Source organism: Chiloscyllium plagiosum, unplaced genomic scaffold (assembly GCF_037043375.1).
Source record: "Chiloscyllium plagiosum isolate Xiang-an unplaced genomic scaffold, Cpla_swu_hap1 HiC_scaffold_2, whole genome shotgun sequence".
Classification (NCBI taxonomy): Eukaryota; Metazoa; Chordata; class Chondrichthyes; order Orectolobiformes; family Hemiscylliidae; genus Chiloscyllium; species Chiloscyllium plagiosum.
Window position 1 is genome coordinate 16,254,890 of NW_028270140.1, and position 288,358 is coordinate 16,543,247.

Here is a 288,358-nt window from a genome sequence, read left to right on the forward strand (position 1 = left end):
TGTATTCCCAGGAAAGTAGAGAGGTATTTAACCTAAGTAATCACAAGGGACCAGACTTGGGTAGATGTAGTAAATTAAGGCAAGAGAGGAAAATGGTAAAATAGGAAATAATGATCAAAGAACAGCAGGAGGGCACAGACCAGGAATACATCAACATTCAAATCTTAATGTTATAAAGATCACAAAGAGACAAAACTAAAGGCTCTGTATCTGAAGGCATGTAGCATTCATAGCAAAGTAAATAAATTGATAGCACTCAATGAATTTAATGAATATAATCTGATAGCCAGTAGAGAGACAAGTTACATGATGACAAAGCTCGGGTCGTGAATAGTGAGGGACATGTGGGTAGTGCAGTGACTCAGTGATTTGCACTGCTGCCTCACAGCACCAAGGACCTGGGTTTGATTCTAGCCTCGGACGACTGTCTGTGTGGGTTTCCTCTGGGTTCTCTGGTTTCCTCACACAGTCCAAAGATATGCAGGCTTGGTGGATTGGCCATGCTAAATTGCCCGTGGAATCCTGGGATGTGCGAGCTTGGTGCATTGGCCATGGGAAATGCAGGGCTACAGGGATAGGATAGAGGTGGGCCAGGATGGGATATTCTTCAGAGGGTCAGTGTAGACTTAATGGGCTGAATTCCCTGCTTCCACACTGTAGGGATTCTATGACTCTATATGACATTCAATGAGAATAGGAAGCTAGGTAAAAGTAATGGCTAGACATTGTTAATCAAAGACAGCAATGGTGTGATAGTTAGAGATGGCCCTGGATCAGGTGATGGCATGTAGAATGGTTTTGAGTAGAGATAAGGAACAAAAGAGGAAAGAATAGACTTCAGTAAGGCGTTCGACATGGTTCCCCATGGGAGACAGATTAGCAAGCTTAGATCTCATGGAATACAGGGAGAACTAGCCATTTGGATACAGAACTGGCTCAACGGTAGAAGACAGAGGGTGGTGCTGGAGGGTTGTTTTTCAGACTGGAGGCCTGTGACCAGTGGAGTGTCACAAGGATCGGTGCTGGGCCCTCTACTTTTTGTCATTTACATAAATGATTTGGATGCGAGCATAAGAGGTATAGATAGTAAGTTTGCAGATGACACCAAGTGGACAGCGAAGAGGGTTACGTCAGATTACAACAGGATCTTGACCAGATGGGCCAAAGGGCTGAGAAGTAGCAGATGGAGTTTAATTCAGATAAAAGCGAGGAGCTGCATTTTGGGAAAGCAAATCTTAGCAGGACTTATACACTTAATGGTAAGGTCCTAGGGAGTGTTGCTGAACAAACAGACCTTGGAGTGCAGGTTCATAGCTCCTTGCAATTGTAGTCGCAGGTAGATAGGATAGTGGAGAAGGCGTTTGGTATGCTTTTCTTTATTGGTCAGATTATTGAGTACAGGAGTTGGGAGGTCATGTTGCGGCTGTACAGGACATTGGTTAGGCCACTGTTGGAATATTGCGTGCAATACTGGTCTCCTTCCTATCGGAAAGATGTTGTGAAACTTGAAAGGGTTCAGAAAAGATTTACAAGGATGTTGCCAGGGTTGGAGGATTTGAGCTACAGGGAGAGGCTGATCAAGCTGGGGCTGTTTTCCCTGGAGCGTCGGAGGCTGAGGGGTGACCTCATAGAGATTTACAAAATTATGAGGGGCATGGATAGGATAAATAGACAAAGTCTTTTCCCTGGGGTCGGGGAGTGCAGAACTAGACGGCATAGGTTTAGGGTGAGAGGAGAAAGATATAAAAGAGACCTAAGGGGCAACTTTTTCACACAGAGGGTGATACGTGTATGGAATGAGCTGCCAGAGGATGTGGTGGAGGCTGGTACAATTGCAACATTTAAGAGGCATTTGGATGGGTATATGAATAGGAAGGGTTTGGAGGGATATGGGCCGGGTGCTGGCAGGTGGGACTAGATTGGGTTGGGATATCTGGTTGGCATGGAAGGGTCTGTTTCCATGTTGTATATCTCTATGACTCTATGACTCTAAGTCACATGTCTACAAGAGCTCTAACTAACCACAATGCAGGTCAAACTGTTTAAAATAAATGATGGGTGCTTGTGAGAAAGGGAGCTGTAATCCTGAGTAATTTTAATCAATATATAAACTGGAAATATCAGATTGGCAATGGTAGCCTGATGAGAGATCATACAATGCTTTTGTGATAGCTTCTTAAAGCAATATGTTCTGGAACCAACCAGAGAACTAGTTATACCATATTTAATATTGTGTAATACAAATTAATGATCTCAGAATGAAGGAATCCCTAGATAGCAGTGATCACAATATAGACTCAGTTTAAAAGGGGCAAGAGTGAGTATAAGCTGAAAATTTTGAACTTAAATAACTACGTGGGCATAAAACCTGAGCTAGCTAAAGTAAACTGGGATGGTAGGCTTCAAGATCAGTCAATAGAGGCACAGTGGCAGACATTTAAGATATATTTCAGAATATACAGAATAAGTATTCTAAACATTCTAAGTAGTGGACTCACTACCTGTGGGTAATTAAAAAAGTAAAAGAAAGTATTAAACTTAATCAATAAACATATAATTGCACAAGACGAGTGACAGATAAGATGGGACAGAATATAAAGAACAGCAGAGAATGACTAAATGATTGATCAGAGGAAAGATTTAGAATGTGAGGGGAAGCCAGTTAGAGATATAAAAATGAATAGCAGGATGTTCTTCAGGCATTTACAAAGGAGGAGTGTGTTTATCCTTTAGTTAGTGAGAAACATGCCAGTGATAAAGAGATGGAAGGATAGGGGAATTTGATGAAAATATAGTCAATCTGATAGACGTGCAGGCTTGACAAGTTCCCAGATCTTGACTGACTTCATCTTAAGAGTTATCTAACAAGGTAATAGGTGGGGTGGTGTTCATTTTCCAAAATTCAATAAATTCTGGAAATTTTCTATCAAACTGGAAAGTAGCAAATATATCCATTCCAAAATGGTAGGAGCCAGAAAACAGGTAACCATTATTCAATTAGCTTGCCATCTGTCATAGGGAAGATGTTAGAATCAACCATTAGGTGAGTTAGACTAGGCTCTTCGAAAAATGCAAGGTAGTTAGGAAGAGTCAACATGGTTTTGTGAAAGGGAACTTATATTTAACCAATTTATTGGTGTGTTTTTAACATAGAGATAAAAAGGAATCTGTACATGTACTGTACTTGGATTTAAGAAAGGCATTTGATAATGTGTTAGATAAAAAGTTATTGTATAAAGTAGGAGTTTCTGGTGCAGGGGCTACCTTAGCATGGACAGAAGGTTGGCTGGGTGGCAGAAAATGGCAAGAGTCATTAAGTGGACTTTTCTTTTAATTGGCAAGATATGAGGAGTGGCGTCACACAGGAGTCTGTTACTGGGCCCTTAGTATTTTCCATCCATATCAATGACTTTGATGACAGGCATGAAGGCACCATGCCTAAATTTGCAGAAGATACAAGGGTAAGCAGGAAATCATAATGTGAAGGAAGATGTAAACAGATAGAGACAGGATGAGTGGGTGGTCAAAGATCAGGCAGATGGAGAATAATATAAGAAAATGTTAGAAGGTTTCCTTTGGCAAGAAAAAAAATTTAAAAATAGGGAATTGCTTAAATGGAGAATGGCTGCTGAATTTCAAGGTGCAGAGAGATCTGGGTGTTCTTGAGCAGGGGTCACAAAACATTAGAATGCAGGTGCAGCAAGGAATTAGAAAGGCTAATGGAATGCTATCCTTTATTACAAGAGGAATTAAATAGAAAAGTGAAGATATTATGCTTCGACTATAAATGGTATCAGTGAGAACACACTTCCAATACTGTGTGCAGTTTTAGTCTCCTTATTTAAGAAGGATGTAAGTACATTAGGAGCGATTCAGAAGGGGTTTATTAGATTGATATCTAGAATGGCCAGGATATCTTTTGAGGAAAGGTTGGACAGATTGGTTTGTTTCTATTGGAGTTTGGAAGAGTGAGGGGGGATTGTAAGGTATATGATTCTAAATGGTCTTGAAGATGGACATGATATGAATGGTTCCTCTTGGGAGCGATTCCAGAACAAGGTGCACCATTTTAAAATTAGAGTTACACTTTTATGAGAGATGTGGACAAACTTTTTTTCTTCTGATTAACTTTGGAACACTGATTTAGAAGGCACTGTTGGCTTGGACAGTATGTTTTGTCCTGGTTTCTTTTAGAAAGCAAGATTTGGGGTCAGGTGATGAGCAGTCCATGAGAAGAAAAACAACTCGTGAAGCTTTGGGTGTTTTTTTTTTTCTTTTCTTTAAGTTTGAATAATAGAAGCAGCCTGAATGTGTGTAGTCAAGCTCCCCAGAACCGAGATGTTTAGTTTTAGCATTCAGCAGAAGTTGCTATTGGGATTATGAAGAAGTGAAAGCTATTTTTTTCCCTCTCTCAATTACAGCCAAAACCTGGGGGTTCTCTGCCTACCAAGGGAGTTGCATGTGAGACAACCTGAATTTGCTTTCTGCCACAGGTGTATTTATGGGATGCTACTATATTGGAATGGTTACTGTTTAGTAGTAAAACAATCTATTATTCTATTATTATTCTAGTTTTCCAGTAGAATTAAGTTACACCAAGTTCCTCTTTCTTTTATTGTATTTTAACGAGAATGTTTGAATAAATTGTTTTGTTTAATACTGAGTAGTTTGACCAATTGAATTGCATCTGGAACCCAGCACTCACATTTACCTTTAAAATAAGAAAACGTTAGGGTCTAGGCTACCTTCTTAATACATTTTGAGGGGGTCTGGTCTGGTCCAAAACAATGGGCTCAGTGAATATACTTAAGTTGGAGGTAGATGAATTCATGTTAAGCTTGCTATTTTAATTCTCCCCTTTGCCTGGCATGGATTAAGGATTAGGAGAAAGTGTGGGCTGCTGATGCTGGAGATCAGAGTCAAAAAGTGTGGCACTGGAATTGCACAGTAGGTCAAGCAGCTTCCAAGCAGCAGGAGAGTTGACATTTGGAACATAAACTCTTCATCGGGGGGCTGTCAGATAAATAGAAGGGAGGGTGGGGCTGGGGGTAAGGTAGCTTGGAAGGCAATAGTTAGATGTAGGTGGGGGGTGATGGTGATAGTTCGGAGCAGAAGGTGGAGGGGATAGGTGGGAAGGAAGATGGACAGATAGTTCAATTCAAGAGGGTGGTGCCAAGTTGGAGGGCTGCATCTGGGATGAGGTGGGGGAGGGGAGATGAGGAAATCGACATTGTTGCCGTGTGGTTGGAGGGTCCCCCATAAATTAAGGATTGGCTGTCAGGCAGAAAGCAGAGAGAAAGAACAAATAGGTAATTCTCCCATTGTCAGGCAGAGAGCACCAGGATGCAGCAAGGATCAGTTTAAGACCCTAAATGTTTACAATTTGTATCAATGATTTAGAAATGGAGACCAAATGTAATATTTCCATATTTGAGGAATTTGTGGAGTAGGAAGATGCAAAGTAGCTTCAGCCGGATTTGGACAGACTTTGTAAGTTGGCAAGAGCATACCAATGGAATATAATGTTGGAAAATGTGAGTTTATCTTGTCCCCTCATAATGTAGCTGAGGGTTTTCTACATGGGGATCTGTATAATATTAACCATAGAGAGCCAGTTTCTTTTTGAGTCAGATGACTATAAGTTTATTAACCACATTAACTCTTTACAATATCACAGACTGAGTTCTGTGCTTATTGATGTCACTATCCATTACTGACTGAACGCATTACACTGACTCCATTACACACACACATACACACACAGAGTAAATCAAGGGAAAGCAAACACCTATACATCAGACATCACATAATAATCAGCTACATAATTGTTTTGAAAGTACAGGCCTGTCTGATCTGGAAACTATATTATAATAGAAGCAGGCACCTCTCCTTTCTCACCTTGCTTGAAACCATTCTCTGTATCTTCCTTCAAACCTGAGCAATGGCTCATACCTGAATCTATTGTACTCTCTATCTCTCTTCACAGATCCAGTGAGTGTTTCTGTTTAATTTCAAATTTTCATAATCACATTATTTGGTTTTGTCCTCTGTGGGATCAATTAGTCACGCACTGTCACAGACACAATTCCGCATGCTCTCAATAGATTGACTTGCCTATTCAAGTTATTTCAGCTCTCTGGTTAACACAAAATCTTGTGTATGATCTTTTGACAGTTGAGGGAGTGCACTTAGGAAGTTAGCTCGAATGAGGAGTTTCCTGAATCAGGAATAGTCATCATCTGAGGCAGAAGCAATAAAGTGAGGCATGAACTCTAATCCCAGGTCAGTATCTAAATGGTAAAGCAAAGGATATAATCTCAATACAACCAACTGGAACATTGGGACAAAATGCAAGAGAAAACTGCAATGTTAATTTTCCCCTGCAACCTTTGCTTCCAACTTTGAGACAAAGAGTTGTTTTCATTTAAATTGGTCAGTATCCTAATGAAGAGCTGAATAGTAGCAGGATCCTTTTCTTAAATATTGATTCCCACATGGCTGCGAGGAACAGCCTAGGGTCAGGGGATGACCTGATGTGTTGAGCATGCAGGTTTGGATATACATTACTGATGGGGATACACTTGTATCAGAAACAGTTGAGAAGGTGCACTGAGAGATTTGCCTAATGTCAAAGGGTTGAGCAGGTTGGGGCTTGTATTCATTGAAATTTAGAAGAATGAGAGGTGACCTTATTGAAACATGTAAGAATCTGAGGGTCTTGACAGAGGAGATGCTGACAGGACATTTCCCCTCAGGAAAGGTGTTCCCTAAAGCTATTGGGTACGGTTTCAGAAATCTCATTCAAAATGAAAATGAGCAATTTCTTCCTTCAGTAGGTCATTAGTTTATGGAATTCTCTTCCCCAGCAAATAATAGGGGTTGGGTCATTGAATATCTTCAAGGCTGAGGTCGAGATATTTTTGATTGACGAGGGGATCAAGCATTATGGGGCCTTGCAGGAAAGTTGAGTTAAGGTCACAGTGAGATCAGCCACAATCTTAGTGAAATAACAGAGCGGGTTCGAGGGGCCAAATGGCTTCTTACATTCTCTTGTAAGGACAAGGAGACAGGGATGTTATACAGTCATAACATTAGAGTTTTACAGCATGGAGAAAGGCCTATTGAGCCCAACAGATCTGTGCTGGTCATCAAGCATCTATCTAATCCCATTTCCCAGAACTTGCCCTGTAGTCTTGTATACTTTGGTGTTTCAAGTGCTCATCTAAATCCTTCTTAAATACCTTGCGGGTTCCTACCTTGACAACTCCTTTCAGGCTGTGAGTTTCAGATTCCCACAACACTCTGGGTGAGGAAGAATTCCCCAATTCCTGCTCCTTACCTTAAAACTGCACTTCCTGGTTATTAGCCTTCTACGAAGTGGAAAAGATTCCCCCTAACTTCCCTATTTGCATCATTCATAACTTTGTACACCTCAATCCATCCTCAGCCTTCTCTGCTGTAAGGAAAACAATTCCTACAGTCTATCAAGTCTCTTGTCAAAGCTGAATTGCCCCAACCCAAATTAAATCCCAGTGAGACTCTTCTGCAATCTCTTGCATGCAGTCGCATCCTTCTTATACTGTGGTGACTGGAAATATCGACAGCATTCCAAGTGTAACTCAGCTAACATTATATTCGGTTATAGTCCAACAGGTTTAATTGGAAGCACTAGCTTTCGGAGTGTTGCTCCTTCATCACATGGTTGTGGAGCATACTCCACAATATACTTATTCTCCACAACCACCTGATGAAGGAGCGGCACTCCGAAAGCTAGTGCTTCCAATTAAACCTGTTGGACTATAACCTGTTGTTGTGAGATTTTTAACTTTGCACACCCCAGTCCAACATCGGCATCTCCAAATCATAACATTACATTCAGCTCCATATTATTGTCTTTGCTCTTGTATTCAGTGCGTTGACTAATAAAGGCAAGTATACTGTATGACTTTTCAATCATTTTATCATGGTTAGCTGGATTCAAGGATCCACGTCAAAATTAGACAAAACATTTTATTCAGCATTTCCAACTTTCAAAAGGATGATACAACTTATAATTGAAGAACAGACAGTCCTCCAAAGGATGGACCAGAACAGGTAGCTAAGCTTGATTGACAGAAATGACAATTCTTGTAACGTTGAATTCAACATTCAACGTTCACCATTGTGAAAATTCTTGGTGTTCAGCATGGACATCCTGAAGGACAAAACGATTCAGTAAAATTGGACAGTCAACAATCGAGAGCAGCGACCTCTGGAGAACTCAATCCAATGAAAATATGTTAAAGTTAGTCTCCAAACGAGTTGTCACCTTGACCTCAAGCCTCATCAGACTTTCCAATAAATTTACAAAAACATAAAAGAAATATGTTTGTCTTAGCAAATTGCTTCTGAGTGTGGAAGGTAATGAAACAAACCTCAGATCCCTAATGAACTCTGCAATGAAGGATGGGAAAACCAATTCCTAATAGAAATAAGATTCAAGAGTAGTTAATTATCCATGAAACTCTTTGGGAGGTTCTGCAGCTAAGAAGTATTCCGTATAAAAAACAAATCTCAATCTGTCAAAGTTTCAAGAACAAGAAAACTTAATCGTGTTGATTTGCCTGAAGAATGGCACTGTTGGAGAAAACTGTGCAATGGCTTTTAAAATTATAATTATATTACTTACAGTATGGAAACAAGCCCTTTAGCCCAACAAGTCCACACCGACCCTCCGAAGAGCAACCCACCCAGACCCATCTCCCTACATATACCCCTTCACCTAACACTACGGGCAATTTAGCATGGCCAATTCACCTGACCTGCACATTTTTGAACTGTGGGAGGAAACCCATGCAGACACGGGGAGAATGTGCAAACTTAATTGACTATTTCCTGTTCAGCACTCCCTTGAAATGCTGTGCTCACCAGAAGTGACTAATTGGAGATGACCATTGTCACCTTTGGAGCTGTTGAAAACTGTACAGAAGCTGGGATCTACCCTTTGCTGGAGAGAATGCACTCAGTGCAGTTAACATCTCGAAGCAGAAAGTTTTAGGCTCAGAAACTAACATCACGATGACCACAGATTTGTTCAGCCCTCACCATTGCACAGTTGCAGCAGTATGTGATATCTACAACGTTCAGGTACTCAGCTCCTTCCACTCCATCTCTCAGTTCCACATCTGTTACCATTTAGACAAAGGCAAGAAGCATCTGTTTGAGTTACTAGTTTATTTAATCCTACAAAGTACTCCCTGAGTTACATCTTGCTGGATCTCTTTAGGCTGGAGATAGTTACAACATTCTGCAATTCTGAACCAGACAAAAGAGAGCATCTTAATCCTGAGCATCCAATCTCCTTTTAAATAACTAGTATGGTGATCAAAGCACGGTGCAATTGTTAATGAACTCGTAATTCAAATGCCTGGACTGATGAGTGTTACAATCTCATGATGGAACTTTTATTTTGCTTATATAAAATGCTTGTACCAATGAAAGTGATTGTGAAGATATAATATTGTAAAACTCTAACAATTCATAGTAACATATAGAGTAAAAGAGTCATAGAGATGTACAGCACAGAAACAGACCCTTTGGTCCAACTCATCCATGCTGACCTGATATTCTGAATTAATCTAGATTTACTTGCCAACATTTGGCCCATATCCCTCTAAATACTTCCTACTCATATCGCCGTCCGGACACTTTTTAAATGTTGTAATTGTAATTGAGTTGCTCAATGGGGAGAAAAAATGCTGAGGTCTGTTAAGCTGAGCTTCGACACGCTGGTTGCATGATGTTAACTAATCACAACATTAATCTATAACAATTAGTTCTACAGCAGATCCAAGGAAGCCAGCTGTGGGAACCATCAGAACAAAATTCATAGTTGTCTGCTTAAATATGGGATATTTATCATATATTAAATTACTCACTAATAATTGCCACCAAAAGAAATAATCTGCCATACCCAGTGTGATGATGCTATGGCTTTAAGAGGTGTATATTCCTAGTATTCGTGCTCTCTATCTCTCTCTCTCTCTCCCTCTCTCTCTCAGAGTTTTCTCTTGATATTTTCTTCCTGCTGTGTGAGTTGCATGTGAGACTATCTGTTTTATTGAATTTTCCTTTGTCAAGGGTGTATTTATGGGATGTTGCAATGTTGGAACAATTACTGGTGAGCCATTAAATAATCTATTATTCTGTGAAGTTTTCCAATCGAGTTAATGATTCCAATTTCTTCTTTGTTGTATTTTAACTGTAATGTATTAATATATCTGGTCAGCATGGACGAATTGGACCGAAGAGTCTGTTTCTGTGCGATACATCTCTATGACTTGGTGACTGTAAAGTTTGCTTTGCTTCAAGACTGGGAGTTTGACCAATTGAATTATATCTGGAAAGCAGTGCCTGACGCTCACCCTCAAAATAAGAAAAGGTTAGGGTCTAGGCTATCTTCTGGATTTTTTCAGGGAGTTTGGCCTAGTCCATACCCCCAGTGTGGCCTATATTTAACACCACTTTCAAATTAATATGGCTGACTCTTCCCGACAAAATGACCCAGCAAAACACCCAAGTCTGGCTGTGAAAGGATAATTAATAGCTATTTTAAAAGTGGCCCTACAATGGATTGCCATTTTCCTGCTGCAGCAATGGCAAGAATTTAGAGACAGGTGCAAATTCAGGACCCCTCTGACAATGACACTGCTACTTAAGCTCTAGGCCCAAGGTGTAGTGACCCCCAGATTACCAGTTACCTCTCTCCAATGTTGAAAAATGTGGTGCTGGAAAAACACAGCAGGCCAGGCAGCATCCAAGGAGCAGGAGAATCGACATTTCGGGCATAAGCCCTTCTTCAGGAATGAGGCTGGTGTGCCAAGCGGGCTGAGATAAAGAGTAGGGGAGAGGGAATTTGGGGGAGGGACGCTGGGAGTACGATAGGTGGGAGGAGGTGAGGGTGAGGGTGATAGGCCGGAGAGCGGGTGGGGTGGAGAGGTCGGGAAGAAGATTGCTGGTCAAGAGGGTGGTGCTGAATCCGGGGATTGGGACTGAGTTAAGGTGGGGGAGGGGAAATGAGGAAGCTGGAGAGATCTATGTTCATCCCGTGTGGTTGGAGGGTTCCGAGGCGGAAGATGAGGCGCTCTTCCTCCAGGCGTCGTGTGGTCAGCGTCTGGCGATGGAGGAGGTCAAGTACCTGCATGTCCCTGGCGGAGTGGGAGGGGGAGTTAAAGTGTTCAGCCACGGAGCAGTTGGGTTGGTTGGTGCGGGTGTCCCAAAGGTGTTCCCTGAAACATTCGGCAAGTAGGTGGCCTGTCTCCCCAATGTAGAGGAGACCACATCGGGTGCAATGGATACAGTAAATGATGTGTGTGGAGGTGCAGGTGAATTTGTGACGGATATGGAAGGATCCATTGGGGCCTTGTAGGGAGGTGAGGGGGGAGGTGTGGGCGCAAGTTTTGCACTTCTTGCGGTTGCAGGGGAAGGTGCCGGGAGTGGAGGTTGGGTTGGTGGGGGGTGTGGACCTGACGAGGGAGTCGCGGAGGGAGTGGTCTCTCCAGAACACTGATAGGGGAGGGGAGGGAAATATATCCCTGGTGGTGAGGTCTGTTTGGAGGTGGCGGAAATGATACGATGTATCTGGAGGTTGGTGGGGTGGAAGGTGAGGACCAGTGGGGTTCTGTCCTGGTGGCGATTGGAGGGGTGGGGTTCAAGGGCGGGAATGCGGGAAGTGGAGGAGATGCAGTGGAGAGCATCGTCGAAAGCGTCAGAAGGGAAATTGTGGTCTTTGAAGAAGGAGGCCATCTGGGTTGTACGGTATTGGAATTGGTCCTCCTGGGAGCAGATGCGGTGGAGGCGAAGGAATTGGGAATATGGGATGGCATTTTTACAGGGGACAGGGTGGGAGGAGGTGTAATCTAGGTAGCTGTGGAAGTCGGTCAGTTTGTAGTAAATGTCTTTGTTGAGTCGGTCGCCCGATATAGAAATACTGAGGTCTAGGAAGGGGAGGGAGGAGTCTGAGACGGTCCAGGTAAATTTGAGGTCAGGGTGGAAGGTGTTAGTAAAGTGGATGAACTGTTCAACCTCCTCGTGGGAGCACGAGGTAGCGCCAATACAATCATCGATGTAGCGGAGGAAAAGGTGGGGGGTGGTGCCAGTGTAGCTGCGGAAGATGGACTGTTCCACATATCCGACGAAGAGGCAGGCATAGCTGGGGCCCATGCGGGTGCCCATGGCTACTCCTTTGGTTTGGAGGAAGTGGGAGGAATGGAAGGAGAAATTGTTAAGAGTGAGGACCAGTTCAGTCAGTTGAAGGATGGTGTCAGTGTAAGGGTACTGGTTGGGTCGGCGGGAGAGGAAGAAGCGGAGTGCTTGGAGGCCTTCGTGATGGGGAATGGAGGTGTACAGGGACTGGATGTCCATGGTGAAGATAAGGCATTGGGGGCCGGAGAAGTGAAAATCATGGAGGAGGTGGAGGGTGTGGGTGGTGTCCCGACCGTAGGTGGGGAGTTCTTGGACTAAGGGGGACAGGACAGTATCAAGGTATGCAGAGACGAGTTCGGTGGGGCAGGAGCAGGCTGAGACAATGGGTCAGCCGGGGCAGTCAGGTTTGTGGATTTTGGGCAGGAGGTAGAAACGGGCGGTGCTGGGATGTGGGACTATGAGGTTGGAGGCAGTGGTTGGGAGATCCCCTGAGGTTATGGATGGTTTGGGAGGTGATGATTTGGTGGTGGGGTGTGGGGTCATGGTCAAGGGGGCAGTAGGAGGAGGTGTCCGCGAGTTGGCGTCTAGCTCCAGCGGTGTAAAGATCGGTGCGCAAAACTACAACTGCGCCTCCCTTGTCTGCTGGTTTGATAGAGAGGTTGGGGTTGGAGCGGAGGGAATGGAGGGCTACGCATTGCGAGGGTGAGAGATTGGAGTGGGTAAGAGGGGTGGACAGGTTGAGGCGGTCAACGTCGCGGCGGCAGTTTGATATGAAGAGATCGAGGGCGGGTAAGAGGCCAGCACGGGGTGTCCAGGTTGGTGGGGTGTGTTGGAGGCAGGAGAAGGGGTTGTCAGAGGGTGGGCGAGAGTCCTGGTTGAAGACGTAGGCGCGGAGGCGAAGGCAGCGGAAGAAATGCTCGATGACTAGCCGCTTGTCGAACTTATTGATCTGGGAGCGTAGGGGGATGAAGGTGAGGCCTCTGCTGAGGACTGATCGTTCATCCTCAGAGAGGGGAGGTCTGGAGGGATGGTGAAATTATGGCAGGGCTGGGAGGTAGGACCTGGTGTGGGGCTGGAGCTGGGAATGGGGGCGGAGTTAGGCATGGAGACGGAGTTGGTCGTGGGGGTGGAGTTGGTCGTGGGGGCGGAGATCAACACGGGGGCTGAGATCGACGCGGGAGTGGCGTAGCATTTGGTGTGGTCCTTGAGCAGGTGAGTGACGTCACTGGGGGCGGAAGTGGCTGCGGCGGCAGCAGCTCCGGGGCTGGAAATGGCGCGCTGGGCAGAAACGGCGCTGGTCCCGGTAGCCGTAGATCCCGCGGCGGCCGCGTATCTGTTGGCGATGGTCTTCCTGGCGATCGTGGAGGCGGTTGTCTGGTTGGTGATCGTGGAGGCTACATGGTCAGTGGTGGCTGTTGTCCGTTTCTACCTCCTGCCCAAATTCCACAAACCTGACTGCCCCGGCCGACCCATTGTCTCAGCCTGCTCCTGCCCCACCGAACTCATCTCCGCATACCTTGATACTGTCCTGTCCCCTTAGTCCAAGAACTCCCCACCTACATTCGGGACACCACCCACGCCCTCCACCTCCTCCATGATTTTCACTTCTCCGGCCCCCAATGCCTTATCTTCACCATGGACATCCAGTCCCTGTACACCTCCATTCCCCATCACGAAGGCCTCCAAGCCCTCCGCTTCTTCCTCTCCCGCCGACCCAACCAGTACCCTTACACTGACACCGTCCTTCAACTGACTGAACTGGTCCTCACTCTTAACAACTTCTCTTTCCAATCCTCCCATTTCCTCCAAACCAAAGGAGTAGCCATGGGCACCCGCATGGACCCCAGCTATGCCAGTCTCTTCGTCGGATATGTGGAACAGTCCATCTTCCGCAGCTACACTGGCACCACCCCCCACCTTTTCCTCCACTACATCGATGATTGTATTGGCGCAACCTCTTGCTCCCACGATGAGATTGAACAGTTCATCCACTTTACTAACACCTTCCACCCCGACCTCAAATTTACCTGGACCGTCTCAGACTCCTCCCTCCCCTTCCTGGACCTCTCCATTTCTATCTCGGGCGACTGACTCAACACAGACATTTACTACAAACCGACCGACTCCCATAGCTACCTAGATTACACCCCCTCCCCCTGTAAAAGCACTATCCCATATTCCCAATTCCTTCGCTTCCGCTGCATCTGCTCCCAGGAGGACCAATTCCACTACCGAACAGCCCAAATTGCTTCCTTATTCAAAGACCGCAATTTCCTCTCTGACGCTTTCGACGATGCTCTCCACCGCATCTCCTCCACTTCCTGCACCTCTGCCCTTGAACCCCACCCCTCCAATCGCCACCAGGACAGAACCCCACTGATCCTCACCTACCACCCCACCAACCTCCAGATACATCATATCATCCTCCGTCATTTCCGCCACCTCGAAACAGACCCCACCACCAGGGATATATTTTCCTCCCCACCTCTATCAGCGTTCCGGAGAGACCACTCCCTCGTCAGGTCCACACCCCCCACCAACCCAACCTCCACTCCCGGCACCTTCCCCTGCAACCGCAAGAAGTGCAAAACTTGCGCCCACACCTCCCTCCTCACCTCCCTCCAATGCCCCAATGGATCCTTCCATATCCATCACAAATTCACCTGCACCTCCACACACATCATTTACTGTATCCATTGCACCTGATGTGGTCTCCTCTATATTGGGGAGACAGGCTGCCTACTTGGTGAACATTTCAGGGAACACCTTTGGGACACCCGCACCAACCAACCCAACCGTCCCTTGGCTGAACACTTTAACTCCCCCTCCCACTCTGCCAAGGACATGCAGGTCCTTGGCCTCCTCCATCGCCAGACCCTGACCACACGGCGCCTGGAGGAAGAGCGCCTCATCTTCCGCCTAGGAACCCTCCAACCACACGGGATGAACGTAGATTTCTCCAGCTTCCTCATTTCCCCACCCCCACCTTAACTCAGTCCCAACCCCCGGATTCAGCACCGCCCTCTTGACCTGCAATCTTCTTCCCGACCTCTCCGCCCCCACCCCCTCTCTGGCCTATCACCCTCACCTCCTTCCACCTATCGTATTCCCAGTGCCCCTCCCCCAAATTTCACTCCCCCCTACCCTTTATCTCAGCCCGCTTGGCACACCAGCCTCATTCCTGAAGAAGGGCTTATGCCCGAAATGTCGATTCTGCTGCTCTTCAGATGCTGCCTGGCCTGCTGTACTTTTCCAGCACCACATTTTTCAACTCTGGTCTCCAGCATCTGCAGTCCTCACTTTTTCCCTTTTTTTTACCTCTCTCCCATGGGAGAGCAGTTCTGTGGTACCTTCAGGACTGTGGTGACTTTATTGGGCATGGGAGATTGGAATAATGTGTGTAGATATATGCAGTACACAGATAATAATTTCACACTTCATTTTTATAACAATACAATGTCAGTTACTTTATTAGAGTATGTGTAACCCCTCCCTCTGCAATATTCGGCCTAAAATTTGTTCATTCTGCTGATGTCAAGTTATATTCAAGTTTCCATCAAAATGTCAGACGCAGATTTTCAAAAATGAATGATCAAAGCCCTTTGTTCCAATCTAAAGGTGATATCTCCAATAGGATTGTACTTTCTTGAGACTGAGGCAGCTGGGTCTTTTTCCCTGGAACGTAGGAGGTTGAGGGGTGACCTTACAGAGGTTTATAAACTCATGTGGGGCATGGATAAGGTGAATGGCAAATGTCTTTTCCTTAGGTGGGGAATTTCAAGGCTAGGAGGCATTTTTTAAGGTGAGAGGAGAAAGATTTAAATGAGACAGGAAGGACAACTTTTTTTTAAACACAGAGAGATTCGTGTGTGTAATAGCTTGCAGAAGAAGTGGTGATGTGTGTACAATTATGATGTTTAAAAGACAATTGGATAAGTACATGAATAAGAAATGTTTGGATGGATATGGACCAAGCAAATGCAGGTGGGACTAGGTTAGTTTGGGATTATAGTCGGCTTGGACTGAAGGTCTGTTTCTGCGCTGTGTGACTCTATGGGTCTACTGCACTGAAGTGTCAATCTGGGCGACTCTCTGGACTGAGTCATGCTCTGGTGTTGCAGTAAAGTCACAGAACTAGGAATGTAGAATGCCTTGTTAATGATCTGGGAACATGGGTAAAAATCCCACCATGACAGATACTGAAAGCTTAATTTGATAAAAAGCTAACTTAACGGTGATCCATGTAACTGCTGCTGATTGTCAGAAAAAAAACTCATCTGGTTCATTATTGTCTTTTACAGAAGGAAATTTGATATGGTGAACTGGCCCACACGTGACTGCCCTAGGCAGCACTGCCCAAATCCCATCAATGGATAACAAAAATGAGTGACACATCTATTTTAATCTTTAAAAATGAAATCAAGAATGAAGATAAAGTTTTAACCATTCAAACATCAGGCATGTTTGGCAACTTGTAGTTGGTAAATTATTCAAATTGCAATGTGCCTTAAGTTGATTCCATAAAAATATATTCAAACAATCTGAAAATGCAAAGTAGAACTCAATATACATGTGGTATTTTAAAAACAAAATTGCCCTAAAACCTAGAAAACTGGCCTTTGTTTTCTGTGGTGTTTAAAACAATTGCCATAATTCAAAGAGAAATTGTTAGTGAACTGCATGAAGCTTGTGCATAATGTTTTAAAAGTTAGATTCTGTTCAGCAGTGAATCATTTCATGATCAATAGACAATCATAAAAAAATCAAGGAGACATGGATGTTTTGTATTTCTGTCTTAGACTCTTTGTTTTAAAACTATATTTGCTTTGTGGCCTGACAATGGACAATAGAGTGGTAAAAACAATGACTGCAGATGCTGGAAACCAGATTCTGGATCAGTGGTGCTGGAAGAGCACAGCAATTCAGGCAGCATCCGAGGACAGGCAAAATCGACGTTTCGGGCAAAAGCCCTTCATCAGGAATAAAGGCAGAGAGCCTGAAGCATGGAGAGATAAGCTAGAGGAGGGTGGGGGTGGGGAGAGAGTAGCATAGAGTACAATAGGTAGGTGGGGAAGGAGATGAAGGTGATAGGTCAGGGAAGAGAGGGTGGAGTGGATAGGTGGAAAAGGAGCTGGGCAGGTCGGACAAGTCCGGACAGGTCGAGTTACTGGAGGTTAGAAACTAGGATGAGGTGGGGGAAGGGGAAATGAGGAAACTGTTGAAATCCACATTGATGCCCTGGGGTTGAAGTGTTCCGAGGCGGAAGATGAGGCGTTCTTCCTCCAGGCGTCTGGTGGTGAGGGAGCGGCGGTGGAGGAGGCCCAGCACCTCCATATCCTTGGCAGAGTGGGAGGGGGAGTTGAAATGTTGAGCCACTGGGCGATTTGGTTGATTTATGCGGGTGTCTCTGAGATGTTCCCTAAAGCGCTCTGCTAGGAGGCGTCCAGTCTCCCCAATGTAGAGGAGACCGCATCGGGAGCAACGGATACAATAGATGATATTAGTGGATGTGCAGGTAAAACTTTGATGGATGTGGAAGGCTCCTTTAGGGCCTTGGATGGAGGTGAGGGAGGAGGTGTGGGCACAGGTTTTACAGTTCCTGCGGTGGCAGGGGAAAGTGCCAGGATGGGAGGGTGGGTCGTAGGGGGGCGTGGACCTGACCAGGTAGTCACGGAGGGAACGGTCTTTGCGGAAGGCGGAGAGGGGTGGGGAGGGAAATATATCCCTGGTGGTGGGGTCTGTTTGGAGGTGGCGGAAATGTCGGCGGATGATTTGGTTTATGCGAAGGTTGGTAGGGTGGAAGGTGAGCACCAGGGGCATTCTGTCCTTGTTGCGGTTGGAGGGGTTGGGTCTGAGGGCGGAGGTGCGGGATGTGGATGAGATGCGTTGGAGGGCATCTTTAACCACGTGGGAAGGGAAATTGCGGTCTCTAAAGAAGGAGGTCATCTGGTGTGTTCTATGGTGGAACCGCTCCTCCTGGGAGCAGATACGGCGGAGGCGGAGGAATTGGGAATACGGGATGGCATTTTTGCAAGAGGTAGGGTGGGAAGAGGTGTAATCCAGGTAGCTGTGGGAATCGGTGGGTTTGTAGAAAATGTCAGTGTCAAGTCGGTCGTCACTGATGGAGATGGAGAGGTCCAGGAAGGGGAGGGAGGTGTCAGAGATGGTCCAGGTAAATTTAAGGTCAGGGTGGAATGTGTTGGTGAAGTTGATGAATTGCTCAACCTCCTCGCGGGAGCACGAGGTGGCGCCAATGCAGTCATCAATGTAGCGGAGGAAGAGGTGGGGAGTGGTGCCGGTGTAATTACGGAAGATCAACTGCTCTACGTAGCCAACAAAGAGACAGGCATAGCTGGGGCCCATAAAATGCAGGCCACTGTTTACACTTCATTAGTGCAACGTTTATATTTCTGACTCAAAGTTATGTGTAATAAACAAAAAAAATTTGATTGGTACCAGTCGATGACGCAGAGCTGACACTCATTCTTGTATGTCTTGCCATTTGTTTCACACACTGGCTGGGATGGGACTTTACATTCAGGAAACATCTCAATGTATTTCATGCAGTCTGGCTGGAATAGAGAAGGTAACCACTAATGTCTGTTTAAAGCCAAAGTACACATAATCAACATGTAGTGGAAAGTGAAACATAGGAGTCTTACCTTCCTCTCTCCTTAATAGGAGAATACTTCTGCTACTGAATAAATACACAAAATTGTATTAGTTATTTATAAAAGATTGTTCAAACTTTTCACTTGCACTTTTAAAGATATTTAGCATGTTCAAGACACTCTGAAGCAATATTACATAAGCTGGTATTTCCTGCTAAAGATTTTAGAAACAATTTGAACTAATAGAGTACCTGAAACACTTTTTAATCCATGGGTATTTTTGTAGTTGCTGCTCTAATGTGGGAAAGTAACCAATTTACATATGGCAAGGTCCCATGAACAGAAATATAAGAACCACCAGGTAACCAGCGTTTTTAAATGATGAGATCTGATTGTCCAGTGTTGGTCTGGGGAGAACTTCCCTGCTCTTCTCAAAAACAAAACCACAGGATCTTTTATGTTCACAGGGGAGATTGGGACTGGACTTAATATAAGCATATTACCCAGACTTCTGTTACCCATCCAGCATGGAGCTAAAGAGCAACAGGTAAAACCAATGGACCATTCAGTCAAGTTTTCATTTGCGAGTATATACCACACATATATAGGGACACTAACAGCAAATGCGAAATACCATGCCCTCCAGAAAAAAAATTTCTGTGCAAATTCTTCATGTTAGCATAGCTGATCCCAGAATGTAAAAGGCACTCTGATAATATTGACATACTGGTAGTTCAGGGATAATGTGATTTGGCTATAACGTTGCTGAAGAATTAGTGACCGGTTTTTTTGAGAACACTTACCTGTGGGTGCAATAGCGCGATTCCAGCGGGGATTGGATCACACACTTCGTTCTGAGTATGCCCCGAAATCTTCACGCCATTCTGCACATGTGCCAATATCAGTTGCTGACACAGCAGCTCTGTTAGATGTACTGTATAGACAGCAGCTTCCTTACATTTTTTTAAATGTACTGCATTAACTTTACTTTTATTTCATTAATAAATATGGTTTCAACCTTCATTCAGGCTGTGCTACACTTTGTGTTAAACTTTTGGGTGATTTTTGAGTGATCATGAGTCATACTATTTGCCGATCTACACCTGTTTAGGTCCCATTATGTTTACGAAGAGGTTTTCTACTAAGTGAGGTTTTGCTGGATTACAACTATGGCATAATAGGAGGTCTACCTGTACTGCCTTTGAGATGCACTCAGGAAACTGGCACACTGAGGTATGGTCTACACATGAGAAGTTAATGCTTGCACTGGGTCAGATATCCCATGCATTGGCATCCTCTGTCTTAAATATTGATATAGATTTTCAGGTGGATACCCAAATCCTTTTGTATTGTTGAACCAGTTGGACCTTCTATCATTAGTTTACTAGTATGCACAATTCTATACATTATTACCATCCACAAAGTAACAAATCCATCCAAAGGTCAACCAGGCATAGGCTAGGATAAATGCTGGCCTGGCCAGCAGTTCCCACTTCCCATTAATGAATTAAGAAAAGAAAATTACAACATCAAAGATTTCAGCCTGTAACATTGATCAATCAGAGCCAAACAGAGCAAATTCAGCAATTTACCTCATGGAGATGATAATCAGCTGCACCAGCTCAAAACGATCACCATCAGCGAGGGGCCTAAACACGCCCAGCATGCCCTGAGAAAGGTCTGCATTGTTCTAGTCATTCCAATGCAAACTGGGATCCTACAATAATGTAATCTTCAAAGGCAAACAAGTGGTAACTCCATGAGCTCTACATCAAGGTGTGCTAGAGAATACACATCTGGGTCAAATGGGTGCATTAAAAATCCAAGACAATAGCACATGAATTTATATATTGGTCCAGTATTGATCATCTAATCAAATCATGTGTACAATGTCAATTCCATCAATTTCGATATGAGAACTTCTCCTTCCACACAAGATTCTCTCTGAGCTGTGTTGCAAGTTTCCAACTGATACTCTCCACGTCAATGGCTATAATTGCATTCTGGTGACTGACTACTTCACCAAATTCCATTTTGTATAACAAATCAAATATACTATTAAGGCAACTGACACACTGACCATCATATTCTGTATGCTGTTTCTACCTCAACAAATTGTGTTCAACAGTGCTGTACCCTTCCAAGGCATGCACAGAAAGTGGGGATTCTCCTTTTCAGTACTTCAGTTGAATGGTTCCACAGAATACATTATTTTTATTATGAAATCCATGATCATTAAATGTAAAGCAATTTGCTAAAATTTTCAGAAAGCTTTGTTAAAGGTATGTGCTAATCCTCTAGTTTAGTCACTGTCCATGATGACGTTTTCCATCGGGATCTAATTTGTTAACATCCAGAAATTAGCTTTTTTTTTAATTGTCAAGTCCTGAAGAAATAAATAATATATCTGAACTAGATATCATTAGTCACTCATCACACAGGATAACAACTTGGATACTAAAACTATCATGCTGGACAACAACCACCCATCTGTGATAAAATTACATACATTGCTCTGTGATGACATTGGGCACCACAGGTGAAGTGACACCGCCAAGTCATGACAACCGTATAAGGACCAGATCTGATCATGTTGCACCACCCAAAGTTTATCTACATAGAGTCATACAGCACAGAAACAGACCCTTTGGTACAAGTCCATGCCGACCATAATCCCAAACTAAACTAGCCTAACTTGCTTGTGCTTGGCCCACATCCTTCCAATCATTTCTATGTACTTATCCAAATATATTTTAAATCTTGTGACTGCACCCATATCCACCTCTTCCTTTGGAAGTTCATTGTACATATAAACCACTGTGTAAAAAAAGTTGCCCCTCATGCCCTTTTAAATCTTTCTCCTCTCACCGTAAAAATATGCCCCCGGTCTTGAAATCCTCCACCGTAGGTAAAAGACACCTGCTATTCATCTTGTTTAAGCCTCTCATGATTTTATAAACCTCTATAAGGTCACCCCTCAACCACCTCTACTCCTGTGAAAAAAGTCTCAGTCTACCCTCAATTCCCTAAAACCCTCAATTCCCACTATATATAGAGACAACAGTTTATTGATTAGATTACTTACATTGATTAGATTACTTACAGTGTGGAAACAGGCTCTTTGGCCCAACAAGTCCACACCGACCCGCTGAAGCACAACCCACCCATTCCCCTACATTTACCCCTTTACCTAACACTACGGGCAATTTAGCATGGCCAATTCACCTGACCTGCACATCTTTGGACTGTGGGAGGAAACCGGAGCAAACCCACGCAGACACGGGGAGAACGTGCAAACTCCACACAGTCAGTTGCCTGAGTCGGGAATTGAACCCGGGTCTCTGGTGCTGTGAGGCAGCAGTGCTAACCACTGTGCCACCGTGCCGTGCCACTGTGCCATCCTGCATCTGCAGGATATTTATTGGAATAAAAGGGCTCCCATTCTTTAAAAGGGAAAAGAAACTGTGTTGTAATGCAATATAGATTCCAGGCCAGACAAATGTGCACCTTTCAGACAATTACATGGCATGTGATGTTCCAGTATAAGCAGATCTGCCTTCAGTCAGTCTCTCTGTCTCTGTGATGGAGTCAGTGTAAATAGTCAATTATGTGCATAATAGACTATTTACTAATAGTTACTATAGTAACTTTAAGTACAAAACCCACACTTTGTGTAAATTTGTGATTTCATTGTTATTTAAATTGTATTGGCAATAAGTTTCATGACCTCTGTTTCGATAAGAACCCAACTCCTTGTACTATATGTTGTAAAGTTGGGTAGAATGTGTGCGGATTGGGAGGCAGCAAGTTAAAATTGGATGTTTGTAAAATGCTGGGTGGGGGGGGGGGCAGGAATAAAGCATTGCATGGTCCCTTTAAAAGATCATATGCTTTTCCTGTGCATCGAGATTTAAAATGATGTCTGTGAAATCAGCCTGAAAGTTTGCTAGTTTACAGAAAGCACCTGAATTGAAGCATTTATATTGAAAGACAGTTAGCAGGTCAAGCTGCAGTTTTTAACCAAAACAACAGGTTTTTGAGTTTAGCCAGTCAATTTGAACTAGGTACTTAGATACCGAACACATATTAAATTTAAATCTGATGGTTTTGACAACATAGGACCAATCCAATTGGAGAAATATTGATGTCATCAAGAATATAAAAGAAGAGGGCAGTTGAACAAAGCCGCAGAGCTAGCTGTCAGATGTCTTAGAGAAAGCACCATCTGAAATAAAAACAGTACCAAAGGCACAACTAGTTAATATTCCTGACAGAAGATTTGAGGGAGAAGGTTCAGAACATTCCATAATGTGGCTGTAATTCTATCTATTATTTATAGAGTGGGACGTGTACTTATTGGAACAGCGTACCATTAGAATCTTGCTTTTTAGAGAATAGTCAGTAATTAGAAAGGATTTATTCTGCTTGTTAATAATTTAATTTGTTCACTGTTAGAGTTAGATAAATAAATTGTTTCTTGTAGATTTTGAAGCATCAGGGATTTATTTTATTTAATTGCTAGAAGTTGCTGAAAAGCAGGCCATGCCACTTTTCACACTCCTTTTAGATTATAAGGCGTGGTGCTCCTCTTTGGATATTTCAGTTTTAGCCTTCATGGCAGTGGGAGGGGGGTAACTTCCACTTGATAACAGATATTTTTAGATTAGATTACTTACAATGACTCGCCGAAGCGCAACCCACCCAGACCCATTCCCCTACATTTACACCCTTCACCTAAAACTACGGGCAATTTAGCATGGCCAATTCACCTAACCTGCACATTTTTGGACTGTGGGAGGAAACCGGAGCACCCGGAGAAAACCCATGCAGACATGGGGACAATGTGCAAACTCCACACAGAGTCGCCTGAGGCAGGAATTGAACCCAGGTCTCTGGCATTGTGAGGCAGCAGTTCTAACCACTGTGCTACCATGCCGTCCCAAAGACCGTTCCCTCTGCAGCTAACTCGTCAGGTCCACGCCCCCCCAACAACCCACCCTCCCCTCCTGGCACCTTTCCCAACTGCCACATCAAACCAATCAAAGTTAAGATTAGAATCAAGGTCAACAGTCTTCAAGCCTCAATTTTCTATGCCTGAAGAGAATGTATTAGACTAGATTAGATTCCCTACAGTTTGGAACAGGCCCTTCGGCCCAACAGGTCCACACCAACCCTCCCAAGAGCAACCCACCCAGACCCATTCCACTACATTCACCCCTGAATGATGCACCTAACACTACGGGGAGAATGTGCAAACTCCACACAGACAGCTGCCCGAGATATGTCGTGTGGACTAGCATATAAAAGATCACAAACCGCATTACTAGTCACAGTAATGGATCCTGATGATATGACTACTATGCTAAAGACTGGCATTTCATAATTAACTGTGCCTCTAGGTAAGAAATCAGGGCTGGGCTTATACACTTACTGGTAAGGTCCTGGCGAGTGTTGCTGAACAAACAGACCTTGGATTGCAGGTTCACAGTCCCTTGAAAGTGGAGTTGTAAGGAGATAGGATCATGAAGAAGGTGTTTAGTATGCTTGACTTTCTTGGTCAGTGCATCGAGTATGAGTTAGGAGGTAATGCAGCAGCTGCACAGGACATCGGTTAGGCCACTTTTAGAATATTGAGTGCAATTCTGGTCTCCTTGCTAATACGAAGGATGTTGTGAAACTTGAAAGGGTTCAGAAAAGATTTACAAGCGTGATGCCAGGGCAGGTGGGTTTCAGCTATAGGGAGAAGCTGAATAGGTTGGGGCGTCGGAGGCTGAATGGTGACCTTATAGAGGTTTATAAAGTCATGAGGGACATGGATAGGATAAATAGACAAGGTATTTTCCCTGGGGAGAGCATCGGTTTAAGGTGAGAGGAAAGGTTTGAGAGAGATCTAAGGGGCAACGTTTTCGCACAAAGGGTGGCTAGTGTATGGAATGAGCTGCCAGAGGAAGTGGAGAAGGCTGGTACATTTTAAAGGCACCTGTATGGCTATATGAATAGGAAGGGTTTAGAGGGATATGGGCCAAATGCTGGCAAACAGGGCTAGATTAATTTAGTTGGCATGGATGAATTGTACCAAAGAATCTGTTTCTGCGCTGTACATCTCTATGCATCTTAGACACTTGTTTCTGTAGAAAGTAACCCTGATTTATCCTGTCACAAAGAAAAATCAACAGAAATAAAGTCTGCTGCATGGCGGCCCCAATAGCTTAGTCCTAATAATCAGCGTGATGATGGAAAGAATCCTTCACCATATTACCAAGCAGCATTTTGTAACTGATAACCTACTGACTATTGATTTGTTTGTGCTTCTCTGGATCCATTTGACTGAAAGTTGATTCTGGCTTGTCAAACGTGAATGGAAGGATTGAATTCCAAGGGAGAAGTGACATTGTTGCAGGGCAGCATCCAAGACCCACAAACGTTCAGCAATTTCATCCGCTATCTTCAGTATCCAGTTCCATTGAGAATTCATCAAATACAATAAACTGGGAATGATGGCCTGGCCATGGTCAGCCAAGCAAATTAGGTATGGTAGTGGATCCAAGGAAAATGCATGGAAATTAGTGAAATAAAAAAAGTAGAATTGAGAGCAGTTTAAAATTCAGCAAAAGAGGACAAAGGGATTGATTAAGGGGAGTAGACTAGAGGACTAGAGTGAGCTAGCTGGAAACACACAGACCGATTGTAAAAGCTTCCACATGTTTGTTTAGAGAAAAATATTAAAAGGCACATGGATGGGTATATGAACAGGAAGGATTTAGAGGGATATGGGCCAAATGCTGGCAAATGGGACTAGATTAGGTTAGGATATCTGGTCGGCATGGATGTATTGGACTGAAGGGTTTGTTTCCATGCTGTACAGCTCTATGACTCTATCAAAGAGATGGTCGACCAATTAAATACATATTTTGGTTGCCTTCACATGGAAGAACACCAATAATGTCCCAAAAATATTAGAGGAGACAGGACCAAGTGAGAGTAAGGAACTGAGGGAAAAATCAGTTTTGGGATTGAAGGCCGAAAATCCCCAGAGCCCAATAGTCTAAACCCTAGAGTAATTAAGGAAGAGCGAGAAGTATGTTGGTTATCTTGACAATTCTATAGACCCTTGAACAGTTCCTATGGATTGGAGGATAGCTAATGGAACACCACAATTAACAAAAAAAAGGGGCGGGGAAAAAAAAGAGATAATGGGGAATTACAGACCTGTTCGCTTGACATTGGTAGCGGGTAAAATGCTAGAGTCCATTACAGAAAAAATAATATAGAAGAACACTTGGAGAACAATGATAGGATTGGACAGAGTCATTGTGGGTTTATGAAAAGGAAGTCATGCTTGACAATCTATTGGAATTCTTTGTGGGTGTAACTAGTAGTTGATAAAGGGGAGCCAGTAGATATGGTTTACTGGACTTTCAGAAGACTTTCATTAAGTTCCTACATAAGAAATTAACGTGGAATTTTAAATGGTGTGGATTTGGGGCGGTGCATTGACATGGATAGAGAAATAACTGGCATACAAGAAACAGTAGGAATAAATTGGGTCTTGTTCCCCCAAGTGGCTGGTAGTGACTGGTGGAGTATTATAAGGATCCACAGCTATTTAATTGTTTAGATTAGGCAACTAAGTGAATACTGCCAAGCTTGCAGATGAGGTAGATGGGATAGTAAATCTCGAGGTTGTTTCTGTGAGATTTGGACAAAGTTATGGAGTGGGCAAATGCATGGCAGATGAAGTAGAATATGGATAAATATGAAGTTATTCATTTTGCTAGCAAAGGAAAGGCAGGCAGATTATTATCGGAATGGCAATAGATTGGGAAAGGGGGAGATGCAACAAGAGCTGGGTATCTTTGTATACCAGTTGCTGAAAGTGAGCAGGTGGAGAAGCTGGAAATTGGTATCAAAAATAAATTGCTGGAAAAGATCAGCAGGTCTGGCAACATGTTTTGACTCTGTTCCAGATTTATCCTTGACTAATGCACCTACACATCCCTGAACACTGGGCAATTTAGCATGGCCAATTCACCTAACCTGCAAATCTTTGGATTGAGGGAGGAAACCTGTGCAGAGACAGGGAGAATATGTAAAATCCACACAGACAGCGGCTGAGGCTGGAATTGAGCCTGGGTCCCTGGCGCAGTGCTAACCACTGAGCCACCGGGCTGCCAAATGATCCAGTTCATGTGCACATGCAGCAAGCATATGGACAACATTCAGGTTAAGACTGACACGTGAGAATTTTAAGTTGGAAATAACTGTCTTTGATAAGAAATTGTCCAATGACATTCAAAGAATCATCATAGTCAAATCAGTTTCCACCCTGGAAGTCACTGTTGATCATAAACATAACCAAACTAGTCATAACTACTATAGCTACGTGGGTTGGTCGGTGGCTAAGAATTGTGCACTGATCTCCTGACCTCCCAAAGCCTTCCCACCATCTACAGCACACAATTAACGTGAGTGTGTGATTGACCAGGTCTTGTTGCCATTCTATTGAGTTTAGTAATTGTAATGAAGTTTCCCAGCAAGTTCATGTCATGTTATGTCTATGAAAATTATTTCCTCTATTAAATCTGTAAACAAAAGATACAGCATCTTGAACATTTTTTTTTTGCCCCGATGGTGATTATTTCAAAACTTCTGTCTTTGGTGGCTTGTCCAACAAAACATCTTTCAGCAACTAAGCAAGTCCCAAAGAAGAGAAGTTAATCTATCCAAGTTGAAATAGAGAGTAGTTGGAGAAAAAATGTCTTGGGGTCATGAGTTCTGTTGCTTGGGCAACGTCCAGATCCATTCAAGTTAGCACAAGCAAGAGATTCACTATTGTTTAAAAACTAATACAATGAAAACCGGTTGTGGTCATGTAATGCCTTCAATGAAGTAACACTGCCAAATGTGTTTTGTAAGACTGTCATCAAATGAAATGTGACACTGAGGCATGTAAGGAAATATAGTATTGAACTGAAAACTTGCTGGAAGAGCCACCAATTGGTGGCTTGTGAAATGTGCAGGTTGCCAGAATCAGAGGAGCGCAAAGGGTGGTAAAAGTCAAGGAAATTAAAGACAGAAAAGGGCAAGGTCGTTAGCTTTCATTCTAATCAACTCCAGGTCAGAAAGTATAAATGGTCAAAATTAACTGTCTTTGGTTCATGAATAGTGAAAGCAACTGCTATTTTAGCAAAACTACAAATTGGTAAGATCTAAAATGGGATGAAGAAATGGAAATCAATAGCCAGCACTAGTTCGAGGAACTTATCCAAAATGCAAAGTAAGAACAAGGAGAGAACAGTTAAAACCTCATTCTCCTGCAGCAGACGCATGGTCAGTAATGTGTAGTCACCTTCTTGTATTGACATTTGTCTCTCAATGTTATACTGCGTAGGATAGAGTTAGTTTATATAAAGGGAAAGTTGCTTAGTGATTAAGCAACGTAAAACACACAGAAGGTAAATATAGACTGATGAGTACATTTGAGAGGCAACATTCAAATCGGACTAAACTGGAACAAATACTACAGGTCCAGGCACAGCAAGATTTTACAAGGATATAATCACCCAGAATTGCTATCCTTTTACTGATGCACACAGAGAACACTTTATCTCATTCCACTCGACCCTGAAGCTGAAAGTAACACAATGACAACTAGTCTGTTCTTGTGTAAAAGTTTGAAGAAGCTCTCCCACCTCTCCACTCTGTGTACTCAGGGAAAACAACAGTTACAGAATTGGTACTAGAATGATCTTATGTTATTGTAAAATGTTAACTGTACATTTATAAATGAAGTTGCTTTTATTGAGTTTGAGTGTAAAGAACAAGCTGATCAGATTAATTAGTCACGCCAAAATAATACAGCTATTGATTTTTCTTCCTATTGCACGACTTGATTTTTTTAGTTTTTAAAGAGAGAAATATGATTCAGTTTTCAAGAAGTGATCACTTAACTTTTAGACAGAGATTAACCCCACAGCTCTCACTAGTCTTAATATGAGGTTATCACCTGCGTAATGAAGGGATGTCACTAAGGACAAACTATTGTATATTGGTCTTGAGTTTCAAGGATTTATAATCACTGATCATAGATCTACAGACAAAAGACAGTCCTGAAAGAATATCTGGCTAAATGCTATCCTTTCTGTAGAAGAGAGAATTAGGACAGAATTAAAACCATACTCATAATTAAAGATTTCATAGTGGAATAGCAACATGCACAAAATTAATTGTATAAGTTAACAAAATAGAGGAAATGCATTGATCTTGTTAGCCCAACTGAAAAGAACCTTGCTGAGAGAAACTAACCTACTAACTGCAGTTATCAGAAAAGTAAAAGTCCATTTACATTCTCACGTGAAGCTGTATTTTAACTGATAGTGCCATCAAATAAACAGCTGGACACATCTGGGGAAACATATTAAAGGTGACAGACTGCAATCAGTATCTGAACGTGTGTTTGGTTTGAAACACTGAATTCAGAAGTTGGATGCATTTTAGTTTTTAAATATCAGGTACGCCACCAAACATCTTTTCCTCCCCACCCTTGGAATTCAACAAGGGCCGCTCCCAACAGTCCCCAGGGAACTTTACCATCCAATCAGAAAGGTTACAATACCTGCCCTTTTACCCCCCCTTGCCTCAAGCCTCAAATATACCCCGCAGGTAAAGCAGCATTTCACTTACTGCTACACACTATGCAATCTCTTCTACAATGGCAAAACTAAATGTAGACTGGGTGACTGCTTTGCAGAATTCTTCCATTCTAAGAGTGACCATGCCTTTCCAATTCTTACTCTCATGTTAACATTTTTGTCTTAGGCCTACTCCAGAGAAGCTCAATCCAAGCTGGAGGAAAGGTGCCTCATTTTCCGCATCAGCACATTATAGCTTTCATGACTTAACATTGATTGCAACAGCTTCACAGCATCACCATTATCCTTCATTTTGTTTACACCCAGTTCCTCCCCTACACTGCCCCCTAGTGTCTTACTTACATCGGTTTTCTGTCAGCAAAGCCATCCAATTTTTAACCAAGTACACCAAGCATCTATAATTCTCAACTGTCTTTTATTCTGGATACCCTCACCATTTTCTCCACTTGCTTCTCTTCCTCTCCTTTTGTCAAAAGCCTAAAACAGTCTTTGTCCAGGCCCTTTCAGCTCTGAAATATATTAATAGACAAACAAAATAGAGTGTGGTGAAAATCTGAATTAAAAACAATTGCTTAAGAAACTCAAGCCTGGCAACACCTGTGGAGAGTGAAAGAGAGTTAATGTCTTGAGTCCTATATGACTCTTCAAAACATTAACTTTATTTCTCTCTCTCCACAGATACTGCCAGACCTATTGAGTTGCTCCAGCACTTTTTAAAATGTTTCAAATGTCATAGTATTGTTGGGGTTGAAAACTGATTCCATTGTTTAATCTTGGTGACGGGAAAACCAACAGAACTGATAATACAAGACAAAACTAACAGTTACTTTAACAAGTATGAATTAGTTAAGGAAAGTCAGCATGGATTTTTTTAAAAAAAGACTGTTTAACTATTCAGAGATCTTCGATGAGGGAACAGAGTTGATGAGTGCAGTGCAATCGATGGTGTGCACATGAATTTCTAAAAGACATTCAGTAAAGTGCTACATGTTGCTAGGAAGAACAATGAGGGTAACACAAAGATCAGAATTTTAAGAAGTCGACATTGAATGATTGCAGGGAGGATTGAGAAAGTGTTTTAAAAAGGCACACGGGATCCTGACCTTTATTTATGAAGTACAAAAGCAAGGAATATATTAAGAACCTTTACAAAAGCAATGGCTTAACTGGAGTACCAGGTCCCATTTTGAAAATCGTAGTAAGGGTTTAAAGGGCAGTGCTGAACAAATTGCCAAGACTGGCTCTATGGATGAGGAGCAGGAAGGTGGTGTTCAGATTCGTTGGTTTAAAAATGTTAAACAGACACAAAGAAAATCAAAAGGTGTCACAATATCAGCTTTTTTTTAAAAGAAAGGATATATGACAAAGGGTCAGTATTCTTGCATCAACAATATAAAACCCTAGTTAGATCACACCCAGAACACTTCTGGGCACCACCTTAAGATGCATAATTTTGTCTGAGAGGGAGGGAGCAGATCTATTAGTTACTCCAGGACATCAGAGGATTAAATGGAGAAGAAATAGTACATGTCATGTGTTCTCCAGTATTTAGAAGTTTAAAATGTGATTTGATCAATGTTTTCAGAGTACATTAAAGTGGAACATAGATTTAGAGAAATTGTTTTCACTAATTGGGGATTCGAGGATGGGGAGAGCATAGATCGGACCCTTTAGTTTGGACTATCAGGAGGAAAATTTCTATTTGCAAAGAATTTTAGAATTTCGGAATTCTCTTCCACAAAGATGATTGATAGATTTGTTAACCAAAGGCATTAAGAATATGCTAGGTTTGATTAGATTGGATTCCCTACAGTATGGAAACAGGCCCTTCGGCCCAACAAGTCCACACCGACTCTCTGAAGAGTAACCCATCCACATTCATTCCCCTACGCTGTATTTACCCCTGCCTAATGTATCTACACTGTGGGCAATTTAGCATGGTCAATTCACCTAACCTACACCTCTTGGACTGTGGGAAGAAACCGGAGGAAACCCACGCAGACACAGGGAGAATGTGCAAACTCCACAGACAGGAAGTGAACCCGGGTCCCTGGCACTGTGACGCAGCAGTGTCAACCACTGAGCCACTGTGCAGCCCCAAATATTTTCAGTAGTCATAGGGTAAGGGCAAATGGAATTAGGCTATAGGTCACAATCATGACATAATTGAGAGAGAAAATGTTTGAGGGACTAAATTGGCTGACTCTTGGTCAAGTTCTCATTCCCTTAAACTCAATTGCTATTCAATTAGATCACTGTTGATCTATACCACACCTTCAACTACCTGCCTTATTATACCTCTTGGAGAAAGTGAGGACTGCAGATGCTGGAGATCAGAGATGAAAATGTGTTGCTGGAAAAGCGCAGCAGGTTAGGCAGCATCCAAGGAGCAGGAGAATCGACGTTTTGGGCATGAGCCCTTCTTCAGGAATCTTATTATACCTCTTGGCAGCTTTGCCCAACAAAAATGTGTCGATGTCAGTCTTGAAAACTCAAAATTCTCAGTTGTCAAGGTAGAACTCCAGATTTCTACTAACATTTTCCCTTCCTAAATGACCTAATTTTGAAATTCTGTCCATTATTCTTAAATTTCTCTTACACACTTTTACAATGTATGATTTATAAACAGGCAATTTCTCATCGGCAAATGTCTGCTACTGGAGAACAAAACCATTCTCGGCTTTAGCTTTTCTTTCCTTGTTTCCCTGTTGAAACTAATAAAAAGGAATCTCCCAAATGACCAAAAATAATCAAACGACAAGATTTCAGATTAAGACTTTTATTGTATCCAATCTAAAAACAATATCAATCAAAATATTACTTGATTGGCAACTAATGCATTGAATTAAAAAGGCACTTATGCATTAAGTAAGTGATACATCTTGACAACTTTTTCCACTCTGCACTGCACATCTGGCTTACCTGTAGCATTATGAGGACAAGCCCAGAGTTGCTCCTGATTCTCCAACTGGCTCACTTCTATTAGAAGTTCCAATGCCCTTCAAAAGCTGGTCCATTCAGCCAGAGTTTCCAAATTGGATTCCAGCAGGAAAGCCCACTTGGTGACTCCTTGTTCCACAAATCTCCAAAAATCTTTTGTTCAGTTCCCTTCCTTTTGCACAGAAAGCAAGACTCCTGCTTCTCCACAGCAGCAGCTGCTTTATTCCTGCACACTGGAAGATTTTTGTTTCTCCTTCTGTTGCTCTAAAAGCAGCTGTCCTTTTACTGAGAGAGTCACTGCAGGAGTGACTGACTGGGAGGAAGGGGGCGGGGTGAGGGGGTGTGCTGAGTGATAGACACTAACTGGGAGGTCGGGTGTGAGAAAAAGGTGGTGGTGGTGGGGGGGTGGATGGTCTAACTGGGTGATTTCAGCACTCACCCCAATAGCACTGTGGGCATACCCTCACAAAATTCACTGCAGAGCATGGCTCAGCAGACTGTCAGGCACAATGGGATAGGCAATAAATGTTACTCCTGCACACATCCCACGAATGAATGAAAAAAACAGAGCAACTTACTTTCCCCTCAAATACTGTGTTTTTGCAATCTATGAAGGTTAAATGATATTTTAACAACCTTTGAGTGCTCAGCAATGGCAATTTAGTACCATGTATTAGCAAAACCAAAAAAATGTCTTATTCATTAGAAAAAATGCCTTTATTTTTGCAAGAAAATGTCAATAGTAGAAACTTTTAGTATAAAAGTGAATACATTTATAACAGAACTTCAATACTGGTTGCTGAAACCATCACTATGGTGACAGGTTTTTGAAACATTGCCTAGTGTTAGCCAGGATAATATTTCATGTAATTAACAAAAAACCCACTCAAGCCTTTGACAACTTGCCACAAACTTTGCTGCTAAATGGTTAATTCTGGCTACAGAGACACTTTTGCAAAAATATTTTGATGCTACAAGAAATGTGTGTTGGAAGTGCAACTTTTTCCAAATTTGGAAATCCAGCATTGCTTGGAAAGGTTTACCACAGTTAGATTCAGAACCAATTTCCTTTTACCCTCATTAGAACAGCACCCAGTGCATCAGTGTGACAATTTGAATCAGACTAGCTGTTCTGTGACCTCTGCAAGTGAGATTAGAGTAAAATATTATTAACAAATCGAGCTACTCGGCTCTCGCAAGAGTATACAATCTGTTTCATCATTAAATGGGTCCTCGTGACAATTTCAATAGTGCCTTCGTGAATGAAGTTAATGAGCTATTCCTTTGCCCCAAAGAACGGTCACTGCATTTTACATTCCGGATCAGCAGCAGAGGGCTTGGGCCACCAATCATCACGTTCATTCTTCTCATATTTGGGTTTTGCTTGAGGACTTGCCGCTGAAGACAAAGAAAAATCCAAAATTAATAAAGATTAAGGCATGCTGTATTTATTTTAAATGCCTATTTCATTACTTTAGTAGAGTCTTGCCAACATAATTCTATTAGGATGAAGAACTTTAAAATGGTTTCTTTTAAACTCCTCCATAACATTGTGAATAGAGCTCACTGCCTCAAAGCCAGACTGCCAGCCTAACATTTTATCTTCTCCCACTTCCGATATTTCTTCTGGACTTTTGAGTTCATTCATGGGATGTGAGCGCTGCTGTTTGGGTTAGCATCTATTGCCCATTCCTTGCTGCTCAGAGGGCAATTAAGGTCAAACCACATTGATGTGGATTTGGAATCATATGTAGGCCAGACCAGGCAAGAGCAAGTTTCCTTTTATAAAATGACAGCAGTGAATTAGATGGGTTCTTACATGGCATCCAACTGTTCATTCCAGATTTTTTCAAATTGAAATTTCACCTTCTGCCATGGAGAGATTCAAACCTATGGCTCCGAAACTTGGTTTTGTATTCTGGATTGCCAGTCAAGTGATTACCATGTGCCACCATCACTCAGAATCCTGTCATCCTACTGTGAGAACTCATCTAAAAGTCTAGCTTAAATCAAATCTATCACAACCACTATTTCCAATTACTAGAGGAGTTGACACTTCTAATTTCCAAGAGAGATCCACTCTCAAAAGGGACACACAAAGGTTTTGGAGAGAGTGCAGGAGAGATTGAGAATATTTTCAAGGATGTTGTACTTCAATTATGTAGTTAGGTTGGTAGAATTGGAATTGTTTTTATTGAAGAGAAGGTTAAAAGGTCATTTTCAAAATCATGAGGACTCTGGATGGAGTCAGTAGGGAAAGACTGTTCCCATGATGGAAGGATCAAGAATTAGTAGGTACAAGTTTAAGTTAAATTGTCAAAATAAGTAGTAGTGATATGAGAAAAAGCTTTTTCCTGCAGTAAGTGGTTGGGATCTGGCTGAGATTATGATGTAGATATTTAAGAGGATATTGAATATCTGAGAGGGAAGTATATACTGGAATACAAATAGGAGACCAGCGAGCAGTACTCAGTAAATTGCTCCTTTTGAGAATCATTGCAAACATGATGGGCCAAATGGCCTGCTGTGTTGATTTTAAAAATTCTTATCCTAGGGTTTAAAATCCCTGTTACATTGCCTTGCCCCATCACTAAACATTTCTAGTCTGACTCCCCTCAGAGATAACTGCAATTACTTAATCGTAGCATCTTGAACACCTGGGATTTTAACTGAGGTGCCATCAATAGCCTTGCCTCGAACTATCCCCGCTAAGCTGTGGTGTTCCTCTGTAAACCATGATGATCTATGATCCGATTACCATCCCTTCACTTGCTATTCAGCTGTGGACACTTTACTTTCACTGTTTGACACATTTGATCACCTGCAGAGACTTATTATGCAGCTTGGCGACACTCCACTCACACCATTTGTACTTTCTTTTGATCTCTCTGCCTATAAAGTTTAAGCCTGTGTACTTCACTTCATCTGAAGGAGCAGCACTTGAAAAGCTTGTGATTTCAAATTAACCTGTTGGACTCTAACTGGTGTCATGTGACTTCTGACCTGATCTGCCCCAGTCCAACACTGGCACCGCCACATCACACTCCTCAAAGGCGTTCTATCAAAGCTGCTTCTTTACCAGGCTTTCGCTTTCATCAGGGATGTAACATGTTCCTGGTATTAAAGGATTTATGTTTTCACCACTAGATTTTTCTTTAAAAATGATTTTCCTCCCCTGCAAATTTAATAAACAAGTGATAAATTCCTGAGACTTTATTTCTGATATCAGCGTCTTGGAAATCCACTGTTTTCAATATTATATATAAATATTAAAAAGATAATATAGCATGGGGTTAAAAACTTCTGCAACTCTGCTATATTGGGACATCAAACTGCATAGCACAGGAATGGGTCCCATCGGTCCACAACGCAGTGCTGAACATGATGCCAAATTAAACTAATCCCTTCTGCCTGTCCTTGGTCCCTCTCCATTCCTTGCATATTCATGTGCATATGTAAATGTAGGAACTGACTGCAGAGCTGTGACTGGGGCAGTAAGTGGGAGGGGTGCAAGATCCAGTCATACATGCAAGTTCTTCCAATTACAGGCTCCCTCCTGCACTTGCTGCACCTCCAGAGATAGAATCTAAGACAAGGGCAGGCAGGAGGTAGGAAAGCTGCATTTATACAAGCTTGAGCAGTTACTCTGGCCAATCCCGCAGCCACCATGCAGGAGGTTGTGGCTCTGCCATCACCAATCATTTGATATACTCGGGAAGGCAGAGAAGGATCTGAAAAAGAGCAGGAGGGAGTCTCTGCCAGTAATGAGCTTGAAGGTGGAGTGTGTAGAATTGTGAGGTAATACACTTGGAAGATGTACCATGATAACGGAATACTAAATGAATGGTAGGACATTAGGAAGTTCAGAGGAATCTTGGGGTGCTTGTTCATAGATCAGTGAAAGCAGCAGGACAGGCTAATAGGATACTTAAGACGGCAGACACGACACTTGCCTTTATCACTGGTGACAAAGATTTGAGGTCAGGGAAGTTATGTTGAAGCTGTATAAAACTTTGGTTTGGCTACAACTGGAATACTACGTGCGCACCTGGTCACTGCACTAGAGGAAGGATGTGACTGCACTGGAGGGGCTGCAGAAGAGATTCACCAGGAAGTTGCTAGAAAAGCTCTGGTTTTGTTAGAGCAGAGAAAGCGGAGAGAAATGATTGAAGTATATAGAATTATAAGGTATGGACAGGACGGAAACTGTTTCCCCAAGTTGAAGAGGGCATAAATTTCATATAGAATCCCTACAGTATGGAAACAAGCCCTTCAGCCCAAAATGTCCACACTGACCCTCCGAAGAGTAACACAAACAGACCCATTTCCCTACCCTATATTTACCCCTGACCAATGCACCTAATCTGCACATCCCTAAACACTATGGACAACTTAACCTGCCCAATTCACCTAATCTGACATTTTTTTGGATTGAGGGGGGAAACTGGAGGATACCCAAGCAGACATAGGGAGAACGTACAAACTCCACAGAGACAGTTGCCAAAGGCTGGAATTGAGCCTGGGTCGCTGGCGCAGAGAGGCAGCAGTGCTAACCACTGAGCCAGAGGGTTGTAGGAAATTGGAATGCACTGTCTGGGAGAATGGTAGAGATGGGAATCCTCTCAAACTTGATCAGCATTTGAATTGTCATAAAATTCAAGACTATGGGCCAAGTGCTGGAAATTGGGGTTAGTATAGGTGGTCAGCACAAACTCAATGGGCCAAAGGGACTCTACTATGCTACAGTATAGGCGTTCGTTCCGATCTCTGCTCCAAAATTACTCCCAAAATCCCATGCCTGTCGACGTTTGACTGGATATGATATTACCTTGGCCGTCTCATGACCTCATTGCTACCTGATTACCCAGAGACAAAAGCAGTCCTGGGATCTGAGCTCCTATCCCCAGGGGAGGTAAGTGAATGGTGGGAAGTATTGAGAGAGAGAGCTGATGCTGTCGAAAGGCCTATTGGCAGGTTGAATAGCGAGGGAGGACATGATTGAGTGAGAGGAAAGGGTTTAAGTTTCTTTTTCAAATGGTGCTGAAATAATTAAAATTTAAACTGTCTCCAGACTCTGGGAAGAGGAAGCCTGCTTGGTTGCTTCATTCCCTTTAAGGGCTCATCCATCATTTTAGCAAAGGGACTTTTTCATTGGTGTAGCAAATCACTGCCTAATGCCTTAGATGGCCTGGTTAGAAATCTTGTTCATACTACTACCGCAAAACACCTTGGGATATTTTCCTTATGTAGCCCCTCTCATATAACTCAACATTGGCAGTGTTCTCTCACTTTTACCACAGTGCAAACACTGGAGGCCTGCAGGTGTTCAATAGGAGTGTAAATCAGGCTTTACTAAGTAATTAATACTATTGACAAGCTTTTGAAACAAGGATGTTTGCTGTTGTTCCAATCTAGAAAAAAACTACAATGTAAAAACTGAGTGTTATTATTGAGTAAGGGGTGATGACCCAAACCCTTACAGTAATGAAGATGTTTTAAAGCTTAATAATTAATTAATCTGTGCAATAATTGCAAACAAAAGTACATTTTGATACTACATAGAACAATACAGTGCAGAACAGGCCCTTTGGCCCTCGATGTTACACTGAGCTGTGGACTAATCTAAGCCCCCCCCCCCCCACCCCCCCCCCACAATCCCATCATCCATATGCTTAGCCAAGGACTGTTTAAATGCCCCTAAAGTTAACTACATTGGCAGGCAGAGCATTCCATACCCTTCCCACCCTTTGAGTAAAGAACCTGCCTCTGGCATCTATCTTAAATCTATCACCCCTCAATTTGCAGCTATGCCCCCTCGTACAAGCTGACGTCATTATCCAAGGAAAAAGACTTTCACTGTCTACCCTATCTAATTCTCTGATCATCTTGTATGTCTCTATTAAATCCCCTCTTAGCCTTCTTCTTTCCAATGAGAACAGACCCAAGTCCCTCAGCCTTTCCTCATAAGTCCCTCCTCCAGACCATGCAAGATCCTAGTAAATCTCCTCTGCACCTTTTCCAATGCTTCCACATCCTTCCTGTAATGGGGTGACCAGAACTGCACACAAAATATTCCAAGTGCGGTGGCACTAGTGTTTTGTACAGTGGCAGCAGGACATCACGGCTCCGGAACTCAATCCCTCTACCAATGGAACCTAACACACCGTATGCCTTCTTAACAGCACTATCAACCTGGGTGGCAACTTTCAGGGATCTATGTACGTGGTCACCAAGATTCCTCTGCACATCCACAATACCAATAATCTTTCCATTGACCCAGTATTCTGCCTTCCTGTTATTCCTCCCAAAGTGAATCTCCTCATATTTAGCTGCATTGAACTCCATTTGCCACCTCTCAGCCCAATTCTGCAGTTTATCCAAGTCCCCTGCAACATGTTTCCACACTTTCCGCCACTCCACCGACTTTAGTGTCATCGGCAAACTTACTAACCCATCCAGCTATGCCTGTGTCAAAGTCATTTTTATAAATGACAAACAGCACTGGTCCCAAAACAGATCTTTGTGGCACACCACTAGTAACCAGACTCCAGGCTGAATATTTTCCATCAACAACCACTCACTGCCTTTTTACAGAAAACCAGTTTCTAATCCAAACTGCTAAATCACCTTCAACCCCATGCCTCTGCATTTTCTCCAAACGCCTACCATATGGAACTTTATCAAAAGCTTTACACCACATCAACTGCCCTACCCTTATCCACATGCTTGGTCACCTTCTCAAAAAACTCTGAGGTTTGAGAGACATGACCTGTCCTTGACGAAATCATGTAGACCATCTCCAATCAAATTGTTGCTTGCTAGATGGATTATAAATCCTCTCTTATAATCCTTTCCAAAGCTTTTCTCCAACAGACATAAGGCTCATTGGGCTGTAATTACCTGGGTCATCTCTACTGCCCTTCTTGAACAAGGGCACAACATCTGCAATCCTCCAGTCCTCTGGTACTAAACCTGTACACAATGACGACTCAAAGATCAAGGCCAAAGACTCTGCCATCTCCTCCCTAGCTTCCCAGAGAATCCTCAGATAAATCCCATCCAGTCCAGGGGACTTATCTACTTTCACACCTTCTAGGATTGATAACACCTCCTCCTCACTAACTGAATTCTTTCTAGTCTAATAGCCCATATCTCCGTCTTCTCCTTTACAATATTCTCCTTTTCCTGAGTGAAAACACATGAGAAATATTTGTTTCACATCGCTTCAATCTTCAGGGTCCACACTCAACTTCCATCTTCTGTCTTTGACTGGCACTATTCCTATCCTAGTCATCTTTTTATTCCACACATACCTATAGAAAGCTGTGGGGTTCTCGTTTATTTTACCTGCTGAAAACTGCTCACGTCCTCTCTTTGCTCTTAACTCTTAAACCCTTCCTAGCTAATCTGTAACTCTCCATTGCCTCATTTTATTGTCATATAAGCCTCCTTCTTCCACTTAACAAGAGATACACTTTCTTTAGTAAACCCTGGTTCCCTTACCTTATCACTTCCTCCCTGCCTGACCAGGACATACCTATCAAGGACATGCTTAAACCAGCTCCACATTTCGATTCTCCCCATCCCCTGCATTTTGCTACCCCATTCTTTGCCTCTCAAGTCTTGCCTAATCACATTATAATTGCCCTTGCCCCATCTATAACTCTTGCCCTGTGGCATGTACCTATCCCTTTCCATCGCTAAACTAAATGTAACCAAATTATGGTCGCTCTCTCCAAAATGCTCACCTACCACTAAATCAAACACCTGACCTGGTTCATTACCAAGTACCAGATCCAGTGTGGCCTCCCCTCTTGTTGGCCCTTCGACATACTGTGTCAGGAAACCCTCTTGCACACATTGGACAAAAACTGGTCTATCCGACATACTGGAGTTATAGCATTTCCAGTCAATGTTGGGGAAGTTAAAGTCTCCCATAATGACCACACTGTTCCTTTCACTCCTACCCAGAATCGTTTTGCCAATCCTCTCCTCCAAATCCCTGGAAAACCCTGTCTACATCATGGAGATCTGCAGTCCCTGCCTAGAGAATAGAAGTCCCAGTGTATCTTATAGAGAACATGAGTCTCTGTCTATATTAGAGAGAAGAGCAATCCATGTGTATATTGTAGAGAATGGTAGTGCTTGTGTATATTATAGAGATCAACAGTCTCTGTCTCTATTAGAGAGAATGGCAGTGCCCGTACAATTGTATAGAGAACAATCGTCCCAACTTCATAATCGTGAGAACAACAGTCCCGGTATTTATTACAGAAAACAGCAATCACTGTGTATATTATAGAGAACAGCAGTCCTTGTGTATTTTATCGAGAATAGAAGTGCCTGTGTATTTTATAGAGTTCAGCAGGCCCTTGTGTATATTAGAGAACAACAGTCCCTGTGTATATTACAGAGAACAGCATTCCCCGTGTATATTATAGAGAGCAGCAGTCCATGTATATGTTACAGTGAGCAGCACTTCCTTTGTATAATATAGAGAGCTGCCGTCAGAGTCTATATTATTGAGAACAGCAATCCCTGTGTATATTACTACACAGCATTTAGTATATTTTAGATTCAGAACCTGTGTGTAGACTTCCAGCTCTATATAATTTGATTTTGAAAGACAAATAAATTTTCTTGATTGCTTTTAAAATGAGAAGGGAGGGGTTTTCTGGACATTTTTAGGCAATTCTCATTTTTTTGTTTTGTTTCCCACATCTGAGTACACTAACATAACCTTTTTTAGTCTCCTACATTCTACCCTTTGTAAATTTGAACTAATAAATTAAATCCAAAATACTGCTATCCCTGTCACTCATTCATTTACTAACCCCCATCCAGGTTAAGGAATATCTCAATTTCAAATCCTGACTATAAACTTTCTTCCTAAATCTCTCTGCCTCTATTTTTCTTTGCTCTTCTTAATTGACCTCCTTGACTGTAGCTTTTGATCATCTGATCCCTAAGTGGCTCAGTATCATTTCTTTCAATAAATACCTCTGCAAAGTGCCTGGGGATAATTCAAGTCATTAAAAGCAGAATAAAAATCCTGATTGTTTTTGATTTCTTTCTCTGTATTGGCAACAACAATAATTTTATGCTCTAGCTACAGCAGATATAACCAATTTATCACAGTCAAGGCTATAAAAAAAGGTTTTAGACCACAGTCTATCCCAAATTCCAATTACAAGATACAAACTAATGATTTTAAAAGAAACTACTCAGAACTTTATATCCTTAAGTTATTCTACATTCAGTATAGAAAATCTTAAACAATACCACCTGACACCATTCTCAAATCATTTGAGATAACATTGTTTTATTTTGATGTAAATGCTGGTGATGGAGAAAGAACTACGTATGTCAGAAATCTGAATCAAAAACCGAAACGGTTAGAGAAACTCAGTGGGTCTGGCAGCATTTGCGCAGAGAAAACAAAGTTAACACTTCAAAGTCCAGGTCTACAGAACAGTCACTGGACTCTAAATGTTAACTGTTTTCTCTCCCCAGACTGCTGATCTGCTGAGCCTGTCTTGGGTTTGAGGCAAATTAAAGGCAGTTTATGTAAAAACCTGTCCTTTCATCATGCAAACTTAATGTTCACTCCTTGACAAATAAAATTTCTCCTGTTTGCCGTCATGTCATATCTGCCTTCCCACCCAATGCAAAAAAAATTAAACCACAGTTATTTTCAATGGCTTAATTATAAATCTCTATCTCTTAATGTTTTAACAGAAAAATACCAAAGGTTTTTACCTCCAGGAAAACTCAGCCTAGAATTATCAAAGATTTTGGTCCGAGGAAGTGACCATGGCTGTGATTCCATACCAAACGATGATGCCTTAGAAGAATCGATGGGTAGCTCGTTTTCCAAAGCTTTATCCTCAGTGGCAGCAGCTTTATTTTCATGAGGAAACAATTCTTTTGAAATCTCAACATTTTGTGACACTGGTAGTGAACATTCCTTCTGTGACTGCGAAGGGAGACTGTCATCTGGACATTGTGTTAAAGTATGTTGAATATTTTCCTGCTTGAATAGCGTTCTGTCTTTCTCTTCATGCTTTGTTGCTCTTTCTTTCCATATGTTTTTTTCAAATTTTAGCTCAGACACCATTCTAAAATCAATTGAAATACCATTGTTTTATTTCAAGGTAAATACTGGTATAATGAGCAAAGAACTGCCAATGCTGGAAATCAAACAAAACCAGACATTTCTGGAGAAACTCATGACTGGCAGCATCTGTGGAGAGAAAGAGTTAATAGTTTGAATCCAGTTCTGAAGGAAGATCACTGGACTCAAAACATTTTTCTCCACAGATAACGCCAGACCTGAGTTTCTCCAGTAATTTCTACTTTTGTACCAGTATTTAGTTTTCTCTCAGAATTGCAATGGGGTAAATTTTTAAAATAACCTCCTATTTAGACAGCAAGATGGAAAAACAATGTAGCACGTCCAACAGTAAAGCACATTGTTCTGGGTTAAATAACAGCTGAATATGCTCATATTATTTGATATTCAAGATGGAATAGCTTAATATTTGGCTTTGCTGCACAATGAAGAACATTTAACAAGGAATTGTGATGTTGTTGCCATCACAGACATGGTTGAGGGGAGGACAAGACTGGCAAACCAGCGATTTGGGGTATTGAATCTTCAGGCAGGACAGGGGAGGGTGTAAAGGAGGAAGTGGTGTCACAATATTAATTAAGGATTTACTTATTGCAGTACGGAGGGATAATATCTTGGAAGGGTCTTCAAATGAAGCTGCATGGTTGGGTTCAGGAATAAAATGGGAGCACAGTCACACTGTTGAGGGTGTATTTATAGATCTATGGACAGCCAGTGAACAACAGAGGAGCAGACAAGTAGACAATTCAGGGAAACGGGTTAGGGTAATTATATTAGGGCTTTCAACATCCCCAACATTAATTGGGATAATCATAGTGTAAAGGGCTTAGAGGGGGGTAAAAGTTTTGAAGTGTATTCAGGAAAGCTTTTTTTATATCAATAGGCAGAAGGTCCAACAAAAGATGGTGCAAATTTGGGAAAACAAAGCTGGACGGCTGTTCAAGGCAGCAGGAGGAGTGAGACAGGGATCACAACACCATACATTTTAAGTTTGTTATGGAATAGGAAAAAGATGGTCTGAAGAAAAAGAGGTTTTGACAGGGATAAGAGGTAAGAAATGTGGAGATGTAGATTTTATTAAAATAAGACAGGACCTGGCCAAAATCGACTAGAAAGTTACTTCTGGGTAAGTCTACAGTAGAGCAGTTGGGGAATGTCAAAATGGAACTGGTGAGAATACAGGGCCAACATGTCCTCTTTAGAGTGAAACGTAGGAGCAACAAACCCAGAGAACCCTGGATATCTAGGAATATTGAGACTGGATAGGGAGGAAAACAGATGCTTTAACTGGTACAAAGGGAACAAATTAACAGAAGCACTAGCAAAATATAGAAAGTTCAGAGGGGGCAATTTAAGAAAGCAACATGAGTAAAGAGGGTGCATAAGAAAATAATGGTGTGCAAAGTAGCATATCTCTGACTTCTCCCGAATAAGTATAATCAAAGAGACTGAATAACCATGGGGAGAACAAAGAATGATCCTTAACAGGTACTTTTCATATCTTCATTTCTAAGGAGGGTGTAGATACAGAAATTTGGAAAGAGGACTGTGAGGTTCTTGAGCAGTTTATCATAAGGAGCAAAGATGCATTGGATTTCTTGGCAGGTTTAAAAATAGTCTGGATGAATTGCCACCCAGGCTGTTGTAGGAGACTAGGGAAGAAATTCATCATCGGTACTTATTTGTTAAAAAGTATAATTTAGATATATATACTTCCACCTAGGAAATCTCATGTCACTGGTCATGGCTTCAGAGGGTCCTTCAGTGGGCAGCACGGTGGCTCAGTGGTTAGCACTGCTGCTGCACAGCACCAGGGTCCCAGGTTCAATTCCAGCCTCGGCAACTGTCTGTGTCGAGTTTGCACATTCTCCCCGTGTCTGCGTGGGTTTCCTCCGGGTGCTCCGGTTTCCTCCCACAGTCCAAAGATGCGCAGGCCAGGTGAATTGGCCGTGCTAAATTGCCCATAGTGTTAGGTGCATTAGTCAGAGGGAAATGGGTCTGGGTGGGTTACTCTTCGGAGGGTCAGTGTAGACTGGTTGGGCTGAAGGGCCTGTTTCCATACTGTAGGGAATCTAATCTAATCTTGTGTGGCTAATGAGCCCAATCCTAGAGCAGCATCTCTGCCCACACATTGTTTCGGGGAGATGGAAGTAGTTCTCGGCCTCAAGATAATTTTTTTGTGCTTCCATTTGCTGAAAGTTATTCTCAAAGAATTATAAAAGGGGTTTCCTCCCAAATGAGACTCTTATGTATTGACATCCATTTTGGATTTCTTGAGGAAAGCCTTCAGGGAGTCTGTGGAACACTTCCTTTGTCCTCCTCTCATTCAAGTGCCTTCCTGAGCTGGGGGAAAACAATTTGCTTTGGCAGTCGGAACTCTTGATATCCTCAACACATGGCCAGCCCAGCACAGTTGGTTTTGGGTGACTGTAGCCTTTATGCTGGTGCTGTTAACTGTTTCAACGACATCAATACTAGTTTGCCTGCCCTTCCTAGCTGATGCAGGGAATCAGTCTCAAACAGGTAAGGGAGTTATTCCACATTCCACGATTTATCTTTTGATCTTAATGGAGGGATAGACTAGAACTTGACCTGGAACAGGTTGCTAGAGGATTTCAGACTTCTTAAGGTTGAGTCCAAGACCAATTCTTAAGCATGCTTCCATTGTCACCCACATACCGAAGTACCACAAGATCGGTGTCATTTTCTTCTTGGATTTCAACTGATTGAGGAAGCTTATTCTTGACAAGAACGGTGATGATAAAGTTGAGGCGAAGGGTGGGGGCAATGACACATCCCTGCTCAATCCTTGTTTTCACCTCAAAGGACTCTGTCATACTACTGGTGGTGAGGACTGTCATTGACATTTTGTCATGGAGGAGATGAAGAATGTTGATGAATTTCACTGGACAGCTGGCTGTTGACAGTCAATCGAGAAGTGCTCTGGCAGATCCTAAGTCAAAAGCCTTGGTCAGATCGATAAGAACAGGATAGAGTGGTTGGTTTTGTTTTTGGCATTCCTCTTGCAGTTGCCATGCAGTGAAAATCATGATTTGATCGGAAGCCACACGGGCTTTTAGGAATGATATCTTCAGGATTGGGAGAAGGCATCTAGTGAGGATTTGGACTGTGATCTTCCCAGGAAGGGAGAAAACTACCAAGTTAGATCCCATCCACTATGTCTCTATTTTTTGAAGGAATGTGGCGTTGATAGTATCCCCGAGATCAGTCTGGATTTTTTCTTTGTTCCAGATTTTCAGGAAAAGATGTGGGCGGCATGGTGGCACAGTGGTTAGCACTGCTGCCTCACAGCGCCTGAGACCCGGGTTCAATTCCCGCCTCAGGCGACTGACTGTGTGGAGTTTGCACGTTCTCCCCGTGTCTGCGTGGGTTTCCTCCGGGTGCTCCGGTTTCCTCCCACAGTCCAAAAGATGTGCAGGGTCAGGTGAATTGGCCATGCTAAATTGCCCGTAGTGTTAGGTAAGGGGTAAATGTAGGGGTATGGGTGGGTTTCGCTTCACCGGGGCGGTGTGGACTTGTTGGGCCGAAGGGCCTGTTTCCACACTGTAATGTAATCTAATCTAATCATAATAGGTAAGCGCTGCTTTTGCCAGTTTGAAAATCTCAGCTGAAACGCCATCTTCTTCTGAAGCTTTTCAACTCTTCATGCATCTTATGGCAGCTTCAAATTCTGCTACACTAAATGACAGTCCAAGATCATTTTTGATGGTGAGTCGAGGAATTTCTCATTGACAATTGTGTTCCAGTTTAGGAGTTCTTTGAAGCATTTGCTTCATCAGAGACTAATATTTTTGGTCTCTCAAGAGTGCTATTCTTACTCTACCAGTTTGAGGCCAAACTTGAGTCCGCATATTATTTTGGTGGCGCTGAAGAAATCCCGGGTATTATGCTTGTCAGCAAGGAGTTCAGATCTTTAGCTTTCTCAGACCACACTAGTTTTTGGTTTCCCTTGTTCGCCCTTTGCTGTTTGAGTTTTCCTCTTTGCCTCACTGGTGAATTTGTGTGCCAAGAATGGATAGCTGTCTGCTTCTTGAAGTAGTCTTGGATGATGTGGTCACTCACGTTAAACCAGCCTTTGTGTGTTTCCATGTCTTGCAGCTGATGGTTTCTTCACAACATGACATGATTCCTGTCTTCAGCTCTTCCCAGACATCCCCATCTCTGTTAAAATTAACTTTTTGGAGATTTTGGTAGAGACCTTGTTGGACGTTCACTAGTGTGCTTGGCTATTGAAACAGCTGGACATTAAGTCTTTTTCTGAACTGTTTCTTCATCTTCAGCTGATTCTGGTGGCATTTGATGGACATTGAGAAGCAAATGAGTTGGTGGTCTGTTCAGCAGTCACCTGCACTGGCCCTTTCCTTGATAATGAGGACATCATATAGGTCTCAGAACTGATCGATGATGTCGATTATTTGCCAGTGCTTTGATCATCTATAAACAATCTTTGCAGATACCATGAAGACTGGCCAGTGAGGAGGAAAGTCTGGGGTAACAGGAGGATAAAGACGGGTTGGTCAAATGGACTGATTGGTGGCAGATGGAATTTAACCTGATAAATAAATGGTGCACTTTGGAAGATGTAACAAGCTAAGGGAGGAGTTTAGCTTGTCCCTAGTATACTCAGAAACAGAGGAATCCTGGGGTGCTTGTACACAAAAACTCGATGGTGGCAGGACTGGTTGGTTTGGGAAGACATTTGGAACATTTGTCTTTATCATTTATCTAACAGTAGTTAGAAGAGCAGGGATGTCATGTTGAAGTTGTCTGGAACTTCAGTTAGGCCACAAGCTGGAGTACTGCGGGCAGTTCTGGTCACCACATTATAGAAAGGTTTTGATTACACTGGTGGGGGTGTGGAGGAGTTACACTAGAATGTTCCATTCGATGGAGCATTTTAGCTGTGAAGAGGGGCTAGAGAAGCTTGGGTTGTTTTCTTTAGGGCACAGAAGAATGAATGGAGCCCTGACCGAGTTATGTAAGACTGAGGAGCATGGACAAGGTGGATAGGAAGCAGAATGTTCCCATAAACTGAAAGGTAAATGACAAAGAGATACAGTTTTTATTAGGTGAAAGTCAGATTTAGAGGGGATTTGAGGAAAGAAAATTCATCCAGGTGGTGTTGGGAATCTGGAAAGCACTACTTGCGAGGGTAGTTGAAGTGGGAAACCTTACAACATCCATTAATACTTATAATAACACATTTCAAGGCAATGGGCCAAAGGACCTCTTCTGTACTATATGATTCAATAATTGACAATGGGCAATGGGGTTCGGGGGAACAGCAAAACAAATTTAGTTGGAGATGCAAATGTGAAAGGATCACAATATGCAATCCTTATGGTTACTGATGTCCTCTGAAAAAATTTTGAATAGATTTTTTAACTTGGGTTATGTATTTGCAGAAAGCCCTTGGATGCTACATTGAGAAGCCAGTATCTTATATTAAGCAAGCAGAAAAAGCATTTGAATTTGAAAAATTACCTTGCAAGATGTTCATTTTCCTTCTTAAACTGATTTAGATCTCGAGTAAGTTTAGCTTTCTCAGCATTTAGAACAAGTACCACTGCATTCTGAACTATACCGCTTCCAGCACTACACGTGAGAGATACGTCAGTGGAACACGTTTTATCTTTACTATTTTCAACTGTAACTAAAAGAAATTAGAAATTAATCAATAGGGTATTATACTCAGTCATTAATTAACTATCTTTCTAAAATTAGATCTGAATACATTAGGAAGCTACTAACAGAAGATGATGGTGTATTTGTATTTTTGCTGGACAAGAAAGATTGGACCTAAAATCCAGGAAATATTCTGGGGAATTTGGTTTGAATCCTGCCATCGCGGATGGTGAAATTTTAATTCATGAAAATCAGGACTTGGTGTTTTTAAGAAGGAAAATTGCCATCTCTATCTGGTTTGACCCACATGTGACTCCAGACCCACAGCAATGTGGTTGACTCAAGTGCCCTCAAACAACTTTGCAAGCCATTTCAGTCTTACCTACCAACACCTGGGGTTAGTGCTGAAATTGAAAGCAGCAGTCTGACAGTCATACTTATGGAATCATACCTTAAACAACATTCCAGACAACAAAACCACCATCTACAGCACTGTCGTATTCCACTGCCAGGCCAGATTAGCAGAGATAATGGGAGAGTGGCATACAGCCAACAGAGTGACCCTGAGAATCCCCAATAGACTCTGGATCCCTCGAAACTTCATGGCACCTAATCAAACATGGGCAAGAAAGTCTACCATAATCCCACCCTCCTTGGCTAATCAATCAGTACTCCTCCATGTTTTACCTGAAGGAATTACTGAAGGTGGCAAGGACACAAAATATACTTTAGGGGACTTCAACATCTATCACCAAGAGGGACTTGATAGCATCATTACTGACTAAACTGGTCAAGCCCTAAAGGACATAACCGCTAGATTGAGTCTGCGACAAGTGATGAGAGAACCAAAGGGGAAGAAACATACTTGACTGCATCCTCACTAATCTGTTGCAGATGAATCCGTCCATGACAGTAGCAGTAAGAGGGTGATCAGAGCCCTTGCACAGATGAAGTCCCATCTTCACAGTGAGAATTCCTGCCACTGGGTTTTGTGGCACTATTACCATTCTAAATGGGGTAGACTTTGAACAGATCTAGCAACACAAGACTGGGAATCCAGAGGAAGTGGTGGAGGTGTGTAAAGGTACAACATTTAAAATCATCTGGTTGGATATATGAATAGGAAGGGTTTAGGGGGATATGGACCAAATGCTGACCAATGGGACTAAGCCAGATTGTGATATGTGGTTAGTACAGACAAGTTGAACCGAAGGGTCTGTTTCTGTGCTGTATGACTATGACTAAGTGTCAAGCAGATGATCCATCTCAGCCTCCTCCAGATATCCCCTCCATCACAGGTGTCAGTCTTCAGTTAAACTGATTAACTTCACATAAATGTTAAGAAATGGCTGAAGGCATTGGACACCACAAAGTCAATGGACCCTGATAACATTTCAGCAGTAGTACTGAATACATGTGTTCTAGAAATTGTCACTCGCTAGCCAATCTATCCCAGATATAGCTGCTCATCTATCAGAGATGAAAAATTATCCAGGTATATCCTGTACACGAAAAGCAAGATAAGTCTAAACTGGTCAGTTACTGGCCCATACATCTACCCTCCAAACATCAGCACAGTGGCTCTGTGGTTAGACCGCTGCCTCTCAGCACCAGGGACCCGGGTTTGATTCCCGCCTCGGGTGATGATCTGCATGGAGTTTGCACATTCTCCCTGTGTCTGTGGGGGTTTTCTTCGGGTGCTCTGGTTTTCTCCCATAGTCAAAAGATGTGCAGGTTAGGTAAACTGGCCAAGCTAAATTGCCCATTGTGTTCAGGGATGTGTAGGTTAGGTACATTAGTCAGGGGAATGGGTCTGGGTGGGTTACTCTTCGGAGTGTTGATGTGAACTTGTTGGGCCAAATGGCCTATTTCCACACTGTAGGGATTCTGTGGAAATGGCTAACAATTGTACTAACAAGCAGCACTTGTTTAACAATATCCTGTTCATTGACATTCAATTTGGGTTTTGCCAGAGCTACTGAGCTCTTGATTCCTTATAGCCTTGGACAAAAAAGCTGAATTTCAGAGGGCAAATGAAAGTGACAGTCCATGACATCGAGAAGCTTAGAAAAACCAGTCATTGGGAACGATGTGTTGGATGGAATCATACCTAGTATAAAGGATAATGGTTTTGGCTCTTGGAGGTCAGTCATTTCAGCCCTAGGACATCTCTGCAGGAGTTCCTCAGAGGAATGTTCTCGGCCCAACCACCTTCAGCTGCTTCAAATGACCTACCCTTCATCAGAAAGGGGACATTTGCAGATGCTTGCACAATTTGAAACTTTTCAGATACTGAAGCAATCCATGTCCAAATGCAGAAAGATCTGAACAATATCTCGCTTTGTGCTGAAAAAGTACCAGGTAACGATTATCTGCAGCAAGAGAGAATCTAACCATTGTCCCTTGATGTTCACTGGCATTACCATAACTGACTCTCTCTCTAACAACGTGCTGGTTTACCATTGACTAAATATTGAATTTAATTGTACTAGCCATATGAATAGTGCGGCTAGAAGAACAGGTTGGAGGCTAGGAATCGTATAGCAAATAGTCATCTCCTGACATCCCAAGGCCCAAGTCAGGAGTGTGATAGAATACTCCCTGCATACCTGCTTGAGTGCAGCTTTAACACTCAAGCAGCTTGACACCATCCAAGATAAAACTACCTGCTTGACTGTCAGAAAAAACCCAAACATCCACTTTCTTCACCATTAACACATAGCTGGAAGAGTATATACAATCTACAAGATGTAGTCGTCCTTAGGCAACGCTAAAAATTCGAAGATAGCATCACCATCCTTGTAAATTCTATCCAAACTCCCCATTATTCTGACTTGGAAATAAGCTATAATGTATTCTGATTCTTTCACCATTTCTTGTAGGAAAGGCTTCCCAAACTGTAGGTCATGACATCTGGTGTGGTGGGCTAATGAAATTTGACTCCAAAACTTGTAATGGCAGCTATGGAGCACAGCACAGTGGTTGCAGAAGTGCTAAATCAGGCACATTGGCCAAGTTTTCTGTCAATCAAAGTAGTCAGTATCCAAAGCAGCCAGCCAATCTGATGCAGATCATCCCCATTGACAGACTAACTATCCAATGATTGTTGTTAGCCTGAAAGACAACAGTAAGTGGCCCGTTAGGATGTCCAGAATCCGTAATGCGCATCTTTTCTTTCCTGTCTGCCTAATGTCCTGGACAGTTCTGTCAGAGTGTATTGTTGCTTGTTAACCTAGTGATTTCAACATAGCTGCAAATGACCTCTCCACCTCTGCTCTCCAGATGTTTAGCACTTCTGGGGCCACTCTTTGGGCTCTGCTGCAATCCATGGCAGCCATTAAAAGTTTGGGAGTTGCAATTCTAAATTCATCAGCTCATATTTCTGGGGATTGTGACACAGTTTGGGAAGACCTCTCCTACCAGAAATGGCAAAAGAATAATTACAGCTTTCTCAAATTCAAAATAAATCTTTTGCTCTATGCCCATTCCCTGATGCAGGCTGACTGCAAGCAGTTTCTTTACTCCCTTCACCTTCGATGCCTGATGTCTGCTCCCCAATGCAATCAGGCTTCCCCCATGATTGAAGGAGTGAGTATCTGCCACAGAGTGTTAATGGATGTGAGAGAGCACAAGTATAAGAGTATCTGTGACAGACAAAGGGATGGAGCAAGGAGGAATTTTTTAAAAACATTCTTTGATGGGATATGGATGTTACTGATCAGGTCAACATTATTACTCACCCCTAATTGTCCAGAGAGCAGTTAAGCATCAACCACATCACTGTGGATCCGGAGTCACGCAAGGTAAGGACAACAGCTTCCTTCCTCGAAGTACATTAGTGAACTGAATCTTTTTTTGTTTGTTAATGACCAAAGAGAAAGTGACTAAGTGAGCAAGTGAAAGCAACTTGACAAAGAGTGTGTGGGGAAGTATGCATCTTGACAGTGAGTGAGAGTTAATAATGCATGTGAGAGAGACAGAACAAACTAATGACTCCGGTGTATATTATGTCATGCCAACACCTGTTCAGAAAACAGACATCTGCCCCCTGCAGTGGATTTGGCTCCCAGCAACTTTCAATTCCCCAAACAGGATCAGAGGGGGAAAGGTTTTCCAACACTCTGGAAAGATGTGGTACCCTAAAAAACTCTGTTTAAGAAGTATGGTTCCCAATAGCTATCTTTTTATAATTATATTTTCTCTCCCTCAGTAATAATCTTACATTAATGCTTTGTGGTAAACAATTTAGTGGTACCTAAATTTTCCAGCATTTACATTTCAATTCCTCTATTTTGAGCATACTGTGGAAGCTTTCTGCAGAACCTTTTTGCTCAAATGTTTTATGAAGAGAACAACTTGTTTCAATTTTCCTTTGAGCCAAATCCTAATATAACCTTAGTAGCCCTTTACTTTACTCTTGCCTTGTTATTCTAAAGTAGGCACTTAAAACAGAATAATATTCTAACCGTGGTTCAATGATGCGTATAATTTTAGCAAATGGAATCTTTTTTTTAAAGAAAGTGTTATCAACATATTCACCACATTATGAAGTTGAATGCTTCTGATCACCAAATAAACTAAAATCAAAGAGCCTCAGCAGCAGCTGTAGAAAGTGAAAAAGTGTGTCAATGTTTTGAGTGCAACTTGATTCTTCTTCTGAACTTTGGGATTCTGAAGAACTTTTTTGGAGGACTTTTCTGAACTTGCACAAACCACATTCAGCAATTTTGTCCATCTCAGCAATGAGTTTAAAAAAAGTACTCACTGCTGATATCCTGTTCTTGCTGGTTTCTTCGGAGTGTTTCCTTCAGTTGTCTCAATGACTCTTCTTTATGCTCTAAGCTGGCTTTGAGAGAACTAATTCTGCAAATAAATATTGTTATACTTAGATTAGATTAGATTAGATTCCCTACAGCCCAACAGGTCCACACCGACCCTCCAAACGGTAACCCACCCACACTCATTTCCCTACATGTACCCCTGACTAATGCACCTAACACTAAGAGCAATTTAGCATGGGCAATTCACCTGACCTGCACATCTTTTGGGTTGTGAGAGAAAACCCACACAGACACACGGGGAGAACGTTTGTGTGGAGTTTGCAGTCACCCAGGGTGGGAATTGAACCCAGGTCCCTAGCTCGGTGAGGCATCAGTGCTAACCACTGAGCCATCATGCCGTCCTTGTTTCGACAATCCCTCGTTGAAGACAATGTGAAGAAAAATTGTTAATACTTTGTAAACAAATAGTGACTCTTACTGATTTTCAAGATGTTTAGTCTCTTTAACTTTTTCCATCTGTAATGCAAACAATCGATTTTTCAGATCAGTCATCTCTTCTTTGAAAGGTTGAGCTCCCATGTCTAGCTTAGCCTGTGTGATATAAAAGGAATAATAGAGGTTATACACCTTCACAATTTTCTCAAAACCCTCCAACGTGGTTATTTCAATTTTTTTTTTTAAAAATACGGAGCACACTACTCACCTCCAGTTTTCAGCATAAATGTAATTTTGTATCAGAAATGCCACTAACATAATTCATCAATTCAGGAGTACATAATAGTAATTTGAAATATTACCATCAAATTAGAAACAAATCGAAAGGAACCTTTGACATCTTTTTGAACATAGAATTTATGAATAAACTTGTTTTAGAAACTGCCTTAAGTTTTGATTAACATCTGACTCTTCAGTTCATACGTGGTAATTTTACTTTGAAAATGTTCCTATGTTTACAATATGATACACATCACAATTATTTCAAAAAGCCAATTATTCAGCTGTATAATATTGCATGTTTCCGTTATCATATTAAAGCTAAGAATGTAGGAAAATGGAGGGCAAAGTGCAGTTAATCCTAGGTTATAGAAATTCAGTGACTTGAAAAATTCATCCACTTTGTCTATTTGCAAAAATTCCATTATGAGGTGGTAAGACATCAGGTGCGTTACCATTACTGTCTAAGTAAGTAGTGATTTAAAAGTTTACATTTAAATTCAACAAGACACAAATGATAACGACTGGGCTGTAATATATATAAAACACAGGAGTAGAAAGTGGGAAAAATGATACAGTACCATCCTAGTGACCAGATTGTGTAACTGAAAGATGACAAATTTACATAGATGTGGAATTTGGAAGTTGACCATCTTGTTCTCAATTTTGTTTTGATTAACAAGGACATTTTTTTTAAAACGAAAAGAGAATCCAAGGTTTTAAAGATATACATTTGCAGTGGATACCAGACAATGGTAACTCTTTAAATTGGAAAGCATAGAATTTTCCCTATCTTTAAATTCTTAATTTTCCAAAAATATTTACATGTGCAAAGTTGACTTCTTACTATCCTACCAACTTCAGGAGCTATTTAGGCTGACATAAGTTATATTCAAAAATCAGATCATCTTGCTGGTTCTAGAATAACACCAGACAAATATTATCCTCAACAACTTGTGGAGGTTTGTGAATTTAAATAATTGCTAGATAGTTTCAAAAGTGCTGCATATACATAATGTTAAAAGTCACAGTACACTTGTTTTTTCTGCATGTCCTAGTTACATTTCAATCGCATCAGTTCAGACTAGGACAGTGTAACTGATTAAATTTCCTTCTGTATTGTGACTTAGTCTTGACTTTAGTCCTGCAAAATTATTCAAATGAAAATGTGTAGGTGCAGGTTGGAGAAATTGGTCTTCTGAATTAATTGCTAACAATACAAGGTTAAAGCAACACAACTTATAACATCAAATATTTCAAAACATCATTTTCAGCATTCTTGAAATTCAGTCAATGACTTTATTTTAATTCCACACCTGCAGTTGTTCCAAACTTTCTTCTAAATTTTTAATTTGGCTGTCCTTCTTCAACAGTTTTGACTGAAGAACATCAAGATTTTTCTCTAATGCTTTGGAGCCTATTTCTGTTTGTAGTTCTGAGAGCTTTTCTTCCTGTTGCTTGTAGGCTTCTTGGCTTGCTGCCAGGGTTGCTTCAAACTCATTAATTTTTATTCTCTCATTCTGAAATTGAAAAACAAGGATAAAAATATACATAAGTCACTTGACAACACTGCATTTCAACATCAGTGTGTTTCCATTCCAGCATAAACTGGTAGACACACCATAATACATTGGCCAGCCAAATATAAATGATATTTAGATTAGATTAGATTAGATTACTTACAGTGGGGAAACAGGCCCTCCGGCCCAACAAGTCCACACCGCCCCGCTGAAGCGCAACCCACCCATACCCCTACATTTACCCCTTACCTAACACTACAGACAATTTAGCACGGCCAATTCACCTCACCTGCACATCTTTGGACTGTGGGAGGAAACCGGAGCACCCGGAGGAAACCCACGCAGACACGGGGAGAACGTGCAAACTCCACACAGTCAGTCGCCTGAGGCGGGAATTGAACCCGGCGCTGTGAGGCAGCAGTGCTAACCACTGTGCCGCCCATGTTGTTCAAACTTTAAAGACTGTCAATTGGAATAGTAAAGTAGTAGGTACACTTACCTATTTACTTCCGAATGTGCTCCTGTATTGTTACGCAGTTGTCAGATTAGGAACTTGCACTTAATTATTGTGAAGTAACAGTACAACCAATCACACAATATTAATTATAGCAAATAAAAAGTTCACTTTGCCTTCTCAAATTTATGAAATAGCAACGAGAGATGATTTTTCAATTAGTAAACCTCATCAGTATAACAAAAGGAATTTGAGTAATTATAATGATGCAAATTTCAAATCTTTTTCAGTGACTATTTCCACTTACTTAAAAATGTAATTTTAAGTATTAAGTTGTTTGATTACCTGCAGCAATAGCTCGGCTTCTTTCAACTTTTTGGATAGCTTCTGGTTTTCCAGATTCAATGAATCACAACCATTTTTGTTCAATGATTCCTGCTTGACAGCTTCAATTTGTAAAAGCAGTTCATCATTCTTTTTCTTCTCATTTTCCAACTCATCACAAGAATTCCTGATATACTTTATATATCCATTTCGCAGAGATTCAGAATATGCAGCTTCACTCTGAGGATGTAGTAGGATGAAATTAACTTTTAGCACTGCATTCTATTGCTCAGTGATGCAATATGAATTTTTCACATTAACAAATCAAATTATATTAAGCTAAAGTCAAAATACATAGCTTTCTTTTAGACATTTAACAGTGCCCTGTACCGTTCACTATTTAATTTTTTAAATTATATTTTATTACCAATTTCCCTTAGCAGAGAGGTCAGTGACTAGGCAGCATAGATGCGAAGCGATTAATACGAAGATTAAAGATGAGATGGGCATATGCTTTTTCACCCAAAGAATGGCAGTGGCTCAGCTCACACTGCCTGAAAAGCCAGTAAAGCAGAAACTCTCAAATAATTTGAAAAGGTGTCTGAATAAACACCTCAATTGCTGTTAACTGCAGAGGTATGTGTGGAATACTCAAAAGTGATATGATGCTGGATGGTTTATTTTTCAGTTGGTATACACTCAATCAAGCAAAACTCTTCCTGCAACCATACCATTACTAAAGGAATCTCCCAAGAACCCATATTCCAATATAGCATCTTCAATGTGCTGTCAGTTGGTAGCATTGGCTGCAAACATAGATCAACTTCCACCTATTGGCTGAAGAGATTCAGCTACCTCTTCCCCCTTCCCAAGTGCCATCAAACTTGCCTGCAAACCAATTTTGGGTGAGCTACATCTTTGTTCAATTAAACATTGGAAAGATTGAAGCTGGTGCATATCACTAAAAGCTGTACCCTTGCCACGGACTCCATATTCCACTATTTACAACTTCAGTATCCTATTCATGTCAAAACTGAATTCTTGTTTCAAACTCCCTATCACAAGGCCACTTACTTCAACCATCTTCACTCAGGTCAACCCCAACACATATGATGTTTTATTTAAAATATCCATCTCCTGCTTATATTCCTCATGGTGTTGCATCTTCCAACCTCTAGCTTTTAGCAATGTATTTCCCCCAATTCCCTGTAACTCTGCGCAGACGTTTATGCAACCATACCCATTATCAAAACTGGCGAGACAACTTCAGTTGTCTCAGCCCCATTCTCAAAATCATTCTGTAAAACCTACCACACCACACCATTCCATAGATACCAGAGCTGACCAAAAGCTTGGTCAGCTCTAGTATCTAATTCTTTAGATTAGCACTCATGTTTTCCATTAAACCTCTGCAGTGTCATGGGAAGTCATTTTAAAGACAGTTTTGGTAATTGGTACCTCTAAACAGAACTAGGTGTAGTGTTGTTTGGAGCAATACACCAAAAACTAGAATAATAATAAACATAGGGGTATCGGGGGCTCTCAGTAAAATTCAAACTGAACGGTGTGAGAGATTGTGTGGCAAGAATGAGAAGAAACAAACATCTATTCCATTGTCCATGCTGACATTTCATTGGTAATATTAGTGACGTCAGATGACCAGACTAAAAATCTTTTAAAGGGAAGTAACTTCACTAATAAATATCTATTTGACTTGAAGGGAATTTTAGTTTTGTTCTGAAGTATGATTCAGTTCACCAAAAGGTTAACTTCCTAACTTATACAAAATGCCTAGAATGTTAATTTAGATAAAGCAGAATTCAAACAATGGCAAATCATGGGACATATCCCAGAGCAATCTTTAACACTATAATTGTTTTAATTCAATACGTCCAACTGGAAGGGCGAGGCAGGGGAGGGTCAGGGTGCAACAGAAACTAAAAGGAGAGAGTAATTCTCTGAAATCCTATCAAATGGTGCTGGGTTGTCCTCATTCTAGAACGAAATTTCAATTGACAGCTCAAAAGAACACAGTCAGATGTCATGTTATTTCACTTCCTTACCACTATTCTTTTAATCACAATGCAACAAAAATGAAATAGTTGATTAAACAAAAGAATTAACCTTTATCAATTACCTACGTCAATACAAGATGCCACCAACATTTTTAAAAATTCTTCTTGGGTTGTAGCGGTCACTGCAAAACCAGTATTCATAGCGCATTCGCACTGGCCCCTGTTGGTGGCAAGTAGCCTTTTCAAACCACTACACAGTTGGTTTGGTGCCAGTACTTGGTGCTTTTAGGGAGGGAAGAGGGGTTGTATATTTTCAAGTAAGGTGTTTGAGGGGAACTTGCAGCTGAGACTGCGATGTTCCTGTTGCATAACAATGTTTACAAATTGGTTTTTGCACGAGTACATTTTACCTTGCTACTCAAAGCACAAGGTGGATTTTTATTTAACTATTTACTAGACAGTAAAGGTGCTTGATACTTCATGTGAGCTTGAGGTTGAAACAGAGAAAATAGCCATTGTGGATACATAAAATTTGTCAAGCTAATATTTGACCAAATCATCAGTCAGCTCAACTCCAACAATTTTGGAAACATTTTTCTTTCATGTGATGTGGCATGGCTGACAAGATCAGCATTTGTTGCTTATCCCCGATTATCCTAGGCAACTGAATGGCTTGGTCAGCCATTTTGGAGGCCGGTTAAGAGTCAACCATATTACCAAGAGTCCAAGCAAGCGTAGTAGATCCTTTCCTAAAGGACATTAGTCAATCAAGTGGAATATATTGAGAATAGAAAATGAATAGAAACTAATCCCAAATTTCTCAGCGCTTTGGTGCTTTTCCTTACAATTAAGGAAAATGCAGTCTTGAAATTACAAAGGCTTTGCACAGTGTACAGTTTAAACAACATTCAAGACTAAGATTTGGAAACTTACAAGTTGAGTCTACATCATTTTAGGCTTGAGAAAGTAAAAACATTGAACTTGAATCAAAGCAAATGGAAAGAGTTTTGTTGCAGTTTAAGCTCAAACAAGACGTTATCAGAATAAATCAGATGGAAACACTGCTGCTGATTTCAAGTTGAACATTTATAAATGCAGTTTCATTAAAATGTAAATTCAACTGAACACAGGAATAATGTTAGTTGCAAGCTCCAATCTTGAAGCAAATAAATATACCTGAACAGATTTCGTTTGAAGTTGACATTCCTGACCTAATATTTGATTTTCATTCTCAATTTCTTCAATTATCTTCAAAATATTTCTCTCCAACTGTTTGGCAATTTTTTCCTTAAGATTGTTTCGGGCTTTTGCTCTGGACAGTATTCCATTTTTGGAGCAGGTCAGGTACTTTTGATATTTTGACTTTAATTCCAACAAATTCTGCTGGGCATTCTGAGTGAGAGAAAACACATTCAGCATACACAAGAAAGGGCATTCACAAGTTGAAGGATTTAACTTTACATTATTAAAAATAGTCAGATTAACTACTTCTGATGGTAGAATTGATAAAATTTTACCTCAGCATTGTAAGTAAAATGTCAACATGCCTTTTAAGACTATTTACTCGTTTTCACAATTTTTGGGCAATGGATTTATTAAAAAAACTTTCACAAAACAAAAGAACGCATTTCATTCTTTCTTACAACAGTGCTGAAGATGTACTTGAATAGTGGTGGTAAGCTGAAGAGATTTAATTGTTACTGTGATGCTAATGAAATGGAAATGTTACATTTGATAGGCCAAATCTTCTGCTATCCAGATCACTAGGAATGGGATGCAAGTGGTAAGATATCTATCTGCATTTCATGGAAGTATACATGTGGACAGAAATTGCCTGGGAAGTTCTGATGGGCCAATTTTTCACTGCCTTGGAACCTTTGCAAAAGTCTTTGACACTGACCTCTGGCCTGAAGACTTATGCCAGATAGGCAGACTTACTTAGAGATACTTAGTTCCAGAAAAGTTGCACAGTTTAATACCTGACCAAACTCTGATTAGCTAGCGACACACAACAAAGTACCACAACAATGGCCTCTCTTCCTCACCATCCCTATGCACTTGATCACTTTTTAAACAGACTTTTAAAAACTTCTGAATATTGCAGCTAGTGACATGCAAGGTCTAAGTGACCCTCTCCACCCTTCCATTCTCATATCCTGGTGTTGCTGCACTGATCCATTTCTGCTTCAGCCAGGAAGTCGTAGTCAAAAACAAGAAGTTCTTCTGGAGGACAGAAAATTTCACAGGCAGCAGCAATACATCAAACATTGTTACTGACCAGAATATCTGAGTGAGTCAATCATTACAATATTTACAATAGATGGCACAGAATTAAACTTTAGCTTCAGAACCACGGCACTAGTGTGCTACTTTAAAAACATATTTTAGCATCACATATAAAGTATCATGATCCAAGTCCATTGTCAAATGTTATAATCATATCTACTCCAAAAGAGTTTAATTATCCAGTTGCAGAAAGCGACTATATCATTTTTGGAGCTTTCAGAAGAATCAATGGCAGAAACTGTCTAAATAATTACTGTATTTGACTTAACAGTAACTAGTCATCATTCTCTTTTCCTGGGATTTAGTGATGTTCCAAACAAAAACTGATATTTCATTTTGGTTCTTAATTCTTACACTTTTTCCCCCAGTATTAATTTGAAATAAAATTGGAAAACATGGCCAAACAATTTTGTTTCCCTGTAAAAGAATATTCAAGCCATTATCTGAATAACTAGTAACTTTGACGGAGAGAACTAACAGCAATGAATTTATGCGTACATTCCAACAATTAGAGAAAATTAGAGAAATTAGCTATACATTATTCAAATGCTCCAAATCATGGACAAACGCACAAGAAAGATGGTCCTCCAGCGAACGAAAGAGCTGAAATGTCTTGTATAAACTATTGGGCATTCTCAGATAAAGTTAAGACTTCTTATAAGAATAGCAGTGGACAATTTCACTCTTCTGGCCTGTTTGGTCCTTCAATTAGATCACAGCTGATCTATACAGCAACCATATTTACCTATTCCTTATCTAATAAAAATGTATTTGTTTTCCTACTAAATGTTTTATTTGACCCAGCATCCAAAACCTGTTGGGATAACATATTCAAGACTTCTGTTACAACATCCATGATAATGTGCAAAATCAAAAATACTACAACCTTGTTTGGGATTCACCAAACAGAGAAAACCTTTTCTACATATTCATGAAAAAAGTGAGATAAGACTTGTGTGAATAATTGCCATTTAGCTTACTTACCTAGTTAGTCTCCTTTGATTAATATTCTCAAGTGCCAAGTAATCTTTTTCTGCAAAATTACCTGCTTTTGAACTCCATTAAGTTTTTGATCATAACAACGAAACTGGAAAACACTCTAAAAAGATACTTTTAAAGACGCTTGCCCACCAAAGATACTTGCCCTGATTGAGAATACTGTGTTCAATTTTGGGCCCCATGCCTCAGGAAGGATATACTGGCACTGGAGCTTGACCAGCAGAGATTCACACGGATGATCCCTGAAATGGTAGGCCTAACATACAATGAACGGCTGAGGATCCCAAGATTGTATTCATTAGAGTTTAGAAGATTTAGGGGAGATTGAATAGAAACTTACAAGATAATGCATGGCTTAGAAAGGGTGGACGCTGGGAATTTGTTTCGCTCAGACAGGGATACTAGGACTAGTGTGCACAGCCTTAGAATTAGAGGGGGTCAATTTAAAACGGAACCAAGGAGACATTTCTTCAACCAGAGAGTGGTGGGCCTGTGGAATTCATTGCCATAGATCGCAGTGGAGGCCGGGACATTAAATGTCTTCAAGGCAGAGATTGATAAATTCTTGATCTCGCAAGGAAAATGAGAGCTACGCGGAGAGTGTGGGTAAGTGGCATTGAAATGCCCATCAGCCATGATTGAATGGCAGAGTGGACTCGATGGGCCCAATGGCCTTACTTTCACTCCTATGTCTTATGGTCTTAATATACAGAGAACAAAAGAGCTGAACAGTACCTGAAAAAGCATCGGTGTTTTAAAAAGCCTTAGCAAGCTTCCCCGAAACTACAGGTAAGTAGTTTCCCAAGAAATCAACATCATCAATAGATATTGTAGGAATGACAGAACCAGTAATTAAGTCACAATTTAAACTAAGCTTATTAAAAGAGCAGTTATACAATTTTTATCAACATCTTGAATCAGTATCTTTTCACCCATTTTTCTAATCAATAGCTGTTCAGCGCTATTACACACATCTGGAGCAGATGGGACATGAACCCGGTCAGGAGTAGGAATGCTACCATTGCGCCACAAGGAAGCCTGTTCAATACTGTTTTATACAGTAAGCAGTTGAGAGTTTCGTGCCACCCATCATCATCAATGGCTTAATTCCGTTTAAAAATATAGATACGGACAGTATGAATGAGAGACTGAGAATACGAGTGAGAAATAAAGTAGGAAAGTGATTCTCTGCTGGTCTATTTCTAACCTTTGAATCCTCTGCTTTCCAAATTCATTGACTAATTTTGTCTTATGTTTTCAGCTTCACTAGGGAATCTATGCTCAGTTTTTTTCCAGTCACAGATTCATCTGTAGGGACTTGGTTCATTACTTATTAGCAAGTGCAACTTGCCAAATTATGATTTGAGAGATCTTGCTATTTTCTTAGCTCTTTAAAATCTAAATGCAGAATTTTAGTTTTCTACCAATATGGATGATAGCCACTAATAATCACCCTCTCCTTTCAGAGTGCTCTGTAACCAGTGACATTCCGTATCCTTACACCAGGAAGGTGAATATAACATTCTGGAGTCAGGTCAGCAGTCACATGAATAATATTTGCACCTAAACACTTAAAATCTTCAAAGTTTAAACAAAATCTTGGAATTGCAATGTTCTAGCTCCCTGATAATTAATTATGAAGAGAACAATACAAACCTCTAAGTGGTGTTCTTTACTTGCAATTAAGACCGAAATTCTTCTTATTTCAGCATTCTTCTCGACTGATACTAATTGCAATTCTGATGGATCAGATACTTGCTTTTTCAGAGCCTGCAACTGCGAGAGCAATTCTTCATTCTTCTTTTTCTCATCTGCTAGACTCACATCACATTTCCTAATAGGTTTCTGATAGTTCTTCACACGAGGAGGCACAGTGCTCATCACTCTCTGTTGCAGAAAAAGGCTCAGTTGTGAAATAAACACAGCTTTATGGAAATATTTTTATCTTAAAAGTTAGATTAGATCCTATGATTTATTTCTTTTTTTCAATTAAACACCAATAAAAGTGAAAATCTAACACCAGAAATGCCTACAATAATATTGCATACTGACGGAAAAGGTAGTGGAAACGTATGGCGCTGGAAAAGCACAGCCGGTCAGGCAGCATCCGAGAACAGGAGAGTTGATGTTTCGAGCATGAGCTCTTCACGATGGAGACTCCGATCTCCAGCATCAGCAATCCTCACTTCCTCCCTGATAGCAGAGGTAATCAACTTTGACTAGAAACTATTTACAAGTTAAAATTAGACTCAGTTCACAACCAAGCATTTGCTGTAAGCCATCGCAAGACTTCGATTCTTTCCATGTTACGAAATGTCACTTTAGGGCAACTGCCACATAATTCTTAGTGTGCAAACAATCAATCATTTTGGTGCTGATCATCACCGAAACTCTACAATTAGAGTGTTAGAGTCAGAGATGTACAGCATGGAAACAGACCCTTCGGTCTAACTCATCCATGCCGACCAGGTATCCTAACTTAAACTAGTCCCATTTGTTAGCACTTGGCCCATATCTCTTTAAACCTCTCCTTTTTATATGCCCAGCCAGATGCCTTTTAAATGCTGTAATTCTACCAGCCTCCACCACTTCCTCTGGCAGCTCATTCCATACATGCACCACCCTGTGCCCCTTAGGTCTCTTTTATATCTTTCCCCGCTCACCCTAAACCTCTGGTTCTGGACTCCCCCCACCCCAGGAAAAAGACCTTGTCAGTTTATCCTATCCATTCCCCTCATGATTTTACAAACCTCGATAAAGGTCACCCCTCAGCGCTCCAGGGAAAACAGATGCAGCCTATTCAGCCTCTCCCTGTAGCTTAAATTCTCCAAACCTGGCAACATCCTTGCAAATCTTTTCTGAACCCTTTCAAGTTTCACAACATCTCTCCGATAAGAAGGAGACCAGAATTGCACGCAATATTCCAACAGTGGCCTAACCAATGTCCTGTACAGCTGCAACATGACCTCCCAACTTCTATACTCAAAGCTCTGACCAATAAAGGAAAGTATACCAAATGCAGTCTTCACTATCTACCTGTGACTCTAATCCAACTTCTCCTTGAAAGTAGAGTGTGACGGATTAATATCGAACGGTATATAAAATTGATAAGATCTCCATTACTATTGGAATAAGTTAACGGAACATCCAACAGCAACGGAACATCAAACCAAACCTACAATCTCTGCCATTGAATAAAATTTAATTCATCAAGTACCATAAAATTACTTCTCCACAACATAAGTTTTTCATATAGTTTTGCATTTTCTTCCTGTAGTTTTACAATGCGTATTGATTCTGCTGATCCTTCAGGCACTTCAGAACAAATTCTGAGCAGTAGCTCTTTCCAAGCCTCCATCTCTCTCGAGAATTCCTGATCAGTTTTAGCTAGTCCAATCTTGTACTCATTTTCCAATTCAAATAAACTTCGAAATGCGGTCTGAATAACAAAAGAAAAGTAAATTAATTCAGTCAAGTACAGAGGTAGTGAAACAAATGTTATATGGAGGTCAGTTGACTATAAAATAATTTTAACTGACAAAAATCACACATCAGGTTCAATACTGCTAGCAGTCATGAGTTATAACAGATCAAGGACACACTTCAGCTGAAACAGAATGGAATGCGAAAGTGACACGCCAATCAAATGATAACACCACCACATTGTAATACACACCTAGAGTTTGGTGCGTGCGAGGGTGGAGGGAAGAAGAGTGCGTACATGCATGTGTGAGAGAGAGAAAGGGGGAATGTGCGCATGTGTGTCTGAGTGTGTGGGTGGGGGATGGTGGAGGGGAGGGTTGAGGTGGAAGGGGTCCAAGAGCCAGGAACCATATTTTAAAGGAGACGGGTAAACCTTTTAGGATTGAGATGAGGAGGAATTTTTTCCACCCAGAGTGGTGAGCTGGTAGAACTCACTTCCACAAAGTGGTTGGGGCCTACATATCAAATGTTTTCAAGGAGGTAATGAATTTAGGTCTTGTGGCTAAAAAGATCAAGGGATATGGAGGGAGGGCAAGTTAGGGTATTAAGTTCGATGTTCAATGTTAAGACATGGGGTAAACCCATCTGCTAATTTAAACCCGACACACAGAGAAGCTCACCTTATGCTGTAATCAGGTAAGTTTCAAGAGACATAAAACGATCCCAGATTTCACGAAGTAAAAATTAACAATTTTATTCTTTAAGTCCAACAAAGAACATTGCTGGTGTTTCAATGTACTACTCCTTTCTCTTAAACCCATCTTTTACCTACCACTCTATAGTACTGGTCCGATAAAAAACCCCAATTAAGATTTACAAAAAAAAATTCAACTTTCAAAACCAGCCAGCTGTCGAATCTTCTCTTTGTACCTTCCTCTGCAGATTTTCCTCGGGTCATCTTTCCTTCAGTGTTCTGCTTCACAGGTCTTCCATATGGACAGGTACCTTTCAGAGAGCTCTTTTACTAGCAGTCTATACTTATTGGTTTTCTTGGCAGTTCTTCCCCTAACTATTCAAATGTCTAGTTTTATACACCTAGTTTTATACACATCAGATCATTTAATTGCTTTTAATATCAAAACCATTATATTTCAAATTTGTTTGGATTTTGGTATTTTGGGCATAATTTAAACCCGACACACAGAGAAGCTCACCTTATGCTGTAATCAGGTAATTGGCTGAATTGGGATTTGTTTTTGTTCCTTAACAACACAACTCCAGCTATTTGTTTCAACCAAGTATTACATTTTTACTTTGTTCAGGACTATGTTTTCGGTCAGTCCTTGCTAGTTTTTCAACTCTCTTAAAAAGATACAGTACACACCTACACCTCATAACATCAATCAATCATATTGATTGGTGGGGCTGGCTTAAAAGGTTGGATGGCCTACTCCTGCTCCCACCTTCTATGTGACATATCACCAAGCGCAGAAAAGCACATGCTTATACCAGGCCTTGAGTTACAATACTAATGCCTGGAAGATTAACTATCCAATTCAATATTAAATGCAAGAAAAATCCTCCAAAATTCTGCAAACCTTTGACTATTAAGGTCCCAAGAGTATTATTTCTAAATGGATTATATTTCACACCGTTCCAGACTGGGTATACTAGGCAAACTGGTCTTAAGAAAGAAATTTAGCAGCTGAGTTAGAAAATGATGTCGTCTACGTTTGCTTACTTTCTCAAGAACCACTGACTAACAGTCAGAGACAGAAATATCTTCAGCTTATTGCTCACTGTAGCATCCCAGTGGAGATTGCCCATATTCAAGGGTGGACTAAAATTGGCAGTCACTTGGTTTAATTCACATCAATTCTACATTTATTTACAGATGGCTTTTTAAAAATTGGAAACAATTAAACAGCCATTTTCCCCCAGTATTCAAAATTTTAATGTCAAAAGGCTACTACAATTCAACACCACTGTTTTAATCCTGCAGCATATCAATTCATGAAAAGTGATCTACTGACTTGGTTACTTACATTAGCACCAGCTGAGTATTTTGGCTTAGTGCTGTATGAATTGCCTGCATTAAACTTGCCTCCACATACGTCCAGATCATGAACTCTAGATCCTAACGAGTCATGATGAGAAAAGCTCTCTCATCTCAAATTTGTTTCTTTTGCAAAACATTAAGTCTATTCCATGATTCTCAATCCTTTGAATGGGCACAATTCTTTCCCATCTACTGTTCAGACCCCTCATGACTTTGGAAATCATCATATCTCCTCTTAGCCTTCTCCTCTTCAGTGTTAACAGGCCCAACCTCTCCAGTCCTCATAACTGAAGTTCCTCATCCCTGGATCCATTCTCGTAAACCATTTTTATACATAATTTTGTCACTAATATTTTAAAAATGAATAGATCATACTATTTTAATTGGTTGCAAAATGTTAAGTGGTCATCTATTCTACCACCGTTAGAACAGTGGAGTTTACTTTTTAAAAGAAGAAATATTGTTTTGAACTGACTGTTCAGAGCAAGCAAACTTTGTTAATACATTGACCAGTTCTCTCCTGTGTTACTGTTACATAATATAATTGGGTTTCACACAAGTGTATTGAATAGTCATGTGAAAGGAATCACGTTAAGATCTAATCTGCAAAAGCTTCTATTAACTCATGCTTCAGGGAGTTCATGTTTTTTCCCTCTGAAGCTTGCATTTTATCAGCTTAGATCACTAGTGCCTTGCTTGTTCAGAAAGACTTGCACACATTCCCACATATAAATTAAGAGGAACATGGCAAAAATCACACTTTATATACATCAATCTTAAACAGACATCTTCCACCTTTGAAAGTGATCTGCAATGATGCGTAAATTATGCTTTAAGTAAACTGTTGCAAAAAGGCGGCATTCTGTTAACATGCTACATATCGAATTGAACTCAATGGCAGTACCTCTCCCATTTTGGATAAAGCTCGAAGTTAGTGATGTGGATGAACAACAACGAAAAAATATATTTCCTCACGATTCACAATAACTAGCCAGTTGCCAGGGCAAATTGCTTCAGCTCATTCAGACAATGTCTGAACAAACAGCCACAAGGAGAAAAGCTGACATCTACATTAATTCAGATAGGGTTCCAGACCATCTTACTTCATTCCTCACTCGCATATCTTCCACATATCAATAAGATTATGCCTTACAACAGAGTATTACCAGTACAGTAATATTGTATAAACCATACTTGTAATAGTCGATCTTTTTCCTGGAGATAATTGCTAAGTTTATTAATTTCTGCTTCAACTGGATCAGCTTCTGATTTAGTGGATACAATTTGTATTTTCTCCTCTTTCCACGTGACAATTTGTTTCTCCAAGGTTGCGACAAGTGTTTTGAGCTCTTCATTTCTTCTTTGCTCGATCATAAGCTGTTGGCAATTATTCGAGAATTAAAAACATGATCAAAAACAAACAAGTCTAAAGCACAGATACCCAAGGATTTCAAAAGCAATTGTCCACTGTTTCTGGCTTGTTTACTCTAACTACATTTCTTGACAGTGTGTTCAGACCACTGTGGACTCAAAAGAAAGTCACAAAAATTAGGAAAACTATTAAAGCTGCAGTCATCATCCTGATTCAACACACCAAACTGCTCATGCATTACAGAAAACTAAGAGTATTTTATGAGAAACAAGATTTTTAGACTTTGAAAGTTAGTGGAATTCAAAATCCCATTGCTCACCATTTCAGCCTTTTCACAAAGATCTTTCTGGATTTTATCTATCTGCAACTGCAGCTCATCTTTCTGCATTGTTCTGGATTTTGTTTCTCTCTCAAATTGATCATTAGATTCTTGTCGCAAAAGTTCCACTTTCTTCACTTCATCCTTCAACTGCTCAATTTCAACTAGCAGCTGGTCACGGTGATTTCTTACACCGTTAAGTTCATTTGTCCACTTGAGCAACTGTTGGAAAGATTCCATGATGTCAGACATACACAAAATGTTGCAAAATGACGAGTGAAACTTAAACATTACTCAAATTTCTCTTAGATTTGAATAATCTTCATACTGAAATGAGAAAGCACAAGGGTTTTCCAGGCTCCCAGATCCCTCATTCAGAATTAGAAGCAGGAAGCTGTTACTCTTACTAACCAAATTGTTTCAACACTCAGATGAAGTTATTTGTACTGTAAATGAAGATTACGTCTACATCTTAATGCAGCATTGCAACTATTCGTCCTTAATGGTTATTTTGGAATAGACCATAATCTCAGGAGCCAATTATTAACAAACACAGATTTATGTTGCTGAAGTATGATCAGCATCTTTCCTCAATTTTGAGATATCTCACTCACTTGTCACTGATGGTTTGGTGTTAATTTAATTCCAATTATACTTCTGTGGGTAAATGACATACTCCAGATTTTTATCAACAGGATTAGATGACGTAGCAAAAACACTGCTTTTCCCAACCCCTTTCGTCTCTTCAATCCACCCTAACCAAAATACGAGGGTACAATGTTAACCTCAAAAGTTTCATGTTGCACTGCAGCAAACCCTTCACTTCTTCCAACTCTCAAAACCGGCAACAATATTGGATCAAAATTTGCAGGAATACCAGAGTGAAAACAACAATGACTAGGAGTATGCATTTCTGCCATTTCCCAAAACAGTTCCAAAGACTATGCTTAGTGGCCTTACAAACAAGCAGTCAGGCAATCTGCCACATCCATATAAAAGACAACACCTAGTAAAGGTGTTGTCCTTTTCAGCATTTGGTGGTGGCACTCAGGACGACTGAAAATATTTGGGGTGGCACGGTGGCTCAGTAGTTAGCACTGCTGCCTTACAGCACCAGGGACCTGGATTCGATTCCAACCTTGGGTGACTGACTATGTGGTGTTTGCACATTCGCCCCGTGTCTGTGTGGGTTTCCTCCACACGTTCCGGTTTCCCCCCACAATCCGAAGATGTGGGGGTTGGGTGATTGGCCAAGCTATATTGTCCATAGTAGTCAGGGATGTGTAGGTTAGGTGCATTAAGTCAGGGGTAAATGTAGAGTAATGGGGAATGGGTTTGGGTGGGATACTCTTCAGAGGGTCTGTAGTGGCTTGTTGGGCCGAAGGGCCTGTTTCCACACTGTAGGGATTCTATGATATCAGGGATTCCACAACCCCTCAATAACGTTAAAACAAATCCAGGAAAAAGACTGTAAAAATTGTTTTTATTTTTGGGACTGGGTTATAGTTCCAGCACAGAATGCCCCTGATGAAGAGGCTCATTCTTGACCTGAATAACAGGGAAGGTCACTAATGAGGCAACAGAGTAAAAGTTGAGAAAGTTTGAAAGCATTGGCCTAGGCTGACAGTGGTTGAGCTCAGAGGTTCAGAACCATTTTCCTTCACGTCAGATTTAATTCCTTCTCTGCAAATTTTCATTTTCTTTCTTAATGAATCCTGGTTTGTTTTTGCTGTTTAGTATTGTCTTGATACATATGTCAGAAACAGTTATTCAGCCCAATGTTTCTATCACAATGAGGGCACTGTCTCTTGCCTTTCTTCTGGCATTAACTACTATATCTGGATGAAGGTTACAAGGTCATCTGCAGCCAAATAGCATAATACAAACCACGTGTTGCTGAACAGGTTTCTTGAAAGAATAAAACACGTGATGACTTTGTTAGGCAGCCAAATAGGATAAATCAATATGGAAGCTAAATGCATGAAAATAGGTCACTCAGCTCAATTGAATTTGTTCACACTCCAAATAAGCCTTTCCTACTTTAAATCTCTTTCCACCAACCTCCGCATCCCATCCTTTCTCCCTCATTTAAGCATTAAGCTTCCCCTTAAGTGCATCAATGGTTCAACTAGTGCACACAACTGCAAGCACCATTACCCAAAAACTTCGTAAAGAAATACCTAAAATTATTTTGATTTATATGGTTAAAGTCATATTGGCAAGAGCCAATTCTCCACATTGACTTGGAGCTGACAGTGTCAAATCTGCATTGGGATGGAGGATTTAGGAAATGACTGGTTCCAGTACACAAGTCTCTGCACGCAGTTAAGAGGTAAACTTATGCTGTATCCATATACTTGATATAAATTGGAAGGATTTAAAAGGACATGGACCTCAGGAACAGCAAATATACTCTTCCACATAACACACATGACCTGTATTTGTATTTATATGCTGGGCCATTCTACTGAGGTACTTTTATTGAGGCTTGTGCTGTCCTCAGAGTTTACAACAAAATTTCAACATGACATACAAATTATTCAACATGATGTGCAAGTTAGTTCAAAGGTGGGGATCAGCAGATTGGATCAGTAGTGTAATAGCATAATGGTATTTTACTAGTAATCCAGAAACTTTAGTCTAAAAACTTTATCAAGGTAGCTGTGGAATTTAAACTTCATGAATTAATAAGTCTGGGGGAGAAACCATTAACAAAAGTACAAATTTGTTGTAAAAATAAATCTAGCTCCTTTCAAGGGGGAAAATCAGTTGTCATTCTTACCAGGTTTGATCTTCACGCAATTCTAAACCTACAGAAATAAAATTGACTCAGAGCTGCTTTTTGAAATTTAGCTGTAGCTAACTGCTGCAAAAAGGTCAAAGAATAGGCAGCTTGGCAAAGAAAGTGTGACAGGAAATGACAATGGCACAGCCTGACTAGTTGACTCAAAGTCCTCATCATCAATGTGTGAGAACATGTGCCAGTTTGAAGAGCTAATCCTTAACAAAGACTAATCAAGCAACAGCCAAGTAACTGTACTTACCAAATTATACCTTGCAGCCAAGTCCTAGCTTCTACATCACCATCCCCTGGTGTATCCAGACATTAAGATGGCACATGGACACCAGAGGTGGTAGCTGAGTGCAATACAGTCAAAAGCGAGTAGCCATGGGAATTGTTAACATGGATGCCAAAAGCAGGAATCTCATGACATCTAATAAAATGTGGGCAAAGAAAACTACTGTTGATCATCATGTACCGTCTTCTACAGCTAATGAATCAGTATTGAAGGAAGCAAGAAATTTATTCTCAGTTATGAACTTCACTAATTGTGGTTCAGTAATACCACTACTCATTAAGTTGACCAGGTTTTGAAGAAAAGATCTGCGAGAATGTTCTGTGCCAGATTGTGAGAATGCAAACCAAGGATAAAACCTATATAATCTCATCCTTACAGCAGATGTATCTGCTTGTAACAGTATAAGAGTGACCACTGCAGGTGTGGATGCTTCACACAAATCTATGGCAAAAAACTCTAGTTAATGGGATAAATTCAGAACATACCTAAAAGTTTAAAATTGGGCATTCATGTAACATTGCAGGTCATTGGTAAGAGGGTCTTATTCAATCACAAGCTGTAACCTCAGTACCCAGAACATTACTAACTGCCATCACAACAGAGTCTATGGAAAGAAATAGCACCTTGCGCAAATGAAAATAAATGCAAACCTCCTGAAACTACAATATAGGATCTTATGCACCGAACCAGCCGAAGCAAATGGACAGAGCATGACACCGTGGTGCATACAGCTGTTCAAGTGTGTAGATCAAGAGAAATGGAAAAATAGTATAGAAAGGAAAATAGATACTGTTCCATTAGAGAAGGGTATCTTCTCAGGCTGGAGGAGGATTTGCTGAAAAAGTGCAGTTCACTCCCATGGATCAGATCAAAGCACTTCAGTTCCACTACATCCATTTTCAATGGCCATTAATCATCAAATGGGAGGTTGCAATTTCAGGAATATACCCAACTCGTCAATTTAAAAGACAAAGCTGAACATCTGCAAAACCTGCTTATGTGCGTTGGATAGATGATATATCTTTGCCTCCTCCAGGCATTATTGATACTAGACTTCAAACAATTCATTTCATGTGAAATCAAGAGCAGCTGAATGCAGTGCTTTGCACGTTGACAACATCCTGGCAGTACTTAAGACTTGTGTTCCAGAATTAGCCACACTCCCTCGTCAAATTGTTCCGGTACAGCTGTCACACTGGCATCAATAGATTACATTAAGGTTGTGGCTGATAAGTGAATATCACTCAAGCATCTGGCAACAATTCTCTCTATTAACATTGAATCAAGCTATCTGCCATGACATTCAAAGACATCACCATCGCTGACTTTCTACCATCATCAATAACTGGAGGATTACAATTGACCAGAGATTTATAATCAATATGCTATATAACGAGGTGCTACAAAAATGGGTCGGAGGGTGGGAATTTTATAGCAACTCATCTCCTTGGTCCCCAAACACTGGCCACCTCTATTCCAGAGGTGAGGCAACAGTGATCACCCTCAAACTAAAGGCAGCACTTAACCTCGTGTGGCATAAAGTAGCTCTGACAAAATTGAAGTCAGCAGTAAGTCGAGGGAATTCACTGCACTTACTGGAGTCAACCCAAGCACAAAGGGAGATGGTTGTGTTTATTTTCGATCTTACTTGGAATGTGGGTGTCAGACATGGCCAGCATTTACTGCCCATCTTAGTTGCACTCAGGAACGTTGGTGGTGAGCTGTACCTTGAACCTCTGAAATATATATTACGTCAGTACACAGTGCTGCGAGGAAGAGGGCTCCAGGATTTTGGCACAGCAACCGTGAATGATCCAACAATGTAGTTCAAAACCTGGATGGTGGGTGACATTGCAGGTATTCTTCTGTGACTTCTAATGTCTGAAGGATAAAGGTAGATGCATGGGAACACCACCACCTGTGAAGTTCTTCTCCAAGTTACTTAACATCCTGACGTGTAACTCTCTCCCTGTTCCTTCATTACTGCTGGATTAGAATTCTGAATCTCCTTTTCTAATAGCACTGTGGGTATACTCGTACTAGAAGGACTGCATTGGTTTAAGGCAATGGATCAATATCGCATTCGCAGGGCAAATTTGAACGGGCAGCAAATGTTAGCCTTTCCAGCAATGGTCCCTCATAAGAAAGAATAAAAATGGTAATTTTGTGACAATGGAAAATGATACAATAGTTAGCAATTCTGAGTTTCTTTTTGTTTAGTTACTCACCACCTGATTGTTTTCTTCCAAGGTCCTCTTCATTTCATCCCTCTGTACTTTGACACTTTCTAATGTCTCTTCAAGATCACACTTTTCCTTTGCTAGGATTGATTTTTCATCTTCACATTGCTGTAGCCTTTCACACAACTTCTTCTCCTCAATTTTAACTGCTTGTTCCTTAGAAACACACGATCTCAACTGTTCAATCTCACCAAGCAGCTCGTCTCGGTGAGATACCACACGACGCAGTTCTTTTGTTTGTTCATGAATCTAACAAACATTAAAAATGAAATCCATATTACTAGATGCATACCACTATAATGTTCTCCCCCTGGTTTTCAAGATAAGGAAATGTGTTGCTGTAAAATTGGTTAATACATTTATTGAATATAAAAGATCCCCTTCATGATCATATTTCCTCCATAGGTGTAAATTTAGAACTCACTGCCTCTGTGTTTCCTTGTAGAGTACTCATCATTTCATTGCTCTGTGTTTTGACACGCTCCAGTAACCCCTGGAGGTCCTCCTTCTCCTTTATTACTTGTAATTTTTCATCCTCAAATTGTTGGAACCATTGGTTAAATTTCTCTCCCAGATTCTCTGGGGACTGCCCTTTGGAAACTTGAGCTCTCAGCTGATCAATTTCACCAAGCAGCGCATCACGCCCAGCCACCACACAGTGCAGTTTCTCACTTTGCTCTCGCATCTAAGAAAAGTATCAAAAATACACATGAAACCATACTGTATTTCCAGGTGTGCAATGCATTGTTTAGTTTGCTCCTGAATCTAACAAACTGTAAAAATTATAAAACCATTACTGCCAGATGCATTCCACCATAATGTCTTCCTCCACATTTTCACAAGATTGCAATCTACACAAACAAGATGTACTCCACATTTGTGCATTTCGATCTTGTTGAAGAAATTTTTGTCCAGAATTTGCTGGAGCAAGGTTGCATGGAATGGCCTATTAAACACGCTTGTATGTATTTCGATTATAAAATGCTTTGCTTGGATTATGAATAGATTATGGCAAAAGCAAGAGAAATAGGTTTCTGACACCTCGATGAAGGTCAGCTCAAATAATTCAAATTTCTGGAACCAACAGGATTTCAGAATCAAGAGACTGACATTTAATTCATTCTCATTTTCAATTGGGTTTAAATCAAGAGAAAAGAATGGATCAATGTAAAACAAAAAAACAAAGAAAACAAAATAATATAAATATTTTAAATCCAATGATTAACTGAATTAATTGGACAAAGTGAAGGCTCATTTTCTGAGCAAGGAGACATCCAATAACAATAATAATCTATAAAAGAGTCTTGTTCTGCTAATTACTGGAAGAATAGGGAACTAAAGTGCAATTGCTGCAACTCAATGAAAATCACAGGAAGATTAATTGCAAATTGTCATAAATCAAAAGCAAAAGGTGAAGATACATTATATGAGACACTGACTTCTGGTGATTTGCTATTCATAGATCATCTCCTACTCACTGAGGGTTACAAATTAATTTGTTCATTAATAGTCACATATGCCATTCAGATAGAATCAGAAGTGTACAGCACAGAAACAGACCCTTCGGTCCAACTCGTTCATGCCAACAGATATCTTAAATTATTCTAGTGCCATTTGCTAGCATTTAACCTATATCCCTCTAAACCCTTCCTATTCACTTGCCCATCCAGATGCCTTTTAAACATTACAATTGTACCAGCCTCCACCACTGCCTCTGGCAGATCATTCCATACAGTGGACTATCCTTTGTGTGAAACAGTTGCCCCTAAAGTCCCTTTTAAATTTTTCCCCTCTCACCCTAAATCTATGCCCTCTAGCTCTGGACTTACCCCCAATCAAGGGAAAATACCTTGTCTATTTACCTTCTCCATGCCCCTTATAATTTTGTTAACCTCTATAAGGTCACCCCTCAGACTCTGATGCTCCAGGGAAAACAGCCCCAGCCTATTCAGGCTCGCTCTATAGCTCAAATCCTCCAAACTTGTTAACATCCTTTTAATTCTTTTCTGTAGGAGGGACACCAGAATTGCACACAATATTCCAAAAACGGCCTAACCAATGTCGTGTACAGTTGCAACATGACCTCCCAACTCCTATAGTCAATGCTCTGAAGGAAAGTATACCCAACACCTTCTTCAATATCCTATCTCCGAGACTCCACTTTCACGGAACTAAACCTGCACTCCAAGGTCTCTTTGATCAGCAACACTCCCCAGGATCTTACCATTAAGTGTATAAGTCCAGCCCAGATTTGACTTTCCAAAATGCAGCACCTCACATTTATCTAAATTAAACTCCATCTGCCACTCCTTAGCCCACTGTCCCTCTGATCAAGATTCCGTTTTACTGAGGTAATCTTTTTCCGCTGTCCATTACGCCTCCAATTTTGTTATCACCTGCAAACTTACTGACTATACCTATGTTCAGATCCAGATCCCTCATATAAATGACAAAAAGCAGTGCACCCAGCAGATGACATTATCTTTTCAGAAAAATCTCAACCCATTATATTTATCCAAAGTTATTTTAATAAAAATGAACTCACCTTTTCAGTATTTTCTTGTAGGGTGTTCTTAATTTCATCCCTTTGCAACTTAATACTCTCCAGCATTGCTTGAAGATCATCATTCTGCTTTGCAATGGCTGCTTTTTCATTTTTGAGTTGCTGAAGCCTCTCGCTGAATTCCTTCTCCTGAATTTCAGCTTTCTGTTCTTTGGAAATAGAAGCTCTCAGCTCTTGAATTACACCAAACAGCACATCTCGCTGAGATACTACATGGTGGAGTTCCTCAGTTTGTTTTTGTATCTAATAGAAACATTATCAATTACAGACAGAGCTGTGTTGACAGATGCATACATTTCTAAGTGTCTGTATATTTTCAGGAAGTTAGACAATACACTAGAAGATTTTGAATACTAACATGACTAAAATTCATAGAACATTCAAGAAGCCTTTCATAATAAATAGCATATTTGTCACTTGAATAATTAATAACTCACTTTCTCTGTAATTTCCTGTAGTGTGCTCTTCATTTCATTTCGTTCTTCTTTGACACACTGTACTGTCTCCTGGAGATTAACCTTTTCCTTTAGGATCAATGAATACTCAGCCTCAATTTGCTGGAGCCTTTGATTGAATTCATTCTCAATTTTTGCTCCTTGTTCTTTTGAAATAGAAGCTTTCAGTTCTTCAATTTCACCAAGCAACATATCACGTTGAGACATGACACGTTGCAGATCTTCAGTTTGTTCCTGCATCTGGTAGAAACATCAATTACAGACTACATTACAAAGATGCATACCTCAAGATTTTCCTCCACATATCATGAGGTTACACTGTTCACAATAGATGTTCTACAAAAATAAAAACCTGCATTTAAAAAGCTGAGCATACAAAAATACACGGTCATTGGATTAGTATTACAATTTAATAATTTCGGATATTGAAAATGAATAAACTGACCCTCTCAGATTTTTCTTGTAGTGCACTCTCCATTTCGTCCCTCTGTACAATGACATTCTCCAGCATCACCTGGAGATCATCCTTCTCCTTTATTACTGAAGAATTTTCATCCTTCAGTTGTTGGAGCTGCCAGTTGAGTTTCTCTTCTTGTATGTCTGCACTTGACTCTTTGGAAACCTGATCTCTAAGTTCTTTACTCTCAGCAGGCAGTACATCATGTTGAGGTATCATACAGTGCAGTTTCTCGCTTCCCTCTTGTATCTAATACGTTTAAAAATTACAAATTTATGCACTATTAAGAGCATAATTTAAGAATGTATTTTTAGATATATTCATAGGGCAGTACTGTACAAAGCAAATGTTATATTTCTGTACAGGCTGGTCAATTTGTACTCTTGTGCTGGCAAAATTCAGATGATTTTACTTTCTCAGCAAAATCTGGTCAACCATATTTATTTCAAGCTCTTAAAAACATTAACTCACCATTTCAGTTTTTCCTTGCAGGGCTCTCTTCATTGCATCCTTTTCTATTTTGACAGTTTCCAGAATGGTCTGGAGATCTTCCTTCTCCTTCATTAAGGTGGATTTCTCATCCTGGAGTTGTTGGAGACGCTGGCTGAATAGTTGTTCTTGCAATTCTGTGTCTTGCTTACTGGAATCATGAACCTCAAGTTCTTGGTTCTCACTCTTAATATCACGTTGAGAGGCTAACATTTGGAGTTCTTTAGTTAGTGCTTGTACCTGTTGAAAGCATTTAAATTTAATCTGGGATAGGTACTCCTCTTTTTCATGAAGTTATCACTTGTTTATGTAACAGCCCACCTCAATGGTAATATTATACATCTTAATTTGCATCGCACAGCTCCTGTGTTTAAAATTCAGGAAACATGCCTATGCAGCGACTTATACAACTTCTAATTGCTTCTAATTTAAGTAAAAGTATATTTTTATAGACTTTGATTTTAAGGCTAACATTTGGAGTTCTTTAGTTAGTGCTTGTACCTATTGAAAACATTTAAATTTAATCTGGGATAGGTATCCCTCTTTTTCATGAAGTTACTAATTGTTTATGTAACAGCACACCTCTCATGCAGTAGGAATATTGATTAACCCCTTGAATTTGTATTCTTGAATGGTCCATTAAAGGTCAAGTTGCCATAGTCCTAACAGAGAATACAGCTTCTCTCTGGTTAGAGAGAGATGACTGGGGTGTTTTAATCTGAAGGTTACAACTTCTCAGGCAAAGGTAGAGTTGAGAAGGGAGATCTTTATGGTGACCAACCACACGACATCATCATCGACTTCACTAGTTTCCAAATCTCCCCCTACTTCAACTCAGATCCAACCCTCCAACTTGGCACCACCCTCAGACCTATCCATCTTCCTTCCCATTTATCTGCTCCATCCTCCCCACCGATCTATCACAATCATCCCTACCTGCATCTACCCAGCGCCTTCCCAGCTATCTCCCGCCCCAGTGCCACACACACTCTACTATTTATCTCAGTTTCCCCTTCCCGATGAAGGATTTACGCCCAAAATGTCGACTGTCCTGCTCCTCGGATGCTGCCTGACCTATTCTGCTTATCCAGTGCCACACTTTGACTCTGACTCTCCAGCATCTGCAGTCCTCACTTTCTCCCGGTGTGGAAATTGAACCCACCTTGGCGGCGTCATTCTGCAATCTTCGAAAAAGTCTTAAAACTGTTTCAACAGATCAGGGAGCAGAAACATCAGTTAAGTCAGAAACTAAAGAGCTGAGATGGGAGGGATGTTTCCCAGGGATCCAATTTTTTTAAAAAAGGATAGTGCTAGGATACAGGTTGAAATACTACTTTGCTGTTTGTTTTGAGATCTTTTGAAACTGACCTTTACATTTAATTTTGTAATAAACTGATGTTCAGTTATTAAAGTGCATTTTACAGCCTGTATGAATATGTTTTTGTGACTAGCCATGGTAATCAGCTGCAATAATTAAACTCATGGTCCATCAGGCCAGATTTCACTCTGGGATCAGACTTGCCGAGAATTACAAATCAGCTGCAATCAGAATACAGTACTGGGGAAATCAATAATGAGGAGGAAACTGCAGAAGTGCAAGATGATCAAAAACATCCCAGTAATAAAAGAAAATCAAGAGATACAAAGCAGGAAGTAACACATTGGAAACAAGTCTGATATGTCCTGTATTATTAAACAAAAATGGCAGCCGAGATAATAGATGCACCGAATTCCATAGATTCCTGGAGTCCTAGCTAACTGGAAATTGCATGTGACACTTGGATTCAACAAAGGAAGATAAAAGAAAGGAGGAAATTACAGGACAGTTTGACTAAAATCTGTAATTGGGAAATTCCAGATATCATTATGAAGGAGTTAATAGTAGAACATTCAGAAAATAATAATATTAAGGATAGTCAATGTGGTTTTATAAAAGGAAAATAGTGGTGTTCCTAATTTATTTCAGTTCTTTGAGGAAGTAACAAGCAAGGTGGACAAAGGGGAACCTACACATGTGAATCCTTTTGACAGGGTGCCACACCAAAGGTTACTTCATAAAATAAGTGGTCAATATGTTGGCTGTAGCATTAACACGAATAGAGGATTGGTACAGGAAACAGTCATTTTCAAATTGACAAGCTGTAACTACTGTACTACAAGAAAAATCAGTGCTAGGGCCTCAATTATTTACAAACTATTTTAAATCAATTGGATGAAGGACTCAAATGCAAGCAGGCTAAAATTTGCAGATGGTACAAACATTAGGTAGTACAACAAGCTGTCAAGATGATACACAGGGTGTAAAAGGAGTTTAGATAGGTTAAAAATATGACAGAATGACTATTACATGGCAAAAATGTGAAGTTGTCCTTGGACTAAAGAATACTCATGTGGTACTCTATTTTTGTAGAGAAAAACTGGTTGTCCTCACTCGTGAATCACAAAATGCAGGTTTGCAGACATAAGTGATTACGAGTGTATAAAAGTAGGCAAGTGCTGCTTCAGCTGTACAAAGCCTCTGAGATATAAATCAAACAAGATCCTGTTTGGATTTTGGGAACTGGTGCAAATGTAAAGAGCAAATCAGTGTGCACGAAACCACAGAGTGAGACACTAACTATACTATTGGAAATGTTGTTCAAAGTGGAAATTCAGCTAATACCCTTTTCAAGTTCAACTTTAAGAGTTAACATCAAATTAGGACAGTAGCTTTTTAAGTAAAACACAACTTTTTTAAAAAAATCTAAAAATCTTAAATCTAAAAATTAAGAAGATAGTTGCCTGACCCTGCTAGAATTCAAGAGGTGTTGATTATTGTGGCTGAACATGTTTTTCTGAACAGACCTTGTTTCGAAAAGGGGAGGCATTCACTGCAGTCAGTAAGGAGCATGATCAGTGTGAGGAGACCTCAGCAGAATGGAACAAATGCTTAGTGAATTACTGATGATACAAAAGAAAATTTGGTTCCAAGTGGGAATTAAGAGTGGGGAGGGGGGGTGGAGTGGTGGAACTTTAACTAAGGCTTACTGCAAGTAGTAAATTCTCATGAATGCAAATTAAGTGGGAGGGCAGAGAAGGGTGTGGATCAAGATTAGCAGAGTGGCCTCAAAAAGTGTAGCATAACAAGTGGAGGAAAAACTGATTGGGGAGTAGGATTGGTGTAATGGGTCATGAGAGGGTGGATGCTGAAAGCATGTTTCTCCTTGTGGGACAATCTGGATCAAGGCGACAGTTTAAAGGCGGGGTAAGGGCTCTCTATTTAGCACTGAAATTAGGACAAGTGTTTATTGAGAGCTATGGAATTCTAGAGACAAACGGAGACTGGATTATTGAATATTTTCAAGGCTAAGACAGATTGCTTTCTTGTTGAAAAGGGAGTCGAGGATTGTTGGGTGAGGTGTAGGGAGGGAAAAGTAGGCGAGTCACAATCAGTTGAGTCATGATCTTAGTGAATGGTGGAGCAGGCTTGAGAAGGTGAATGGCGGAGCAGGCTTGAGAAGGTGAATGGCTTACTTCAGCTTATCTTCAATAAATAGTTTTGCTAATGACAACAAAACCATTGCTGATTGTTGGAAAAACCCAAATGGTTCAATAATGTCCTTCAAGGAAGGAAATCTGCCATCCTTACCCAGTCTGGCTTAGGTAAGGCTCCAGACTCATGGTAATGTGGTTAACTCTGAAGTGCTCTCTGAAATGACTGGCAAATATTGAGTTGCATTAGTCATTACAAGATCTCAAAAAAGAAACAAGATCAGATCAGATGACACAGACTGCAATGGTTCAACACCATCTCCTCAAGGCCAACTAGGGACAGGCAACAAATGCTGGCTAAGCCAGCGACACACCTATGCCCGACAAGTGAAAAAAAACCTTCAAAATGTCAATTTTCTTAAGTGTAATTTATATTTTCAAGTAAATGTAGCAAAACCAAAAGTGCACAAAAAACTTGTCCAACCTTTTCCTTCTCTTCACTTAACAAGTACTCCATTTCAGTCAGACTCTTCTTCAATTTTATCTCCACATTTTGATTCAATTTTAGCTGGTCATGTAGACTTCTCAGTTCTGTCTGGTTTTCTATACACTACACAAAAAAAAACAAAGCACAGGAACCAAATAACTCAACAAGATACTAATTAACTGGTCCAATATAGTAACATCCCATAAACACACATTTGGCAAAGGCAGATTCAGTAAAATAGATTGTCTCACATGCAATTCTAGCAGCAGGAAGAGAACTCAAGGTTTTGGCTGTAACAGAGAGGAATATGCTTCAAAACCCCAGCAACTGCAGAGAGTGACAACTAAAACTCCTGGTTCTGTAGGAGCTGGACCCCACCCATTCAAGATGCTTCCATTGTTCCAACTTGAAAAAAATCCCCATGGCCTCACAAGCTGTTTAATGGCTTCGAGGAGACTACTGTTCATCTTTGTCTCAACTTTTCTTCATAAATAAAATGGACAAAATACTTTTAAAGCCATAGTATCGTGACAACAGCTTGTTTCAAAAAGGACGCAGACAGGGGAAGTTAATAACCACACCTCTCCTGTCAATGCACTTGAACAGAAAATTAAAACTACTGATTTTATCATTGTGAACCCACGTTACATGGGAACGAGGAGAAATAGTGGGCCCTTGTTGCTACCTCTCCCTGACATCTCCATTCTCCACTCCCTTCATGCGATGGAGTTCCCATGCATTTGAATTACTATATAATGCTTTTTTATCTTAATCCTACAGATTAATGAAAATTGGGACAAAGCATGTTTTGATTTAAAAATATTATTTTTAATGACTGAGCTTGCTTTTTTTAGCAAATGTCCCTCCCGCAGCTACATTAACAGAAAGCAGCTGTGTCATAATTTGAGTTCCATTATCATGAACAGCCACAGAAGTAGAAGACCGACAAGACAGGGCTTTTTCAGAACAGTAAAGTTATGTCGTTTCTCATTCCTTGTATTTTAACAAAACATCATTTTTTCAAAACTGTTCTCTTGGTGTTAACTCTTTCATATGAAATGGAGACTAAACAATTCATATCTCATTAAAAGAGTGTCATTCTGACCATTACCTAATGCATATCCCAAGAAATACAATATTCTCAGTCTACATCAATTCTCAGTTGTCAGGTAAACTCTAGAAAACTACCCAGCAAATCAGATTTGGTCCTCAGTTTTGACAGAGCTATATTATGTAACTTATCAGAAGATTGAGACATTATAATGTTGGAAATGCAATAAAGCATTTTAATAGTGTAATTTAAAAAAAAACTTTTCTACCAAGTACCCTGGATGGGTCATTTACTTACTTCAAATGATAGAAAAAATGTGGAAGATACAAAATTAAGTTCAGCAGCTAATTGTGATAACAGATATTATTAAATTCCAAGCAAAAGCCTATGGTAATTAACTGAATGGTACAAAAGAAACCTTTTAAGTTACCATTTCAATATTATCTTGAAGATCACACTTCAACTGCTCTCTCTCAGCTTTAAGAGCTGCCAGTTCTTGATGCAGTGCCTCCTTTTCACTGTTGAGTGACCCACAATTCTTCTGAAGTAGGAGCAGCTGTTCAGTTAAATCCTCTTTCTCAAAACCTTGACTATCTGTTTCAGGTATAATTGTCGCATTCAAGGGTTCTTCTTCCTGGTCACGAAATGCATATCCAAATTCACACTCCATTTTCAAAACATTTGACAACAGAAATAATTTAGTGCTGGTGTTAGGCATTTATAGATTCCCTCAGGAACATTAGCCAATTTGTAACCAGAAAATAAACTGCACTTTTTTTTAAAAAAATTCATTCAGAATGAGGTCGTTGCTATATAGGCCAGCATTTATTACCCACCCCTAATTGCCCAGAGGGCAGTTGAGTGTTGGTCTAGAGTCACATGTAGGCCAGACTAGGTAAGAATAGCAGTTTCCTTCCCTAAAGGACATTAGTGAACCAGATGGATTTTTACAACAATCGACAATGATCATTAGACTCTTAATTCCATACTTTTTATTGAATTGAAATTCACCATCTGCTGTGGTGGGATTCGAACCTGGATCCCAGATTATCTGGTCTCTGGATAAACAGTCCAGTGATAATACCACTAGGCCATTGCCTCCCCCTAATGGGAGTGATACAGCGCACTCAAAAACATTAACTCACCATTTCAGTTTTTCCTTGCAGGGCTCTCTTCATTGCATCCTTTTCTATTTTGACAGTTTCCAGAATGGTCTGGAGATCTTCCTTCTCCTTCATTAAGGTGGATTTCTCATCCTGGAGTTGTTGGAGACGCTGGCTGAATAGTTGTTCTTGCAATTCTGTGTCTTGCTTATTGGAATCATGAACCTCAAGTTCTTGGTTCTCACTCTTAATATCACGTTGAGAGGCTAACATTTGGAGTTCTTTAGTTAGTGCTTGTACCTGTTGAAAGCATTTAAATTTAATCTGGGATAGGTACTCCTCTTTTTCATGAAGTTATCACTTGTTTATGTAACAGCCCACCTCAATGGTAATATTATACATCTTAATTTGCATCGCACAGCTCCTGTGTTTAAAATTCAGGAAACATGCCTATGCAGCGACTTATACAACTTCTAATTGCTTCTAATTTAAGTAAAAGTATATTTTTATAGACTTTGATTTTAAGGTCAAACTGGATGACTTAAAATTACAGTATAAATCTTTTCTGCACACACTGGTTCAATTACTTATGTAATCTAAGCTTCAGTTGAAAACAGCATTTGGGTACTAACGTGCAACACAGAAGATTGAACTGTATGTGTTTTTCATAATAAGTTAAACCAATTAATAGGATCTGTAGAGGTAACTGTTTCTCTATCAACTATTCTCTTTATACAAAATTCAAAACACAATTACCAATAGCTTCTGTGGAATATATCCAGGTTTGTACTTCCAAACATATTTATACCTTCTCCATGGCCATCCTCAGAACAATACCCGACTTTGCCAGTCTTGGTTAACCTGTAGCTGGAACTCTTTCAAGCATTGAGCCCATAAAATTCAAAGGCAACCAATTATTCCCTCTTTGGCAGTGGCAGGAAGGATAAATAGTCGGGCACAGCTGAAAAACTTGCCTCCTTCTTGCCACCTCAGCTATCAAGTTCTAGGTACAAATGTCCAAGGATGAAAATCTTAATTTGCTAAAGCCCTTGAAAAAAATAAAACTGTCAGCCATTTAAGGGCCTCAACCTGCTGCTGGCTCGATTATCTGCTTTCCTGGTAAGCAAGGTGGCCTGAGGAGGGGAAACCAAGGCTACCTGTCTGCCAAGTTTTGGCAAGGCCTCCACTTGACCCACTCAGATTGATAGTTACCTTCATGCCCTGCCCTTCCCTTCCCCTCACCTCATCTTTGCCCTGTGGTTACCTCATTTCACCCCCAAAATTGGCCAGCAGCTCCAGGTGAAGTGGAGCTTCTCATCTAATCAAGGGCCTCACCAGTGAAGTGTGCTAGAGAGAAGCACCTAATTCATTACTGATTTGAAAAGGTTTTAGATGGTGGATGTGGAGAGTTTACCACCCCTTAAAGCATCTGTCCCTACACTTAAATATAAAGAGCACTAAGTCCCAATCTACCGATTCAATGGAGTCCTGGTTAGTCTTCCCCAACTACACTCTCTAAACCAGAGGTCAGTCAAAACTTTGCCTCCCACAATTTGTCTTGCACTGAGTCTTGTTCACTTATCAGTTTTGTGCCAAATGACTTACATTGGATTCCAGTCCAGCAAAATTCAGACATAAAATTTCTTATTAGTCCTAAAATTCCCAGTGGTCTTTCTCCATTTCTAGTTCCCTCCAGTCTAAACACTTCAATGCTGACATTTGGTGCACCTCCTACCCCAATTTTGATCCTTCTACCACTGGTGGCTGTGTTTCCAGTTGCCTTGGCTCTACGGTTAAGAATTCCCACCCTCTCCCCACCTTGTATCCTTTAAGTCAATCCTTAAAATGACCCAACATCTCATGGGTTGGTGTCTTATTTTGTTATATAATGCTTCTGTGAAGTGCCTTGTGTTGCTTTAATTCGCTCATCCATTATTGCAGTCTAGCATTCTTTTCTATTCATTCATTGGATGTGGACATTGCTGGATGGGCAAGTACTTGTTGCCCATCTCTAACTGTCCTTTAGGTGGTGAGATGCTTTCATGAACTGAATCCATTTGCTGTAGGTAGACTCAGAATTCCTTTAGAAAAGGGGTTCCAGGATTTTGTCCTCGCGACCCTAAAGGACCAACAGTATATTTCTGGATGGTGAGTGGATTGGAGGGGGATCTTTCAGGTGGTAGTGTTTCTGTGTATCTGCTGCCCTTGTTCTTCTAGGTGGAAGGATCACAGGTTTGGAAAGGACTACAGAAAGGTCCTTGTTGAATTTCTGCAGTACATCTCAAATACAATACACTGCTGCTATTGTCAGTCAGTGTGTTTGTGGTTGTGATGCCAATTAAGTAGGCTGCTTCTTCTGGATGGTGTCACATTTCTTGACTGTTGTTGAAGCTGCACACATCCAGGCAAGTGGGAGTAGTTCATCGCATTCCTGATTTGTGTCTGGTGGACAGACCTTTCGGGAGGCAGGAAGGGAGTTACTCATAGCAGGATTCATGGCCTCTGACCTGCTCTTGTAATCACTGCAGTTACATGGCTAGCTCAGTTAAATTTCTGGTCAATGATAACCTCAAGGCTGTTGACAGTAAGGGGTTCAGTGATGGCAATGCCATTGATGTTAAGCACTGGTGGTTACATTCTCTTTTTGAAGGTAGTCATTGCCTGGCACAGGTGTTACTTGGAATTTGCCAACCCAAACCTGATATTGTCCAGGTCTTGCTGCCTTTGGGCATATACTGTATTGGAGGAGTCATGACTGATGCTGAACATTGCACAGAGAACATCCCCATGCCTGATTTGATGTTGGAGGGACGGTCATTAATAAAGCAGCGGATGATGATTGGGTCAAGGACACTCTCTGAAGAATATCTGGATGCCAAACCAGTACCACAGATTCAATAATCTGAAAATCCTCTTTGCTCAAAATGTCTATGCATTTTAATTTTGCTAAAAAAAACTAAATGCACATTTTTGATTTTGTTAAAAAAAAAATCAAATACTTCATTAACTGATCTAAAGTTTTAAACACTCCCCAAAAGTGATATCAACATGACCTTTATGCATCATGGTCATCCAAACAGAAGACTAAATAGCCACACCTCAACCTTTGAGTATTTGTATTGTGAAACACATTAGGAAACTTTATCGTGAAGTTGTTCAAATAAACTAACCTTTTGATGAGAGTTGGATTGTGACACTGTCAGTTCTTCATTGGTTTTCATTAAAACCTCCAATTTGATCATTAGCTCTTCTTTTTCCTCTTTAAGTAGTTTAATCTCTTCTGAAGATTTAGAATATTTATCATCTATAGAAAGGAGAAAAGTTGTAGCAAACTACATGACCAAATAAAATGCAAATACCTATACCATGCACACACACAATTATAACAATTGCACAAAGTTAAACAAAGAACAGTTAATCTGGTTTTGAACAGAGGGCAAGATCATGTTGCAAAACAAAAGTGACAATATTAATCTGAAGACAACAGAGAATTAGGAGTTCAGGTTGGTTCTTGGAAGCTAAGTTATACCAATTCACAATCTGAAAACATTCCTGGATGAAGTAGTATTTGCTGTGGATAAAAGGGGAACTAGAAGTTGGATTTAGATTTTGTTTTCCAGAAGACATTTGACATGGTGCTGCATCAAAGTGTATTGTGGAAAAGGTCACTGTATGGTGCTAATATATTGACAAGCATGGAATATTGGCTGGCTGGCAGGAAATAGAATAAGCAATGGATGATTCATTTTCATGGTGGCAAAATTTTTTCTTCTATTGTCTCATGTGATGTGGACATCACTGGCAAGGCCAGTATTTTTGTCCATCACCAATTATTTGTAAAAGATGAGCCATTTCATTTCAGAAGCCAGTTAAGTGTCAACTATTACACATGCCAGATCAGGTGAAGATTATTGATGTTTCTTCCATGAAGTATATTAGTGAATCTGATGAGTTGACAAATGGTTTCATGGTCTTGATTACACTTTAAACTCCAGATTAATTAATTGAATTCAAATTTCACCAGCTATCATAGAAGGATTCAAACCCATGCTCTCGAGCTATTAGTCTGGGTTTCTGCATTACAATCGACATTACAGAACAATACCACCATGCCACTGCCTCCCATTTAATGAGTGAAATACCATAGTTATCAATGTTGATTACAATATATATAAAAATGACTTGAACAAAAGGACCAAACATATGGTTGCTGAATTTCCCAATGACAAATAGATCATTGGGAGCTGTGATGACGACGTAGGGAGGTTACAAAGGGATATGGATAGGTTAAACAATTGGGTAAAGGTATCGTCAGTGGGAGAACGTGAAACTATCCACTTTGACAGGAAGAATAAAAGAAAAAGCATATTGTAGAAAAAGTGGTCAGAGAGATTGCAGATGGATCTGGGTTTTCTAGTACATGAATCCCAACAGGTTAGCAAGTAGCTACAGCAGGCAGTTAGGAAGACTAATAGAATGCTAACACTTCTTGCAAGGGAAACTGAATGCACAAGTGGAAGGCTCTGCTTCAGTTATACAGAACATTGGTGAGACATCTGGAATACCGAGTATTGGTCACTTTATTTAAAGGCCTGATGTCAATGTCAAATAAACAGTTCAAACTGTGTATACTATAGACTAATACCTGGATTGAAAAGTGTGGCAGTGGAAAAGCACATCCGGTCAGGCAGCGTCTGAGGAGCAGGACAGTCAAAATTTTGAACATAATCTCTTTTTCAAGAGCTTATGCTCGAAATGTCAACTCTCCTGCTCCTTGGATGCTGCCTGACCGGATGTGCTTTTCCAGTGCCACACTTTTTGAATCTGATCTCCAGCATCTGCAGTCCTCACTTTCTCCTAATACCTGGATTAAGCAGGTTGACTTACATTCTTAGCCTGTCCAAATATTCCACGTATCTGCTAGCATTTACAAGAAGTGACTTGACTGAAACATACAAGATCCTGAGGCATCTTTACGGGGTGGATGCAGAAATAATGCTTCCTCTTCAGAGGATCTAGAACTTGGGAGGAGTTAATGCTTAAAAATAAGGGGCTGTTTATTTAACATTGAGATATAGAGAAATCTTCTCTCAGCAGGTCATGAATCTTTGGAACTCTTTCTCTAGGGGAAACAGAGCCCTGGAATATTTTTAATGCACAGATAGGTAAATACTTAACCTTGATAACTTTTCATCCCCTTGCTTTAAGTGGGAACACTAGTTATTCAGATCAATTACCCTATTGAATGGTGAAGGGGACTGGAGGGGTAGAATGGGCTATATCTGCACCTAATTAATGTTTCCATGGCTCTCATTTCATCCACAGGAAGCCTACTTCCACTTAAACGTGAATGAAAGAATATTAAAAAAAAACAATGCAAGCAGCTGTTATGTAAATAACAGAATTTAGTGTGCAATGAGTTGAATTTCTGTGCTTTTGTTGTCAGGTAGAAAAAGGAAAACAGAAACTGGAATGGGTCCAGAGTGTTAATTTTGATTTGAACAGTCCTTAGTCAAAAGTTTTTCACAGTCCTAATACTTTTGAACTGCACAATGCTTATATGAAGAACATGTTTCTAAGAAAAGGAATATACTGCTTGGAAGTGCGTTAACAATAGTTTCAATCAAGATATTCAAGAAGGCAGCATATGATTGTTTGAAAAGAAACAGTGTGCAGGGTCACAAGGAAAAGAAAATGTTAGTCATAACACTCATTTAGAGAGCTGCTGCAAACAAGATGGGATAAATTGTGAAGGAGCAAAAATGGCCTTTAATAGAGTGATATGTACTTATCAGATATAGGAGCTTAAAGAGAGTTTAAGGGTTACTGCGGATTATATCTGCCATAAATGCTGCTGGCTGCGAATCTTATCAGATCGAATGGATCGGTTGGAAAGACAGTTAGAAGCGATGAGGAATTTGCAACAGCAACAATGTGCAATGTATGGCAGTTAAAGGAAGGAGGGAAAGTCTCAGATACAGTCACATAGATGGGTTAACTCCAGGAAAGGTAAGAGGTGGCAGCTAGTGCAGGAGTCTTTTGTGGATATACCCATTTCAAACTAGGCCTATTCAAATGGTTCCGATCCTCTAGGAAATACCAAAATGATGAAACTTAGATGCACCTGTAATGCAGGAATGGAGAACTGAAGTCTAATTTTAATTCAACATTGTTTGCTTAACATCCTATTAATCATTTCCCTGTTTATTTTGATCTAATTTGCAGTGTAAATTGTAACTCAAGTTGCTTAAAATAAATTATGATAACCATGATGTAGTCATAACCATTCCCATCAGGCTCTACCTAACAAATCTAATTTAAGACTGATTCAGTTAGTATTGTTGTAGGTTTATAACACCTGTTCCCTGAAGGCTCACAATCGAGTATACACTCAAGTGAAGGCACTTAAACTGTAACTATCTGCCTTTTGCAGTGTGAACCTGTGTCAAAAGAAGCAGAAACATTGACCTGACAACACTGACTCAGAACCAAGTACTGTGCAGATCAGAAAAGTCAGTCAATCACTCAGCAACAAACTCAATGTGTTTCACTAGCCACTCAAACGAGTGACCTTCCTGGATTCAGCCAATTCCGGATTTATTAAGTTCATAAACTTCAATGTGTTAACAAAAAAGAATTAAGCGATTAGTTTTAACAAAAATAATTCTGATCATGACTTAAAGGAAAACACAATTTTAAAAAGTAGCATTCATAACAGCCTAGAGTTCAAGAAAAATGTCCCCATCTCACCAATTTCCTTCTGTTTTATAAGTTCCTGCTTCAATTGTTGTTCCTGCTCTTTAATTTGTCTTTCTTTGTCTTCAATACCTTGCTGAAACTGTGCACACTTAGCCTTCTCTTCTTCGAGCCTTACGGAGTACAGATCTAATTCGTTTTTGAGATTCTCCAAACTACACTTCATTTCATCCTGTGGAAAACACAGAAACCAACAACTAATGATTTAAGAAATTCACTTCTGAAGAAAATGCTGTGGAATAAATAGCTGTTTGTGATGGTTCTCTTACACTGACAGTTTGTAATGTGACATGAATGGTATTTATATTACCCTATCAATATGAATTTAGCACTGATCTTTTATAATCAGTGTTGACTGACCTTTGATTTATGAATGATTGGCTGTATAAGTTAATTTGAATAATATTTAGCATATATTGGAACCTTGAATCTCATTCCTGGAGTCCTATGGTCAAAATGCTGCTAACTAGAAGAGATTTTAATACCTTGACTTGCATGACCAGCAGAAGGAAGAAAATTGAAGCATCAACTCAACTTAAGAAAGCTCAAAAACAATAGCCAAAAATGGAGCTATACCATTTAACAATGGAGTTCACAAAAAGAGGGGATAACAAAGTTAGGTAATTATCCAAACGACATGGGTGGAGAGTGTTTTGTTCAGATAATCGAATGCCAGATAACAGTTGCGATCTTATCCAGATTATCCAAAATTCAGATAATCGAATGCTGGATAATCGAGGTTCCTCTGTAATGGGTATGTCTTTATTTAAGGCCATTTCCTCAGCATCAGAATATGCTTGTTCAAACAACTAAAAGGACTCTAGAAAGACTTCAGATTTCCTGCCAATGAGCAAACATTAAAATACCTCCGGATTAATCGTTGACCATTAATAAGCAAACTAATAATCATTTTTTCTACCTGTTGTAAAGTTTTGATCTTCTCCTGATCATCCAGTTCTGACTGGACACTAGCAAGAACTTCGTGGAGTTTGTTCCTATCCTGGACAATGGATAACAACTCTCCACGCAAGCTCTCAAGTTGTTTAACATCATCTTCTCTGCACTCCGACAAAGTATCCCTTTCGGAAGTAACACTATTAAGTTCTTCGGTCAGCTGCTGAACCTAGATTTAATTTTGAAGAAATAACTATTAGCTTTTACTGTACAATAATTCACCAACACTTCACTAAGTTCAGTTCCACAAAAACTCTACAGTGTAGATTACCATACCAAAAGGCTAGTCAACCTTTAGTTCCATTGTTTTCATCAGCATCTTTCCTCGAGTATTTGTGATTGTTTTTTGTATTTCTCTTCCTTTATCTCTGGAGTTTCTACAATTATTTGGACAATTTAGTGCTTTCCAGTGTGAAAACAGATACAAGATATTTGTTCAAAGAAGTTTCTCCCAGTTCCTGTTAACACAGTATATTGGCAAGAAAACAATGGAAATGGCACAATTGAAAGCTATTTAAAATTTGCCTGATCAACAATAATTGCACTTCAGTGGTCTCTTGGATGTTTTGATGTGACAGGTGATAAACAAGCATAAGATGTTCATAATGCAAATAATGGCATAAATTCCATGTATTCTTTAACATAGTTATTGCACCTTCATTACCTGTTTTGCTAATTCATCTACTTTTTCAGGCAATGATTTATATTGGGATAATAGAGATACTTCTTCCTGAAGACTATTCTTTTCTTTTTCTGATTTATCCAACCGTTGTTTAAGATCAGCCATGCTCTTTTCCAAATGAAAACGATCCAATAAATCTAGGTTTAAGAGTGGTGGTAAAATGATTGTCAGTTTCAAAAGTACAATAGTAAAAATAGTCAAAATCTTATATACATGAACGTCAACATTAATCATTGAGAACATTACAGGCCCTTCGACCCCCGATGTTGCGCTGACCTGTGGAACCAATCTGAAAGCCATCTCTCCTCCACTATTAGAGTCTACTATTGTTCAGACAGAGCATTCTACACCCCTACTACGGAGTAAAAAAAAACTACCACTAATATCTAACTTATATCTATCACCCCTCAAATTTAAAGCTATGTCCCCTCGTGCTGGCCATCACCAGAGGAAAAAGGCTCTCACTGTCCACCCTACCTAACCCTCTGTCTTCTATATCTCAAGTCACCTCTCAACCACCTTCTCTCTCAAAAAAAAACAGCCTAAAGTCCCTCAGCCTTTCCTCGTAAGACCTTCCTACTATGCCAGGCAACATCCGAGTAAATCTCCTCTGAAACCTTTCCACAGCTTCCACATCTTTCCTATAATGCGGTGACCAGAACTGTATGCAATACTCCAAATGGAGCCTCACCAGAGTTTTGCACAGCTGCAGCATGACCCCATGGCTCCGAAACTAAATCCCTTTACCAATAAAAGCTAACACACCTGATGCCTTCTTAACAACCCCATCAACTTGGGTAGCAAATTTCAGGGATCTACGTATATGGGCACAGATTTCTTTGCTCATCTACACTACCAAGAATCTTACCATTTGCCCAGTACTCTGCATTCCAGTTGCTCCTTCCAAACAGAATCTCCTCACAATTTTCAGCATTAAAGTGCATTTGCCACCTCTCGGCACTGCAGCTTATTTATGTCCCTCTGTAACCTGCAACATCTTTTGGCACTATCCACAACTCCATCAACCTTAGTGTCATCCGCAAATTTACTAACCCATGCTTCTACGCCCTCATCTAGGTCATTTATAAAAATGACAAACAGTGGCCCCAAAACAAATCCTGCGATACACCGCTAGTAACTGAATTCCAGGATGAATATTTCCCATCAACCACCACCCTCTGTCTTCTTTCAGCTAGCTAATTTCTGATCCAAACTGCTAAATCACCCTCAATTCCATGCCTCTGTATTTTGTGCAAAAGCCTACCATAGGGAACACCTTACTGAAATTGACATACACCAAATCAACTGCTTTATCCTCTTCCACCTATTTGGTCACCATCTCAAAGAACTCAATAAAGGTTTGTGAGGCACGACCTTCCCGTCACAAAGTTGTGTTGACTATCCTTAAATCAACTTATTTCTCTCTAGATGATTATAAATCCTCTCTCTTTTCCAACATTTTACCCACAACTGAAGTAAAGCTCACAGGTCTATAATTCCCAGGGTTGTCCCTACTCCCCTACTTGAAAAAGGGGACAACATTTGCTATTCTCCAGTCTTCTGGCACTATTCCTGTAGACAATGATGACATAAAGATCAAAGTCAGAGGCTCTGCAATCTCCTTGCTGGCTTCCCAGAGAATCTAAGGATAAATTCCATCTGGCCCGGGGGGGGGGACCTATCTATTGTCACACTTTCCAGAATTGCTAACACCTTCTCCTGGTGAACATCAATCCCATCTAATTTAGTAGCCTGTATCTCAGTATTCTCCTTGACAACATTGTGTTTTTCCAGTGTAAATACTGATGAAAAATACTCAATTAGTGCTCCCCTTATCTCCTCGGGCTTCACGCACAACTTTCCACTACTATCCTTGATTGACTAGAGAAAGATTAGGGCCATTCTTTTATTCGATATACCTATAAAGCGCCCTTGAAGGGTTGTCCTTGATTCTACCTGCCAACGACTTCTTGTGTCCCCTCCTGGCTCTTCTTAGCTCTCTCTTTAGGTCTTTCCTGGTTAACTTGTAACTCTCAAGCGCCCTAACTGAGCCTTCATGTCTTATCCTAACATAAGCCTTCCTCTTCCTCTCGACAAGAGATTCAACTTCTTTCATAAACCATGGCTCCCTCGCTTGACCACTTCTGCCCTGCCTGACAGATACATACTTATCAAGGACATGCAGTAGCTGTTCCTTGCATAAGGTCCACATTTAAATTGCGCCCATCCCCTCCAGTTATTCAAATGCAGGAAGATTAGCCTATAAATATTACCTTCTCCTTGCCTGATAGACCATAATATATTTGAAATGATCTGGTTTCAGGGTTTTTTTTGGGGAATTCTCACCTTTACTGACAAAAATCTACATATTCAGATAGGATTGGTTCAGCACGACAAGCACAATTCTTCTATTTTCCGCTGGATGCGGGCTTCCTCTATCTACACTCTGAAAGTCTGCAGATTCTACAGGACATGGCATACACTCTTGCATTAAGACCTGATATCCTAAATGAATATTTGGAAACTTTAAAAATAATCCAGGATATGAACACTCAATTTTTGTGTTATTAAGTGGAGGTAAAATGTAACTCCATAAGGGGCTCAAACATGAGGATGCTAAATTCTAAAAATAAATTTGCTATGAAATTAGTAGTTTCAGTACAAAATAATATAGACTTCATTCTTTCATTGCAAAGTATTTTCTTAATGTTTTCATTGCAGCTTTTGTGACTTATTACTTTTGCCACTTGTCCAGCACTACCCTGAAAAGGTTTGACAACATTTCCCCAAATAAATGAGATTGCCTTATTGATACCGATCACCAAAAGCACTCCATCAGTTTTCAATGAAGTGTGAAGAGCTAAAGGGAAAGCATTCCTGCTGCATTAGCTCTCAAATTTCTACTCCCTCAGCAAAATAGCAACAGAAGAGTATACTCTAGTTTATAGCCAAAGACACCGATCAAATACCATGCAACACATGTGCATTGTCAAGGCACTCCACAGAAGAGATAGGCCAAGAGTATGGTGTAGGTAGACATGCAAAAGAACAATCAAGTTTTTATTACAATAAAAAGGTTTCAAAAACTATCCATCATGTTAGTTATCAAAAAGGAGTCAAGTGGGAGCACTTGTTTACTAGACCATTAAAATTGAGTTAGGGTCTTACGATTGGCATAGAACTTTGATTTAAATATTGAAACAAGGCTCAGGCTTGCTTCAAGCAGGAATGATGGCCCAAGAAAACTCAAGTTACTACGGAATCTCACAGAGCTAAAGTCTTGGAGGTGCAAAGCATCCTTCATTTACTATGCCAGACATATTAAGATTAACAGCATTAGTCAATCATTTAAAAAGTCTTATTATAGACAAGATAGCAATTTTACTTTGTCTTATTCAGAGAAATACAAGTAAACAAACTTTTTTGTCATCAAGAAAAAAGTTGCAATACAAAGTGGAAGAACCAGATACTAAAATATCCTCATTCCATTTAGCTTTGGGACAATAATTAAAGGAGGGAAAAATAACTATGAGTGCTAAAGTCATGCAATGTTCTCAGTGTCAGAGTTATGCAGCACAGAAACAAACCCCTTGGTCCAACCCATCCGTGCCGACCAGATATCCTAAAGTGATCTAGTCCCATTTGCCAGCATGCGGCCAAATCACTAAGCCCTTCCTATTCATCCATCCATCCAGATACCTTTTAAATGTTGTAATTGTACCAACCTCTACCACCACCTCATGCAGCTTGTGCCATACACGCATCACCCACTGCATGAAAAAAATTGACCCTCTGGTCCCTCTTAAATCTTTCCCCTCTCACTGTAAACCTATGCCCTCCAGTTTTGAACCCCCTAACCTGGGATAAAGATCTTGGCTATTCACCCTATCCGTGTCCCTTATGATTTTATAAACCTCGAAAAGAAAATTCTCTCAGCCTCCGACCTTCCAGGGAAAATAGCCCCAGCCTAACCAGCCTGTCCTCTTAGCTCAATCCTCCAATCCCAGCAACATCCTTGTAAATCTTTTCTGAACGCTTTCAAGTTTAACAACATCTTTCCGATAGCAGGGAGACCAAAACTGAACACTATATTCTGCAAGTGGCCTCACAAATATCCTGTACAGCTACAATATGATTTCCTAACTCCTATATTCAATGCACTGACCAATAAAGGCAAGAGGTGGGAACTAGGGAACAAAAATATAAAAAATTACATTCTGCTTTTTAAAAAACAAAAATATTGTATCCAGGAAATCAGACCTTGATTCTCATCCAGTTTAAAAGATGAAATGCTTAATGTGAGGACATAATACGATCCCTTAAGTGTGAACTATAATATTATAGGAATGTACCTTTTGGGACTTTTCCATCCAGAAGCGACATTAGCTTGGTATTTTCATTGAAAACAAAATTTAATTCTTTCTGTAAATCAGATTGCATTTCTTTGTAGCGTGACCGTTCAGCATCTAGCTGGCTGCTGTATGATTGGACATCGTTTTCCATTCTTTGATAGTCCACTCTCATTTTATTCTCCAGTTCATATAGGAAAGTTAAAAAAGATCACTATAATACTGTACTTCTATTAGATCAATATTACAGTTTCAAAGTATCAAAATGTCAAAAAATTCAAATTTTAGTCGTTTAGCAACCAACTGCAAAATGTAAAGATTAATTACCATTGTGTATTTTACTCAACAAAACATTATTGAATCCTTTCTAAATATATTTTTTGTGTGTTGGTAGAAAAGGTTTTGCATCAAGCCCATCATTAGTAGCCAATACAAGTATTGATAGAATTGCTACATGGTCTTTTCTCTTTGGGACGAACGTGATGCATAGCTATAAACTAAAGTAACACGGGAGCATCATTTTAATGGATGTATTCTGCCCGCATTATATCTGGAACAGGTCTGAGGATATGTTGGTGATGTGTGAACCTCTACAATGGGCACTCCACAAATTGAACAAAAATGGTATCCATTAAAAAACCTCAAATAGTTTAAATCAGCAATTTAAATTATTGACCTTTATGCAAAGATAAACAAGACTCTGCAGGAATGTGCCACACTGGGGAAGGTAACTAAAAAGTCAGTAAAGCAGAGTTCTGGCTCTACTGCCACCAACTTGTTCAGTTCCTTTCTAGCTTAGGAACGCCGATAGGCTCAGGTTTTCCACTAACTAGGTAAATTGTGTTTTAGTCTGATCCATTGAATTTCAATTATGTTTCAGTTCAATGCAGTGTGTGGAACAGATCGAGGGCCAAGAATAGATAGAAATAACTGAGCGGAGTAGATTTTAAAATTGCGTCACTGTGAAATGTAAAACATTAATGCATTTGATCATTTTTTAAACTTGTTGTGCGCTCTCTTCTACGATTATAGTAAATGCAATATTTATGAGCAATTAAGATAAGAAAGGGGTATGCCTGTCTTCTTGAAACATGCCATGTTACTAAAAAGGTTAAAAACCATTAGCCTACATCATCATAACCATTCTTTTCCAACTCCCTTTCTCCTTTCACTTTCCTCAGATATTTAAATTGTGACAGAGTTCAGAGTGCATGAGGCAACTAGGATAAAATAACACCCAAACAATATCTCTCCGACGTAGTTTGTCTACTTTCTCCCTTGGCTACTGTAAAATTTTGGAACTGTCCCAGAGAGGTATGTTATGTAACATGTGCAATGGAAATGAATAGCATCAATTCCTATACCAGCAATTAACAAAGTTAAGATTCTGTATTCAAAACTATCATTACCATTTCTTCCTTAAGCTCCAGATTTTCACTTCTGAGAAGGGAAGACTCTTTCTTTGCATCACGAGTTACAACCTCTGCATCTTTCAGTGATTGTTGCAACTGCTTGATCTGGAATGTAAAAAGTAGAAAACACAATTGAAGAAAAAAGAAATCATCCATTTCCTATTTAACCTTATAAAAACACATGCAAATGGTTACCTTTACACATTCAAATGGAGGCAGCAATGGCCTAGTGGTATTATCACTGGACTGTTATTCCAGAGAGCCAAGAAATGTTCTGGGGACCTGGGTTTTAATCCAACTACGGCAGATGATGGAATTTGAATTCAATAAGAACATAAATCTGGAATTAAGAGCCTAATGAGGACTCTTCATTATCATCTGATGACAACCGTGAATCCATTGTTGATTGTTGGAAAAACCCATCTGGTTTATTTATGACTTTTATGGAAGGAAACTGCCATCTGGTCTGGCTTACATGTAACTCCAGTCCCACAGCAATGTGGTTGACTCTTACAGCCCTCTGGGCAATGAATACTGGCTTAGCCAGAGATGCCCTCATCCAGTGAATAAATAATTTAAAAATTACATTTAAAAAACACACATGTCCACTGTATGATTTAATAAAGGCAGAGGCCAAATGTAAATCAAAATTTTTATGCTTTCCTTGCCTAACAAAAATGTTAATAGATCACAAAAATCATGTTAAATTTATTTTACAAATCAATAAACTCCAACCCGAACATCTCAGGACTCACACTAGCTGTTTAACTTGTTTCAACTGTGAAACAAAGACATTCTGCTCCTGTTCTTCAGTAATGCTTCAGAACTCGGAACTCTGAAGGAGGGTCACTCAACCCGAAACGATAACTCTGATTTCTCTCCAGACCAACTGAGATTTTCCAGCAGTTTCTGTTTTTATTTCTGATTTCCAGCATCTGCAGTTGTAGAGTCATAGAGATGTACAGCATGGAAACAGACCCTTCGGTCCAACCCGTGCATGCCGACCCGATATCCCAACCCAATCTAGTCCCACCTGCCAGCATCCGGCCCATATCTCTCCAAACCCTTCCTATTCATATACCCATCCAAGTGTCTCTTAAATATTGCAATTGTACCAGCCACCACCATATCCTCTGGCAGCTCATTCCATACACATACCACCCTCTGCGTGAAAACGTTGCCCCTTAGGTCTCTTTTATATCTTTCCCCTCTCACCCTACACCTATGCCCTCTAGTTCTGGATTCCCTGACCCCAGGGAAAAGACTTTGTCTATTTATCCTATCCATGCCCCTCATAATTTTGTAAATCTCTAAGTCATCCCTCAGCCTCCAATGGTCCAGCGAAACAAACCCCAGCCTGTTCAGCCTCTCCCTGTAGCTCAGATCCTCCAACCCTGGCAACATCCTTGTAAATCTTTTCTGAACCCTTTCAAGTTTCACAACATCTTTCCGATAGAAAGGAGACCAGAATTGCACGCAGTATTCCAACAGTTGCCTAACCAATGTCCTGTACAGCCTCGACATGACCTCCCAACTCCTGTACTCAATACTCTGATCAATAAAGGAAAGCATACCAAACGCCACCTTCACTATCCTATCTACCTGCGACTCCACTCTCAAGGAGCTATGAACCTGCACTCCAAGATCTTTGTTCAGCAACACTCCCTCGGGCCTTACTATTAAGTGTATAAGTCCTGCAAAGGTTTGCTTTCCCAAAATGCAGCACCTCGCATTTATCTGAATTAAACTCCATCTGACAAGTTCTTTTGGGATTTTTTTTCCTGAATCCCCATGCCTGCTTTGCTCAGATTATGCCATTGTACTTTCTAAAAAAGAACATTCTGGTATTAATCAAACACACTTGACTCTAATGCCCACTTAAAGTAGAACATTTTAATACAAAATCACTTACCTCAAGCTCCTGGTCAGTACTCTCAGAATTGCGAACCAGCATCTTGATCATCTCATTTTCATGCTGTTCCTGTTCCTGCAAATGGCCAAGACAGATTATATTAAAAATGGTTGCTGTACCTAGCCTTTATTGAACTGGCACTTGGCACGGACATGAAATCTGAAAACATGGTAGCATCTATATGCACCCTGATGGTATCTAGATGTACATCACCACCACTTCTCTCAAATCCTCCACTGTGTGGACACTAGATGTATCCTCCAATTAAATATTGGCAAGATCAAAGTCACTGCTTTCAATCCTCACCATAAACTTTGTTCCCTAACATAATTCTCTCAGGTTGTAAGGTTGCTCACTGAGCTGGTAGATTTCTTCATCACCACGCTAGGTAACATCATGAGTGAGCCTCCGATGAAGCGGTGGTGTTCTGTCCCGCTTGCTACTTAAGTGCTTGGTCTGTTGTGGTCGGTTGTAACACTTCCAGTTCTTTTTCTCAGAGGTTGGTAAATGGGGTCCAAATTGACGTGTTTGTTAACGAAGCTCTGGTTTGAATGCCAGGCCTCTAGGAATTCCCTTGCGGGTCTTTGTTTATCCTGCCCCAGGATGGATGTATTGTCCCAGTTGAACTGGTGTCCCTCTTCATTTATGTATATGGATACTAGTGATAGTTGGTCATGTCTTTTGGTGGCTCGTTGGTGCTTAAGTGTCCTGATGGCTACATTCCTTTCAGTCTGTCCAACATAATGCTTGTTGCAGCCCTTGCAGGGTATTTTGTATATGACATTCATTCTAATGGTTGTTGGTACAGGGTCCTTTAAATTCATCAGTTGTTGTTTCAGTGTGCTGGTCGTTTGTGGGCTACCATGATGTCTAGGGGCTAGAGTAGTCTGGTTGTCATTTCTGAGATGTCTTTAACGTATGGCAGGGTGGCTAGAGTCTGAGCGTGTTGTGTCTTCTGGTTTAGGTCTGCACTTATTGAGTACCTGCTGTTCCTAAATATGTTGTATAGCTGTTTTTCTGGCTTCTCGTAGTTCCTGGGTGCTGCAGCGTGTTGTGGCTTGTTTAAATAATGCCTGGATGCAGCTCTGTTTGTGGGTATTGGGATGATTGCTCCTGTAGTTGAGTATCTGGTCAGTGTGTGGGGGTTTCCTGTAGACGCTAGTCTGCAGCTCTCCATTGGCTTTTCATTCTACTGTGATGTCTGGGAAGGGGATTTTATACTAGTAAGGACAATATTTAAGTGTTGTGGGTTTCTTCTAATTTGTTGCGTTTCACGATGAAAAAGCTGTCATCCACATTACGGACCTGAAGTTTGGGCTGGGTCAGGGGAAGGGCTGTTCATTTTAATCTTTGCATAACTGCTTCTGTTAAGGGTCCCGATATTGGTGATCCCATAGACGTCCCATTGATTTGTTTGTCGATCTGATTATGTTACCTAGCATGGTGATGAAACATCAGCAAACAAACTTATAACCTGAGCTACAAATCTTCTCCAAAATCGCAAACATCATTCCATCTTCAACAGCTGAATTACAAACTGGTCATTTACAATATTGGCATGATATTAATCTGGAGATGCCAAGGTGAGTCATTTCTGGTCTAACATTGGCTAAAACAGAAACCGACTGGACAATCTTTCTCAGAAACCCATTATACCCAGCACTGATAATTCTAGTCTTGACTATTCCAATGCTCTCCTGGCCAAAAGCTCATCTTTTGCACTGCATAAGCTTGAACATATCAGATCCTTGCTGCCAACATTCTACATCACACCAAGTCCAATTCACACAACACCAGTGTTTGCCAACTTAATATTCTCATCTTTGCTTTCAAGTTCTTTCATGGCCTCTCTCCTTCATTCAGAGAAGCTTCACTCAGAGTCAAAACCGCTCCTTTATGAGATCACTCCTTAAAACTTAAATGAAGCCATTGGTCACCTGCCCTAATATCACGTGCTGTGGTTTAGTATTATATTTTGTTTCCAAATGTGCATGTGAACTTTGCAAGAATGTTTTAAAAATGAAGAGAGAAAAATAAATAAGTCAAAACATCAGATGAAAATCACCACCCAGGTGAAGCACAGAGTTAAAAGGATGGCGCTTTCACAATCCAGAGATTTTCAACTGTTCCACCATTTTAGGTATTGGGTGGAGTATTCAATATGCGATGCAGCAATGTACATTCGACCCTGGCTAAAAAATTCAAAGCTAAAGCAAGGAAAGTTTAACCAAAACTGAAATTGAACTGTTGCAATTTTTAAAAAAAACGGATAATTAAGCAAGCCTTCTTGACTGGGGTTTGCTAATTACCTCTTACAAGAACTCATATGCTAATGCAAGCTAAATATTTCTAAAATTCATTTCAACTATTTAATGTACCTTTCCTTCTTTTTCTGCTTCTTTTTCCAAAAACTCAAATTCCTCAATTTCTCGTCTCTCTTTCAATTCTTCAATCCCTTCTCTCAGTTTTTCTAGTTCTTTGATTTCCTTTTTTTGTTTCTCATTCTCCATTTGGAAGAACTTTGCTTTCTCCAGTCTTTCTTTCAATTCTTCAATTTCTTCTTTCTGTTTATCATTCTCCATTTTTAAGCTTTCTGCATCAAACTGGAAAGCAGACATAAACATTCTTTTAGGAAAAAAAAAATGACAGTTTTGCAATGTGTTGACAGAATAAATCTTACATACCAGTTTTGAATAAAGTAGCTCACAAATCTCAATACTATCCTGTAGTTGTTTCTCAACGTGGCTTGCATATTCCTGAAACATCAGGGTAAGCAATTAAAATTAAACAGTAAAAGAAAAGTATGCACTTTCACAACTGAAACCAGAAAGGCTTTTAAAAAGAGATAGAATCCTACAGCTTCAAGTGTCCTTGCCCATTTCAAGCAGCTAATCAGATTATAGACTAAGGGTATGGAACAAAACGTCATCCCTTCATCATAGCATGAGGTGGAAATAGAGGGGTTCCAAGGTCAGGAAAGGAAAACAGGAGACATTGGAAAAGATTGAGAACTTTTCACCATCTGAGTGGGAGAAATACATTTTTTGAAAAAAAAAGTGAGTTTTTAAAACTCAACAAAAGCTAAGAAAATGGATCTTCAAAGCTTAAAGGCAGCTTACAAACTAAACTATACTACTGACAAAAACACTTAAATGCTTAACCACCTGAGAAGAATACTTCTCATTTTCTTCCTAACCTTTAGCTCGTAAAAGACCAAACATTAACCAGGGGGGACAGTTTTAAATTCTATTATATGTAACGCTTCACACATTTCAGCTATGTCTCATTCTGACAGAAACAAATCATGATTCAGCAAATCATGATTCAGTAAATTCCAGTAACAGCATGATGGAATTCTCTCCGGTTGCTTGGATGAATGGAACTCCATAACACAAGCAGTTCAACACCACACAAGACAACTCTTCAGTTCTTAAGATTCATATCGGACTCAAAACATTTATGGTTTTCCCTCTCTCCAGAGATGCTGCCAGAATTGTTGAGTTTCTAATTTGTTAACTTAGAATCATACAGTAGAGAAGGGGCCCTTTTCCCCATCAAGAAACCACTCTCCATCCCTTATCCCATAGTCTTGAATTTTATAATTGTTCAAAAATTACTTGGATGAATACTTGAAAGGTTGCAAGGTTCCCTCCTTCAACTACCCTCCAGATAATGCAATCCAGATTTCTGTGCGAAACAAACATTCCTCAAACCCCTGCTACTCACCTTAAAATTATGCCCATTTGTTAGTGACCCTTCAGCTGAAGTGTACAGCTGCTTCCTTTTCACGCTGTCGATATTATACACCTGAGTCAGGGTGCTCTGTGATGCAGAGGTGTTGCTCCAGGAGACCCAGGTTCAAATCCCACCTGTTCCAGAGGTGGGTAGGAACATCTCGCGGTTGATTAGAAAAATAGGTATACACCTTAATCACGTTCCATCTTTTAGAGCCTTCCAGTCTCCAAAGAAAACCACCACAGTTTACCTCGTATCTCTATATTAAGAAAGTTGCCATCCTAGGCAACATTATAGTGAAGCTCTTCTCGGTCCTCTCCAGTGCAGTGACCAGAACGATATACTGTACTACAGCTGTGGCCTAACCAAAATCTGTAGAGTTTCAAAATAACCTCCCTGCTCTTGTAACCTATACCACAATTTTTAAAGGCAAGCATTCTGTACACATTCTCTCTATTAGCCTGTCCTGTCATCTTCAGAGATCTGTGGACAAGCACCCCACTCAATTTGTCCCTCTGAGCCTCTTCATGTCCTGCCAGAGTATTCTCTTGTCTTGTTACTTCTTCCAAAGTGCATTACTTGTACTTGGGACTCCTGTCTAACTTATTTTTGGTACAATGTTAAAAATCTCACAACACCAGGTTATAGTCCAACAGGTTTATTTGGAAATACAAGCTTTTGGGGCGCTGCTCCTTCGTCAGGTAGCTAGTGGAACAGGATCATAGCACACAGAATTTATAGCTATAAATTATGTCCTATGATCCTGCTCCAATAGCTACCTGACAAAGGAGCAGAGCTCTGAAAGCTGGTACTTCCACTTAAAACTATTGGACTATAACCTGGTGTTGTGAGATTTTTAAATTTTGTCCACCTCAGTCCAACACCAGCACCTCCACATTTTGATACAATGACCACTGTGGGTCACTGTTTGCAATCTCTGTGGACCGTTTTTCACTCTTCTGCCAAATTAAAGACACTTAACCTCTGCTTTGTTTTGTGGCCAACTTATATCCATTTTGCTACTTCTCCAAATTTCACTTGATTTTACTACATGTCACCTATGAAATGCCTTTTAAAAATCCAGTTATGTTACATTCACAGAATTAATTGTAGATACTATTTCTTAAAAAGTTCACCAAGTTGGGAAACCATAGCTTTGCCTTTCAAGATTCAACTCAACAATTGTTCTGTTTCAGGTTTCTATGTTTCTCTATACATCTCTGAATGAAATTTCCGCTATTTATTTCTAATGCTGACATTAAGTCAATTCTGGTTCCCTCAACTTGCCCCACTTCACTCATTAATTGTGGAAACAGTAGTTTTCAAATCTTTAGCATTATTTTCGGAGTGTGGATACAATCCATACAGATAGAATATTTGGCCCCAGGTTTGACGTTAATCAAACACCTCCCCCTTTTCTATCTTAAATGCCTTTTTATCTAATCTTGTAACATCACATTCATACTGGGAACAAACCTGTTGAACACCATGGCAAATTAAATGGCATTTCCTGCTCGTCTGAGCCAATATACCTATTTGTGACACTACCTTGATCTTTATTCTGCTATTTGCCTATACAATACTTGCATTCTATTAACAGATAAATTAATTTTCTAGTTCTTGCCTTCCTAACTACATTTTCTAAAAACTTTAACCTCATGTTCTCTTTAACCTCATCTCCTTTACAAAGTAAATTTAAGCCTTTTCTTCAATTTTAATTTTATTCTAGCTTTACCAAAAATATATACTTCTTCTGAACAGCAAGATGCCAATAGTGCAGAGTCTTATTGAACTGGAGAGAGATCAGAGAATGGAACAGTATTTACACCAAGCACCAATGACTTGCAGTATTCTTAACTATCTTGAACAGGCACCAAACACCACAGAAGTGGTACAAAAAGTAACAGAGGTACAAACAGAACTGTGAATGTAGCTGAAGGGATTGGAGGAGATAGTAGAAGTGGAGGAGGAAATATAGTACTGAGTACAACCCTTAGGCACAATGAATGCAAATGAACAAACATTGTGCTAACTTTTAGAATATTTTTAAAAAGTGCCTTTTTATACTTGTCAGTAGAGATAATATTAGTTTTGAAGAGCATAACACATCTTGGCTGCAGGCATCAAGTGAGAGGAATGGTCATTTTCAGATTGTGGATAATGTAGCCAACAATTTTCAATCCTTCTATGCTATCCCAAAAGCATGCCATTAACTCCAGCTGTGTAGTAACTATGGTTGCACCCCAAATTCTTTTTCCCACATAAATCTATCCTTACAGCTTCAGTTTCATTTCAATGGGCAGACTGCTTATAACTAAAAATTTGTATGGTGTACGTAGAACTCATTTTACACAGTTTGCCTGAATAATACGTAAAATTTTGTTCATGGTGACCCAGTAATCAAAACAGATGGTTAACATCTTTCCTCAAATCAGCATCAAATAGCTTTCCTCACTTGATAGAAGATGCATGGGATTAAAAATCACTGTTTTCACAGAATCAATGGGGAATTTACTGAAGGTCTCAATAGGATTTACAGTCACTAACCTTTTCCTTTTTTATTTCTTTTTCTCTCTCTTCTGTTAGGGTTTCAAGTTCTTTTTCCAGTTCAGAAATCCTTTGTTCCAATTCATCCTTTGAAGATACATCATACAGCAAACTGCATAATAAATTGAATATCTCTGAAATAATGGCACTTTTTGTAAGGTATCAATGAAAGCTGATGGAGAATTAGTGAAACCATAATTTACCACACTTAACTCGCAAGTTAATTCCAAGTTAAAAACCCAAATGCATTTTTTCATTACATTTTGAAGATTCATTTCATTTACATTATGTGTCTCCAGATTTTGGAATTTAAAGGTTAATTCAATGTTTTTTCTCAAAAATAAAAAGATAACTAGTAATGAAACTCAGACATCTTCTGCCATTCTACAAGAATCATAGATATTTTCAGGTCCACAGCAAGATAATGGGAAGCCATGGTTGAACTGGTCCTGGGCAAAAATAGTTCGGGAACAAGCAAGGCATCTGTCTGATTGGGAACAAGACGACAAAAAAAGCCTCAAAAGGTATAGGAATAGATTCACTGGGGTAGGTTCATTAAAGGAAGGAATGAGCCCATGTCAATCTTGTCAAGTGGTTCGTACTGATGATAAACCAGAGCTTTTCCCGGTGGCATCCCCATGTCAGAACACTGAATAGTTTGTCAACAAAATTCAAGGACACAAATCAATAAATAATAATGGAAGAAAGAGCTCTGAAACATGCTGCAGTTGGGGAAGGTCATGCTTGAAAAGATGCCACTGTTCCTAATAGGAGCCACACACCCGAGTATCACTCCAAAAGCAGACAATATTATGGAGTGAACTGTTTCCATCTTTCCATCTGCTGAAGGGAGATTAAATTGTTCATGCCTCCAGTCATACAAGCAATCACTATAATCGGACAGTCCTTGCAAACTTTCAGCCAATGAATTGTGCATTCAAATATAAATAGGCAAGTGGTTTATTATATTTTACTTTGTGTCGTAGGAATTGGTGATAATAATCTATTTTTAAAAAGTCCATTCAAAGAAAAATAAATTTGAGAAACACTGGCCTAAACCACATTGCTGATGGGCAGCTCAGCAGTAAGATCAGACTGAAAGTTTGACGTGTATGTATAAAACCTGGCATCAACATGGAAGTAATACAGTTGTGTACAGTCTCTTCTTGCAAATTTTGAGTCCCTACTGAAATGCTGTATACCATTAAGAACAGAAAAAGCACATTTGTTAACATAATGATCACTAATCTAGAAAACAACCGCTTTACTGTCCACAACACAAACATGCCTTACCTACTACAGTTAGTGTTTACTCTGCTTTGTTCATTAAAGTAAAGAGAATCTTCAAATGGAGGTATCTGGAAACCACAACTTCCACCTCTTTTTGTTGTGATTGAACTATTACACTCTGAGATAATTTTAGATGTCCAAGCACTGTCCACATCAAAAGGGTCATCTTCATTGTCATCTGGTTCCAAACAAAAAAATACATCTCAGAAATAAATTTTTTTTAGTATTTGTTGGAACATCTGGGTAAATTCAGACTCCTTAACAGAAATAATGCTACAGGATTGCTCTCAGAGCTATAAGCTAGATTAATGCAGGATGTGGCAAAGGATAAAGACAGTAAGAAAGAACGAGGGGAGCATTGAGGCATATTAAATAGTTTGAGTGGATTGATTTACATGGATATATGTTGTTAAATAGGGAACACAATGAATAACCTGAAGCTTTCCTTATGAGATTATGTTGCACGCAGAATTGGTAAACACAAAACTAAGCCAAAAGCACTGAGAAGCAAAATAAAGATAGGGAAAACACCAACAGTTTAGGAATCACCAAATATAATGATTAGATTGGAACTTAATACTTAAACAATGGAAACATGAGGGAATCAAATTCAAACAATTATGGCAACAAAATGATCAGGGATAAATAATTACCCAGTTTGGATAGGATCCACTTAGGACGCTGTGGAAATTAAGGTGGAGACAGCAGTAGCTGAGAGAATAATCCCTGCATATATGGAGATGCTAAAGACATTTGATAAAGTACCACATAAAAGATGTAAACAAGTGACAGTATGATATTCTGTGATTAACTAAAAGATAGGAATTAGAGAAAGTGTGCGTAATAAGTGGACGCTTTTTGAGGAAAGACATGCAGTAGGTGCCTCCCAAACGATTCATTGCCAGGGTCTTTGCTTTAGCTCAGTATAGATGTTGCTGCTTTGGATACGGAGGCCTGGGATCAAGGTCCACCTGCTCCAGAGATCTGTAGTTATATCTGGATGGGTTGATTAGAAAATATCTATAAAAGGTCAAATTGGCAAAAGGTATGAAGGTAGAACAATTCATGATGTTTATTCAGAAGTTACCTCGATCGAGGATCAAGCTATTGCGTCTGGTAATGTGTAAAGAGGCAGATTTTATAAACAATTTTGGTTAAGCAGAGAGGTTTGGGTGCATTGGCATGTGAATCAGCGAGAGTTGGTATTGGGGAGACAAATGAGATGTTGATATTTAACGCAACAAGAATTAAATATAAAAATAGGCAGATTTTTCTGAAACTCTGCGGGAAATTTGTGAGACCGCATCGGAAAACGGTGTATGGGTTTGATCATCCCATTAGAAAAAATGTTAAGCGTTCTTTAGAAGCAATTCAGAAAAGATTTGCACAACACATTAAGGATGAAAGGTTTGTACTTGGGGGATGGAGGTGATATGGTAGTGAGAGATATGATACCATGAAGATGTTTCAATAAGAGAATTCCACGTTAAGATAGTGGAGGAAGTTTTTTTTGCAAGGGCTATAAGTACGTACAATTCACTTTTCCAAAAGATAGCAAAGACTGGATCTTTAAACCTATTGAGGCTCAGTCAGATAGATTTTTGATAGACAAGGAAATCAAGGATGTAAACTAACAAGAAAGTGGAGCTGAATTCACAACAAGATGAACTATAACCTTACTGAATTGTGGACTAAATTCAAATGGCCAAATAGACCCACTCTTACACCCACGCCTTGTTTCTTGGTTTCACAGGAATTGAAACAAAACATTTGGGTAAGTACTGGTTCCCTGCTTTCATAAAGTTATTTTCTCATTTTAACCCAGTCAGTCAGTTTTTTTTCCTTTTATCCACTGTCCTCATTGTCAAGTTCCATAAGAAAACTTCAACATTGAGCGCCAAGAAATATGCAAATGCGTACTACTCAGAGTATGACACTGAAGGATTACTTTCAACAATAACTTTTCAACAGAAACTGCTCCTGGTCCAATAATTCAAGATAATCTTGCAAGATACAGCAACCACGATTCCTCCTTCCATCACAGCTTACAGACTATATCCGATTTAAGATCGATCAATGAGCGATAAGTTTTGTCTTATGAAAACATGCCTGTCTAGAATTTATTCATTCAAAATCAAATTGGTTGACAAGCAGTTCGTATCTCATTACTGATTATCAAACTTGCCTTCATCAAACTCTTGATTGACTTTATCCAACTTGATCATTTTGGCAGAGGAGTCAAAACTAGCTCGCAATTTTCCAGGAGCCCAGGTAACCCTCCTTTTTCTTCTGGCCTAAAAAGAAATATGGAGACCTATCATAGGAAGTGTTAAAATGTACACACTTTCTTCCTATCCAGGCCTGGCAGCATATACAACTCATTTCTTATGCTCCCATCAGTCCTCCCTAATTAACTTCCAATAGAGCATTTTGGATATTACTTCACACAACACTGACTTCATGACTCCATAAAGTCAACATGACAAAATAAATGTTAGTTCACCTTATACCATAACATTGACTTAATTCTGTTGCATACATACGAGATTTTAAGAAGTGGCTCCAGGTCAAACAGAAATGACTCAGCAAGTTCAGACAATGGCACCAATAGGTTGACATTTTAGGAGTCAGATGGATCACCAAATCATTCGAAAGGTGTAAGCAGAGATACATTGACTGATTGCTCGTTCAGTCTCATATCATAATTAACAAAAGGTAAAGGTTTGAAAATTTCAAGTTATCCTGCATTCAAAAATTGAGACTAACCCAGTATTCCGAACTTCAGTATCCTTTCCGGACTTCATTCCTGAATTGTCCAGCTCTGGATACAATTGTATTCTTTGCCCTTAGCTCAACTACACACAATTACTCTAAGCATTGTTCATAATTGTGATTTGTGACTCCACACTCTCCTCGATGCTCATCACTTTTGCATTCCTGCTCCGTGGCCTTTATAAGCAAAAACAAAATGTTCAATGCACTTTTGCTTCTCCACCAGCACTGTTTCTAAGTTTGTGCCTACATTATCGATTTTTGATAAACTGGAGTCAAAACACTGAGTCAGCAAAATCAAATACATCATTTTTAGCCACCCAGTTTCACCAGTGTAAATTATTCAGCAACCTGTGATATCTTATGCAGAGATTCCACTGCAGGTTACAGTACAATTTATAATACTCCACTATTAGACACTAAAAAAAATGATAATTCACTCTTCCTGGAGTTTGAAAAGCCTTCACATTTTGCACATAATTGCCAATTCAGCTTACTGAACTAACATAGAACATTACAGTGCAGTGCAGGCCAGGCCCTTCGGCCCTCGATGTTGCGCCAACCTGTCATGCCAATCTGAAGCCCATCTAACCTACACTTATTCCACGTACGTCCATATGCTTGTCGAATGATGACTTAAGTGTATTTAAAGTTGGCAAATCCACTACCGTTGCAGGCAAAGCATTCCATACCCTTACTACTCTGAGTAAAGAAACCACGTCTGACATCTGTCCTATATCTATCACCCCTCAATTTAAAGCTATGCCCCCTCGTGCTCGCTGTCACCATACTTGGAAAAAGGCTCTTCCTGTCCACCCTATCTAACCCTCTGATTATCTTGTATGTCTCTATTAAGTCACCTCTCAACCTTCTTCTCTCCAACGAAAACAGCCTCAGGTCCCTCAGCCTTTCCTTGTAAGGCCTTCCCTCCATACCAGGCAACATCCTAGTAAATCTCCTCTGCACCCTTTCCAAAGCGTCCACATCCTTCTTATAATGTGGTGACCAGAACTGTACACAATACTCCAACTGTGGCTGTACCAGAGTTTTGTACAGCAAAGTTGGGACTCTTGTGCAGGAGCTCATCATCTTTCTGTTGGCAAGTTTGGTATTTCCACCATATTACTTAACCTTCCTGGCCCAGAAGGGAATAATTAAATTGTGGAATCTAATTTCTTCAGATAGTTAGTTATTGTTAGAAATACATTATTCCCTTACTTTATTTCACCCATTTTTCTTATCCATCAGCCTCAGAAGTTTTTTTTTGGCATTCTTAAAACACATGCTCAAAATGTACCTTAGCACTTTTCGTTATTTATACTTAAAACATTTCGAACATTGCTCTCCAGCCAAGACCTATTGGAGCTTGAACAACTACATCACACCATAATAACTTACATGTAAATATCATACAAGCTGGACTAGCACATCATGGGAGGATATCTCTGAACTTGAATAGGGATGTGGAATTTCAGTGCTCATGGGATCCCTATTACTAAGTCCTCGGGTTTCTTCAATGTTAATGCTACAGACGGAACTTGCACCATTTCCTCAAATAACAATTTGCTCTTGAATTTGACTTTTGAAGTTTAATCCCCAGAAATCATTTAGACAATCTACTAAGCAAGACAGTGGTTCAAAAAAGATACTTACCTTTGTTTCTTGGTCATCATCAGTTGAAACTCTGACAAGCATTCTTGTCAAGTTCTTTATCTTCTGCTCATGATCCATTTGAAGGATATGCTTTTCTGACAATAGTTGAGCTTTCTCCATTGCTTGAACACGAGTCTCTGAGGTGAGCTGCACAACAAAAAAAAGTATTCATGACTTTACACAAATAATCATAAGACCAATAAGCTATTGAGCTCATTAAACCTTCTCTCCCATTCAAAAATATCACTGCCTTAACTCCACCTTCCTGTTTGGAGCCTCCCTTCTCTTGTCTCTATTCAGATTTTTGACAGATAAGACGGAGTTAGAAAGTGGAAAAGTGTGGTGCTGGAAAAGCACAGCTAGTCAAGCAGCACCCGAGGAGCAGGACAGTCAATGTTGAGCATGAGCTGTTCATCAGGAACGATGTTGGTTCCTGATGCTCGAAACATTGACTGTACTGCTCCTTGGATGCTGCTTGGCCAGTTGTACTTTTCCAGCACCACACTTTTCGACTCTGATCTCCAGCATCTACAGTCTTCATTTTCTCCCCACCTCTCCCCCCCCCCCCCCAACTGAGTTAGGATATGACGCAGCTCACACTGCTCTCAAGGAAGAGAATTCCAGACTCAAATCAGAGAGGAGAAATTCCTCCTTCTAAATCTCAGGATTGGAGAGAGGCCTTATTTTGAAAATGATTCCCTCTAACGGTGAAATTTTTGCATCAACACTGTCAATTCCCCTAAAAATCTATTAATTGCCTAAACTAAGTCCAACAAACTCAACTTTCCTTCTTCAGCTACTTCAGCCAAGGAAACAGTCTAACGGACCTTCTTTGACCTGCTTCCACAGTAAGTGCAATCCATTTTAAGACAAAATTGCAACAGTATTTTAAGTATGCTCTCATCCAAGTGCTACAGCATTTTGGTATCTCTCTTCAGTTATTATTCCTGCCAAAGTATACATTTTATCATGTTATATTCTTTCTGCTAGTTTTCTTGCTCACTCACTTAATCTATCAATATCCCTTTATAGTTTCTTTGTATCTTCCCCACACCTTGCTGTTTCACTCATTCAGTATCAAATTTGACAATAATGCAGTTGGTAGCAGGTGTCATCTTCTTCTGCAAGTTAGACACTGCCCCGAAACGATAAAAGCACCAAAAATATCAAATAGGTCAAGATGAGTATTTAACTTGAAAATCTATCAACTTTAGGGGAATTATACCATCATAACATGTCATGTAAAGGTCCACATTTAATGCTCAATAAAATAGGATTGATGATATTTTGAGCATGTTGCAATATCAAGCCCCAGTCAAAAATTTATTTTGGGCTATTACCTCAAAGGCTATGCAAACACACTGGCCTTTCCAATGTCTTACCAGCTTCTCTAGGTGAAAGCTATTCACTTTTACAGACTTATATTCTCATGCCACTCAAACAACTGTGACTCAAAATACTAAACCACCCAGTAAATGGAGTCCTTTATCTTTCAATAAATTTGAAGAAATCATGGTGAACAGTTTTGATGATTCTTAGATATGGGATTATATCCAAGCTCACTTATTTAAGGATGTAAAATGCACCGTGGACCAAAGGAGCTCGTGGATGTATTGTACTTAGATTTCTAGAAGACATAAGATGCCACAAGGAAAATGAACGTTTGGTATAAAGGCCAACGTATTAGCATAGATTGAACATTTGCTGGCTAACAAGAAACAATACCATAAGCGTGAATGGGTCTCTTTCAGGTCGCGATGTTATGAGTCGCATTCCACAGGAACCAGTGAAAAGGCCCCCATGTTGATGATTTATGCAAGTGATTCCAACGATATGGTTGCTGAATTTGCTTATAAAGGAGCCTTGATTATCCGAATACCAATTATCTGAAAATCGGATTATCCAAAGGAGATCTTTGGATAGACAGAAACCTTACATCAAAGACGTGTGTCCAACACTGATCGCGTTTTTTGTTTAGTGATTAAAATTGCTGCCAAGAACAGTCCTGGACTGATGGGAGCACAGGCACTGTCTCTAAATGACTGACCTCCCACACCCCCTCTCTCTCTTCCCACACTTTCCCTGAAGTTCTACACAGGCATGTACCCTAAACCCCCCCTTCTCCAGATAAACCCTCCCATATTGTCCTGCACAGAGCAGAGTGGAACCTGTCAAAAGGTTGCAGTAAAACATGTATGCGCGCGCTATTTGTAGACTGACCCCCTAAAAGGCAGTAGTAGCAGCAGCAGCCACCTTGTTACTGGTGTCCGGTCTGGCTGCCCAGCAAGGGGGTTGACAGGGGTCGCCTTGGGGGGTGTAGTTAGACAGGGTTTGGGGGGGGAGGGGGGGGGGTGGTGGATAGTGTTGGGGGGGCGGTGTTGGATAAGGAGGGGGGGGGGAAAATGGGTGGTGGACGGTGTTGGGGCAGGTGGGGTAGTGTTAGATGGGGTTTGGGGGCGGGCTGTGCGCAGTGTTAGGGTAGGTGGGGGGGGCGGTGGACGGCGTTGGGGGCAGGCAGGGGAGCGGCATTGGATGGGGTTTGGGGCCAGGTGGGTGGTATTGGGGACGGGCGGGGGTACGGGATTGGATGGGGTTTGAGGGGCGGGCGGTTGGCGGCATTGGGTTGGAGTGGGGGGGTGAGGTGGGAGAAATGGGGTTGGACAGGATTTGGGGCTGGGCAGTGGTTGGTGTTGTGGGCGGGCTGGTGTTGGACAGAGTTTGGGGGACCGGCCGGGGTGGGCTGTGTTGGACGGGACAGCGATGTTGGATGGGGTTTGGGGGACGTTGTTTGATGTTTGGGGCTGTGCTGCTGCTTGTCTCCTGAACGGGGAGCAGATTTAATAGAAATCTCCTTGCCCCAAAAGAAAGGCATTGAATAGATTAACCGAATAATCAATTATCTGAACGAAATAGTGCTGCCCACCTTGTTCAGATAATGGAGGTTCCTCTGTAATATGAAGATAGGTAGGAAAATAATTTCTGAGAAGGGCATAAGGAAGGTACAAAGATGTTGATAGGTTAAGTAAATGAGCAAATGAAATATACTATGGGAAAATATGATTTGTCCATTCTAACAGAAGAAGAAAAAAAGAGAAATATCCAAACGGAGAATATCCACACTATGCAATACAGAAGGACCTACTGCACGATACGTGGAATATTAGTATACAAGTAATTCAAAGTGCAAATGGAATGTTTTTACTCATGTAGGGAACAATACACTAAAGTTAGAGGTTTTGCTTCAGTTATACAGGGCCTTGGTGAGAATACATCTAAAGATGACCATACAGTATTGTTTTTTTTTAATAGGATGGATCTGTGTGTTGGAAGCAGTACAGAGAAGGCTAACAGAATACATGAAATGAATGAGGTGCCTTCACAGGAAAGATTGTACAGACACTGAATTGCATCTTCTAGAGTTTACAAGAGCAATTGGTTGCTGTCTTGCAAAACCAAGATCCTGAAGGAGTCTTGACATGAATGTAGAGAGGATACTACTACTTCTTATGGGGAAAATCTAGAGCTAGAAGCCACTGTTTAAAAATCAGTTTTCATCAATTTAAAAACAGACAATGCAATTCTCTTTCTGGAGGGCCATAACCTTCTAAATTTCTTTCTTGAAAAAGGTACTGGAAGCAGTGAATTTCAACATTTACAACATCCAAAGAGGATATTCAGAGTTGAATAGATTCTTGATAAGTAGGTGAAAGATTATCAGGCATAGATAGCTATGTGGATTTGAGTTTACAATCAGATCAACCATAATATTATTCAATGATGGAGCAGTCTCAAGGGGTCAGATGGCCTACTCTAGTTTCTTCTTCGTAATCTATGGACCTATCAAATTGAGCCTCTTGCTGTCTTTTTCATCTAAATATATTGTTTCCTTCGTGCATTTTTAACTAATTTCACTTTAAAATGCATCTATATGGTTTACTTCAACCACTCTGTGATAGTAAGTCCCACATTCTTAGTTTGAGTGGAGGAAGACAGATATTAAACTAAAGTCCCGCATGTCCTAACCCCTTAAACTTTCACACCAAAACTAGCAGTTATAAATCCCATTGCAGTGTTGGGTAACTTATCTGCATATTAGTTATCATATAAAATTCTGCCACCTTAACATCAGTCAGTATCCTTGAATGTACCTGATCTACAACAATGACTCCATTTTGACAGCATTTTGGGATATTCTGATAACATTAAGCCATTTAAAGACAGGTTCAGTGCTCCTTTGAGTCAAAATGCTTGTATAAAAGTGACTAAGGTGAAGTAAATTCACAAATGAGATGACAAATCAAAGAAGCAAGGCTCATGTGGACACAGTGCAATCATTCAAGAGCAACTTCTTTCAAATTTGGATCGTAATGGATGATAATTGACATGTGGCAAGCATAGTCTTGATAGATCTATACTTCTCACAAAGCAGGGTTTTGTTCCCTCTCACCTGGTCTACTGTAGACTAACAAATCAGAAGTTGATAGGTCCATTATTTTTGTTCAGTGGACTACCAGGATGATGGATGGTGAACTAGATGGTGATGGTGGAGACAGAAAAGGAGAACAGAGAACAAGGAAATCTGCAACTGAGTTTGTAAGCAATTAAATTAACAGAAATCCACTACCATCAAACAGCCTTGCTGGATCAAATGTTTTCAGCAACCTGCTCAGAAGCATTATGGTACAGCTGAGGAACAGATGATATTTGAACATAGGCCACATGACCGAGAGGCAGGGATGCTATCAGAACATCATAACAGCCCTAAAATCAACTTAATAGATGGTCCTCAGATAAAGGGCATATCAGAATGTAAACAGATGAGAACAGATACTACGCTCTGAGCTGACATGCCGAGTAGTGTTATGTTTGGAATGTGGCGCAGTTAAATTTACTCACAGCAAGATCGGAAATAGCAATCAAGTAGATAACCCGATGTTTTAATATTTCTAGAAGGATAACCAGTGGCTAGGAAACCAAAACGACTATTAACATTGGGTGTGAAGCCAGATTTGGCCACAGATTGATATCTTAGCCAAAAAAAAACCTTTAAGCTAACGCGCCCCCTTTACTGTCTCAGAACATTAGTCTTGATCGCATAAAACCTCAGGTATGGTTCTTGAACCCTTGACCTTCAGTCAGCTGAGAACACAGCAACTAAACTCAGCTGACAAATTTAACAAATGGAAGTCTGTGGCAAGATAAATTTAAATAATATTATTTAACAACTGTAAACATCTATCAAAGAATTCAAAGATGCAACTGAATGGCAACTAAAAATATAATCAGGTGCAACAATGACAGCTAGATTTACTGGGTTGGGTAAGCCACTTATGAGCAATTTTGTTTTATCAACGATTCTCTGTTCATCCACAATCTTTGGAAAACTTCACTTCCGACAGAACTCCATGAACATTGAAAAACTTTGTTACTTCAGATACCAAGTTGAAAAAAAGCAAACATGGACAACATTTCGCAATTAGTATTAACTTACTTCTTCCAATTGGTTTTTCAGATCCATTATTTCCTTCCGACATCGCTTTAACATTGCTTGCTCATCCATCACTTCATTCACATGAGGTGTATTCTTCATGAATTTGGCAGTACTTGCAAACTAATAAGAAAAATATATCACGTGCTAGGATTTGGTTAGTGTGTGTTAGGGTGGTGGGGTGCCAGGTGTGCACATTAACCTTCTTCTATGGCAGAACTTACTCTATCCAGTACTTTCTTTTAGCTTTTCCCATATTAAATGAGATCATCACAATGCCAGCTGATCACACTTTCATATCAACCATCTTTTATTTTTAAGAAACATCTCTAACCTCACCCATTTATCTAGGTTGGGGAGCAGGACCAAAGCATTCGGCTTACCAGTGCCAGTCGGTGGGTTCGTTCTTAGCCAACAGGTCTGGAATGGGACTTCTTCATGACAATAACATCTAAATCTAAACCAAACCAAGGCTTTCCACCTCAGAAGCAGAACTGCAACCACCATAGCACTCCCGTTCCGAAAAAGATTCTCTCCAAAAATCAACACAAATCAGATAGTTGAATTATTTGTGATTCATATTAAATTTCCAGAAGAAATTTTAAAAAACTTTAGTTCTGCATAAATTGTTAATATGATACCATATAGTTAGAAATCATGAACAATCCACATAATCTAATTCAATCACAAAAATCTAATGCTGAGGTGTTTCAGAAACTGGACTTCACAGGGGGCCTACTTGAAAAAAAATGGAAATTTTGTCCATGTTTTACACATATTTTTACATGGCTCCTTCAACCTGTGACACCATCACTGTGTTTACATCCCAGCACCTCCTAGAAAATTAGGCAAACATGGACTAGTTATCACCTCTGAAGAGAACTGTTAGCATGCAGCAAGAGGGAGAGAAAGAGACAGCAATACAAGTATAGAACATTCCACAGCCAAAGGAATACACACTACCATCTGCAGTTATGACTTGGAGATTTGAAGCTTGCATTGTCCATCTGGTGTGAGTTAAAAACATTGCCTTACAACTAGAGGCGAATGTGAAGGGAATGTTCTCTCACTCAACACAGTTTTTCACTCGTCCTTTACTCTCTGACCCCTCCTTTCTTCCATGCAAACACCAAAGAGCTAACTGTTTTTTAAAGCTTCCTTCTTCTCCAAATGCAAGGCCCTAAATAGACCTTCAAAGTGAAGCAGCAATTCACTTGGACTTCTTTCAACTACTTATTCTGTATTCATTGTTCCAGACTTTGATCTCTTCAATATAGAGGAGACCACACCTGGATCAGCAGAAGGTTTGTCTTCAATAATGCTTAGGGTATCAAAATTATTTATCAAGGAAAGGTGAGCATAAAATGAGTGAGTTACTCTATTACATGCTTTTCTCCAATTTCGGTTATTGATGCAACTCTTATAAAACATCCTTATTTGAAGACTCCTTAATATACTTCCTTACAATTATTAAAGTTATATGTATAGTTAGTGCGCATGAACTAAAAAGTGCATTACAAAGCAAGACATCCAGTTGTTTAAGCTTTGGCTTCATGTACCAAAACTGAAACATCAGTCAACTTACAACAACCAGCAGCATTAAGGGAATGCCTCCTAACTGAATGGGCATATACTATTTGGTAAAAATAAAGTGCTTCTTCTTGCAAAGTCATCCCTGCCTCCACGGCTAGAGGGCACAATTGTGATGTTCATGTCATGATTGCTTGCAAGTTTGTTGCCTGCAGTTCATTATATCAACTGAAAGTAGGGAACAACAAACATGTGAAACTTTAAATTGAATCCATCATATAACCCTTCCAAAAAAAAACCCACTGTATATTAAAATGGCAATGCACAAAACTCTGACTGTCAACACACTGATCAAAAGAGGCCCATTCCATTGTTCATGCTCTTAGGCATCACGTGCAATACCAGCACATGAACCACTGCAGTTCATGTGGTTTAGGTACATTCACATGATAAAAGGAAATTTTAGGATTTTGACCAAGTGTTAGCCAAGTATTTTAAATTTCGGATGGTTTGTGACTTGGAGGAGAATTTGCAGGTTTCCATCCATCTATTGCTCTAGTTTCTATTTGAGAGGTCACGGTTCATCTTGAGGCAACATAGTTTTATAGCATTCTAGTCTTTTCTTAAAAAAGGTTTCAGTTAGATCACCTTAAGAGAGCCTGAATGTTCCTCTTTCATCACTAAATCTCATTTCACTTCAAGTCACTAGAATTACATGCAATCAAATATTCCCATTTAAAAAGGATATTTAGGATTTGGAAGTTTCAGGACAGTATTGAAAAGCATCGACTTGGGAAATCTATGTCTGCAAATATTTTTTTCTCTAGCACTAAATGCTCTATGTTTGAGCCGGTTTTCAGCAGAATATTAGCTGACAACACTTGAAATTTATAGGGAGGGACTTATGGGAAGGGGGTCAGAAGAGAAATGTTGGGGCGGGGAGGGGAATGAAGAATGAAGAATACAACAAGAAGATTGTCTTACCTGTAAAGTACTGAGGGTTTCCTCAAAACTAACTGGAGTGATTGTGCAAATGATCAAAGTTTTTGCATTGCCCCCAAGTGAATTCTGCAGAATCCGTGTCAGCTTACTGTCCCTATAATTTAAAAAACCACTACGAAGAAGAAAAAAACAACTATCAGAAATGCAAAAGCATCAACATCCTTATCTATTCCTATAAATTTTAAAAATAAACTTCCAGTTGTAGATTAGCATTAACTACTTCACATTCCAAATTAAAACAAACAAGAAATCACTAATCAGGAATTGTAAACAGAATAGTTTCCTACCCAGCTTGCCCATCACTGAGCTTTTTTATAACTTGACCGAGTACAAACAAACTACGGTTGATAAAACATCCTTCTTTTAGGCGGACACCTGAAATCATTAGAGAGAAAAAAAAATCAATATCCTTTTTCACAGAAAGGCATGACAGTTCAAAGCATTTCTGATGTAGAATTTTATTTTTAAGATGCTAAGTAAGGCAAAACACTAATAGTAGCTAAGCTTTCAACTTTAAAGCTTTTGAAAAAAAGATAGTTCAACACACGGTGCCAGGGGTTTGATTATTCTTTAGGATGAATCCAAAAACCTTTACCATTGTAGATATTTAACTGTTAGAGGAGGCTAGCAACCACTACTGAGTGATTCATTGGAGCATTGGCTAAAATATTATGGATTTTGCTTTAATGACAAATGATTATTCACTGCCAACTTTGAAAAAAGTTACACAAAAATATAAATGTTAATTGTGATCACAATTTCTTTTGCAAATATTAATTTGAATGCAGCACTAAATCAATGAAAGCTAGACATCTCAAAAGTTGCATCAAGTAGGGCAACGTGACATTGAAGAATTGCCCGATAGCAACAAGGAATTTAAAAGCAAAGCACTGAGACACATAGTTGGGATTAGGATGAAACTTGAAATACTGTGACTGGAATTTGGCAACAGCCATTGTTGTATTTGGTAATAGTTCTGAAAAGGTTAGTATGCTGACGACAGCATTAAATTCCACTTTATGAGATCATGAAAACTTGATCAGGTAAAAGAAAAACATCTTTACATCTTGAAGGGTATAAATCCTTCTTAGCCTTCCAGCAGCCTAAGTAAGTGCTCATCCTGCTGATGCAACCTGTGCATGATTTTTATCATGCAGTAAACCAAATCAGTTTAAGGCCTCTCTTTATACCACCCAGTGGCTTTCCTGAACCACTTTAGGCCAAGTAGATCCTACAAACTTTGATGAGGAGGATTGCGACAGCTAGCTACCCAACCAAATGTCAGCAGTGGTTGGCATCACATGCTCATATCAAAGAGGTGACAAAGGTTTTCATTGTTCACCATCATTGCTCCACCTGAAATCAACTTTGAATCGGCACTTACATAGCAAAACATATTTCAAAAAGTTATCAGAGTCATTCTATGCTCCAGAGATTTATAGTCTAGGATAATCTTAGAAGCACAATTAGAAATCTTTGAACTGCATGGGTTTTGAGCACAGTAAGAAGTTAATTGTTAAAATTTACACCATTAATCTCACAGGCAGAGTTTAAAATGGAATGTTACAGAGCCACTCGACTGAGAAAATAAAATAGGTGAGGTTGCTCGAGTAACATATACTAGGATGGGAGCGGAAAGCAAAATTTGCAGGACTTGCTGAGCATATGACAGCAGACTTATAAATACAAACCGGAGGAGTTTCCTTCCTCAGGGTGCCCAAACCAAGACTAGTATGGTATATGACATGGGCAGAAGGTGCAACATGTCAGCCATTGCTCAGCTGGAATTCAGAGCCATGTGTGCTACCATGATCAAAACGCTCTCCAGGCTTAAGCCAAAATATCAAGGCTGACACCCTAATGCAGTCTTGAGGAACATTGTAATTTTTGAGGTTAGATTAGATTAGATTACTTAGTGTGGAAACAGGCCCTTCGGCAAAACAAATCCACACCGCCCCGCCGAAGCGCAACCCACTCATACCCCTACACGTACACCTTACCTAACACTATGGGCAATTTAGCATAGCCAATTCACCTGACCTGCACATCTTTGGACTGTGGGAGGAAACCGGAGCACCCGGAGGAAACCCACGCAGACACGGGGAGAACGTGCAAGCTCCACACAGTCAGTTGCCTGAAGCGGGAATTGAACCTGGGTCTCTGGCGCTGTGAGGCAGCAGTGCTAACCACTGTGCCACCGTGCCGCCCACACGGTGAATGAAACTTTAAACCAAGGCCTACCTCCCTGCTTGAATGGATCTAAACATATCCCTAATGTGATACTTTAAAGGAGGGCAGTTATCTATTTGTGGGCGGCACGGTGGCACAGTGGTTAGCACTGCTGCCTCACAGCGCCTGAGACCCGGGTTCAATTCCCGCCTCAGGCGACTGACTGTGTGGAGTTTGCACGTTCTCCCAGTGTCTGCGTGGGTTTCCTCTGGGTGCTCCGGTTTCCTCCCACAGTCCAAAAGATGTGCAGGGTCAGGTGAATTGGCCATGCTAAATTGCCCGTAGTGTTAGGTAAGGGGTAAATGTAGGGGTATGGGTGGGTTTCGCTTCGGCGGATCGGTGTGGACTTGTTGGGCCGAAGGGCCTGTTTCCACACTGTAATGTAATGTAATGTAATGTAATCTAATCTAATCTTTGGTATCCTGACCAATATTTACTCCTCAATCAACATCACAGACAATGTCATCATGATCACAATGCTGTTTCTGAGACTTTGCTGAGCACAAATTAGGTTAGGCTTTTCCCAAGTTACGATACTGATTAACCTAAAAACAAAATCACTTATCTATTTGCAAAATGCCTCGAAACACAGGTGGCCATAAAAGCACAATATAAAAGAGACATTTTTATGATATATATGGTACATTCAACACTGATCAGCCACAATGAAGATCTGAATACTTTGGGCTTATTCCTTTTCAAACAGAGTTCAGATTTGACAGTTTTCAACAGACTGTACTTCCCAGAGAAAATGAAATAATTGCATGTAATTAAGTTGTTATATAGTTAAATTGGAAGAGCTTAAAGCATATGCATAAATCAGTTAACAACCGTTAGACACTGGTTAAACAAAAACAACTCACCTTCAGTTCCTGTTTGGCTGGCTCGTTCACTGCCTGCCAGATCAACCAAATTCTGTAAAAGAAAAGCAAGTACAGGTTAAAGTCTGTACGGAGAAAAATAGCAAGCAAGCAAGGAAAAACAGTTACTCTACCACACTCAAAATTGGGTATATTGATTCACAATCATTCAATATATCCCAAGTCAGGGGTCCTCAAATGGGTACCAGGACCCAAATCCTGTCGCCAAATGGATGTTGTGGAACTCTAAGTTATAAAATTGCAGTCATGCGGTGACAGAAACCTGCATTCAGCCCCAGCTCCTGCCTATCCCTTTCCTGGTCTCGGGTCAACTGCAACCCACAATCAGATCTCATTGAAGGGTTATATCAGTTAAGTCTCAAAATGGGGCACAGTCAGCAAAAAAAAAAAATTGGAAAGCACTGCTCCAAATAAATTACAAAACAGTTCTCCCAAAATTATGACCCTGCTTCATTCAACTACAGAAAATCAGCTGTGAACAAAACCCCTCTATTTGAAGTGCAAAGAGTGCTTTGGTTTCAAGAAGGAACTTGCCACAAACCATCCAAGACATAAATGCATGGTGCCGACATAGCCATAAGCCCAAAATAAAGTTTGGGGAAAAGATTACACCTGAAATCACAATCTAAGTACGCTCAGTTGACTTGCGTCTTCAAACAATTTGCAAATCAAAACTTGCAAATCATTTGCTAACAGATTAGGCCCACATATTAATAGGACCCACGTTTACCAACACAGAAGAACACGCATTGGCTTGGACGACGCTTGGATTCACTTTTAGATTCAAGTGATTTATTCTGACATTACGTTTAAAGAATACCCCGCCCCCGCCCGCCCCATTCTCTTGTAAAGTGTATAAACGCGAATTACATTTAATTCCAAGTGAAAGTCCAGATTAATAGTTCATAGACTTTAAATGAAATTTGACCCACGAAATAAAACAAGGGCAAAAGGTAAAATGCAGCAACTGCAGTCAGAATGTAGAAGATGAAAAGTGAGTTCCCACATGGATCACTGCTGCGCCCACCTGTTCACAATTTACCAGAAGCTTGCTGGTGGATTACACATTAATAATTGACAAGAGAAAATCAGAATTATTTCCACAAAATCCAACAAAACCTGCAGTTGGGTCAAGCGGGGTGATGCACTCAGTTGTGACAGATACAGCATTTTCTAATTCAGACATTCAATTTAACCATGAACTAACAAATATCAGGAATGCGGCCTTTACCATGCATTGCTAAACATCATACGCAAGATATAAAAAAAAAAATCAATAAATCAGTAAATGTATCACTTTACCATTTTATCTATTTACCACTCCCTACTTAAGACTGGGGCACCAAATACAATGATTGTTATCATGTTCTATGGGCTTAATTGACTACAGTTTCCAGATAAAGACAACATTTTTGTATGGTTAAAGTAGTAGCCAACACCACATCTGCTTTCTGAGACATTTTACAAAACCTAATGTGCAAGTCTTTGTGCACTCAGTGGCAAAACCAAGGAAATTTTGTGCAGCGTTACGGTGAGATCACACCCAGAGCACTACATTCAGTTTTGACCTCCATATTTAAAAAGTACAAATTTGCACTGGTGGCAGTACCATAAAGATTTGTTAGGTTGGTCCCTGGGGTGAGAGGGCTGTCTTATGATTAGATACTGATCAAAACTGGAGTTAAGAGCAATGAGGTGTGATATCACAAGATTCTGATTGGGCTTAATAGGATAGACACTGAAAAACTATTTACCCTTTTGGCAAATCTCAAACATGGGCACAGACACAGGATAACAGAATGATTACTGAAGACTATGAGGAATAACCTTTTCACTCAATGGATGAATTTTTTTGTTTCTCTATCCCAAAGGGCTTTGGATGCTCCATCTTCAGGTGTCAACGAATGAATGAATAAATGATTTTACGATCACATATTTGGGAGAGAAACAGTGAAATACAGTGAGACGCTTTTCCACTGTCACCACAATCAAGCACCATTTTGAATAGTCAAGAAGAAAGAAAAAGAAAGATATAGCTTAAAAAAGAGTTCGATAAGTCCAGAGCCAGCTCATCATCAATGACACCATCCCTCCTCCATAGCCTCATTGCCATCTACAAAGTTGGAAGGTGTCACTCTCCAGGCACCATCTTCTGCCGCTGGGCCAGTTCTCCACTGCCCCCCAAAAGAATCACATCCTGGGCACACCTCGATGTCGCTGCGATGCTTTTCCGCTGCCACCAGCGCCGGGCCCAACCAACACCAAAGTTGCCGATCCTTTAGGCGCTCTCTTTCACCACTGGATCTCTCTCACTAAAATCACCTCTGCCAATTCCCATGCACGCCCTGGAAAAGCAAGTAGGGGCTCATTCGTTGCTGCAAGGTCTGTACTGGGCTCACTTCCCACCACTGATGGGTGACGAGAGGTAAGTAAACGAAAGAAGAAAAGAAAAACCAGTAGAAGGAAAGGAAAAGAAAAGTGATCGGAGCAAATGAGACCCAGCTCTGTAGCCTTACACCACCGTCATCGACATCAGGTGGAGGTAAACCTGCAACCACTGCCATCCAGAAGGACAAAGGCAGCAGAGACATGGGAACACCACCACCTGGAAATTTCGCACACTCAAGCCATTCACCATTCTGATTTGGGAACATATAGGCTGTTCCTTCATTTTCACCAAGCCAAACTGGAATTCTTTCCGTAATGGTATCATGGGTCTACCTACAGCACATGGATGGAGCTACTTAAAACAGCAACTCACCACCACATTCAAGTGTAACTAGGAAGGATGTTAAATGCTGGTCAGCCAATAACATTCATACTCCATGAAGGATTTAAAAAAAGAAACATGGGTAACTAGGAAAGTGGAGCTTGGGCAGGGTCACTGACTGCTTTCACACAATAAGACATTATAGTCAACACTTGCTCTTTTTTTAAAAAAATGTTATGCTCAGATGAGTGGAAAGAAAGAGTTTTAAAAATCAGCACATTGAATTATTTTACAAAGAAAAATAACCTACTGGCTGCTGAAATAAAGTTCACAGATTCTAATAGCAAGGAGGGATGTTTTTGAAGTGGATTTTGAATCCAGCACAAGGAGCAAAAAATTGTCTAGCACCAAGTACGATCCCACATCTCAATTACTAACTCCTGAGTCAGGAGGCAAAATGCTTACTCTTGTTCAAGAGGGTAATCAAATTGAAAAAAAAGGTTTGCCAGAATATTTAATACTAGAGGCACAAACTTGAAAAGTTTAACCTCCACCCAGCTTCAGTAAATAACTATCTCAGTCTTGCTAACGTGCAATGAAAACAGTCCCAGTAATTTTATTTTAATAAGACAGAACTGTTAGCAAATGGAATTTTCAGTGACTGAAACAAAGCAAGCACAAATCTTGCATCAAAATATGATAACAGTTCATTCTTGCTCTCCCAATTCTTAAATTGACAATACAAAATTACACTAAAAGAAATAGACTTGCATCATACATATATGATGTTTGAATGCATTTGTTAAAGTGAAAGAATTATCGAAGATAGATAATAAAAGAATAAATTCAAGGCCTTCAGAAAATGATACACTATGACTGCTGGGTTGTGATCAAGAGCCTTGCCAAATTTTATCATGGTAATCCCAGATACTGCAACTAGATTAGCAGTGTGCATTCTCAGCCTCAGCATTTCAACTGTATTTGCATTTACTTTCCTTGCAGTATTATCATTGGTGCACAACTCAAACATCAGCATCTGATACCAATAACAGCCTGATGTAAGTAAATTAGTCATTCAAATGTTGTACGTAGTTAAGGGGGAACTAATCACCCATGGCAGCCAAAGGAATTCTCATTCCTGGTTAAGCCAGGACACTAGGATTAAAACGGCAAGATGCAGACCTTCCATCGATTTGTATTCTTCCATAGAATACAACTTACCAGGTGTGCAACAATAACCGCTTCATTATTTTTATCCCTGCTTTCCACAATCTGAAATAGAAAGGTAACTCAAATCAGAACACACAAATTTTTTAAAAATATATCAATCCTATTTTGAAACTTGAACCACAGGAGTGCACCAATCAAGTCATATATTATAAGACATCTTAAAGCACAGCAAAGTGTTTGAATTAGAGAGATTTCCATCACCGGAAACAAATATTCATTTCAATAGTTTCTTCTTTAAACTAGAAATGATCATGTGTCACCGCATTCATGATTATGAAGTACTTAAAACACAAAACAAGCCAGATGCATCTCAGGACCTGCTATCATTTGCACAAGTCAGTGGATAGAGTACATTTGCACTTCTATAAATGAATATTCACATTAATGTCAAAACCTTGCTCCGTCATATTAGCACCTTGATTCACAAAGTGAAAAACCATGAAGTACATCCTACGTTAGATCAGAGGCTATGAAAATCTTTTCGCAGTACTGTAATTTATATCTCCTCATTCAGTATTGGGATACCACCAGCAAGCCCACCAGAGAAAAAGGTTATACGAAGGGCAATGAGGGGGAAGAAAATTCAGTCTGTGTGGAGGAACAATTCTAACTATGGTAAGTAACTTACTCCATAGCTTGCAATTAAACTAATGATGTTTTAATGTTGCAGCATAGCACAGGAAACATGGGCATATTGCAATGTCACAGGGTGAAAATTTTACTCTCTTAATGAATTACTTTAATAAAGAACTAAGTCATAGCAATTGAAATCACTTCTGATTTTACTTTATGCTTTCACTGACTTGTGAAAACTACTATTGCGAGAAATTCAGAAACTAAATTTGGTTTTCTTCAAACCACTATAAAAGCCGGAGGAAACATAACAGAAGCACTTCAAGGAGGCTCCCAAGCACTGAGGATGTCACCTAGACAGGGGACGAAATGTCTGCAACACAAATTTCCAGCTCGGCGAACAGAACCACAACAACGAGCTCCCGAGCTACAAATCTTCTCACAAACTTTGAATTTAATCATTACCAGCATTGATGATTTAATAAACTTGCAGCTTTTATTTATCTAACTCCAGCTTTCCTCAAGGAATGGCAAGGCTTCTTAAACTGCTGTAATCTATGCGGTCAAGCTACACTTACAGTGGCATTAAGTGGATGGTTCCAAAATTTTTACTTATCAACAATGAAAGACTACTAATATCAAACAAGATGGTGTAGTACTTGAATGTGGCAGAGGTTTTTTGTAAAGCCCTCCCCATGTGACCTCCATCACCTGTACAAAAAGCTTAGGATAAGACTGTCAGATGACATTTGAAAAATATGGATGACACCTAGAATCTTATGTTCTTCTCAGGTGAACATAAGATTCTACAGTACAATGCGAATAATAGTCGGAGAATTTTCAAAGTTCCCTCCCCAATAGTTTCCTATCAACCAGCACCACTTTTTAATAAGCATTACTCCGATTATCTCAATTGCTATTCACAAAGACTTGCTGTGCACAAACTAGGTGCCTTTTAGAAAACCCATTTCAAAAATATGTGGCTGCAAACAGTTGAGACATCCTTAGATTATTAAACGTAGCTATGCAAATACATGCAATTGATTGCTCAACGAGAATTAATTCATGGACAACCATATCCTTACCACTCTAAAAATTGTATGCGACCGACTACTGTGCTCATTCATCTTGGTTTCTCCATAATGCCGGTTTTCTGAAGAGAAAAAAAGTCAGAGTTGCTTCATTTTAGAATAAAGCATTAGGTTTTCATAGGAAATAACAAGGGAATACAAAACACATGGAAGTTATTGTTGCTTTTTCCACGTGTTTTGGGACATTAGCTTCCTGATCTTGCACAAATTACTTTAGCTTTTGCTTTATGTTCCTCTCAGTTACGGATATTTGTACTGGGAAACAAAAGCACTTGCTTGAACATTCTCATCTCTCCCAAATGAGGGAAATTAGATCAGAGAGGTTCTTCACACAACCGCCAAAGGCTAAATTATTTTAAAGAAGTAAAAGCCAGACATAAAGCCTTATTTGATGATGAAAATGCAATTAAAAATCACAATCAGTGACTGACAATTCATTAATTAAATAAGATCAATTCCGTGTTGTGAACCTAGCCCTACTTTGAGTTCAATATGGACTAAAGTACTTTTCTAAAGTACTAAGCCAATTACTTGTGAAAACCTTTCATCCAAGCTGCATTTGAAACCACAATTCATGAGGTGAAAAAAAAAAGTGTTAAGCTGGTGCATTGCATTTTCTAGGGATTCTTGTTAGTTTTAATTTCAGAAATGCTCCAAACATACTTAATGGAAATGACAAGTAGACTTGAGACACATCAAATAAACAGAACCAAATATTAGAAATATTCAGGGAATGCTCAGAATCGGAGCCCTAATTAAATTCACAATTATTCAAAAGTTGGTGAATAGAAAATGGGTGTATATGGGACAAAGAAAAGACAAGCAAAGAATCTTATTTTTACTTCACATGGAACCCCAATACTAATAGCAAATTTTGCAGTCAACAGGGCTTTCATCTTACTTTCTCCTTTATGGACCAATTTCATGACATCCTCATAGGTTACAGCCAACTCTTCTGTCAGATTGGCAACATAAACTGTCCGCTGGAAAAAATAGATAACGTTATTAGAAGTCATTTAAAATATTACTTGCATTCATCTTTAGAATACAATCCTCAAATTAAATTCAGGACAGCAAAACAGTCGAATTTGTTCTGAGTGTTAAACTGGATAAAGGAATTTTACTCAACAGTGTGGTGCTGGAAAAGCACAACAGATCAGACAGCAACCAAGGAGTAGGTGAATCGACGTTTCGGGCATAAGCCCTTCATCAGGAAATCCTGATGAAGGGCTTATGCCCAAAACGTCAATTCTCCTGCTCTTCAGATGCTGCCTGACCTGCTGTGTTTTTCCAGCACCACTCTCGACTCTGATCTCCAGCATCTGCAGTCCTCATTTTCTCCAAAAGAAATTTTACTCTTAACCTCTCAAACAGAAGCAAATTACTACGGAACCCTGAAATAAATCTGAAACAGAACTCTGGAGAAACACTGGTGACATCTGTGGACAGAGAAAGGGAGTTAATATGGAGTCCAGTATGAATTTTCTTCATATTCTGAAGAATCGTCATAGTGCACTCAAAATATTAACTGTTCTCTCCATAGATGCTACCAGACCTGCTGAGTTTCTCCATCATTCAAAATACTTATGATCAACTTGGATTGCAACCAATGAATAGCCAGCAGTTCTTATAATCAGATCCAATCAACAAACCTAACTTACAAAGAAAAAATGTGAGATATAAATCTTCACTTATTAACATCAAGAGCTACATTCAAAATAAAATACAGACACATTTGACTGCATGGTTAGAAGCACTTACTTCCATATCTTCTCTAACTTCTAGGGGCCTTCTTTTTGGACCAACAAGCAAATCAGATACTGACTCATTGTAAATTTCCATGTAAGAAACCCGCAATAAAAATTCTCTGTTCGGCGTCTGCGTAGGAAAAAAACCAAATGTAAGTAGGACAAAGAAAATTCCAGTCGTTCAATTACAGGAGGATTCAAATAGCCAATCCAAATTTACAAAGCTTTCAGGGTATTCCAAAGACCACCAAACCCAATTAATTATCTTTCATTCTTTAGAAGGAATACACTCAAAACATCATCAAGCAGTTCAGCCTATTCCAATACCCAAAGCAAACATTTTCCCATCAAGTACTTTGTCAATTTGTACATCACAATTGGTCACAATGGTGAAGACAGATTCAAGTTGGCTCATGGAATCAAAGCAACAGGAGCAATGTGGATGCAGAGTTGGCTCAGCGCGTAGAAACAGAGTAATGATCAGCAAACACTTTTCAGACTGCAGCAAGGAGTGTGGTGGAATTCCCCAGATTTCAATATTGGGACATTCACTTCACCTGATATTTAATAATAACCTAGAACTTGGTCATTAATGAGGGAATCAAAAAATTACAGATTGACAGGAATGTGAAATTGCAAACACAAATATCACTCATGATCAACTGAATGACGGACTTGAGGTGCCAAATGGCCCACTTCTGCATATAATTCAAAAGTTTGTATGTAATTTCAGCACATGCTAACGGTATCCAAGTTGAAACCATTGTAAACAAAGTGGAACTTCAAAGACAGGGGCGGCACGGTGGCAAGCACTGCTGCCTCACAGCACCAAGGTCCCAGGTTTGATTCCAGTCTCGGGTGACTGTCTGTGTGGAACATAGAACAATACAGCGCAGAACAGGCCCTTCGGCCCTCGATGTTGCGCCGACCCGTGAACTATTCTCAGCTCGTCCCCCTACACTGTCCCATTATCATCCATGTGCTTATCCAAGGATTGTTTAAATCTCCCTAATGTGTCTGAGTTAACACCATTTAAAAATAAGGGGAAATCACTTATGACTAAGATGAGGGCAATTTTGTTTACTCATTTTGTTTACTGTATAAAGCTAACTGTGTACAATTACTAGAGAGAGGATAAAACAGGATTTGCAGTGGTGGGGGGGGGGGGGGGGGGGGGGGGGGTTTACATCATCATGGTTGGGCCGAACAGCCCCGACCAAAATGAACATTCCTCCTCGACCGCTGCACCCCACGAGAACGCTACCGCTGTTGCCACCTAGACAAGTGTTCTGAATTCTTTACCTCCAGATCACCATGGAAGCTCAGGCTTCAAGGAGAAATTGACAGGTTTCTGAACATCAATGGACAAAGTGACATGAGGATACTATGGGGAACAAGGCATTGAAGTGGATGATCAGCCATGACTGTCCCATCTAGTGAAGTAGATGTGAGAGTTTGCACATTCTCCCAGTGTCTGCATGGGTTTCCTCCGGGTGCTCCGGTTTCCTCCCACAGTCCAAAAATATGCAGGTTAGGTGAATTGGCCATGCTAAATTGCCCATAGTGTTAGGGTAAATGTAGGGGAATGGGCCTGGGCGGGTTGCGCTTCGGCGGGTCGGTGTGAACATGTTGGGCCGTAGGGCCTGTTTCCACACTAAGTAATCAAATCTAAAAAAGGTACTGTCAAGATGCAGCGGGCAAACAATTGGCAAACCAATTTCAATGTAGAGACACACAAGGTGATATATTTTAGTAAGAACATCACTGAGGGACAATACAAGATAAAAGGTACAATCCTGAAAGGGGTTTTAAGGAGCATAAAGACGTAGGTATTGTTATGAAGTTGAAGGAGTGTACTGTACCTTTAAGAGTGAGTGAATGCTGTTTGGAACTGAGCGATTTACAAACATCTGTGTATATGACTAGACGGCAGTCCCAGAGTGTAGTGGAAAATTGAAAATATAAAACATTCGGCTGTGAAATGAATACATGAGTTTTTGTTGCCGTTTTGACAACAATTCCAATTTAACCAGCTTAAATTATGCCCCAGGATACTAAAACCCAATCAAGTTTGAATTTATTGTTTTGCCAACATCGAACCCAACGAGACGATCTGATATTAGGGGTATAAAAATGTGGACATTTTGAAAATTGGAGAGAGAGCAACTACTGTCGAGACAGAAAAGCATGGGGAGCTAACATCTTGCTCTTCAAAAAATTAGAAAATATCCTCTATCAAAAGGTATCTTTTCATATGAAATATACTTGCAGTAAAATGACAGACGATGGCCCAGAGAGATGATCAGCTGGAAAAAGAAAGACACAGAAGACGACAGCTTGGTGTAGTTTTGAAATTAAGTTGACGTAACTTAATAAGTGTCCTATTGGAACAGTATATTGTTATAGAGGTGGAGACAGATAAGCAGTTAAGAGAAATGGGGGTTTAAAGTTGTGAATAGTTCTTGTTTAATGTTCACTTTTAGAGTTAAAAAAAATTATGTTATTTTCTTTAAATAGTGGAATCTGGGAGTTGTCTGTCACTCATTTTAACAGATTGCAAGGCGAGGTTTTCTGGATGATTGGTTTAATTAACAGAGCGCTTCACCTCAGTATCATAACAGTTTACATATGTGTAAATCATTAAAAGGTGGCTGGGCATTAACAGAAGTGAATCAAGCATGAAAAAATGTAGACTTTATTAATAGAGACATAGATTACAAGAGCAAAGAGGTTTGTTAGAGAAAGCTAGGACTGCAGATGCTGGAGATCAGAGTAGAGAGTGTGGCGCTGGAAAAGCACAGCAGGTCAGGCAGCATCCGAGGAGCAGAAGAATCGACATTTCGAGCAAAAGCCCTTCATCAGGAAGGAGCCCACATCGATTTTCCTGCTCCTCGGATGCTGCTTGACCTGCTGTGTTTTTCCAGCACCACACACAACGAGGAGGTTTGTCGCACTTTCATAGTCATGAGCACTGCTTCAGCTGGAGTTCTTTCAGAAAGAATCGAAGACATTGGACAGAGTGCAGAAGAGGTTGATGAGAACTACTTTCCATGGAGATGGCTAAGAAGAGATTGGATTGAAGTATTCAAATCATGAGGCCTGGACAGAGCAAACTGGGAGAAAATGTTCCCAATTATGATAGGATTGAAAATGACTGGGCACAGTTCAAGTGTTTTGCAAAAGCAGCAAATGTGACAGGAAGAAAACCTTTTTCACGCAGCAAATAGTTACGGTTTGGAATGCAAATCCTGTGTGTGTGGTGGAGGCATGTTCAACAGAGACATTCAAAGGAAATTTGATGTTTATTTGAAAAGGAAGAACGTGTAGGGTTTCAAGAAGCCAATGTGATGCCCTTTTACCAACCCAGTGTAAAAATGAACATACATACAAACATGAATTAGAAACAAAAGTGGGCCATGTGGCACCTCCAGCCTATCATTCAAGATGATCATGATTGATTGATCTGTTTGCGTTTTCAATTTCACGTTCCTGTCTACCTCAATTTTTGATTACCTTGTCTAACAAAATCTATCCACTTTCACCTTAGAAATATGCAATAGTCACATCTCCATTGCTTCTGATGTCATGTTCCTAAGTCACACAACACAATATTTCTCCTCATCTCTGTTCTAAAAAGGTGACATCTAAATTTTAAAACAGCTCAAGTTCTGAACTCCCACTCAAGAGAAAATATTCTTCCCATGTCCACCGTGCCAAGACCTTTCAGGATCTTGCATCCTTGAATCAAATCACCCTTTGTTCTTCTAAACTTCAGTGAAAACAAGCCTAGCCTGTATAGCCTTTTCAATCATTTATTGCCCATCCCTTATTGCCTAGAGAGAAATAAGAGTCAACAACACTGCCATAGGTTTAGAGTCAAATGTAGGCCAGGCTAGGTAAGGATGATAGTTTCCGTCTCTAAAGGACGCTAGTGAACCAGATGGGTTTTTCTAAAACTCAGCAGCAGATTCATGATCACTATTACTCTCAATTCTTGCAAGACAACCCACGCATTGCAGGTATCAATTGAATGAACCTCCATTGAACCACCTCCAACCTATTTCCTTCCTTCCTTAAATAGAGAATACCATAACTGCACATATTTCAGATGTGAGACCACAAAAGAGCCATTCATGCCTACTGTTTTCTGCCTACAAGCCAGCCAAATATCTACCCATGCACTATGAGCTCCTATTCTGTGCAACAAAGTTTTATATGGCATCTTGTCAAATGCTGTCTGGAAATCCAAGTGCGGGATGTCTATCCCCATCATCTACAAAGCACGTTCCTCCTCCAAAAAATTTCAATGCTGACGCTTCCTGATTAACTTGAAGCTTTTAAGGTGCACAGCTATAACCTCCCTAATAATCTCTCTCATGACAGGCGTCAAGCTAACTGGCCTATAGTTTGGTTTCTGCCTCCCTCCCTACTTCTATTTGCTATCTTAGAGTCTGATGAAATCATTGCAGAATCAAGACAACTTTGAAAAATTAATAACATCTTATTAATCAACTCATTTAAAACCCAGAGAAAAAAAAGTTTATCAGGTTCCACTCGTCAGCCAATAGCTCCTTCTCTAATGATAATTTCCCCAAGCTCCTCTCTTTCTGCCTCCTTCTTTACAGCTATTACTGGATGTTTTTCATGTACTCTACAGAGAATGCAAAAATAAGCTTTTTTTTGAAAGGAAAAAAAAATCTACTTTTTATTCTTAATTTTTTTAAAAACCGTATCAACCTCTTTATCCATTAACTCCTCATGCTCATTCTGTGGAGGATCAATAGGCACTTTCTTTACTTCCTTTTTAAAATGGCCAGAGAAACTCTTGCCATCCCTGTTTACATTTCTAGTTAACTTCTCAAACTCATCTTTTAGTCATTCTGCCGTACCTTACATTTGCCTACCTTGAAGAAGTTCTCCTCCTCTCTCTATAAGGATTTCAGTAAGTCTCCATCTCACTGCAACCCCCAGGTCATCTCCTCTACCCTGAAGCTCTTCAACCATGTCCTGAAACAGACTCGACTCTTGGCTACCTTCTCCCCAGCCCCATCCCCCTCTCATTTATCTCTCCACCCAAGGCTCCCTGCCTCATTCCTGATGACAGGCTTTTGCCCGAAATGTCGATTTTCCTGCTCGACTCGCTGTGCTTTTCCAGCACCGCTCTAATCTTGACTCTGATCTCCAGCATCTGCAGTACCCACTTGCGCCGAATATCATCTGATCTTCCACGCATCTTTGTGCAATTATATACCTTTCCCCCCTAAGTTTGATGCTTCCTTCACTTTTCTTTTAAAAAAAAAGCCATAGATGTTGGGTGGTCCTCTTAGAATTTTTCTTTATCGTGGGAATAGCCACTGAAATGATTGCTGCTCCTTCTCCGATGATCTGTCCCCTATTCTAGAATCCTAACTCACTTCAGCAGACTCAGCTTTCATGCCCGCATAGTTGCTTTCATTTAAGTTGAAAAACATTAGTCTTAAATCCAATCTGAAACTTTCAAACTGAATATAAAAGTTCAATTAGTTTGTGGTCACTGCTATCTAGCTATTTCTTTGTTCAGGGATCATTAATTCATCCCGCCACAATACAATATTAAGTCTAGTATATCGGCACCTACTGTCTAGTTGGTTCCAGAACATATGGCTCCAAAGGAATCTCTGAACAGCATCTAGGCTACCATTGGCAATCTGATTGTCAAGTACACAACTGGAAAAGAAGAAGGGCTTATGCCCGAAACGTCGATTCTCCTGTTCCCTGGATGCTGCCTGACCTGCTGCGCTTTTTCAGCAGCACATTTTCAGCACACAACTGGAAAAATCAACTATTATTACCATCTGTGTATTACAAGCATTCAATTTTTTTTGCATACTCAGTGCTCATGTATGTTTATTGTTGGGGTGGCTGGGACCTATAGACCATTCCCAAATGTGATTTATTTCCCTATTACTCCTTATTTCTACGCAAATCAATTCTACATCCTAATCACCTGAACCAATGTCATCTCTAACTCTCACATTCATGCCTTCCTGGTTATCCGTCCACCCAGTTTGCAATTATTGAATGTCACATAACTCATGATTTCGTTCATTAAGTTACATTTCAATAATGGTTGTCAGATCATTTATTTACTTCAGTGAACAGCATCAATTCAATTCATTTGTAATGAATGTTACGAACATTCAGATTGGTAGCCTATAGTATCAGTATTATTTTGTTACCTTTATAAGAGTTAGTCTTGACTGCTTGTGTATTTTTAGGTTTCTTTGTCCTCTGATCCTTCCTACAATTCCTGATTCATCTATCAAAGCTTGATCCTTCACTACTCTTTCCCCCTCCCCTCTACTCCTATTGTTTAGTTTCAAGCCTCTTTTCTAGTGATACTTTTTGCAAGAACACCAAACCCAGCACAATTCATGTCCAGACCCAGTTGGCCAAGTAACCTCCTTCCGCAGTACAATTCATGCTGTGCACTCCAGGTCATAAACACTGGCTGCATGAAATATTTTTCCAACCACTTGAAATTGTGTCCTGTGGTTCTCGAACCTTCAGCCAATGGAAATGGTTTATCTACTGTCTGGACTCAAGACTTCAAATACCTCAATCAAATCTCCTCTCACCTTTCCCTTCTCAAAGCAAATTAATGGTAGCCCTTCAGCCACCCACAAAATTGAAGTCGCTCATCACTGCAACTATTCCCTGCATTCTCTCTAATGTTTTCGAACCGCTCCCCATGTGTGGTGCTCAGAATTGGACACAACTCTCCATTTGAGAGCAGATCAGTGTCATTTAAAAAAAAAGATAATCCACTTTTGCATACTGCCTTAACATCAACAATTTGTTTACATATACTCCCTCATTTCTAAGGGCTGCAGGAACAGAAATGTAATCCTTAGTTAATATTGTCCACCCTATCAGTCTCCTGTAATCTACTGCCATCCTCCTCTCAGTTTATTATATTATTTGCTGACTAATCTGCAAACTTTGAAATTGTGTCCTGTGTACCAAGCGTAAGTCAATATCTGCTTGTCTACCTTTTGAACTATAAATCACTATTGTAAAAGATACAACAGCTAGTTTCACATAGCATTAAGTAGTGTTTCATACATTTCAAATACCTACTTTTGACAAATATTACCACATAATTATCAAATATCAAAGAGAAAGTTTCTTTTCAGATGACACTTGGGAATGCTATACCAAGTACCCAGGAACTGCAATTAATACATTACAGTCTACTTGTATCTGCATTGTCCATGCAAATGTCAATCCTCACTCTACTTTTTTTCAGGATGTCAAATTGTTAGCATTTCCTCATACTAGATTCAAATTATTCTTACTGTTTTGTTCTGATGACGTTTAAAACAGCTTGCTTTGAAGGAGAATTGTCCATAATAGCCTTAAACTGGTTCTATCAATGACCAACAGAAGAGCTCAACCATTTACTGATATACAAGCAGCTTTGCTGATAATCTTACATTCAGTGAATACTTCCACTAACCATGGAGCAATTTTGAGGTAACTTAATGGAAGGGGATTGATAATGTTGATCAAAAATTGATCAGACGGAACAGTTGAAATAAAAACTAAACTTAAGCATGCGAGAATTAGAAGCAAACAACAAGTTCAGGCAATTCCAACAACTTCCAATATCACAGGTTAATGTTACAATGCACCACGGAAGAATACTGAAGGAAATAATACAAAATGGTTCTGGAGAATCATGATGATTGTACCAAGGCAGGAAGTGGGAAACCCTTTTCATTCAAGGCTTTCTCCATTGTATAAATTGTTGCCACAAGTCCAAGTACAAACAATAATTCCAGGTTATAATGTTCATGCAGAATTTCAAACCAGAATATTCAATGCCATGAAATGTTACTTACATTATTAATGACATTGAACAAATTGCAGATTGCCAGAGGAATAAGACCAGAAGAAACTGCATTTCCCATCATTGTGTAAGTCTTTCCTGAAGAAGTCTGCCCATATGCAAATATGGTCCCTGTTAAACAAAATGTCAATTTAACATCAACACTAAACAACATCAAAACCACTCTCTTCATGCTAAATTACTGTTTTGAATTTTATATGCCTGAATCTCTAAAGTCTTACTTTTTTGTCCCACCTCTTGAAGGACAAAGACAAAAACAGTGGTGTACAACATATGGACTATAAATGATTATTAAAAATCCCTTTAAGAGAACTCCAACAAGCACATGGCTACAACCAAGCTTGAAATAACAATAGATGGTATATTATCCAGAACTTAAATCAAATGGAATCCATATCGGATTTAAAACCTTAAAAAATAAAATCAAGAGCCAGATAACGAAGGAAAGACTAAGTAATTTCATCGTACCATCGATGCGTTGTCAAGTATACTCACCATTGTAGCCCTTGGTAATAGAGTGCACAATGGAGTGTGCAACCTCATTATAAACGGTGGCTGTTGACTCTTCAGGATGGAATACACGGTCTAAAATAAAATTCAGTAGAGAAGATAGTCAACTTGCTTCTTCTATAATGCAAATTGAATGAAAACAACCAATAAAGGAACTCAAACACAAGGTACAGCTGCTGGTTTACATGTTTTGAAGTGTCATTCTCGAAATGGAACTACAAAGATTCCATACAATGGTATCAGTTTAGTCAGACCTTATTGACAATAGCCCTGAACCTTGTATCGATGAGTAATTATTTAGGAATGCAAGCGGTACTGCTATAAGCAAATGTGCCCAGTATAATGATCTTTTGTGAGAATTTATACCAAAAATTGATGTATAATTTCAATGTATAATTTCAGTTACATCACACTGTTAAATTTTTGCTATAAATTCTGTTAGGATTGAGCCCTCCACTATCACCTGATGAAGGAGCGACGCTCCGAAGGCTAGTGTGCTTCCAATTAAACCTGTTGGACTATAACCTGGTGTTGTGTGATTTTTAACTTTGTACACCCCAGTCCAACACCGGCATCTCCAAATTTTGAGAGAATGCAATTCTTTGGTTCAGCGATAGAGTGCCTCATCTATCAATTAGCCCAAGTTGTCTTATTATCGCAATTGAGGAGAAAGTGAGGTCTGCAGATGCTGGAGATCAGAGATGGAAATGTGTTGCTGGAAAAGCGCAGCAGGTCAGGCAGCATCTAGGGAACAGGAGAATCGACGTTTCGGGCATTAGCCCTTCTTCAGGAATGAGGAAAGTTGGTCCAGCAGGCTAAGATAAAAGATAGGGAGGAGGGACTTGGGGGAGGGGTGTCGGAAATGTGATTGGTGGAAAGAGGTCAAGGTGAGGGTGATAGGTCAGACTGGGGTGGGGGCGGAGAGGTCGGGAAGAAGATTGCAGGTTAGGAAGGCGGTGCTGAATTTGATGGATTTGACTGAGACAGGCTGGGGGGAGGGGAAATGAGGAAACTGGTGAAATCCAAGTTCATCCCTTGTGGTTGGAGGGTTCCTAGCCGGAAGATGAGGCGTTCTTCCTCCAACCGTCGTTTCGCTGTGGTCTGACGATGGAGGAGTCCAAAGACCTGCATATCCTTAGTGGAGTGGGAGGGGGAATTGAAATGTTGAGCTACAGGGTGGTTGGGTTGGTTGGTCCGGGTGTCCCAGAGGTGTTCCCTGAAACGCTCCGCAAGTAGGCGGCCCGTCTCCCCAATATAGAGGAGGCCACATCGGGTGCAAAGGATGCAATAGATGATATGTGTGGAGGTACAGGTGAATCTGTGGCGGATATGGAAGTTTCCTTTGGGGCCTTGGAGGGAGGTGAGGGGGGAGGTGTGGGCGCAAGTCTTGCAGTCCAGGTAGCTGTGGGAGTCGGTTGGTTTGTAGTAGATGTCCGTGTTGATTCGGTCGCCTGAGATAGAAATAGAAAGGTCGAGGAAGGGGAGGGAGGAATCGGAGACTGTCCAGGTGAATTTGAGGTCGGGGTGGAAGGTGTTGGTGAAGTGGATGAACTGTTCAACCTCCTCGTGGGAGCACGAGCCGCCTCCCACAGCTACCTGGACTACACCTCCTCCCATCCTGCCCCCTGTAAAAACGCCATCCCATTCTCCCAATTCCTTCGACTCCGCCGCATCTGCTCCCAGGAGGACCAGTTCCAAAAACGCACATCCCAGATGGCCTCCTTCTTCAAGGACCGCAATTTCCCCCCCGACGTGGTCGACGATGCCCTCCACCGCATCTCTTCCACTTCCCGATCCTCCGCCCTTGAACCCCGCCCCTCCAACCGCCACCAGGACAGAACCCCACTGGTCCTCACCTACCACCCCACTAACCTCCATGTACAGCGCATCATCCGCCGCCATTTCCGCCACCTCCAAACGGACCCCACCACCAAGGATATATTTCCCTCCCCTCCCCTATCAGCATTCCGCAAAGACCACTCCCTCCGTGACTCCCTCGTCAGATCCACACCCCCCACCAACCCAACCTCCACTCCCGGCACCTTCCCCTGCAACCGCAGGAGGTGCAAGACTTGCGCCCACACCTCCCCCCTCACCTCCCTCCAAGGCCCCAAAGGAAACTTCCATATCCGCCACAGATTCACCTGTACCTCTACACATATCATCTATTGCATCCTTTGCACCCGATGTGGCCTCCTCTATATTGGGGAGACGGGCCGCCTACTTGCGGAGCGTTTCAGGGAACACCTCTGGGACACCCGGACCAACCAACCCAACCACCCTGTAGCTCAACATTTCAATTCCCCCTCCCACTCCACCAAGGATATGCAGGTCTTTGGACTCCTCCATCGTCAGACCACAGCGAAACGACGGTTGGAGGAAGAACGCCTCATCTTCCGGCTAGGAACCCTCCAACCACAAGGGATGAACTCGGATTTCACCAGTTTCCTCATTTCCCCTCCCCCCAGCCTGTCTCAGTCAAATCCATCAAATTCAGCACCGCCTTCCTAACCTGCAATCTTCTTCCCGACCTCTCCGCCCCCACCCCAGTCTGACCTATCACCCTCACCTTGACCTCTTTCCACCTATCACATTTCCGACGCGCCTCCCCCAAGTCCCTCCTCCCTATCTTTTATCTTAGCCTGCTGGACCAACTTTCCTCATTCCTGAAGAAGGGCTAATGCCCGAAACGTCGATTCTCCTGTTCCCTAGATGCTGCCTGACCTGCTGCGCTTTTCCAGCAACACATTTCCATCTCTTATTATCGCAATTCCCAAACATGGATAATTGAGGTGGGTTCTGGTAATGACATGTGCTATTCTGAAAAACATGTCAACTGTCTTTATTCTATTACTTCAGTATTGACTGATGGTCAACAAATCACTAAATAGCCACCTTAGTTGGAAACCCTGAGAATGTTTGTCATACCTTTGGTCTTCTGAACCATTCTCTTCAATTACCACAATTGTGTCATCAGCAGTCATTACTTAATGCACATTATACATTTTTGTAAAATATTTGTCTTTGGGCCAACTGGTTGTTTGTTGTCAGCACTGCTCTTTATCTTAGACTAGGGCTACAAGTTGTCAAAGGATCATTTTCAGTTGATCTCAAAGTGAGCAAGACTACATTAATTCCTGGAAATGATCTGTTTTAGTATGAATGCGGCATATATGATAACTGAATTACATTGTATTGCAGGAATCAATTGACAAAATATAGAAAGCAGTTCCTTTAAAGCCTTCGGACAGGTTACTTGTCAGTTTTGAAGAATCACTGGACCTGGATCTTTAACTTTGTTTTCTTTCCACAGATGCTGCCAGATCTGTTGAGTTTCTCCAGAAAATTCTGGTTTGGTTTCAGATTTCTAGCACCTGCAATTCTTAGTTTTAGCTTACTACTATAATTTTCTGAATGAATTTGGACAGAGCAATAGTCCAATTTTATTTTGGGTGTGTAGTCAGATTAACTGTTACTTGAAAGTTGTTATGTAATACAATCTGCTAATATAGTGAGTCAGTTGATCTGTTATTTGACATTTTAATGGGCAGTACTGTCTAAAGTTATAAATTATTCCCCTAGTGTAACACAGTAGTACCTGCTACTACTGGTTACTTGCTCCCTTTTGCCTTTTTATTACATTTTTGTGCAACCTTTTTCTCTGAATAATGGTGGATTTGAGTAAAATTACAACATTTAAAACACATTTGGATAAATTAAATGAATACAAAAGGACTGGACAGATTTTGGCCAGGAGCAGGTAGGTGGGACTAGTTTAATTTGGCCTTATGTTCAGTGCAGACTGACTGGAGCAAAGGGCCTGTTTCTGTGTTTTCTGACTGTAATCTAATAAATTTACTAAAAGTAATCTGCAACACAAACTCTTCAGAAACTCACCAAAACTGAAAGACCTTGATCCAGATATCTGGGAAACAGTTTGTTTGTCGGCTTTCCAATGAATCTGAAGAGCTTCAGCTGACCCGCCTTGTAAAGATTTCTCTCTGGTAAAAACAACAGCTTTTACTCATTTTCAAATTTTTAAAGACCAGATCTGCTGTACTAACCAAGTGAAAATATTTATAGCTCCATAACAGATTTTCAATTCCATTCTTAACATTTCCCATCTCACTCCATTGCTGTTTTCATTTCACCCCATTTATTTATTTCTTTTCCATTTTTGAGTTCTATCACTTGCATTCTACACCATCCAACAATCAAATTTGATTCTATCATCAAGTCTGATAGAGACTGGGAAGAAAAACTCTATGCAAGACCGGTTAAAACACCTTCCTACAGTCACTACAATGCTAAACTTCAATATTTACAGGAAGCTGAAGAAAAACCAGAAAGAGGAAATTGATGCCTCTCCTGAATTTCGCAGTAGCACCAGCTCAGGTAGCCAACTCCTTGTTGTATTGAATATCTTTAGAATGCGACAACTAGGAGGAGGAGTCAATTCAGTCCCTCAAGCCTGCGGCATTATTTAATATAATTACAACTGATCATATCTTGGCTTCAGGTCCACTTTCCCTCTCACTCCTCCCTTTAAGCTATTACTAATTAAAAATCTGTCCACCTCCTCAAATTTATTTAATGCCCTGACATCCATAATGCTCTACAGAAATGGATTTCACAGATTGACAATCCTAAGAAAAGCAATTACTCCTCACCTGTTTCAAATCTGACCCCCTTTAGCCTAAAACTACAACCTCTCCTTCTAGATTGCCCTGTCAAGGGAAACATGTGCTCTGTGTCTATTTGGTCTAATCCCTTTCACATTTTATAAATCTCAATTAGATGTCCTCTCATGTTTCTAAACTGTCAACCTAAACTGTTCAATTTCTCTTTGTAAAACAGGTTTTCACTTCTGGAATTAAATCTAGTGAACCTTCTTTGAACTGTCTCTAATGCAATTACATCCCTCAAGTAAAGATGGTATGTAATACTCCAGATGCAGTTTTACCAATGCCTTGTAAAGTTGCCCACTTTTATACTATTCCTTCAGCCAAAAAATGCCAAAACTCCATTTGCACTCCGTATTACCTGCTCTAAGACATGTTAGCTTTTTGCTACTCATGCACAAGGATAACTAGATCCTTCTGCACTGAAACATTTTGAAGTTTCTCTCCATTTAGATAGTAGGTGGCCCTTTGATTCTTCCAAATCAAACTGGCCCATTCACCTAACCTATTCGTAGCCATTTCTAAATTAAGTTGCAGTCGAGAAATTTATCACTTATTGGTATCATCTGCAAGTTTGGTGACCGTACATTTTATCCCTGCACCCAAGACGAAAGTAAATAAAGTGAGAAACATTTAAAGAAACAATTCAAACAGGTTTAACAAAAATACATTCTTTTAAATATGAAAAGGTAAGCAAGAAAGATCCATCCATGGCTTTCTAGGGAGATTAAAAATTATATTCAATTAAGAGAGGCTTATAATACAAAGTCCTGAAGGGCTTATGCCCCGAAACGTCGATTCTCCTGCTCCTTGGATGCTGCCTGATCTGCTGCACTTTTCCAACAACACATTTTTCAGGTTACACACTTTGCCAGGAAGAAGAGGAGCTGAATATAATTTAATTGCTCAGATGGCAGAAAGCTGAAGCAGAAAGGAACTTTGGGATCCTAGCAAATAAACCACAAAAAGCTTGTATTAAAAGGTCAGTCTGCATTGGGGAAGGGAAATAATTGGTTTCAATTCAAAAGGGAATACAGTATAAAATTAGGGAAGCATTGCTAAAATTGTACAAGATGCTAGTCGTAGTACTCCTGGAATACAGTGAAGAGTTTTGGTCACCACACTGAAGGAAAGGTATATCTGCCTTGAACGATATCCAGAGAAGGTTCACTATGTTACTTCTAGGTAAAGATTAAGTTTTGCATGAGGAAAAGTTGAATAGTTTGGATTTGTACTCATTGGAATTTAGAAAAACAAGAGGAGACCTTATTGAAACACAGGATTCACATGGGACTTCACAGGGTAAAAGTTGAGAGGTTGAATCTCCTTCTGAGAAAATTCTTTAGATTAGATTAGATTAAATCTAATCCAAAACTTTTAACGTGAGGTTTAACGTGAGGGGGGGAAAAGATTTAAAAATAGACCAAAGGGGAAGCTTTTTCACACACAGGGTGGTGTGTGTATATAGAATGAGTTACCAGAGGAAATGTAGAGGTAAGTACAGATACAATTTAAAAGGCCATCTGAATGGGTACATGAAAAGGAAGTGTTTAGAGGGATATGGGCAAAATGCTGGCGAATGGGACTAGATTAATTTGGGATATCTGGTTGGTGTGGAGGAGTTGGACTGAATGATCTGTTCAACTCTATGATTCTATAAACATATGAAACTTGAAGCTAATGATGACAAAATCATTTAATTATTGACAAAATCATTTAATTGTTGGCAAAATCCACCTAGTTCATGAATGACCCTTATTAAAGGATAACTGCAATCCTACCTGGTTTGACCTACATGCAACATCGGATCCACAGCAACGTGATTGACTCTTAAATCCCCTCTGAAATGGCCTAGCAAACCACTCAGTTCAAATGCAATTAGGGACAAGCAATAGATGCTGGCCTTGTCTACATCCCAGGGTACTGAAGGAGGTGGCTCAAGAAATCGTGGATGCGTTGGTGATTATTTTCCAGAGTTCGTTAGATTCAGGATCAGTTCCTGCAGATTGGAGGGTGGCTAATGTTGTACCACTTTTTAAGAAAGGTGGGAGAGAGAAAGCAGGAAATTATAGACCAGTTAGTCTGACCTCAGTGGTGGGAAAGATGCTGGAGTCTATTATAAAGGATGAAATTATGACACATCTGGATGGTAGTAACAGGATAGGTCAGAGTCAGCATGGATTTATGAAGGGGAAATCATGCTTGACTAATTTTGTAGAATTTTTTTTGAGGATGTAACTCTGAAGATGGACGAGGGAGATCCAGTAGATGTAGTGTACCTGGACTTTCAGAAAGCTTTTGATAAAGTCCCACATAGGAGGTTAGTGAGCAAATTTAGGGCGCATGGTATTGGGGGCAAAGTACTAACTTGGATTGAAAGTTGTTTGGCTGACAGGAAACAAAGAGTAGTGATAAACAGCTCCATTTCGGAATGGCAGGCAGTGACCAGTGGGGTACCGCAGGGATCAGTGCTGGGACCGCAGCTTTTTACAATATATATTAATGATATAGAAGATGGTATTAGTAATAACATTAGCAAATTTGCTGGTGATACTAAGCCAGGGGACAGGGTGAAATGTGAGGAGGATGTTAGGAGATTACAGGGTGACCTGGACAGGTTAGGTGAGTGGTCAGATGCATAGCAGATGCAGTTTAATGTAGATAAATGTATGGTTATCCACTTTGGTGGCAAGAACAGGAAAGCAGATTACTACCTAAATGGAATAAGTTTAGGTAAAGGGGCAGTACAAATAGATCTGGGTGTTCTTGCACAACAAGTCAATGAAGGTAAGCATGCAGGTACAGCAGGTAGTGAAGAAGGCTAATAGCATGCTGGCCTTCATAACAAGAGGGATTGAGTATAGAAGCAAAGAGATTCTTCTGCAGCTGTACAGGGCCCTGGTGAGACCACACCTGGAGTATTGTGTGCAGTTCTGGTCTCCAAATTTGAGGAAAGACATTCTGACTATTGAGGGAGTGCAGCGTAGATTCACGAGGTCAATTCCTGGAATGGTGGGACTACCTTACGCTGAAAGACTGGAGCAACTGGGCTTGTATACCCTTGAGTTTAGAAGACAGAGGGGATCTGATTGAGTCATTTAAGATTATTAAAGGATTGGACACTCTGGAGGCAGGAAACATGTTTCCGCTGATGGGTGAGTGCCGAACCAGAGGACACAGTTTAAAAATACGGGGTAGACCATTTAGGACAGAGATGAGGAGAAACTTCTTCACCCAGAGAGTGGTGGTTGCGTGGAATGCTCTGCCCCAGAGGGCAGTGGAGACCCAGTCTCTGGATTCATTTAAGAAAGAATTGGATAGAGCTCTCAAGGATAGTGGAATCAAGGATTATGGAGATAAGGCAGGAACAGGATACTGATTAAGGATGATCAGCCATGATCATATTGAATGGTGGTGCAGGCTCGAAGGGCAGAATGGCCTACTCCTGCACCTATTGTCAGCCATGCCCGCACCCCATGAAAGAATTTAGAAAAAAAAAGTTCAATAGGATAGTGAAGGCTGCCTTTGGTATGCTTTCCTTTAATCGGTCAGAGTATTAAGTACAGGAGTTGGAAGGTCATCTTGCGGCTGTACAGGACATGAGTTGCACCACTGTCGAAATATTGCGTGCAATTCTGGTCTCCTTCCTGTCGAAAAGGAATTGTAAAACTTGAAAGGGCTCAGAAAAGATTTACAAGGACGTTGCCAGGGTTGGAGGATTTGAGAGGCTGAACAGGCCAGGGCTGTTTTCCCTGGAGCATCGGAAGCTGAGGGGTGACCTTACAGAGGTTTACAAAATCATAATGGGAATGGATGGCGTAAATAGGCAAAGTCTTTTCCCTGGGGTGGGGGAGTCCAGAACCAAAGGGCTTAGGTTTAGGGTGAGGGGGGAAAAGATATAAAAGACACCTGAGGGGCAACTTTTTCAAGCACAGGGTGGTACATGTATGGAATGAGCTGCCAGAGGAAGGGCAGGATACTGATACAATTGCAACCTTTAAAAGGCATTTGGATGGGTATATGAAAACGAAGGGTTTGGAGGGATATGGGCCGGGTGGGACTAGATTGGGTTGGGATACCTGATCGACATGGATGGGTTGGACAGAGGGTCTCTTTCCGTGCTGTACACCTCTGACTCTAAATGCACATTAAGTATGAAAATGACCAACTGTAATCATAAACAAGAATTTTAAATGTAAACAAAGCAAATCACCCAGGTATGAGGAGACAACTGACTATGCTAATTAATAAATAACAAGACGACAGTAAATAAAGTGAGAAACATTTAAAGAAACAATTCAAACAGGTTTAACAAAAATACATTCTTCCAAAAATGAAAAAGGCAAGCATGAAAGATCCATCCATGGCTTTCTAGGGAGATTAAAAATTATATTCAATTAAGAGAGGCTTATAACACAAAGAATACTAGTGCAACCTCTTCACTTTTTATACTCAATGCCTCGAATAGCAAAACCAAGGATCCAATTTGCTGCAGTGTCCTTAAAGAGAACCTCGCTCTCGAGCTTCACAGGAATTAATCAGAGTCAGTTCCGATCAATACGGATGGTCCGCTCACCTGTCATTGGGTGGTCTCATCCGGACACACACTTGTACCGCGCCCTCCTCCGACATCCTGGGCCCGACCCTGCACCCGGTTCAAGCCAAACGCAACTCAGATCGCCGCCCTCCCCCTTCCTCCCGGAGCCGCGTTCCCTCCCGGGGCTTGTGTTGGCGTCAGGGCCGCTTTCTCCCTCTCCCTCCCGGGGCTGGTGCCGGTGTCGGAGCCGCTTTCTCCCTCCCGTGGCTGGTGCTGCAGTCTCTCGTTCTAACTCCGCTCCTCTCTCTCTCTCTCTCTCTCCCCTCCCCCCACACTGTTCAAATTTCGCGGCTCCAATCTGATTGGTTGACACTCCAGATTTTCGGTTAGCCTGGACTCTTCCACTCGTGTGGGGGGGGGGGGGGGGGGGGGAGGTATGAATAATTTAGACTCACCCACAGCTGGTGGATGGGGAGGAGGCAGAACAAAAATCCTGCAGATGTTGGAATCCAAAGTAGACAGGCAGAGGAGGCTGGAAGAACACAGCAAGCCAGGCAGTATCAGGAGATGGAGAAATCGACCTTTCGGATGTAAGCAGGCACCAATGTTGTCACCTCAAAACAAAAACAATTTACTTACACCAAATCCACTGGTCACCTCTTACTGACTCTGCTATTAACATCCATAAAAATGTCCAACAGGTCTGTCAAACATAATTTCCTTGTTTTTTGTTGATGCAGCCTAATCATAGTTTTTAGTTGTTCAGTGATTACATCCTTTATAATTGACTTCCCTCCAACTGACATCAGGCAAACAGATCTGTAATGCGTCATTTTCTCTCTCCCTCTTTAAATAGTTGGGTTACACCTGCAAACTTCGAATCTACTGGAAGTATTGCAGAATCATAGACTTTTGAAAGATGCTCACCAATGCCCCCTTTATCCTTATGGCCATCTTCTTCAATACTTTGAAATGTATATCATGAGGTTGTGGGGACCTGACAACTTTCAGACCCATTAATTTGTCCAGCCTTACCATTTTATGAATACTGATTTATTTCAGTTCCTTATTTTCACTAGGATGCTGGAAAACTGAAATAAGAATAGAAAATGCTGGAGAAATTCAGCAGGTTTGGCAGTATTTGAGGAGAGAAACAGTTAATCCGATATGAATTTCGTCAGAACTAGAAGGTGTTGGAAAATTGTGGTTCTTAGTTGCATAAAAATACAATTTTCCAACCTCTTTCAGTTTTGAAAAAGGCCATGTCCCATGTTGTATTCCATCTGCCATATTTTTGCTTGCTCTCCTGGCTTGACAAATCCCTCTGCATTCACCCCGCTTCCCCAACACTAGCTGTCCTTCCACTTATCTTTGTGTTATCTGCAAACTTAGTAACAATGCTCTCACTAAGTTCACCCAGATAACTGGCCTTTAATAGCTGAAACGTAGAGTTTAAGAGCAGGCATGTGATGCTGTAACAGTATAAAACATTGGTTAGGCCATATCTGAAGTATCGTGGATAGCTCTGGAATTTCATTACGAACAGGATGTGATTGCACTGGAAAGGGTGCAAATGAGATTTTCCAGGATGTTGTCTGAGCTGGAGAATGAAGAGGGATTTGGATAGACTGGGATTGCTTTCCTTGGAACACAGGAAACTGAGGGGGGACATGAATGAGATGCATAAAATTATGAGGGATATTGATAGGGTATTTGGAACAAACGTTTCCCTTGGTGGTGGGAATCAATGGCCAAGGACTTAGATTTAAGGTATGGGGAAAGAGAGTTAGAGGGGATGTAAAGAAAATTCTTTTCACCTAAAGATTATAGCAATCTGGAACTCACTGCTTGTGATCGAGACAGAAACCCACATAATATTCAAAAAGTGTTTAAATATACACTTATGATGTCAATGACACAAGGCTATGAGCTAAGTGTTGTAAAAGGGGTTTAGAATAGTTGGATGGTTGTTTTTGACCAGCACAGATTGAATGGGCTAAAGGGCCTTTTACTTTGTTGTAGGCTTCCCTTCTCAAAGAAAACAACTCCAGATTCTTTAATCTAGTCACATAATTAAAGTCCATTTGTGTAACTATTTCCATAAAACCTTCATATCCTTCCTGTTTGTTTCTTGTCACTCAGTCAATCATGTATCCATGTTCCACAGCTTTCAAGTTTCCTGGCAGACCTGTTAAGAGGCACTTTATCAGAAGTCTCAAACCCATATAAATTCCACGCAGAAAATAAAGAACAAGTGCACACAGGTTTAAAGTGTTGCGCAAACAGAACTAGGGTGATATGAGAAAAAATATTTTCCAGACAGTGTGTAGTAAGGGTATGGAAGGCGTTGCCTGACAAAGTGGTGAAAGCAAATTTAACTGGTGCATTTAGGAGGTTGTTGGATGATTATTTGGAGAGAAATGATGTGCAGGGTACGGGGAAAAGGCAGAAGATTGACAATCAGTGATTGACATAGGTGCAGGCATCATGGGTTGAATGACCTCCTTCTGCACCATGTCAGTGATTCTGTGCAGTAGAGGAGGCCATATCAACCGCATTATAGAATTTGTAATAGGAAATGATAGAGAAGCTAAATCATTATTTTGAGTTAGTGTTCATTGACAATGACTCAAGAAATCTCCCAGTTGGAATATAGTATCAAGGGATTAGTGAAAATGTAGTTATAAAATGGTAATGCTGGACAAATTAATTGGTCTGAAAGTTGACAGGTCCCCACAACCTCATGATATATATTTTGAAGTACTGAAGAAGATAGCCATAGGGATAAAGGGGGCATTGGTGATCATCCTTCAAAAGTCTATACACTCTGCAATACTCCCAGTAGATTGGAAGGTTGCAGGTGTAACCCAACTATTTAAAGAGGGAGAGAGAAAATGAAGCATTACAGATCTGTTTGCCTGATGTCAGTTGGAGGGAAATCAATCATAAAGGATGTAATCACTGAACAATTAAAAACTAGTGATATGATTAGGCTGCATCAACATAACGGGGAAGTTATGTTTCACAGACCTGTTGGATATTTTTATGGATGTCAATAGCAGAGTCAGTAAGATGTGACCAGTGGATTTGGTGTAATTAAATTGTCATTAAGCTTTTGATAAGGCCCCACACATTTATAAACAAAATAGATCATGTGATGGGGGTAATATATTGGTATAAATTGATTTGGAGGTGCCGGTGTTGGACTGGGGTGGACAAAGTTAAAAATCACAGAACACCAAGTTATAGGAGAATTAGTTAATGGAAAAAAGCACAGTGAGTATGAATAAATAGGTCATTCTCAGCTTGGCAAGCAGTGAATAATGGAGTACTGCCAAGCTCAGTACTTGGGCTCAAACTGTTCACAATCCCTATCAATAATTTAGATGTGAGGGACCAAATGTAATATTTCCACGTTTGTAGATGACACAAATCTAGTGGGAATGTGAGTTGTGAAGAAATGTGAATAGGTTTCAAGATTTAGATAGGTAAATCTAAAGAAAATAACAGATGGAATATAAGGTGGATAAGTCTGAGGTGATCCACTGATAGGAAAAATAAAGATGCAGACAATTACTTAAGTGGTCAGAGATTGGAAAGTGTTGACATCCAAAAGAAATTTGATGTCCTTGCACATTAGTCAGCTAATATGCACAGGTAGCAAGTAATTAGGAAGGCAAATGTTTTGTTGGCCTTTATTATAAGAGGATTTGTGTATGCAAGTGAAGATGTCATGCTTTAATTGTATAGAATCTTGGTGAGACTGCACTTGGAATACAGTATTTTGGTCCATGTACCTAAAGAAGGATTGCCATACAGGGAATGAAGTGGATGTTTACCAGATTAATTCTTGGACTAGTGGGGGTGTCTTGTGTGGGGAATGTTTAGATTACCTACAGTGGGGAAACAGGCCCTTCGGCCCAACCAGTCCACACTGACCCTCTGGAGAGTAATCCACCCAGACCCATTTCCCTCTGTCTAATGCACCTAGCACTATGGGCAATTTAGCTTGGCCAATTCACCTAACCTGCACATCTTTGGACTGTGGGAGGAAACCGGAGGAAATCCACGCAGACATGGGGAGAATGTGCAAACTCCACACAGACAGACGCTCGAGGCTGGAATCGAACCTAGGACCCTGGTGCTGTGAGGCAGCAGTGCTAACCATTGAGCGACCGTGCCGCCCTTTGTGGTGACTGAACCTATATTCTCAAGAGTTTAAAAGAACCCGAAGACTGAACTTTAAAATCCCTTAAAAGGATAGACCATGTGGTTCGGAAAGGATGTTTAACGAGGTTGTGGGGTGGGGGTGAGTTGGAACCAGGGAACAGAGTTTCAAAATAAGGGATATGCCTCTTAGCATTGATATGGGGAGGATGCTTTTCACCTAATTTTTGGAATTTTCTACCTCAGAGTCTGTGGAAGGTATCTTTAACAGGTGATATTTGTCTTATTTCTAAGAATTAGCTAACCACGCAAAGACCTCAGTTGGTCAGATGGAAAGATCGACCATGGGCATTCCTGGTCAGAACCTAATTCAAGTGCGAATGGGTTTCATCATACCATCTTATTAAATGCCCTTCCTGCCACCACATTTATCATCGGCAAATGCAGATGACTCCACCCATTATCCATGATTAAACATGGGAGATGAAGGCAATCATGCATTGACAAGACATCATGGGCACTAGAAATGTGGCTCTCGAAAAATTAGGTCTGTGAACTGAAAATTGCACAGTATATAACATGAGGAAAGATAGAAAAGATGAAGTAGCTGTACATATGAGGCATAACATAATGGTAGTAGAAAAGAAACTTATTTCAGCAAAACAGAAGTCGATGCCAAATAATAGCGATAAAGATAGTAAAGATTCAATTGCAATAACTGATGTAGTCTACAGATCACATGGAAGTGAAGGGAGGTAGAGGAAGAAATTTACAAACAGGGAACTGAATAAATAAAAGAAAAATAAACATGATAATTCTAACCACTATATTAAGTGAAATGAAGAGGTAAGGAAAACAGTTGAGCCTTTTCTAATTCGACGTTTAAGAAATCCAACAAAGGAGGATTCATTATTAGTCGAGAGACTAGGGAATGAACTAAAGCCAATGAGAGAAGGTTTTGTCGATAATGACTGCAACATAATACAATTTAGGATCACAGAAATGAAGGACATAATTGTATCATAAAGAAATTGATAGATTGGGGAAAGGTTGATTTTGAAAGACTGAGAATAGAACTGAGAAAATGAATTGGGCAACAATATTGACAAATAATGTAGGAAAACAATGGGAAATATTTAATCAATGGTCAATAGAGCACAGGAAAAATATATTCTGCTAAAAATAAGGAACAAAAAAAAATCAATTTTGAGATTCTGTGAATGAATAAAGACAGAAGGCACCAATTGAGGGCTAGAAAAGAAACATACATTAAGTACAAAGACTACAGAAGAGTGCAACAGAGACAATATGAAGAGATTAAGACAGAAGGCAAGAATCCGATTACAAAGGTAAAGGAAACTATGCAATTAAATTATCAAGAAGGATAAAACAAAAATAGTGAAATACTTTGCAGGCACCTCAATTTTTTAAAAAATGGGAGGCCGGAATAAGAATAGGATTATTAAGCACGAGACGGGATAATACTACAGGTAACATGGGACAGATAGTAGAAATGTTAAACTATTATTTTCCTTCATATTTACCAGGAGGACAGAATTGGTAAATAATGACATGGAATCTTGAGGAAAGCAAGAATCACAAAAGTTTAACATGCAGTGACAAAAAGACACGATGAAGATAAATTGACTATTGGCCTTTACTGCAAGGGGATTGGATTATAAAAGTAGGGAAGCCTTGTAATAACAGTGCAAAACGTTGGTGAGATCACATGAAGAGTATAATGAAAACAATCAGTTGTTGATTCCTGTGTTGAATGGCTTATGACAAAAAGTTGAGTTGGCTAAGTCTATATACTTATGAAGAAAGGTCATTGTACTCAAAACATTAACTCTCTTTTCTTTTCACAAGTGATGCCAGGACTGCTGAATTTCACCAGTAATTTCTGTTTTTGTGTAGGCCTATACTCACTGCAGTTCAGAAGAGTGAGAGGTGATCTTATTGAAACATGTAAGATTTAAGGGGTTTGACAGGATAGATGTTGAAAGAAGATTATGACTTAACCTTTTACAAGGTTCCTTGTTGAACACTTTGGAAATTCAAATACTACATATCTACTGGCTCCCCTCTATCCACACTGGTTGAGACATCCTCAAAAAGCTTTAATAAATTAGTCAGACACGATTTCCCTGTCATGAAGATATGCTGACTATTTGGTTAGATTATGATTTTTCCAAATGTTCTATTACTTCCTTAATAACTGACTTCAATACTTGTCCAACAAAATGTATTAGGTTAATTGACCTATCATTACCTGCTTTTTACCTCCATCCCGTTTTGAAAGGGGTGTCACATTAGCAGTTTCCCGATGCTCCGTTACTTCTCCAGAAGCCAACAGTTTTGGATAATTATAATTAATGTATTCACTATCTCTGGAGCTACCTGTATTAGGATCATAGGATGCAACACATCAGCTCCAGAGGACTTATTTGCCTTTAGCCCCATTATTTTATCTATGATGATGGTACTTAATTCCTCCCCCATATTTAGTATTAATAGAGTCATAGAATCATAGAAATGTACAGCATGAAAACAGACCCTTCGGTCCAACTTGTTCATGCCGACCAGATATCTCAACCCAATCTAGTCTCACCTGCCAGCACCCGGTCCATATCCCTCCAAACCCTTCCTATTTTTTTATTAGATTAGATTCCTTACAGTGTGAAAACAGGCCCTTCGACCCAACTAGTCCACACCGACCCTCCAAAGAGACACCACCCAGACCCATTTTCCTCTGACTAATGCACCTAACACTATGGACAATTTAGCATGGCCAATTCACCTGATCTACACATCTTCGGATTGTGGGAGGAAACTGGAGCACCCGGAGGAAACCCATGCAGACGCGGGGAGAATGTGCAAACTCCACACAGACAATCGCCCGAGGCTAGATTCAAACCTGAAACCCTGGTGCTGTGAGGCAGCAGTGCTAACCACTGAGCCACCGTGCCGCCATCATTCATATACCCATCCAGATGCCTTTTAAATGTTGCAATTGTACCATCCTCCACCACTTCCTCTGATGAATCTTTCACTGTATAGACTAATGCAAAGTATCTGTATACTCTTCTGCTATTTCCTTGGTCCTCAAAACTGTCTCCCAAGATTCATTTTTTAATGGACCAAAGTTCATTTTTACCTCTCTCTTCCTTTTCACCTCTCTCTTCCTTTTCATATATTTAATGAAGCTCTTATTGTCAGTTTTATATTCCTCACTTGTTTGCTCTTGTAATTTATTTTCTCAGTTTTTAGTCTGACCTTCTCTTCCAGATTCTGAATTTATCCCAGTCTTTGGGGCTATCAGTAATTTTAGCATCCTTGTATACTCTCAACTTCATTGGTTATCCATATTTGTATCCTACCCTTGGGATCTTTCTTCCTTACTGGGATTTAGTTTTACCAAGAGTCATGAACTACCTCCTTAAATGGTTACTGTCATTCCTGTGAATCTGTCCACCCAGTTCATTTTAGCTAACTCTCTCCTCACTTCATTATAATTTGCAATTTTTAAGTTAAGCACAGTAATTTCTGATCCAAGTTTCTGAATTCTATCAAGTTATGATCACTGCTTCTTTGGGGATCATTTACTCAAAGTCATTTATTAAACCTGCCTTGTTACCCATTAACACATGCAAGATCATCTGCCCCCTAGTTGGATCCATGACATATTGCTCTGGGAAAGTATCCCTAATGCACTGTAAGGATTTGTTGTCATAGCTACCCTTTCCAAATTGATTAAACCAATCAACATAAAGATTCCCATAATTATTGCTCTATTTTTAAAAAAATACTCCTATTATTTGTTAATTTATGACCTTTCCCACGGGGTGGCTGTTGTTTACTGGTCTCTGCATTACTCCTTCCAATGTTTTCTTTCCCTTGCTTTTTTTTAAACCTCCACCCAAATGAACTCTGCATCATCCGAGCTCAGACCTTATCTCACAACTGTCCTCATTTCGTTTTGTATTAACAGTGCTATCCCACCACCTTTCCCATACTCTAAAAAGATCAAATATACCTGAATGTTTTGATCTCCTTGTAAGCACATTTCGATAATGGTATGGGATCATATTAATATATCTTGATTTGTGCTGTCAGTTTATCGATTTTATTCAGATACTTTAAATTAGTTTAATTGAGTATTTGTCTATATCAGGAGTTGCACTGTCTTGTTTAAGTGTGTGTATGTCTGTATAGTTACACCATCCTGTTTAAGTGAGTGTAGAGTTGTACCGTCCTGTTTCAGTAAGTGTGTCTGTATCGTTGAACCGTCTCGCTTAAGTGAGTGTATATCTGTAGAGTTGCACCGTCCCGTTTAAGTAAGTGTAGTGTTGCACTGCCCTGTTTAAACAAGTATTCAGTTGCACCCTCCCAATTCAAGCCAGTGTGCAGAGTAGCATCAGCCTGCCAAGCTGGTGTGCAGATTGGCACTGTCCTGTTTAAGCGAGTGTGTAGAGGTGCACCATCCTGTTTAAGTGTGTAGAGTTGCACCATTCTGTTGATGCGAGTACAGTACATTTTCAGCTCTGATCTCCAGCATCTGCAGTCCTCACTTTCTCCGCGAGTACAGTATGGCCCGTTCCTGTTTATGCGAGTGTGTAGAGTTACACCATCCTGTTTATGCGAGTGTGTAGAGTTACACCATCCTGTTGATGCGAGTACAGTATGAGCTGAAAATGTGTTGCTGGAAATGCGCAGCAGGTCAGGCAGCATCCAAGGAACAGGAGAATCGACGTTTCGGGCATAAGCCCTTCTTCAGGAATCCTGAAGCCCTTCCTGAAGAAGGGCTTATGCCCGAAACGTCGATTTTCCTGTTCCCTGGATGCTGCCTGACCCGCTGCGCTTTTCCAGCAACACATTTTCAGCTCTGATCTGCAGTCCTCACTTTCTCCGCGAGTACAGTATGGCCCGTTCCTGTAGAAGCGAGTGTGTGGTGTTGCACCGTCCTGTTGATGCAAGTACAGTATGGCCCGTTCCTGTTTAACCGAGTGTGTGGTGTTGCACCGTCCTGATTAAGCAAGTGTGTAGTGTTGCACCCTCCCTGTTTAAGCGAGTGTACAGAGTTGCACCGTCCTGTTCAAGTGAGCGTGCAGAGTTGCACTGTCCTCTCTGGGGTGTGGAAGTGTAGTGGTGGGGTATTGGGGGGGTGGGGGCGGGGCTGCCTGTCTAACAGCTGTGCCGGGCGGCGTGCTGACGTCACGGGCCTGCAGGGACGGACGCCGCGCTCCCGCCGCTGGAGTTTGCGGCTGAAAGTTTGTCGCGGCCGCTCGATGTGAAGGAATGTGAGGCGGCGAGAGCAGCAGAAGGAGAGGCACTGGGCATTGAGCCTGTCGGTGAGTGGACGGGGGAGGCTGACGAATGGACAGCGGGATTTCCCCCGGCTCCGGGTGGGGGTGAGGGGAAGGGGGGGGGGAGAGCTGGTTTTGGGAGGGGTGGGAGGGGGGAGGTGCGGCTGAAAGGCGCTGTCCAAGGCTGATCGCCGAGCAGGCCCGACCGGGACCCGGGCAACGGAGGCTTTCGCCCGCCGCCGGGAACTCTCTGCACCGACTGGGAGCAGGCAGCCCCCCCTCCTCATGGCCGGGCCTCTCCTCCTCGGGGTATTCGGGAGGGGTCCGCCCCAACTCTCCCTCAACCCGCAGCAAGATCCCGCCCGCGCTCTCCCCCCCACCCCCCCCCCCTCCGCGTCTGGACAGCGAGAGGTTCTGGAATCAACATGTCGGGGCCTCGGGCAAGGGAGGTGAAGGCACGGCGATTTCGTCACTGCCCCCCCCCCCCAACCCGACCGGCAATGTGGAACCCCACCGTGAACCCCAATCTCAACCCTCACCCCACCGTGACCCCCAATCTCTAAACCCCCCACCCCCACCGTGACCCCCAGTCTCTAACCCCCACCACCGTGACCCCCAATCTCTAACCCTCCACCACCGTGACCCCCCATCTCTAACCCCCCACCCCCACCATGACCCCCAATCTCAACCCCCACCCCACCGTGACCCCCAATCTCAACCCCCACCCCACCGTGACCCCTAATCTCTAAACCCCCCACCCCCACCGTGACCCCCAATCTCAACCCTCACCCCACCATGATCCCCAATCTCTAAACCCCCACCCCACCGTGACCCCAATCTCTAAACCCCCACCCCCACCATGACCCCTAATCTCTAAACCCCCACCATGACCCCCAATCTCGACCCCCAATCTCTAACCTCCTCAACCCCACAGTGACCCCCAATCTCTAACCCCCTCACCCCCACCGTGACCCCCAATCTCTAACCCCCCACCCCGAACATGATCCCCAATCTCTGAACCCCCACCCCCACGGTGACCCCCAATCTCTAACCCCCTCACTCCCACCGTGACCCCCAATCTCTAACCCCCTCACCCCCACCGTGACCCCCAATCTCTAACCCCCTCACCCCCACCGTGACCCCCAATCTCTAACCCCCTCACCCCCACCGTGATCCCCAATCTCTAACCCCCTCACCCCCACCGTGATCCCCAATCTCTAACCCCCTCACCCCCACCGTGATCCCCAATCTCTAACCCCCTCACCCCCACCGTGATCCCCAATCTCTAACCCCCTCACCCCCACCGTGACCCCCCATCTCTAAACCCCCACCCCCACTGTGACCCCCCCATCTCTAACCCCCCATCCCTACCGTGACCCCCATCTCTAACCCCCCATCCCTACCGTGACCCCCATCTCTAACCCCTCACCCCCACCGTGACCCCCATCTCTATCCCCCCACCCCCACCGTGACCCCCATCTCTATCCCCCCACCCCCACCGTGACCCCCATCTCTAATCCCCCACCGTGACCCCCCATCTCTAACCCCCACCCCTGTGACCCCCCATCTCTAACCCCCCTCCCCCACTGTGACGCCCCATCTCTAACCCCCCCACCCCCACCGTGACCCCCCCCCTCTAACCCCCCATCACCACCGTGGCCCCCCCATCTCTAACCCCCCACCCCCACCGTGACCCCCAGTCTCTAACCCCCACCACCGTGGCCCCCCATCTCTAACCCCCCACCCCCACCGTGACCCCCCCACCTTTGACCCCCCCATCTTTAACCCCCCCACCCCCACCGTGACCCCCCATCTCTAACCCCCACCCCCACCATGACCCCCATCTCTAACCCCCCACCCCCACCGTGACCCCCCCCATCTCTAACCCCCCCCACCACCGTGGCCTCCCATCTCTATCCCCCCCACCACCACCGTGGCCTCCCCATCTCTAACCCCCCACCCCCACCGTGACCCCCAGTCTCTAACCCCCACCACCGTGACCCCCAATCTCTAACCCTCCACCACCGTGACCCCCCATCTCTAACCCCCCACCCCCACCGTGACCCCCCATCTCTAACCCCCCATCTTTAACCACCCCACCCCCACCGTAACCCCCCATCTCTAATACCTCACCCCCACCATGACCCCCATCTCTATCCCCCACCCCCACCGTGACCCTCATCTCTAACCCCCCCCCACCCCCACCGTGACACCCCATCTCTAACCCCCCACCCCCACCGTGGCCCCCCCATCTCTAACGTGGGCGGCACGGTGGCACAGTGGTTAGCACTGTTGCCTCACAGCGCCAGAGACCCGGGTTCAATTCCCGCCTCAGACGACTGACTGTGTGGAGCTTGCACGTTCTCCCCATGTCTGCATGGGTTTCCTCCGGGTGCTCCAGTTTCCTTCCACAATCCAAAAAATGTGCAGGTTAGGCAAATTGGCCACGCTAAATTGTCCGTAGTGTTAGGTGAAGGGGTAAATGTAGGGGAATGGGTCTGGGTGGGTTACGTTTCGGCGGGTCGGTGTGGACTTGTTGGGCCGAAGAGCCTGTTTCCACACTGTAAGTAATCTAATCTAATCTAACCTAACCGTAACCCCCAATCTCTAACCCCCCACCACTGTGACCCCCAATCTCTAACCCCCCACCACTGTGACCCCAATCTCTAATCTCCCCCACCGTGCCCCCCAATCTCTAACCTCCCACCCCCACTGTGACCCCCAATCTCTAACCTCCCACCCCCACTGTGACCCCCAATCTCTAACCCCCCATCCCCACCGTGACCCCCAATCTCTGACCCCCCCACCGTGACCCCCAATCTCTGACCCCCCACCGTGACCCCCAATCTCTGACCCCCCCACCGTGACTCCAATCTCTGACCCCCCCACCGTGACCCCCCACCGTGACCCCCAATCTCTGACCCCCCATCGTGACCCCCAATGTCTGACCCCCCCATCGTGACCCCCAATCTCTGACCCCCCCCACTGTGACCCCAATCTCTAAACCATCCCCCTGCCATGAGCCCCAATCTCTAGCCGCACCCTGCTGTGAGCCCCAATCTCTAAACACCCCCATTTGAACTCCAATCTCTAAACCCCCCCGCCGTGTCCCCCAGTCTCTAACCCCCCTGCAGTGACCCCCAATCTCTAACTCCCTCCACTGTGACCCCAATCTCTAACCCCCCGTGGCCCCCAATCTCTAATCCCCCCACTGTGACCCCAATCTCTAAACCCCCCCCCCCCCGCTGTGACCCCCAATCTCTAACCCCCCCACGTGACCCCAATCTCTAACCCACACCGTGACCGCAATGTCTATACCCTCCCCACGTGACCTCCAATCTCTAAACACCCTGCCATAACCCCCAATCTCTAACCCTCCCCATGTGACCCCCAATCTCTGACCCCCCACTGTGACCCCAATCTCTTACCCCCAACTGTGATCCCAATTTTTTAACCCCCCCCACTGTGACCCCAATCTCTAACCCCCCGTGGCCCCCAATCTCTAACCTCCCCACTGTGACCCCAATCTCTAAACCCCCCCCCCCGCTGTGACCCCCAATCTCTAACCCCCCCACGTGACCCCAGTCTCTAACCCACACCGTGACCGCAATGTCTATACCCTCCCCACGTGACCTCCAATCTCTAAACTCCTTGCCCTGACCCCCAATCTCTAACCCTACCCATGTGACCCCCAATCTCTAATCCCCGCCACCGTGACCTCCCATCTCTAACCCCCCCACCGTGATCCCCCAATCTCTAACCCCCCACCGTGACCCCAATTTCTAACCACCCTGTCATAACCCCCAATCTCTAACCCCCCCCCCCCCCCAACGCCACCAACCTCGCCCCCTTTTGACCCTCCTTGACGCCCATCCACTCACTCATTCTGGCCTTCTTTCCCCTCCCAGCTTTCTCCTTCTCCACCGACCTTCCACTCACTCCTCTGCTCCCTCTGCTCACACACTTCCAACCATCTTCACCTCTTCAACCCTCTTTTTGGAACCCTGACCTAGCTGCCCAAAACCCCTTCCACCCCAAAACTCATTTGCCTTCTGCTTTGCCCCTCACCAAGTAGTACTCCCAGACTACATTCATCCCTTCCCTTGACTCTTACCTATCAATTATCTCCATTCGCCCCATTGCTCCCCTGTCCTCCATCCCCCTCTCATCTTATCTGTGCCCTTGACCCTCCCAAACTCACCTACCTCTCCTGTCTCCTCCTCTAACCCTTGCTTCCCATCTTTTTCCACTCTTCTGCTCCTTCTCCCTTCCCATCTCTTTCCTCTCCTCTGCTCCCCCTCCCTTCCCCCTACCTCTCCTCTCTGTACCACTCCCTCATTCCTCAGCTCCACATGCAACCCTTTACCCCTGGTGTGCCCTGCTAATCCATCCCATCCCCAAAACTCCACACATCCCATCATGTCCCGCTCCCTTCACACCTTGCCCCATCCTTCCCCTTCTCCAGGCTGAGCACTCTCTGCCTCCTGTCTACTCCATCGCTCCCAGCCACCCAACCCTGCCTCCCACCCCTTTTCCCAATGTCTTCCCCTAACCACCCCATTCCCTGCCCCCTCTTTTTCATTCCACCTCCCCATGCTACTTGTCTCTCCTTCCACGGCCCCATTTTCTCTCCTTTGTAATAAGCTGAAGCAGTTAGGTATTTGTCATTGACTCAGTAAATGTAGTTGACCTTCATCAATTTCTTGTGCAAGTTTCTTGTTACAAAATTGAATTATCACAGCAAAATATTAAAACCTCATTCTTGTCAGATGTTAATTGTTGTAGCCGATTTATTCAAAATTCATTTTATAATTGTGTACACAGAAAATTGAAGATGGCTGCGCAAGTGCTCGAGCAATCTGGTGGGACCAGTATGTTTTCTCGCTCCACTGTTGGAATTTCTTCAGATGAGGAAATATGTGGCCTTAATTATCTTTCCAAGAATGACTTGACAGCAGCACCACAGCTGGTTATGTTGGCAAATGTTGCATTAACTGGTGACATAAGCTGCTATGACTACCATGGCGAGGTTAGACAGATGGCAGAATTGAAAACGGTAAACAGCAATTTATCTGACAATGAGGATGATTTGAGAACTGATGTCAATGATGCTTTGCAATCTGAAAGTCTAAGTGCAGAAGAACAAGCCCTGCCAAGTGTTGCAACAAAGGACAGTTCTGAGAGTTTTTCTCGAGACACTGGTGACTCAGGTACAGATTCAACAGAAATTGTAAATCAGGAGAACTTGGCTGACAAGAGAAAAAAACCAAAACCATTTCGCTGTCGCCCATGCCAGTATGAAGCTGAGTCCAAGGTGGAGTTTGTGCATCACATCAAAGTACATAGTGCCAAAAAGTTTATTGTTGAGGAAAATGCAGAAAAGCAAACAAAATCCAAAGTTCCAGATCCTCTTCCTGAAGAAACTGATATTTCTAAAGGTCCCATTCGTTGTGACAGATGTGGGTATAATACAAACCGATATGATCATTATTTGGCACATCTAAAACATCATGACAAGGTTGGGGAGAACGAGAAAGTTTATAAATGTACCATCTGCACATACACTACGGTCAGTGAATATCACTGGAGAAAGCATTTGCGGAACCACTTTCCTCGGAAGATTTATACTTGTTCACAGTGCTCTTATTTCTCAGACAGAAAGAATAATTATGTGCAGCATATGCGAACACACACAGGTATGGTTCGTTAGTACGTTGTTGGATTTTCAGAACAATAATTTGTATTTAAATAAACCTCGTGGCATCCTGCTGAATCAATTAGTTCTGTTTCAAATCTGAAAATCACATGACACTATTTAAGAGTCCAACAGGTTTATTTGAAAATGCAAGCTTTTGGAGCACTGTTTCTACATCAGGTCTCAGTTACTGTGTAGGTTGTGCACTTGTAAGTCCAAAAATCTTAACAAATGAGATGAATGATTTGTTTTTGAAAGTGATTAATAGAGGGATGTTGTGTTGCCAGGAGAACTGCATACTTTTCAATTAGCGCCAAGAATCTTTTACATCAGGAGTTGGGACATGGGTTTAATGTCTCATTCAAAGGTCTGCATCATTGACAGGACTTAATCTAAGCTGAAACTTCAGTTCATTATTATGTGCACAAGTTCTTGACTGATACTTGACATGAGTGTTCCTAAATGAGTCGGGCTGATTCGGTGGATTAAATTGCAACAACTTTTTCCTGACAAAAGTTAGTACGTGTGGGTACAAAAATGGATTTGGAGTACATTGCCACTTTTTGTGTTGCAGCAGCAACATAGCTACTTGTTTAAAATCTTAAATATGACTATAAACAGCATACTCCATACTAATGATGCAGAATAACTTCAGTATATAAGTTTCTTTGAAATCTTTATCAAACTCTTACATAATTTACAGAAGATATTGAGGAATATAAAAGTAAGAAAAATCTGTTGTATGCACTTCAGAATATCCCAAAGTGGTTTACAGCTAATCACTTTTAAAGCGTAGATGTTGTTAGATATGAAATACACCATGCAGTTTGAACACAGCAAGTTGATAGAAACAACAGTGAGAAAAGTGACAAAATAATCTGATTAAAGGTGTTGGTTGAGGGAAAATATTGGGAAGTAATAACATCTCTGGTTAGGTTGATTTAAAGAAATAGGTTAAATAAAAAAAAATCAAAAGTAAAAATCATTTTGGGATATTTTGTATTCATCTGCAAAGTTTTATGAGACCTCATTTCTTTTTAAAGTCGTTGCCATTGATTTGATGACATTTTTGAAATGTGACTGGAATACATTTTGTTTTGTCTTAAAGATAACAATACAAAGTCTTCTGAATTGATATTTCTATAGCCTGTTAAAAACTGTTGCCTTGATGTTAGTGCTAAATGGAATGAAATTAAATTTTTGCATGTTGGAGGGCTCTTCAAATCTGTGGTGGCACGGTGGCTCAGTGGTTAGTACTGCTGCCTCAAAGCACCAAGGACCCAGGTTCAAGTGGAGTTTGCACATTCTCCCCATGTCTGCATGGGTTTCCTCTGTTTTCCTCCCACAGTCCAAAGATGTGCAGCTCGGGTGAATTGGTCATTCTAAATTGCCCGTAGTGTTAGGTGCATTAGTCAGAGTGAAATGGGTCTGGGTGGGTTACTCTCCGGAGGGTTGGTGTGAACTTGTTGGGCCGAAGGGCCTGTTTCCGTACTGTAGGGAATCTAATCTAATCTGCATACAAGTAATGAGTAAATTGAATGGTGAACCACTGTGTATATTGATGAAGTAATGCACATAGCTGGATAATGAATGTTGTAGTCTTACTTTTCAAGAGCAATCTTGCCAATGTTTTTTTCTGTTAGTGATGTCGGTTCCAGTGATTTATCATTTCATAAAAAGTAATGACTCATAACCTTCTGTGGATCAGAACGTTAACTCAGCAAGTGAAATTATGCATAGTTGAAGTAGTTTTCCACACTTCTGCTTGTCAGCTAGAACATAAAACGTAGAACATTACAGCGCAGTACAGACCCTTAGGCACTTGCTCTTGCTTTGACTTGTGGAACCAATCTGAAGCCCATCTAACCTACACAATTCCATCCTCGTCCATATGCCTAGCCAATGACCATTTAAATGACCTTAAAATTGGCAAACCTACTGCTGTTGCAGGCAGTGCATTCCATGCCCCTACTACTCTGAGTAAAGAAACTACCTCCGACATTTGTCCTATATCAATCACCCTTCAATTTAAAGCTGTGTCCCCTCATGCTAGCCATCACCATTAGAGGAAAAAAGAGTCTCACTGTCCAACCTATCTAACCCTGTGATTATCTTATATGTCACCTCTCAACCTTCTCTCTAACGAAAACAGCCTCAGGTCCCTCAGCCTTTCCTCGTAAGAACTTTCCTTTATACCAGGCAACATCCTAGTAAATCTCCTCTGAATCCTTTCCAAAGCTTCCACATCCTTCCTATAATGCGATGACCAGAACTGTATGCAATATTCCAAATGTGGCTGTACCAGAGTATTGTAGAGCAGCAACATGATCCCATGGTTCTGAAACTCAATCCCTCGACCAATAAAAGCTAACACACCGTATGCCTTCTTAACATTCCTGAAGAAGGGCTTATGCCCGAAACGTCGATTCTCCTGTTCCCTGGATGCCACCTGACCTGCTGCGCTTTTCCAGCAACACATTTTCAGCTCTGATGTCCAGCATCTGCAGACCTCACTTTCTCCTAACAATCCTATCAACCTGGGTGGCAACCTTTCAAGGATCTATGCACCTGGACACCGATATCTCTCTGCTCATCTACACTACCACGAATCTTACCATTAGCCCAGTACTGTGCATTCTTATTACTCCTTCCAAAGTGAGTCATACTTTTCCGCGTTTAACTCTGTTTGCCACCTCTCAGCCCAGCCCTGCAGCTTATCTATGTCTCTCTGTAACCTACAACATCCTTCATCAATATCCACAACCCTATCGACCTTAGTGTCATCCACAAATTTACTAACCCAGCCTTCTATACCCTCATCCAGATCATTTATAAAAATTACAAACCACAGTGGACCTAAAACAGTTTATTGCAGTACCCCACTAGTAACTGAATTCCAGGATGAATATTTCCAATCAACCACAGGCTCTGTCTTTCAGCTCGCCAATTTCTGATCCAAACCACTAAATCACCCTCAGTCCCATTTCCCTATATTTTGTGCAGTAGCCTATCGTGGGGAACCTTATCAAACCCCTTGCTGAAATCCATATACATCACATCAGCCGCTTTACCCTCATCCACCTGTTTGGTCACCTTCTCAAAGAACTCAATAAGGTTTGTGAGGCATGACCTACCCATCACAAAACCATGTTGACCATCCCTAATCAACATATTAAGATGATTATAAATCCTATCTCTTATAACCTTTTCCAAAACTTTACACACAGCTGAAGTAAGACTCAATAGTCTATTATTATCAGGGTTGTCTCTACTCCCCTTCTTGAACAAGGGAACAACATTTGCTATCCTCCAGTCTTCTGGTACTATTCCTGTAGACGATGACTACATCAAGATCAAAGCCAAAGGCTCGGCAGTCTCCTCCCTGGCCTCCCAGAGAATCCTAGGATAAATCCCATCCTGCCCAGGGGATTTATCTATTTTTACACTTTCCAGAATTGCTAAAACCTCCTCCTTATGCACCTGAACCTCAACTAGTCTAGTAGCCTGTCTCTCAGTATTCTCCTCGACCACATTGTCTTTTTCTCGTGTGAATACTGACAAAAAGTATTCATTTAGCGCTTTCCCTATGTCCTCTGATTCCACGCACAACTTTCCACTACTATGATTGATTGGCCCTAATCTTACTCTAGTCATTCTTTTATTCCTGATATATTGATAGAAAGCCTTAGGGTTTTCTTTGATCCTATCCGTCAACGACTTCTTATGTTCCCTTCTGGCTCTTCTTAGCTCTCTCGCTAGGTCTTTCCTGGCTAACTTGTAACTCTCAAGAATCCTATCTGAGCCTTCACGTCTCATCCTAATATAAGCCGCCTTCTTCCTCTTGACGAGAGATTCAACTTCCTTAGTAAACCATGCCTCCTGCTCTCGACAACTTCTTCCCTGCCTGACTGATACATACTTATCAAGCACTCACAGTAGCTGGTCCTTGAATAAGCTCCATATTTCAGTTGTGCCCATGCCCTGTAGTTTCCTTCTCCATCCTATGGATCCTAAATCTTGCCTAATTGCATCATCATTGCCTTTCTCCCGGCTATAACTTTTGCCCTGCAGTATATACCTATTCCTTTCTATCACTAAAGTAAACATAACTGAGTTGTGGTCACTATCATCAAAGTGCTCACCTACCTCCAAATCTAATATTTGGCCAGGTTCATTATCCAGTACCAAATCTAATGTGGCCTTTCTCCTTGTTGGCCTGTCTACATACTGTGTCAGGAAACCCTCCTGCACACATTGGACAAAAACTGACCCATCTAAAGTACTTGAACTATCGTATTCCAAGTTCATATTCGGAAAGTTAAAGTCCCCCATAACAACTACCCTGTCAATCCCGCTCCCATCAAGGATCTTTGCTATCCAATCCTCTACATCTCTGGAACTATTTGGAGGCCCAACAGGGTAACCTCTCCTTTCCTGTTTCTAATCTCAGCCCATACTACCCGAGTTGATGAATCTTCAAACGTCCTTTCTGCAACAATAATACTGTCCTTGACTAACAGTGCCATGCCACCCCCTCTTTTACCTTTTTCTCTGTTCTTACTGAAACATGTAAATCCTGGAACCTACAATAACCATTCCTGTCCCTGCTCTCCCCATGTGTATCAGTGGCCACAACAGCAAAATCCCAGGAACCAACCCATGCTGCAAGTTCACCCACCTTATTCTGGAAGCTCCTGACATTAAAGTTAACACACTTCAAACCAGCTTCTTGCTTGCCAGTGTGTTCTTGCGATCTTGAAATCTTAATTCTGACTTCACTACTGTCAACATCCTGCATACTCAGATTACAATTTTGGTTCCCATCCCCCTGTTGAATTAGTTTAAACTCACCTGAGGAGCATTATCAAACCCCCATCCCCCAAGATATTGGTACCCCCGCTAGTTTAGGTGAAGACCATCCTGTTTGTAGAGTCCCACCTACCCCAAGAGGAGCCCCAATTATCCATGAATCCGAAACCATCCCTCCTACACCATCCCTGTAGCCATGTGTTCAACTCCTTTTTCTCCCTATTCCTTGCCTTTATTCTACCTGTAAGCTTCCTCCCTAGCTCCCTGAATCACTGCCTTAAATCTCCATCTCTCTTCCTACCTATGTCCTTGGTGCCTATGTGGACCACAACTTGGGGCTGCTACCCCTCCCCTTCAAGAATCCTGAAAACACAATCAGAGACATCATGAACCCTGGCACCTGGGAGGCAACATACCAACCATGAGTCTCTCTCATTCCCACAGAACCTCCTATCTGTCTCTCAAACTTTGGAGTCCCCAATGATTAATGTTCTGCTCCTCTTTCACATTCCCTTCTGAGCAACTAGGACAGACTCCGTGCCAGAGACCTGTACTCCATGGATTACCTCCTGGTAAGTAGTTCCCCCCAGCATTATCCAAAACTGTATACTTGTTATTGAGGGGAACAGCTACAGGGGATCCCTGCACTACCCATCCACCTTCTTCTTTTATCTGAGGTGTGACTACCTCTCTGTAACTCCTCTGAATAACCCCCTCTGCCTGCCAAATGATCCAAAGTTATTCAGCTCCAGCTCCAGTTCCCTAACGCGATTTTTGAGGAGCTGGAGTTGTATGTGCTTCCCACAGATACAGTCAGCAGGGACACTACTGGTGATCCTTACCTCCCACATTCTGCAGGGGCAACATTCAACTGTCCTAACACCCATTCCCATTATTCTAAATTCCCAATAAGACCACTGAAAAATGAAAAAAAAAAGAAACCAGTCACCTTCCCAATTGGCACGCAGAATCTTTTTTTTGGTTAGAGGAGGCGGACAGGTGGGAGACAGTACCCGAATAGTATTTTGGGTAAAACAACCACCCAAATATAAAGTCTCACTTACCCACTACACTGCACTTTGCTCTAAATATTTTCTCATGACCCAGTGAAACCAGGCAGCATTCAAAATATATTTTTAAACACCTACTTGAAATATTTATTCTTAATACGAGTGGTGTATTTTGTTTTTATTTATTAACAGATGATTAATGACCTGGGCTAACCAATCAGAAATTGTTAATGTAATTATTATGCTCATTGCATCCAAATAGAGCCAATTTATTTTATTGCACGACAATCCCTTTCACTAAAGACAATGTAATACAACCCAGATTTGGGCAAAGTACAAGAACAGCAGCAAATTGTATTTCATAGTGCTTTAAACATAGATTAAGTATCTGGTGCACTTCTCACTAAGAAAATGAAAAATGAGACACATCAGTTGTTGAAAGGTGATGACCAAAAGTTTGGTCTAATAGTTAGATTGAGTAGAAATAATATAAATACTGTTGAAGAAGTGAAGGAATATATGGCAAAGATACCCAAAGCAAAAAGAATTTTTGAATTGGTGAGGTCATAGGGAGAGAGAGGCTCCCAAAGTGCTCATAAGAGAATGCCAAGGTTTTAACTCAGTGACAATGAAGGAATGGTGATGTAGTTCCAAGACAGGACATTGGTTAGGCCACTGTTAGAATATTGCGTGCAATTCTAGTCTCCTTCCTATCGGAAAGATGTTGTAAAACTTGAAGGATTCAGAAAAGATTTACAAGGATGTTGCCAGGGTTGGAGGATCTGAGCTACTGGGAGAGGCTGAATAGGCTGGGGCTGTTTTCCCTGGAGCATCGGAGGCTGAGGGTTGACCTTACAGAGGTTTACAAAATTATGAGAGGCATGGATAGGATAAATAGACCAAAACCTGGGAGTGCAGAACTAGTGGACATAGGTTTAGGGTGAGAGGGGAAAGATATAAAAGAGATGTAAGGGGCAACTTTTTCACGCAGAGGGTGGTACATATATGGAATGAGCTGCCAGAGGATGTGGTGGAGGCTGGTACAATTGCAACATTTGAGGCATTTGGATGGGTATATGAATAGGAAGGGTTTGGAGGGATATGGACTGGGCGCTGGCAGGTGGGACTAGATTGGGTTGGGATATCTGGTCGGCATGGACGGGTTGGACCGAAGAGTCTGTTTCCATGCTGTACATCTCTATGACATGATATTGTGTGACTGGGAAGTAAACTTGCAAATGGCAGGAGTGTTCCCATTCATCTGCCATTGTTTAGCTGCTGAGATCACAAACTTGCAAGATGCTGTTCAAGGAGCCTTCGTGAAGTGTTACAGTGAATCTTGTAGATGGCACAAATTGCTGCCACAGTAGCTAGTTGGTGAAGGGAGTGAATATTGAAGATGTGGATGTGGTGTCAATCAAGCTCCTTGGTCCTGGATGGTATCAAGGTTGTTAAGTATGTTGGAGCTGCAATCATCCAAGCAAGTGGATGGTATTCCATTACATTCCGAACATGGGCTTTGTACATGATGGGCAGACTTTGGGAAAACAGGAGTTGAGTTACTAGTCAAAAAATTGCCAGCATCTGACCTACCTTTATGGGTACTGTGATGGTAATGCCATCATTGAATGTCAAAGGGCATGATTAAATAGTTAGATGCGCTCATGTTGGAGATGATCATCACCTGATAGTCGCACAGAGTGAATGTTGGTTGCCAGTTATCTGCCCAAACCTGAGTGTTGTCCCACATATGGGCAGGCTGCTTCAGTATCTGAGGAGTCACAAATGGTTCTTGATATTGTGTAGTCATCAATGAACATCCCCATTTCTGACCTTTATGGTGGAAAGGAGGACATTGTTAAAGAAATTGAAGATGGTGAGGCCTAGGAGACCACCCTGAAGAATTATTTTGTTATTCACTTAGGGTGAATTATTCAAGCTCCATTCCAGACAGTTCTGACATATGGAGACTGGAATATGCTTTAAATGCTATATTGACGTCTAACAGGATACTCTGACCAAGAAATTTCTTGCTCATTAGTAATGTTCCAGTTCCGAATTAGAAGGATTTTAAAATCAGTCAGCTTCAGTGAGTGCAGACTGAAGTGTGTTCCAGATTAATTAGGGAGTGAGTTGTTGTGGCAACACACTTTGATATGTATGTTGTAGTCTCTAGCTATGGATAGTAATGTTAGAGATTTCATTTTTTTTCCATCATATGGCTAAAATGGAGTTTCTCCACTCTTAGAATTCCTACTGTGTGGAAACAGACCATTTGGCCCAACAAGTCCACACCGACCCTCTGAAGAGTAACCCACCCAAACCCGTTCTCTTACATTTACCCCTGATTAATGCACCTATCCTCCACATTCTGAACATTACAGGCAATTTAGCATGGCCACTTCACCTAACCGGCACATCTTTGGGCTGTGGGAGGAAACTGGAACATCCGGGGGAAACACACTGGGAGAAAACGCAAACTCCACACAGTCGCCAAAGGCTAGAATCGAACTTGGGTGCCTGGCGCTGTGAGACAGCAGTGCTAACCCTTAGCTATCGTATATTTTGGAAGGTGTTACAGGTTGATGGTTTATCTGTTTGGCTGTATTATGACTGCATTTTCCTTTGCTCTCAAGTTAGGATGCCACTACTGTGTCGCACAGTGCCAGTCCTGCAGACTAGATACCCAACTCTGAGTACTACATTGATGTTTATCTGGGTTACTTACCTGAATGTCCACCAAGTGACAGTTTTGTGCAATTCATATACTTCGCACAGGTGGAATTTAAGGGGGTGAAAAACTGATTGGATTTCCTTTGGTATGTGTGCAGTTGAATGCAAAGATGATGAAACTTGAGACTCTGAAAACTCAAGCAAGGCAAATCCCTTGTGTCAGCATCAAGTTGAGACCTGTAAAAGGATTTGGGTGTTTAGTTCCTTAGTTGTGATTGAATGAGATCAGTTCTACTGAGGTCTTGAAGTGAGTACTAGAAGGCTTACCTTTGTTCAATTTCCTGTTTTCCCTTTCAGTCAAAGGCCAGAAAACAGTTCAAAAGAATATTGTAGGAGATACTCCAATAGTATTGCATTAAAACAGAAATTCCATTGTTAAAAGGTCAATATGCTTGAAAGTGACTAATTGAGAATCAGAATTATTAAAACAAAATGCTTCACTTCAGAGTGCCTTTGCCTTTGATGTGCTAAATTCACAAAATGCTAGTTGTAGGAGAATACAGTTGAGTTGAAATTGGTAGCAGATCTTTCTTTAACTTAGAGCTATGAGATGAGAAAGCATTGATCAAAATTTTGATAATTTGTTTCATACCTTCACAGGGAACGGCATGGTGGCTCAGTGGTTAGCACTGCTGCCTCACAGCGCCAGGCACCTGGATTTGATTCCAGCCTCCTGTGACTGTGCAAACTCCACACAGACATTCTCCCCATGTGAGCATGGCTTTCCTCCGGGTGCTCCAGTTTCCTCCCACAGTCCAAAGATATGCCGGTTAGGTGATTCGGCCATGCTAAATTGTCCATAGTGTTCAAGGACATGTAGGTTAAGTGCATTAATCGGGGTAACTGTAGAGTAATAGGGTAGGGGAATGGGTCTGGGTGGGTTACTCTTTGGAGGGTCGGTGTGGACTTGTTGGACCAAATGGCCTGTTTCCACACTCTAGGGATTCTGAGTCTATGATCTCAATCAGTGTTTTACATTGAGGGAATAGTACAATCACAGTTATGTTATTCTGCTAGTAGTTCAAAGGCCTTGACTTCTGCTCTTGCTATGACAGCTGGTCATTGAAATGTGATTAAACAAGAATGGAATAAAAGGCTAGTCTTTATGGTGATCATAAATTTGTTTGTATTTAAAATGTGTCTGGTTCATTAATTATCTTTAGAATCAAAGGGGTTCTGACAAAGAAGAATGCCATTTGGCCTGTCATATTTGGTGCTACTTTCTGAAAGAGAAAATTGCTCAGTGCCATTTGTTTCTTCCCTGACAGCCCTGCATTTTTAAAAATGTTCAGGTAATGATCCAATTCCTTTTTTTTTGAAAGATGCAAATGGATCACCCTATAACACATTCTTATGAGATTGATTCTAGATTCTAGTCTTACACTGCAAGAAAATAAAAGCCTCATATTTCTGCCTTTGCCAATTATCTTAAATTTAGTGTCCTCTAGTTCTTGATCCTTCTACCCCTGGTAACAGTTTCCCTTGGTCTACACTGAGGTCCTGACTATTTATTTTTGATGAAGCTACAATGAGGCCTAGAATAATGAAATCCAGACTGAGCTCCAGTAAGCAGGCTACCACTTAGTCGGTGAAGCTTAATAATATTGTCTAGTTAGGTTATGGTGTTCAAATCCCCGAAATTGGGAGTTGAACCCACACAGTACTTAACTTAGAATTGGGAGGACATGAGCACTGAGCATCCAGAGCACTGAAATGTCCATTAAACATACTGAACTAATTCGCCATCAGAAAATTGTTGCTCTTGCGATGACATCAGGGACTTTCGGTTTAAAGGTATTTGATTATGGGAGGTTGTTGAAGAAGCAAGAAATCTGCCATCTTTATCTCGTCTAGACAAACAGGAGGCTGGAAGAACACAGCAAGCCAGGCAGCATCAGGAGATGGAGAAGTTGACGTTTCGGGTGCAATCCATCTTCGGTCCTGCTTGTCTACCTTGGATTCCAGCATCTGCAATTTTTTTGTCTCTAATCTTTATCTCATCTGACTTACACATGATTCAAGATCCACAGCAATATGGTTGACTTTTAACTCTTTTCTGAAATGACCTTAGAAGTTGATTGTAGGAAATCACCAATGACAAAGTCAAATGAAAATATACTTAGCAGATCGTAGACCAATAAATTGGGCATTGGAAATACTAATTTAGTCAATCCTGAATGTCTTTTTCATTAGTAACTGGATTTTAGGCCAAATTGGGAAATCTGTCTTTGTGAATTAATCATACTTTCAGATTCATGCCTTCTTGCCAATGCCAGTGTTTCAGATTGCCCTATTACCATGTCTTGTATGTCATTTTCTGCTGTCTCTATAGTCCTCAATATTAAGAACAGAACAGAATTATAGACCAGTAAGCCTAATATCAGTAGTAGACAAAATGTTAGAGTCTGTTATAAACCTTGGGATAACAACACTGGAAAGCATTAACAGGATTGGACAAAGCTAGCATAGTTTATGAAAAGCGATTCATGCTTAACAAATCTGCATATGTTATGTAACTAGCAGAATAGATGAGGGAGAAATAGTAGATGTGGTGCATTTAGAATTTTAGAAGGCTTTTGATATGAGGTCAGTATTCAAAAATAAAACACGTGGAATGTGGGTAATGCATTGGCCTAAATTGAGAATTGGTTGATAGACAAAGACCTGTGGGAATTACTTTTTCTTTTCAAGTTGGCAAACAGTGAAAAGTGTAGAACTGCAAGGATCAGTGTTTGAGCCTCAGCTATTCATGATAAATAAAAGTAACTGGGATGAGGGAACCAGTTCAATATTTTCAGATTTGGTGATGACACAAAACTGAGTGGGATTGAGAGTTAGGATGCAAGCAGGCTTCAAGATGATTTAGACAAGTTGAGCGGCAAACAAATGGCTGATGCAAAGTGATTGAATGTGAAATTATGCACTTTTGTGTGAAAAACATGGACGAATATTATTTAAATGGTGATATATTGGGAAATGTGGATGTACAAAGATACCTGGGTGTCCTTGTACACCAGTCAAGGTGACAGATGCAGCAAGCAATTAGGAAGACAAGTGGTATATTGGTCTTCATTGCAAGAGGATTTGAGTTCAGAAGTAAACTGCAGTTTCAGAGCACCTTGGTGGGACCGTACCTGGAGTATTGCATGTAGTTTTTATCTTCCTATCTTAGGATACACTTGCCATAGACTGAGTGCAGCGGAGGTTCACTAGGCTGATGCCAGGAGCAGCAATATTGTCCTATGAGGAGAGATTAGTTTGAGTGGGTTTGTATTTTCTAGAATTTCGAAAGATAAAAGGGGATCTGAATGGATTTCACATTTTTCAGTTGGGGCTGGATGGACTAGATGCATGGAGGATGTTTTCCCTGTTTAGGGATTCTAGAAATAGGAGTCTAAGTCTGAGAGTACAGTGCAAGCCTTTAAGACTGAATTGAGGAAACATTTCTTCAGTCAGGGTGGTCAACCTGTGGAATTCTCTACCACAGAGGCTGTGGAGGCTAAGTCACTGAATATATTTCAAGAAAGTGATAAAAGTTTTAGATTTTAAAGGCATTAATGGGTATGGGGTGAAAGCAGGAATTTGACATTGAAATAAGAGGATTAGCAATGATTATATTGAATAGTGGAGAAGGCTCATACAGCTGAATGGCTACTTCTGCTAGTTTCCATGTTTCTGATAACTCCCAGACTACAGGAGGATTTAAATCCAATCAAATACGAGGATGGAGATCTCCCGGTAACTATCAATTGCGACATTCTATCAGTATTGTTTTATACCGCTTGGAAGGAACATGGAGGCCACAGGGATGTAGTCATGATGGTATCTGTCACAAAGGATGGTTGAGTAGCACCACTGCTCATTGAGCTGACTAAGTCCTCAAGGAAATAGTGCCAGAACAGGCCTGAGGCAGGTTGTGCCAACAAAAGTGGAGGGGGAGGAAAATTACTTGAGTTTGACCTCATCTGTTGCAGAGATATTGACAGTGTTGGCAAGAGTGAGCATTGCATAGCCTTTAACTCCAGTTTACACGCACACACACTGAAGACAATTTTCACATCTTTTATGACACTACAATTGTGTTAAATGGAATTAGTTCAGCTTGGATGTAGGAGGTCAAAACTTTCCATGAGGAATTGTGGATCGTCAGCTACAATAGAAACAAATTCTACCATGATCTGTAACCTCATGGTCTGGTCAGTTAAGTACCTTAAAATGAGGTGTCAATTTATTGAAACTAAATAGAAATTAAGACATTTCTTCTCATCTTAGTCTTAAATGGTTCACCCATAGGATCTTGTCCTAACATTTGTGATTGCTTCTTGAAAAACTGCAGCACAGCTGGCATAGATATACCTCCACTGCTATTGGGAAGCAATTACTGTAGATTGATTTGCCCTTTAGTTAGGAGCCTTCAAGGTATTGAAAATCTTCATAATTTAGGAAATTAAGTCAAATTATGCTTATTTGTCATAACTAATCTATGATCAATTTAGGGACCATATTTTAGTGATGGGTGTGGGTGCAGTTGTGCTTCAAGCCAGCCGTTACTTGGATTTTCTTGATCATTGAGAATGAGATCTTTCCTGTAATGTGGTGACCAGCAACCTGTGCACTATTTCAGCTATGACCTAACCAGTGTTTTACGGAGTTCTTGCATCTCTGCTTTTGTATTCTACAGTTCATACAGTAAAGATAAGCATTCAGTATGCTAATTGTCTCATATCTTCTGTTTATTGTTTAATCCCTGATTTGTGTTTGCCCTGCCCAAATTAAAAGTTTTCTTTCTGGCAACTTTCGCCTCGAGTCAGATTGTGAGAAAATCACAATTACCCTTTTTTATCTCTGGAGGAATTTAAATGAATTAATTAAATGTTGTGATAGAACTATGTGCTAATTAATTGCATTCCCCAACATCTCAAAAAAAAAACAAAATCCTGTTTTGCCAATTTGAAACAGTTTTTGATGTATTTACACTCAAAATCTGCCTTAAGGTACCATTGGTAACTTAATCAATTTGACACTGTAAGCCTTTTAAGAACTGTCTGTTCTCTGTGTGGATGTATGCTGATGGATTTTGTAGAAAATGTATGATGTAGTATTGGTAGAGTAGGAATGAAAAATTGAGAAGACATATTTAGAAGGTTTTAGTAAAGTTCACTAATGAGTTTTATTAATTAGGACCCAAGGCGCTGTTTCAGTGAAGTGTTTACCTGTTGTCCTAGACAATATTTATCCTTAATATATTATCAGCAAAAGAGGTTATCGGATCTTTGCTGTTTTTGGAACCACATTAGAAAAGTGACTGAACTTCTCAAGTTCTTCATTGGCTGAGAAGTCTTGTTGGGAGGTCCTAAGGTTGTGAAAGTTCTGAGGAAAGGTCACCAAACCCGAAACATTAACTTTGATTTTGTTCACAGATGTTGCCAGACCTGCTGAGCTTTTCCAGCAACCACTGTTTTTGTTTCTGATTTGCAGCATCGGCAGTTCTTTCAATTATGAAAGTTTGCTGTGTTTGGTAGTAGATGACTGTAGTTGTATCATAGTTTTTAGACTTCTCTTCTAAAATTCTATATGTGATAATCTGAATCTTCATATCTGGAGATACCAAGCTAACTATGTTGGTATGTGACACACAAAGCAATGTTATGTCATTCTGATGAAACGATACCTGCTTCAGAAGGTTCTGTTTGTGTAAGGAGGGAAGCCTTAATTTTTAAAATCTCCATAATGCTGATTTGGAGCCTCAAAAGCATATTGATAAACATTAAATCCATATTCTCAATTTCTATTTACCCTAAATTGTCGATATGATCTTGGTTGACAAAACACCAAGTTTGAATACCAAGTGGCAGCCACACCAGAAACTGCATCTTCCAAACTTTCAGGCCCATATAGCCCTACAGTGTGAGAAATATAAACCAAATAGAAACAAATTGTCAAAGCCCTCAGTGTTCAATTGCTGAAATTTACAGGGTATGTTTTGTGTACTTCTGTGTAAAGCTTTCTACTTTAAGTGGAGTTGCAACCTCCTTTTAATGTCAGTACACTTGTTTTACAGGTGAACAGCCTTATAAGTGTCCACAGTGTCCTTACTCAAGTTCTCAGAAAACTCATCTGACCAGACACATGCGTACGCATTCAGGTTAGTATAATTAGTGGTGTGTGAGCCATGATTTGTAGTAATTCCAAATGATGTGAATGGATACATGATATAGTATCTTTATTGAAGGAGCTACCAATCTAGGTAGTTTAAATATTGCTGTAGCAGCTTCAGCATTTGAATTCATTTTTTAAAAAAGTGTTCAGGCTGGTATCAGTAAAAATTATCAGTTGTAGCAGGTACATTCATGCCTATTAGGGAAGGTAATCTGATATTGTTGTCCAGTGGAGCTCATCTCTGACTAGTCTCTCGTTTGTGTGGTTGTCTCTTAACTGCCTTGAAATGGCTTAGAAAGCCATTCAGTTTATCAAAGTTGCTGTCAACATTTTACAAGAAAAAGCTAAACAACACCATCTTGGGCTAAGAATGAGTAATTAGTACTGTAAATGTATTAACTTGCATCTATGACACTAGGATTGTGCCACTTAATCAAATGTTCTGGATAATCAAGAGGTATGCATAACCGTAGTAAACTCTGACCAAGCAAAACTTCAGGCCATCAATATCCCTCAAAAAATCTGCGCAAAACATCATTATGCCTCCTAAAGTCAATGTAAAAGCATACAATGAGTAATAGAAACTTAATGCAGTAGGTATATACTTCACTGTTATACTTTATAGCATAAATACTTGGACATCATGGTAGATTGCGGCATTTGGGTGTTGTTTTTTTTGCAGGTTTGTCAAGAGCTGATTGATAATGTGCCAGTTAAAATAAAGTTTACTACACAATAGTCCCCCTGCCGTACCCATGGGGCATACTTTCCAAGACCAACCACGGATAGTCATGAACTCATTCATTTAAATGGGAAATTTACGTTCCTGGCAGACCCCTGATTCTGGAACGTTCCCTGTAATATGTTCAGGTTGTGGTAAACCGTGGGTAACTGAAACCAGGCCCGTGGATACGGCGGTCACCCTGTTCCAACTGTTCCTGTTGCACTTGAATTTGGAGTTATTTTTAATAAGGTTGTTTGTATTCCTCAGTGATTACTTTTACAGATAGTAAACGTTTACATGTTTAGTCAGTGTAATCCTTGACAATATGCATTTCAACCCTAGAAGCTGTTTTAGATGAGGCCTGTTCTGTCTTTTATGTTTTCAGTTTAGATTCTGATGAGGCTGATTATTTTTTGCCCTCCAAAACTGAATGATGCTTGGGTCAGTTGAAGTGCCTCACGTAGCAACAGCTGACATGTCACAAAATGAATCCTGTATCTGCTGACTTGAGCTTCATTTTGCAGTGCTTTTAACCAGCACACTTGACTATTTTAAAAATATGTACTACATCTATTGTATCATATGCATGTATCTATTTCATAACATAATTCAGCATATGTACCATTTATATTGATTTTATTCAGAAATTGACCTACTTATTCTTAGCCATAAAATTAAATGAATGGTGTTCATTGACCTTGTCTATACATAGATGGAAATGTGTTGCTGGAAAAGCGCAGCAGGTCAGGCAGCATCTAGGGAACTGGAGAATCGACGTTTCGGGCATTAGCCCTTCTTCAGGAATGAGGAAAGTTGGTCCAGCAGGCTAAGATAAAAGATAGGGAGGAGGGACTTGGGGGAGGGGCGTCGGAAATGTGATAGGTGGAAAGAGGTCAAGGTGAGGGTGATAGGTCAGACTGGGGTGGGGGCGGAGAGGTCGGGAAGAAGATTGCAGGTTAGGAAGGCGGTGCTGAATTTGATGGATTTGACTGAGACAGGCTGGGGGGAGGGGAAATGAGGAAACTGGTGAAATCCGAGTTCATCCCTTGTGGTTGGAGGGTTCCTAGCCGGAAGATGAGGCGTTCTTCCTCCAACCGTCGTTTCGCTGTGGTCTGACGATGGAGGAGTCCAAAGACCTGCATATCCTTGGTGGAGTGGGAGGGGGAATTGAAATGTTGAGCTACAGGGTGGTTGGGTTGGTTGGTTGGGTTGGGTTAGACCAACCAACCCAACCACCCTGTAGCTCAACATAGAACATAGAACAATACAGCACAGAACGGGCCCTTCGGCCCACGATGTTGTGCCGAACTTCTAACCTAGATTAAGTACCCATCCATGTACCTATCCAAATGCCGCTTAAAGGTCGCCAATGATTCCGACTCTACCACTCCCACGGGCAGCGCATTCCATGCCCCCACCACTCTCTGGGTAAAGAACCCACCCCTGACATCTCCCCTATACCTTCCACCCTTCACCTTAAATTTATGTCCCCTTGTAACACTCTGTTGTACCCGGGGAAAAAGTTTCTGACTGTCTACTCTATCTATTCCTCTGATCATCTTATAAACCTCTATCAAGTCACCCCTCATCCTTCGCCGTTCCAACGAGAAAAGGCCGAGAACTCTCAACCTATCCTCGTACGACTTCCTCTCCATTCCAGGCAACATCCTGGTAAATCTTCTCTGCACCCTCTCCAAAGCTTCCACATCTTTCCTAAAGTGAGGCGACCAGAACTGCACACAGTACTCCAACTGTGGCCTAACCAAAGTCCTGTACAGCTGCAACATCAACATTTCAATTCCCCCTCCCACTCCACCAAGGATATGCAGGTCTTTGGACTCCTCCATCGTCAGACCACAGCGAAACGACGGTTGGAGGAAGAACACCTCATCTTCCGGCTAGGAACCCTCCAACCACAAGGGATGAACTCGGATTTCACCAGTTTCCTCATTTCCCCTTCCCCCAGCCTGTCTCAGTCAAATCCATCAAATTCAGCACCGCCTTCCTAACCTGCAATCTTCTTCCCGACCTCTCCGCCCCCACCCCAGTCTGACCTATCACCCTCACCTTGACCTCTTTCCACCTATCACATTTCCGACGCCCCTCCCCCAAGTCCCTCCTCCCTATCTTTTATCTTAGCCTGCTGGACCAACTTTCCTCATTCCTGAAGAAGGGCTAATGCCCGAAACGTCGATTCTCCTGTTCCCTAGATGCTGCCTGACCTGCTGCGCTTTTCCAGCAACACATTTCCATCTCTGATCTCCAGCATCTGCAGACCTCACTTTCTCCTCTTGTCTATACATATACAAGTTCATTAATGCAGATTCTGTTTTTGTATGTTTTAAAAGGATGCAATTCCTTTTCCAAATATTCTCACAACTGTAGTTTTGTATTTGGAATACATCACTGAGTTGATTATTACTTAGTCACACAATCATAACAGGAAATGGTAATGGCACAGGTTTCTGGGAGTAATTCAGGAGACACAAGAGATTCACCCTGAGGAAAAAGAAGCATGGTACATGGAGGATGAGGGAACCATGGCTGACTAGGAAAGTCAGGGATAGCATTAAAGCAAAAGGGAAAGCATAAAATGTGGCGAAGGACAGTGGGAAACCAGAGGAATGGGAAACTTACTAAGATCCAGCAGAAGGTAACAAAAAAAGAAATAAGGAGGGAGAAGATTAGTTATGAGGGTAATCTAGCCATAACATAAAGGAAGACTAAGAGTTTCTTTAGATGTATAAAGGGCAAAAGTGGGCATCGGGCTGCTAGAAAATGAAGCTGGAGAGATTTTAGTGGAGAACAAGGAAACGGCTGAGTTCACGTTAGTCTTCATGGTGGAAGACATGAGTAATATCCCAAAAGTTCGAGAGTGAAGGGGCAGAGCTGAATATGGTGAACATCACCAAGGAGAAGGTGCTAAAAAAACTGAATCCCCTAAAGATGGATAAATCACCTGGACCAGATGGGCTACACCCCAGAGTTCTAAAGGAGATAGTTGAAGAGATAGTAGAGGCATTAGTGGTGATCTTGCAGAAATTGCTAGCATCGGGGGGTTCCAGAGGAATGGAAAATCGCTAATGTGACACTCCTATTTAAGAAGGACTAAGGCAAAAGACAGAAAATTACAAACCGATTAGCTTAACCTCAGTCATGGGTAAGATTCTGGAATCCATTATGCAGGATGAGATTTCTGAATACTTGAAAGTGTATGGCAAAATGGGGCAAAGTCAGCATGGTTTCATCAAGGGGAGGTCATGCCTGACAAATCTGCTAGAATTCTTTGAGGAAGTAACAAGCAGGTTAGACCAAGGAGAACCAATGGCTGTTATGTTAGATTAGATTCTCCAAAGTATGGAAACAGGCCCTTCGGTCCAGCAAGTCCACACTGACTCTCCAAAGAATAACCCACCCAGACCCATTCCCCTACCCTATATTTACCCCAGACTTGGCAATTTAGCAGGTCCAATTCACCTGACCTGCACATCTTTTGGATTGTGGGAGGAACCAGATCACCCAGAGGAAACCCACGCCGACGTGGGGAGAATATGCAAGTTCCACACAGGCAGTCACCTGAGGCAGGAATCAAACCTGGGTACCTGGCATTATGAGACTGCAGAGCTAACAACTGAGCCACCATCTGTCCTTCACTACCTGGATTTCAAGAAGGCCTTTGACAAGGTGCTGCACAGGAGGCTACTGAGTAAGATGGGAGTTCGAGGTAAGATACTAGCATGGAAAGAAGCTTGGCTGTCTGGCAGGTAGCAGAGAGTGGGGATAAAGGGGTCCTCCTCAGGATGGCAGCCAGTGATAAATGGTGTTCCACAAGGCTCAGTGTTGGGACCGTAACTTTTCACTTTATACATTATTAGTCTTGATGAAGGCACTGAGCGCATTCTGGCTAAGTATGCAGACAATACAAAGATAGGTAGAAAGACAGGTAGCATTGAGGTGGTAGGGAGGCTGCAGAGGATTTGCACAGGTTAGGAGAAGGGGCAAAGAAGTGGCAGGTGGAGTACAATATGGGAAAGTGTGAGGTCATATACTTTGGTCGGAAGAATAGAGACATGGATTGTTTTCTAAATGGGGACAAAATTCAGAAGTACAAAGAGATTTGGGAGTTCTACTCCAGAATTCTCTCAAGCTTGCAGGTTGTGTCAGTAGTTAGGAAGGCAAATGCATTGATGGCATTTACTTTATCAAGGCTTGAATAAAAGCAGTGATGTACTTCTGAGACTTTATAAGTCTCTGGTCAGACCAGATTTGGAGTACTGTGTGCAGTTTTGGGCCCCATATCTCAGGAAGGATGTACTGGCTCTGGAGTGTGTTCAGAGGAGGTTCATGAGAATGGTCCCAGGAATGAAAAGCTTCACACATAAGAGACGTTTGAGGACTCTGGGTCTAAACTTGAAGTTTAGAAAAATGAGAAGGGATCTAATTGAAACATACAGAATGGCCTGGACAGAGTAGATGTTGGGAAGATCCCTCCATTGGTAGGAGAGACTAGGACCCCAGGGCATAGTCTCAAAGTAAAGGGAAGACCTGTTCGAGTCATCGACATGTGCAGCACGGAAACAGACCCTCCGGTCCAACAACTCCATTCCAATCGGATATCCCAACCCAATCTAGTGCCATTTGCCAGCATCTGGCCCATATCCCTCCAAACCTTTCCTATTTATATACCCATCCAGGTGCTTTTAAAGATGGCAATTGGACTAGCCTCCACCAATTCCTCTGGCAGCTCATTCCATACACATACTGCCCTCTCGTTCTGGACTCCCCCCACCCTGGGGAAAAGATTTTGTCTATTTATCCTATCCATGCCCCTCATAATTTTATAAACCTCTATAAAGACACCCCTCAGCCTCCGATACTCCAGGGAAAACAGCCCCAGCCTGTTCAACCTCTCAAATAGCTCAATAGTTCAAATCCTCCAACCCTGGCAACATTCTTGTAAATCTTTTCTGAATCCTTTCAAGTTTTACAACATATTTTTGATAGGAAGGAGACCAGAAATGCACGCAATATTGCAACAGTGGTCTAACCAATGTCCTGTACAGTCACATCATGACCTCCCAACTCCTGTACTCAATACTCTGACCAATAAAGGAAAGCATACCAAAACCCGCCTTCACTATCCTATCTACCTGCGACTCCACTTTCACGGAGCTATGAACCTGCTCTCCAAGGTCTTTGTTCTGCAACACGCCCTAGGAGCTTACTATTAAGTGTATAAGTCCTGCTAAGATTTAGAAAGAATGGAGATAAGGAGAAACTTCATCAGCCAAAATGGTGAATCTATGGAATTCATTGCCACAGAAGGCTGTGGAGGCTAAATCATTGAGTATATTTAAGACACTGAAGAACCTATCTATCTCTATCAAGGGGATCAAGTGTTACAGGGGAAAAGTGGGAGAATGGTGTTGAGAAACCATGGTCTACCAGCCATGATTGAATGATGGAGAAGACTTGATGGGCTGAATGGCCTAATTTCTCCTTTTATGTCTTATGGAAATGTTAACATTTTTCTCTCTCAAAATTTGAACAGCTGGCAGCTGGCTGTATTGTTCTGTAGTAAAGGTTGATAGCAATATGGCTAAATTGAAGATGAGTTATTTCTGCTTTTTATTGCAGTTGTTGAGTTCAGCACTTTTTTTTGAGACTTAATTTTTTGAGTTTCCTCCTTTGTTTTAAAAAGTACCGTTCAGGTATGAATTATCAGTATATGTTGATTTAGTTGCAAAAGCCAGTGAACAATGAAAGATCCAAGAGTTGCTCCCTGTCACTGCGGGTTAATCAATATTTTCAAAGATGACATTGCAGCTCATTGAGTTTGAGCAGTTATCAAATTGATATCAGCTCTTGGACCAGCTCTGCTGTGTTTGCAAAAGACAGAGAGTATGGTATTCTTTTAATTTTGTTTGAGCACTCATGATTCCAAAGAATAACTGAAATGTTCTGTGCTGATGTCTTTTAGGGAAGGGAATCTATCATTACTCGGTCTCACCTAATTGTGAATTCAGATCCAGAGCAATATAGTTTATTCTTAACTGCCATCTGAAATTGTTTAACAAGCCACTCAGCTGTACCATCTAAAGGACAGTTAGGGTTGGTCAGAAATTCTGGCCTTGCCAGTCATGCCAGTGTGAAAATAAAACATAATGTTTAGGGTGTTGATACCCAGCACTGGGCTAATTTGAATAGTAGAATAAGTACAGAAAATGTTCTGGACTGAGGCAGAGCCTAATTACGTGAATTCGCTCTTTACCATACATCTGAATGTAGCTCCAGGGCAGAGAAATTTGTCTGCTTCTTGTCCAAGTGATAGCTGCTTCCCAGAACTGCCATGGTGAAAATGATGGTGAACCTCAGAATGTGTCAGTAACAGGCCTCAAGTGTCCACTGGAGTTGGAGGGCATTTCAAATGGCTGTCTCCCATCTCCTTTTTTAACAATAACCTACAGGTTGGCAGGTTTGATCTCTATCGAGGCCTTAGTTAGGATTTAAATTCAGATCTTCAGGTTGCTTTCATTAGTATGTGGGAATTCTGGTCTTATGGGAAACTCAATGTATTTATGACTGGTGGGATTCTCCATGTTTGCTGAAGATCTTGCATCGTAATACCTGACCAGTTCAACATCCTGTTCGTTAGCCCATGTTGTCAAATCTTATTTTTAAGGAGGGGCCCAAGAACAGTTTCCAAGCAGAAATTCCTATGATGAGTAATAGCTGTACTTTCCCATTTAGACTGGCAGTGTTAACCAGTTGTAATTGGAATGTATTGTTTGCTGAGTCACATATCTTCCACAAAATGCAAATACTTGATCAAATATCAAATTAAATTATTTGCAAAGAAAATGCAAATGCACTTTTGTGTACTGAGGACTTCTGTCATGAGATTGTTGAAGAGACTCCAGTCAAATAGGACTTCACCGGCTTTATTGAACTCAACAAATGAGTTTCATTTTCAGATCACAGGTACCTTTTTCATCACCACATTATGAGGTGGATTACCTTATCTTTGGTATGGATTTCTTAGTTCATAGTGAAATGTGAAATTGTTGGATAAGATCTCCAATAAGCTGTTGAATATAATATTATGTCAGGTGAAATGTTATGGTTGCCTTTGTGAGCAGCTTTCTTTTGTATTGCATGTTTTTTTTATATAAGGTGTGGTAAGGCTGCTACTCATTACATGTTGATTTCCATTTCCCTACAATGCCTTCACTGGACCAGATGAGTTTTGATTCCATTCTGTTGTGGCACGTTTTTACTTTATGGTCAGTATTGGTAGGTATTAATATTTAGTTTGCAATAGCAGAATTATTGGCATGATATGTTCATATGTTATTCAGTCTGATGTTTGTATTTTGCCTTTATTTTTTGGTATGTTAAAGTTACAGTTTACTATGAGTCCATTAAGTCTATCATGCCTGTACCTATCTTAACTCTTTAATGGGCAATACCTATTCTACTTCCAATTTCCTGTCCTTTCTGTTTCCCTAGAGGATACCTGTCATTTGAGGACAGGATGCTTGGCTTTTTATGACTAAAGGGGAGGAGGTGTACTAGAGAGAATCCCTGCCGTTCAGGGAGAAAATTCATTTGACCTGAAGCTGCATCTGCTGGACTTACTAGTCCAGTTTTGCTTGTGGTTGGACAAATACCAGTTAGATTTTCTTTGCCAGTTTCACAATACAGAACATCCATCCTATCCCAGATACCTAAACTGTCTTCCTGTGGAGGTGAATGAGAGGAAAACATGAGTCTGTATTAATTGTTAGCTATTAACCATGCACAATCAGCAACCTATAAAATCTGAATTCCATGGTCCACACCCCATCTCTAACCCAAGATCATGACTCTATTGTACTAGCCGTCAACCGCTTTGGAGACGAGGGACAGTGCCAGCAAAGGTCCAATATATTTTCCTGTAAATATAGTATAAATTTTAAAGAAAATCTGAGTGATCTGTGACCACTTAGAATAAATATCTCAATATAACTTTTACTACATTTTATAACAAATGCAAAAAAACTCTATTATGATACTGATAACGTTTGAAGTCCCTATTTTGAAAGTTGCCTCACCTATCATAGTTAAATCTGATATTTTTGAGAGATCCTAAATAATGTTTAAACTTCCTCACTCAGGCATTCTGGTAGTACAACAATGGCCAAATTTCGTGGCCACAAAGTATTATGTGCATATTATTGGTATGTATTTAGCCGTTTAGTATGTGTGCATGTGCCTGGTCTCTAATTATCATATCAGTGATTTTTCATATACTTCCAGTATCTGTGAAACTGTAGTTTTGCATTGTCCTTTTGTGTATTATGTTTGTGTTGATGTTATGGTACAGGGACCTACAACATTAAAATGATTTGGGTGGGTTCAGATGAGGTGACTTCCTAAAATGAGTACCTTCAAAATAATTTTAATTTCACTATTTAAAAAAGATTTACTTAACAGTCCAGAAAGACTGCAGTAATGTAAATGATCGGTAAATATATGGTTGGATAGAAAAACATAATTAAGAAATTTCTCAAGATCATTCCAGGCAGTTTACTGAAATCCAGGAATTCATTGTGAAATTAGTAGAATTTTAAATTTCATGTGCACCTTGTGTCATTGATGAGAGCATTAAATCTCTCTCTCTTCAAATTCCAATTGAAAATACATGCACTCTGTGGAATACAAGTATATGGATCATAAATTGAAATACGATAATTAGTTGTTTCAAACTTTGAATTCAGTTAAGTATAGAAACTCCCCAGATCAGTTCACTGACAACCATGTTACACTGTTTGAAGGGTCATTGAATACTTTGTTATAATGCACTGTCCAATAACTAAAGGTTTCTGTTGATGTATTTCAACAGGTGAGAAGCCATTTAAATGTGATCAATGTAACTACGTAGCATCAAACCAGCATGAGGTGACACGACACGCCAGGCAAGTTCATAATGGACCCAAACCTTTAACTTGTCCTCACTGTGAATATAAAACAGCTGATCGCAGCAACTTCAAAAAGCACGTTGAGCTCCATGTGAATCCACGTCAGTTTCTGTGCCCTGTCTGTGAGTATGCAGCTTCCAAAAAATGCAACTTGCAGTATCACATCAAGTCTAAGCATCCGCACTGCAGTGATATTACCATGGATGTGTCAAAGGTGAAGTTGCGCACCAAGCGAGTTGAGCTAGACATTCCTGTTGCTAAAATGGGAAAGAAAATGTCAGACAAACTGCAACCTAAAAGAGCTGAGAATCCAGAGGAGACGATTGCTCCCAAAGATGATAAAAGTACATCTGTGTCAAAGGAGCAAGGTTTTACCTCAAAGAGTCAAAGGATAAAGACCCGAAGTCATACAGTTTCTAATAACAAGATCCCATCCAAAAAAAGGGAAACGAATGCAGAGAAGATCAAGAAAATAAAAGGTAGCAAAAGAAAGGTTTGCTCAACAGATGTGCCTTTGCAGGAGAAGTCTGTAGTTGAGACCCATACAGAGGTGAAAAAGAGGAAAATATGGAAAACTAAAGAGTTTGTTGAACATGAAACAAAGAGAAGCAAAGTCAAATTAGAAAAGTCCTTGCACAAGAAAAATCTTAAGTGCAAGCAAAGTCAGAAGAAAAACAAAAAGAATAAAAATACTCATGTAATTTCTGCTGATGATTCAGAAAAGAATAAGAAACGGCGTGAACATCAGCCAAATCTGTTGAAAAAGAAAAGAGATTATTCCAGAAGCTCTTCATTCAGTAATCCTAGTACTGAAAATGTGCATGAGAGAGATACCCAAGATTCAGAATCAATGTTAGATATTCTGATGACTGAAATTTCAGTGAATACTGCTGTTGAACAAAATGATATGCAGTTTGTAAAAAGTACCTGTGAAATATTGTCAACAATTTCAAAAGAGTCCCAAATGTCTCCTGATCAGTTAACTGACTCTAAGTCAAAGGAACACATGTTTATTGAAAAAATGAACAAAAATGAGTTTCTTTCTGTAGAAGAACCTCCTGTAGTTAACACAGAACAAATTTGGATTCCTTCTCATAGTTCTGGGAAGAGAGAATATGTAACTAGCTCATCCAAAATCTGCAACACAGAGTCAAAAGTGATGAGTGAAGAGTCTAACTTAACTTCTGATTTTGAACAAGAAAGGGCTATTCAGGTGATCAATATTGAATTTCCTATATCATACAATCAAGATAAAGATGAGAATTGCACTGGTCACCAGATGGAAGTCCAGGTTAATGCCAATGAGCAGGAGGAGGCCCAGGCTATTGGCATGCAAATGGCCATCCAGACTAGCATGGTTGAGCAGATGGAGGTCCAGGCTCATGCCAGTGAGCAGGTGGAGGTCCAGGCTAATGGCGAAGAGCAGGTAGCGGTCCAGGTGAGCACGGTTGAGCAGGTGGAGGTCCAGGCTAATGCCGGTGAGCAGGTGGAGGTCCAGGCTAATGCCGGTGAGCAGGTGGCGGTCCAGGCTAATGCCGGTGAGCAGGTGGCGGTCCAGGCTAATGCCGGTGAGCAGGTGGCGGTCCAGGCTAATGCCGGTGAGCAGGTGGCGGTCCAGGCTAATGCCGGTGAGCAGGTGGCGGTCCAGGCTAATGCCGGTGAGCAGGTGGCGGTCCAGGCTAATGCCGGTGAGCAGGTGGCGGTCCAGGCTAATGCCGATGAGCAGGTGGAGGTCCAGGCTAATGCCGATGAGCAAATTGAAGTCCGGGCTAATGCCGGTGAGAAGATTGAAGTCCGGGCTAACATCTGTGAGCAGCTGACAGTTCAGGCTGACCAGAAAATGTTGAAGTTTGCTAATGTTCCAGCTAACCATGATAAACTCCAGGATAGTGCTAATGAAGTCCAGGATAGTGAGACTAACCAGCACAAGCTCCAATGTCGTAGTGATAAGATCCAGAATAGCAAAGAGGATCAAAACAAAAAACAGGACAAGTATGAGATGGTAGAAATGGATGAAGATGAAGGTATTCACAGCCATGAAGGAAGTGATATCAGTGAAGATTCAGAAGGAAGTGATGATTCTGGCCTAAATGGAGCAAAGTCCATTCCTGGCGACAAGACCAACAAAAGAACACTAGAAAATGATGTGGTGGAAGCTCCAGAGAGTTTTGTTTGCATATTCTGTGATCGCATGTTCAGTGTGAAAGGAGAGTTTACCAAGCACCTTAACCGCCACTTGGTAAATGTGTACTATCTTGAGGAAGCAACAAAAGGCCAGGAATGAGCAGAGGCTTGAGATTTGGCAATCTTTCCCAGAATATTAATAATTGCTATGAAGTGATACAGTTCACATTAGTGCAATTGGATTTGGGATATTTTGCTAAACACCTCAATTGTTCATTGCTGTAACTGCATGTATTTCCTGCTTTTTCAAGTTTCTGGCTAATACTTCAGAGGTAGTACAACAGCATTCATTCACACATGGTGGCTAAATATATTAATCATGCTTTGTAGCAGTTTAATCACCACTGATTTTGAATTTTCATTGCACTATTATTACTCAAGAAATTTATTTCATTTAATCTATTCTGTTCCACCCCATTGTAAATATTGGTAACACTGGACATTGAATTTATTTTGTTTTTACATGACCCAGGGTTTAAGCTGATACACAATGATTATTATAGCTGTTCATAATTTTAAAAAACTCAAGGTAATGGTTGAATGAAAGAAATTATGTCAGATGTTTGATTTGGATATTTCTAATGGCAATGTTAAAATGAAGACCTCTCAATGAGTAGTTTTGCATTTCGTGGGCATTTAATGCATCTGTACTGAAAGTGTATTTTAATTTTGATGTACAATGCGTGGAATTAGCCCATTTTCATTGAGTTACATTAACAATATTACATAGTTTTCCCATTTTAGTTTTGAATCATAACAAACATTTTTACATTGACAGTTCAGAGAGCATTCTCAAGGTAACATGTTAAAATATCCTGCTTTTCATTCAAGTCACTGAAGTGAGCACTTTGTAAGATGATATCACATCTCAAATAGCTAATGTTACAGGCCATGAAATTGTTTTAGGAGTTTGTAGCAAACAGTTCTCAGCAGCCACAGAGGAAAATGATCCAATATGGTGCTTTACAGCTTATAAAATTGCACGATATAATTAATCAACTATGCAATATAATTAAATAGTAGTAGTTTATATATAGTAATGTTTTTTTCTGTATCATGTTTTTATATTTGTATGTTTAACCAGCATTTGGGACTTGACGATTAACCAAACCACTGTGCCACAAGCTGTTTGGGGGAAATTGTCCTGGTAAAATGCTAAAATATGTTCCATCTGTATTGAACATTGACACAGTTTTCAAAAGGTGAATGTCAAGCACCCCAAATAAGCAGAGGTGTAAAAATCGCTGTCTTGCATCCTTTTTTAGCTGAAGAGCTATATTTCAATTATGCTCTCTTGCTGGCATTCTGTGCTGTAGCACGTAGAGCTTTTGGCAACCTGGATTTTCCTTGTGGCCATTTGTAGATCGGTTATTATAAATGGAATTGATTTTGTCCCAATTTATTGAGGTCATCTGTTTCTAATTAGTGCACCAAGTATAATGGCCTTTTCTTTATACAAGGACCTTTCGCAGTTTTGATGTTGCACTCAATTCTTAGCTCCCTGTGTACACATTGATGATTTTGTAGATCTGGCAGAATTATTGGAATGCAACGCGTTGAAAGATTTGCTCACCTCTGATCTACTTAGTTTGTGAGTTGATATGGCCAAAGAACACAAATTACTGTGATTACCATGTGTTTTTTTTCTTCTGACTTGATGATGTGTAAACTGTTTGGAGTAGCCACTTTCGTTAAAGAATATGGAGAACAGTTTAAATGCTGAAAAGCATTTTCTTTGCTTTGACAATCATGTTGACAAACTCATTGTATATCTGTGATCAAATTACATTGATTTTTAACTGTAATTTGCTTCATATAGTTTGTGGTACTCTCTATATAAGTTTTTGAATTCATTTTAGTAACGTACTAAAATTTGATTACAGTTAAAAATCTGTGATATTACAGTTTAAATAATGAATGCTGTAAGAGGTCTGGAGGGTCTGCTCATGCTAATATGAAGCATGCTTGTCCTTTTCAGTTCTAGAATACTACTTAGCATCCTCATTTTGGTACTAAAATGCTAATGGATACACCAGCAACCCAGTATTTCCTGTGGTAGGTAGGTAGCACACGGCAATTATATAGATAAATATTATTTGTTTAACATAATTAGAAACTGCAGTTTGTCACAGTGGAAGATTTGTGTCCAATGTTGAATCTTGCTCACCCTCTATAAAAGCCAATTGAACAGAATTGGTTAGTTGAAGTGTGATTTTTTTTTTTTAAAAGAAAATTACTTTCCAATTCCAAATTTACACGCTGTGCAAAATGGCAATAGCATAGGGTAAGAAGGAAAAATCCACCGTTCTTACTACTGAATTCAGCAATAAGCTTTGATTTTTTTTTTTGCCTGCTCCCTGGTAATGAGATCATGTCACAAGACTAGTGACAATGCTGTAAACTTTATTCAAGAACAAACCTTCCACTATAAGGGAGATTTTTGTGTCCTATATCCAGGTGCATTGTTTCACTTGGGCACAACAAAAATCAAAAGGATTGGAGTAGGTGTGAAAGGAATCTTGCCTGTTTTTCTGATTGTTGATGATGATCAGTAGATTTCGGAAAATCTGCACACGTTCTACTGGGCAGCCATTAATTAATAAAAGTCTTACATAACCAAGTGTGAAATCTGATCTCTTCAGTAATGGACAGCAGCTTGCCAAAATTGTAATTTTGTTGTTTAACTACAAAAAAATTATTAAAGACAAAATAGTTTGCATAATCAATAATTATCTCTGCGCTCAAAATCTTGATCCATTGTAAGAATGCTGAGTGCGGCCTGCTAAATATCAGATTTTGAAGGTCTTACAAAGTGTTGAATGTATGCACTTTTCTGTGTAATATTAAAAATATCAGATGGCATCTCTAGATTTTTAAACATGTTCAGTTTCTATTCAAACATTTGAATTACAGTTGCCAACAACAGCCAAGAAATTCCTGTAGATTTAGCTTTTCTGTTAATGATACTCTGCAGTATTGTCGGTATTATTAGAATCTTAGAGCCCATTGTGTCAGTGACAACTGAAAAATTTAACTCTTCCCATTCTCCTGTTAGTTCCCCACATCTTTGCATATGTTTATTTGCAGGTATCCAATATTGAAAGTTACTATTGAATCTTTTCCACCATTTCAGGCAGTGTGCTTTAGATTATAACCAGTATAAAGAAAATGTTCTTCCTTTTAGCCCTGTTTCTTTTGCCAATTATCTTAAATCTGTGACCTCTGGAAACAGCCTTCAGCCAGTGCAGCAGAGTTGATGAGGTGAAACTATCGAATACATCTTCTAAAGCAGTTTGGGTAGCAAGGTTTGTAAGACAACAACTGTGTCAAAGAAGGGGAAGTGGGGTGTTCATGGCTCAGTTTATGAATCTGTTCAGAATTCAAAAAAATCCAACTGCTACTTCTAATGTACTCATGGTGATCGTATTTGATACAAAGCAGATTCATTTATGTGCTGGCACTGGAATTTACCAGGAAAGGATGAGAATTGAATGAGAGATTGGCATAGCAGTGTAATTGCTAAATTCTTGTTGAAACAGAATGTGTAATGGAATAAATGACAGTTCCTTTGTAATCAGTTTGCCAATAAAATTGGTTGGAAAAGCAGAGCACTTAAACTGCATTAAATCTGAGAGCACAACAGCTGTTGGTCCTTGACATAAAGAATAATAACTTCATGTGACAGTTGTTCCTGTGCTCTTTTCCACAATGAAGAGCTAAGCCACGTAGTCCAGAGTGAATTCAGTTTTAATTCCCAGTCTGTGATATAGTGGAGACTGTTTAAATACTTAAAGGCCTTGAGGGAAGAAGGTTTCCTCGGATTGTTGCTTCTGATCTTTTGTGAAATACGTTGGTGCTGATGTCAGGTGAGGAAGGAATTACATTTGGCCCTTGCAGTGAAGTTAGTGATTTAGTTTTCAACAAACTGAGGAAAATAACATGTGTACTACTTGTCTTAAAACTTCACTGCAACAGGGTCTGGTGGTATTGTATGTCATTTCAAAATATTTGTTGATTTCTGAACTGTAAAATGTTTGGTAGAAAATGGAGTATCAAGTCCAAGAACTTGCATTTTTGACTTGGTCTTCAATATCTTCATGTAGGCATTGTAAAATATAACAAAAAAAAATTATGTTTTGGTCTGCAGTTAGTCACCGTTAACTTCACTTTGCCAGCAATAACCTGAAGGAGCTTCTGTTATTTGGGAGGCAGGAGAGATCATATTATTTAGTCTTGGTGGGGGAGGAGAGGAATCATACAATTATCCAAGTTGTAGAAGGAATATTTAACAAGAAATATTTGTTGACTCATTTTATGCATTCTCTGGGTGTAGGTATTGCTGGTAGGATCAGCATCTGTTGACCAACCGTGTTCTCCTTGAGAAACTGGTGGTGAGCTGCTGTCTTGAACTACTGCAGTCATTATGGTAATAGTCCACCTTCTCTGAGGGTAGAATAATATCATCAGAACATCATATGCAGTCTTAGCACACGTTACATTGCATACTAAATTTGCCATGTTTGTTGAGTGGTTAGAAATGAAGTATGACATATGATTACAGAGATACCAATGAGGATGGATAGCTAATGACAGCAGGCAGGAACACTACAGAAAACCAGTAGGCTAATATTTAGCTTTGAGCAACGTTTAAACTGGATAACTGCCAGAATAACTAGCAGCATGCAGATGCTATAGTAGTCACTGCTCTAAGAGACCTCTACAGCATGATTCACAAAATATTTTGGCTGTTCTGTACAAAAGCACTGCCATTGGTGCTGGATTAAAATGGAAGCTTATTAGTAATTCAGAATTGTTTTACAGCATTATCTGTGCAATACTTCTGTTTTTCTGAAGATACCAAAGTTTAATAGATAACCTACTACTGTACTTCACTCTTTTCAGAATAATAAATAGAATTTTGATTTCAAGGGTAAATGTTTGTCAAAGAAAATGACTCCGACAGTTGTGTTGGACAGAATAAAACTGTCACAGTTTTAGTACAAAGACTATGTGTATAAAGAGGATATTTTTCACTATTTGCCATTTTGTTAACTAAAGTTAAAATGAAAACTAATTTCTTTCTGTAACTTTCTAAAAAGCATCATAGTATTTAGCAAAATGTTTGCTGCATTAAAGTTTTGAGAGCTCAATTGTGTGTGCCTTTCATTTTGGACTATGTTTTCATCTCATTCTACTTTTTTCCTTCAGACTAGTACAAAAATGCACTTTCAGCTGATGCACACCTAAATTTAGAGTGTTAAAGTACTTGTGTTCTAGGCCAAAGGGCATCACTTGCATCCAAGGGCATTAAAGGAAATAGGGGAGCACATTGTAGATGGTCTAAGTATAATCTTTGAGTTCCCTGCATACCAGGACTCTGGGCTGGAAAACTGCCCATATCTCCTTTTAAGGGTGAGGGGGGAAATCCAGGGAATAGTTAGCCCAACATCTGTGGTGGGGAAATTGTTGGACTCTATAACCAAAGATGGGGTAACTGAACATTTCAAAATTTCAGTTAATCATCATAGTCGGCCCAGCATAGATTCATGACTGGTAGGTCTTGCCTGACAACCTCATTGACCTTTTTTTTTTAAAAAGGGTGACTAAGGTATTGGACAGGGGAATGTCTGTAGATGTTTATAAAATGCCTTCTTGAAGTCCATATAAAATCCTATATAAGAGACTGGTAACTAGTGTAGAAACCTATGTATTTGAGGGCAAGACTGTGACAGATGGAGTTCAATGCAAGTAAGTGTGAGAGTTTCCATTTCAGACCGAAATGATATGAAGTTAAACATGGTGGATGTCCAAAGTGACTTGGGATTCAAGTGCATAGATCTTTTAAAATGCCACAAACAAACAGGTGTAGAAAATAATGATTTTTACATAATGTCTCTTAACTAATGGGTACCAAACTGACATTTACATAGTTTATTAAGCAAAAGACAGTACAACTTTACTACATAAAATCTACATTATTGGAAACTAATCCATAAAGAACACATCATTGTGTGCCTCTGTTGACAGTTCTGATTTTTGTTTTAATAGAGCACTTCATGACCTAGGGCATTCCATATTTTACAGCAAAATAAATATTTGAGTAATCACTTTTAATATAGGCAATATGGTGCTCCAAACAGACATCCACAAACAGCAATGAGATAGTAACCAGGTAATCTTTTTGTTGCTCACTGAGGGATAAGTATTCGCAAAGAACACACGGAGTAGCTACCTAGCTCTTCAATAATGGTTTTATTTTCAGCTGTAAGAGAAGGTGGGATAAAGTTTCATGTTTGATCCAACAGATAACAGTGTAGGACTCTCTCAGAACCAGTCAACCTGAATTAATTGCTTGAGCTCTGGAGTGGAACTTGCACCTTCATATTTTGTTCAGTGTTTGCACTGACACTGTGGCTAGTTCCCACCTTTCCCAGGTGGTCAGATTATTGGCAGATAGTAAAGCCAGTGTTGCTTTTTGCCAGAAAGTCGATGAAAGTAGTTTGGGAGGCTTAACTTTTTTTTGTCTCATTCTAATTGACACTTCTGTTTACTCTAACAAACCAGGAATTTGCTTTGTGTAAAGATGATGCAGTTACCATTATTCAGTCAATGCATTGGAGAAAAAATAACTGTGTCTTTGTTATACTGAAATCTTATTAACAGGCACTACAAGCTGAGGCAAACATGACTTAAATCACAAGTTAATCATCCTTCAAATTAAATCATGTAATTTAAGTTTGTGGGCATGTTTAGAATTCAATGTTTGCATTGTTAGCTATGGGGTTCTTACCACAGTAGGAGAGTTTGTTTTGAGCTGTGATCTTTCCCTTACACAACAAAGCCCTATGGCTAGAGAATTAGATGCCTGAACCTTTGGCAATTATAGGTCAATTTAGTTCACTTTTAAAATATCGTTAAGTAAATGTGTTTTGTAAATTGCCCTGATTACAATGTGTCATAGTTGTTAATGATCTACTTCCCTATAACCAGTTTAAAAGTAGTACAAATGCTGAATAAAGATTATTCTAGGAGTAAATGTTGTGCATTTCTTTGATTCATTCTGTTTTTGTGCAATTGGATCAAGTCATAGTAAACATTATACTTTTGTCCAATCACGGGATTCATTGGTATTGTTGTTGTTTATTAAAATTGATAAGAATTCAAAGTTTACTCTTACACATTAAAGTAAATCTAAACATTAATGAAAAATAAAATGCTGGAAACACTGAACAGGTCAGACAGCATTTGTGGAGTGAAGCAGATTTCACATTGAAGTTAGAATTGATTCCTTCAATCAATTGCAGTCTTATGCAACTCCATGTTACATCTTGCAAGTTCCAATATTCTGTCATTTCCTTAAGATATACTATTTAGATGTTGTTTCTGTCTTATTCTTCTAATGTCCTCAGCTCACGAGGTGGCCATGACCGCTGATTCTTTAATGGACTGTGGAATTAGTCCTACTCTGCTGCTTTCCCCCTGTCCTAAATGCAGTTTTTAACTTCCAGAAGATATTCTGGATAGATATTTGATGTTACTAATGAATCTGTTTCCATCTCACCATCAGAGTGTACATCAGATTAGAACGGCTCACTTTCTAAAAGAAAATCCTTAACTAATTTCTTATTATTTTGCCAATCATTTTATACAGTGGACTATGGAAAGTTGCCCTTTATAAATCTTAATTTTGAGGAGAAGAATCTGCCTTTTCACCCCTGCCACTTAACTGAAGCTCTCGTCCCTGTTGTTATTCTAATAAATCACTATATTCTCTAATGGTATTCAATTATATTCAAGTGACATTCTGGCTGCTGTGGTCCCAGCTTAGACTCCACCCTCAGGTGACTGTCTGAAGTTTGGACATTCTCCCCCGTCTATGTAATTTCCTCCCAAAGTGCAAAGATGTACAAGCAGATTAGCCACGGAAATGCAGGGTTGCGGGGATGGGATGGGACACTCTTCTGCGAGTGGCCGAATGTAGTGATTCTATGATAAAAAGATTCCAAAGATTCACTACCCTCTAAAGATTCCTCGCCTTTGCTTTAAATGTACCACCTTTTACTCTGAGATTACACCCTCTGGTCCAAAGGGTTTTGAGGAACAATGGCATAGCTCAGAAAGAAGATATACCCTCATGATAAAAGGAGATTTTTTGGGGGGCGGGGAGGTGAAAGGAAGGAAAGAGGTGGTTAAACCAGGAAGTTAAGGTTAGCATCAAATTGAAAGAAAATAAACATACAATGTGATGGTAAACCTGAGGATTAGGCAAAAACCAACAAAAGATGACTAAAAAAACAGAGGGAGAAGACTAATTTTGAGGGCACCTTGCAAATAATATCAACACCTTAAAAAGTATGAAAAGGAAGAAGCCAAGTTAACCTTAGAATGAGGCTGGGGAAATAATAATGGGGAACCAGGAAATTGCAGACAAATTGAATAAATACTTGGCATCAGTTTTCTTAGTGAAGGACTATTTTTGGAATGTTATTAATCAAAGAGCAAAACAAGGAGGAAATCAATACAATAACAATCACTAGAGAAATCTTACTATGGAGACTAAAGGGGCTAAAAAGTGAAGTCTCCTCATCTTGATGGGATGCATCCTAAAATCAGTACCTCCAAGACGGTGAATGTCCTGGTATTAATTTTCCAAGAACCCTTGGATTCTAGAAAAATAGAATTGAATTTCCTTTATTGTCACGTACTCAAGGGAGTACAGTGAAAAGTTTACAATGTCACCCTACATGGCGTCATCTTAGACACAAAATAGAGAAATAAACATTACCTTAGTTATTCATAGTAGAAGCTGGAAAAATAAATAATTTTAAAAGGTAAACATTATAGAAAAACAAAGTTAACATTTTACTAATAGCAGATGTTATGCTAAGAGTTTAGTGTAAAGCATGTAAAAAGAGTATTTAACGATATATACTGTGATCAAGAAGAATCAGCATTGCTTCACGAAGGAGAAGTTGTGCCTGACAAATGTACTAGATTTCTTTGAGAAATAATAGGCAGGATAGAAGGGAGCTTTTGCGGTGCAGCGGTAGTATCCCTACCTCAGATAGGAGACCTGGTTTCACCCCTACCTGTTCCAGCAGTGTGGAACAACATCAATGAACAGATTCAACTATTTTCTAATAATTAAAAAAAGCACAAGCTAGATATATAAAGGGAAGCAATGGATGCAATATATTTGGATTTTCAGAAGGCATTTCATAAGGTATGATGGATAGAAGATTGGCTAATTAATAGAAGATAGAGTTAGGATAAAGGGGTGCATTTTATGGCAGGAGGCAAATACATTTTCAAATGGTTAGGTGTGAATTTCAGTACGTACAAGTCACCAAATGGGACTACAATTGCGTGGCAATAAGGGACTCAATAAAAGGATTTGAAGTGCTTTTACAGGTTTTTAAAATCATTAATGTTTGATATAGTGTGGCACTATCACACTCCTGTGGTGCAGTGGTGATGTCCCTATCTTTGAGCCAGCAACTGGGTTCAAATATCATTTACTACAGAGGTATACCATAACATATTTGGACAGGCTGATTAAAAATATCTAGAATAAATGAGAAACTTCCCACAGACAAAGGTGGGTAACCAGTGGATTGGGTAAAGAACCAGAAGTGACATGGCAAAAAAAAAATATTGTGATGATCTGGAATCCACTGCTCGAAAAGGATGATGGAAACAGATTTAGAAGCTCAAACACCATAAACAGAATGGTCTCTTCTGTGCACCATATTGTTATTCAAGGTACAAAGGTATGGATTTGCTCACCATTTCCCACTGGTGATCTGTTATTCTCAGCTGTGGCACCGACAAACTGGTGAGTACAGCCCAAACAAGTCTACATCACAACAATTCATATTTTATAAAAGTACAAGTTTAAGAAACAGTTAGTCAGGCAATGCCTGTAATCAAACAAAAACACTTAACAGAAAAAAACATCACCGGGTTTACTTACTGTAGAGGCCACTGTAGCCTTGGGATATAAATTTTGTTTCATACATATTTTACAAACTACATGTCAATGCAAGTTACATGTACACAAATTAAATGTAAAATGATAATTACACATGATAGAAACAAAAAAATTCAAAACTGGTGTTAGTCTTGTTGTGACTTGCACAATCCTTAGCACATGGCATTATAAATGAATTTGTCAGTGAATTAAATGACTTAACAGATTTTAAATATACATTTATTTGCAATACTGTCAGACTGCACAACTCAAAAAAAACAAAAAACTTCTCTTTTCAGATATAATTCCACTGAAAATCACATACTGGAAATTAGTAAATACTCCATTAAAGAAATTAAGGTAATTATTTGTGATTATTAAGCAGTCAACTTCCTTGCAAAACTCACAGCCAAAAATAATTTATACAATAGGACTTAGCAGATAATAACTCAGTCTTTGGTGTAATTTATTTACAAACGCTGGGATAGTGACTTTCATAAGTATCTTGTATGCTTCCATTCTTCGAGCAGGTCATGTTTTTGAGGTAATAATCGCAGGTTTTCCACAACAGGTAGTATCTTTTTAAGTTTATAGGCTGGGGATTTTCTAATTCGTTCCCCTTTAATATTGACAATGAATGATAGAAGAGGCGGCTTTTCAACTGTTAAGCCAATTCCTGCTGGAGTGTAGGCCCGAAGCCTAATCTTATCCTCTGACTGAGCTGTCACTGCAATCCAGCCTGATGAAAAGCAACAAAAGGTTACACATTTGTTTCAATTCTGGAACTATTCAAAGGTCTGAATTTCCATACTTAAAGTCACTTCCATACAGCTGACTAGAATTCTAGTTCTGGTAAAATTAGTTTCAATAAAAGTTAATTATTCCACCTAAGTTTAAAAGCATTCAAATCTATAACATATTACTCAAATTGCTCCAGAACATCTCGATAGATTTTTAATTAGTAATGGGTTGAAAGGTTATGGAGAGTGGGCAGGTAAGTGGAGTTGAGGCTGCGATGACATCAGCCATTCTTGTATTAAATGGTGGAGCAGGCTTGAGGGGCTGAATTGCCTGGTCTTGTTCCTGGTTATGTTCTTAGTTCCCTTAGCACATGCCCTAGACCCATTCTAGCAGCAATGTCTTTTAGGACTTGACAAGCTCGACCAAAAGTGTTGCTGCCAAGCTACTCTTGGTAGTAGACACTGAAATCTCCCAGAGTATATTTTGCACCCTTACCACCCAGTGCTTCTTCCAAATGTTATTCAACATGAAGGAGTACTGATACTTCAAATGTGGGAGGACAGAATATGGTAATCAGCAAGACATTTCCTCATTTGACTTGGTGCCATTAACTCTGCAATCACAAAGCCTAATGTTGAGAACTCTTAGTGCAACTCCCTCCCTCTCAACTGTGTCACTACCTCGGCTGGACCAGGGATGGTGATGGTACTGCCTGGGACTTTGTCAGTAAGGTGTGATTTTGTGTGCATGACTATGTCATGCTTTAGCTTGATTAGTCTGATAGACAGCTATTCCAATTTTGGCACAATCCCAGCTGTTAGTAAGGAGGGCTTTTAACAGTTGACTAGGCTGTTTTTGCTGTCAAGATTAGAGTGGTGCTAGAAAAGCACAGCAGGTCAGGCAGCAGCCGAGCAAGAAAATTGACGATATGGCTGTTTTTGCTGTTAACATTTCCAGTGCCTAGGTCGATGTCAGGTGGTCTGTCTGGTCTAATTTCTTTGAGACTTTCTAGAGATTGTTACAACTAAGTGGCTTGAAAGGCTATTTCAGAAGGCAGTTAAGAATCAAACAGGCTATTATGGGTCTGCGGTCACACATAAGCCAGACCAGATAAAGATGGCAGCATTTCTCCTTAAAAGACAATACTGAAGCAGATAGGTTTTTTTCCGATAATTAGTCACCATGAAACTCTTAATTCCAGTTTTTAAAAAAATTCAAATTCTACCATCTGCTCTAGTGGGATTTGAACCTGAATCTGCAGAATATAACCAAAGTTTTTGGATTAATAGTCTACTAATATTATCACTAAATAACTATCTGCCTCAATTCACATTTTTAAATAGTATATCTAAGGCTATCATCTGCTTAGAGCAGTAGCTGGCTGTAAGATCTGGCCTCTATCCAGGACTGAAGCAAATTGAGCAGGAAGAATCTACTTTAAATGGTTATCAGGACAGAAAGACACTGGTGATTTGTGTACACAGGGTTCTGTTGACTGGTTGAGACTCGGGCCATGTTAAATGCTGCAGAACTCAATTTCCAAATTGAGGACGCTGAACCTATCAACAAAGATGGCATACTTAAACTACTGGACTTGTGCCTCACAACACACTTCACATTCAACAACCAGATATACGAACAAATCAACGGAACACCCATGGGATCACCAATCTCGGGACTCATAGCAGAGGCAGTTATGCAAAGGTTAGAACAAACAGTCCTACCACAAATTCAACCCAAACTCTGGGTCAGATATGTCGATGACACGTTTGTAATCATTAAAAACACGGAAATAGAAAAAAACACACCGGATCATCAACGCCACACTCACAGGAATCCGATTCACGAGAGAAGAAGAAAAGGATAGCCAACTCCCATTCCTAGACGTGATGGTACAGAGAACACCAAACGGAGAATTCACTACAAGGGTATACAGGAAAGCCACACACACAGACCAAGTCCTAAACTATGAAAGTAACCACCCCAACACATACAAACGAAGCTGCATCAGGACACTATTCAAAAGGGCCACAACACACTGCAGTACACCAGGACTGCAAAAAGGAGAAGAGGAACACCTATACAAGGTATTCGCCAAAAACGGATCCTCGCGCAACTTCATCAGCAGATGCCTAAGAGAAAGACCATGGAACGAGGACATACCACAACCAAAAGGACTAGCCACACTACCATACATCTGGAGCTTCTCGGAACTGACTGCCCGACTACTGAGACCCCTAGGACTCATAACGGCACACAAACCAACAGCCACGCTCAGACAACAACTCACCAGAACGAAGGACCCGATATCCAACATGAGCAAGACGAATGTAGTGTACAAAATACCATGCAAGGACTGCACTAAACACTATATAGGACAAACAGGAAGACAGCTAGCAATCCGCATACATGAACATCAACTAGCCACAAAACGACACGACCAGCTATCCTTAGTATCCACACACGCAGACAACAAGCAACATGAATTTGACTGGGACAACACTACTATCGTGGGGCAAGCCAGACAGAGAACAGCCAGGGAATTCCTAGAGGCATGGCATTCATCCACAAACTCCATCAACAAACACATCGACCTGGACCCAATATACCAACCACTACAGCGGACAGCTGAAACTGACAACCGGAAGCGGCAGGGACAGACCACTATAAACACCGGAGGAAACATCAAAGAAGCGCTTCGCAGGAGGCTCCCAAGCACTGATGATGTCGCCTAGCCAGGGGACGAAACGTTTGCAACAAAAACTTCCAGCTCGGCGAACAGAACCACAACAACGAGCACCCGAGCTACAAATCTTCGCACAAACTTTGATCAATTTCCAAACTTCAGAATCACGGATGAGCTTGTGATGGGAGGTGTATCAAGACGCAGTTGAAGAACATCAGCTTGCTTTCAGTTAAAAGATCAGGAATTGTCTTTTTTTCGTTTGAGGGAGAAAGCAGTGACTGGTTTTATATAAAAACTAATAGTTGTTTACAGTGGATTTATGGATTTACTTCATATTAGTTATACAGATACATTCAATGGCTCATGAATGAAGTGACATTTTCACCTGGCTAATGGCTTTTTTCCCCTTTCTGCTACAGCTGCACTATACATAGTTTGATGCAAAATGTGTGACTTATCCACATATTAGTACCATTTATATTAGAATTTGAACTAGTGACACGTCGGTTTTGTCTGTGTATGAGATGGTTTAATGATTAACTTGTAATTATTTCTGGATTTAAAAATAAACTTCCTGGAGCAGGAAAGGCAATTCATTAACACTGGGAGACTTCTACAAGTGAACAGAATAATCACTGAAGACCATCAATCACTGAAGGTTACTTATAGTAAAAGATCAAGAATTTTTTTTTCTTGCTTAGGACAAAAACCCATAGCTCAGAAAGCCTTTTGGTTTCAGTTCGCAGAGGTCCTGGAAGTTAGAAGTGTTAAACAGGTTCTCTAAATAAAGGAGATAGTCTAGAACTGGTAGGAAATAGGTTTTGTCAGTGTAGAGTTTAGTTTCAATGTTCTAGAACGGAAGTGTTTGGTTGAATGCAAGGAGTTGTAGATGGAAAATTGTACTTTTATGATGTGTTTCTCAGTATTGTAAATTGGGTTATGTAAATAGCTTGGTTTATTTTATTCTACTTTTTCTTTTGCGTAATAAACTTTTTTTATTATTAAAACTGTAGCATTGTGTGCTTGTGCTTCAATGAAAGATCGCCGCACTAAATGAAAGCACAAGTATGATAAATTAAACCAGATTTCAGTCTGAGATTTGACTTGTCCAGGACTAACATTAGCTGGGATCATAATACATTATACAAATCTTAGAAATATATTTACAAGCCAGTCATATTACACTTATATTGCTTTGATATGGCTACTTGTGCATCCATTTCCGGATTTTGTTTTATCTATATATCATAAGTTGATTAAGTAAAAGACACTACCTGCTGAAGAGAGCTTTATGTCAGCAACAGCCTCAAAGGGACCAATTCCAAACAACTCAATATCTTGAGGTTCCAAGGGAGGGAAATCTTTCATCCTCTCCTCTCCACCAATAGGAACCTAGAAGTGGTGGGGACAGGACATGTCAGAACAGTAAGCACTTCAAACCCTTGATGCATGCAAATTTATTGATCAGTCAAACAGAAGGCTGGTTTGGCATCACTGGAATGCTTTCCACTCTTTACAGCAAAAGAATTTCCCTTGATGTGCTTATACCACCATCTCTTTTTACAACTAAGTCTTTAATAAACCTACCCCCTTCTCCCAGTTTGTCTGTTGAATCTGTCCTGACAAATTTATTTTGTATACTACAGCTTCAAAAATGTTTTGTTCTCAGCTATAAATTCCCTTCCGCTATAGTTCACATGACCTGGATGTTGTTACCATTTCTCCTGCTTCCTCCTTAACCACAAGTCCAACATTCTTCTCTCTTTCACAATGATAATAGCACCTTCAGTGTCCACATTCATCTACACCTAAATCAGGATACTACCAAATAGTTCAACTGCAGCCATTTACAAGAAAACCCTTCACGAACCGATCTGACACCTTCCCATATGATTAGAGGAGATTCACCTCCTTGCCACATCTCCTTGTTTTCTTTTATTCATTCACTACACAGTGTTATTGGCTGGGCCAGCATTTATTGCCCAAAACTATTTACCACAGAGAAAAATGGTGGCAGGATGTCTTCTTGAACCATTGCAATCAATTTAGTTTATGTAGACCCACAGTACCATTATAGAGTAAGTTCAAAGAGTTTAACCCATATCACTAAAGAAACAGCAATTTCTCTCAATGATAGCAACAGTCATGACAGCCAGTAGCTTGAGTACAAGTGGCGATGCTCACATGCATCTGCTGCCCTTGTTCTTCTAGATGGTAGTGATCATTGATTTAGACAACGTAGTCTAGGAAGTTTCAACCAATTTCTGCAATGCATCTTATACGTAAATGCTACAGAAGAATGTCTAATGAATGTTTGGAGATATGGTGCCAATCAAGAGGGCTGTTTTGTCCTGGATGATGACAAATCTTGAGTATTGCTTGAACTGCACTCATCCAGTCAGTTGTAAATATTCCATCACACTCCTGACTTGTGCCTTGTAAATGGTGGGCAGGTTTTGGTGAGTTAGGAGGTAAGTTATTTGCTGCAGGGTTCGAAACCTTTGACCTGTTCTTGTAGCTACAGTATTTATTTGGCTAGTTCAGTTTTTGGCTAATGGTAACCCGAAGGATATCGATAGTGGGAGTTTCGGTGATAGTAATGCCATTGAATCTCATGGGCAATGGTTAAATTTTCATTTGTTGGAGATAGTCATTGCCTAGCACTTGTTGCAGCATGAATGCTGCATGCCACTTGTTAGCCTAAACTTGGATATTGTCAAGGTCTTGCTACATTTGAATATGGGCTGCTTTATTATCTGGGGTGTTGTGATAAGTAGTTAAAAATTGTGCAGTGAATATCCCTCTTGTAACCTTAGGATGAAGCAGCTAAGGATAGCAGCACTTCAAACACTTCTTCCATGTAAAGCAACACAGTACACTGTATTCGTTGTTCACTGGACAGATAGTAAACTAGCAAATATACTAAATGGGTAGCAACAATTACTACAAGCATTTTAAAAATTGCTAAACTAAAAATTGGTCCACAGAGGATGACTTTGAGGACTAATATTACGAACACTAAAATGGCAGTTTTGAGCAAATATTTTGTTTGTTTTCATGGTAGAAGAATCCCAATGGTAGAAAACCAAAGGTACAAGGGAGGGACAAGCTTAAGATAATCAAAAGCACTAAGGAAACTAATGGGAGTAAAAGCTGATTGGTCCTGGAGCCAATGGCCGGCATTTTCGGATCTGAAAGGAAATAGCTGCAGAGACAGTTGATACATCGGTTGTAATTTTTCAAAGTTCCCCTGATTTGGTAAAAGTTGCAATGGATTGTAAAAACATATTTGTAACACCCTACTCAGAAAGGGGAAGAGGAGGAGGGGGAGGGAGATAGGTCAGTCAGCCTGAAACGTGTCACTCAGGAAATGCTAAAATGTATTATTAAAGTTGTAGTAGCAGCGGAATATTTAGAAAATCATACTATAGTCATGCAAAATCAACGTAGCATTATAAAGGGGAAGTATATTTGAGAGAAATGTCTTTTGAGAATGTAGCCAAGCAGGGTGGATAAAGGGAAGCCAGTAGGTGAAGTGTGGATTTCAAAAAGACACTTAATAGTGCCACATAAAAGGTTACTCCAAAGAACTCATGGTGTTTTGGTAGGGCAGGGAAGTAGAGGGAAGGGAGATTTATATACAGAACAACCTCGGTTATTCAAACATCAATTATCCAAAGTTTGTATTATCTCAAGATCTCTCTGCATGCATTAGGAAAATTATATCCCTCATCCATTTAATGCACCATTTTGTAAATTTGAACAAGAATATAGATGTAAGTATGCTTTAATAAATAAATAACTTCAAACATATATTCCAGACATGACGTTAGAGTTAAGTCTTACACTTTTTATAAAAAGGTGGTGTGATACTTATTCTCCCAGAGGATAAAAGGTTTGTGACTGAACACACAAGAGCAACATATGTGCTATAACAGCAAGAATTCAGTCAAACTCTAGCCAAAAAGTGATTTTATTTCTAAAATATCATGAATTTTTAAGCAATATCCAGTGTTTGTACATATTTTATCAACAACACAGACAGTGTCACCAGAAGCTGAAATTGAACCTGGTGCCTGGCACCGTGAGGCAGCACCACAGAACCACCATGCCGCCCTATTTATGCATCATAAAGTTTAGAATATGGAAGATGGTTCTGTGTGAAATATTAGGATAAAGTATATTGGACTTAATTTATAAATATTTGTCTGTGTATTTCATGACTTAATTTTGCCTTCAACATAAATAAAAGTCCTATCAAAATGGTAACATTATGGAAGAACAATTTTGCCCACATATACTACAATTATAAGAGGGACAACAATCTATGGTAAAGTTCAAATTTCAGCTGCATACTTTTTCCTAAAACTCCAATAAAGAATGATTGCCTACCGCAAGGAATGCTGTTCCAGCATGCTTCTGATAGATCGAATCTGCTTTATCGAGGCTTGTAACATGGACTGGAAGCTGGTTGGAAGCAACTACAGAAAACCAGGCTGACCTTTCTCCCTGCATATGAAAAGAAAGTGAAAATACAATATTTTAAAAATACTAGATTTGCAGAAATTTTAAATCCATTACAAAACTCAATTCTGGGAACATTCAACAGATCAGGTAGTATCTATGAAAAGAACATAGTCATAGAATTATACAGCACGAAAACAGACCCTTTAGTCCACCTCATCCATGCCAACCAGATATCTTTTGTTGTTTTGGGGTGAAGAAGAGTTGGATTTCACATATCAGCTTCAGGTTGTAAGAACTACACTCGTGCAATTTTGTCAGCCAACAATGCTGAACATGAGGAAAAACAGTACAAATTAAACAAGCTAAAATGTAGCTCTTTTATCCTTATTTTATTTTCCACTATTAATTTTTTTTTAAGAAGGAGTCCATCATAACAACCAACTACAATTTATAGTTAGAAAGATTATAGCCAAAGGTTTGCTGCTGCAGCAGCAGCAGCAATCTCAAACATTCATTTCAATCTCACCTTCGCCAAGAATTGTTTCCAGCACTATTACAAACTCAAAACTGGAAACATTTATTACATTTATCACCACAAAGGGCTCATTAGCTCTAGTCAATTAGGTCAATCCTGAAAATGTGTTGCTGGAAAAGCGCAGTAGGTCAGGCAGCATCCAAGGAGGAGAATCGACGTTTCGGGCATGAGCCCTTCTTCAGGAATTAATTAGGTCAATCCAGTGTAAAGGCTGATCTCAATCTTCAGTCAAAAAATCCTTAATTTTTCACATTTCAATTCATTGTTCATTAAAATAGTATTCCTATAACATTTTCCAATTGTGAACTTTCACCAAATTCTGAGCCAAGCCAATGTTGATGTTTGCTGTCCCAGGGTAAGGGAATTTACAGAAGCTCCTTGAAGCTGAAACACAAGTTTGATGTAACTGTATAAGAGAATGGACTTAAGTTTAAAAGCAAATATGGGATTTTTGCTTTTGGATCATTATATTTGTAGATCATCGAATGAGTGCAGTAAAAGCATTACCATGTTACCAAATAGACTGGCATTTCCATGTCCAATTCAAAGTTTGTGGACTGGAAAAAATAATCTTTGTGATGAAATATTGATGATGTGTTGGAAGCAAAGATAAGTTCCATAATTTACAAATGTTCATAGCCACGCAAGCCAAATGATGTGTGCTGACTCGGTACTTCCATATAGCTGAATAACTTCCTTCCGTGTAACCACTGCAGTTAAAATAAGTTCTCCAAGAACATTCCGTGTAAATGGTGATCTCTGAACATTTTGCCTAGAAACTGGTTTTGAAAGTTCAATTTTTACATGAGTATATGTGATATTTAAACTGAAATCAGCTTTTAGAACCTAAGAGAGTTTGCACTTAAGGCTATTTCTTTTTAAACCTTTTGGCTCACTGTACTTTGCCTCTAGTTTCCATTTTATTTAATTCACATCATGTTTGTGCCATAATGTGGAGGTACCAGTGTTAAGACTGGGTTGGACAAAGTCAGAAGTCGCACGACACCAAGTTATAGTCCAACAGGTTTATTTTAAATCTCACGCTTCTAGAACACTGCTCCTTTGTCAGGTGAAGTGTTTCATATCTAGTTTCTTTATAAGATAAATGACCGGTTAGGTGACTGCTATGCCGAACATCTATTTTGATTGTAGTTGTGACTGAGGTTCTCATCACTTGCCATTTCAATTCTCCATCCCATTCCCACACTGACCTTAGTCTTTAGCCTTTGTTTTTCTCCACTGAGGCTCAATCTAAACTCAAGGATCAGGACCTCATCTTTGCGCTTTGCAGGCCTATGAAGTCAACACTGTCATCAACATATTTAGACTTTAACTACAGCATTATCTTTTTGACAATGTTGGGACTCATGACAACTCTGCCTGTGGTTAGGTGATTTGCAGAGAGAACAAGTTGGGTATCCTCATCAGAACACCATGGGTGGGGTGGTCTCTATATTAGTTTCAATCTTCTTCCACCAGTATCCCAAGTCAACTTACTGGTTGGTTTGAGTTAACCAAACTCCTAATTATTTAAAAAGCTATGTCCCAAAGGCCTTTTCTTTCTTTGAGCACTCTCATTAAGAGGATGGTCAATAGGATCATTTTGGTAGCTGTCAGCAGATGGTTTTGAGTAGAACATATTCCCTGGAGAGAATTCCTAGTCATCAGTCGTCACTCTCTCTCTCTTCATCTATGCAAGTGACCTCTTTCCCACAAAGCATGGCACTTCACACATTTTCGAACTTGGTCCTCATTTTCCAAAATGAAGAACTTTAGGATATTGAGGAAATAGTTACTGAAAATCACAAATTTCAAAAATATTGAGAACTTTGATCAAACACTGATGAGACCTGAATAACCCAAAGGCCAGGGAAGAATTTTAAGTTCCCGTTTGTGACTTAAAACTTATCCATAGTCAAAGTACCTTGGCATCATTTTTCAGTGTACATTGACCGACTAGCAACATTTCCAGATTATCCTAGCCAAAGTAAAGACCTGAATAAAATTGTAATGGGAACTGACAACTACTAGCTGGGGCAGCAGGGTCAACATCTTAAATGCTGTTCTGGTCTTGTCCTGGTCTCCACAACAGCAGCATAATACTGCTCAAGCTGGCGCTGGAGCCTTCACGATCGTTGTAAATATACAGCTTCGAGAAGTCATGAGTGTTATTTATGGGATGTTTTCAAGAACATTTACCTCTAATTTTTAGAAAGATTTGAAAAGTTTCTAGTAGCTGACTGAAATGATCACACAGTGAGACTCCATATTTTAAAGGTTTTTATAGTAACCAACAAGTCAACCAACAGTGGGCGGCACGGTGGCACAGTGATTAGCACTACTGCCTCACAGCGCCGGAGATCTGGGTTCAATTCCTGCCTCAGGCGACTGACTGTGTGGAGTTTGCACGTTCTCCCCGTGTCTGCGTGGGTTTCCTCCGAGTGCTCCGGTTTCCTCCCACAGTCCAAAGATGTGCAGGTTAGGTGAATTGGCCATGCTAAATTGCCCGTAGTGTTAGGTAAGGGGTAAATGTAGGGGTATGGGTGGGTTGCACTTCGGTGGGTCGGTGTGGACTTGTTGGGCCGAAGGGCCTGTTTCCACACTGGAATGTAATCTAATCTAATCGACTAAACACTATTTCGGGAGGTAACCTGTACTCTAAACTATATAAGAAATCCACATTTAACTTGTAAAATGATTTTTACACTGAGTGTTAACTGAACACATCTAAAGATGTACTTTCTTGCTGCTTATCCTTTTAATTTTCAAGCTGAATCACTCCCAATTCCCAGAATGACTTCTATTAGGAGCATTTTGCTATACGTCAGGTGCTCTTTGAGAAGGACATATTCCTTGCAGACTATGTCCTACAGGCTATCATGGAGATCCTCTCCCACCCTAAAGTTAAATGAATCTTCCAACTTTGTTGAAATCCTTGAGCTTGGTCTCTTCTTTCCTGGCCTTTGAGTGCAAGCTCCCACAATATTCCACAAGAGTAATCAGAAGGTGTCTTACCTCTACCACCCTGCTGTCTTTCAGATTCTTGTAGATTGGCTTGTCTCATAACTGTTGAAAATGTGTTGCTGGAAAAGTGCAGCAGGTCAGGCAGCATCCAAGGAGCAGGAGAATTGACGTTTCGGGCATGAGCCCTTCTTCAGGAATGAGACTCATTCAAGAATTCCTCATTCCTGAAGAAGGGCTCATGCCTGAAATGTCGATTCTCCTGCTCCTTGGATGCTGCCTGACCTGCTGGGCTTTTCCAGCAACACATTTTCAGCTCTGATCTCCAGCATCTGCAGTCCTCACTTTCTCCTTGTCTCATAAATTGTACCAACATTAAAAATAGCAAAGGTTCAAGTGACACCCTGTACCAGCAGATTTTACAACTTGTTAAAAAATGCTGTGTAAAATATATAAAGATGTATTGATCTATTGAGACCTCTAGATCCTTACCTGCAGAAAGTCGATGCGACCTAGGGCACCCAGAAATAACACCATACCAGGTTGTAGCACATATGTCCTAGGAACGATGCCTGACGATGGTATAACAGACTTCAGTTCTTGATCTGTAAGAAGATTTAAAATCTGCAAAATATATTGGAGTTATATGAGAGAATTACAAATAGTACCACTTCTTAATTTCCCATGGATTTCACTAGCAAGATGTCAGCCAGTTGCTCTGTTTACTGTACTTATTTCTATTGATACAAATAGCTTACCACTCAAGAAAAATTGTTTTAAATGAAAAGTTATGAGAAACGATGTTCCTCCAGAACAAAAAACATTTTGGAGATTGACCAAATACATGTGAAAACATGTTGGTTTTCAAATTTAGGACTTATCTTTGAGAATGATACAAAGAAAGCAGGCTCATCTAAATTCCCTGGCCCACTACATTCTAACAGGACATACCTGCAAATACTTTGGGAATGAATTAGCATTTATGTAAAAGCAGCACACACTCTAGATTGATTAATCAGTTTTGTATGAAGGCAATAGTGCAATGACAAAGGTCAATTGCCTTTCAGAAGAGACGTTAAATTTAATTCTGATCTGTCTGTTCCATTGAAAATCAAGGTCCACTGGCACTATTTAAGGAACAATGAAGAGTTGCATCCCCTGGCCTCCATCATCCTTAAATCAACATCCCCAAATAAAACTGCTTATTTAAATTGTCTGTTGAAGGATCTTGCTGTTGTAAAATCACTGACACATTTAATAGCATTTAATTAGTGAAGTACTTTGGGGAGTCTTGACATGGATGGAGCTATGTAGTCAAACAGCATGAAAACAGACCCTTCAGTCTAAGTCGTCTATGTCAACCAAGTTTCCTAAACAAAACTAAATTCCCACTTGCCCAAGTTTGGCCCATATTCCTCTAAATCCTTCCCATTCATATACCTGTCTAAATGCCTTTTAAATGTTGTAATTGTACCTGCACCTACCCCTTTGGCAGTTCATTCAACATACAAACTATCCTATGTGAAAAAGATGCCTCTAAGGCTCTGTTTAAATCTTTCTCTCCTCAGCTTAAAAATATGCTCCTAGTTTTCAACTCCTCCACCCTTGGGAAAAGATCCTTGCTGTTCTCCTTATCAATGCCCCTCATGATTTTATAAACCTCTATAAAAGGTCAGCCCTCAACCTCCTAAGCTCCAGTGAAAAATGTCCCAGCCTATCCTTATATTTCAAATTTTCCAGTCCTGGCAACATCCTGGTAAATCTTTTATGAACCCTCTCCAATTGAATAATATCCTTCTTGTAGCAGGAGGCCAAAAGAGGCCTCACCAACATCCTGTACAACTTCAACATGACTTCCTGACTCCTACTCTCAACGGTCTGAGCAATAAAGGCAAGAATACCAAATGCCTTCTTAACCACCTGGTCTACTAGTGACTCAACCTTCAAAGAACTACGTACCTGAACCGCTAGGTTTCTGTTCTCGGGGTTGCCTAGGGCCCTATTAACTGCATGATCCTGTCCTTGCTGATTTTAACCAAAATACAATACGTCACTCTTTTTGAAATTAAACTCCATCTGCCACTCCTCAAACCGTTGGCCCAACTGATCAAGATCCCTTTGTAATCTCAGATAACCTTCAGTATCCACTATACCACCAATTTTGGTGTCATCCACAAACCTACTAACCATGCCTCCTAAATTCTCATCCAAATCACTTATATAATGACAATCAAAAAGTAGACTAAGCAACAATCCCTGAGGAACGCTGGTAACAGGCCTCCAATCTGTAAAACAACGTTTCTTTAGCAACCTCTCCTACCATAAAGCTAATTTTGTATCCAATTGGCAAGCTCTCCCTGAATTCCATGTGATCTAACTTTACTAATTAGTCTACCAAGCGAATCTTGTCAAAGGCTTTACTGAAGTCCATGTTGACAGCATCTACTGCTGTCCTCATCTTTTTCGTTATGTCCTCAAAAACCTCAATTAAATCTGTGAGACACAATTTCTCACGCACAAAGATAATCCCTAATCAGTCCTTGTCTGTCCAAATTGACGTAAATCTTATGTCTCAGAATCCTCTCCAACAAAGTACCCATTATTGATGTCAGACTCACTGGTCTATACTTCCCAGGCTGCTTCTTGCAGTCTTTCTTAAATAAAGGTAAACATTAGCCACCCCCACCACCTCATCAGTGACTGTAGTTGATAAATATCACTGCTAAGGAATTCTTCCTCATCTGTCTTAATGGCCACCTCTGGTCCTAGACTCTCCCACAAGGGGAAGAACCTCTCCGCATCTCCTCTGTCAAGTCCCATAAGAACCTTGTATGTTTCAATAAGGTCACCTCCCATTCTTCTAAAGTCCAATAAGTGCAGGCCCCCTCAGGAACCTTACCCACCATAGTCATCTCTACCTTCTCATTGCCTGATAAAGTTTACACTAACCGATCCAATGCTTATAAACACATTACCTCTATATACATTTCACTGTCACCCAATGCCCCCCCCCCAGTCCAATGTGCTTCTGTTGTCTCTCAGTTTGCAGACCATAAAAATCTGTTGCAAAGTTCCCAATGGGTGGTTTTACTATTGCCTCTCATGAACCTATCATTCAGTCAGTTCTGCCTACAACTGGTTTACCTGATAAAAATCACAGAACTACATTAACGAAGAGTTGACAATGCAATGTTGCACTGCTCCAGCATTTGCCATATCCAAAGGCTGTCAATTTAGTGTGGTCACTGTTGTAATGTATGAGCTGCAGGAGGTAATTTGCACTCAGTGAAGAGTGAGTGACATTAACACCAATCAACCTTTAACCATGCTGTTCAGAGGTAAACATTGGATGCAGGACACCAGGAGGGGTTCTGGGAAAACAGTCCTTTTTCCATTCCAGTCCACAATTAAAAACAAAGAAAAATTAAAAGATGTGGTCTTTACAGAGGATTGCAAGTTCCAACAATTACAAGCAGCATGACAACATCCTGGGCAAAACAACATTTTGACAGGAGACCCACAACAGCTTAACGATGCACTCCCTCACTTCCTTTATCATTAGCACAGGGCAGGAGCATGTACTATCTATAACTTTTTCCTCCCATTTCCTCTTTTTGGTGCTTAAAAATTGGGGACAGGGGCTATTTAGTCCAGAGATTTTAAGTAAAAGAGAAAGACTACTTTTCCATGGGGTTTTGCAAGATAGCAACAAGTTCAAGAACTGGCCACACCAATTATTAAAAATAAAGCAACGATTTAAACTGCAATGCAATTGTAAATACTAAGTCAGAGCTCAATGGCTGTGTTACAATCCAAAAATTGCAGCTGGTGATGTTTTTGGTGTTGTCTAATGCAGCCTGAAGGAATGTGGGAACAGCTGGTACTTTCACAGAATCGCTACAGTGCATATAGAGGCCATTTGGCCCATCAAGTCTGCACCGATTCCTCCAAATAGCATCCCATCCAGACTCACCTCATTCCTATAATCCTGTATTTACACAGCTAATCCACCTCGCCTGCAAATCCTTGGACACTCGTGGCAATTTTTAGCATAGCCAATCTACCCAACCTGCACAGCTTTGGATCATGGGAGGAAACTCACGCAGACATGAGGAGAATGTCTGTATGGAATTTGCACAGTCACTCAAGACTGGAATGGAACTTGGGTCCCTGGCACTGTGAGGCAGCAGTGCTAACCACTGTGCCACCCTAATGGATATATTGAGTTAACTGGGTTTGAATTGGTTGAATAAAATGTAGGCTGTCAGTCAGTCATGGGAGAGTGTTTAATGGAGAATGGCTAACTGAAATAAAGCTTCAACATCTTTTGGAGTATGACACTGGTAGCATAGGAAGATTGAGTCTGTGTATACCACCAGTGTATTCTGAAAATGATCCTCAAATCCAATGGAAGAATGAAGTTCCAACATGGACCTGGGTTACTTCTTTACCAAACAAGAAGCAAGATATGGCTTTCGTATTTTTATTACCAAGTTGAAGCAAGATAAGCAGTTTCTTTTTTAAAGTGGAGCCTGATGATCTGAACACTCATAAAAGCAAGATACTGCAAATGCTGGAGATCTGAAATAATAACAAATGCTGGAGAAATCAGATGTGACAGCATCTGAGGTGGTAGAAATAGGATTAACCTTTTGGGTCTGAAAGGACTCTTCTTTGAAACTGAATACTGATGACATACACAAAACATTAACCAATTGTTTCTTAAAACATTCTTAAAATCATGAGGGGCATAGATAAGGTGAATAGCAAATGCCTTTTCCCTCGGGTGGGGATGTTCAAAACTAGGGAGCATATGTTTTAAGGTGGGAGGGGAAAAATTTTAAAGGGACCCGAAGGACAACATTTTCGCAGAGGGTGGTTAGTGTGTGGAATGAACCGAAAGTGGTAGATTCAGGTACAGTTACAACATTCAAATAGGTGCACAAATAGAAAAGGTTTAGAGGGACATGGACCAAACGCAGGCAACTGGGACTAGTTTAGTTTGGGAAACATGGTCAGCATGGACGAGTTGGGCTGAAGAATATGTTTTTGTGCTGTATGGCTCTGTAACCGGTACTTACTGTTTGGAGTACAAATACAAAATGCTAAACTATCAGCAAATTAGTCCTCACTTCGTAATCCACACTACATGACATCCTAAGTTCTACTTCACTTACACAGTCTTGCTTTAAGATGCCAGGCGTGTCATAAAACCAGCGAGCATCTTTCAGTTCATTGTATGTGAATTCCACCACCTTTTCGGAGTTTGACACATTTTCTTTCTTAGATTCTTCAGGTTCTGCACTCAGGGACAGTTCATCTGGATCCCATTCAATTATTCGTTTGTTTCGTTCTCCACTCACTTGAGTGTTACGAAATGTTCTGCCAACTCTACCTAAACTCAAAGGAAACAAAGCAAATATCAGCAAGTGCCAGTAAACTGAAACATCGAAATGGTAATGTTAGAAGCATATCAAATCAACATCAATGGATAAGTAAATCTGAATTATAACTGATTTCATTAGAATGAGAAAGAATGAAATAAAACTTTTAAAAATTAACAGAATTTGAACAATTGGGAAGACTCATAAAAGAAGAATTGGTATAATAATTTGTGACCTGCTTAAAAAGCAAATTATCATTGAGCCCGAAGTCACTAACAAACGAATAGAAGCATTAAAGAAATTGAAGATAAAGAAAAAGAATCTAAGGAAATCAATCAGTATCAAGAAAGTTGGTAGGCAGTGAAAAGCCTGTAGATCAAGTTTGAGGAAAACTCTAAATAAGTGCAAACCCTCTGTTAGAATCAAACATAATATTAAAAGAATACAGGAAAACAGGGCAATGAGACTCATTTCTGCTGGAACATTGGAAAATGTTTTGAAGCAGATACACTTTCCATACAGACCTGCTTCCTTGTTAAATGGGGCAGGAGAAATTGGGCATATAGTACATAATGTGGGAAAACTTGAAGTTGTTCATTTTAGCTGTAAGAATAAAAAAGGCAGTGCAATATTTAAACAGTGAACAACTGCAGAATCTGAGGTGCGAAGAGATTCTAGGTGTTCTAGTGCAGAGCCACAAACCATTGGCATGAAAGTACTGCATGTGATTAAGGTAGCTAGTGGCATACTGTCCTTTATTATGATAGGAACTGAATATAAAATAACTTCTACAAGTCACAGAGATTAAATAGAATGAACTGCAAGTGGAAGATTCAGGTACAGTTACAACATTTAAATAGGTGCACAACTAGGAAAGGTTGAGAGATATGGGCCAAATGCAGGCAAGTAGAACTAATTTAGTTTGGGAAACTTAGTCAGTATGGACGAGATGGGCTGATGGGAATGTTTCCTTGCTGTAGGATTCTAACTGGTACTTGCTGTGTGCAGTTTTGGTCTTCTTACAGGATATTAATGCATTCGAGATAGTTTAGAGGGGGGTTTACTAGGTTGATACCTGACTGAGCGGCTACTGTTATGGGGAATGATTGGACAAGCTGTGTCCGTTTACAACTGAGTTTAGAGGAAGGGGAATTTGAGTGAAGTGTATCAAGATCCCAAGAGGGTCTTGGACAAGGAGGACCTGGAAAGGATGTTGACTCTTGCGGAAAATCCAGAACCAGAGAATACAGTTTTAGAACTAGAGATGACCTTTTTTACCCTCTTTCCAAGGATTGTGCAACTTTGGAATTCTCTACCTCAGAAGGAATTGGAGGTGGAGTCAGGAATATTCTTAAGGTAGACAGATTGTTGTTGGACGAATGAGTCAAAGATCATTGGGGTTAGATGGCAGTGTTGAATTTGTAACACACACAGGTCAGCCATGGTCTTATTGAATGAGAAAGCATGATTTAAGGGCACAATAGCTTACTTTTCCACGTACTTTACATGTTTTATGTAACAAGCACAGGAACAGGCATGATAGCACTACTGACACTAATCTTTCCACAATGGAGCAAAGTAAGTAAAATTCAGCTCTAAAAATGCACTTCTCCTAAAATCAATAACAAGGTAGACAAATAAAACCAAACTGATTAGAATTATAGTCAAAGTACTCAGATTATATTAGAGAGCTTGCATTATAAAAGATAATGTCCTCATATGATGTTAGTTTGCCAGGTTCACTAATACTCAATCTCAGAATGTGGTCATTTGGTCTATCACAAATGCACTGGCTCTTTGAATGAACAATGCATCTAATGCAATTCTCCTGCATTCCTCCCATGTTTCAAAATTCCTCTTTTTCAGGTAACTGTTCAACCCTGTTATGAAAGGTTATTGCCTCCACTACACTGACAGTGCATTCCAGATCAGTGCGAAAAAGTCATTCCTCATATCACTTTTGATCTTTTCACTGATTAATTTTAAATCTGCACCATCTTGTTCTCGATACTTTCATAAGGACTTTCATAAGGAAGACATTTCTCCCTGCCTACTCTGTTCAGATTCCTCATGATTTTGAATACCCCAACTACAGAGCTTTTGAAAGTGAAGGTTAGCATCGTAAATTGGATCATTAGGGCAAATTTGAGTGGAGTTCCAGGAAGGATTGGCTGTTGTGGTGCACTGACCCCAAGGAGCTCTGTGGGCCATTCAGCCCATCAAGCCTTCTCTGCCAGGCTTGCTGTGTTCTTCCAATCTCTTGCCTGTCTACTTTGGATTCCAGCATTTACAGGTTTTTTTGTATCTTCTCAGACTCAGCAGCAGTCCAGGCCAACAATATCTAGGACACAGACAGACAATATCCAGGCTTGGGATGAAAAGTGGTAAATAATATCACTTGCCAGGCAATGGCCATCTTGTGCAGGCTCCTCAGCCAGGGAGCCAGAGCCTGTCTACTCTGTCTACTTTAGGTTTTCTTCCTTTGCTTTAAAAAAAAAGCACTTTCCATTTATTATGGTACTTTACCTTCTTTTACTGACTTTGGGAGTAGTAATCTTCTCCCAGTCCAGGCCCAGTGATGAGGTGGCTTCCAAGGGCCTGGAATGACTGTATGAGCATGGCACTTGGTGGGGCGGTCTCCTGATTTGGCAGTCTTGACCTGGAATGGAGGTCCCATTCTGTTGTGGAGATCTTCTTTGGTGGCTTTCAGGTATTCCTGCAGCCCGATTTGAAAGTCTAGTCCTAGCACAGAGGTCTGGTCTTGATGTGAAGCGCTCGTCCTTGTTTTGGAAGCGGCTTCCAGGTCTCCTAACAATCCAATGTGGAGGCCTTGTTCCAGCACGGAGTCTCATCTTGGCATGAAGGGGCAATCCCGGACTGGTTTTCCAGTCAACCCCAAACCTAACAGTCATTAATTGAACTGTGATGAACCTTTAACATTTTTTCCTTCTTATGATTTGTGTTACTAATTTAAGTGTCTTGGTATGGCAACTTATAAAACTTTACACTTTTTTGTAAAAATACATGTGACAATACATTGTTATTCCTCCTTCAAAAAGAGATAATCTAACCACCGCCCCATGATATTCAATGGCATTACCATCACAATTCACCACTATTAATACCGTATGGGGTTGGGGGCAGGGGTCACACCATTGTCTAGAAGCTGTGGTAGACTCACCATATAAACATAGTGGCCACAAGCACACATTAGCGGCTAGAAACACTGCAGCAACTAACTCACCACCTGACTCCCCAAAGCCTGTCCACCATCTACAAGGCACAAGTCAGGAGTATGATGGAATAGTCCCCACTTGTCACGATGAACATAGATCAACACTTAAGGAGCTTAACACCATCTATGACAAAGCAATCCACTTCATCAGCACATGCACAAACATTCAGTCACTTCACCACCAACATTCTGTACACAGCGTTAATGTGGTCTACAAGATGCATTGCAGAAATTCACCAAAAATCCTTCAACAGCACCTTCCAACCCATGATCACATCCATCTTGAAAGCAAGGACAGATAAATGGGAACACTACCACCTTCAAAACACTCAACATCGTAACTTGGAAATGTATCACCACTCCTTCATTGTCATTGGGTCAAACTCTGGAACTCTCTCCCTAATCATATTATGCATTTACCTACAGCACATAGAATGCAGCAGGTCAATTATATAGCTCACTACCATCTACTCAAAGGCAATAAACCTTGTCATGTCCCATGACGGAATAGAAGTATTTGCAAGACAGTATTCCAATACCAGTTTTGCCTTCTCTGTGGATAGCGACCTTGGCATGGTGGAAAGGTTTCTGCGATCTAATGACAACCTGAGTGATATCACTGGGAGAGTTTTGCTCCTGGAAAGGCAACATGTGTCAGCAAGGTCAGGGTGGGCTGCAAAGTTGGAAGAAACTATATTAGGACAGGGGTGTTTTTGGACACCAGTACCTGTAACTGAGCATACCCTTAAAGATCCTCTCTCTATTCAGAGTAAGAGTGTGTGTTAGAAAGGATGCCTAAAGGTAGGCTGTTATCCCAGGCTGGGGAACCACACCCAGCAGGACCACCATCTTTGTGGTCAGAAGAATTTTGCAACTTAGAATGATAGAACACTGCTGAATAATCTTAAACTACTTTTGGAATACTGTGCGCAATTCTGGTCTCCCTGCTATAGGAAGGATATTGTGAAACTTGAAAAGATTTACAGGGATGTTGCCAGGATTGGAGACTTTGTATTATAGGCAGAGGCTGCTGAATAAGCTGGGGCTATTTTCTCTGGAGTGTCAGAGGCTGAGGGGTGGCCTTAAAAAAGTTTATAAAATCATGAGGGGCATGGATAGGGAAAATAGACATGGTCTTTTCCCCAGACTGGGGGAGTCCAACACTGGAAGGTGAGAGGGGAAAGATTTAAGAGACCAAAGGGGCAACTTGGTCAGACAGAGGGTGGTGCATGTATGGAATGAGCTGCCAATGGAAGTGGTATTTAAAAGGCATCTGGATGGGTATATGAATAGGAAGGGTTGAGAGGGATATGGACCAAATGCTGACAAGTGTGACCAAATTAATCAGGATATCTAGTCGGCATGGACGAGTTGGACTGTAGGGTTTCTGTGCAGTACATCTCAGACTCTACGAATGGCCACCCAGAGAAAAGAGCTGCAATTTTAACACTCGAGCTATCAAGATTCAAAATCAATGTCAGTGCTCTTGATAAGGCTCAACTTCCAGGTGAAGGCTTCTGAAAGCACAAGTGGGGAATGTACTACTGAAAAACAAAGCTTAACAGAAACCCTCGTGTCCACACGGTTAAGTATGCCATCTGGAATAGCTTTTTGGTGGAATGCAATTGTATAAATGAAAGATTCATGACACTACATCTCCAGATCATAATAGTTTAATTATGCTGGTTTGTTAGTGCAGTGAGAACTGAAGAAGTGATTCATTAATGTTTCAGCTACAATTAGGTTGGTTTGGTCAAGGTAATATAGTTTCAGGTGGAGATTGTAACATACAGCTGAAAGAAGATTGTTGAGGATATTTTTTAGAGATAGATACATTGTTTAAAAATAGCAACCTCGGGACTAAGCCAACACTGGACTTTTGATTTTTCTGGTTTTCGTGTTGGGGGATTCTGGCCATTTTGAGTTAGGTTAAGGGTTACTGGACAACAGGAAAAAAGGTGCACATAAATGCACTACCCAGTAAGCCACCACAGTTATGCAGCACCTATCTTGACAAGCTGTCAAGTTATTTCACTAACCTATTAATTAGAACTCATGCTTGCCACATTACAGAATGTCTGATTTTCATACATTACTGATTTTCAAATAGACTAATTTGAGAGAGTGTTGTATGTGTTTGCTTTACAGTATGTTCATGACAAATTTTGGACACTTAAGCAAATTCTAGTTAAGTTGAGGAACTCAATGGAATGGAGCTATCAACAAGAGTGAACTGGCACTCGACTATTCTATAGCCATGAAAGCTCTGACACTTTAGATGGAATGTGCCATCAATGCTTCTCTATTTTGCTCCTGAAGTTTTATTCTTTGCATTCTGCACAATTTTCTAGTTCTGCTAACAACAACAGAAGAAAGTGGTATGTGATTGAGGCTCACACCAGCACTCCCATTGTCCTACTAATCGTCCATTTAAAGCATAAATAAAATTAAAACAGCCAGAAGCATTTTCTTTATCAAAACAATGTGTTGTTTGGATTGAAGCTTAAAAGCCTTGCCCAAAGAGAGGGTAAAACCATCCACTACATGACAATACATAATGTTAAAACATTATCTAAAGGACACCACAATCTTCCAGTTAATGCTATTAACATATTTAGATGAAAATGGTTAACCTATCCAAGTAAAGATTTTGGATATCTTGCATTATGGGGAACAGGGATTATACTTATATACTAACAATGGCATTAGACCCACATTCCAGAGGATTAGCTGAAATTTTAGCATGAAAAGCTACAAGGATAAATTCAAAAAAATCTGGTAATCCCTGGGCTAACAAGAAATTACCATAAAGTTGATAGGTTGTAATGAAAACTCAAGTCCTTCAGAACAGGAAACTCCAAACCCTTACAAAGTCTGCCCTATTTGTGACTCTCACCAAGTGGTAATGCGACATCCTCAGGACAAAAGTGAATGGATAAAATGTGCTATGAGAAAGTGAAGACTCCAGATGCTGGAGATCAGAGTCAATAAGTATGGCGCTGGAAACACTCAGCAGGTCAGGCACCACCCAAGAGCGGAGAGTCGATGTTTCAGGTGTTAGCCCTTTATGGATGGGTAAAATGTGCTATGTTAGCATAGCCCACAACGTAAGGATGTTAAAATGGATCATGCAAATTTCCAGGCCATAAACTGGAAGCACTTCAAATAGTGCAAAATGCTATTTCCAAAGTGCCACACTTTTTTTTTTACTTTTATGGACCGAAGAGCACAGCTTTCCATGAATTTAATTGAAGGATAGGAAATTGGATTGGATAATGTAGAAGCAAAAGATCCCAGCTTTTGACTTCTAGTGGGGAATGAAGCACCTTCAAATCGCCATCTAGATATTGGTTAGGCCACTCCTGGATTACCGCATTCAAGTCTGGTCTCCTTGATATAGAAAAGATGTTGTGAAACTTGAGAAGGTTCAGAAAAGATTTACAAGTATGTACCCAGGGTTGGAGGGTTTGGGCTATAGGGAGAGGATGGATAGGCTGGGACTATTTTCTCTGGAGCATCTGACGCTGAGGGGTGAACTTTTAGAGGTTTATAAAAGCATGAGGGACATGGATAGGGTGAATAGGCAAGGTCCCCAGGGTAGGGGAATCCAAAACTAGGGCATGGTTTAAGGTGAGAGGGGAAAGATTTAAAAGGGACATAAGGGACAATCTTCCCACATAGAGGGTGGTGCGTATATGGAATGAACTACCACAGGAAGTGGAGGAGGCTGGTGCAATTACAACATTTAAAAGGCATCTGGATGGGTATATGAATAGGAAGGGTTGAGGGGGATATGGGCCAAATGCTGGCAAATGGGGCTGGATTTATTTAGGATATCTGGTCAGCATGGTCAAGTTAGACCAAAGGGTCTGTTTCTATGCTGTACATCTCTATGACTAATTGTATTTTATGTCAAACCTTAATAAGCAAATACATTTTCCTTGCATTTAAAGCATATTAGATATTTGTTTGACCTTTGATACTTCAACGAGGTAAAAACAATGACTGCAGATGCTGGAAACCAGATTCTGGAAACCAGATTCTGGATTAGTGGTGCTGGAAGAGCACAGCAGTTCAGGCAGCATCCAAGGAGCTTCGAAATCGCCGCTCCCTCACCACCAGACGCCTGGAGGAAGAACGCCTCATCTTCCACCTCGGAACACTTCAACCCCAGGGCATCAATGTGGACTTCAACAGTTTCCTCATTTCCCCTTCCCCCACCTCACCCTAGTTCTAAACTTCCAGCTCAGCACTATACCCATGACTTGTCCGGACTTGTCCTACCTGCCTATCTCCTTTTCCACCTATCCACTCCACCCTCTCCTCCCTGACCTATCACCTTCATCCCCTCCCCCACTCACCCATTGTATTCTATGCTACCTTCTCCCCACCCCCACCCACCTCTAGCTTATCTCTCCACGCTCCAGGCTCACTGCCTTTATTCCTGATGAAGGGCTTTTGCCCGAAACGTCGATTTCGAAGCTCCTTGGATGCTGCCTGAACTGCTGTGCTCTTCCAGCACCACTAATCCAGAACTTTGATACTTCAAGCTGAGTATTAAGGTTGATTTGGAAAAAGTTTAGAAACCGAAAGCCCCCACTATATTTCATTAACTTTTGAATTAAATAATGGCTTATAAAATTGAAGATTTACGGATTATTTAAAGAATCTGCATGTGTATTTCAACATTATCATTGTTGCTGGCTTTGAAGCTGAAAGCACAATCTGTTTAATACAAAATTGTGAAGACATTTGTATCTGTGTTTGCAAAAATGTAACCTCCAACTAATTTGTACTAAAACTTCAAAACTATATTATGGCAGTCTTTCCTCCTTTTTAAAAAAAAGGCATGGAGCTCCAAAATTCTGATGCCTGGATATTCCTTTAGATTACAGCATATTAATTCTCAAGTATGTTTACCTAGTTCAAAATGTATGTTTTAATCAAATAACCAGCTTAGTTGATTCTAACATATGTTATGTACAGTGAAGTATAAGTCAATATTTGGGGATAAGGTGAACTGCGGGCCTTAAATAACATATTTAGCAGATTATTCTGCTAATTTAAAAAAAATTGAATCATCACCAGCATGGACGGGTTGGACCGAAGGTTCTGTTTCCGTACTGTATATCTCCATGATAAAAACCATTTTATATATCAGTTTATAGTTAATTGGTTACTTTTAAATTGTAGTCACTTATTACTTGGGAAAATGCAATACAAAGACCAACTGAACTCCAAATTTAAACTATAGATTAATTCCTCTTCAAAAACCAATAGCAATTTCTAACTAAACATGTTTCATTGTCCTGATGGCATTGTCCTGATGAAAGGTCCTGCCTGAAATGTTGACTCTCCTCCTCTGTTGCTGCTTGACTTGCTATTCTTTTTTCAGCTCCACACTTTATCAACTCTGATGGCATTGCACACGTAATAAGGATAGCCATTATGAGTTCCGTCATTCTGACTAGCATCCTGTCATTTAAGTATCCCAAATTCCTCAACTACCTAAAAGACAATCAGTAAGCAAGTGGTACAAATCAAACAAAGCATCAGATGAAACCAGTTAAGTACTTGCTTTTGCTTCTGCCTCTCTCCTCTCAAACTCTTAGATTCTTATTTACTTTTGGCACTACATTGAACCGAATTCAAAACACTAAAATCAGGAGGGTTTCAATTTCTCAAGGTCAAAACAACGATTTTCTTAAATGGCGGATGGCAAGAGCACAACCATTTAATAGAAAATTGGTTTATACCTATAAAACTCATTAATGAAACAGCTTTCATTAATATTTCAGCATAGGGTGCTGGGTGGTGCTGTCAAACAGAGACGCTTAGGGCTTCAGGTACATAGTTCTCTGAAAGTTGCATCACAGGTAGACAGGGTGCTTAAGAAGGTGTTTAGAATGCTTGTTTTCATTGCTCAGACCATTGAGTATAAGACTTTGGTTATCATGTTGAGGTTGTACAAGTCATTAGTGAGGCCTCTTTTGGAGGAGTGCGTATAGTTCTGGCTGCCCTGCTACAGCAAGGATATTATTAAATTGGAGAGAGTTCAGGAAAAAATGTATCAAGATGTTGCTGGGACTGGACGGTTTGAGTTATAAGAACAGGCTGGGACTTTTTTCACTGGATTGTAGGAGATTAAGGGGTGACCTTATAGTGGTTTATAACATCATGAGAGGCATAGTTAAGGTGAATAGCAAATATCTTTTCCCTAAGGTGGGGGAGTTCAAAACTAGGGGGCATATTTTTAAAGTGGGAGGGGAAAGATTTAACAGGGACCCAAAGGGCAACATTTTCACAGAGGGTGGTTAGTGTGTGGAATGAACTGCATGTGGTAGATTCAAGTACAGTTACAGCATTCGAATAGGTTGAGAGAGACATGGTCCAAACTCAGACAACTGGGACTAGTTTAGTTTGGGAAACATGGTCAGCATGGACGAGTTGGGCTGAAGAGTATGTTTTTGCGCTGTATGACTCTGTAAATGGTACTTACTGTTTGGAACACAAATACAAAAAGCTAAACTATCAGCAAATTAGGCCTCACTTCATAATCCACACTGCATTACGTCCTAACTTCTACTTCACTTACACACTCTTGTCTTAACATGCCAGGCATGTCATAAAACCAGCGAGCATCTTTCAGTTCATTTACCAGGGCATTGCTGGGTCTTGAGGGTTTGAGTTACAGGGAGAGGCTGTGACTTCTTTCACTGGAACATAGGAGGTTGACGACTGACCTTATAGAGGCTTGTAAAATGATGAGGGGCATAAGGTAAGGTGAATAGCCAAGGTCTTTTTCCTAGGGTGAGGAGTTCAAAACTAGGAGGCATATTTTTAAGGTGGAAGGAGAAAGACCTGAGATGCAACATTTTCATGTACAGGGTGGTTTGCAATTGGAACCAGAGGAAGTGATAGATTCGGATACAGTTACAATATTTAAAAGACATTTGGACAGGTACATGAATTGAAAATGGGCTAAATGCAGGCAAGTAGGAGTAGTTGCCTTTGGGAAAGGTGGCTGGCATTGATGAGTTGGCCCAGATAGTGTGTTTCTGTGCTGTATGACTATTATAGTAAAGGTCCTTACCAACCAAATAGCCCTGTTTCTTCAGTTGGTGAAGTTGCTTCAACTCTTCTTCGCTGAGGTCAGCTTCAGTTTGAGACTTAGCAGCTTTCAATCTTTCTGACCTTCGAAACATTCTGTATGGTGTGGGGTTTATAATTGGAAACTTGAGAAGATTTAATGTTGTTCCTGTGAAACAAAACAAATACTTAACATTATGGCTGATCATACACTGGAGTGCCTTTCCCTCACCCTATTCCCATAACTCTGTACCCCATGGTAACCAGAGATCTATCAATCTCTCCCTTATACATACGCAAAAGACTGAGCTTCCGCAGCCTTCAGTGGTAAAGAATTCCAATGGTTCACAAACCTCTCAGTAAAATACTGTCTTCTCTGCAATATCCCAAGTGGCCATATTTTTAAAACGTGTCCCCTGCTTCTATAATCCCCAATCCGGGAAAACATCATATCTACATCTATCCTGTCTATCTCTAAGGATTGTGTAGGTTTCAATAAGGACTTCTTATTCTTTGAAACTTGGATGAATACAGACCCGGTTTGTATCAGTCAAGGATGCCCTGAGGCATGGTTCATTGGCGAGACCAAGCAGATGCTATGACAACAGATGAATTGACACCACACAACAATCAAGGCAATCTCAGTTGGGGAGCACTTCAGCGGTCAGGGATATTTGGCCTCGGCTCTTCAAGTGACTGTCCTCCAAGGTGGACTTCAGGATAGGGAACAACACAAAGTGGCCGAGCAGAGGCTGATAGCCAAGTTCAGTATGCATGAGGATAGTCTCAACCGGGATCTTGGGTTCATGTCACACCACAGGTGACCCCACTACACTCTCTCTCACACACACAACCTTCCTTTCCCCCTCCCCCACACTCTCTCACACACCCTCTCACAGGCTTATACTCCATTACACACACTTTACCAGGCTTACACGCAAACACACACACTCATGTGCACTCACATGCACACAGGCAATCTCTCTCTCATGCACGTGCACACAAGTCTATGGGGTGAATCTGTATTTGCAGATACATTCTATCTTGCTCAAAAAATGCACAATCTGCAGGAAGTAAAATTGTGTAAATTCCACTTTGGAAATAGAACCGGATTGACTCAAGATTGGGATACAGAGACTATGATCTTGCACACCTTTACTGCATTGTCTGAGCTGAGATGTCACCTTTTTGTTATAAAACCTTATCTCAAGAAGGTGACTTGAAAGTAGTCCTGGGATTTACATATTAATGAACTGAAACCTGCAACCCATTCTAAAAGATGAAAGATCTAACAATCCAGGTTTGTTCAATATATCATTTTATTTGGATGACACTGTAATCTTTTGCTATAAATTGTGACTTATGATCTCATACTCCACAACCACCTGAAGGAGCAGCGCTCCTAAAGCTAGTGCTTCCAAATAAATCTGTTGGACTATAATGTGGTGATGTAAGATTTTAAACTCTATTTATCCCAATTCTTTGCAGTAGAATTATAATAATATAAAAAATAACATTGTCTGGACTATAGATGCAAGACTAATTTTTGACTATTTATCCCAATTTTGTTTTACAGTAGAATTATAATATAAAAAACATCGTCTGGACTATTGATGCAAGATTGGACTATTGATGCAAGACTAATGTTTTTTTAAAATATTATAATTCTACTGTAAAGAATTGGGGTAAATAGTAAAAATTAGTCTTGTATCTATAGTCCAGACAATTTATCCCAATTCTTTAAGGTAGAATTATAATATCAAAAAAAAATTGTCTGGACTATGGCGCAAGACTAATTTTAACTATTTATCCCAATTCTTTACAGTAGAATTATAATAATATCAAAAACAACATTGTCTGGACTACAGATGCAAGACTAATCGGTCAGCAAGTTCTCTTTTTGTTTACCGGCCTCTTAAATTGCGGCATTTGCTACGTTTCAGTCGGGAGGATTAATTCTAGTATCTAAAGCATTCAAACCCCTGAAGTCGGGGATTGAACTCGAGCACTGCAAGTCCAAAATAAAAACCCCATGCAACCCGCTGAGTTCACCTGGCCAGCGGGAAACAGTTGCTCTCTGAATGACATCGGGGGCTTTGGATTTACAGAAATCAGATTGCAGGAGGGTGTTGAAGAGGGTGGACTTTCCCACGTTGGTGTTGCCAACCAAGTACACGTTGCCCTTGAAGCGCCAGGAGCTCTGGAGCCGGGAGATCAGCCCCTCGATGCCGTAGCCGGTTTTGGCACTGATCAGGTGCACCACGTCCCGGCCCCGGTAGTCGGTGCAGATGTCCGCCAGGCCGCAGTGCTCGAGCACCCGGTGCCGGAGCCGTTTCAGGTAGTCACGGCAGTCGGCGGGGATCAGGTCGACCTTGTTGGCCAGCACCAGGACGGGGTTCCGCTCGCCCACCAGCCGCTGCAGGCCGGGAATCAGGCTGCCGCTCAGGTCCAGCAGGTCGAGCATGTAGAGCACCAGGGCCGACTCCTGGGCGATGCGGCCTAGCAGGCGCCGGTACTCCCCCTCCGGCACCCGCACCTCCAGCGCCTTTTGGTGGTGCACCAGCAGGAAACAGCGCTGGCACACGGAGCGCTGCAAGGCGCCGGCCTCAAGCAGCTGCTTGTACTTCTCGCTCGGGAGGTAACCGGCCAGGGACGGGTCCACGCAGTGCAGGAGGGCACCGCAGCCCGAGCACGGCGAGCTGCTGGCCGGCTCTAGCGGGTCGGCAGTGCCGTACACCCGGTGCTCCTGCCGCCGGCTCTCCCTCCTCCTCTTCTTCTTCCTCGACGGCAGTTCAGGCGCCGGGAAGCCCGGGTCGGTCACTTGCGGCTCGGCTGCCGGTGGCGGACTCAGCGCCTCCAAGGCCAGGAGTTGGCGGTGCAGAGCTGAGGGCGAGGCCTGGGCCTTCCTCGGCGCCGGCGTCGTCGCCTCGCCGCCCGGCGCTGGCGCTGGCGGCGCCGCCGCCTCCTCGAGTTCAGCTGCGTACTCGACAAACACCATCTGCTCCGGCCTCGCTGGCTCCACCGCCGCGTAGGCCCAGGCCGAGGGCGGGCTGCTCGGCCCCCGGCGCGGGGCAGCGCCTAACGGGCGGCTCGAGCACAGCGCGCGGCGGAGAAACCAACTGACAGCCGCGCGCGCCATCTCACCCCGACACAGGGATGGGGGCGGGGAGTCAATGGGAAAGGGAGGGGGGAGGAGAGGAGAGGAGATGGAGGTGGGGAGAGGAGATGGGGGTGGGGGGAGGAGAGGAGATGGGGATGGGGGTGGGGGAGGAGATGGGGATGGGGGTGGGGGAGGAGATGGGGATGGGGGTGGGGGAGGAGATGGGGATGGGGGTGGGGGAGGAGATGGGGATGGGGGTGGGGGAGGAGGTGGGGGTGGGGATGGGGAGGGGATGGGGATGGGGAGGGGATGGGGGTGGGGATGGGGAGGGGATGGGGGTGGGGATGGGGTGGGGATGGGGAGGGGATGGGGATGGGGATGGGGTGGGGATGGGGAGGGGATGGGGTGGGAATGGGGTGGGGATGGGGAGGGGATGGGGTGGGGATGGGGTGGGGATGGGGAGGGGATGGGGATGGGGATGGGGAGGGGATGGGGATGGGGATGGGGAGGGGATGGGGATGGGGATGGGGATGGGGAGGGGATGGGGAGGGGATGGGGATGGGGAGGGGAGGGGATGGGGATGGGGAGGGGAGGGGATGGGGATGGGGAGGGGAGGGGATGGGGATGGGGAGGGGAGGGGATGGGGATGGGGGGGGTGGGTGGGGATGGGGAGGGGATGGGGATGGGGGTGGGTGGGGGGATGGGGGTGGGTGGGGGGGAGGGGATGGGGATGGGGAGGGGAGGGGATGGGGATGGGGGGGGGTGGGTGGGGATGGGGAGGGGATGGGGATGGGGGTGGGTGGGGGGATGGGGATGGGGGTGGGTGGGGGGGAGGGGATGGGGGTGGGGGGGGAGGGGATGGGGGTGGGGGGGATGGGGGTGGGTGGGGGGGAGGGGATGGGGGTGGGGGGGGAGGGGATGGGGGTGGGGGGGGAGGGGATGGGGGTGGGGGGGATGGGGGTGGGGGGGAGGGGATGGGGGTGGGGGGGGAGGGGATGGGGGTGGGGGGGAGGGGATGGGGGTGGGTGGGGGGGGAGGGGATGGGGGTGGGGGGGGATGGGGGTGGATGGGGGTGGGTGGGGGGGGAGGGGATGGGGGTGGGGGGGGATGGGGGTGGATGGGGGTGGGGGGGGGGATGGGGGGGGAGGAGATGGGGGTGGGGGTGGGAGGAGAGGGGGATGGGGGTGGGGGGGGGAGGGGATGGGGGTGGGGGGGAGGAGATGGGGGTGGGGGGGAGGAGATGGGGGTGGGGTGGATGGGGGTGGGGGTGGGGGGGGAGGGGATGGGGGTGGGAGTGGGGGTGGGAGGAGAGGGGGATGGGGGTGGGGGGAGGGGAGGAGATGGGGGTGGGGGGAGGGGAGGAGATGGGGGTGGGGGGAGGGGAGGAGATGGGGGTGGGGGGAGGGGAGGAGATGGAGTGGGGGGAGGGGAGGAGATGGAGTGGGGGGAGGGGAGGAGATGAGTGGGGGGAGGGGAGGAGATGAGTGGGGGGAGGGGAGGAGATGAGTGGGGGGGGAGGGGAGGAGATGAGTGGGGGGGGAGGGGAGGAGATGAGTGGGGGGGGAGGGGAGGAGATGAGTGGGGGGGGAGGAGATGAGGTTGGGAGGGGAGGAGATGAGGTTGGGAGGGGAGGAGATGAGGTTGGGGGGAGGGGAGGAGATGAGTTGCGGGGAGGGGAGGAGATGAGGTTGGGGGGAGGGGAGGAGATGAGTGGGAGGGGGATGGAAAAGGGGCGGCTAAAGGATGGTGGGGGTAGTGGAAAAGGGTGGGTTTAAAGAATGATGGGTGGGGGGGAGTGGAAAAGGGAGCGTTAAAGGATGGTTGGGTGGGGGGTGAGGGAAAGGGAGGGGTTTCGAGGTGGTGGAATGAAGTGAGGTTAGAAGGTAGGTGAGGGATTGTATAGTGATGGGAGGAGGAATGGAGGACAAGGGATTTTTCGGCATGTGGAAAAGTGTTTGGTGGAAGGGAGGAAGGATGGGAATTGGGTAAGGAAGGAGTTGGGATGAATAAGGTAGGTGGAGGGGGTAACTAGGGGGAAGGGGGGGGAAAGGTGGAATTGGGAGGTTGAGGGGGAACTTATTGGAATTGAGGGGGAGATGAAGGGGTGAAGAAGAAAAGGAGTGGGGGATGGTGAGAAGGAAAAGGGGATGGGAATTGGAATAGTGATGAAGGACCTTCAGTGACTCTTGTTCAAGCTAAGACTATAAATTACTATTATTTTAGTAAATTAATATCTAATTGATTAAACTAAGTTTTTGATAGACATTATAGGGCTGGCAATAGTGCCACATGCTTGCTCATTCACACAGATATCAAGCAGCTTACTGCTTGGTTAAAATCAAGAGTAGAGGCTCCTCTGGAATAGATTATGGACAGATGGAAGAATTCATGACTGGTCATCCATGAGATGCTATGGGCCTTCAGCAGAAGAATTATACCCCAAAACGATCTGTAACCTCATGGCTTGGCATTCACCCACTCATAATTCTACCACCATTCCAGGGGCTCAATTCTTGTTCAACAAAATCCGCAGGAGTAATGTTACGTGCACCCAAAAATGAGGTGTTTACCTGCTGAAGCTTCAAAACAGGACTAACTGTTCCAAACTGCATAAGGCGCATGTTAAATGATTCCTTAACCAGTGGATCAGATCTAACCTCTGCAGTCCTGTTGTATCCAGTTGTGAATGGCAGTGGACAATTAAACAACTCACTGGAGGAGGGGCTCCATAAATATTCTATCCTTAATGAGGGAAGAGTACAATACACAAGTGCAAAAGATAAGAGAGCCTACCCCACAATATCACATAGGTTTAAAATTACTTTGTTGTTAATTGGTTCTTTAAAAGCCAAATTTCCTGATGACCTTTGCCAATTTGAATTGTCCAGTCCAAACAAAACTTCAAGTTCCCCACAATTATTAAGTTGTTCTTGTTTTAAGCTCCCATTATTTCTTGCTTGCTACTCTGTTTAAAACTAATAAGATGCTTAATTATTCCAGTCATAAATTACTCCTGAGTGTATTTTCAAACCTGAAGTTTTATTAGTCTCCACCCATACTGATTCTGTTCCTGGTCATCTGAACTAAGATTTTTTTTTACTACTACACATAAAACATCCTATCTAGATGATGTCTCATTTTCCATTCTGTCTGTCTACTTGAAGTGCTGTTCTGGAACCTCGCCCCACCCGCCCCACTCCTGATCTTGTGACCATGGCTGAAATTTTCAAGGCTTGTTGGGAATGGATTGGCAAATGTTAGGGGAAGGTATTGGGGGGACATACCTTAAGTCTTCAAGTGCAGTGTCATATTGCTAGCTGTGCGCAAAATGGTCGAACAACCATCTGAGCCATTTATGTGGCCAATTAAGGAATACTTTCCACATCTTCAAGCATTTTGCCTTTGTAGGATTGACCTACTGCCACATGGGGAGACCTGGTAGCCTCCCTGCAAGCTGCATGGTGTTGGTGTGTTGATAAGATAATGACTGGAGTCGAATGGGTGATGGTACACCATTATTTTTGGAACCTCCAAAATAGATCTCCATGGTCCAGGGTGAATGCCAAAGACAATGATCACACTGCGAATAATGTTGCTGCTGGTGTTGATGCTGTGTGGCACTGAAATTCATATGCCATTTTTGTTATAGGCAGGATATCCTTTTGACCTAATGCCAACATCCTGTTATTGGTGAACATGCAGGTGTACTGCCAGATATGGCACCAAAGACTGATGATTGCAACAAACATTTGGCTGTTCATTAGAAGCAACATATTGATTATACCCAACTAATCCATGGTTGCAAAACATTGGGTATCACCAGATGTGTTTTTGCAATTGGACAAGTTCAATTCTGGTCTCCCTGCTTTATGAAAGATGTTGTTAAACTTAAAAGGGTTCAGAAAAAAATTACAAGACTTGTTGGGATTGGAGGGTTTGAGCTAATATGCTGAGGCTGAATAGGCTGGGGCTTTTTTCCCTGGTGCGTTGGAAACTGAGGGGTGACCTTGTAGATGTTTACAAACTCATGAGGGGTATGGGAAGGATGATTAGCCTTGGGCTTTTTCCCAGGGTGGAGACCCCTAAAACTAGAAGGCAGAGGTTTAAGATGTGAGGTGAAAGATTTAAAGGGACCTGACGGGCAACTTTTTCACACAGAGGGTGGAACAAGCTACCAGAGGAGGTGGTGGGGGCAGGTACAATTACAACGTTTAAAAGGCATCTACACGGTTACATGAATGAAAAGTATTTAAGAGGGATGTGGGCTAAATGCTGGCAAATGCAATACATCAGTTTAGGATATCTGATTGGCACAGATGCACTAGACTGAAGGATCTGTCTCAGTGCTATGTAACTCTGACTCTATAACATTTGCTGAATAATCTGAATAGTGTAATTCATTGCACAATAATTTATGGTAGTCAGTCAGGTTCAGAGTATGGTGCACTTGCAGACATAGGAAGTTTGTGGGAGGCAGAAATTATATGAATCCACACATGCCTATTCCAACTACCCGAAATAGGTGACAGTTATTTACTGGTTCCTTTCTGAGGGCAATGCCCAGAGCAATCAAAGTTGCCTGATCCTTAACAATAATGGTGCATTCTCCATGGCCAATCAGAATCCACTTTCCACCAATCAGCAGTCTCCTCACATGCAGTACAAATGTTGCTTTTACCCTCGAATTTATCATCTTGCTGAGTGCAAGATAAAAAGCTTTGGCAAAATGTTCTTTTCTCGACAATGGGTTTGAGTGGAGTTGGGAGAGATAGCTAAAAAGTAGTTAGGCTCATTATTCATATGTAGAGTTTATTATTGGTGACTTGGTGGTTCTGCTTCAGGTGTACTCCAGAGAAATAATAGCAGCAATTATTCAACATTACACCACTGCATTATGTGTCTGGCCCTTTTTAAAAGCTCTGGACCCCTCACACAGTTAATTCTTTGGTAAGAATCATTAAAATTCATTTAATAGATGTTTGTGGTCTAAACTTGGAATTAGCCCCACATTAGCTGTATGATATTGTGATGGGACCAATTTGTCTGCTTTCTAGTGTCTTCTAGATTCCCATGTGAGTGCCCTGCTCAACATGGAACATTCTGTCGGCCATGCTAGAGGAGGCCGGATCCAGTATGAACCATTATCACCCCTTCCCTTCTCTGGGAGGATGCATGGCTTCCATTACATTCTCTCCAATGATGATAAATGTAATGCCAGTAAATTTTTCAAAGCTACTTTGCAGACATGTATTTTAGAGCCCCTTGTGACACTTTCTCATTAGCAAACATTCAAAGAACCTGCATACTGTATCAATGTAAGTCAATTCTTATAGACTTCAGCTGAATTAATGAGGCAAATTGCAATGTCACCCCAAGCTTGCTAAAGCAAATATCATTCAAAGAGACTAAGCACTTCTTACTAATGTGAAGTAAACTTTGATGTTCTTTTCATTTTAACCTACCAACCCAATCATATTGCTGCTGAGATTAGGTTATTTACTTTAAACTGTGTATCATTGGTGATACATCAGTACAAGGAGTTTAGACTTGGATGTTACATCCAATGCCCAGAAAACCTTGTTTGAAGAATAAATTATTCTTTTAAACAGTTTGAATCTCAGGTGGCCCAGAGGTCAGGAACAAAGAACAAAGAAAATTTACAGCCCAGGAACAGGCCCTTTGGCTCTCCAAGCCTAAGCCGATCTAAATCCACAGCCTAAACAATCACCCAATTCCTAAGCATCTATATCCCTCTGCTACTCACCTACTCATGCATCTGTCCAGACACATCTTAAGTGAATCTACTGTGCCTATCTCTACTACCTCTGTTGGCAACGCGTTCCAGGTACCTACCACCCTCTGTGTAAAGTACTTTTCGTGTATATACCCCTTAAACTTTTCACCTCTCACCTTGAAAACGTGACCTATCATTATTGAATCCTTCACCCTGGGAAAAAGTTTATCTCTATCTACCTTGTCTATACCCTTCATGATTTTGTAGACCTCAATCAGGTCCCCCCTCAATCTCCTTTTTTCTAATGAAAACAAACCTAACCTACTCAACCTTTCTTCATAGCTAGCACCTTCCATACCAGGCAACATCCTCGTAAACCTTCTCTGCACCCTCTCCAAAATGTCCACACCCTTTTGGTAATGTGACGACCAGAACTGTACACAGTATTCTAAATATGGCTGAACCAATGTCTTGTACAATTTTAACATGACCTGCCAGCTCTTATACTCAATACCCTGTCCGATGAAGGCAAACATACCATATGCCTTCTTGACCACTCTATCCACCTGTGCAACAATCTTCAGGGTACAATGGACCTGAACTCCCAGATCTTTTTGCTCATCAACTTTTCTCAAGGCTCTTCTGTTTACTGTATAATTCGCTCTTGAATTAGTCGTTCCAAAATGCATCACCTCACATTTGCCTGGATTGAACTCCATCTGCCACTTCTCCGCCCAGCTCTCCAGTCTATCTATATTCTCTTGTATTCTTTGACAGTCCCCTATGCTTTCTGTTACTCCACCAATCTTCCTGTCACCTGCAATCTTGCTGATCATACCAACAGTGCCCTCATTCCAGATCAGAAACAACTGTGGCCCCAGCACTGATCCCTGTGGAACATCACTGGTCACCTTTCTCCATTTCGAGAAACTCCCTTCAACTACTACTCTCTGTCTCCTGTTGCTCAACCTCTTTTTATCCACATAGCTAGAACACCCTGCACACCATGTTACTTCACTTTTTCTATTAGTTTACTGTGGGGAACCTCGTCAAACGCCTTACTACAGTCCATGTGTATGACATCTACAGCCCTTCCTTCATCTATCAACTTGGTCACTCTCTCAAAGAACTCTATTAAGTTGGTAAAGCACGATCTCCCCCAAACAAAACCATGTTGCCTATCACTGATAAGCCCATTCTTTTCCAAATATAAATAGATTTTATCCCTCAGTACTTTCTCCAGCAACATTCCCATTACTGACATCAGGCTAACTGGTCTGTAGTTACCTGGAATATCCCTACTACTCTTCTTGTACAGGGGACAATGTGAGCAACCCTCCAGTCCTCCAGCAACTCACCTATGTTTAAGGATGCTACAAAGCTATCTGTTAGGGCTGCAATTATTTCCTCTCCCATCTCCCTCAGCAACCTGGGATAGATCCCATTCAGTCCTGGGGATTTGTCCACCTTAGTAACCTCTAGCCTACCCAACACATCTTCCCTACTTATGTCAATGTGATCCAGAGTAATCAAACTTGTATCTCTAATCTCAACATTCATCATGTCCCTCTCCTCAGTAAATACTGATGCAAAGTAATCATTCAGAATCTCACCCATTCTCTCAGGTTCAACACATAGCCTTCCTTCATTATCCTTTAGTGGACCAATCCTTTCTCTGGTTACCCGCTTGCTTCTTATATAAGAATAAATGGCTTTAAGATTCTCCTTAATTCAGCTTGCTAAAGCTATTTCATGACCCCTTTTAGCCCGCTTGATTCCTCGTTTAAGACTGGTCCTACTCTTCCAATATTCCTCCAGGGCCCATTCTGTTTTAGCTGCCTGCCGCTAGTGTATGCTTCCCTTTTCCTCTTGGCTAGTCATATTTTTCTCCTAATACATAGAGTGAAACAGTGCTTTAAAATTTAGTCATGGTCTTGATGATTGGATTAAAAAAGAGTTTCCCAATGACCATTGCTGTAAGCCTTCCCCTGTTAGTTAGAAAAGGTCATTTTTAACATGAAAGTTGCGTGATGAAATGCGCAGAATAGAAAATGACAGTAATAGGTGCGTGTTATTAAGGCAGGCAAGAAAGAGAGTTTCAAAATAAAACGTTCCTTTCCTTATACAGGATAAGAATACCACACTGTGGCTGCAAAGTAACTTTGAAAGGGAGGGAATGAATTTAGTTGTAATCGTCCATGGAGCACAAATCGCAGGCAGAAACAGGGAGGAGATTCTGCTGAAAGACTGGCAGGAGTTATGTTCTAAATAGACAATAGGTGCAGGAGTAGGCCATTCTGCCCTTCGAGCCAGCACCACCATTCATTTTGATCATGGCTGATCATCCTCAATCAGTATCCTGTTCCTGCCTTATCCCCATAACCCTTGATTCCACTATCCTTAAGAGCTCTATCCAACTCTTTCTTGAAAGTATCCAGAGACTTGGCCTCCACAGCCTTCTGGGGCAGAACATTCCACACTCACCACTCTCTGGGTGAAGAAGTTTCTCCTCAACTCTGTTCTAGATGTCCTACCCCTTATTTTTAAATTGTGTCCTCTGGTTCGGGACTCACTCATCAGCGGAAACATACTTCCTGCCTCCAGAGTGTCCAATCCTTTAATAATCTTATACGTCTCAATCAGTTCCCCTCTCAGCCTTCTAAGCTCAAGGGCATATTAAAAGTTAGGATTTGTTCTTAATAATCTTTGGACTATTATCTGAGCCACATACAAATTCTCATAGGAGTAGATTGAAGTGAGAGATGGCACGGGGCAGGGTGACACTAGGCACACGGACACACAAGATGGCCACTGAGCCATAAGTTGGTCACTTCTGATGCATAAGATGGTTGCCGGACCACAATATGGAGAGAGACAGCAGAGTAAACACAGATATTGCCTGGGGCCACCAGAATGCCAGCACAATGCACTCACAACCTAGTTCATTGGTTTAAGGCAGGTGGGGTAGAGAATACAAATGAGTAACGATTACTGCCCGCTGAAGTGTCTGCGTCCAGCCAACACCTTTGATAGAAATGCTAACTGTTTGATACGGACTCAATACAAAGTGCTAATAGCCAGGGCTGCAGTAATTATTCTTCTGAGGAAGAGTGATTAGTGCCCATTACTATAGCAATGGACTTCCACACTGACGTTGAAACTGACAATGTCTGTGCTGAAACTGACAATGGCTGCGCTGAATTTAACAAAGACTGCACTGGAACTTACAATGACAATTGAGGTGGCACGGTGGCTCAGTGGTTAGCACTGCTGCCTCACAGCGTCAGGGACCCAGGTTCGATTCCCACCTTCGGCAACTGTCTGTGTGGAGTTTGCACGTTCTCCCCGTGTTTGCATGGGTTTCCTCCAGATGCTCCGGTTTCCTCCCACAATCCAAAGATGTGCAGATTAGGTGAATTGGCAATGCTAAATTGCCCATAGTGTTCATGGATGTGTCGGTAAGGTGCATTAATCTGGGGTAAATGTAGAGTTGTAGGGGAATGGGTGTGGGTGGGTTACTCTTCGGAGGGTCAGCGTGGACTTGTTGGGCTGAAGGGCCTGTTTCCACACTGTAGGGGTTCGATGACTGCATCAAAACTATCAACGATTCTGCAATGTTTACAACAAGCAAACTATGTTACAGAGACAAGAACCTCACCACTGACCTATTATATCACAAAATGTATAAAAGTATCTTGACGTGTGCTCGGAGTTGAGAGAATAATAGCAGCTGACCACTGTACTGTTGGTGTCTTTGTCTCGCTGGAGCTCCTGTATTTCCTTGTACAGTAAACCCTGTTGTTGAACCCCGACTCTGGTGATTTTCCCCACAAAGTGAGCAAAGTTCTTATTACTGGTGCCCTGGTCAAAGGCCACGATCGGGGAGCGGGGCTGAGAACCAATTTGTACCTCAAACGGGAAGTGTCAGACCAGGCCAAAGACACAATTTAAAAGGTATACCGATTGTAATGTCTAACTTTCTACTGTACTGAGTTAAAAAAAATTTAAGTGCATGTCTGTGGAGAATAACTGTTAACTGTATTAACTGTTGTAAGAACCTGCTGCTTGTGCTGGAACTGCCAGAGGACAAGGTAGTGCCTGTCTCAAAGATCCTACCCTAAACTGGTTGTTAAGAAGGGTTGCTCCCTCACGCAAAGGTTGGGATTTGAAGTGGGAATTGAGGCATCAAGGGAACTAGGAGTTGTGAAGCACAAGTGGCAAAGTCAGGTAACATTGGACTCTGTAGGGGTGAACAACGCGCAGTCCAGTTAGAGTTTAAGTTAAAAGTTGGTGCTGTTTGTATTTGTAATTTCCAATGTGGTGAAGAAGAGAAGCTGATCATTCTGACCAAGAGCCAAACCTCAGTGGAGCGCATGTTACCAAGGTGGGGAGTGTGGACACTGTGAGTAACCGTGATACCCTGTCAGTCCGTAGTAGGACGACAGAGCTTGAATAGTGGCGATGGCCGGTAGGGTAAAGAGTCCCACCAGTAGAGAGCACACCTTGCTAGGAGTCTGCTACAGCCGTACAGACAGTGCTAGGACAGTGTTATTGGCCGGGGGTAGAGAAATCCCCACTAGTTAGGAACACTTTACTATTGGGGGTATCTGCTAAATGCAGGTTTCCTTACTGAGAAATACAAGGCAGACAGACAAGGGTTGACAGAGCAAATGAAGAAAAATGGTTGGGATCCATTCCAGACATTAGCACAACAGAGAGGGTGGATAGATAAGCAAAAACGAAATAAAACAAAAAAGATAGGGGTAATGTTAATGTACCAATTACCAGGCCTAATTGAACAAGCAGGTGCTTCCACTAGCAGGTGGAGAAAAGGCAGAGAACGAATTGAGGGGCTGGAGGACAGGATAAAGGAGCTAAAACAAAGATTAGAAAAAGTAGAGAAGGAAAGGGGGAATTGACTGTCCCCTCCTACGAAACCGTCCAGCAGGGACCAACTGCTCCCTCTATTGGACGAACCATGCAAGAGTATAACTTAGCACCCATTACCAGAGAAGGAACAGACTTACAACCCAAAGTGAATTATGAACCCTTCACCCCTGGGGAGAGGCAGCAAATTATGGCCTCCCGGGGCAAATTATAGCTCTGGAGTGCAAACACCAGATTCTGGTAAGAGCGGGATAGTGTATGGATAGGGCACCAACTACACCTGAGGGACATACACCAGCTGGTCCGGGCAGCTTGCCCAGCGGACGAGTGGAGAAAGGTACCTGGCAGACCCGATGCCACAGCAGCCCGAGACTTTAGGGGAGGACGGTGGACATTACCCTCACAGTTGAGATAGATGCCCAGCAGGCCCCCTTCGCCAATTTTAAAGGAGTTGTGCAGAGGGTGCTAGGAAATGTTCCCACAAACTGAAGCAAGATCACAAACACTAAGCAACTTAAAGAGGAAGGAGCCTCTGAATATGGGGAATGATTATTTAGGGTCAATCAAGAATGCTCAGGGCAAGCAAACCCAGATCGGGGGGGGGGGGGGGGGGGGGGGGAGGGAGGGAGCGGGGTTACCGGGCATTCATCCAAGCTTTTAGAGATGGGCTCTCTAGTGCCCATCAAGCCATCCTGAAAATGGGAGTAATAATGTCCCAGGATTATTATGATCTAATTGTGTGGGCTAACAGGGTGCAAGAGGCAGAAGCTCCTGTGATAAAGGCAAGACCTGACAAAGCAGCCTATCGGAATGGAGGCAAGTGTAGAATAAAACTATCCTGCCACAACTGTGGCTGACAGAGACACTTTGGCAGAAAATGTAGGGTCCCATGAGCAGGGAATAGTGCAGGGAACAATGTAAAATACTGCAGCCACTGCAACAGAACAGGACACATAGAAGCAGTGTGCTGGGAGAAATGCACAGGGCACCCCCAAACATCACCCACCGTGGAGCCGTTGGGATGTTGAGGTCAGCAGAGCTGACAATCAGCTGTCCCCATTCCTGAGGGTAAGGGAGAGAGTAGAATTTACATGCCTACAATAATAGGAGGGAGGAAATGTGAAATGCTAGTAGACACAGCAACGGCTGTCTCTATCACAAACTTACCCTTATCCCACACAAATAAAATAATTCACTTAACTGGGGTAGTGGGGATAAAACACCAGCTTATCTAAGTGAAACTACCCTCGTAGAAATAAACAATATGCATATTCCCATGAAATTCTATGTATGCCAAGATAACAAGGGCACCATAATGGGCAATGATTTCATATGAGAATATAATGTTCTAATCAATTGATTTGGCCCAGACAGGACGGTCGAAAGACCGAGATTGGGAAACTTACAAGTCACCTTGAAACTATTAAAGTGGCTACAGTCACCAGTAGGGACTGGAACCTCAAAGGTGGGGGGGGGGGGAGGAATTCAGAGCCAACTGCGCCTCTGTCTCCAGACCATGGGCAGGAACAAAGTTAGATACAGGTCCAGTTAACATCGACCCGGTAAGGGTTCCTGGACCAGAGCATAAGCCCTACTGGCAATACCCAATAAAACCCGAAACAGAACAAGCAGTTAGTGAAAGGACTCGTGAAACAGGGAATCCTGAAAGAAACCACAAGTACAACTAATTCCCTGATGTGGCCAGTAATAAAGCCTGATGGGAGCTCACCATTGATTATACAGGACTAAATAAGGCCACCCCCAAATTGCACCCCATTGTAGCAGACCCCTCCACCATTTTAAATGGCTTAGCCCCCGAACACAAGATTTTTACTGTTTTAGACATAGCCCATGGACTCTGACCTATCCCGTTACAACTTGAGTCCCAGAATAAATTCACTTTTACAGTAAGGGACAGGCAGTATACATGGACTCACTTGCCACAAGGGTTTCACAACAGCCCCACTATTTTTGACAGGGTGATGAGCGACATTCTGAAGAGAATAGATTTAGCAGAGGGTAGTACTGCCCTCCAATAGGTAGATGATATTCTAATTGCCTCCGAGTCCGAGTAAGGACACCAAGAAGCTTTATATCTAGTAATACAGGAATTTGCAACCACAGGGTTAAAAGTTAGCCCCAGAAAAGAACAAATTGGCAAACACTAGTCTTATACCTGGGACACCTTATATCCCAGGGACTCAAATAAATGTCCAATGACTGCAAGAAGGCAATCCAACAGATGCCACGATCTGCCACTGTCAGCGGAGTCAGAAAGGTCACGGGGCTATTCAACTACAGGCGGAGCTTTATACCAGAGTTCACAAAATTGGCTGAACTGATCCAGAGACTAATTAAAGGAGGCAAGCTTGCCTTGGAACCTGTAACCTGGGGGCCAGAACAGGAGGAGGCATACAGTCAGCTTAAAACTCAACTCATATCAGCTCCTGGGCTAGGGCTGCCAAATCCCAGCAAGGATTTTCACATCCACTATAATAATGAGGGAGGATTTTACTCCGCAGTGGTCACCCAAAACCATGGTAGCAGGAGAAGACCCGTAGGAAATTATTCAACTACAGAAGGGTCAGTAGTCACCGGGTTGCTCAATTTCATAGCAGTGCTACTTGGGTCGTTAGGGTTAGTGAACCAATATTAATGACAGGGAATGTCATCCTCCACACTAAACACACCCTAGTAGAGATGCTAAACACAGGGAAATTGAGGGCCATCTCCAATGTGAGAAGGGCAAAGTGGGAGGCAGTTCTTTTACCCCCAAGTCAGTCTGTGGTAATAGCTAGGGGTACAGGAGATTACCCAGCTGAGGGAACTCTGGACGCAAAGGAACCACACAATGTGGGGATATAGATGGGGAGAGTAAAAGATACCTCCCTAGCCATAACCAAGGAGACCCACTTTGTGGACGGGTCACGAAAATATGTAGCAGGATGGACCCGAACAGGATGGGCTGTGGTAACTGATAAGTTAGAAACAGTTATGTCTGGAAGGATTGATGGAAGTCAGTCCGCACAGGTAGCAGAAGTGCAGGAAGAGAGAAAGCAATGGAAACTGCAGGGAGCATTCAAAGGGAACAATGGTGTCTGGAGGTAACACCAGCGTGTATACAGAACACATTGCTTGAACTACACCAGGGGTTCTCCCATACAGGTAGGCCATGAACAAGCCTAGGGAGAGAGTGGCGGTGGAAGGGAATGAGAAGAGACATGGCCATTCAGGAAATAAATATAGAATAGGAGTCTAAAAATGGCTAAAGATTGTGAGAGGAATTCATCTCAAAAATGAATTAGAAGATCTGTATAGCCTTGCATATGGTGTCTGTATTAAAACAGGTACTTCAAGAAATTGTATTAGGAGGAATCAGACGTAGCGTTTATTGAGATAAGACTGCAGAAGAATCAGAACTAGGAATTGAACATATGAACATATAAATTAGGAGCAGGCGTAGGCCACTCAGCCTCTTGAGTATGAAAACATAATCTTTGGAGGGTGTAAAATATTTAGAAAAGACACAGAGGGATAGTGAGATGGAGCAGCTGTATTTACTGAGATACATAGGCATGACTACAAAGGTAGAATCCATGTGAATGGAGAGAAAAGAACATAAAGGATCAATCACAATAAATGGACAGGAGGTGGAAGATGTAATGCAACCAAAACAACAATAATAAAGGATAATAATTATGGGGGATGGGATTGCATGGTCTTTGAACTATAGTAGATCGAAGAGATAAGTAAGAGAGAAAGAAATGAAATTCATACATTGTGTGCAAAACACCTTTCTAACCAAACGCATAAAAACTAACAAGGAAAGATTTACCATGAGGATCTACTATTGAAAAATAAAAAGACAAGATTAGATAAAATAAGTAAAAGTAGAGAAATATTGAAGTCCCACCTGCTCTAGAGGTGTCAATAATTTTACTAAACAGGTCGATTAAACAATATGAGAGACATCAAGGCATTATTGACTATTATATCATTCATTTTTAAGATGATAGCAGGATGGTTATTAAAGAAGTGGGGGTAATAGATTGAAGTAAAATGAACTTTGAGGTGCTTATTAGTATTTGGGAAAATAAAATGGACAATAGTATTGATTTTAAAAATAATGTAGAATAACAATGGAAAACATTGATAACGATGTTCAACAAAGTGCAGGAAAATATGCTGTGCTCGAAGGAAGGAACAAATAAACATTGGTGTGGAATTATGGATCAATAAATATATAAGACAGCAACTAACGATCAGGAAAGAATGATATAAATATATAAAATTATGAGAGACATGGGTAAGGTGGATAGAGTCTTTTTTCCAGGATGGAAATGTAAAATAGTAGGGGACATAGGTTTAAGTTGAGAGGGGCAAACTACGCTCTCGGATTAATGTGTTCAACACACGGCGTGACATCGAAAATTCTTCCGCTGCCTTCGCCTCCGCGCCTACTTCTTCAACCAAGACTCTCGCCCACCCTCTGACGACCCCTTCTCATGCCTCCAACACACCCCATCCACCTGGACACCCCGTGCTGGCCTCCTACCTGACCTCGACCTCTTCATAGCCAACTGCCGCCGCGATATTAACAGCCACCTGAACTCCCCCACCTCTCTCACCCACTCCAACCTCTCACCCTTGGAACGCGCAGCCCTCCACTCCCGCCGTTGCAACCCCAACCTCACTATCAAACCAGCAGACAAGGGAGGCTCAGTAGTAGTTTGGCGCACCGACCTTTACACCGCTGAGGCCAAACGCCAGCTCGCAGATACCTCCTCCTACTGCCCCCTTGACCATGACCCCACCCCCCACCACCAAACCATCATCTCCCAGACCATCCATAACCTCATCACCTCAGGGGATCTCCCATCCACCGCCTCCAACCTCATAGTCCCACAATCCTGCACCGCCCGCTTCTACCTCCTGCCCAAAATCCACAAACCTGACTGCCCCGGCCGACCCATTGTCTCCGCCTGCTCCTGCCCCACCGAACTCATCTCCGCATACCTCGACACGGTCCTGTCCCCCTTAGTCCAAGAACTCCCCACCTACGTTCGGGACACCACCCATGCCCTCCACCTCCTCCATGATTTTCGCTTCCCAGGTCCCGAACGCCTTATCTTCACCATGGACATTCAGTCCCTGTACACCTCCATCCCCCATCACAAAGGACTCAAAGCCCTCCGCTTCTTCCTTTCCCGCCGTACCAACCAGTACACTTCCACTGACACCCTCCTTCGACTGACTGAACTGGTCCTCACCCTGAACAACTTCTCTTTCCAATCCTCCCACTTCCTCCAAACGAAAGGAGTAGCCATGGGCACCCGCATGGGCCCCAGTTATGCCTGCCTCTTCGTAGGATATGTGGAACAGTCCATCTTCCGCAACTACACTGGCCCCACCCCCCACCTTTTCCTCCGCTACATCGATGACTGTATCGGCGCCGCCCCGTGCTCTAACGAGGAAGTTGAACAGTTCATCCACTTCACCAACACCTTCCACCCCGACCTCAAATTCACCTGGACAGTCTCAGATTCCTCCCTCCCCTTCCCCGACCTTTCTATTTCTATCTCGGGTGACCAAATCAACACGGACATCTACTACAAACCGACCGACTCCCACAGCTACCTGGACTACACCTCCTCCCACTCTGGCCCCTGTAAAAACGCCATCCCATTCTCCCAATTCCTTCATCTCCGCCGCATCTGCTCCCAGGAGGACCAGTTCCAAAAATGTACAACCCAGATGGCCTCCTTCTTCAAGGACCGCAATTTCCCCCCTGACGTGGTCGACGATGCCCTCCACCGCATCTCCTCCACTTCCCGCTCCTCCGCCCTTGAGCCCCGCCCCTCCAACCGCCACCAGGACAGAACCCCACTGGTCCTCACCTACCACCCCACCAATCTCCATGTACAGCGCATCATCCGCCGTCATTTCCGCCACCTCCAAACGGACCCCACCACCAAGGATATATTTCCCTCCCCTCCCCTATCAGCAATACGTAAAGACCACTCCCTCCGTGACTCCCTCGTCAGATCCACACCCTCCACCAACACAACCTCCACTCCCGGCACCTTCCCCTGCAACCGCAGGAGGTGCAAGACTTGCGCCCACACCTCCCCCCTCACCTCCCTCCAAGGCCCCAAAGGAAACTTCCATATCCGCCACAAATTCACCTGCACCTCCACACACATCATCTATTGCATCCTCTGCACCCGATGTGGCCTCCTCTATATTGGGGAGACAGGCCACCTACTTGCGGAGCGTTTCAGAGACCACCTCTGGGACACCCGGACCAACCAACCCAACCACCCTGTGGCTCAACACTTCAACTCCCCCTCCCACTCCACCAAGGATATGCAGGTCTTTGGACTCCTCCATCACCAGACCACAACAACACGACGGTTGGAGGAAGAGCGCCTCATGTTCCGCCTAGGAACCCTCCAACCACAAGGGATGAACTCGGATTTCACCAGTTTCCTCATTTCCCCTCCCCCCACCTTGTCTCAGTCAAATCCATCGAACTCAGCACCGCCTTCCTAACCTGCAATCTTCTTCCTGACCTCTCCGTCTCCACCCCAGTCTGACCTATCACCCTCACCTTGACCTCTTTCCACCTATCGCATTTCCGACGCCCCTCCCCCGAGTCCCTCCTCCCTACCTTTTATCTTAGCCTGCTGGACACACTTTCCTCATTCCTGAAGAAGGGCTTATGCCCGAAACGTCGATTCTCTTGTTCTCTGGATGCTGCCTGACCTGCTGCGCTTTTCCAGCAACACATTTACAGCTCAAACTTTAAAGAAGACTTGTCAGGAAAGTTTTTTATGTAGAGGGTGGTAAGTGTCTGGAATACGCTGCTAAGGGAGGTTGTAGATAACAACATTTAGGAGGCATTTAGACAGATATATGGACAGGCAGGAAATAGAAGGATTGGAACCATGTGTAGGCAGATTGAATTAGTTTAGAATGGCATCATGGTTGGCACAAACATGGTGGGCTGAAGGGCCTGTTCCTGTGCCATACTGACTCAGACCACTTCAAGGCCTGCTCACCAACCAATGGTTCAATCTCTGATCCTGTATAGACATCCCAAGAATTCACTTCAGCTCTGACTCCTGGATTGCTCAGAACTCTTCAGTTACTTTGAGTAGAATATCACTTCTTAATGGTGCTCCAGCAGCCAGCAGCAGCACTGAGTCAAAGACATTCAACTGCCCTCTTAGCTCCTGAGAGTTTCTTCTGAGCCTCGACTTTCTGTACTGCTCCCTGAAACTTTCCTAAAACTTACCCCAATTGTTTTGCACCTGACAGCTCCAAAAGCTTCTCTGAGCCGGAACTGTCCAAAGCCCTCTACTGGGAGCACTTATCAGTGGAGGACTTTTTTTTGTTTGCGCACAGCAGTGTCTGCTTTTCTGTGGCATGGGACTGTAATACTGGGTCCTGTGGGCTTTGTTTCTTCATGTCACTCCAGCATGTAGGTGCACTGTTTCCTTTAAATGGCTGTTACAAAATTGCACACAACATGCAATCTTGCCTTGCTATCGCTCTATGTGAATGCTGGAATCCGCAGCCTATTCAGAAATTGGGTTCTTATCAGAGCCCAAAATAAGGTCAGTTCATTTTACATAACAGACGACAAAGAGAAGCTATGGAATTCTATTATTAAGGAAGATAAAACGAAATGTTCAGGCACATCAAATAAACCAAAAAGGCTGTGATGGGAATAGGATCATTAAGGGAGAGACAGAATAATGCCATGGGCATGGGAAAGTTATTGCAGAACTATTTAACTGCTATGAACCAAAGAACTGTGGATGCTGAAGTTTTGAAACAATTGGTTTGAGAAACTCAGCAGGTCTGCTAGCATCTGAAGAGAGAAGGCAGAGTTAATGTTTTAAGCCGAATGATCCTTCTTCAAATAAAAATATTAGTTTGTTTCATTATTCAACAGGAGGCGAGAACAGGTTGGAGTGTTGAATGATGAGATAAACAATGAGGCAAATGCATTTTCAAAAGGGAATTTATTGAATAAAGTAAACAAACCAAAAGAATATAAAGCCCCTGTTTCTGATAAATTACACCAAATTACTTTAAAGGAATCCAGGGAAGTGAAAGTAAAGACATTACTAACCATAGTTAAAAAAAATTAAGGGGGTAGCTAATGTATTTCTGATATTTAACAATGGGGCAGAATATGTCCAGAGAATTATAAGCTAGTCATTTTAACAGTGTTAATAGGAAAAAGAATCGGGATCCCTACTAAAGGAGAGGATTGAGAACATATAGAAACAAGAATAAAATAATTGCATGCATTATAAAAGGGGAAATCTTGCTTAAACAACCTCTGATTTCTTTAACAAGGTAGCATAAAGAATTTATTTGAATTTTTAAAAGGTCTTTGGCAATGTGCAACAGAACAGACAAAAATATAAGCCTAGGTAATGCCGTTGAGACAACTGGCAAAATGGTTGTTAACTACAAAACAGCAGAGGGTGGCAGAATATAGTGGCTTTTTGGAGTGGTAAAGATGAGAAGTGGTGTTCTACAGCGGTCATTCGTTATACGCCAGACTGCATCAAATTATTGGAAGACATTAATAAGCTTGCAGAATCGGCAAAATGGTGGAAAATAGATTTCACATGTGAATGTGAGGTAGTATGTTTTAGCAGGAACAGTAGGGAAGTCACTTAACAATTGAAAGGTGCAAGTTTAGGTGGGGTAGAGGAACAAAGAGGTCTTGATGTTAAAGTATATCAATTTGTAGAACTCAGATTTGCGCTCCCAAAATGGTGAACAGGGTGGGGATGTGGATGTCCTGGGCAAAGGTGAGGACTGCAGATGCTGGAGTTAAGAGTCAAGATTAGAGTGGTGCTGGAAAAGCACAACAGGTTAGGCAGCATCCGAGGAGCGGGAAAATTGGTGTTTCGGGCAGGAGCCCTTCATCAGGAATGAGGCTAGAAGCCTTGGGGGTGGCGAGATAACTGGGAGGGGGTGGGGCTGGGGAAAAGGCCCTATTTCTGACAGACCCAGTTTTGTTCGTAGGGGAAAGGGGACAGTGGGTGACTCACACATGAAGGAGACCCGAGCTCAGCAGGACCATTGATTTCAGTGCTGACTTTAAAGGGACTCCATTTTGGCTTTTGCAAGGGTATTAACCCATAATGTGGCTGTCACGAATTTATGGATAAAAAGGCTGTTGAACAGTGAATAAGATCTGTTAGCTATCACAGTATGAAGTTACCTAGTTCTTCATCCTTTAAAAGTAAGACAGGCTGCAAGTGTTAGTGAGAATTAAAAAAAAATTCAAATAATTTCAGACTACTTGTTAAATTTCCTTAAGGCCTATTGATATGAATGCTTGACTGAATTTCCCAAAAAACAGTTATATCAACTGGGTTGGTGGAGGCTGCTTTCTGAGTTAACAGTTTCATTGATGGCTTAAAAAGATTATTAAATATTAGTTGTCTTTGATGTGGGGTATGAATAGAAGCTTGTTTATTACAAGTTTAAGGACTGAAATTTAAAATGAATGTGCTTTCATGAATAATATTGATTTAAGTTACTGAATCAGTGTAGTGAAATTTGTATTAGATTTTTAGAACTTAATCTCCACATGATGTTTGTCCAGGGTTACAATGGGTGACTTGTCATGTGTTAACATGGGAGTCCAAATGTTCAAGGGAAAGAGGTAGAGGCATTAATTGGTATGGGCCAGTACTAGTTTTACATGAGTTGGAATTGATGGTATAAAACACTAAGGTGCTTGGATGTGGGTGATTTGCATGGAAATTTGAAGAGTAGGTGAGGAGCTGATGATGTGTGAGGGGTGAAGTTGAAAGGATGTGAAATGTAATCAAACCCAGAGAATTGGGGCAGGCCTTTTAACCAGCCCACCATGGAACTTGGCTGCTTTCGTGATTGCCTCCACCTATTTGTAGTCACAGCAGGCCCAACTCTATTCTTCAACCCACCAGCCCCCTCCCCCAAACCCCACTCCATCCCACCCACTACCCCCATCCTCTAGAGCAAATATCTCATCATTCTGCCAAGGTGGATGTGGTAAGGTGAGAAAATTCCAGACTTAAGCGATCCACCTCAGTAGTGAAAATCCAGGCCTAGGATTTGTGCCACAGCTTAGAAAGTCTTTAAAAGTACACAGACACTATGCTTTATGTTTAAATTGATTTAACTTAAAAATAGTGAAGTTATTCTAAACTTGTATTCAACTTTGCTCAGACCAAGCTTTGGAGTTTTGTGTCCATATCTGGTTTGTATGTTATCGAAAAGACAAAGGTTCTCCTGTGGTTCCCCATGAAGGGTTTCCTCTTCAACTGAAGGGTCCTGCCTCTGAATGCTTATTTTTGCTTTGCATCTGTCAGAACATCTTCGTGTTGTTGTTCCCTTTCAAGAACCAACTAAAGCAATGTGCAGCAATACCTTTGATTGGTCTGTTGTATCCACCTGCCATTCTCAACTGGATGTTGAGAGCAGGGGCTATCTCCAGAAGTCACCAAAGTCTGGCTCCTGGCTGTTGGTCTCAATGTCTGTGAGCTGAAAGGGATATACTGCCCATATAGTCATACAACAGTATAGAACATAAGCAGTTATGTCTATGGTGCCCTTTACTATCCTTTAATAAAGCTATCCAATTAATCCTATTCCTCTTCCCTTTGCCCATAGCCCTGCAAATTGCATTTTTTTTCATTTATCTCTTGAATTCTTATTTGGAAGTTATTTTCTAATCTGTTTTTGTCAGCAATTTTAATAGCCTTCCTAATATTCCAACTATCTTTTAAGTTTCATAAAGAATCATCCTTTTCCAAATTGTGCTATATATTTTTTAACATCTATCTGACAGGAAATCTGTGAGGTCAATGTAGGTATAGTTGGATGATGAAATTCACAGAATGGCTGCAGACAAGCTACAATATGTGTGTAATGTTCTCTCAAAACAGGTGATTGTGGCATACCATGGTAGCAGATCTTGTAGGAGTAACTACAAGCAACAACATCAGAGAAGGCATACACAATCTCGGTTCAACATCATATCTGAAAGATGGAAAGTCCATCAGTGCATTTCTCCCGCAGTCCTGCATTGAAGTATCACGTTAGATTACATGCTCAAATTGGACTTGAATCTCAGCACTTTGACTGGGGACAGCACTGATAGTGCATGAGTTTATTTGAAATAATCACAAGAGGTAATCAGTGCTACTTAAAATTGACATTATACTTCCAGTGATCTCAAGTGAAAAGAATCAATTTTGAAGATTGAATAAGTCTTTACGCTTTTAACTCCTTGCACTATACAACCACTTGATGGCACCATGGAATTATGAATCCATTCAGGCATCTACTTAGAAATATATACTTAATTTTGAGAAATTAAAACATTTAAATTGGAAATGCTGTGAAGACTTCTGATGAGCTTCCCTGGAGTCCTTTCTGCAACCAAATGTATTTAGTTTCACTAATATTGTAAGCTTTGCCAGAACTCAGGGTATTATAGGTTGCACCCACATTTCCTTGGGTGCTCTCCAAAATCAAGCCTGGTATCTTTCTCAGTTGGAATGATTATCACTCCCTGAATGGGACCACAGGTATTGGAAACAAAAGATCTGTCTGTCAGTAGTCAAAGTTCTGTCCCTTAATGGAATGCTAGATCAATAAGCAAAAACATGGAAACTTGAAAATAAACCTTAGTTTTACTCCTTATGTCACATGCTAGCAAGAGTAAAAATAAGATGATAGGATGATTACAAGGCTTGAAATGTGATGTGGGATGTATGGCTTCATTTTTCTGGGAAATTGGGACAACTTCTGGGGCAAGACACACCTATTTACAATGGCCATTACATCTCGATAGAATTGAGGTTAATGTTTTCAAGGCTGCTTCGTTAGTATGTTTAGGACGATTTATATTAAATTGGGCACTAATATATAGAAGTGGAAAAGAAGATGAAGTTTCATAACTGTTGTGGTAGGATTAAAAACAAATCTTCAAACCAGACCATTAAGGGTTAATCATTGACAGTCTATTTGACATGACAATGAGCAATTGAAATAAAGTGGGAAATTATGTGGAAAACAAGCCTAATTTGAAAACAGCCTGGTTTGACTGAGAGAGAGCCATGTGACACTAAACTGTGAGAACAGTCCTGTTGGGTCGTCACATGGAGCTACTTAGAAATATTTTTCCATGGAATGGAATGTCCGGAAAAGTACTGAAAGTATCGTGAAATGATGATACAGCCTGTAATCTGAGATTCGGAATAGTACATGTATCAGGGACAATACCCCATTCATTGAACTGCACCTTGGATTGGGATCATGACTGGTGCCAGGAACCCCAAGTTCTCCAGATCAGCACAAGATCCCCAATGGGCAGAAGGCAGTGAGACTTATCATTAAACATGTCTAAAGTAGTTAAGGGAAGGTGATTGCCTTATGGTATTATTGATGGACTGTTAATCCAGAGACCCAGATGATGTTCTGGGGGCCCAGGTTCGAATCCTGCCGCAGCAGATAATGGGATTTGAATTCAATAAATATCTGGAATAAAGAGTATGATGATGACCATGAATCCATTGCTGATTGTTGGAAAACCCATCTGGTTCACTAATGTCCTTTAGGGAAGGAAACTGCTGTCCTTACCTGGTCTGGCCTCCATGTGAATCCAAACCCACAACAATGTGGTTGACTCTTAACTGCCCTCTGGGCAATTGGGTATGGGCAAGAAGTGGTGCCTGGCCAGTGATGCCCTCATCCCATGAATGAGAAAGAAGCCAATAGATTCACTCACTAGTTTGCATATATCTAAAGTAGATTTTAGTATGTAGGTTAAGCTAATAGATTTACTCATTAGTTTGTGCATGTCTCTAATATATATTAAAGTATATTAAGCTAATGAACAAGCCCTTTATCAAATCTAAAATAATCCGTTAGGTATCTTCAGCCCAACAATACAATAACAATAAGTGTTTCATCGGACTGGTGGAGAAACTATCACCTTATTAATTAGGAGCAAACTAAGAAATACTAGGCGGAATACAAATCCAAGTTTAATATATGCGTATGTGCATGCATGGAGGGCATTGAATAAGGTTAGTGATTCGTTTTCATTTTCTCACAGGATGTGTGTCTCACTGGGAAGGCCAATGTTTGTTGCCATTCTTAGTTTGCCTTGAAAGAATTCTGACAACCCACCTTCATGAATTGTTGTTGTCCACCTTGTGAAGGTACCCCCATACTACTGTTGGGAAGGGAGTTCCAGATTTTAGGTGCTGGAGGATTTTGTTCCAATTTTGAATCCTGAGTGGCTTGGAGGGGAACTCGTAGGTGATGGTATTCCCATTTATCCGCTGTTCTTGTCCTTCTAGGTAATAGAATGTTTTGGAAAGCACTTTTGAAGGAGATTTGGTGAGTTACTGCAATGCATCTTGAACACATTAGTGGTGGGAGAGTGAATATTTAGGACAATCGATAGAGTGTCAGTCCTGTTTTGTCCTGGATGTTGTCAAACCTCTTGAATGTTGTCACAACCACACTCATCGAGAGAAGTGAAGAGTATTCCATCACGCTCCTTGTCACAAATCTGATAATACACAGATTTGGGGGTACTTGTTTTTGAAGCTCTAGTATTACGTGTTTTTTTTCAGTTCATTTTCTGCTCAATGTTGAAGGGAACCATAGCTGACATTTCCATCCATCTTTGCACAGAGCTGATCCACAAATTTTCTGTATTCTGTGGTTCTGTTTTCTCCAATGGCAAGTATAGACCTACTTTTATTGAAAGATAATTATTTCAAGAAAGATGGCAAGATACATAGCAGTCGATTGAGCTGACCTTTTCACAGCTTGGGAATTGTATTATTGCTGCTTGCGTCAAATCATTACTGCCTCAAGGTAACATCTGTGCACTCCTTCCAACAAAGTAATGGCAATCAATTTCATATGAGCACTCAAATCGGGATGTGGATTTCCAAATTGAGGAATAAAAGAGCTGAGTAAAGTCCATCCATTACATATTGGGGACAGATGTTTAAATAAGACAAAGTGTTAAGGTGAGTACATAAAACAAGTCATATTGTCTTTTAGTCTATGAGGATTAAATGAAGGAACATTAGACAAAATTTATAGGGAGTGTATGAAAAAACAATTAACATGCAATTATATATTTTATTAAACCGTGTAAAAAGAAAGATGCTTCTCAAGAACATGATCAGCCAAAACAACAGGACAATAAGATAAAGAACCGTGGAGTTGGAAATCTGAAACAAACAAAAAATCATAAATTGCTAGAAAACCTCAGCAGGTCTGGAAGCATCTACTAAGGAAAAAAGAGAAAAATAACAGGATATTTCGATTGGTAACCAAATAATTGGTTGAAGGGGTAAATTTACAAAAGTGCCTTATAAGTGAGGGAAGTGAGAGGCAAAAGAATTAGGAGAAGGAGTTCAAGAATTTAAGACCCAGAGGGAGGAAGGCATGCAACAAAACTGGATAGGTTCAGGAAGTGGGGGATACACAAATGGTCAAAGTTGGTGGTTCTCAGAGTTCTTGGAGGTTTATGAGGCTGGGTGAGGCTGCAGAGTTTAGGGAAGGGCTAAGGTCATGGAGGAAGTTTAACACAAGGATAATGATTTTAAATTTGAGGCATTGTTACAGCAGAAGGCAAAGTAGGACATTAATGGCAGACATGTTGGATAAACAGGACTCTGTACAAATCATTTTATTTTGCATCAAAATATTAGATGAAGATTTAAGGTGGAATTGCATTTTAATAGCTGAGCCTAAAATTAAAAAAAAACTATATATGAGAGATTCATCAAATGCGGTATGGAGCCAGGAATGGAACTGTGGGGTAATCCTCCCAGCGGGAGACGTAACTAAACAACTTATGAGATTGCTTTAGGTCCCATACAGATACAGAAAGTTTCTTATTCAACAAAGATGACTCAGTGGTCAGCACTGTGGTCTCACAGCGCAAGGGACCTAAGTTCGATTCCACCCTTGGGTGACTGTGTGAAATTTACATATTTTCTCTATGTTGCCTGGGTTTCTTCCAGGTGCTCCAGTTTCCTCCCACAGTCCAAAGATGTGCAGGTTAGTGGGAAACAAAAACAGAAATTGCTAGAAAAGTTCAGCAGGTCTGGCATCTTCTGAGGAAGGGTCACCGAACCCGAAATGATAAGTCTCATTTCTCTTCACAGAGGCTGCCAGACCTGCCAAATTTTTCCAACAATTTCTGTTTTTGTTTCTGATCTATACATCATCTGCAGTTCTTTCAGTCTTTATTTATGCAAGTTAGGTGGATTGGCCATGCTAAATTGCCCATAGTGTCTTGTGATGTGTAGGTTAGGTGGATTAGCCTTGGTTAATGCAGTGATATGAGAATAGGATAGAGGGGCAGGGTCTAGGTTGGATACCGTTTGGAGGATTGGAGGGGAAATGATGGGCCAAAAGACCTGTTTCCACACTGTAGGGATTCTATGAAAGATCATTTGATTGACAGGCAGGTCTTGGCCTCCAGAGCTGAAGTATGAATCAGAGGTTAATCATGTGCCTATTTGCAGGTTTGAAGCTGCGATAGAATGAGATTTGGTGCTCTTACTTGTAAAGGTCAGTATCAGAGGTTGACAACTATAATGTGATGTTAATGAGCAGTAAAAAGGCAACATTGCTAGATTTATTGTTTTCACATCACGTAGAATAGTAGAGAATAAATTATGCTTCATTAGAAATTACATTCTGTCGATTTATGTACTCCATGTAAAAATAAGGAAGTTTGTTGGTTTAGTAACTAAAGCACACATAAGCCCATTTTCTTAGAGATATGTAAGTAGACGTGAGCTCTCAGTGTCCAGTACACATAAAGAGGGATCTTATGAAGAAGGCTTCCAGCTCCCTCTATTGTTGGCTTATTAGTGGCAAATGTGCTCTCTAGAATATTAACAATGTATTGTCCAAGTTGAGACATCAGTGATGCTGGATTCACATTGATGGTGAATTTTCCTGGTTTCGTCCCTGGGTGTATCAAATACAGGAAAATCAAATGGATTTTTATAGGTTCACAGGGACAGGACTCAGGCCCAGCATTAATCCTGTCAAAGACCTGTCTTTTCTAAAAAAAACGCTGTTTGAATATGTGTTGTAATTAGATTCCTCTTTAAACATTGCATTTCTAAAAATTACTGAGAAAAGATATATTTTGTTGAAACTTTTCACCTTGCATCCAATCAGGACAACTTGCAAGAAAAAGAGGTGTAAAGGGAAAACAGTATTTATTCCGTATGAAAGGAGGGTGCTGATGCTTGGCAAGTGGACTCTGATTGGTAGGGGCATTGCCACAGACAATGCACCAGTTAGATGATGACTGAGTTAACTGCAAAGCTTTGTTTACTTTTTAAATCAGGCAGACTGAATCTGTGGCCCTGAGGAATGAAGCAGAGCCTGTCTGTCATCATTTTGTCGAGTGACCCTAAATTGTCCTAAACTGACCCTAAATTGTCAGTATAATTCTTCACACACTCAGGATTATTTAATAAATTACTAATTATGGAATCACATGTGATGTTGGACACTGTTCTATTGGCTCTGTAAATGCAGGCTGGTTGAGTGCGGTCACTACTTTGATTGTTGCTAACAGCAAAGGAATGTCCTGTTTGATACAATCTACAGTCAGTTCTTTGATAATGTGATTTTTGTGATCTTGTGCAACCCCGTGTTATAGAAAAATTGTGCTTTAGAAGCAGCATTTAAAGTGTTCGGGCTGTAATCACATTACACCCAACACACATTTTATAAGCTCTAGAAACAGTGTCCCCAATTTGTCAATTGTATTGCAGCGAATTCACGTTAGTGAAATGTGTAATAACAGAACAACCTGCATTGTGTTTGGCAAATGTAGCTTACATCACACCAGCACTGAAATTCATTTACTACATGACCAATTCATATGATAGGCAGGCTGTATTTTTGCCTTAAAGCAGAATCATCTTAGTGGCAAACACTATTCCAATTGTCACTTCATCTGTTGTTCAAACCTTCGAGAAACCTTTGCTCTTGTGTAGTCTGAGGGAGGGCACACAGAGTTTGGAACCAAAAGTGATAGCTTAGGGTACTTTATGAGTTTCACAGAATTGTTAAAGCATAGAAGAAGGCAATTTTGTGCATCACACCTGCGCCAGTTATGAAGTCAAAGAGCATGGAAACAAGATTCTTTGGTCCAACTCATCTGCACTGACCAGACATCCCAATGTGACCTAGTCTCACTTGCCAGCATTTGGCCCATATACCTCTAAACCCTTCCTATCCACATACCCATCCAGATGCCTTTTGCATGTTGTAATTGTAACCACCACCACAACAGAAAATTAAGAACAATTGAGTTCACAAAGCGTGGCGCTGGAAAAAGCACAGCAGGTCAGGCAGCATCCGAGGACCAATAAGGGTCCTGCCTGAAATGTTGACTCTCTTGCTCCCCGGATGCTCCCTGACCTTCTGTGCCTTTTCCAGGACCACACTTTATCAACTCTGATTTCTCCAGCATCTACACTCTCCATTGTTTCCTAATTATGAACATTTGGACAGGATAGATAAATACAGTAACTGCAAACATTGAGCAGTTTGAGACAAGGAGTCATGGTTTCAATATTGACTGCAAGAGATCTACAAGGCAGCAGGAGAAACTTCTTCATGTAGAACTAAGGGGGCCTGGAATTCAGTTCCACAATTACTGCTGAAGACAGGAACTTCAAACATTCAAGATTGGACTGTAGAGACATATGAAGGCAAAGTAATGAAAGGGATATGGGAATACATTGGGTAAAATTGATTAGAATTATTTGTCCATGGGAGTGGTAAACATGTACTCAAACTGTTTTGCCCAAATGCCTTGATTCTACTTTGTAATAATATTGGAGAAAGCAACAAAAAAGTGTAAATGCTCAGTTAAATCAAGTTTTCTTCCCTAGTGCCAATCTGCTGCCTTTTCCCATATCCCTGCTCACTATTTCGATCCAAATAATTATCCAATGCCCTCTTAAATGTCTCAACTGAACCTGCCTTCACCACATTTCCATACAGTGCATTCCATACCCTAAGTACTTGCTGTATGAAAATCTTTTTCTTACATCACCCTTGTTTCATTTGGAAATCATTTTCAACCTATGCCCTTTTTTCTTTTACGAGTGGGAACAACTTCTTCCGAAGTATTCTATTCAACCCACTCATGATTTTGAAAACCTCCATCAAATCTCCTCTCAGTCTTCTTTTCTTCAGGGAAAACAATCCTAATTTCTTTGATATACCCACATAACTGGTGTTTGTCATTCATGGAAACATTCTTGTAAATTGATTCTGCACTCTCCAGTGCATTCACATTTTTCCTATGATACGACACCCACACCTGTACCGAATTCTCCAGCTGAGATCGAACAGGTATCTCGTACTTTCTGCCATTAACTTTGGCAGACCTTTCAAATCAGGCAATTGACACAAATGGAGATTTAATTTACAACTGAATCATTAGTGGGTGATTAATTTGAAAAATGAGATGCTGCCAGGACTTCAAACTCCATTTAAATGACAATTGAGGTCGCATTGCCTCTGTGTTTGTACAAATTTAACCTGGGAATTTGTGTGAATGATATATTTCCAATCAAATCTGAAAAAGATCATCCATGAACATTCATTTTCCACTTAAAAACCTAAAAAAAATTGTCTTTCCTGCTTTCCATCCAATCAGAGATCCTTTACCAACTCACCGCTTGCTCAAAACTTTGCATTTCTAATTCCCTGTTCTGATGAAAGGTCATTAACCTGAAATCTTACTGTCTCCTTTTCCTTCACCTACACTTCTTTTTCCACCTGATATTGTCCTTAGTTAGGGATCTTTGACCTTACAGCTCAGTTCTAGAGGGGATAAATATATAATACTGGCTTCATTTTCAGCTTCCAGTAGGCAGTATCGCCCAGTCTGGAGCGGCAGCTAATATCTCAGGCAGTGAGAGAAATGAAAAGCTAGCTGAACAGTGAGACTTACTATTTTTTATATATGTTAGAAAAAAAATCTAAAACTGTCTCACAGTTAATCTGTGACTCTTCCTCTTCTCTCGTTTAGCATTCTGTCACAACTCAATCAGTTATGTTTGCTCTGTACATCTATTATATCATTCAATTGCATATATTGTTTTAATTTCCCTAAAATGCCAATTATTTTTGCTTCTATTCGTCAGAATTATTAGCTCTGTCCTTGTGTTCATGATTCTTTTTTTTATCTCTGTGGGCTTGACTACGCATTTTAAAAATTTATTTAGCCTATTTTCCAATCAACCTGTTCAGCGATGTCATTACACACTTCTAGAGCAGCTGGGACCTGATCTCAGTCCTCCTGATCCAGGGGTAAGGACACTACCACTGTGCCACAAGATGGCAGTTGCTTGACTACTCTTAAAATGGAGGTTCAAGTGAAGATGGATGAGATCATTTAATCCATCAATCCCCTGCTAGCACTCTGCAACAACAACTTAACCAACTTTATTCTCCTTCCCTTATCCCATTGCCTTAAAATATTTCCTCTTCAGGTGTTCATCCAATTTGAAAACCACAGCCAGATTTCCCTGTACTATCCTTTCAGGCAGCGCTTTCCAGATCACGAACTCTCATTGTGCAAAAGAGTATTTGTTGGAGGAGAGGGGGATGAAATGGGATAATTTGATGAATTTATGCATCTTGATGAGAAGACTTGCCCACCATGATTTGTACAATGCTGATTTCCAGAGCATCGTGATCAAAAACTGCCATACAACCTCCATCAGAATTTCCAACAAACCACCACTAAATAGAACAGGCATGCTGCCTTGAGTGAGAAGTAAGAAAATCACTCAGTATACAGTATTGTCTTAGCACATGGCATCTGATGGATTATTAAATACAGTCCTGTATAATTCATTACAACAACAGTGGGAGAAGGGTGAGTCACCAACAAAAATTAAGATAAACAGACTGTACAGGGATGAGTCAAGAATTGGCTGGGTCGAATTAATGAAGGATGAAATTATGGATAGTAAAAAAGTATGTGGTAAAATAAAAGTCCTGGACGTACCCGATGTGTAAGCAAATAGACTAAAACACAAAAGGACTCATGCAAAGGAAAAGAATAGTAGAGATGCCACAGACCGGATGAGAGGAAAAGAACAACAAGGGACTGTTAAAAAAGTGATAAGAGTACAGAAAAGGGATTCAGGAAAAATGCTTGCAAAGGATTTTAGGAAGAAAAGAAATTCTAAAACTGCCTCACAGTTGACTACACATTTTAAAAATTTTCATGATGGATCAGAAATCTGAAGCATTTTAAACTTTTTTAATAGATTTTTTTATTGAAAAAGGAAAGTTTTTAAGATTTTTTACAAAATTACAAAAGTAATACAAAGAAGTATAAACATCAATATAAAATTAAATACATTAAAAAAAAATCAAAAAAAAAGAAAACCCCAACTAACTACTAGCCTATCCTATAAACAACCAAACCATAAAATAGAATATTACACATTACTAGCAATAAACAACAAAATAATTAAATAACTAGATGCCTGCTCAAAATAGATTTACATCAAGTCATAATAAAACCCGTATTTATACAGGATTCCACCTCCCGGGTGTCCCCGAACCAGCCAGATCCACTCACAGCTAGACAAAAGCCCTGGACAGTGTGGCTAAAATATCTGTGTCGATATTGTTCAAAAAGGGCTGCCATGTTTTATAGAATAGTTCTGTTTTTTGGTGCACCATATTTGTAAGGAAGTCAAGGGAGATATATTCCATGATTAACCTGTGCCAGTTTGAGAGTCTTGGAGGGCCTTCAGCTACCCAATTCACTGAGATATTTTTCCTTGCACAAAAAGGAAAGAATGGTAAATAATTTCCTCTCGTGCACATTCAGGGAGGGAAAATCTGAAGAGCCCAAAAGCAAGGACATTGGATCCGATCTAATGTCCCTATCCAATATCCCTGTCAAGGCATTCGCTACTCTATCCCAATACCTACGGATCTTATGGCATGTCTATAGACAGTGCGTGAGAGTGCCAACTTCTATTTTGCATTTAGGACACATTGGGGATGCTCCTGCCTTGAATTTTGCGAGTCGTTCAGGTGCCAAATGTGGAGTATCTTTAATTGTATAGCCTGAGTTCTATTACAAACAGAGATCTTTCTGGCATTTTCCCAGGTATCCTCCCACATTTCTGATGAGTCTTCCAACCCTAATTCTTGATTCCAGGTTTTAAATGATCATTCCATGTCCTTAGATACTTTATTATATAGTGAGTGATAAAGAGTACTAACCAAGGGAGGCCCCATTGGCCATAGCACTCTCCTTTCCCTATCTGATTTGTAGGGATTAGCTATCAGTGTGGTCTTCTTTTGTATATAGTCTCATACTTGGAAATACCGAGAAAGGTCCCTGTTAGGCAATCCAAACTTCTGATGCAACTGCTCAAAGGACATCATAATCTCCCCATTGAACAGATCTCCCGAGCAGGAGATACCACTGGACTTCCAAGTTTTAAATGTAGCATCTATCACCCCTGGCTGAAATCCCGATGTTCCCACTATAGGAGTATAAGGAGAGGTTTTTTACAGGTTACCCTCACCTTGTTGCATTATCCTCCAGGCTTTAATTATATTTAATACAATAGGGATTTTGCAATAGTCCATAATAGCTCTCATCTTGTATATAAATAAAATATTGATGAGGGGACATTTTTACTTCGGAGGTCTCAATATCTAGCCAGATTGACTGTGGGTCACAAGAGACCCAATCAGCTACATAAGACAATAAGGAGCTCAATTGGTACCTCCTAAAATCTGGAAAGTCCAGTCCTCCCCTTGCTTGTGGGAGCTGCAGTTTTTCTAATTTAATAAGGGGCTGTCTATGATTCCAAATAAAGGAGCTGAGCCAGCTGTAAAGCTCACACAATGCCTGTCTCAGTAGCATCAGAGGGAGCATTATCATAGGATATAAAAGACAAGGTAGGATAAAGTTTGTGCGAAGATTTGTAGCTCGGGTGCTCGTTGTTGTGGTTCTGTTCGCCGAGCTGGAAGTTTTTGTTGCAAACGTTTCGTCCCCTGGCTAGGCGACATCATCAGTGTTTGGGAGCCTCCTGCAAAACGCTTCTTTGATGTTTCCTCCGGTGTTTATAGTGGTCTGTCCCTGCCGCTTCCAGTTGTCAGTTTCAGCTGTCCGCTGTAGTGGTTGGTATATTGGGTCCAGGTCGATGTGTTTGTTGATGGAGTTTGTGGATGAATGCCATGCCTCTAGGAATTCCCTGGCTGTTCTCTGTCTGGCTTGCCCTATGATAGTAGTGTTGTCCCAGTCGAATTCATGTTGCTGGTTGTCTGCGTGTGTGGCTACTAAGGATAGTTGGTCGTGTCGTTTCGTGGCTAGTTGATGTTCATGTATGCGGATTGTTAGCTGTCTTCCTGTTTGTCCTATATAGTGTATTGTGCAGTCCTTGCATGGTATTTTGTACACTACATTAGTTTTGCTCATGTTGGGTATCGGGTCCTTCGTTCTGGTGAGTTGTTGTCTGAGCGTGGCTGTTGGTTTGTGTGCCGTTATGAGTCCTAGGGGTCGCAGTAGTCTGGCTGTCAGTTCCGAGATGCTCCTGATGTATGGTAGTGTGGCTAGTCCTTTTGGTTGTGGTATGTCCTCGTTCCATGGTCTTTCTCTTAGGCATCTGTTGATGAAGTTGCGCGGGGATCCGTTTTTGGCGAATACCTTGTATAGGTGTTCCTCTTCTTCTTTTTGCAGTTCTGGTGTACTGCAGTGTGTTGTGGCCCTTTTGAATAGTGTCCTGATGCAGCTTCGTTTGTGTGTGTTGGGGTGGTTACTTTCATAGTTTAGGACTTGGTCTGTGTGTGTGGCTTTCCTGTATACCCTTGTAGTGAATTCTCTGTTCGGTGTTCTCTGTACCATCACGTCTAGGAATGGGAGTTGGCTATCCTTTTCTTCTTCTCTCGTGAATCGGATTCCTGTGAGTGTGGCGTTGATGATCCGGTGTGCTTTTTCTATTTCCGTGTTTTTAATGATTACAAACGTGTCATCGACATATCTGACCCAGAGTTTGGGTTGAATTTGTGGTAGGACTGTTTGTTCTAACCTTTGCATAACTGCCTCTGCTATGAGTCCCGAGATTGGTGATCCCATGGGTGTTCCGTTGATTTGTTCGTATATCTGGTTGTTGAATGTGAAGTGTGTTGTGAGACACAAGTCCAGTAGTTTAAGTATGCCGTCTTTGTTGATAGGTTCAGCGTCCTGTTTTCTGTTCTGCATGTCCAGTAGGTTGGCTATTGTTTCTCTGGCTAGGGTTTTGTCAATCGAAGTGAACAGTGCCGTCACGTCGAATGATATCATGGTTTCTTCTTTGTCTATGCGTATATTTCTGATGATGTCCAAGAATTCCTGTGTTGATTGTATAGAGTGTTTGGATCCGCTGACCCGGTGTTTCAGTTTCTGTTGTAGCTCTTTGGCCAGTTTGTATGATGGTGTCCCTGGCAGTGATACTATGGGTCTGAGTGGGATGTCTGGTTTGTGTACTTTAGGTAATCCATAGAATCTGGGGGTGTTGTTGCTTTCCGGTTTCATTCTTTGTAGGTCAGCTCTGGTTATCTGTCCGTTTTTTTGTAGATTCCTTAGTGTGTTATTTATCCTATTGGTGAGTTGTGGTGTGGGGTCAAATTCCTTCATTTGGTAGGTGTTGATATCTGCAAGTAGTTGTTGTGCTTTTTGGATGTAATAAGATTTATCTAGGATGACCGTCATTCTGCGTTTTTCTGCTGGTAGTATGATTATGTTCTTATCGTTTCTTAGTGATTTCAGTGCTTCCCTCTCCTTGGTCTTGAGGTTATGTGTTTGTCTTTTCCTTATTATCATAGGTACGACAGTTTGTCTCACTGTTTGTTGTGTCTCTTCTGTCAGTCCATTGTTCCTGAGTGTGCATTCTAGTGCTGCTAGGAAGTCTGCTGTCTTGGCGTCTCTGTGGTTGTAGTTGAGTCCCTTGGCCAGTATTGTTCTTTCCGTGTCAGTGAGCTGTCTGTGGGAGAGGTTTTTAACCCAGGTGTGTGTTGTAGTGTCCTCTCTGTTGTGTGTTAGTTTGGCCATTTTTCCTTTTAGTGCCGTTTTTTTGCGGTGTGTTGTCCTGTTCTGTCCTATGGTGACTGCCTGTTCTATGGTCCGGGTCCATTCATGATGCGTGGTTTTTGAAATTAACGACTTTTGGCGCGCAATTTCATGTCTGTATCTGTGAAGTCGGTTGTGCGCGTCTGTGATCATTACCTGGATCATCCTGAATCCGTTCTGCTTGGCTGTATCCCTGGCTTGTGGGTTGTTGACTGGTGGTCTGTATCTGACACATTGTGGAAGGATTCGATTCTTTCGGCATTCGTGTAGGAACCGGAGTTGTTCGTATGTGGCGCTTAGTCGGTTAGCACAGGATTCCCATTTCCTGGCTTGTCTCAGCGTCTCTCGCCCGTAAGTGATCAAAGTTTGTGTGAAGATTTGTAGCTCGGGTGCTCGTTGTTGTGGTTCTGTTCGCCGAGCTGGAAGTTTTTGTTGCAAATGTTTCGTCCCCTGGCTAGGCGACATCATCAGTGCTTGGGAGCTTCCTGCAAAGCGCTTCTTTGATGTTTCCTCCGGTGTTTATAGTGGTCTGTCCCTGCCGCTTCCGGTTGTCAGTTTCAGCTGTCCGCTGTAGTGGTTGGTATATTGGGTCCAGGTCGATGTGTTTGTTGATGGAGCTTGTGGATGAATGCCATGCCTCTAGGAATTCCCTGGCTGTTCTCTGTCTGGCTTGCCCTATGATAGTAGTGTTGTCCCAGTCGAATTCATGTTGCTGGTTGTCTGCGTGTGTGGCTACTAAGGATAGTTGGTCGTGTCGTTTCGTGGCTAGTTGATGTTCATGTATGCGGATTGTTAGCTGTCTTCCTGTTTGTCCTATATAGTGTATTGTGCAGTCCTTGCATGGTATTTTGTACACTACATTAGTTTTGCACATGTTGGGTATCGGGTCCTTCGTTCTGGTGAGTTGTCTGAGCGTGGCTGTTGGTTTGTGTGCCATTATGAGTCCTAGGGGTCGCAGTAGTCTGGCTGTCAGTTCCGAGATGCTCCTGATGTATGGTAGTGTGGCTAGTCCTTTTGGTTGTGGTATGTCCTCGTTCCGTGGTCTTTCTCTTAGGCATCTGTTGATGAAGTTGCGCGGGTATCCGTTTTTGGCGAATACCTTGTATAGGTGTTCCTCTTCTTTTTGCAGTTCTGGTGTACTGCAGTGTGTTGTGACCCTTTTGAATAGTGTCCTGATGCAGCTTCGTTTGTGTGTGTTGGGGTGGTTACTTTCATAGTTTAGGACTTGGTCTGTGTGTGTGGCTTTCCTGTATACCCTTGTAGTGAATTCTCCGTTCGGTGTTCTCTGTACCATCACGTCTAGGAATGGGAGTTGGCTATCCTTTTCTTCTTCTCTCGTGACAGACCACTATAAACACCGGAGGAAACATCAAAGAAGTGCTTCGCAGGAGGCTCCCAAGCACTGATGATGTCGCCTAGCCAGGGGCCGAAACGTTTGCAACAAAAACTTCCAGCTCAGCGAACAGAACCACAACAACGAGCACCCGAGCTACAAATCTTCACACAAACTTTGAACACTTACGGGCGAGAGACGCTGAGACAAGCCAGGAAATGGGAATCCTGTGCTAACCGACTAAGCGCCACATACGAACAACTCCGGTTCCTACACGAATGCCGAAAGAATTGAATCCTTCCACAATGTGTCAGATACAGACCGCCAGTCAACAACCCACAAGCCAGGGAAACAGCCAAGCAGAACGGATTCAGGATGATCCAGGTAATGATCACAGACGCGCACAACCGACTTCACAGATACAGACATGAAATTGCGCGCCAAAAGTCGTTAATTTCAAAAACCACGAATCATGAATGGACCCGGACCATAGAACAGGCAGTCACCATAGGACAGAACAGGACAACACACCGCAAAAAAACGGCACTAAAAGGAAAAATGGCCAAACTAACACACAACAGAGAGGACACTACAACACACACCTGGGTTAAAAACCTCTCCCACAGACAGCTCACTGACACGGAAAGAACAATACTGGCCAAGGGACTCAACTACAACCACAGGGACGCCAAGACAGCAGACTTCCTAGCAGCACTAGAATGCACACTCAGGAACAATGGACTGACAGAAGAGACACAACAAACAGTGAGACAAACTGTCGTACCTATGATAATAAGGAAAAGACAAACACATAACCTCAACACCAAGGAGAGGGAAGCACTGAAATCACTAAGAAACGTTAAGAACATAATCATACTACCAGCAGATAAAGGCAGAATGACGGTCATCCTAGATAAATCTTATTACATCCAAAAAGCACAACAACTACTTGCAGGTATCAACACCTACCAAATGAAGGAATTTGACCCCACACCACAACTCACCAATAGGATAAATAACACACTAAGGAATCTACAAAAAAACGGACAGATAACCAGAGCTGACCTACAAAGAATGAAACCGGAAAGCAACAACACCCCCAGATTCTATGGATTACCTAAAGTACACAAACCAGACATCCCACTCAGACCCATAGTATCACTACCAGGGACACCATCATACAAACTGGCCAAAGAACTACAACAGAAACTGAAACACCTGGTCAGCGGATCCAAACACTCTATACAATCAACACAGGAATTCTTGGACATCATCAGAAATATACACATAGACAAAGAAGAAACCATGATATCATTCAACATGACGGCACTGTTCACTTCGATTGACAAAACCCTAGCCAGAGAAACAATAGCCAACCTACTGGACATACAGAACAGAAAACAGGACGCTGAACCTATCAACAAAGACGGCATACTTAAACTACTGGACTTGTGTCTCACAACACACTTCACATTCAACAACCAGATATACGAACAAATCAACGGAACACCCATGGGATCACCAATCTCGGGACTCATAGCAGAGGCAGTTATGCAAAGGTTAGAACAAACAGTCCTACCACAAATTCAACCCAAACTCTGGGTCAGATATGTCGATGACACATTTGTAATCATTAAAAACACGGAAATAGAAAAAGCACACTGGATCATCAACGCCACACTCACAGGAATCCGATTCACGAGAGAAGATAAAAAGATAGCCAACTCCCATTCCTAGACGTGATGGTACAGAGAACACCGAACGGAGAATTCACTACAAGGGTATACAGGAAAGCCACACACACAGACCAAGTCCTAAACTATGAAAGTAACCACCCCAACACACACAAACGAAGCTGCATCAGGACACTATTCAAAAGGGCCACAACACACTGCAGTACACCAGGACTGCAAAAAGAAGAAGAGGAACACCTATACAAGGTATTCGCCAAAAACGGATACCCGCGCAACTTCATCAACAGATGCCTAAGAGAAAGACCACGGAACGAGGACACACCACAACCAAAAGGACTAGCCACACTACCATACATCAGGAGCATCTTGGAACTGACAGCCAGACTACTGCGACCCCTAGGACTCATAACGGCACACAAACCAACAGCCACGCTCAGACAACAACTCACCAGAACGAAGGACCCGATACCCAACATGTGCAAAACTAATGTAGTGTACAAAATACCATGCAAGGACTGCACAATACACTATATAGGACAAACAGGAAGACAGCTAACAATCCGCATACATGAACATCAACTAGCCACGAAACGACACGACCAGCTATCCTTAGTAGCCACACACGCAGACAATAAGCAACATGAATTCGACTGGGACAACACTACTATCATAGGGCAAGCCAGACAGAGAACAGCCAGGGAATTCCTAGAGGCATGGCATTCATCCACAAACTCCATCAACAAACACATCGACCTGGACCCAATATACCAACCACTACAGCGGACAGCTGAAACTGACAACTGGAAGCGGCATGGACAGACGACTATAAACACCGGAGGAAACATCAAAGAAGCGCTTCGCAGGAGGCTCCCAAGCACTGATGATGTCGCCTAGCCAGGGGACGAAACGTTTGCAACAAAAACTTCCAGCTCGGCGAACAGAATCACAACAACAAGGTAGGATATTCATCTTAACTAGGGCTACTCTGCCTAACCAGGATATTGGGAGATCTCCCCAGCGTTGAAGGTCCTGTCTTATTTTCACTAATAAGTGCACGAAATTAGCTTTATACAGCTGACCAAATACTGGAGTGGTAAAAATACCTAAGTACAGAAAACCTTTTAATGACCACCGAAAGGGAAAACAAGATCCATCTGGTAAATTAGATACACTGGCAAGGCCTCCCAATGGCATGGACTCAGATTTCATGAAATTGATTTTAAAGCCTGAGAACATACCAAATAAGCTGATCACTTGGGTTAGGCGGGGCACGGATATCAACGGATCAGTTAAAAAGAGGACATCGTCTGCATATAGAGTGATTTTATGTTTGCCCGATCCAAACCTCGGAGCCGTTATGTTAGGGTCAGTTCGTATAGCTTCCACCAGTGGTTCAATCACGAGTGTGAATAATAATGGTGAAAGAGGACATCCTGACGACAGCCCCTGCCAACACTAAAGCTATCCGAACTTAAACCATTGGTGATCACTGCTGCTTTGGGATCATTGAAACCCATTTAGTAAATACCTCTCCGACATCAAACCTTTCCAGTGTATAAAAAAGATATGGCCATTCTACCCGATCAAATGCCTTCTCTGTGTCCAAGGAGTCAACTAAACCCTGTTGACAGGCTTGTATTATATTTAAGACCCTTCTGATATTATTAGTTGACCTGCGGCCCTTTATAAACCCCCTTTGGCCCTCTTTTATGATGTATGGTAAGACTCTCTCCAATCTTAATGCTAACATTTTAGAAAGAATTTTGAAATCCACATTTAGTAAGGATATGGGTCTATATGATGAGCAATCTTCTGGGGCCTTTCCCTTTTTAAGAATAAGAGTAATATTTGCTTCTGTCAATAAAGGCGGGAGGCAGCCCTGACTATGTGAATAATTGTACATATTTATGAGTGGCCCAGCCAGTTCCCCTATAAATTCTTTATAGAATTCAGCCTGGAATCCGTCTGGTCCAGGCGCTTTGCCACTCTGAAGCTGCCTAACCGTGTCGGGTACGGACTGCTCCTCAGATGCTGTCTGAACTGCTGTGCTTTTCCAGCACCACTCTAATCTAGACTCTGGTTTCCAGCATCCGCAGTCATTGTTTTTACTTACTTCCTGGGTTGTCAGGGGGGCATTCAAGATCAACACCTGATCCGAGATTAAGTCCGGAAGGGCCAAATTTTTAAAGAAGGATTCCATCTTCTCAGTTCTATCCTCACAGTCCTGCGATTTATACAGTTCAAAATAGAACTTTGTAAAGGCTGTATTGATCTTTTTACGATCACAAGTCAAGGTACCGGCACTTTCTCTAATGGACGTAATAGCTCGAGGAGCCTTTTTTTCCCTAACAAGGTACACTAGATAGTTGCCAGGCTTGTCGCCATATTCAAATAATCTCTGCTTTGCGAATAATATTTCCCTTTTTGCTGTTTGAGTAAGTGCAGTATTCAAGGCTGCTCCAATGGCTGTGATCCCTTGTATCTTAGTAATAGAAGGCCTGTCAACATACACTGTCTCAGCTACCTTCAGGCGAGCCTCGAGCAGGTGCTGTTGCTCTCCCTTTTGTCTTTTCTGGGTCACAGAATATGAGATGACCAAACCTCATGCATAAGCCTTAGTGGTCTCCCACATCATTGATGGGTTACTGGCCGTACCGGAGTTAATTTCCCAGAAGGTTTTGAATTCCTGCAAAAATTACTTTGTAAATTTGCTATCCTTCAATAAGAAGGGATCCATATGTCAATGTCGGGAGCCTATCCCATCATCCCTAATCTTGACTTCCATATATACTGTGGCATGATCAGAAATAGCTATCTTACCTATTTTACAAGACAGTATGGAATTCAAAAGGGTCGAGGGGGCTAACAACATATCAATTCTGAAATGGCACTTGTGTGTGGATTAGAATAGAAAGTAAAGACTCTACCTTGGCGGTGAAGGCACCTCCATACATCCACTAGCCCAAGCTCCTTATTCAGATCCTCCAATTGTCTAGATCTCAGAGATATACCCGTAGTGCTCTTAGGTATCCTATCTGTCTCCGGGTCCATAATACAGTTAAAATCTCTTCCTATAATTGTTTGGCGGCCTCCAAAAGCTATCAACTTAGAGAATACTTCCCTTACAAATTTAAAGGGGTGTGCCAGGGGGCAATAAAGATTCAAAATTCCATATTCCTCTCCATGTATTAGGACTTTGATCAATATATACCATCCAGACTCCTCTTTTATCTGGCTTAACATTTGGAAAGGAAGATTCTTCTGAATAAGAATGGCTACTCCCTTACTTTTTGAACTGAAAGATGAGAAAAAAGCCTGATCAAATCTGCCTGTTGTAACTTTATATGTTCTTTGTCAAGTAGATGTGTCCCCTGTAAGAGAGCTACATCAACCCTTTCTTTTTTGAGACTTGATAATATATTTTTCCTTTTGACCGGTGAATTACTCCCCTTGACATTCCAGGTACACCATCTAAGCGAATGGCTAGCCATGATTGTCCAGACAAGCCCGAGACCTCCCAGGAGGAAGAACCCCACTCAAAGAACCTTGAATAAAGACTGTAAAAATTTCACAAATACAAAAATTCTTTAAAATGTTTAAACCAACACAATTAAAAGCTATTCCTAAGTGAAAAAAACAATGCAAAACATATTTGAAAGGAGACTTTCCCTCTTGCTCCCAGGGTGCATAACTACCTATCACTAACCCCACCATAACCTCTCCTAGCTAGGGCCCGGCCCTCGGCCCAGGCGTTATAGAATGGAGTAGACAAATTCAAATATTTTATAAAACCAGAGTTAAAAGTGAGTAACCCCCCCACACCAACATCTGGGTGTATTTAGCAAACACAGTAAAAAGAAAGAAATGTATAAAATTACAAAATTACAATATTATAACCTCAGCAATTATTAGGCAACAAAGTAAAATGAGGAAAGAAGAAAACCCTGCTCTTAAGAAAAGGGCAAGACAAAATAAACTCCCCTCACCACAAATTGAGTAATCTTCATGAACTATAAAAAGGAAATCAAAGGAAGAGTGAAGAACAAGCCCCCCCGCTCCCCCCCATCGGGGAAAAATGAGTGGATGAAGGATGAAACAAAAGTCATTATCCAAAAGTTATTGTCCCACAGTCTATTTAAGAGGGTCCAAGAATTCTTTTGCTTTTTCCGGCAACCCAAAGTTGTAAATGGATCCTCCTTGGCTGAGGCGCAGCGTTGCCGGATAACGCATGGAGTATTGGATATTTAGATCTCTCAGACGCTTCTTCGCTTCATCGAATGCCCTCCTCTTACAGACCACGGCTGGAGAGAAGTCCTGAAATAACATTATTCTGGAGCCCTTGCACATCATGGCCTGGGGATCCTTCCCCAGGACTCTGGAGGCTTCCAGGAGCATTTGTTTTTCTTTTGTAGCATTGGAGTCAGATTAGAACCGGGCAGGGTCGCTGGTCTGACCCAGGCCTGCATATAGCAACAAGGTGGGCCCACTCCACCTGCACCCGGCCCAGTCCCGACTCCAACTTCAATAATTGTGGGAGCCATCGCTCCAAAATGTCTACAAGCTGGCCTTCCTCTTCCCGTTTGGGAAGCCCAGCAACCAAACGTTTTTCCGACGGCCCCGATTATCGAGGTCATCAATGCACTCCTCCAAGGTCCAGATTCGCTGCTCGAGAGACCGTACATGACCCTCAGACGACTAGGCAGCCGTCTCCAAGGCCGCGGCCCTTGGCTCTGCCCCTCCGACGCGCTGCTCAAGTTTTTCGATTTCTCAGTCATGCTGCAGAAGCATGACTGAGATCGACTCCCACCTACACCTGGACTCCTCAATAAAGGCGTCGATCTTCTCTTGAAGTTTGGTGATCCCGGAGAGCAGGGTCACCTCTGCAGGTAAGCCCCCCCGAGACGGCTGCGGGCGTTTCTGCTGCTGCGGGAGGGGGTGGGGGAGGGGTCCCTGCCTGTTACAAGCTGCAGGAGCTTTTGCCCTTAGTCATTTTAAAAACAACACCAAACTGTCCAAGTTGATGTGAAATGACTAACTATGCTGGGCAAAAGCTATCTTAAATGATTTAAAGGGTGAGGTGCAGGCGGGTGCCCCACTCTGCCCGAGTCTTAGGCAGAGCACCACAACCTCAGACATGCTGTGTCACTGCCATCTTGAATCCCCTGCACTTAAAACTTTTAATTCAGACCTATGTTGTTTAAAAGAGCACTGCTATAGTCAAAAGATGATTGAAGATGTAAATTCAGTGATTGTCTGGTTGAGTCCAATGTGAATACATGGAGTATAGCACCTGTACAGAGTCAGTGGAACGTCAAAAAGAAAGTCTAAAATGAAGAGATAATGAGAGACTGACTACCCATATCTCTTTTAGAAGGAAACCATCTCTGCTGTTATGCTTGTGTTTTACTTTTCCAGGGATATGCAAAAATATTGAATTAAAAACTGAAACCCCTGATCACTGTGTGTCAGTAGCCTGATATGCTAGTGTGTGAACTAATGTGCTGTGAAGGTCACAGTTTGAGAATAGGCATTAAACACTTCTGCACTGGAGGTAAGGAAAGGGAAAAGCACTCTATCACTCTGAGTGCTCCCATCCGAGTGCCATTGAAAGGAGCCTGGTCAGAAGAATTTCAATCAATCTGCAAAGCCAAAAATCTTGAAATCAATTGTGCAACCACCAAAGCCAATGCTACCAATACCCTCAATGTGACAGCCACAACATTCTTCTACTTACTTTTCTAAAAAATCTCAGACTGATCTGTACATTTTGTTGGCTTTTAACTTTTATTGGACTCATTTCTTATTCATAATCTGTGTGGATGTGTCATAGAGTCATAGAGTCATAGAGATGCACAGCACAAAAACAGACCTTTTGGTCCAACCCATCCATGCCGACCAGATATCCCAACCCAATCTAGTCCCACCTGCCAGCACCCAGCCCATATCTCTCCAAACCCTTCCTATTCATACACCCATCCAAATGTCTCTTAAATGTTGCAATTGTACCAGCCTCCACCACTTCCTCTGGCAGCTCATTCCATACATGTACCAACCTCTTCATGAAAACTTTGCCCCTTTGGTCTCTTTTATATCTTTCTCCTCTCACCCTAAACCTATGCCCTCTAGTTCTGGACTTCCCCATCCCAGGGAAAAGACTTTGTCTATTTATCTTGTCCATGCCTCTCATAATTTTATAAACCTCTGTAAGGTCACCCCTCAGCCTCCGACGCTCCTGGGAAAACAGCCCCAACCTATTCAACCTCTCCTTATAGCTCAAATCCTCCAACCCTGGCAACATCCTTGTAAATCTTTTCTGAACCCTTTCAAGTTTCACTACAACTTTCCGATATGAAGGAGACCAGAATTGCACGCAATATTCCAACCAATGTCCTTTACAGCCGCAACATGACCTCCCAACTCCTGTACTCAATACTCTGAGTGTTGTATTATTTTATCGTCTCAGGTTTAGGAACAAATAAACTTATTTGTTAACTCAGAAGGCCTGGCTAAATTGACTCTTTCTAAAACATATATTCATTTGGTCCGGGTGAAAGGTATTCCAAAAGGAAGAGGTCCTTTTTCAAATGAGTCGCACATTCTCCCTGTGTCTGCGTGGGTTTTCTCCGGGTGCTCTGGTTTCCTCCCACAATCCAAAGATGTGCAGGTCAGGTGAATTGGCCATTCTAAATTGCCCATAGTGTTAGCTGCATTAGTCAAGGATAAATATAGGGTTGGGGAATGGGTCTGGGTGGGTTACTTTTCAGAGGGTTGGTGTGGACTTGTTGAGCCGAAAGGCCTGTTTTCGTACTGAAGGGAATCTAATCTAATCTAACCTAATGAGGGGCTGGATGAATGAAAAAGGGGAAACAGTTATCCCTCATTTCCAACAAGTTTAGTGATTTGAAGTATCATATCTGGAATCTTAACAAATTAAGGAATCTCACTTGGGAACTGGCCATAGCACAGTTTTAACAACAAGGATCAAGTGAAGAAATTAGGATTGTTCCCCTTGGAGCTAAGGAATTTGAGGGGATACAAAAATCTAAAGTATTTTTCTTTTCTCTCTCCATCACTGTCCCTTTCTCAAGTAGCAGATAGACAACCTAAATCTTCTGAGTAACTTACTTTGTAGATGCTGACAGTTCTCTATTATAACCTGCTCGTCCAACAGCTGGCAAGGTCACTTGCTCAAAGTCAGTGGGGTCATAGAATCATAGAGATTAGATTAGATTAGATTACATTACAGCGTGGAAACAAGTCCACACCGACCCGCCGAAGTGCAACCCACCCATACCTCTACATTTACCCCTTACCTAACACTACGGGCAATTTAGAATGGCCAATTCACCTGACCTGCACATCTTTGGACTGTGGGAGGAAACCGGAGCACCCGGAGGAAATCCACGCAGACACGGGGAGAACGTGCAAACTCCACACAGTCAGTCGCCTGAGGCGGGAATTGAACCCGGGTCTCTGGCGCTGTGAGACAGCAGTGCGAACCACTGTGCCACCGTGCCGCCCACAGCATGAAAACAGACACTTTGCTCCAGCTCATCCATGCCGACCAGATATCCCAACCCAATCTAGTCCCAATTGCCAGCACCCGGCTCATATCCCTCCAAATCTTTCCTTTTCATATACCCATCCAGATGCCTCTTAAATGTTGCAATTGTACCAGCCTCCACCACTTCCTCTGGCAGCCCATTCCACACATACACCACCCTCTGCGTGAAAAAGTTGCCCCTTAGGTCTCTTTTATATCTTTCCCCTCTGATCCTTTACCTTTACCCTCTAGTTCTGGATTCCCCCACCTCAGGGAAAAGACCCTATCCATGCCCCTCATGATTTTATAAACCTCTATAAGGTCACCCCTGAGCCTCCGATGCTCCAGGGAAAACAGCCCCAACCTATTCAACCCCTCCCTATAGTTCAAATGCTCCAACCCTGGCAACATCCTTGTAAATCATTTCTGAAACCTTTCAAGTTTCACAGCATCCGTCCAATAAGAAGGAGACTAGAATTGCAAGCAATATTCCAAAAGTGGTCTAACCAATGTCCTGTACAGACGCAACATGACCTCCCAACTCCTGTACTCAAGACTCTGACCAATAAAAGAAAGCATACCAAATACCTTCTTCACTATCCAATCTACCTGCGACTCCACTTTCAAGGAGCTATGAACCTGCACTCCAAGGTCTCTTTGTTCAGCAACACTTCCTAGGACCTTACCATTAAGTGTATAAGTCCTGCTAAGGTATGCTTTCCCAAAATGCAGCACCTCACTTTTAATTAAATTAAACTCCATCTGCCACTCCTCAGCCCATTTGCCCATCTAATCAAGATCCCATTGTATTCCGAGGTAACCTTCTTCGCTGTCCACTACACCTCCAAATTTGGTGACATCTGCAAACTTACTAACTATACCTCTTAAACTCACATCCAAATCATTTATATGATGTGACGAAAAGTAGTGGACCTTGTGGCACAGATCCTTGTGACACTCCACTGGTCACAGACCTCCAATCTGAAAAACAACCCTCTACCACCACCCTCTGTTTCTACCTTTGAGCCAGTTCTGTATCCAAATGGCTAGTTCTCCCTGTATTCTATGAGATCTAACCTTGCTAACCAGTCTCCCATGGGAAACCTTGTCGAATGCCTTACTGAAGTCCATATAGATCACGTCTACCGCTCTGCCCTCATCAATCCTCTTTGTTACTTCTTCAAAATACTCAAGCAAGTTTGTGAGACATAATTTCCCACGCACAAAGCTGTGTTGACTATCCCTAATCAGTCCTTGCCTTTCCACATACATGTAAATCCTGTTCCTCAGGATTCCCTCCAACAACTTACCCACCACCGATGTCAGGTTCACTGATTTATAGTTCCCTGGCTTGTTCTTATCACCTTTCTTAAATAGTGGCACCATGTTAGTCAACCTCCAGTCTTTTGGCACCTTACCTGTGACTATCGATGATACAAATATCTCAGCAAGAGGCCCAGCAATCACTTCTCTAGCTTCCCACAGAGTTCTAGGGTACACCTGACCAGGTCCTGGCGATTTATCCACCTTTATGCATTTCAAGACATCCAGTACTACCTCCTCTGTAATATGGACATTTTTCAAGATGTCACCATCTATTTCTCTACATTCTATATCTTCCATGTCCTTTTCCACAGCAAACGTTGTTGTAAAATACTCATTTAGTATCTCCTGCAGCTCCACATAAAGGCTGCCTTGCTGATCTTTGAAGGGCCCTATTCTCTCCCTAGTTACCCTTTTGTCCTTAATGTATTTGTAAAAACACTTTGGATTCTCCTTAACTTTATTTGCCAAAGCTATCTCATGTCCCCTTTTTGTCCTCTTGATTTCACTCTTAAGTATACTCCTACTGCCTTTATACTGTTCTAAGGATTCACCCAATCTATCCTGTCTATACCTGACATGCTTCCTTTTTTTTCTTAACCAAACCCTCAATTTCTTTAGTCATCCAGCATTCCCTATACCGACCAGCCTTTCCTTTCACCTTAACAGGAATATACTGTCTGGACTCTAGATATCGCATTTTTGGAGGCTTCTCATTTTCCAGCCGTCACTTTACCTGCAAACATCTGCCCCCAGTCATGGGTCCTTTTCTTAAACTTAATGTCTTTGGGATTTTACTGTCACTTTAACTTTATTGCCTGAGTGGAAAATGACAGTGACTTCCAGATAGATTAAAACAATGCTGAAAGTGGATTACAGTTAGCAATGACCCCAAAAGGTCAAAATATTTTCCCTCTTTTACTTTCCATGTGAGGTCAGGAAGAACAGAATTGATTTTCTAAACACACCAGGAAAACGTAGGCCTTCAATACTGCAGTCATGTTTCCTTACCAACTGTTTGGGAGTGTCTGGGCCACATTAGATAATCCACCACTCATGAAAATAAACCAGGTCCTATTTCTGGAATAGCGGATGAGTTTCTATTAGACCATTGTTAAAATTGAGCCTTCAGTTGGTTTGGCTTTAGGTTAGGATTTTCAATTTTGGAGTTAACACTTCTGCCAAGGCCCAATGTATGTTACCTCGTGTGATCCCATGCTTTTCACTACATTAACTGTGCAAGTGAGATTTTTTGTAAGTGATTTGGAGAATCATATGGAAAGAATAAGTAGCATCTTCTGGAGCTGGAAGTTCTGATGCCATATTGAAAAGCCAGCTCGATACTACTTCAGTTTCTACAGTCCAGGAGCTAAGTAAACACCTGAGTTGGTTCACCTAAGAACGTCTTGAGGATGCCTCAGAAGAAATAGACACTTGCCCTTAGAGGTTCTGTTGGTGCCATCTGAGAAAGAAGGATGGTCCTCTGCATGGGGTATAACACAAGGAGAAACCATCTGCAAAACGTAAGAACAAAGAACAACAACATTACAGCACAGGAACAGGCCCTTTGTGCCGATCCAGATCCTCTATCTAAACCTTTTGCCTATTTCCTAAGGATGTGGACCCTTCTGCTCCCTGCCATTCAAGTATCTGTCTAGATATATCTAAAATGACGCTATCATGCCCACCTCTCCCACCTCCGCTGGCTACGTGTTCCTGGTACCTACCAACCTCTGTGTAAAGAACTTTGCACGTATACATCGCTTAAACTTTTCCTCTCTCATTTTGAACTCATGATCCCCAGTAATTGAATCCTCCCACTCAGGGAAAAAGCTTCTTGCCATCCGACCTCAGTCAAGTATCCCCTCAACCTCCATCTTTCTAATGAAAATAATCCTAACCTACTCAAACCTTCTTCATAGCTAGTGCCCGCCATACCAGGCAACATCCTGATGAACCTCCTCTTCACCCTTTCCAAAGCATCCAGTAAGTGGTGATATCTTCTCTGCGCTCAATCACATTCACAGGATCATCATTCAGACCAACTGTACCACTGTGCAGACATCTCAAAAACATGGAATAGCCGGCAACATTTAGCATCACATGCATTATGTCCACAGAAGGAATCACAACCCATGACATGCAGTCAAGGTACTAACCCTTCTGGGGCACAATGCTTCCTAGTCACTTATTGGGACTTGTCATTACCTGGGATGGTCATATAAGATTATAAAGTGCCCCTACATCCATTGCCATCACATTCAATCCTTCTCTTTATCTCACTGCAATACAAACTCAGCCACAACCATGTGAAAGGGCAGACTTGGGTCATTCCCAAAATGCACCAGGAAGCCTCTAAGCAACATCGTGATCTGCTGTTCTTAGATCTGTATGAAGGTAAACTCATTGATCCACATAAGCTAGCAGCTGTATCTTCACTAATTAATTTTTTCTCTTTTCTTCTCCAGGCACTAGTGACACACATGAGCCAGATCAGTGTCTGAGACCACAGCCTCACCCCATCAGCACCACCATCTCTAGCTCCAAGACTTCGACTTTACTCCCCGTACCTCTTCTTCAGAAGGAGAGAGAGTGTGGTGCCAGCGGACACCCACAGTCAGAAGAACAACAGACTGGCACCCTGGCAACTATATCCCATGGCACTCCAGAAGCCCAGTACCTCTTCCTCCTCTTTGCAGTGCTGAGGTTAAGGGGGATGTACTTGTACCACTCCAGGAGATTTCTAGCAGCCCAAGAGCCTCTTGGGGCACCTGCCAAAGTCTTCAAAGTCACCTAAATGAGCCAGTAAGAAAACCCCCTCCACCAAATTGCAGATGTCAGGACAGCTCCTAGTGTATTCTGAGGGAGAGGCTATTCTAATGTCTGTTGTAGTCTCATTCTACCAATAGGAGACTGAGAAGGTGAACAGAAGTGAACGTTGTGAGGCATTGCCAATACTGAAAGGATGTGCTGCAAGTCAATCACACATCCTTGTATCTCTCTCAAAGTCAGTAAAGTGGGTGACTGCAGATTGCCTCATTCAGCAGGGAATCACACACCTATTTGTTGGCAATTAGAGTCAAGATGCTCCAGATTACCCTTGGGGAGTCACTAATGTTAAAGATATGAGTTAGGGCCCAGAACCTGGGCCTGGGACTTTGTGCATGCATCTTACTGAGAATAAAGTTAGAACGTGTCATATAACTACACAGTTTCTGGGGAAGGAAGAATCTGTCCAACTTCTGGGGTCATAAAATCATACAGTACAGAAACAGACCCTTCCACCCAACCAGTTCATGCTGAACATAATCCCAAACTAAACTAGTCCCCTCAGCCTGCTTCTGACCCAAATCTCTCGAAACTTTTCCTATTCATGTACTTATCTGAATGGCTTTTAAATGTTGTAATTGTGCTCACACCCACCACTTCCTCAGGAAATTCATTCCACATGCAAACCATCTTCTGTGTAAAAAAAAAGCCTCTCATGTCTTTTTTAAATCTCTCCCCTCTCACCCTATAAATGTGCCCCTAGTCTTGAAATCCTCCATCCTATGGAAAAGGCAACCGCCATTAACTCTAGCTATACCTCTCATTAATTTAAAAACTTCTTTCAGATCACTTCTCAACCACCTTCAGTGAAAAAAAGCCTATCTAGTCTTTCTTCATAACTCAAAACTTCCATATCTGGCAACTACTGATAAATCTCTTCTGAACCGTTTCCAATGTAATAAAATCCTCCCTATAACTGGGTGACTAGAACTGGACACAATTTGCATGAAGAGGCCTCACCTGTGCAACCTCAATATGACTTCCCAACTCTTATACTCAAAGGGCTGATCAATGAAGGCAAGCGTGCCAAACTCCTTTTTAACACCCCGCCTAGATGTGACACAACCTTCAAAGAATTATGTACCTGCACCCACAGATCCCCTGTTCTACAACACTACCCAAGACCCTACCATTAATTGATTAAGCCATACCCTTGTTAGTTGCACCAAACGGCAATACCTCGCATTTATCCAGATTGAACTCCATCTGCCATTTTTCAACCCATTGATCCATTTACTCAAGATCCCTTTGCAATCTTATAAAACCTTCTTCACTATCCAAAATGTCATCAAATTTGGTATCATGAGCACACTTAGTAACTATGCCTTCTATACTCTCATCCAAACAATTTAAATAAATGACAAACAAAAAAGGACCCAGAACTGATCCCTGCGGAACACTGCTAGTCACAGGCCTCCAGTCCTTAAAGCAACCCTCCATCATCACTCTCTGTCTCCTGCCATTAAGACAATTATGTGTCCAATTGGCAAGCTTATCCTGAATCCCTTGTGACCTAGAAAGTCAAAGGGTATGAACTTGAAATTGTCTGTATTATATGTTAATCTGTGACAATTTTGGAACTGAATGGTAGCAAGAGGTCAAGATGTCATAGCCCATATTAGTGGTAGCATTGTCAATGAGGATGCTCAGGCATTGCGTCCCTTGGGGAGATGGTAGTGTCATGATAATGTTACTAAAGCAAGTAATCAACAGCCCCAGAATGTTGTAGGGCTATGGGTTCATAATCCCATCATGAAAAGTTTGAATTTAATAAATCTGGAGACAAAAGTCTAATGATGACCATTAAACCATTGTCAATTGCTATTTAAAAACCATCTGATTCACTAAAGCCCTTTAGGGAAATCTGCTGCCTTATCTGGTCTGGTCTACATATGATTCCAGACCCACCGCAATGACTCCTCACTGATCTCTGGGAAATATATTCTGGCCTCGCCAGTGACTCCCACATCCTTGAATGAATAAAACAAATCGCATCACTGCAGGAGTGGTGAGGGTATGTCCTACAGTCTCCCGATACTTGAAAACTTGGTGTTATTGACCAGGGAATAGACTTTCTATTGTGATTCCTATGTCCTTGAGACAAGGAACATTTTAGCACAACAATGCATTACAGATAGGCCCAAAGTAACACGAGCACTGTAGCTATTGTTGACCTAAGACGAGGTATCAGCTTTAAGGTTATGAGATCAGAACCAGAGCTAGAATGAAAACCAACATTTTATTGCAAAGATAATGCAAATTAAAATTCATCTCAACCAGTGAGAAATGGTGAATACAGCATGCAGAGGATTAACAACTAGCAAGGTACCTCTTTCTCACTCATTCTCAGTTTCTCTTTTTGTCTGTCTCTCTTTTTCTATCCTTGTCTCTCTTTCTGTTTCTCCATCTCTCTCAGAAATTTCTTGGTAAATTTATGTAATGACTAAGAATTGTATTATTTTAATACAATTACAGTAATGAAAACTGCAATATTTTCAAGTAAATGGCAAATAATCAAAAAATATCTGTTTAATTTTTAAAAATCTTTTAAATCTCAGGAACATACAGATTACTGCCTTGAAGTTATTTAAAAAAAAACATGATTATGGTTCCTGTGAATAAAGTTAACTAAAATAAAATTTTGAAAATTTAAATAGTGCTCTGAATATTTACACGGACAGAATTGATAGAGCATAAACAGCAGTGTATGTGTGGGAGTCTGCAAATTGGTCAGGTTTAGCACTGGTATTCAGCTAGAGGTGTAAGACTGAACAAAACAAGGGGAAACACATTCTTATTCCAAATGCTTGTGCAGAATAACAAAAAGCATCAGTTAAATGAATATTGTATTCCACAAAGTTATTGAATTTAATGCAGTAGATTTTGAAGCATCACCACAACACTGACAGAAATGAATAGAAGAGAGAGGTTTCCTATCCCAAAAGTGGGCCACTAGTGTTAGATATGGTGCTGGATGTTGAGAAGGACCAGGACTAAAAGAATGGAGGACATAGGAGCTGCAGACTGCTGTTGGTACTTCCCTTCACTGTCGTGTAATAGATACAATGCATTCATTTTTCAGCTGGCAAGATTTGAATTTATTACCTATCCTTAGCTTAATGATTGATCAGTTCGGTTAACTGGACAGCTAGTGTAGAGAGGCTTGCAACATTGAGTGATGCCAACTGAGTCTGGGTTCAATTCCTGCACCGGCTGAGATCACCGTGAAGGACTCTCCTTCTCAACCTGTCTCTCGTCTCTATCTGGCAATCTGGTCAATTAAACTAACACTGTAAAATAATCCAGCAGGGTTTAGACAAAGGTTATAAAAAAGACAATTTGTGGTTAAGTCAGTTTTACGATTTCCCCTTAGAGGTTTCCTACTCAGATTATTTTAGTCTTGAAGCCAAATGTATATTATAATGAACAAAATAAAAGATGTTGAAGTTAATTCTCAGATATATTACTCTCTCTAGTTTTGCAAAGCTAGATTTGGGGAGTAGTTATTCAGTAGGACACACAGAGCCCAAGAAGGACAGGTTACCTCAGACATGTACCATTTGGTCAATAGGATTTGTAAGGGTATTCAGTCATTAAGGTCAATCAGTAACCACTTGCTCATACCAGGATATCATCAGAATGACATGCAATGTCATGGAAGTTTTTGTCACTGGTCACTCAGCTACACAAAGGAAGGTGATGGCCTCGTGGCATTATTGCACAACTATTAATCAGCCAATGTTCTGGGGACCTGGGTTTGAAATGCACTGTGGCAAACAGCGGATTTTGAATTCAATTTTTAAAAATTGAAATCAAGAATCTAATGATAACTGTGAAACCATTATTGATTGTTGGAAAAACCCATCAGGCTCACTAATGTACTTCAGAGAAGGAAATCTGCCATCCTCACCTGGTCTGGCATTCATGTGACTCCAGATCCTCAGCAATGTATTGACTCTCAACTGCCTTCTGAAATGGCTGAGCAAACCACTCAGTTGTGAAATTGCTATGAAAATTCCAACAAAAAAATGAAACTGGATGGATCACCTGGCATCAAACTAGGCACCAGAAAAGACAACGGCAAAAACAGCCTGTCAACTCTGCAAAGACTTATTTACTAACATCTGGGAGCTAATGCCAAAATTGGGAGAGCTGTCTCATAGGCTAGGCAAAAGTGAGGACTGCAGATGCTGGAGATTAGAGTTGAGGGTGTGGTTCTGGAAAAGCACAGCAGGTCAGGCAGCATCTGAGGAGCAGGAGAATCAATGTTTCGGGCAAAAGCCCTACACCAGGAAAGGTCTCATAGGCTAGACAAGCAACAGCCTTCATAGTCATCCTCACAAAATCATACCTCGCAATATCCCAGACACCAACCTCACCATCCCTGGATGCATCCTGTCCCACTGGCAGGACAGACCCAGCAGAGGTGGCAGCGCAGTGGTATAAGGATGGGATGGAGTTGCCCTGGGAGTTTCCCTGGGAGTCCTCAACATTGACTCCAGACCCCATGAAGTCTCATAGCTTCAGGTTAAACATGAGCAAAGAAACCTCCTGCTGATTACCACATACTATCCTCCCCCCGCTGATGACTCAATACCTCTTCACGTGGGACATCACTTGTAGGAAGCACTGATATTAGCAGCAGTTATGGGCCCCTTATATAAGGGAGTATTTGCTAACCTTGGAGATCATTCAGAGAAATTTTACAAGAATGATCTTGGGGATGAAAGGCTTGGCATACAAGGCTGAGGACACTGGATCTGTAATCGATGGAATTGTAGAAGGATGGGGGGAGGGGGGTGGGGGCGGAGGGGATCTGATTGAAACATACAGAACAATGAGAGACCTGGTTAGAATGGATGTAGAGAAGATGTTTCCACAGTAGGACAGACAAAGATCTCAGGGCATAACTTCAGAGTGAAGGATGAACCTTTTTAATTGAGATGAGGAGGAATTTCTTCAGCCAGAGGGTAGCAAATCTATGGAACAAAATGCCACAGAAGGCTGTGGAGGCCAAGTCATCGAGTGTCTTTATACAGAGACAGTTTCTTGATTCGTAAAGGGATCAAAGGTTTTGGGGAGAAGGCAGGAATTGAGAAGCATATCAAATATGATCGAATTGTGGATCAATGGGATTAATGGCCTAATTCAGCTCTTATACCTCATGGTCTTATGGTATTAGATTAGATTAGATTACTTTACAGTATGGAAACAGGCCCTTCGGCCCAACAAGTCCACACTGACCCGCCAAAGCGCAACCCACCCCATACCCCTACATTTACCCCTTACCTAACACTACGGGCAATTTAGCATGGCCAATTCACCTGACCTGCACATCTTTGGACTGTGGGAGGAATCCAGAGCACCCGGAGGAAACCCACGCAGACACGGGGAGAACGTGCAAACTCCACACAGCCACCCGGGTCACTGGCGCTGTGAGGCAGCAGTGCTAACCACTGTGCCACCGTGCCGCCCACGGTATGTTAGGTTTCTAAAAATAAAACCATGCATGAGATCATGTTTGTAAGTACAAATGCTCGTAAGTTGGAGTTTGTAAGTCAGGAACCACTTGCAAGTAGCTCTTTTATTCTATTTTTACTTCATCTCTTTCATGCAATAAACTTCTGTTTTCTTGTTAAAAACAGACCCGTTTCAGTGAAGGACCTCCATATTTAATTAAAAAGAAATGTGATCTATGAAGCAGGATTTCAATGTGGGATTGCACTCATTCAGAAGTAACTTCAACTGGGACCGTAACAGCTGCACCAACACCATGGGACCTGTCCTCTATTTCTTTTTCCCCTTCAAGCTGCAGGTAGCAAGAGTAGCATACAACACCAATGCTTGGCGTCACTTTCCACTATGTTGCAATTGCTTGTTCCAGGTCAGAGAGCCTGTTGGTACAAAAGGATTATCCTGAAAGCCAAACTCTTCCTTCCACAGTTAATCATAGAATCTCTACAGTGCAGAAAGAGGCCATTTGGTCCATTGAGTCTGCCCTGATCCCCTCAAAGAGCATCCCATCTTATATTTACCCTGTAACCCCGTATTATCCATGGCTGACCCATGGCTGATCCCTAGACACTATGGGCAATTTGGCATGGTCAATCCGCCTAGTCTGCACATCTGTGGACTGTGGAAGGAAACTGGAAAACCCAGCAAAAAGCAACGCAGACACAGGGAGAATTTGCAAACTCCACAGAGATAGTCACCCGAGGGTGGAATCAAACCCAGGTCCTTGGCACTGTGAGGCAGCAGTGCTAACCACTAAGCCACCATGCCGCCCCATGTTAATTTTTAAATCAGCATTAACTTTTCACAAGAATGCAGCAAGGGGTAAATGTAACTCCCATTTAACGTCCATTGCTCGAATTCAATAAATATAAATTAACATTCAATTAGCACCTCCTGCAAAACAAACATTGCTTGTAGTGTTAGTTACAGTTCTTGCAGGGTATTTTGTAAATGACATTAGTTTTACTTGTTACCTGTATAAGATCTTTCAAGTACATTCGCTGCTGTTTTACCGTGTTGGTGGGTTTGTGGTCTACCATGACGCTAAGGGGTCTGAGTAATCTGGCATACAGATAAGACAGGACATCACTTTGAATGGGACAACACATCCATTCTAGTACAAGAGACACAAATGAGAATTCCTAGAAGCATGGCATTTCAACTGGAAATGTATCAACAAACACATTGACTTGGATCCCATTTACCACCTCCTGAGAAAAAGAACAGGAAATGACATCACCACAGTAAATGACATCACCACAGTAAATGACATTACCAACCCAAGGAAACCTAAACACACAAATAGAAAGTGGGCCAAACCACCAGTGCTTCATCTGAAGGCTCACTGATGATGTTACCTAGTATGGTGATGAAACGTCTGAAAACTAATCTTCCAGCTCAGTAAGCAAACCTATATCCAGAACCTCAGTCTGAACTACAAATCTTCTCAAAACTCACTAAGTGTACAGTACCTTTAAGAGAGTGAATGACTTGGCAAGCACACTGAGTGCTGGAGAATTTACAATGTAACATTTAGTTCAGAATAGATAGCACTGGCTGAGTTGCTATGAGACAAAAACAAATTTGAATTCATCTAATCAGTTCAATTATACCCTAAAAAACCAAACTCCAATCAAGTTTGAATTTAGTAAATTAACAACCTTAAAAACCAATGACACAATCTGATGCTTTGAGGGTAGAAGACCAGGTAAAATTGAACAGTTGGGAGGAGAACTGCCAAGCCACCAGCCTGTAAAGACTGCCCAGAGAATAGATCTCTTAAAGGGACCTTTATTGATCAGTAACCTGTGAAGCAGAATTCCCAAGAAGAAGAAAAGAAGACAGGAATACAGAGAAGAACTGAAAGCTGTCTAGTTTTGAGATAAGAAGTTTTGTAAATCTTAAATTGGAGGTTTTATCAGACCAGTATGTCGAGGGGAAAGTAAAAGATAGGTTAGACAAATGAGTTGTAAATAGTTCTCGGTTATACTTTAAGAAAGGAATTTGTTGACTTTTATTTTAAATAGTTCTTGGCCTCTTGAATTTTCACAGATTGCTGCATAGGATAAATCTTTTCTGTGTTGTTGGGTTAAATTGAGCAAGAGGGTTTAAAAGTTTGGGGGATCATTATTTGGATTTGAACTGTTTTAGACAGATTTGAATAGATTTGGGGTTACAAAAAATCTCAGCAGATTTAAACACTTGCAGGTTAGTGTCCTAGATCTTTAAATAAAATGTAGGTGAGACAATTTGTTTAATTTCAGTGACTTATGGTTGATTAAATTAAAAGTGAGAGAAATGGCTCTTAAAATTACTAAAATAGGTTCTGGGATTTGAAGACGATGCTCAAATTTGCCAGGAAAGTTTAGAAGGAAAGAAAAAAGGCCATACTTTTAGAATTAGCAAATAAGTTAGATTTGGGTTTAACCAAGGACAAAAGTAAAGCTGAAATTGTAAGGGAGTCATTCAAACTCTTAGGTATGTCAGAGAAGCAGAGACGTGCAGGAGAGGTAGAAAAATTTAGATTACAATCGAGGAAAATGGAGTTAGAAGATAAACAAAGGGAGAGAGAAAGGGACAGAGAGAGGGAGAAGAGGAAAAAGAGAGAGAAAGAAGGTTCTTGGCTGAGCAAAGAGAGAGAGAAGAAAGGGAGAAAGAAAGAGAAAGAAGAGGGATAGGAAAAAGGAAGAGGGAGAAAGTTCTTAGCTGAGCAAAAAGAGAGAGAATTTGAACTTGAGAAGTTGTGACTTAGCAATGTCAAGTTAACAGGATGGAGATTAAAAGAGAAGGTAATGATATATATAGCTCTGTCAAAACTCTGCCACATTTTGATGAGAAAGATGTTGAAGCCTTCTGTATTTCATTTGAAAAATTGGCTAGGCAGATGGAGTGGTCCGAGGATTTATGGATAATGCTAGTTCAGACTAGACTGGTAGGTAGAGCTAATGAGGTATTTGCTGCACTGTCAGATGAAGAGGTTAAAGAGGCTATTTTAAGTGCTTTTGAATTGGTACCAGAAGCATATAGACAGCGGTTCAGAAACACAAAGAAGGAACCAGGTCAGACTTATCCTGGGTTTGAAAGAATTAAACATAGTCATTTTGACCAATGGGTGTGTGCTTTGAAAATAAATAGGGCCTTTGAGTCTCTAAAAGAGATTATTCTGCTGGAGGAGTCTAAAAACTCACTTTCAGAGATGGTAAGAATTCACGTGGAGGAACAGAAAGTTCAGGAAGTGAGAGGGGCAGCAAAATTATCAGATGAGTACATGTTGGTGCACAAGACAATCTCCGGTTAGGATTTCATCCTGTGAGGGATAGAAGTTGGGAGAAGGGGAGATCCTACACGACAAAACCAAGAGTAGAGAGCACTGGTGAGAATTTACCACAGGATAAAAAAGAAGCCC

General features: G+C 41.3%; 3 protein-coding genes across 5 annotated transcripts; 1 reads left to right on the forward strand and 2 right to left on the reverse strand.

Moving 5' to 3' along the window:
* Nucleotides 1-32,209: 32,209 nt before the first annotated feature.
* Nucleotides 32,210-148,219, reverse strand: cenpe (centromere protein E). 3 transcript variants are annotated; one of them, XM_087994945.1, is made up of 46 exons: nucleotides 148,030-148,219; nucleotides 142,669-142,772; nucleotides 138,757-138,846; nucleotides 138,254-138,372; nucleotides 130,384-130,500; nucleotides 129,524-129,605; nucleotides 128,617-128,684; nucleotides 126,950-127,000; nucleotides 123,001-123,052; nucleotides 120,196-120,283; nucleotides 119,891-120,020; nucleotides 117,380-117,499; nucleotides 111,889-112,035; nucleotides 109,649-109,757; nucleotides 107,467-107,641; nucleotides 106,174-106,285; nucleotides 102,576-102,647; nucleotides 102,270-102,494; nucleotides 99,892-99,966; nucleotides 97,977-98,084; nucleotides 96,571-96,748; nucleotides 92,201-92,355; nucleotides 91,502-91,705; nucleotides 90,577-90,754; nucleotides 86,997-87,130; nucleotides 83,869-84,126; nucleotides 83,154-83,357; nucleotides 81,670-81,795; nucleotides 77,697-77,954; nucleotides 77,214-77,474; nucleotides 76,751-77,008; nucleotides 76,296-76,556; nucleotides 74,175-74,435; nucleotides 73,739-73,999; nucleotides 68,431-68,652; nucleotides 67,934-68,116; nucleotides 64,475-64,696; nucleotides 62,914-63,144; nucleotides 59,149-59,364; nucleotides 55,979-56,197; nucleotides 54,976-55,179; nucleotides 53,424-53,536; nucleotides 52,930-53,027; nucleotides 48,024-48,192; nucleotides 42,146-42,504; nucleotides 32,210-33,784 (listed from the first exon to the last, which is right to left on the reverse strand). In XM_087994945.1, the coding sequence occupies exons 1-46, from the start codon at nucleotides 148,083-148,085 to the stop codon at nucleotides 33,687-33,689; spliced, it is 7,431 nt and encodes a 2,476-aa protein (XP_087851071.1). In that variant the 5' UTR covers nucleotides 148,086-148,219; the 3' UTR covers nucleotides 32,210-33,686. The 3 variants fall into 3 exon arrangements, with proteins under 3 accessions (XP_087851071.1, XP_087851075.1, XP_087851078.1); XM_087994949.1 differs by lacking the exon at nucleotides 102,576-102,647; XM_087994952.1 differs by lacking the exon at nucleotides 83,154-83,357.
* Nucleotides 148,220-157,386: 9,167 nt separating this feature from the next.
* On the forward strand, nucleotides 157,387-194,887 carry rest (RE1-silencing transcription factor). Its single transcript, XM_043720284.2, has 4 exons — nucleotides 157,387-157,508; nucleotides 162,288-163,159; nucleotides 177,772-177,855; nucleotides 187,478-194,887. Exons 2-4 carry the CDS (start codon nucleotides 162,298-162,300, stop codon nucleotides 189,835-189,837), a joined length of 3,306 nt encoding a protein of 1,101 aa, XP_043576219.2. The 5' UTR covers nucleotides 157,387-157,508; nucleotides 162,288-162,297; the 3' UTR covers nucleotides 189,838-194,887.
* Nucleotides 194,888-195,653: 766 nt separating this feature from the next.
* noa1 (nitric oxide associated 1) lies at nucleotides 195,654-229,959 on the reverse strand. Its single transcript, XM_043720296.2, has 7 exons — nucleotides 228,858-229,959; nucleotides 226,810-226,974; nucleotides 216,275-216,492; nucleotides 211,590-211,721; nucleotides 207,527-207,643; nucleotides 204,409-204,526; nucleotides 195,654-200,446 (listed from the first exon to the last, which is right to left on the reverse strand). Exons 1-7 carry the CDS (start codon nucleotides 229,942-229,944, stop codon nucleotides 200,202-200,204), a joined length of 2,082 nt encoding a protein of 693 aa, XP_043576231.2. The 5' UTR covers nucleotides 229,945-229,959; the 3' UTR covers nucleotides 195,654-200,201.
* Nucleotides 229,960-288,358: the final 58,399 nt, after the last annotated feature.

What these genes read in the sequence shown, in the direction of transcription:
- cenpe (XM_087994945.1), bottom strand. Translation starts at nt 148,085, where the DNA reads ATGTCGGAGGAGGGCGCGGTACAAGTGTGTGTCCGGATGAGACCACCC. An exon ending in TTCAAACGAAATCTGTTCAG is followed by an intron (nt 56,198 to 59,148) that starts GTATATTTATTT and finishes CTACATCCTCAG; the next exon opens with AGTGAAGCTGCATATTCTGA. An exon ending in GAAAATGAACATCTTGCAAG is followed by an intron (nt 42,505 to 48,023) that starts GTAATTTTTCAA and finishes AATTGATTTTAG; the next exon opens with AATGGTGTCTGAGCTAAAAT.
- rest (XM_043720284.2), top strand. Translation starts at nt 162,298, where the DNA reads ATGGCTGCGCAAGTGCTCGAGCAATCTGGTGGGACCAGTATGTTTTCT. An exon ending in GCATATGCGAACACACACAG is followed by an intron (nt 163,160 to 177,771) that starts GTATGGTTCGTT and finishes CTTGTTTTACAG; the next exon opens with GTGAACAGCCTTATAAGTGT. An exon ending in ACACATGCGTACGCATTCAG is followed by an intron (nt 177,856 to 187,477) that starts GTTAGTATAATT and finishes GTATTTCAACAG; the next exon opens with GTGAGAAGCCATTTAAATGT.
- noa1 (XM_043720296.2), bottom strand. Translation starts at nt 229,944, where the DNA reads ATGGCGCGCGCGGCTGTCAGTTGGTTTCTCCGCCGCGCGCTGTGCTCG. An exon ending in GAAACAGGGCTATTTGGTTG is followed by an intron (nt 216,493 to 226,809) that starts GTAAGGACCTTT and finishes CTTTGAGTTTAG; the next exon opens with GTAGAGTTGGCAGAACATTT. An exon ending in GTCGCATCGACTTTCTGCAG is followed by an intron (nt 207,644 to 211,589) that starts GTAAGGATCTAG and finishes TTTCATATGCAG; the next exon opens with GGAGAAAGGTCAGCCTGGTT.